The 284,581-nt window shown below is 35.1% G+C and overlaps 19 protein-coding genes, 3 long non-coding RNA genes and 1 pseudogene across 45 annotated transcripts; 8 read left to right on the forward strand and 15 right to left on the reverse strand.

Moving 5' to 3' along the window:
• The first annotated feature begins 16,534 nt into the window (after nucleotides 1-16,534).
• LOC147540112 (NAC domain-containing protein 7-like) lies at nucleotides 16,535-21,340 on the forward strand. Of its 3 annotated transcripts, none has more exons than XM_086643867.1 (4): nucleotides 16,535-17,426; nucleotides 19,239-19,455; nucleotides 19,569-19,840; nucleotides 20,247-21,340. In XM_086643867.1, the coding sequence occupies exons 2-4, from the start codon at nucleotides 19,296-19,298 to the stop codon at nucleotides 20,904-20,906; spliced, it is 1,092 nt and encodes a 363-aa protein (XP_086499993.1). In that variant the 5' UTR covers nucleotides 16,535-17,426; nucleotides 19,239-19,295; the 3' UTR covers nucleotides 20,907-21,340. The 3 variants fall into 3 exon arrangements, with proteins under 3 accessions (XP_086499993.1, XP_086499995.1, XP_086499994.1); XM_086643869.1 differs by having other exon boundaries at nucleotides 16,547-17,422; XM_086643868.1 differs by having other exon boundaries at nucleotides 17,299-17,426; nucleotides 19,569-19,844; nucleotides 20,251-21,340.
• On the reverse strand, nucleotides 20,182-23,515 carry LOC147540113 (uncharacterized). The gene is made up of 3 exons (XR_015226106.1): nucleotides 23,362-23,515; nucleotides 22,207-22,382; nucleotides 20,182-21,863 (listed from the first exon to the last, which is right to left on the reverse strand). It is a non-coding gene; the product is annotated as an uncharacterized LOC147540113 (long non-coding RNA).
• Nucleotides 23,516-33,538: 10,023 nt separating this feature from the next.
• On the forward strand, nucleotides 33,539-37,702 carry LOC147540114 (protein YABBY 4-like). Its single transcript, XM_086642169.1, has 7 exons — nucleotides 33,539-35,034; nucleotides 35,307-35,480; nucleotides 35,827-35,944; nucleotides 36,661-36,709; nucleotides 36,821-36,896; nucleotides 37,044-37,121; nucleotides 37,389-37,702. The coding sequence occupies exons 1-7, from the start codon at nucleotides 34,930-34,932 to the stop codon at nucleotides 37,458-37,460; spliced, it is 672 nt and encodes a 223-aa protein (XP_086498295.1). The 5' UTR covers nucleotides 33,539-34,929; the 3' UTR covers nucleotides 37,461-37,702.
• Nucleotides 37,703-42,516: 4,814 nt separating this feature from the next.
• LOC147540115 (DUF641 family protein (DUF641)) lies at nucleotides 42,517-47,289 on the reverse strand. 2 transcript variants are annotated; one of them, XM_086643764.1, is made up of 3 exons: nucleotides 45,626-47,289; nucleotides 45,058-45,113; nucleotides 42,517-42,763 (listed from the first exon to the last, which is right to left on the reverse strand). In XM_086643764.1, exon 1 carries the CDS (start codon nucleotides 47,287-47,289, stop codon nucleotides 45,874-45,876), a length of 1,416 nt encoding a protein of 471 aa, XP_086499890.1. In that variant the 3' UTR covers nucleotides 42,517-42,763; nucleotides 45,058-45,113; nucleotides 45,626-45,873. The 2 variants fall into 2 exon arrangements, with proteins under 2 accessions (XP_086499890.1, XP_086499891.1); XM_086643765.1 differs by having other exon boundaries at nucleotides 42,517-43,076.
• LOC147540116 (uncharacterized) lies at nucleotides 43,431-48,361 on the forward strand. The gene is made up of 2 exons (XR_015226082.1): nucleotides 43,431-47,493; nucleotides 48,077-48,361. It is a non-coding gene; the product is annotated as an uncharacterized LOC147540116 (long non-coding RNA).
• Nucleotides 48,362-55,155: 6,794 nt separating this feature from the next.
• Nucleotides 55,156-58,902, reverse strand: LOC147540117 (monocopper oxidase-like protein SKU5). Its single transcript, XM_086640017.1, has 9 exons — nucleotides 58,469-58,902; nucleotides 57,808-57,917; nucleotides 57,447-57,717; nucleotides 57,214-57,352; nucleotides 56,612-56,978; nucleotides 56,122-56,487; nucleotides 55,954-56,032; nucleotides 55,642-55,841; nucleotides 55,156-55,539 (listed from the first exon to the last, which is right to left on the reverse strand). Exons 1-9 carry the CDS (start codon nucleotides 58,607-58,609, stop codon nucleotides 55,431-55,433), a joined length of 1,782 nt encoding a protein of 593 aa, XP_086496143.1. The 5' UTR covers nucleotides 58,610-58,902; the 3' UTR covers nucleotides 55,156-55,430.
• Nucleotides 58,903-64,571: 5,669 nt separating this feature from the next.
• On the reverse strand, nucleotides 64,572-69,674 carry LOC147540118 (beta-fructofuranosidase, soluble isoenzyme I-like). 3 transcript variants are annotated; one of them, XM_086639162.1, is made up of 7 exons: nucleotides 69,090-69,674; nucleotides 68,899-68,959; nucleotides 66,515-67,371; nucleotides 65,983-66,144; nucleotides 65,647-65,882; nucleotides 65,338-65,425; nucleotides 64,572-64,941 (listed from the first exon to the last, which is right to left on the reverse strand). In XM_086639162.1, the coding sequence occupies exons 2-7, from the start codon at nucleotides 68,951-68,953 to the stop codon at nucleotides 64,744-64,746; spliced, it is 1,596 nt and encodes a 531-aa protein (XP_086495288.1). In that variant the 5' UTR covers nucleotides 68,954-68,959; nucleotides 69,090-69,674; the 3' UTR covers nucleotides 64,572-64,743. The 3 variants fall into 3 exon arrangements, with proteins under 3 accessions (XP_086495288.1, XP_086495286.1, XP_086495287.1); XM_086639160.1 differs by having other exon boundaries at nucleotides 68,951-68,959; nucleotides 69,090-69,644; XM_086639161.1 differs by lacking the exon at nucleotides 68,899-68,959 and having other exon boundaries at nucleotides 69,090-69,644.
• An 11,566-nt stretch (nucleotides 69,675-81,240) lies between these two features.
• On the forward strand, nucleotides 81,241-82,700 carry LOC147540119 (uncharacterized). Its single transcript, XR_015225905.1, has 3 exons — nucleotides 81,241-81,452; nucleotides 81,960-82,316; nucleotides 82,414-82,700. It is a non-coding gene; the product is annotated as an uncharacterized LOC147540119 (long non-coding RNA).
• Nucleotides 82,701-88,927: 6,227 nt separating this feature from the next.
• LOC147540120 (Aldolase superfamily protein) lies at nucleotides 88,928-94,386 on the reverse strand. Its single transcript, XM_086639163.1, has 12 exons — nucleotides 93,932-94,386; nucleotides 93,757-93,835; nucleotides 93,590-93,665; nucleotides 93,402-93,485; nucleotides 93,193-93,297; nucleotides 92,341-92,421; nucleotides 92,169-92,233; nucleotides 90,957-91,026; nucleotides 90,292-90,369; nucleotides 89,905-90,002; nucleotides 89,685-89,820; nucleotides 88,928-89,267 (listed from the first exon to the last, which is right to left on the reverse strand). Exons 1-12 carry the CDS (start codon nucleotides 94,092-94,094, stop codon nucleotides 89,121-89,123), a joined length of 1,182 nt encoding a protein of 393 aa, XP_086495289.1. The 5' UTR covers nucleotides 94,095-94,386; the 3' UTR covers nucleotides 88,928-89,120.
• A 967-nt stretch (nucleotides 94,387-95,353) lies between these two features.
• On the reverse strand, nucleotides 95,354-101,526 carry LOC147540121 (putative trehalose-phosphate phosphatase F). Of its 3 annotated transcripts, XM_086642511.1 has the most exons (13): nucleotides 101,221-101,526; nucleotides 100,491-101,136; nucleotides 100,296-100,384; nucleotides 97,995-98,118; nucleotides 97,396-97,901; nucleotides 97,177-97,317; nucleotides 96,867-97,067; nucleotides 96,717-96,773; nucleotides 96,522-96,623; nucleotides 96,337-96,414; nucleotides 96,176-96,245; nucleotides 95,869-95,939; nucleotides 95,354-95,775 (listed from the first exon to the last, which is right to left on the reverse strand). In XM_086642511.1, the coding sequence occupies exons 5-13, from the start codon at nucleotides 97,696-97,698 to the stop codon at nucleotides 95,611-95,613; spliced, it is 1,188 nt and encodes a 395-aa protein (XP_086498637.1). In that variant the 5' UTR covers nucleotides 97,699-97,901; nucleotides 97,995-98,118; nucleotides 100,296-100,384; nucleotides 100,491-101,136; nucleotides 101,221-101,526; the 3' UTR covers nucleotides 95,354-95,610. The 3 variants fall into 3 exon arrangements, with proteins under 3 accessions (XP_086498637.1, XP_086498638.1, XP_086498640.1); XM_086642512.1 differs by lacking the exons at nucleotides 100,296-100,384; nucleotides 100,491-101,136; nucleotides 101,221-101,526 and adding an exon at nucleotides 98,407-99,757; XM_086642514.1 differs by lacking the exons at nucleotides 95,354-95,775; nucleotides 95,869-95,939; nucleotides 101,221-101,526 and having other exon boundaries at nucleotides 96,171-96,245; nucleotides 100,491-100,996.
• A 14,301-nt stretch (nucleotides 101,527-115,827) lies between these two features.
• LOC147540122 (Exostosin family protein) lies at nucleotides 115,828-117,545 on the forward strand. The gene has a single exon (XM_086641742.1). It carries the CDS (start codon nucleotides 116,062-116,064, stop codon nucleotides 117,412-117,414), a length of 1,353 nt encoding a protein of 450 aa, XP_086497868.1. The 5' UTR covers nucleotides 115,828-116,061; the 3' UTR covers nucleotides 117,415-117,545.
• A 166-nt stretch (nucleotides 117,546-117,711) lies between these two features.
• LOC147540123 (pentatricopeptide repeat-containing protein At1g59720, chloroplastic/mitochondrial pseudogene) lies at nucleotides 117,712-120,420 on the reverse strand (annotated as a pseudogene). The gene has a single exon (XR_015225624.1). The product of XR_015225624.1 is annotated as a pentatricopeptide repeat-containing protein At1g59720, chloroplastic/mitochondrial pseudogene (transcript).
• A 2,426-nt stretch (nucleotides 120,421-122,846) lies between these two features.
• Nucleotides 122,847-130,568, forward strand: LOC147540124 (Pentatricopeptide repeat (PPR) superfamily protein). 15 transcript variants are annotated; one of them, XM_086641026.1, is made up of 8 exons: nucleotides 122,849-125,310; nucleotides 126,169-126,364; nucleotides 126,714-127,220; nucleotides 127,732-127,803; nucleotides 127,922-128,044; nucleotides 129,534-129,591; nucleotides 130,085-130,307; nucleotides 130,456-130,568. In XM_086641026.1, the coding sequence occupies exon 1, from the start codon at nucleotides 123,051-123,053 to the stop codon at nucleotides 125,247-125,249; it is 2,199 nt and encodes a 732-aa protein (XP_086497152.1). In that variant the 5' UTR covers nucleotides 122,849-123,050; the 3' UTR covers nucleotides 125,250-125,310; nucleotides 126,169-126,364; nucleotides 126,714-127,220; nucleotides 127,732-127,803; nucleotides 127,922-128,044; nucleotides 129,534-129,591; nucleotides 130,085-130,307; nucleotides 130,456-130,568. The 15 variants fall into 15 exon arrangements, with proteins under 15 accessions (XP_086497150.1, XP_086497152.1, XP_086497151.1 ...); XM_086641022.1 differs by having other exon boundaries at nucleotides 122,860-125,310; nucleotides 127,156-127,276; XM_086641023.1 differs by having other exon boundaries at nucleotides 122,860-125,310; nucleotides 127,156-127,220.
• A 12,877-nt stretch (nucleotides 130,569-143,445) lies between these two features.
• Nucleotides 143,446-145,496, forward strand: LOC147540125 (PLATZ transcription factor family protein). The gene is made up of 5 exons (XM_086644277.1): nucleotides 143,446-143,842; nucleotides 143,947-144,126; nucleotides 144,220-144,294; nucleotides 144,508-144,648; nucleotides 144,772-145,496. Exons 1-5 carry the CDS (start codon nucleotides 143,840-143,842, stop codon nucleotides 145,156-145,158), a joined length of 786 nt encoding a protein of 261 aa, XP_086500403.1. The 5' UTR covers nucleotides 143,446-143,839; the 3' UTR covers nucleotides 145,159-145,496.
• A 6,794-nt stretch (nucleotides 145,497-152,290) lies between these two features.
• BAG7 (BCL-2-associated athanogene 7) lies at nucleotides 152,291-155,200 on the reverse strand. The gene is made up of 3 exons (XM_086640882.1): nucleotides 154,118-155,200; nucleotides 153,654-153,944; nucleotides 152,291-152,787 (listed from the first exon to the last, which is right to left on the reverse strand). The coding sequence occupies exons 1-3, from the start codon at nucleotides 154,901-154,903 to the stop codon at nucleotides 152,554-152,556; spliced, it is 1,311 nt and encodes a 436-aa protein (XP_086497008.1). The 5' UTR covers nucleotides 154,904-155,200; the 3' UTR covers nucleotides 152,291-152,553.
• Nucleotides 155,201-158,238: 3,038 nt separating this feature from the next.
• LOC147540127 (beta-amyrin 16-alpha-hydroxylase CYP87D16-like) lies at nucleotides 158,239-163,302 on the reverse strand. Its single transcript, XM_086642556.1, has 9 exons — nucleotides 162,983-163,302; nucleotides 162,562-162,889; nucleotides 161,308-161,457; nucleotides 160,403-160,657; nucleotides 159,838-159,927; nucleotides 159,665-159,743; nucleotides 159,455-159,561; nucleotides 158,908-159,032; nucleotides 158,239-158,510 (listed from the first exon to the last, which is right to left on the reverse strand). Exons 1-9 carry the CDS (start codon nucleotides 163,249-163,251, stop codon nucleotides 158,399-158,401), a joined length of 1,515 nt encoding a protein of 504 aa, XP_086498682.1. The 5' UTR covers nucleotides 163,252-163,302; the 3' UTR covers nucleotides 158,239-158,398.
• A 7,214-nt stretch (nucleotides 163,303-170,516) lies between these two features.
• On the reverse strand, nucleotides 170,517-177,059 carry LOC147540128 (beta-amyrin 16-alpha-hydroxylase CYP87D16-like). Of its 2 annotated transcripts, XM_086642557.1 has the most exons (9): nucleotides 176,760-177,059; nucleotides 175,822-176,149; nucleotides 174,861-175,010; nucleotides 174,492-174,746; nucleotides 174,244-174,333; nucleotides 174,093-174,171; nucleotides 171,820-171,926; nucleotides 171,577-171,704; nucleotides 170,517-171,027 (listed from the first exon to the last, which is right to left on the reverse strand). In XM_086642557.1, the coding sequence occupies exons 1-9, from the start codon at nucleotides 176,972-176,974 to the stop codon at nucleotides 170,919-170,921; spliced, it is 1,461 nt and encodes a 486-aa protein (XP_086498683.1). In that variant the 5' UTR covers nucleotides 176,975-177,059; the 3' UTR covers nucleotides 170,517-170,918. The 2 variants fall into 2 exon arrangements, with proteins under 2 accessions (XP_086498683.1, XP_086498684.1); XM_086642558.1 differs by lacking the exon at nucleotides 174,492-174,746.
• A 12,879-nt stretch (nucleotides 177,060-189,938) lies between these two features.
• LOC147540129 (beta-amyrin 16-alpha-hydroxylase CYP87D16-like) lies at nucleotides 189,939-204,304 on the reverse strand. The gene is made up of 10 exons (XM_086643196.1): nucleotides 204,093-204,304; nucleotides 203,569-203,792; nucleotides 196,742-196,848; nucleotides 195,784-195,933; nucleotides 194,829-195,083; nucleotides 194,040-194,129; nucleotides 193,882-193,960; nucleotides 192,991-193,097; nucleotides 192,776-192,903; nucleotides 189,939-190,324 (listed from the first exon to the last, which is right to left on the reverse strand). Exons 1-10 carry the CDS (start codon nucleotides 204,302-204,304, stop codon nucleotides 190,216-190,218), a joined length of 1,461 nt encoding a protein of 486 aa, XP_086499322.1. The 3' UTR covers nucleotides 189,939-190,215.
• A 14,556-nt stretch (nucleotides 204,305-218,860) lies between these two features.
• On the reverse strand, nucleotides 218,861-227,931 carry LOC147540130 (cucurbitadienol 11-hydroxylase-like). The gene is made up of 9 exons (XM_086643198.1): nucleotides 227,720-227,931; nucleotides 226,655-226,982; nucleotides 223,560-223,576; nucleotides 223,293-223,425; nucleotides 222,802-223,056; nucleotides 220,379-220,468; nucleotides 219,392-219,470; nucleotides 219,092-219,198; nucleotides 218,861-219,011 (listed from the first exon to the last, which is right to left on the reverse strand). Exons 1-9 carry the CDS (start codon nucleotides 227,929-227,931, stop codon nucleotides 218,880-218,882), a joined length of 1,353 nt encoding a protein of 450 aa, XP_086499324.1. The 3' UTR covers nucleotides 218,861-218,879.
• A 4,198-nt stretch (nucleotides 227,932-232,129) lies between these two features.
• LIS (WD-40 repeat family protein / small nuclear ribonucleoprotein Prp4p-like protein) lies at nucleotides 232,130-236,817 on the reverse strand. The gene is made up of 6 exons (XM_086640381.1): nucleotides 236,503-236,817; nucleotides 234,809-235,945; nucleotides 234,026-234,479; nucleotides 233,696-233,893; nucleotides 233,528-233,606; nucleotides 232,130-232,513 (listed from the first exon to the last, which is right to left on the reverse strand). The coding sequence occupies exons 2-6, from the start codon at nucleotides 235,828-235,830 to the stop codon at nucleotides 232,419-232,421; spliced, it is 1,848 nt and encodes a 615-aa protein (XP_086496507.1). The 5' UTR covers nucleotides 235,831-235,945; nucleotides 236,503-236,817; the 3' UTR covers nucleotides 232,130-232,418.
• Nucleotides 236,818-242,655: 5,838 nt separating this feature from the next.
• LOC147540132 (uncharacterized) lies at nucleotides 242,656-244,184 on the reverse strand. Its single transcript, XM_086644622.1, has one exon. The coding sequence runs from the start codon at nucleotides 243,954-243,956 to the stop codon at nucleotides 243,003-243,005; it is 954 nt and encodes a 317-aa protein (XP_086500748.1). The 5' UTR covers nucleotides 243,957-244,184; the 3' UTR covers nucleotides 242,656-243,002.
• A 6,348-nt stretch (nucleotides 244,185-250,532) lies between these two features.
• On the forward strand, nucleotides 250,533-251,291 carry LOC147540133 (uncharacterized). Its single transcript, XM_086643199.1, has one exon. The coding sequence runs from the start codon at nucleotides 250,533-250,535 to the stop codon at nucleotides 251,289-251,291; it is 759 nt and encodes a 252-aa protein (XP_086499325.1).
• A 5,875-nt stretch (nucleotides 251,292-257,166) lies between these two features.
• On the reverse strand, nucleotides 257,167-264,467 carry LOC147540134 (UDP-N-acetylglucosamine diphosphorylase 1-like). The gene is made up of 15 exons (XM_086639269.1): nucleotides 263,015-264,467; nucleotides 262,710-262,764; nucleotides 262,462-262,613; nucleotides 261,931-261,970; nucleotides 260,995-261,087; nucleotides 260,814-260,926; nucleotides 260,626-260,700; nucleotides 260,159-260,198; nucleotides 259,946-260,028; nucleotides 259,768-259,845; nucleotides 259,476-259,619; nucleotides 259,053-259,120; nucleotides 258,020-258,134; nucleotides 257,750-257,906; nucleotides 257,167-257,504 (listed from the first exon to the last, which is right to left on the reverse strand). Exons 1-15 carry the CDS (start codon nucleotides 263,174-263,176, stop codon nucleotides 257,407-257,409), a joined length of 1,473 nt encoding a protein of 490 aa, XP_086495395.1. The 5' UTR covers nucleotides 263,177-264,467; the 3' UTR covers nucleotides 257,167-257,406.
• Nucleotides 264,468-284,581: the final 20,114 nt, after the last annotated feature.

Here is a 284,581-nt window from a genome sequence, read left to right on the forward strand (position 1 = left end):
AATAAATAGATCAATAAGAATAAAAAAGACAAAATTTGGAAAAAGAATTTAGTTTTTTAGTTGGTAACAAAAATCCAAGAGAGAGCAAAGAAAATAAACAAGTATTCTCCGATACTATTTGTGGATTAGTCAACACTTGTTTGTCAAAGTGGTTGATAGTATTAACATAAACTCTAAAATCCTAGAGATCCCAGGTTCGATTCCTAGAAGAGGTGAAATTCATGGTTATTGAATTTAGGTTATTAAAAGTATAAATAATAAGTTAGTCGGGCTTTAAGCTTTTTTGGTATGTTGTTGGACTTTAGGCTATTTTCATTCGTAGTTTAACTTAGGCTTTTATTGTGCTTGTCACATCTTGATGATGTATCAATGCCACGTAATGACTAACGTAAAGCGTAATTCATATTGACTATGGCATAATGGACCAAGTAGACATTTTTGGTGTAATAAATAAAACAAAGATCATTCTTTTCGGGAAAAGAATTGTTGCATGGTCAAAAACCCCATGACCTCCTTTAGAGAAACACAACCACGAGACATTCCCTTGCTCAGTAAACTTCTATTTGACCCCGTTCAACTATATTCTTTTTTTCTTTCATACTTAGTATTCAATTTGAACCGTTAAGGGAATAGACTCGGTAATGGAATCCCATTCATGAAAGAGTTTTGGTACTCCTGCAAATTGTATGGCTCAAACCAAAAAGCATTCTTTGCAATAAAAAAATAGAAAAATCAAGGAGCATTCTGTTGGAATTAAAAATACTTGCACAAATAAAGAAGAATAAAGAAGATATTTATCTGAATTGAATACTTGACTTGATTTGATTTGATTTGATGAAAATAAACAACAAAGACCGGTCTAGACCCAAATTCTACCCACTAACTAAGACCACTACTAATATGATTTCACTAACTCATCCATTAACTCACTAACTTAATCAACTAAAGAAAATAACTTCCCACTAACTTAACTCTCTAATAACTTAATTATTGAATCAATTTTGAGTTTAAATAAAATAACATTAAAATTAACACCCTCCCTTAAACTCAAACGGTATAACGCCCATCATGATCTTCAACTTGTAAAATGAATCAACCTTTAATGACTTAGTGAAAATATCAGCCATTTGTTCTTCTGATTTGCAAGACTTCACATCAATCTCATTGTCCTTCACAAGCTCACGAATGTAATGATATTTTATGTCGATGTGTTTACTTCTTCCATGAAATACTGGATTTTTTGTTAAGGCAATAGTTGATTTGTTGTCACAAAATATAGTTGTAGGTGATTCTTGCTTCTGACTAAATTCATCGAGTAGACGTCGTAACCAAACAGCTTGACTGACACATGAGGCTGCAGCTATATATTCAGCTTCTGCAGTTGAGAGTGCAACTACTTGTTGTTTCTTTGATGACCAAGAAAATACACCTGAACCAAGGTGAAATACAAAACCAGAAGTGTTTTTCCTGTCATTAATATCACCTGCCCAATCACTATCGGTAAAACCAACCAGATTAAAATTGTCAGTAGGTGCGTACAAAATTCCATGAGTTTGGGTACCTTTGAGGTACCTCAAAATTCTTTTTGCTGCCTGCAAATGTATCTGACTAGGTTTTTCAATGAATCTACTTATCAATCCCACTCCAAACACAATATCAGGTCTAGTAGAAGTCAAATAACGAAGATTACCAACTAAACTTCTATAATAAGTTGGATTCACAAATTCACCCTTACCGTTATAGTCTAAACACTGTCTTGATTAAATTGGAGTCTTAATTGCATTACAATTCTCCATTTTGAACTATTTCAAGATATCTGCAGCATATTTTTTCTGTGATACAAAAATTTCTTCCCCTGTTTGCAAGACTTCAAGACCGAGAAAGTATGACATAAGTCCCAAATCCGTCATCTCAAATTTGTTAGTCATCGTCTCCTTGAATTCTTCAAACATAGTTGTATCACTCCTTGTAAATATCAAATCATCTACATACAAACATACAATAAGAATATTTCCATGAGAATTAAATTTGATATAGACAGTTTGCTCATAAGGACATTTTTCGAAACCACTTTCTAGAAAATATGTATCAATACGAGTGTACCAAGCCCTCGGTGCCTGTTTCAATCCATAAAGAGACTTTTTCAACCTTAAAACTTTTTCTTCATGACCTTTTTTAACATAACCAGGAGGTTGATCAATGTAGACTTCCTCCTCAAGTACCCCATTTAAAAAAGCAGATTTTACATCCATTTGATGTAATTTCCACTTATTTTGGCAGCCAAAGCAATAACCATACGAATAGTATCAAGTCTTACTACAGGTGCAAAAACTTCATAATAATCAATACCTGGTTTTTGTTTGTACCCTTTCACCACCAATCTCGCTTTCAGTCTGTCTACTTGACCATCTGGTTTATACTTGGTTTTGAAAACCTATTTCTGTGACGTCCCGTGTCCCAAAATAGACACGACCACGCCCCGGCAATTCACAGACGAGACTAAAATCCGGCAGAGTCTCCTCTGTAAATCGAACCGGTCGCACCTGCAAAACCTGTCATGCAAACCATACATTCGCATACACAAAGAAATAAACTATCGAGCGGAAGCTAAACAAACTCAACTCAGTTTCGGGTCGAAACCCGAACCACAAAAAATACAAACGCCTCATAAAACACCAATACAACTTATAAACAACTCTAAGTTTTACGTATATACATGATATTAGAGTTTGGTTTCTGCAATAAATACATAACTTTAAAATAACAGAAAACCAATAAACAAAACCAAAGACAACGACATAACCCTGCTAGCCTCTTCAGACAAGATCACCGGCTGGAATACAAACTCTGCCTCGAGGCTACAATCAAGAACCTGCACACTGACAACTGGTAGGGGATCAGAATACTCACCGACACGAGTTATTCTGGTAGAAGACCAATCCAAAATCCATCACGTTTTCAAAAGTTCATTTAATAAGTTGTAAACATCGTGACAAAACGAGTTATCAAACCAGTTACCATATATACTATATACAAAACCGTTTTCCTTAATCTAGCAAGCAATAGCAGTGATTAGCTGCCCACCCATGGTGCGCTCCCAATAAGAGGAGATTCCTCAGGAGAACCTAGAGTGCGTTAGATAGTACCAGCCCATTTATGGCACTAGCTAATGCACTACGTCTCCTCGAGAAAGAGACTTACCCCTAGCTGGTAAGCCCCTCTCCCACTAAGGGACTCCGCAATCATTGAAGAGTTTACCTCATGATACATATATACCTTAAGTATCTAAATACGTTTTGTTGATCACCGAGTTCGAATAAGAGAGCCGTCCCCCAATTACCATGGAAGGACCTGAACCTCATTCTCTTCGGTACCCTGTCATGCATCTAATGGGATCTTTCAAAATCAGTTTCATTCGTATATCAAAACCACATTTTCATATTCGATTCAAATTAGTTCATTCATATATCAAAACCAATATTTTCATTCGATTCATTATCTTATAAAACATGGAAGTGGAACAACCAAGAGTCATATCGCCACAAAGCAGAGGGATTCCCAATCAATGTCACCTCCCAGGCGAGCGGTCAGGGTGTACGGCCCTGAGCCTCGAACTGGAGGCACGAGCACCAATGGCCAGCAAGTGAAGCACTCTACTCCCACAGGTCTCATGACTAGTGTCGCCCACCTCACCGGTCTCACACGGATCACAACCGTGTCCACATGTCATCCTACCCTCAATGGCTACGTGCCCGTAGGTTGACATAATCCGCAGTCGGGTACATACAAGAAAATCCCAGTAGTTCACAATCATCGTAAAATCAGTTCGAAAACATTTCTCATATCGCATCAAAACATTTCAAGCATATTTTAGTTCATCACATAAATCGAGTTTCATGCTACCTTAACTCTAGTTATAATGGCGCATATATAACTATAGAATCTAGCATATTCATTATCTATAAAATCATGCTGGATAAAGGATTTAGAACCCCTACCTCAGTCCTTGCATCACCAAAGACTTCCGCCTACCGGACGACCTTATTCCTCCTCATTCGCATACTTTGGGATAAGGAAGAATAACCAAAAACACCGAATAGAAACATTAGGTTCTTATACTAAGAACCTTCGTAAATAAAAAGAATCATTAAAACAAAACCATGAAAACATAAAGAAAATTCGTTAACTTCGGAAGATTTCAAGTATCTATCGAATTGATCTCTAACTTCGTAGCCATGTCTATCGGATACTGAAATGCATACAAACCGACCAACCGTTTTCCGATAAACTCTATTTTTCATTTTAGAGTCTTCATAAGCTGATAAATCATATATTGAATTCCATACTATAAATCTATAGCTGAAACTGTCCATTTATATGAAAAATGATAAAGTTCGGGTAACCATCTCTATTTCAATTTATTCTAAAACTGGTCCAAATATGAAATTCGAGCACTAAAATAATTCGGCAGCACCCCGTCTATATTTGGACACCCCGAAATAGCCTACAATCTCCTAAACATGTTTCTGAACACAAACCATTCGAAGAAATTGAATAATAATCGTCTAAATAGCTCCAAATTTCGACCTCAAATGAAATTAGTACAACTATACAGTTATCGAAATAATCATCATAAATCCACCAAATACGGACGAAATTGAAAATTCTAAATGGATAGATATGTAGAACAAGTCGAATGGGACTACCTGGAAGAAGTTTCATGAAATTCCGACAACCGAACGCGAAGTAATTGACGAAGGAACCTTCGGAACCCTAAACGACCAATATTCCTCTTTGGTTTTCTAAGGTTCTGTTGTTCATGGAATTAATTAAGAAAAGTGAAAAAAAAATGAGATTAAATGGTGGCCATTTAATGGGCACGTGTAGCAGAGATGGGGATTTGGTTGTTTGTAAAAGAAAGGGTTAAGGTGCCAAATGTCATCTTACAAAGGGCCCATGGATAATAATTAAATTTCAGCCCCTGACTTGTATATAGATCATGAGAAAGTCCCCCATAACTATACCTTAATAATTCAACCTTCATCAATTACCATTTAACTCCCAATTTGACCTTTTCTAAATGCCAAATAGCCCCTCTTCTAACCGTTGCCTTTTATTTGTTTAACCGAAAACATGGTATGTCACAATTTCACCCCAATGGATTTCTTTCCTGCAGGAAGAGAAATTAACTCCCAAGTATCATTTTTTTCAATTGAATGAATTTCATCATCCATAGCTGAAATCCACCCCACATTTTTTACCGCTTCTTCAAAAGTGATAGGATCACAATCTGCAAAAAATGCAAAACTTGCAAAATCTTCGTCAGAATCACCATTATCATTGGTTACAACAGAGTCATCAAACCTTGATGGCATGACTCGAGTACGAGATGAACAGGGATGCAACTCTAAATTTGAAGTATCATGAGTATCAAGAGAAATTGGTGTATTCTTAATTAATTGGGAATCTGAAGCTACTGTATCAGTATCAATATTGATGCCCATTTGTTGTTTTTCTTCAACTGACCAATCCCATACTCCATCTTCAATAAATTCCACATCTCTGCTTACAATAACTTTGTTTGTTTTGGGATTAAAGAATTTATATCCCTTACTAACAGTGGATATTCACCCCTACAGCAGAGGCCAAACAAGAAGCACGAGGGGTTATGAGTGGGGAGACGTATCATAACGGTACTACAGTGATTTAGTATATTCACAATTTGGGCTAAAATGTGATTGTGATTCATGTTTAACAATTTGTATATGGTGTGAAATGATTCAATAATGGCACGAAATGATTACCTTCCAAACATGCCTTCTTAAAGGAGTGGATGATTCACTGAGAGGTAAACCTATGAAAAAGAAATATGTCTCATTTAGTTCCAAAATTTCACCTAATATGCAAGATTTGTTGGAATCGGAGTCGATTTTGGATAAGTTAAAGCCGTCAAACTCAGAAACGAATCACTCCATTACGTTCGTCTCGTCGAGCTCTTAAGTTTAGACTCAAGAATCACTCAAATCCGATTCCGGATGAATGAGATATTCAAGTCTGAAGTTTGGACGAAAAATGGTTAAGTTAGGGACCAAAAGGCAATACGGAAAAGTTTGTCTGGGGGCCATTCTCGCAAAGGGAACACGTCCATATCTGACGGTTGGCGTTCTCTCCGCGCTAAAGGCCAGATCCTACGGATCACATTAAGCCCGTGTCTGGCACGAGGTGGGATCATCCCGAAACCCCATCCAACGGTGGATCTCCTTCAGATTTCGGTATAGTTTCGGTATAAGTCCATCAGATCTAACGGAGGGCGTTTTCTCCGCGCTTTTGAGCGAGATCTGATGGTCCAAATCTCAACCGACACGAACTGTAGGGAATGAAGTGATGCGTCACTTTTAGTTCTCAAGAGATGCGTCCCTTAACCAACAGAAGTGTCCCAAATGCATGTGTCTATTCGAAACCTATTTATAGGACCCAAATCAACTCCAAATTTCAATCCGTTTTTTCCAGAGTGTCAAGCATTATTAGAAGATCATATTAGAGTATCTAAGAGAAAGATTTAGCAGAGTTTTCAAGGATTTTCATAAGCAAGAAGTTTGGTCCATTTGCATAAGTCAGAGGTTAGTATACTTTCAAGTTCGACTGCTTTCTGATTCGAAGTACCATTGAATCGAAAGGTTAATCGTTGTATCCTGGGAGACAAACGCCGGTAACTGTTTGGTACTATACAGGGCGTCAATTGTCTTAAGGAAAGAGGAATACCTCGCCTCGATTAAAAAAAAAATTTATTCTTATTCTTCTTATCCTCCGATTTTTCTTTTTAGTCTATCTGATTTCTTAATCAAAGACATTCTGATTTTCCAAATCAGAAGTGTGTTGATTTTTTAAAGTAATAAATCAGTAAACACAGAAGGATACAATTCCTCTTTCCGATCTTAAATCGATAGTGAGATTCGACTACGAATCATCTGTTCTGGATAACAGACATTATCGGTTAGAAATACGAAAGATATTGAGTTGTTTTATTCCTTAGTTTTTCTCCATTAATTTGGAAAGAAAGTGTTTTTGATTGATTTACAAATAAAATCAAAGCAGTAACCAGTTTCACCAGTGATCCGGTTAGAGGCTCGTTGAGTCAACTCGTTGAATCGGTACACCGAAACCAACAAGATTTAATCAGACCCAAAGAGAATGTTTTAAACCCTAAAGTACCTGCATTATCCATTTGTGAGAATTCTTCCAAGATTTATCAAAACTAATGGTGATTGAGTAGTTCTTGAGACTGCCATTTCAATATAGATGAAGAATTTAGAGGGAGAAAGAGAATTGTATCTAAAATCCATGAGAATGGTTTCAAGATATATCAAAACTAATGTTGATTGAGTAGTTCTTGAGAAAGATAAATTAGGGCAACGAAATATCTAAGAAAACCATAATGGAATCAAAATCATAAACGAGTAAACAGAAAATCAAATGTAAAAAGAACTAACCTTGACGTAATCCTGCTCTGATTATTGCCTGAAGAGAGACAGTTTGATTCTGACCTAGTTTTTTAGAGAGAGAGAGAGAGTTCAAGAAACAGAAATTGGCAGAATGGAAGTGATAGAACTAGTAGATGTTAGTACTGACCAAATTATAGACTGACTCCCGCCCAAATTAACTATACGATGAGGGCAACTAAAAGCGCGCCCTAAAATTATCCTCGGCGCCCCGTAGATCCCCAACTCAAGACTTATTCACCTCACAATTTTTAATGATAAAAATACCCAATTAACGCCTTTAAATAAATGGATGAGGGGTATATGTTTTTGATTTGTTTGATGGGTGCAGGTGAATACGGAGAAGTGTTATAAAATAGTACCATTTTTTGACAAAGTCTTTCCTTCCTATCCTTTCTCTCTTAGTCGGCCAAGAATCATCAAGTGAAAAAAAAAGATTTCGTCTATTCCCACCACCACTACCGTTCGGTTGGCCACTACAACGATCACTCATCTTCTTCCTTTTCATGTTTTGCTTCATCAATTCTTTCTTCGGCCTCTTATTTTTCTCTGTACTCTTATGTCTCTCCACATTACAGGGAGACTTTAAAATTTTGGTCCTATATCATTATTGTTTTCTTTTACCTCTTTGTTATTGTTTGTTTCCCTCTCTTAAAAGGGAAAAAGAAAGATAAACACTAATGGAGGTTGTCGGGTTATAGGAAACGAAACCTTGGATCGATGGTTTTAGATCTCCCTTGTTGGGAGATGTAAGACGACATGGAAAGAATGCTTTCGGGGGAGAGAGAAAACAAGGGAGGAGAGAGTACTGATGGATTTTATGACAGGATTATTTTGTATTATGTTACAAATACATTTTAGGACTAGGTTATTTTAGTATTATGTTACAAATACGATGTGAATGACCGCTCTTCAATAATTTTTAGTAGTTTGAGTCACAATAACTCAATGAAATCTCTATTCACTCCTTTGTCTTTGGTGGCGTTAAGAATTAATTTGAGATCGGTAAGGCTAACTTAACACCATTAGAGTAACTTAATACTGTTAAACCAATTTTAAAGTCATTAAAGAATCTCCCATACAAAACTCAAGAAAGACTATTTATCTTATTTGTCAAGTTCCAAATGAGATTCTCACTTTTAGAGTGTCTCCAACACTTTAAGAAAAATTCTAAAAGTCCTAATTGTCAAGTGTGATTTAGTATTTTCTTTCTTAAGTGTCAAATAGAGAAATTATAGAGCATTTCCGTGGCATTGAAAATTTTTCCAACATTTCACGCCTCATCTATGTTATTATATAGGTGCATCATAAGTGTAAACTTGCTCATGTACTCTTCTAAACCCTGGAATAACCAAATGAACATAGTCTTGAAAATCTCTTAATAGTGCACCATGACCACTCTTTTGCCATAGAAAAATTATATAGGCACTCTTCGGCCTAACCTTCTTGATCAAGAGTTATTGTCTTCCCCACAGATTAAAATATAACTTGTTATATCTAGCTGAACGGAATAAGATGCGACTCTCCGTTTTCCATCAATAAGTAACTCATCGTAAATATTAATTTAAGTCTTCGGGAATTTCTTTCCATTTCCAGCTGAATTTTGAACTTTATTATCAAATGTTTTAAAGTTTTATATTAAGAGTGAATAATAGCATACTAGAGAAAACAAAATCATATTCCATCTTTTGTATGGTGTAAACGTGCACATTTGTCATCCATGGGTCACAAAAATAAAAACAATTATTGTTTTATTGGAAATTAGAGCATAAACAAATCTTGGCGTGAAAGAGATATTTCTTATTTCACCCATCAATGTCAAAGTTGATTGATGGATGTGTTTGTTTGGCTACTAGAGATTTTACAAGGTTGTTAACTTTTAAACCTAACCAGATAACATAAAAACTACTTGATTCTCTTATGTCCTACCTCACTCACCAACTTCAAATTTTAACCAACTCTATGAATTTCTTCCACAAATTTTAGGGAACCACTGGACGCCCTAAATCCCTCTCCGTGCCCTTACGATAGGGGACAGTCTGAAAGTCTTTAGATTGGGCGTAGTCTGTTCTAGATCTGAACAACACGGATTCAAACCAGTCCGAAGTCCACCGACAGTGCCAAGAGAAAGATAGACTATAAACAAAGTACATGAAGGAGAAGAACTTCAAAGGTCTATATATAAGAGTTTAGGGCTAAACATGTACTCAAAGGATATATTGTATGTAACAGAACTCTAGAAAAATGTAATTGTTACATCAGAATTTTGTTCAAACTATTTGAGGGCATGTAAAAAATAATCCTAATCATTCAAGTTTCCACTGTCTTACTCTTTAATTCGTTAAGATTTCTTATTCTTATTATTATTGCTATAACTGGCATTATTATCTTGAAGAAGACATATAAACAACATAGCAATCATAATACCCTCATAATCCCCAGATAAAAATCAATTAAATAAATAGACCGATAAGAATAAAAAAGACAAAATTTGGAAAAAGAATTTAGTTTTTTTAGTTGGTAACAAAAATCCAAGAGAGAGCAAAGAAAATAAACAAGTATTCTCCGATACTATTTGTGGATTAGTCAACACTTGTTTGTCAAAGTGGTTGATAGTATTGACATAAACTCTAAAATCCTAGAATTCCCAGGTTCGATTCCTAGAAGAGGTGGAATTCATGGTTATTGAATTTAGGTTATTAAAAGTATAAATAATAAGTTCGGGCTTTAAACTTTTTTGGTATGTGTTGGACTTTAGGCCCCTTTCATTCGTAGTTTAACTTAGGCTTTTATTGTGCTTATCACATCTTGATGATGTATCAGTGCCACGTAATGACTAATAATCCATATTGACTATGGCATAATGGACCAAGTAGACATTTTTGGAATAATAATAAAACAAAGATCATTCTTTTCGGGAAAAGAATTGTTGCATGGTCAAAAACCCCATGACCTCCTTTAGAGAAACACAACCACGACTCCACGAGACATTCCCTTGCTCGGTAAACTTCTATTTGACCCCGTTCAACTATATTCTTTTTTTCTTTCATACTTGTATTCAATTTGAGCCGTTAAGGGAATAGAGTCGGTAATGGAATCCCATTCATGAAAGAGTTTTGGTACTCCTGCAAATTGTATGGCTCAAACCAAATAGCATTCTTTGCAACAAAAAAATAGAAAAACCAAGGAGCATTCAACCAATTTATTTTTTTTGTCTGATCATTTTGCTGAAGTACTAATATTTAATCACACTAATCTAAATCTAATAAACCGTCACAGTGAGCGTTGATCTAGCTTTATAGCTTAAAGACATATTGGCTTCAACCTTCTTTTGTCTCAAATCTTGTTTAGGAAGTGTTGGATGCCAAACAAGAAGTTTTCTATGGGAATCAAAATAGCGGACACATACATATGTAGGGAATAATAGTCTCACCTGTACTATACATGATTAGTGTGGTGTTTTGGTGGAACCCAATTGAATTGGAGGAGCCCTAATGAATTTATATGAGCTCTTTCACGTTGGTCCCCATGTTATGACTGATTTCCTTTTTAGCTCCTTTTACCATCGGGTCTGTCTTTCAAAGTTCGGCTAAAAGACTTCCTAATGATCCAAATATCTGTTGGAAAAAATGGCGTTTAAGTTGAATGGAAGGTGAAAAATAATCGGTGAATAAAATCACGTTGATCACTAAACTTCAAAGCTCGAAAATCTCGATTCTTTTAGACAGTAATTCGCCCCTTATGGTATGAAACCACGAGTACACAACGGGTCAGGAATTATGCCTTCAGGATACGATGAAGTCCTTCAACAACTGCTTGGTTCAAAGTATGCACGCTTTGACCAAGAGCAAGAACACTCTGTATTAATAAACTGATAATGCCAAAGAAAACCGACTTCGAATTCACTAAAGAACTTGCATAAATAAAACACCTAATAAAATGCACCTTCACTGTTGTTTGTGAAAATTCAAGGAAAACAAAATAGAGATATAAAGAGAGTGAGAGTGGTTCGTTGGATGATTCTATCCAAATGGATTCAGCCAATTAATTTATAAGGCGTCAAAAGATACCATATAATGGATATACATCCACTCACAAGGGTTGTGTCCATTAGATGGAACTTTGCATTCCAGATGGGTATCATACCCATTCGTTGCCACTGTTGGAGGCTCCCAACGTTTCAATTGAAAATTTCCAACAATATAGCCATTCATCTAATTTATTTCTCCTGTTTCCGGACTTGATAATGTTATCATCTTTTTCTTTCTTCACTATCTCTATCCTTTCCCTTTTCTTCTATCAGGTTTCATCTTTTTTGTCTCTCACTTCGTTTTCAGTTCTTTCGTTATGGAGATTTTAGATGAGCTAAAATTAGAAAATAAGATGGAATGATGGAGATGATTCTTTCTCAGAACCCTTCGTGTAGAAGGAGACAAACTAGTGGTGGTCTCCATGGAGGAAAGAAGAGATCGAAGAGAGACGTAGAATGGAAAAGATGGAAAAGCGAGAGACAAAAATGAGAAAGAGAGAGAGAAGCGAGTAAAAAAATAAGACATAAGAAAATTAAATGAAGAGAGAGAAGTTAAACAAAAGGGATACTCTTGAAATGACCAATAATTGTGCTTTGGATTGAACCGGTAACGGAGGGGGAGACTTAAATTCACATAACTTAGATAGTAAATGGAGATTTAAATGTATAGTAGAGGGGCAAAAAGAAATTAGCCGATTTTATATTTGAAAATTGTTGTAGAAATGAAAATCAACCATCATGATAATGGCACGTGTAATCTTTAACGGGATTATGGTCCCCTGTTACCTCCAAACGTGGGGAGCTAAATAATGATGGGGTTAACATCCGTTATGATTTACTGTTGGGGGCCATCTCTGTTATTTAACACTCCTCTTTCTCCACGTACCACTAGGGGTGGAAAACGGGTCAGACTCGAATACTCGTTAGTACCTTAGACACTTGGTTAAGATAACAAAAATGTGGAAACCACTAGACTTTGCGGCTGATTTTTATTTTTTATTTTTTGTCGAAAGTTGCAGCTGGATTTAGGGCAAGATTAGAATTATCTTGCCCCAAACCCGCCTCAAACACTTGGTTAAGATCATAAGATGGTCTTTGAGGGCTTTAGACGAGCCATGTAACGGGCTCTAGGGACGGATTCCCACCCCTACTCACTACACCAATAGAGAAACTTTTAGTTTTGAAAGCAATATAATTAAGCATATTCCCATAAACTAAAGAGCTTGGTTTCTTATATGTCTTTCACCTTTTGTTTGTACATTTTTTTGGTAAAAAAGAACAAGAGGTAGTAAATCGAAATAGAATCATGACAGTTGATGTAATGAATCTTTATAATATAAAAATCATGATATATATGATGTAATAAAATTTGAACAAAAAATTTCTTTGTTTCCACACGTGGGGAGCTAAATAATGAAGGGTTAGTTATCATGGATTTGATGATAACTAGTATATATAAATTGTTCATAAAAAAAAAACTAGTATATGTAAATTTGATTTTGTTTTCTACACAAGTTTACTAGTTTATCCCTAGTTTACATACGATATCTAATCGACAATTCATGTCTTGTTCTATCGCATATACAATGATCTTTTAGAAAATCTTGTGTTATGTTGATTTGGTATGAAAATAACACATTCATAAGATGTCGTATGAAAACACACCACATGAAAATATAGCGACGAAGATAAATACCCAAAAAGAACATCGTACCAAGGAAGAAAGTGTTTGTCTTAATCTATCATTATAGCGAGAAGAAGGATAAATACCTCATAAAACCTAAAAAATCATATGAAGAACATTACATGTATATGACAATTGGCTCACATTTGAGACTTTAGCTTCAATATATCACCTAGCTCCTTGTATCAAGGTTCTTGATTGTGATTGTATAAATAAACCTATCTGTGAACTTTTAAAGCATTGCCAACTCCGACAGACAGGGAGATGAGAAGGAGAAGTAGCCGAGTGGGTTAACTTTTCCTCACAAATACGCTCTCAAAATATGGGCACACGTCCCAGTCACTATATGCCTCAATAACCTAAAATTTTGGGAAAATTGGTCGGTCGCCTATGACAGACATACAATGAGGTATTTTGTGTGGTTATTCCATTTCAGCCTCTTAAAGATGACTAATCATCAAAATGACCTCTCAAGTCAATGATGATCATCTCGCATACGAGTAATGTTAGAGAACAAGATAAACTGGACAAACTCTAGGCAGAAATTTTATTTGGTTTGTCGTGGTTCGTTGTTTAGTAGATCAGAATCATCTAAAACACGAATCACGGGATGAGAATCATCCCAAACACGAATCACGATAATCTACAAAGATTTTTGCCTAGAGCCTTGTCTGATTTTTCTTGCTCCTTGGCATTTTTCCTTGCAAATAAGCTGATTAAACCATATTTTATATATCTCATGTTTTTTACTTGTATTTACCTTTCCTTTTCAAAAAAAACAAGTTATATCTTTGTGTTACATGCACGTGTGGACGTGAGCACAACTCTAATAACACACACCATTGAAAGGTGCTCGACTGTGACAGATCCGTTGTCACACTAAATATTATAACTCAAAGGCGTTAGCTAAAAAAGATCTACCGTACTCGTAAGGCGTAGTGAAAACCTAATATTTTATGTTATACATACATACATACATACATACATACAAACATACACATAATGCACATATGTCTAATCTAATAAATTGAAGACATTATTAAATGAGTTATGTCGAGCAAACATTAATGGGTCAAGTTCGAAATGGATGTCCAGTAGTACTTCAAAACCTGAATCCAATTTATTTATTCCACTGGGTTGGCCGGACTATAGTTGTCTTCAGCTTTCAGGTACCCGTAGGCTCCAATGGACTCGACTACGAAGGATGAGTTTTGGTTTTTCTTTTCTTTTTTTTGTTGAAAGAGGAAGGAGTTTTGGTTGTTAGATTATTTTTTTCCCGTTTCAACAAAAAAAAATTATTTTTTTCCCCAGCCCTCATAATAAGTCTATATAAAATCTCCCTCGAGAAGCCAAGTTAGGGTCATATTGTTGAGTTTGGGGACCCATTGGGGGGCACTATTTGGATGACAGTCAACGTCCGCAATCCTTATAGGTGGTCGGTTTGTGGGACCAACAATCGTGAAAGGTACGCCTGGAGAACTTGTTAATTAGAGAGAGAAAGTAGCTACAGACAGTGGAAACTGGAAAGTAGACAGAGAGAGAAAGTAGTATTTTTTTGTATATATGTAGGTTACTAGGTGTCTAGACCAACCAATTGCAGGTGAATTTTAATATATTCTAGCGATCGACAGACTCTGCTGGAAAAACTAGGCTGAAATTTGGCCAAATTTAACACATCGATCACATTTAACTAAAGAAATGAATTGACTCACAATCAAATTCTCTCAACAAAAAAAAAAAAAACTCACAATCAAATTTGATAGCATACATTTTTACTAGATTCGTGCACAAGAGTTTGGCGATCGGACACATACATTTAGTTTCGCACTCTTACTTAGTCGAATAGCCGAGTCGAATAGGTCATACTGAAAATATATGTACACATGTGTTTCATCGGGTGGATTGGGTCAGGCATATTCCAAGAATTAGTTGCCTGTTAGTTCAGGACAATCACAAGCCCAATCGAGCTGTTTGACTATCGGTCACACCTGTTCTTTGATCCCACCATCCTTTTTGGGATGAAATTAAACAAGTCCTAAAAACTTCATCCCTGAAAATCTAACCCTTGATTCAGATGCCAAGGAGGCTATGCAAACTCAAATCGAAACGAAGGTTAGAACATCAACTATCTATACTCGTCTTCTCTACCATATCCACCATGAAATTTTACCTGTACTCGGTCAACTACTTAGAGTTTTACTTAATCTTTGACATGCTGACTCTCTTTTCTTAAAAGTCAAAAAAATTTCAAAGTTTAACTACGATCGGGCAGTTCTTTTATCTGGACGAGTCGGCATGTCAAAGATTAAGTAAAGACTCTAAGTACTTATAGCATTTCCCAAACAATTCCAAGCATAAATGTACAAGTGTGAGTTTGTACTCAGATGGAGGAAGTCCTAGGTTAGAGAGAGTAAGGGCCTGTTATTGGTTCCGCTTTTACATGTCATATACACTTCCATAGAAGAAGTCTTAAAGTTTATTAATCCAGTGGTTGGATGTGAATAAGGAAGATATGTCAGCCGTTGGATTAATTTAATTTGACGAGTTATTCATGTTGGCTAATCAGGTCGACCCTTACAAACGTTTCACATACGGACTTATTAGGTCGGCACCGAATGTGAGACTCTACTCGATCTCCTTAGATGTGAATCCCAATCTCACGAGTCAGCCCTACCCAAACCAGATATTGGACACCGATAGCTAGAACCCTTTCGGGACAGGCGAGCCTGAGAGAGCTACTAGCTTGAATTTCGTTTCAATTCGCCCATATCAGTAACTCGTCGGCCATTAGCTTAAGCATACATGTGAATGATAGTTTCAGACTGATTTTGAGTCCATTTGAATCAGATATAAAACAAACCTAACCTATCTCAAATACCCTCAAATGACTATTATGCCATTAGACCAAAAGTCAAATTTAGACCACTTAGAATCAAAGTAGTCACAATTAGACAATGAAAAAGAACAAAAACCACCCTGATATATAAAATCTGAAATTAGATGGTAAATTACACTAATATAGACTCTAGCTAATTGAGTAGTAAAATGGGAACGGAATCAGAACGGGACTGAGTAATCGAAATCACACAAATAACAGTTGACTCGGGTTTCATCATCATTAAATTAATGGGTCATTTTTGTATTCTTAGTAGTTGATTATTATTATTAGCATCTAGAAAAGAGAAATTAAGGGTAGAGAGAAAAAGAGAGGATGAGGGTGCAACTTTTGGTGGAAGCTGTTGAGTTACGTCACCACCAAAAACCCTAATCAAATACTCCATTCTTATATTGTAATAGTATATATTATCATACTTATATTTTAGAGAGAGAGAGAAAAAAAGAGTGAGCTAGAAGAGTAGTGAAGAGACCTAGAGAGAGTGAGGAAGAAGAGTGAAGAAAGAGAGAAAAGCTTTAAGAATGCTTTAATGGGTAATATCCAAAAGATCTATTAAGTAAGTAAATATCTTGTGTTTTTCTCTCTCTTTAGATCTTCTTCTTCATCTTCCAATTGTACTACTAGTCTCTTTCAGTTGTGGGTGGCCTTCTTCCCGTTTACCTCCACCCATATTTTCTCTCTCTTACCCTCCACCAATTTTACTACTACTCTTTCTCTCTCTCTCTATATATATATATATATATATATATATATCATCTTCTTTCATTTTCCTGATTGGTTCTTGAATTGTACTAAGAAAAACATAAAAGACAGTGTAATTAGGGTTTTGTTTGAGCATGTTTTTCTCCTACCCAGTCTTTGTCTTTTTCAGATTTCTTATTTTGACCTAATTCTTTCATTCTCTCTTCAACAACCCTTTTGTTTCTACTCCCTCTCCTTCTCTCTCTAAAAAGACCTTTTCAAAACAATCCTTCTCTCTCTCCTCGGGATCTGATCCTCACAAAACAACTTTGTTTAAAGTTGGAGAAGGGTTTCAATTCCCGAGGATAATCTTCTTTGTTTAACTTTTGTTGTCTTGTTTTTTTCTTGTCTGGTTTGTCTACTAGTTTGTACCTTTTCTTTTTTTTCCCCTTTAAAGTTGGAACCACATAAAAATCCATACTCATAGGTGGTCTCTCTGAGGTTGTGTCTTTTCCTTGATTGGAGGAAGAAATCTAGAGAGAGAGAGAGATAGATTTGGGTGGCTAGAGCTAGACAAGATTTGGGTGTGAAGAAGAATTTGATTGAACATAGGAACAAGGACAAAGTTTCAAGTGGGTAAGGGTTCTTCTAGTTTTGTATTTGTGATCAAAAGATCTCAAGCTCATTTGGGAGCTTTCCTATCTTCTACTTCTTTGATTTAAATTTTTTATTTATTTATTATGATCATCTTGCATTCTATATATAATGTTCATCACTTATTGTTCTTGAAGTACGTAGGACAATTTTTCGCGAATATTACCCAAACCATCTCGATGTCGTAATCATTTATTGACAGATTTCTTGATCAATATGCAGATCAAACACAATCTTATAATAAATGAGGAGATCGATTGAGATCTATAGATCGGTCTCTCTTGCACTTTCGTTAGCCACAATTTTATGTCTCTTTTTATATTATTTTCCTAACATCAATATATACATATTCATATATAAATTTGGTTATATTTGATGAAGATGTTAATTGCTCACTCCTCCCATTTTTCTCTTTAAAACTAAATAAAGCAATATTCGGGTATGTCGTAGAAATAATCTTTGACATAATTCATCTGGTTTTATCACCATTATGAGTTATAATCGTGTTTGACAATGAAAGGATTCGTAACAAAAAAAGTCGAATGCTAAGAATGTGAGCTGGTTTATTCTAGTGGTAGATCCATATTTTTTTTTGTTTAATTATTGAAAACATTCATCATTGCTTCATACTTTTCTTGAATCACCATTTTACTAGGTGGAAATGTGTTCAATACTATTTATGGGTTTTTATAACATCCATTTTTCACATAAAATAACAACTTAGGAAACCTAATCCTTCATTTTAGAATGTTAGAAATTCTTATTTTCTATTTTCCTATATCCTTGCTTGGTTGGAAATATTATTCATCATTTGTTATGCATACAAGAAATTTCTACGGACAGAAAAATTCCTATATTTGCAAGTTGATGATCCTGAGACAAATAAGAATGAAATAGTTAAAGATGAGATTATGTACCCAAATTGAGTATATAAGTATATGCATATTAGACAAAATAGCTATAACGTAATTAGTATTAACTCATAAAACAAATATATTTCTTTTCGTCTGCCTGTCTATGTGTCTGTTTCTTTATCTTATTTTACCTTCTATGCTTCTTTTTTTTGGGGATGGGACTGGCTTAATTGTAAACTTACAACAGTAGTCAATAATTTTTAATGTTACCAATGGAGAGATCGGCTTTGACGATTTTCTAGTTTTTTTTTTTTTGTTGAAAGACGATTTTCTAGTTAGATGGAAGAAAATTGTTTGGATGAGTTACCCTTTGTTTAGAGTACAAAATATACTAGAATGATGGCTTTACACATTTATCCTTTTATTGGATGGAATGAAATATCCTCCATTTTATGCCCAAGTTAAAACATCGTAAGAAATAATGTAAGTAAATGAAATCAATACGCACGATTAGTATATGATACTTATTTTCATTTTTTAAATTTACCCACAATTCAAATCACCTCTTAGGTTATTTCTTTCTTTCTTTGCAGTAAACACTACTCATACGTATTCTTCATAGCCCGTTTCGATCCCTTAAAGAAATTCGTTCAAATGTTAAGTAGGATAAAAATTATGGAATATTATTTTGTTCTGCAACTATATACATATATGTTTGTATGATTATGTGTATTGCTTGCACTTATGAATTTATTTTTCTCCTATTGAGAATATCTTTAGTACTGATATCCATAATTGAACATATGATGATAATCTTGGCTTGTCTTACTTCCAATTATGTAGTTTAACAATATCACAAACAAAACTTTATCGAACTAATATTTTATGATTTGTTAATCGAGAAAACGCTAATGTTGTGTGCATTCCTTATAATTTGCAGAAACTTGATTCCTTGCTAAAAGTTCTTCCGAAGAAGAGGACTTATTGATCGGAGAATATGAATAACTTTTCACATGTCCCCCCAGGTTTTCGTTTCCACCCCACCGATGAAGAACTAGTTGACTACTATCTTAGGAAGAAAATTGAATCAAGAAGAATCGATTTAGATGTCATTAAGGATATTGATCTTTATAAAATTGAACCATGGGACCTGCAAGGTAAGTATGCCCACAAACAACTCCTTCCAACTTCTTATTCGATCGAATTTTATGTTAAATTTTATTGGAAAACACATTTTAACTAATAATATCTTTTTTGTTTGTTTCAATAGAAAAATGTAAGATAGGAACGGAAGATCAAAACGAGTGGTATTTTTTCAGCCACAAAGATAAAAAGTACCCAACTGGAACTCGAACTAATAGAGCTACAACAGCAGGATTTTGGAAAGCGACCGGAAGAGACAAAGCTATATACTCTAAGCATAACTTGGTTGGAATGAGAAAGACCTTAGTTTTTTATAAAGGTCGAGCGCCAAATGGACAAAAATCAGATTGGATAATGCACGAATATCGCCTAGAAACAAATGAAAATGGGACTCCTCAGGCAAGTTTTTAAACTTCTACTCTTGTTCAAATTTTCACATTTTTTTCCTCTACTTCCGTTTTTAAACGTTATGGTAGAAGTAAATTTTAAAATTAAAAGGTTAACTATAATTCGGATAACCCTAGAAATAGAAGATCTAAGTATGCAGATCGATCATTTTCAACGTACTTTTGCAATGAACTCGTTATAAGATGGATAGCTAAATCTAAATCATGTATCATGCATCCTAGATGGATGACATAGATTGAGTTGTATTAGACACACACGCACACGCGCGCGCACATGCGCACACACACAAACACAACAAACATATATATATATATATATATATATATATCTTCTTTTCTTAAAAGCAAAGCTACTAAAAAGAATTACTAACAAAGTAATGTTCATGTGGTTTCACCAGGAAGAAGGGTGGGTTGTGTGTAGGGTGTTCATAAAGCGAATAACAACAGTACGTAAACTAAACGAGCACGATTCGCCTTGTTGGTACGATGAACAAGTCTTGTTTATGCCCGAAATGGATTCTCCAAAGCGAATTGGTCATCATATTGATCCTACTGGTTACCATCATCATTATCCTTGCAAGCAAGAGATGGATTTGCAGTACCATATGCCTCGTGATCAATCGTTCCTCCAGCTCCCACAATTAGAGAGCCCAAAAGTTCCACAAGCAGCAACCTGCAGTATGGGCAGCAATCCTATGACAGTTTTCGGCTTAGATGTTAATTACAGAAGCACTCTACAATCCTCATATTTCACACAAGAACACATTCAACAAGTGCACCAGAACAATCTGAACTCAATGTACAACAGTGAAATCAATGATAACTCAGTCGACCAAGTTACTGATTGGCGAGTTCTCGATAAATTTGTTGCCTCCCAACTCAGTCAAGAAGATGCAACCAAGGAACAGAACTACTCCAACAGACAAAGTGTCTTTCAATTGTCTGAATCAGATGATCATATGAATATGATAAATGTCCAACCAAACAAGCAAGAAGAAGTCGCACCACAATACGCCTCTACATCTGCTTCAAGTTGCCCATTTGATTTGTGGAAGTGATCAACATTGGGTTGCCGACTTCGACAAATATATACTAATAATAAGAAGTACACTTAAAAGAAAGGGAGAAGTTATCATTCAGATTCTTGTACATAATAAAACTATTAACAGTTAAAACTCTTAGTTGTTGGGCTGGTACATGATTGCCCTTCGGACGATGCACTTTGGTCTAAAAGTCGTGCATGCACGAACAAAATAGCATTATATCTTATAAGGTGTCTTATGCAATTCTATGGTGCTCCCTCCGACTTACTCGGGGCGAGTGGAATGTATTTCCATTGCTGCAGCAGTGTATAATGGGGGTTTTATTATATTCGCGCCCATAGTCGAACAGCGATTTCCGCTGCTGACAGAATCAGCTTTTCGCTCTATTCTTTCATTATATGCTACAGCTCTAGCTACTTGATATATGAGAATATACTATGTTTTTAATTGATTTGCTTTATGTGTTTTCCTTTTACCTCCCCTTGACAGTTTAGTCTAGCTATCTACATTCTTTGTTAATCATGAAAACAAATTTGATAGTAGAATAGGGAAAATTACACATACTATAACTTTCATATAAAGTATGTTTTTGATTCATCAAGTTGACATCTCTTAGTACAACAAACACAATATATTGTCCACAATTAATGATACGATTCTAGTAATCAAACAAAAAGTGTATAGGGGTTTTTGGTTTACTAATGCAATAAAAGCCTCGTCTCCCAAAACAGCATACAATGCCATAACAAATAATATGGTTCAGTATGACATACAGATGTCGGTGTTTAATCGAAGGTCAAATCAAACATGTAATGGTTAATTAGCTCAATATGACATACAGATATAAGTAAGGTATAAAAAAGTACCACATTATCACTTAATGCTAAGACATAAATCATTCTTTGTTGGGGGAGGGTATTCTCTCCGAACAAGGTTACCTATCGATCAAACAACTCCGGAAGGAAGATGATCCTGAAAAAGAGGAAGAAGAGGATTACAATCAATTAAAGGTAAGATGACTATCTAGTAAACAATTCTGTAAGTTATTTAGTTTTCCTTGTTTCTGTTTTGGGTGGCTGTTGGGTGTAATCCTTCCTATGCTATCTCCACATCTCCTTACTCAATTATTTCTGCATTCTCCGAAAAACAAAACTATCTAGTTACGAAAGAGCGAACTTTTGTGGTGTTCGCTATAAAATAGATGGCTAGAAGTGGATTAGACGTACCGAGATTAGCCCTATATATGAACCAAGTATAAGATCTTATGATAAATCCAATCATAACTAATTGGTTTTCAATTGGAATAGCACAGTACCTTTTTGATGGCTATGAAGTGGAGGAAGCGATGGGCCAAGACTAGCCTTCCAGTTAGCTACTTTTAATGCCTCCTTGGCTTCTCTTGAAAATAAAAACTAACAATAGGCAGAATTATGCGGTACCAGCCTACATGATACGTCTGGTGGTTACATACTTACATGTGCTCCATGTCACCTAAGTAAAAGAAAGACAAGTATTATGCTCAAGAGCGGCAGATTTCAGAGGCAAATTGAGAATAGTCCCACATTGACAAAGTTTAACTTGTGAACCAAGTTCATAGGATACTAGTGTCTCTGCACAATATCCAAGCTAGGTATTTTCAAAAGCAAAAATTGGCCAGAGTACTCTAATCTTAATGAGTTCTTCTGAAACTTGCTCTTACTAAAAGATTAATTGCAAGCATACTTAAAAGAGCTAGCTATAGGTTTGCTAACACATACAAATAGTTGAATCCAAATAGAAGCAAATTTAATGAAATGAGCATTAACATAAGAGTTTATACTACATATATAATATACTCTCTAGTTGAATTTATAAGCAAATCAAGAATCAACAAAACTTACATTTTATGAGAGATGAAACAGTAAGAGAATGAAACCATATGAGAGAGAGAGAGAGAATGGCAACCCAAACACTGTAATTAAATGAATGACTTCCTTACTCTATATGTTATATAGTTGCTATTTGACTTCAAATGTATAGTCGAAAATTTATTGCAAATTCAAGTTGGGGAAAAAGTTGAATCATTCCAAACAAATTAGAAAAGATTTTTGAGTATGTAACTTTGCTATCCCAGCTATTAGTTAGCTGTGATTAAGCAATAGTAATTAACTGAGATAAAGAATGACATGCTTCATTAAGTATCCCTAATTAGTGGTCAAGGAAATGAGAATAAAAAACTAGCAACACTAATAACTATCTAAACAAATATTATTATTGGGTAATTTGAAAAGAGTAATGCTAGGTAACCAGAAAAATTAGATAGACTTTAGGCAGAAATTTTATGTGGTTTGTAATGCTTCGCGCTCCAGTAATCAGAATCATGAGAAACGCGAATCACTACAAACTATATGTGTAGAGTTTCTGCTTAGAGTTTGTCTAACTTTTCTTGTTCCGTAGCATTTTCGTTTGGAACTAAAACGCTATAACTTACTTGGTTCCGACTTTGAAGTCAAACTAGCATATAACTAACTATATATTCCATATTATTGGCAAGTTAGCTAGCTTGGGAGAAAGAGAAGTTTGACATGCAAGAAGAAGTCTAATTAGGGTTTCTTTTGTATATTTAGTTTGTAACTAGAGTGGTCAAATATGGGTGGCAGGCAACATATATTTATTTATAACGTTAGGGTTTGTAGGAAATGGACCAATGAGAGAAGGTCACTGCACTGTAAAGTCAAAGAAAAGAGGGTACAAAGCATGCATGGTGTGATGGTAATGGACCAACCAAAGAAATAGTAGTACTACGCATGGATGTATTTGTGGGGATTAAAAAGGGATGAGGGAGAGAGAATAGGGGAGTGAGTGAGGTGAATAATTAGGGTTTCTTAAGTGTTGTTTGTGGTGGAAGATAACATCATTTACCTCAGATGAAAACCATGAGATACTAATCATTGGTTTTATTATATCACTCCAGCCTCCTTGGATTCTGTGTCGTGCACTTTATTTTACCTTAAGTCAACTTCCAAATATTGGGATCTATATGACTATATATTGCTCGATTGATCCCAAAATAATTTGGTAAATCCGAGACCATGATTCAAGAAGACCATAAAATGTCCGGCTAGTTGTTTTAAAATGTACAAATTCATTATTGATGGTTTCAATTACATGAATTTGGGTGAAGTCGAAAAGATTCTTTTTTTTTTGAGAAAGCGACTACGATCTACGTCTATCGTTACAAGATATTGATACATCAGGAAGATCTGATAAGCAGGATAATTGCTTAAGTTCAACATTAATGAAAGAGGCCTTAAAGCCCGACAACAAGAAAGAGGCCTAAAACCCGACAACATGAAAGAGGTCTAAAGTCCGACAAATTTATTACATTATTTACACCTATAATAACCCAAGTTCAATAAATCATAGATTCCACCCTCTTTGAGAATCGAACTTGGGAGCTCCAAGGTTTTGGGGTTTATGTCAACACTTTTAACCACTTGGGCAAACAAGCATTGACTCGAAAAGATTCGTTGATAACATAAAAGGAAGAATTTCTTAGTTAAATGAACTAATGGTTTTACTTCAACTTAAAGAAACGATAAGATTATATGAAGTTTAAAGCATCCCAATTCCTAATAAACTCGGAGAATTCAACCCCTATTTTGACCACTGACACATATTTTATTTTTCAACTTTTTTGACCAGTGAGAATAACATATTGTACACTGGTGACATTCTGATTTATACTGGAGGCTCATTGGCTCAACCAGCTTTAGATCTCGTTTTTAACCTAGAAGGTGTGCCTATAGTGACTTTTAGAGCAGGGAGCATCACATTTTCAATTGTAACTTTAGTGTTTAGAGACATGATCAAATTTCTTATAATACATGACAATGAATTGCCACATATTATTGCATCTGCATGAGCGATCCCTCACATTTGACGACTTGTTGTTCAGTACCTGAAAGTTAACCCCGTTACAGTTAAACTCCAAATTCGGTTTCATTACTTTGTATATTTTGTTATTTGGACCAAATTGTAACTTTATTTTTAAATGAAAGATAGTTCTCAAAAAAAAACCAAGGTACCTAATCTATATGGGAAAAGGGTAGGAGAAAAACAGGAAAGATGGCTAGAGGGAGAAACAAAATTAGATAGGAATGGGGTAATGAAGATCATCAGGCTGGTAGACACCCTGACTTGCAAACTTAGGGAATGAGAATTGGTGATTATGGCAGCCACAAAGGAGACAATCAATTTCTTTGTTAGTCACTTATGTTCTTGAGTTTGTTTATTAATGTTTCCAAAAAGGCAACCCTTATTTTACAACACCATAAAAATGTTTACTTTTAGAAAAAAAAAAGGGACTAATTTCGTCCCCCTTTTATTTGTCTCTTCTAGAGTCTCTCTCATACAAATGGCACGCCTTTAAATTTGGATTTTAGTTTTTTTTTTGTTGAACTAAATTTCGATTTTAGTTAGTTTTTTTTTTCATTTTTGAGATGCTCAGCGACCTCCCGACCTCTTGCTCTTGGTCAGTCAGCTGGTCTTTACTTGGCTATTACCCAGGACAGGATGAGATATACGGAAGCTACGACAGACCAACCTAGATTAAAGTGGGGCTAACTTGTTAACATGTGCATCAAATTAGTGGCGAACTCAGAAATCTTTCTTTCTGCAGGCACAGTTAACACAATAGAAAACGAATAACGTTATTAATGAATGACGAATTGCGGAGCTTCATTACTAACTTCTACCAAAATTAGTTATAAGTCAAAATTGCTAAAAAAAAAATTGTGTTGTTCAAACTAATGACCTCTATATGTGATAGGAACACTATCAACTAATTAGGCTACACCTAATCTTGAATATTTTGACTAAAATCTAAATAATTCATATTCCCATTTGAATTAAATGATGTTAAGAAATATACAAAGAAATATGAATAAAAGAAAATTTGATAAATATGATAGGACATAAGGGTAATATGGGATGCAAGTAACTCTACCGGAGGGTGCATGAACTTGCAAAGAAACATGAACTAAAGGAAATTTGATAAAAAAAAAAGGAGGTAAGAAGCAATCTTGAGATACCAATTAGATAACTACAAAATAGTAGGGGCAAAACAAATGAAAAATTAAAAAGAAAAAAGCCCCTTATAAATGTAAATGACGGCCCCCTCAAAGACAACTTGAGTGAAAGTTTGTGAATGAAGGAGGCACCTTTAACACTAAAGTGAATCGCCTTTAACTCGTCTAAAAAAATTAACCAAAAACCTTAAAGAAAATAACATGATGGGACTCGAATCTCGTGACATACAGTGTGAACAACTAATTACCGCGTCACTGGGCCAACTATGGCCTTGTGACATAGCTTAGCATTCACATCTCTTTTACCAGACACGCCTCTGAAATTTTCGGACTGAACATTTTTAACCGGACCCGCAGGAGCACGTGTCTCCATAGCCCTACGTGGGTCCGTCCCTGCGTCAAATAACATTACTCTGTGCACTCTTGAAATACTCCACTAATATGAGTGTGGCTTGATCAATATACAGAGGATTAAACGCTTTATCTGTGATTTGCAAAGGCATTTCTTGTCTACTTTTGATACACGGGGCGCTATAAATATACAAGATGGAATAACCTGTTTAATAGAATTTGTATATTGATGCACAAAATCACAATTGTGAGAGATATATTACATTATCTCAGTACGAGTTCTCCGATTTATACCAAAATTTGGGACATAAAATGTAAAAAAGTGTAAGTAATTTTGATCATGGGTATTTATTTTTCTTATAAGTTCTTTAATAGGTGGATCCTAGTATAAAAGATACAATAATTGGATGAAAAAATGGACCAGAGGTCTAAAACACAAGGTCTTAATAATACTAATAGTTCACCCATCTCTCAAAATGAATCAAAAGGCCAAAAACAAATTATAAATCCATATCTAGTCTAAAACGGATCCCAACGCACCAAATCCCATACCTAGGAAAAAAATTGCTTCTTCCAACTTTATCTCTATATATATATATAATTCTACATACATTTTTCAGAATTACGGTACATTATTCAGGTAGTTTGTACGTGTTTCAGTATATATGTTCTAATTGTCTAATGATTTACAATGTGTACATATTGTCAGAATGTCTAATGAATGATAATACAATGTATTTTCTTCAAGCTTCTTTTATATTTTAACTATTATTGTCGCATTGTATTAGTTGTACCATACATTACATACAATGTATACTTCATTTGTATTTTGTTATTTAACATTGCATAAGTTGTATCTTACATTATTTCGAGCATTACTTATGATTCTCCATGCATTTTTCAGAATTATTGTACATTAATCACATAGTTTGTATATTTTGCAGAATGTATATTCTAATTGTCTAATGATATAAAGTTTGTACATTTTTCAGAATTTTTAAGGATCAATAGTGTAATGTGTGTTCCTCGAGCTTCTTTTATGTTTAACCACTATTGTTGCACTGTATCAGTTTGTACCCTACATTACATACAACGTATGTTCTTTAAGCTTCATATAATATACCAGATACAATTACGTACTTGAAAATACATTGTACAAACTACCAGATACAACATACCAACATTGAATTAGAGATGCATTACATCTAAGATTCATACAAGGTCATTTATGCGTAGTCCATACTTAATTTTTCAGATGCTAAGAACTAAAATCAATAGATTAAAATGAATTACACATTTAAAAATGCATTGTACAAACTGTCAGATGCAATATACAAACTGCTAGATGCATTATAAAAACTACCAGATGTATCAAATCTGTTGACTGAGGGTATTTTGGACATTTTAGACAAAGGACTAAAAACCTATAGATCTTTATGGGTGGATCTTGAACTGTATTTTTCCTAAATTAGTTCACAATGAAATAATAAACTAGAGAAAGAGAAGGAGATAGAGAGAGTAAGCAAAGCAAATGTGTAACGAGATCGATTTATCTTTGGTAGGAAGCATAAGCAGCAAAAAAAAACAGATCCACTTGAGTGGCAGTGGGGGTCTGATTAAAGAGATTATTTTAGACTTTTTTTTCTCCTCTGGCCGTTTTCTTCACTTATTATTATATCTTGTTGTAATGATTCTAAATATTTGCAGATTAAGGAACACTTGTTTCATTATTATCTTTCCATTACTAAAACCCTTATCTTGTTCGGCATGCCTAACCAACTATATGAGATAAGCAATCTCATACCTATTTTTTGGTATTATTATTTCCCAAGTATGTATGTCTCTAAATACGTGATTTCGTTCTTAAAGTTAAGCACAAATTTCGTCCAGTGAAGTGACCGCCTGTTGCTCCATAACTTGTTCATTTCGATGGTCTAAAGTGGCCGTCGACGGTGACCGGCCCTCACTTGCGTCCCATGGGGACGAGGGGTCCTACTCAAAGACATTCAGAGGTTTATCCACTCCCGAAGTTATAGGCGCTCAAGGACACGTTTAGCAAATTGGGGCTGCCTGTAAGAAATTATTTGCTCTAAAGGATGAATACATGACTGGGAAGCTTATAGGCAAGGAGTCTTATATGCACACGCCTCATTTATTTTTTACTACTCCAAAATAGAACTTCAAGAAAACTATAAGGCACCCCATGACAGTCTGACTGTGGTTTGGATTTCTAGTCATTTAAGAAATTGAAGAAAATAAACACAAGTGAATTAGTCCTCTGCATTATAAGGCTTGAATTTATCTTTTTGGACTTGTGGACCCATAAAATGTTTAAAAGTTCGAATTGGTGTGTCATATAGATCCCAAATTTTTATCGCTCCACATAGGTCGTGACCCGACACGAAGAAATCTCTTGGATGGATGGATGCAAATCTGGATCAATGGAACAATTCCATTCAAGTTGTAGTCTCCATCCCATATTCAATGAAAGTCGTAGTCGTGTTTGACCCCCTCCATCTTTTCTTTCCGGAGTGAATCAGGCGGCAGAGCGGCCTTTTTCTTTTAATCCTGATAAAAGAAAGAGTTCTCTTATTTCTTTCAAAAAAATTCATAATTTCATCAAATCTTTTACTTCTCTGCTTTCAACTTGTCTGTCTACATTGTATCATCTGATTTCAAGAAAAAAAAAACTCAAAATCATTTGATGATGATTGATGAATGAAGTATACCTCTGTATTACATTATTGGTTAGAAGGGTACTTTTCCTAGATATGAAACTATTTTCACATGGCTCCCTCACTTGTGGTGTTTTTTAGCTTAACACGTGTTCATTCATTTTTTTCAGATGACGTGAAGCACTGGAGCATTTGTGGCTTTTAAACCAATCATGATTCATGAGTGAGTTTATTTCTGATATCATGTTAAGTTTGTGGTCATCCAACACAAAACTAATTGGCAGATGGAGAAAACCTAGACAATATATTTTTCTTTGTTACAAGAATACTCTTCTATAGTATGAGACCATTCTTACAATAACTTCTCAATGTCTCAAACTTTGGGTTGCAAGAGACTTCATATGGAGATTTTTTGGAACTTCATGTTTTAGAGCAAATAAATTTTTACAATGTCGAATGTCTCGATGTGTTAGCTACAATTTATCGGAATGACCTTCCCAATCGTTTAATATGATTTGTTCTCCTTTCCTAGCTGAGGAACTTTGAGGAGGAGCAAATATTCCATGGTTGCATTCGACTTTAGTGTATTTGCTTATACATTCAAACCACTCTACTCGGTGAAGTTACGAGATACACAAACTTTTAGCTGCCACACTTGCATCTCTTTTGACTTGAACCAAATAATAGTTTAGATGTGAATGTACATAACAAAAATGGTGAGTATAAATAAAATTTTCCCATTAAACTAGTAATACCAAAGCCATTAATTGGTGTATAGTGGTACTGCATTATAATTAATTTGTTAAACTAGTAAGTTAGGGCTATTTGTGATTGTTGCTAACATGACAAGACTGGAAGTGAGTGATTTTTATAAGACTTAGAGGGTGTTTGATTTTTTAGCACTTATAAGTGCTACCACTTATTAAGTGATAATCACTTAGTAAGTGATATCACTTGTAAGTGATATGACGTTTGTTTTCTATCACTTCTAAGTGCTTGATTTTTGTTCTTATATTAATTCTAAATGTCATAAAAATGAGAAATTGTCTATTTTGACCTTAAAGTATTTACATATTAGCATTTCATACTAATTCATTATGCTCGCAAGTTTGGATATAAGAGAATTACGGTTTATGAATACTTTATGTTGAAAATATTAACCTTAAGTAATTAAAAATTATGAAGGAGAAAGAACTTACGTTGCATCACGGAGTTTGGGTGGTTCCGTGATTAATGAAGGAAGAGATGTGAAAAAAATTTAAGAGAAAAGCGTAGGTGAAGGAGGAGTGAAGAAGGAAAAAATGGTCATTGATAAAGTCATAAAAAGATCTTTTTACTTATCAATTGTTTAAAATTTTTTTTTTTAATTATAATTATATTGGTAATTATTATATCCGGTAGGGATAGAAATATCTTTTTTAGCACTTAGAAAGTAAGTGGAACAAAATAAGCTCCAAGTTGGAGCTTAGTTTTTTGCACTTACTTTAACCCCACTTACAAGTGATATTCACTTATTAAGTGACAAAACAAACAACCTAAAATTGCCGGCCCGCACTTATTAAGTGAAAATCACTTATAAGTGCAAAAATCAAACACCCTCTTAGAATTATGAGAAGTGTGAAATATCTGGTCCCATAACAAAACAAATAACCCTAAGATATAAACCAACCTTTCACATGGAACAAATTAAATCTCTAGCTAGGGTTATGAATCAATTTCTTACAGGGTTAACAAGAAAAAAGAAGCCCTAGTTATAGTAGGAGAGAAAGGCTAAGAAAAACGAAGTAAGAAAGAGAATCGAGAAAAGCAGAGATTGAAATAAAAAGGATCTCTGACTTACATATAAGAGAGAGAGAGAGAGAGAGAGAGATTGAGTAGTCAAATCGATAAAAGTAAAAGCTTGCTTTAAAGTAATATTACTCAGTTGATTAATAAAGTAGTAGTACCACCGGTAAGGAGGCGGGGAGGCGGAAGGTGTGGCTGGTAAGTTAGTATTCAGAGAGTTTAGGGTTATTGTCCAGAGGTTACAGAGAGAGTAGTAGTAGCTAGGGTTTTCAGAGAGAGAAAGAGGAACCGGGTCTACAGTTACACAAACAGAGAGATAGAGAGTAGAGAGTAGAGACACATCCAAACAACAAGAAGAAAAGTGTAATTAATGAGTATGAAAGCAACATGTGAATGATGAAAGCTAATCACCCCCCATGCAATTGTCCCTTTCTCACTCCTCTGACTCCCCCCACCTCTGCCGCCTCTGCTCTCTGTCCTCTCTCTCTCTTCCTCTCTCTTTCTATCTCATTCATACAAGGGAATGCCACGTCGTCAACCACATATTTTCTCTTCCTCTAGGATTTGTTTAATTTTGACTCCCTACTTGTGATCAATTAGTGAATTTAGCCCCTATATATATATGGTTGGTCATTTTGGAAGATAGTGGTGGAATGAAATGGTGATGGTTGTGGTGGAATGAGATGGTGATGGTGGTGGTGGTGGAATGAGGCGGTGGTGATGGTGGTGGAGAGAAAGCAAGGAAGGAGAGGAAGAAGTAGTTGGCGAAAAAAGGACCAACAGATTCGTTGTCATCGACCGTTTGAAGTCCCAAATAAGAAGGCCAAATAAAGAAATATAAGAGACAAATATCCGTAAAACTAGAAAGTGAAAAATAAATAGAAAATAAACACTAATTTCTTGCAACTTGGAAGTTGAATTTGACTCTAGAGGGCTAAATTTGCTAGTTGGCCACAAATCGGGCACAATTAGCCATTTTATTTTATAAGTTAGGGCACTCTTTACTGGCTAAGGTGATTGATTATCTTCTTCACTTATTGACCATTGGATGTGGGGCATTCTTGATTTTGTTAGGCATGTCTAGGACAAGCCCTTGGTATGCCAACAATCTTTGGTTGGAGTGGTAAGAGGTATAATCTTGTACTCAAAATCAGATATCGGGAATGATATTGAAGAAAAGCAACACTTACATATGTACATGGTATCTTATTGCTATTAAAAAGATTGAACTTTCTATACATTGGATAGATCACTACGATCAAGAGTCTGGGCAGATCATCTCAATGTGCCACACCCATATTAGGCGTGAATTTGGAGTTACTCGGTAATTGGGGTTGCATACCTTCATCTGGCGATGATATTTTTTTTTTTTTCCTAAAAGACTAATTTCATTAATAATGGAAAAGAAAGTGCACGTAGGGAGATTAGGCAACCAAGGTGGTTGCACCACCGGAGAAATAAAAAACAGAGATACTACGAGTAGCAAGCTTTTCTTACACGGTAATGATGGCATCTCAATAGTTCGAAAATGAGAATATGGTGTTGTTGCTACATGGTTGGTTGCTACTCCAATGAAGTAATGTAAGGATAAGTCGTAAGACGTGGGCTGGTCACATTTACTCAGTTAAACATATGCATGAAATAACGACTTAAAATGCATTATTAGAAGGTTTGATGGATGCATTTTGTTGCAGTTTTTGTTTTATCTTATCATGTATATGTGTTAAGTCACAATATTTGATATAATACAAACCGAAATGAAATCATACATTAAGAAATATCATGTACGGAATTGAAATCGAATATGAACCTTTTTACTATTAATATATTCGCCTATTGATTTTTTGTTTGTGGTCGTAAACCTTCAAACAAAATCGAAGGGATGAGATATAGGAGAACGAGTCGGAGACAGACAATGGACCACATACACTTACATCCATATCTTGTTTTCTTATCCAGTGCCCTTAGATGTTTAATAGCTTATATCTCACACATTCAACCTTTGTTTACTCACAATTAGGTCTCCTAAGAGTTGGACAAGTAAAAGCAAAAAAGCCTACAATCACATATGATTGACAACTTCACAAACATGTAGCAAATTAACAACTAGAGTTCAAACCCTAAGCCTAAGGCTACTAATATTCAATCTTAATCCTAAACTTGTACCTATACAAAAGAAAATCTTGTGTACCCAAGGATCAAGTTAAGGTTAGACAAGTTTCTGTTTTTTTAGGTCTTAATCAAACAAACATTCCAATAACATAGAACCCTTAACATGAGTACATCAATCATTTTAACATCACAATTATTTTGGCAAGTATAGGGATATGCCTCACCTCTAATGTCTGATTAACAATACCTTTTTCAAAGCTATGCCCCTAGTGTTTTTGTTAATTAATTTCTACATGAGTTGTTTTTTTGGAAAGGCCATATATGTATAACCAAAAAGGAGACGACACCCACATACAAAAAACAGAGCTATAACAACGTTATTACATACTGATGACGACGCCCCAATTGAAAATAAAATCTACAATTATGTAGTTCGTTTTCAAGGTTGATTGAGCTTCAATTGTAGATCATAGTTTGATATGAAAACTTAGATTAGACACACTCAGATTCTTAATCTATTCATCCCCGATGACTCGTTAGTTCTTCTGTAGCCAAATAAATTTGATGATTGTTGATGGAATAACACAATTGTAAAGAAGGCAAGCTTTGTTTTTGGAGTTTGCTATTTCCAATCTAGAGGAAGGTTGATGGAAAAGAGGGCATCTATTCGTAAGAGAGATGCCCCTTGCAAATTATTAGGCAAATTTTAGTAGATAATGGACCATAGCATGACTTGAAACCTTAGTAGCCAGTAAGAACCTAAATAAGAAAGTGTATTAGATCTAAGACAACCCTTGCAATGGCAGAAAACATGGTAGCCTGACTGATCGACATTTCAACCCAGATGACCGCTCTCACAGCCCAAGTAGAAAAGAATACCCAACAGTTACCTTTAATCTTAGTGCAATTTTATTTCTACATGAGTTTAAATGCATGAAAAATGATAAGAATTTCATTCTTCATCGTCTTTGATTTATGTATCTCTGATTCATCTTCTTCACTATTACCAGCGTCACCAACCACCACCAGTCCACTCACCATCTTCTTCCACCGTCACCCACCATCTCGTCTTAATGTATCTCTTTTTCTAGGAGATTATCTCAAAATGACCAAATAGGAAAGACAAGTTTAAATCTACTTTTCAATCTTGACACTTGGGATTTGTAGTACTTGTTGCATTGGAGATGCTTTTAGTGTCTTAAGTGAAAACTCTAAAGTAGTCTATCTGCTTACATGATATGATTATCTTGGTAGAAAATATAAGTTCCATTTTGAAGATTATGGAAAGTGTTTTTATTGGTTTGACGAGATGAACAGTTAAAGACATCTCAAGAAGACACCCTATGGTTAGATTATCTTATTTAGATTTATATATTAACATCGGCCACATCATATTAAATATCCAAATAGAATTTGAATGGGAGAGAGTTCAAGAATCCTATGTGTCACCTATAATTCCTTGAGATTAAGTGTTCCATGGGAGATGATCTAAGTTGACTTAAATATCTAAGAATAAGCTTTAAATCCAGTGGGTAAAATGAATCATCATCATCAAACTGGTAATAGGGGATTTAAGTGGTCTGAAAAGGTAGATGATATAATCAGAGTAGTACTACTACTACTACCAAAAGAGTGTGCCAGATGTTAATAGAGAAGACCTAGAGTTAGATAGCTAAGAAACTGCTGGTAGCACAAGATATAGACTCCAAGAAGCAAAGAAAAGCAAGAGGACAAGACTCTTTTTTGGGTTCTTAATATCAACTAGACAACAACACTAAGATAGTAGGAAGTATATACTAGATAGAGTGGTAGATCTCTTTCTCTCTCTCTCTAAACTCTATAAGATATCTTTTCTTTCTCTTTGCTCATCTTTCACAACTACCCCATCATCATCATCATTCAGGCATAAAAAGAGAGAGAGAGAGAGAGAGCAAGCAGATCCAAGGTGGTTAATCTATCTGTCATTCTATCAATCAATCAATCAATCATATCAAAATAGAAGGTTTGTGGGGGAAGAAAGAAAGAAAAGAAAAGAATCAATCAAACATGTCATCATCATCCTCTAATTCTTCTGCCTTTTCACTGGACCACCTCTCTCCTTCCGAGCAACTCTGTTACGTCCATTGCAACCTTTGTGACACCGTCCTCGCGGTAACCCTAACTAAACTCCCCCCCCCATATTCCTCCATCCACATCTTCTCTCTCTCTCTCTCTCTCTCTATATATATATATATATATATATATATATATATCTCACACTCTTCTTCTTCTTCTTCTTCTTCTTCACCTTGTGTAGAAGAAGAAGAAGAGTTTAAAAAGCAAGCTAGCAAGCTAGGGTTTTTTTTAAAAAAAAATAAATATTATGAAGAGATTGAAGTATATGACATGTGAATTTAGGGTTTGTGATTTTATGGGGAGTGCAGGTAAGTGTTCCTTGCAGCAGTTTGTTCAAGACGGTAACGGTTAGATGTGGACATTGCACAAACCTTCTGTCTGTGAACATGCGTGGGTTGCTTCTACCTGCAACTAATCAGCTTCATTTTGGTCATTCAATATTCTCTCCTCCTCCTCCTCCAACTTCTACTCACAATCTTATGGTATGTATGTGTCTCTTTTTAACAAATTAATTAAAATCTCCTCTATTTATCTACTGTGTTTTTCGGCCGAAACCCGGGTTTGATTCTTACTGTGATTTGCTGTTTAGTGGATTAGAATTATCAAACGACAATCTACATAAGACTTCTGGCTAGAGTTTGTCTGGTTTTTCTTGTTCTCTACCATTTTTCGAACAAAAAACCCTTTTGTTAGATGTTGATTTCTATCTTGGTATAATGATGATGAAACCCCTCTCTAGCTAGCTCATTAACAAACAATGATAAGAAAGGAATTGGGACTACTTTTGATTATCTAACCTTTAATGGTTAATTTTATGTGTTCTTTTAGGAGGGTCAGATCCCATGCCAACCACCCAACTTGTTGATTGATCAGCCTAATCTGAATGACTCTTTGATGTCGGTTCGAGGAGCCCATGAAATCCCTAGGCCTCCAGTTGTTAACAGACGTGAGAATATCTTCTTCCTTCTTTTCTCATCTTCTCTTTAGGCCTTCATTTCATAGATTTTGATTCATTTTTTCTTAAATTATTTTTATTGATGTTTCATTTAGAACAAATTCAAGAAATTCATAGTACATTAATTTGCACTCTAACTAGCCTTCTTAGTTAAAAAAATATAATTGCATTTAGTCCAGCAAGAAATATAAGGAAAAAAATAGTACTTGAAAGGTTAGCTTGGAAAGAGGAAGAGAAACCCTAATTACACTAACAAGATAACATAGTAGGTAATAGGAAACCCTAATATATTCTGTTATAATGACAAACAACTTCTTTTGTACAAAATGTTTGATTTAGAAATTTCAATCTTTTCCAAAACCATGACTATTTTAATTGATTGATAGAATAAAAATATTTGTTTTCTAACTACCATTTAATTGTTTTGTCCTAGCTAGTAGTACTAGTACATATCAAAATGAATCATATCTAGTGACTTTACTGACCCACAATCTGCAACTTGTTCCATTGATTAAACATCTTCTCATAAGTCATTTCTATAGAGATCTAGAAAAGATCTAAAATGGGTTTTTGTCTTCAATGAAGTAGGTCATATTTTTCTCTACCCTTTGTGGGAGGGTCTTTTCTTCTCCAATCCAATGAACAAAATTAGGGTTTCTTCTCAAGTACATTGAACAAAATAAGTTTTTAATGGTTTTTTTGTTTAGCTCCGGAAAAGAGACAGAGAGTTCCCTCTGCTTACAATCGTTTCATCAAGTAAGTAATAATGATACCACTATCTCTCTTGTTTTTATTATGTTGGAGGAAGAAAGATTGATCATTGATTGATGGATGATGATATTGACATATATAATTCTATTTTTGCAGGGACGAAATCCAACGCATCAAAGCTGGAAATCCAGATATTACCCATAGAGAAGCTTTCAGTGCTGCTGCAAAAAATGTAAGATCCAACAACATTCCTTCCTTATACTATCCTTTAGGGTTTCTTTTTTTATTTTCTTCTTTCCACAAAAATTAGGGTTTCTTTCTTTTAGCTTTTTTTTTCTATCTTATTTTATGGGTCTCTTTTGTTTTTCTTCTTCTTCAGTGGGCTCACTTCCCACACATTCACTTTGGTCTTATGCCTGACCAAACTGCAGCCAAGAAATCTAACATACGCCAACAGGTAATCTCTCTCTCTCTCTCTCTCTCTCTCTCTTTCTGAGTAATGCTACAGAACAAGAAAAGCTAGACAGACTCTGGACATAAATTCAATGTGATTTACTGTTTAGTGGATCAGAATAATCGAAAGCACAACTCTCGACAATCTAAATAAGATTTCCGCCTAAAGTTTGCCGGGTTTTTCCTGTTCCCTAGCATTGTTACTCCACGTTTCACTCATTTTGTGGGTGTTCTCGATTAGTAATTAAACCACTTGTAATTTTTGTGTCAGGAAGGAGAAGATATGCTCATGAAAGATGGTGGTTACTTCACTCCAGCTAATGTGGGTGTGTCCCCATACTAATGAAGATATGATATTATGACTACCTAGCTAGGGTTTCTATTGTCTCGTTTCCTTCTGTTATCAGTGTTTGTTTATCTTCACTTTAGGGAGAAAACTTAACAAACTTTGGCTTCTGAGTTTCTAGTTTTTAAGAGGTGGGTGGGGTAAGATGTTTCTCATGTCAGGAATGTATGTCAAGAAACTTAAACATCTTTTATAAACCCATCAGTGAATGGAGTACTACTTGTTGTATTCTGGACCAACTCACATTTAACTCTTGCTTGGCAGATCTTGTGCTTTCATTTACTGTCTCTGGTAATCTCCCTCTCTTAGCTGAATCTATCAGCTGGTTTCTTCTTACTTCGCGTTTTCTTTGGCTCGGGTTACTGTTATTTGAGATTGGGACGTCGTTAAAAGACATTTCAATATTTTTTAACCTTTAACTATCTGTGCAAACCTTACATTGAAGCTTAAAAAATTGATGTATCGTTTTTGACAAAAACAAAAACAAAATTGGCCGACCTTTTAGCTCGGGCAAGCTTAAGGAGTGATTTATGCCTAGAGGGGCAAGTTGAAGAGCAGTGGAGCAAGCATACGTCCAAGGATCGAAACATGTTGGGACGTGCAGAGCAAGAGCCCGAATGACATGCATGCAACTTTTGGAGGTGTACAAATGATGGGAATGAAGCTAAGATGACATGATTTATAAAAGCACGCCTCAGTGCCCAATGTCCGGATGATAGCCATATTCGCAAGAGGTGTGAAACTTAAAACCGAAAGACAAAATCTAACAAGTTTCGTTGGCGTGCTTGAACTTACTGGTTGATACCTAGTGTGACGGGTGAGAGTCAATGACTCAAGGAAGCTCGGTGTAGGACAACATGGGCCTAGCTCGTACGTTCAGACTTAGTTGAGTCAGGTTAGGTGTATGAGGAGACCAAAATGCATGACTTGAATGTCCCAAGTTGAAACGGTGTTGGAGAAGTTTACCTTGGAACAACTAAGGGAGTTCATAATGCAGCATTGTCTTTACGATTTCCATTTTTGTAACTTTATCCCCACGCAGATTGGGAGAATTTCTTGTTGGACCTACTAGTCCATGACAATAGAAAGTTTTGGCCATCTTTGTTCTCATCCTCCTTTCCAAGTTCTTTCACTTTGAAGCCCTGTGCCAAAAATAGATGCATAGGAGACATCCGGGCAATTCACGTACGAGATTGAAATCCAGGCCGCGTTGGTCAAACCTAGCCCAATGAGAAAAGAGTATGTCTTTGTGATGAATCACAAACGCCTTCGAGGACAATGTGTGCCGCTATAAGAGAAAGAAAACAATACCTATAACAAAGCACCGCGTCTTCATCCTAAGATACATAATATTTATATGTACATCTTTTAATTTTTCTATCTTTTAATCCCGAAGATTTTAGACTCTCTTTAGTTTTATTAACCATATTATCTTTTCCTCTAGTCTAAAGTAACTGATGCTCTACACTAAGTGACTTTTTTATCCGTAGAACGTAATGCTCTGATGCTACTGTAATGTCGTGTGCCCAAAATAAGTGCAAGGGACTTCCCGCAATTCACAGACGAGACTGAAATCCGACTTAATCTGCTTTGCAATCCAGTTTGTTGAAATCATCAAATAAACATTCACATTCAAAAGTCAAAACAAAAGATGAAGCTAAACCAACAAGCTCCAAACCGAAAGCCGAACCACAACAATTGTTAAGAGACCAACATAAGTCCATAATGGTTATATACAAGCGCACATGATGTGTGTGTATATATATATATCATGAGGCTAGGATGTGTAAATATGTATCATGAAGCTAGTGCTTCCTAGTAGGAGGGTGACTTACTTCCTTAAGGATTACATATTCTTTCGAGAGATACAGGTTATAATTAGTACTGGTATGAGACAATACTAGCCCAAATACAATTGAGTTTTCTGGGTAAATCTCTTTTAGTTTAGAGTCAACCGCGAGTGGATTTTTGAGTTTAAGGTCCAAAAATAGGGGGGGTAATTAGTCATATATCCACTCCTAAATCAATAAATAAAATAAAACCAAAATAAATTGAAAATGTAAAATAAGTCCAAAAATTCACTATTTGGTGGGCCCCATGCATCAATCCTTTAATTTTCTCTCAATTTTGCCCTTCCATAAATATTTTTTAACCATTGGTAAACCAAAGGTTTATAATGGTTGAGTTAATACAATTATTCTTTCCATAAATTTTATGAAAGAATACTTATTGTGGATATTTAATGTTAATCTTTATTACCAAAACTTATATTTTTCTAAAGTAACCTACCAAATCAATGTATTTTACCTAAAACTAGTTTCTCTCCCCCAAACACGAGTTTCTCTTTCTGTAACTATATGTTCTTTGAATTCAAGAAAATATATTATTTCCAAAACTGATATTTGTCTAAATTAACCTACCAATTCAATGAATATTTACCTAAAACGAGATGCTCTCTCCCAAAAACGATTTTATCTTTCTGTAACTTTATGTTCTTTGAACTTCAAGAAAGTATGAATTTGTGATTTGTTTTTTATCTCTACCTCGATCCAATTAAACATCTACAAATTCTTTTGTGAGGTTAAAAAGCAAACTATTTTGCTAGCATCTTACTGATTCTACTAGCATATTTTACATTCTACTAGCATCTGATGAATGCATTGGACAAAGTAGTTTAAAAAGCAAATACTATTTAGCTAGCATCTTATTGATTCTAATAGCAATTTTTACATTCTATTAGCATGGGTTGAATAAATTTGAATACAGTAGTTTAAAAAGCAAGAATATTTTGTTAGCTCTTATGAATTTGTTACAATAGGTTAACAAATACTTTTAGTAATTTTATGAAAAAATATTTATGGTGGATATTTAATGTTAATCTTTATTTCCAAAACTTATATTTTTCTAAAGTAACCTACCAAATCAATGGATATTTACCTAAAACTAGTTCTCTCTCTCCCAAACACGAGTTTCTCTTTCTGTAACTATATGTTCTTTGAATTCAAGAAAATATATTATTTCCAAAACTGATATTTGTCTAAATTAACCTACCAATTCAACCAATATTTACCTAAAACGAGATGCTCTCTCCCAAAAATGATTTTCTCTCTTTGTAACTCTATGTTCTTTGAACTTCAAGAAAGTATGAATTTGTGATTTGCTTTTTATCTCTACCTCGATCCAATTAAACATCTACAAATTCTTTTGTGAGGTTAAAAAGCAAACTATTTTGCTAGCATCTGATGAATGAATTTGATGAAGTAGTATAAAAAGCAAATACTATTTAGCTAGCATCTTATTGATTCTAATAGCAACTTTTACATTCTATTAGCATCGGTTCAATAAATTTGAATACAGTAGTTTAAAAAGCAAGAATATTTTGCTAGCATCTTATGAATTTGTTACAATAGGTCAACAAATACTTTTTAGTAATTAAAATATATTATGTGAAATTGTTTTTGTTACATTTTCAGTATTTTACTAGCATTTTCTTGATTCTGTTACCATCTGATATGAATTTGTTACAATAGGTTAATTCTAATAAAATTTTATGCTGGTAGAATCTTATCGAGTCTAACAACATTTTTAACATTTTATTTTAACGTTTGTTTTTTCTTACTCTTCACTACTGTAGATGATGAATGAAACCATCAATCGATTCTCTCTCTCTCTCCCACTCGATGCTTTCACCTTTTTCACTCGGTTTAATTTGGGCGTCGATGATGAATGAAATCAAAACCTAGTTCATATATTAGAAAGTGACGATGCTCTCTCTCTCTCTTCGGTTTGCTTTTGCCCAATTCTAATAGAAATATAAAAGAAAGTATTCTGCTAAACGGTAAAGGCAACTATTTTTTTGGAAGGAAAGTTTATTTTTGAGGAAATCATTTAATGAATCCCTAAATATTATGTTATATATTATTTTAGGTTATTTTTTTTAACTTAGGATAGGTTAGGCAGTAAAAGAGAATGAGAGGATAGACATGTAATTTACTTTGAGTGGATTTATTTTCTATTTCAGATTATCTTTGGTCTCTAGACTCATTGATCATGCGATTTTGGACTTAAAACACATCCCCCGTGAGTCACCCGTTCCATTGATATGGACACATCTGAGATCACCAAATGCTCGGGAGTTTCTCTATTCAATCCTTTTCCTTCTTCTTGTTGCTGGATATCTCGTTCGTACACATCTTCTCTTTGTTTCCCATATATATCTAGGAGTTTGACTGCAAATGCGGGATCAACCGAGCATCTTGGCTCGCCAAAGGTTGATTGTGGTGCTATGTCGCTCTTGTATTCCTTATTTAACTTCAGAAGTTATGCTCTCATTTACAGAAAATCCATTTAACATACACACATGTGCATATCTTGGACTTACAAAAGAGACCATCATATTTCAGTCTCGGACGTAAATGGTCCGGACGTCTCCTGACTCGTGTGCAACTTTTTGGAGCCAAGGAATTTGAGAGGTACCAACATTTCCACTGTGCCAGTAACAAGGTGACAACAATTCCAAAATTTGCCCTAGATGGGAACCTTATTAGTGGGGTTTAATATGGTGCACATTTTATACAAAATTGGTATACTATCTAATGAAATTTTGTAACTTTTCTGCCTTATGGTTTAAAACTCTTGCCTTTTCATTGCTCAAATAAACATTTTCATTCATGAGAACCGCGCGTAAATTTGTTTAAGAACCTAGGAAAGAAGCATAATAAGTGCTTTTGAAACCGAAGCGAAGCATGCTTTAGGTACTTAGGCGGGGCTTTCAAGCTCAAGAGATAGATAAGAGTAAAACCTAGATGGGTCTTTCGGGGAATGTATTATCTTTCCATTGTTTTAGAACTTCTGAAACTAAACAAGCATTAAATAGTCCAAAGCTAGCCAAGGCTTCCAAGTCAAATGCGTAGTGCTTATATACCAACAAAGGGGTGGTTATATCTAAATGGGGGCCCTAAAAGTCCCAAGTATTTTTCTGTGAACTTTTTTTGTTGAAAGTATTTTCCTGTGAACCTTAATGGTGTGTTTGAATTTCATTGGGTTGAGAATATTGTGAATAGATATTATATAAACTATGAATTAGTGATCAAACACCTTAATGTACATAATTCTAATTTCAAATTCCACTTTACCAAACAACCCCCTAGTCTGTCGCCTGCCTTTTTGATGATGTTCTTGTAGAGAATTCTATGTCAGTGTCTCTGTCTCCTCCTTGAGCACCACATTTCGACTAACTCTGGTTCTGTAGTTAGTTGCCGTCTCCACGTTCCGCTTCGTCGCTCTAATAGGTCCCCTCCCTGCTACAATGAAGTTCTTGTGAATGTTACAAGATCATGGAAGAATCAAGAACACAAGTATTATTAGTAAAGCGTTCTATGTCAGAGGTTTGAGGAGAAGACAGAAATCAGTTCAGACTCCTCTGCTATGGTGATTTTAGCTACTTAGCCTAATAACTTCTTGAGACTTCCATGAATTAGATGATGCATATCTTACGCATCACCACGCTCCTTCTGTGGAAGCTCTAGGCTCTGGTATAGCCATTGAATAGTTTCAGATAGTCAGACCAATTACAAACGTCTACCAAAGGAATCAACAAATACGGTGTTTCTTCTGCAAACAAAAAGAAAGAAGATTTCAAAAAAATGCGGAGCCGTGTGGTCTCGCTGCTATCAAAATGATAGCACTAATTCTATGCTCTCAAGGCTGCAGCACAAGCATGTCTATCCAACTCAATATTACGTGATAGTCCTAATTGGAGTTTATGGACACCAATATATTCTAAATAAAAGACAGAAACATTAGATAGAAATGGTAAATTCAAGCTAGAGCATACGATCTCAACAAAAAAAAAAAGCTAGAGCGTACGTATACATATATCTTTAGGGTTAATTCCATTTGAAGATGACAAACTCACCAATATGGCCCCCTAAATGATCAGCTTCCACTATGACCCTTTTTCTTTTTCCATTTTTACGTTCTCTATTCTGTCAGACATTACTGACATGTCATTTCTTCCCAAAATTGTCTCGCACCAAATTTTCTTCGCCAACCAAATTTTTTTAGAGTTCCAAGACTCATTATTACTTGTCAAAATCAAATCAAGATGAAATTTGATTCATTTAAGGTTTATAGTGAGTTACCAACACATTATTTTCTATCATGTTATGCGTTTAGCTAAAATCAATTTGTTTGCTCGATCATTCATCTTATTGATTTCAAATAGAAAGGTAAGAAATAGATGGCAAAAATTCTTGGTTGATTTGATTTGACAAATGATAATGAGCCTTGAGACTCCAAAGAAATTTGGCTGACAAGGAAGATTTATTGAGGGCAATTCTGGTAAGAAAATGACATGTCACTAACGCCTGACGGAATAGAAGGCGGAAAAAAGAAAAAGGCGGCCAAACTGAAAACTGGTCATCTTTAGGGGGCCATTTTGGTGAGTAGTCATCTTTGGGGGGCCAAAGTGGAGGTAAACAGAAAAAATGTCCCTTCATAACTTTCGGTCTAATTCCTACTTGTCCCCCTAGTTGATGACGAATAACCCTTTGGGACCCTATTTCTATAAAAACAAGTTCAACCCCCTTTCCTAATCGTTCCAGCCATGAACCTTTAGGTATCTTTTCAACTTCCCAAAATTGCCCTTGTATTTAATTACTTTCATCTCTTTTCTCCTGATGCTTCTCTCTTCTCATCCACTTTTTTCTCATTCTCTCCTCTCTTTCATCTTCTACGTGTGAGAGTATTTAGGACCTCCATTCAACAACAAATATAAAAAAGGAACAAAAGCGGTGAAGGAGCAAATGGAACACCACTCTGCTAGATCAAGTGATAGGGGTCTTCCCCTTCTCCGGATCTAGCTGAGTGCACTTCCCCTTTACCTCTCCAGGTCCTTTTCCTTTTTTGGGTATTTTGGTTGATGTCCTCGAAGCTCTCACTGAAAGAAGATTTCTAAAAAAATAGAGAAAGAAGAAGAGGATACGAGAGGTGAGGAGAGACTAACAAAAAGAGGAGTGTGAGATAGGAAAGAAAAATATAAGATACCATTGCGATTTCGGAAAGTTATAAATGTATAACGGTACATGGATGGAACTATTAGGAGGGCGGGGACTTGTTTTTGACAAAATAGAGAGACAAAAAGGTTGTTGGTCACAAACTTGGCGGCCAAACATGACTTTGCTCTAAGATTTTTATCCATTTATAAGTTTTAGTAAATCTTGGTCCTACATCATCTAGAAATTTAAATCCTATGGTTAGATTTATTCTCTTCAACTAAGTTTTCTTCCCACAAACCATTCCTCGGATTTCTTTCCTATGACCTTTTGCGTTCCCTAAAAAGGACTCCACCTTCCAACAACCACTAAAACCATGTAGGATTTCCATATATCACACTAATTTAGGAGATCTTCTAGTGAACAAGAAATATCATAAGTAACCATAGTTATCTATATATATATGTATATATATATATCCTTATCGATGGTTCATATGTGCTTCCTACTCAGTTTAGACAAGAGATAACAATTATAAACTAATAAACAGAGATAAGTCAACAAATAAAATTCAATGATCAGTTTGATTATAAAAGTACCTGTTATTGATTGGGTCTTCAAGCCGGTGATAGGATGATTAACCTGATCAATATTCCTAGAAAGGAAAAATGAAATAGTATCAGTCCATTGAGGTATGTTCCATTCTCAGAGTAGCTAGAGTCACACATGGAAGCAGGCAAGGACTTATATAAACTATGGACAATGTTAACTATATAAATCAAGATTTCTCGTGATTGGAAAACTGGTATATTATTCGCTACACAGTATGACAACCGTTGCCTCGCAGGGCGACATTCCAATTCTTTTTTACTTCATCATGCAAATACTTCAATGTTATAGACTAGTTACGGCCTGCGGGCATACTAATCGAAACATTAAGTAATAAATCCAAAATAAGTCACATTTAGCTCATTTGCATGAAAAGTAACTATTGTAGTTAGAAAAATTGCAATTGTATTCAGTATCAGACAACCCATTACAAAAACCAAAACCAAAATAAAAGAAATATATGGAAGTGGAAAGCAAATATAATAACTATAAGTAAGGATTAATGAGCACAATATAGCCGTAAACAACTTCGGAAAACTTTTAAGATGTATATCTTACAGTCTTTGTAGCACCAAATTGAAGCCATTGAACAGCAAACCTGCCCTGAACTCCACCAGATTCAAACACCAATCTGATTTATCAACCAACGAACTCGGAATACTCTCAGCTTAAACAAGGAATTAATTCTTTTGCCAGCCCTAAATATAATCTTGGACCACCAATATCAGATAATGTCAAATTTGTCATTTAAGTTAATTCTTCTTCTATATAAGCATAGATTTACATCGTCAATTGAAAAGTTATTGTCAATATGCACCAGTTAGGTACACTTTACATTGAATTACTGTATGCCTAAACTTAAAACCGGGAATCACAGTGAAGCCAACCTTCGCCTTGTTTTTACTACATGAAACACTCTTTTTGGTTATATTTTCCATGTAAACCATCGAGAAATCCACCCCTCGCTCGACCTGAAAAATTTCAACAATTGGGTCGAAAGAGAATGCCAATTTATGAAGCATCCAAATAGAACTAGCCATGTCAATAAACGACTCGTAGAAAGTAGCCGAAGATCGCCATGACTTTAGAACAAGCTCATTATGGTCCATGTTTTTGAAAAGAGATGACTCCATTTTAGGATGTATAAGCTGTTGGTACTTCTTTTCACAAAATTTAGCAAAATCGCTGGCTGGGTTTTTCGATAACATCTCAAGTGCATCCCCTGTTCCATGTTCGATGAATTGCTTCATTAAAAGTTTCTTCCTTTGAGCATTAGAATCAGTACCATTAGGTTGAATTTCAATCCCTTCAATACCAAAATCTTCCAAATCGAAATTCCTAAACATTTCTAAACAAACATAAGACAGAAATGCATATCGATTATGCCCAATTTTCGCAAATTCAAAATCAGGGTAAACAGAATTAGCAGCCAAATCTAAATCCCACCCAACTTTCTCCATCAAATCAATTAAAAGTTTACTAAATCTATGAGCTAATCTACAAACATCATGTAAAATAGAATCAAAAAGTCCAAAAGTTAACAAAACCTCTTTTGAAGATGATGAAGAAGTTTTCGATAATGCTTTAGAAACTCTCAAATTTGATTTCTCAATCTTATCCAACTTTTGTTTCATCAATAAAACTTCAGCATCTTTGAGATCGATTTCCATCTGTAATCTATTGACTAACATCCCTAAAGTCCTAAGAATACTCTGATTCTCCTGTACCTGAGCTTCAAATTGAGACCCAAAAGGTAAATTAGGGCTTAATTTAGGGTTAGGGTTTTTACGAAAATCTCTGTAAGAATTTTTCATTTCTGAGAGCTTTTGAAGATGAGAAACAGCGGCTTTATCAGCAACTTTGATATTATCAGCATCAAATGGAGAATGGGCAGTTTGTAATTGAAGGTAAGATGCTTCAAAAGAAGAAACTGTAGCAAATAGAGAAGAAATTAGGGTTTGTTGAAGATGTTTGGGTATGGGTTGAGTTCTTTTCAGCTGAGAAGAAGAATCGGGTTTAATAACAACAACCCTTTGACCAGTTATAACTTCTTCAGCTGAATCAAGAAGTAAAAGTGTATCAGATTCCTCGGCTGCAACTAAATCATCTTCTTCTTCTTCAGCAAAGAATTCTATTGTTTTGGTTTTGAAAGCAAGAGCAAATTTTGAAAACATTTCAGAGATTTGAGGTTGTTTTGTTGACCCATCCATTTCTGAAATCATCCTTTTGTCAAGAAGAAGGGTTTTGGTCTGTTAGTTGTCTACAATTGTTTGTGATTTCTAGAGAGAGGATTTACAGAGAGAGAAAGAAGGAAGGGTTTTTGATTTTTCAGAGAGAGAGAGAGAGAGAGAGTATTTCTATAGAGAGAGAGAGAGAGAAAGAGAGTTGAGGAAGGGTTTGAAATAGTTGGGGTTGTTGTATTGAAAGTAGGGGTGTTCATTTAGTATCCAAACCGACCGATCCAATCCGATCCAAACAGATTTCAACGGTTTGGATACCGATCCAATAGTATTCCGGATTGGTTCGGATGTTAAAATGGCAAAACCGAGTGGTTTGGATCGGTTTATGGATTTTGTTGACGGATAACCGAACAAACCGAACCAAACCATTTATTGTTACTTTTTATATATTATATATATAAATATAAATGATAGGAATGATGAACGGTTGAGATTTAATAGTTAAGTTAGTTCCATGTTTGTTAATATCATAGCTTAATGCATGTGTAACAGAAGTAAATGGCGTGGAGAGTTGTAGTTTAATTCAATAGTTACGTTAGTTCCACGTTTTTAAGTCGAAAGTGCGAAATTTTATATATGGTAAAATATCACAGGTGGTTCGGTTATCCAACCGATCCAAACCGTTCATGCATGGTTCGGATCGGTAACCGAACCAAACCATGAGCGGATTGGTTCGGATTTAGATTTGAAAAAACCGAACCCTTCGGTTTGGACTTTGGATTGGCCGAAAAAGTCGGTTATCCAACCGATGTTCACCCCTAATTGAAAGAGAAGTCATAAGAGGAGTGCAAGAGTTGGAAAGGAATCAAATAAGTTTGATGATTGAAGAGGTTTTCTTCTTTCTTTTGAATCTTCTTTTTGTTTAAGAGGATATAATAAATGTTTAATGATTATATTTTATTGGAAATTTGTTAATTACTTTTAAACATTAACAAAATGTTTTTTAAAATAATTTTATTTTGATTTTGGGGTTTTACTTTTGGGTTTAAAGTTGATGAACTCTTTATGTAGTAGGTCTGATAAACTCTAAATAAAAGATTCCTTTGTTTTCTCCATATTCAAGACTTCACGAAATTCTTCACTACTTTTACATGTTCTACAATTTCCACAGGCTCAAGCATCAAGATTGGGACAATCAATATCTTTAGATTTTGATGATAGTTAATCATTCGATGTAAGGATAAAAATTCTAATCACTTACTATTTATTAGTAAGTGTTGCATTTTTTGTTGTCATTTTTTACTGTGTCACATTTTACCTTCTAAATTGTGATTGTATCACTGAACACCCGTAATTGTCTACGTCTTTTAGTAACATGGTGTGGTTGTCTAAATCATAGTAGTATTCCAAAAGAATGAAAAGAGAAAGAATCAAAGAGATTTGACAAACTACAAGGAAATAACAGGTAGAACTAGTAAGTTGATCATCCTAGTAAGTCACAATAGTGTAACCACCTTCTAGGTTATAACTATTGTTTGCTGGTTCCATCAATATTATTTTTTTGTTCAGGTTCCATCTCAATCCGGCGATTTGTCTCTTTAGCATGTGTTTAGACCGACTTGTGAAGTGGAATTAAACTTTGAGACACATTTTTATTTTCATTGATGTCTCAAAAAAACGTGTCCAATAATTTCTTTGGCAAGAAGCTCTATCCCAAAGAAAGGATCAAAGCACTAGCTCTCACTTGATCAAGTTTTGTGCCCCACATTAGCTTATAATACACCTCAATTTCCCCAATTGATAGAACAAATAAATAAATTTCCAAGACATGCCAAAATTTTAGTTGTGGGTTTACTCGGCTGTTTGATGTGGACTCTCTAAGTACCCGACAAGAAATCAATGATACAAAGAACACTAGAAAGGTGAGACAGTACTTACTCCCAATAAAGAAAGAGAACTAGTTTTGCATTTGTAAATTATATTTGGTTATTTCACAAAGTGGTCATAGAAATGTATGAAGTGTTGGTTTCTTACAATCCCACACCTATCTTTGTGATAAGTTGAAAAAAAAAATTGAAGTACCAATAAGAAATTAAGAAGTGAACTTAAATGCAACAATAGAACAATTGTTTATCACTCAAACCAAAAAAACAAACAAAACTTTATTTTGTTTTGATTAGTAGTATTTTGTTGCAACCAACAAAAATCTATATTGGTTGCAACTAAGAAAAATCTATATAGCTTGGTTGGAGTGGTAAGAGGTATAATCTTCCACCTAGAGGTCAAGGGTTCGAGGCACACGCTTAACAATTCAAAAAAAACAAAAATCTATATAACAAATGACATAGGTTTTGGTGTCATGTCACCAAAATATTTGATAATTTTGTATAACATAAATATAGAAATTTTCGTGCCCTACGGGCACGGGCTATACCCTAGTGATTATAAAAGATCAATTGTTTGAATAGATATGCACGTACGAAGGAGATACAACAATATTGGAACTGCCTCATTTTTTCTTTATTTTCTAGTCTCTTCGCCTCTTCGGGCTAACTTCAACTTGGCACCCAGTTTGTGACTAAATATAGATTTTGACGTCATATTTTTTTAGTGTTATAATTTAATGTACAATTCTACAATTCTGCTAGTCAAACTTAAGAGTCAATAATTATTTTATTTTGTTTTATCTATTAGTTTCCTTCTCTTTCATTTGTCACATAGTCGTCGAAAAAAACTTACTGAGATTGGTGTCGGCCAATACTCAGCAACCTCAACAGAACAAAAAAAAACCAAGTAACCAACAACTCCCTTTTCTTTAGTTTATCTTTGCCTCCTATTTCAACAAGTTTGTTGAAAATCACGAGTAATAGTTTATAGTTGGACTCTCTTTCTTTTACATCATCTCTGCCACCAATTTCAGCAAGTTTGCCAAAAATTATAAAAATCACGAGTAATAGTTGGTTGACTATTGTTGGCAATCAATTTCAACAAATTTGCCGAAAATTATAAAAGTGAAGGAACAAAAGGGGAAAACTTTTTCAAAACAAAGATAAAACAGATTGTTTATTTGATTAACGGCATTATAGTTTTGAGACCAAACTAGAAAGTTAACCAAATATTTTATTTTGTTTTTATTTTTCTTAATTTATTTTTTTTCGGATAAAGATTTTTTTTAATGTTAAATTAATAACTGGACCAAAATTTTCAGTTAGTCACATACCTCAGCCAAATTAGAATTGACCATTTCTTTTTATTTCACAAAAACAAAATATGCTCTTTCCACCACCTAGTACCAGATGTTTCGTGAAAATAAGAAATGGAAGTAGGTAGAGAGTACATGAAAATAGAAGATAAAAGTATGTACCAAATTTCATTTTCTACTCTATTATGTGTCATTATAATTATAAACTAAAAGACCACTAGCAATTTATCTTCATATTTTATTAAAGGATTTTGGTGTTTGGAAAGTTCTTTTAATTTTTTAATACTACAATCTATTATCATTGCTGATTTATAATATCCAGCTTTTAGTTTTAAGGATTTCTGTACAGGTCGAACCAGAGAGGCATCTTCAAGTTGTTAGGGTTTCGAAAATTTATTTGATTTAATTTAATAACTCCTTCGCTTTAATTTTTATCTCATATATAAAAGACAGTTATTTTGAAGGAAAAAGAATTACGGAAGTAAACAGATAAGTATTTTAGAAGAAATATTTGACTTTTTTCTCTAAATATCACAACTTCTTCTCTTCGCGCCGACAATAGTCATCAGCAGATTATTATCGCCGACGATCCTTAAAACAAATCTAGACCACCGCTTCTTCTTCTTCCTCCTCTCCTCTGACTTTGACCACCATCGTCGATCACAACAATCATTCTCTCTAAAACTTTCACCCTCTCTCTTCTCACTATTTTGGCGAAGGAAGTTGAAATTCTCTTGAATCCTAAAATCATTGAAGAGGATTCTCAGCAAAATAGTAAGAGGATAGAGACCGAGAGAGTGAAAGTTTAAGATAGGGATCACTGTTCGACTCTGTTTGGCCAGAAAACCGAGCAAACTAAACCGATTTGGTTTAGTTTGGCTTCCGCTTGGGTTTATAGATACCACCCAAACCAAACTGATTGAATCCTAAGGGTTTTATCATTATAAAATGTTATCTATAGTGGGTAGAGAGTAAGAAATACTAAATTTTAGTACTAAAATCTGAATTATCCTTGTTATATCATGTTAATAATAATTTAATAAAGTTAAAAAGTGTTAAACTAAAAAAAATATTTAAAAAAATAAAAAAAAGTCTAATCTAGAATAAAGAATTTAATCTTTATGCAACGAAATGAATAACATTATTGTAACATTTTCTTAAAATTGTGTTCTGTTAAACTGATCAACCGAACTCAATTGAGACGAAACAAATCGGTCAACCGAATAGTTGGTTCGGCTTCGGTTTGAACTAAAACCGATTGCTGCTCACCTCTAATTTTAGAGATAGGAAAAGATTTAGGAGAGAGAGGGTCGTGGGCATGAAGAAAATAAACCGTGGTGGCAGCTTGAGAAACAGAAAGTTCCATTCAACATTTTGTGTTTCACAAAATTTTTTGTTTTTCAAAACTGGGGCATAGAGAAAAGTAGGACAAAGATAAGATTTCTTTATGCTCTCCCCTTATTGAGAGCCACTCTTCACTTGTTAGTAATCATAAAATATTGGGGTAATCTATCCGACCCCTGGTTGGACCCACTAGAGCCTAGCTCATAGTCATGTGGGTCGAACTGTCCAAGTGGAACAACCGAGTGGGCGCCGACAGAAATCGAAACCATCAAACCGTGTCGTTCCCACTCAAGCCTAATTTCAAATAATAATAATATAGTAGTACTAGATTCCCCCCAACGGTCGACTACTTTGACTTGCATTTACCTTTTGACCCCAACATTTTACTCTCTATTCTTCGTTACGATTTACCCCCTAATAGTTAGACTAATTTGTGCTTTAGCCCTTTGTGTTCACCATTTTTCTTTTTGTCTTTTAATATTTCCTCCGTTAGAGACTTTACTGCAAGGACTATATTTCAACACATATGAATGAAGCTAACAACTGGTAGTTCAGTTGGTAAGTGCATCTACTCTGTAATACGGAGGTCTCAAATTCGATCCCACATAAGTGCAAATCCAGGAATATTGAACTTGGGTATAAATGCAATCAATGACAGATTCTAAAATTGACTTTTGAATTCGAAAAAGATTAGGACTTCATAAATTTAAGGCACATTTTAGATAGAGCCGTTATTTGAAACAAAATGTCCTTACAAAAACGGTAAGAAAGGTAATAAGCAAGCTTCCGAGCCAAATAGCATTTCTCTTTAAAAAGTCTAACCGTTATTAAAAGGTCTTGGAAATTATTTTCACTCGGAAAAATCTTGCAAATTGATATTCTTTATATTACTACCTTCTTTTTAATTATTGTAACTCTTTTTTTTATAAATTCATTACATCAGCACGCTATGAAACACGTCAGATCATGAACAAATTCCTAATGTTGTAAAACAAATAAGCCACCCAAAGACTTGGGTAAAAAATTCTGAACAAGTAATGAAAGAAAACTTGACAACCATCACCAACTACCTATATTTCATTCAACACACCTATAAATTAATGAAATAAATCTAGAGTATTTGACCATGGCCTATACATTTTTTTTATGTATTTTAGAGAAATGCACAATAAATTAGTTACAAGTCTAACAGTTTACTTTCCGATAGATTAATGTGATCTTAAGACTAAACTAATACCCTAAGTTCTCTGATTCAATCATCAAAAGTGACTTTACCCTAATATCAAAATTCTTACCGGAGAACACAGTGAGAATGTGAAAGAGTAAAGGGACATATGAATGGCCGACAGGAAAATATGATAATATATGGGATTGGTGATGCTTTTACAAGGTGATGTTAACACTAACCACAAACCCTTGGGCACACTCCTCAAGGGCATGACAGAAAAACATTATCATCATTCATTTCTTAACATGCTTACTAGTGTTTACTAGCCCTAGCTAATCCGATAATGATGATCAATTGTAGTTCCCATGAGTTTGAATGAATGATGATATTGTTTACTAGGCACCCTCTTCTCTAAGACTTCAACTATAGGCACCCAAATTCATATAGTCATATAAGTCAACAACTGCTTTGCCAGTTGATTGTGTATCAATTCTGAAACTTTAGAGGTTACAAATTTGATTCATGATGGAGGTGGAAACCATTATTTATTGAGTATTGTTAAAATATATAACAAAATTATAATTAGGAATAGACTTTTAAGTTTTTAGGATGGCCTTAAAGGTCTATATTTGACCTTTAATGTGAAAGATGTCTTTGATGATGGCAACTTATTAAATTTATGTGTTTATTCATGATGAATACAAACCACGTACGCAATGACTCTCAGGAGCTATGTCAAAAAAAATGAGAAGCATTCAAAACGTGGTTATAAGTGATAAAGGCGACTCATTCCATTACAATCTCTCGTTGCGTTGGAGGAGGCCCTTTAACACTTACAGGGGCGCCTTTAAAACTTCCTATGTGTTTTTTCGGTAATTGTAAATTTTATATGGCTGCAGTTTATTATTCATACCCCAGCTTATAAACACAACACCAAAAGTAAGTGCTTATTATATACTTCGATTCGATGTTATACAGACAGCTCCTTCTCCAAGTTTGGTGAGAATGACCTTCTATCTCTAAAGCAGAGAGAGAATGTCAATTGCAAAAGAGGCAAAAGAGTTCTCGACCAGAGTGAGAGAGTCTTCGATTTTAGAGGGAGAAGTTTTGTGTATAAAGATTTGTTATATGTTTAACACTTGACTTGAAGCATCTCCAATGCAAGACTCAATAGTGAAATCTTAAGTGCCACCTAAGACTTTAAAGTTTTTCTTTAAGAAAAAAAAACTCTTCAATGAAAAACTCAATTGAGATCTTAAGATGATGTGTTAATTTTAAGATCGATTCAATTACAAATTCTATTTTTAAGATCTCTTTTGAATATCTTAAGTATTTTTAGTCATCATATTTTATTTTAAGACCAGTAAAAAGTCTTTCTCTCTTAGTTGGTTCCTTATTAGATGTATGTATGACATGTGTAACTATTAAAGTTTTTTTGAGTGTCGCATTGGAGAAGGAATTGAATTAGAGAATCTCAACTGAAACTTGACATATAATTCAATTGGAATTCTTTTTCGAGTTTTGCATTGGAGATGCTCTTAGTCTAAGTGGAGATACACAAGTTGCCACTAGGCTAAAATGGGCTTTACAAAAACTTTTTCTTTTTGCTCATTTGACATTTTCAAGAAAAAATTTATGTTTGATTACGAAGAAAGTAACCAAGTTCATTAAAAAATAGTGAAGCTTGAACTTCAAAGATCTAGTCAACCACAAAGATTAGACAGATTGTTATACCAAAATTTAGAACAAATGACAAAGACTTGACACAGAACCAGCTCAGAAGGAAGTTCCTTTATACCAAAACAGTCTGTAATTTTTTGTCTCTCTCTCTCTCTCTGTAAGAAAAACCAAAGAACTTCACATGAAAACCCTAGTAGGACCACAAACAGCTCATAACATCACAGTTTTCATTCACTCACGTACTCACATGGAAACCAACTTGCAGGAAATCTATAATACAAATAATCTTCATGTTCATCTCATGGGTCTCTCTGTTGTCTTCCAGGTTGTATATATACTTTTCACACAAAGAAAGTAAGAAATGGGTACCCAAGAATAGAATAATATCTATGATATTTATTACTTACAACTTCGAAAAAAAAATCTCGTAAGAACTATATAGAATTTGAAGGACATGCTAAGATCGAACAATATCATATGAATTGCAAATAATGTAGTAAATATAAGGCAAAGATTTCAGTATAAGGAGTCAAATGGTATTGAAAAATGGTGATCGAAAATTAATAATCAGAGTACACAAGTTATAAATAGAAAAAGAATGATAGATAAACCCCCTCAAAGACCTAGAATTACAGGAAGTGGAAGGGAAGAGAAGCTAAGAAAAACACATATAAAGAATCACTTAGAAAATTCACTATAATGAAAAGTATACTTGCACAAACTAAAAACACATCGAATGAAGAAATCCATTAACTCGTGAAAACCGACCACCGTGACTTGCATATCTTCTTAGCAGAAAACAGGAATTGCAGCAAAGAAAAGCATCAACAATGTGAAGACTAGCTCTGATTTGATTGATGGAGCTGCATTTTTGGACTTAGCTGGCTCATGCGGTGGTCTGAAATGTAAACACATTAGAAATGCGAATTAGAAGTTGTCGAATTAGTATAAACGGAAAAATAGGCATAATTGGGTGGTATAAGGGGATTTCGATACGTACTGTTTCTTATCTTTCAGGGCACCACAAAAGAGGGCATTGTCTGGAATAGCTTCCTCGGTTTTATTGGTTTGCTCAGGATTGACAACTCTAAGATATACTTCTTGGCCAAGATACCAACTATCAAGATTTTGTGTTCGTAAGTTCCAAAAGCCAACATTGTCGAGGGAGATTAAGATTGCTGTCCATGCTCCGGGGAAAACCTAGAAAAGTGGGAGAGCTTATGAGTAATGAATCGAAAACAAGCATTTTGCTATAACACTTTAGAAGGAAAAATGTTGAAAAGAACATGAAATGCTCATCTCAGATAAGTACCTGTATTGTGCTTCGAGCAACCCCATCCCACTTATTGTAAGTTCCTCTGCTATTCTCCGTCCAATCTCCAAAATCCATACTGCATATTAACATTATGAAAATGAGTATATATATGAAGGTACTAGGTGTGTAATAACATTTTTAGACGTAAATGGAAGAAATAATTACCCAACGACGAAAAATGCATAACCATCCAAGTGATAGCTCTGGACCTTAGTGTCGTTGTTTTGAAGAATGACTTCCATGAAACCCCTAAATGTAGCATTTATGACCGATGAACTCATCCGTGACGCACCAGTAAGTGGTTTGTTAGGAAAATCGAGAGTATATACTCCCTTGAGTTTGAATTGGTCAGCAAGCCTTAACGGTGTATCTGGGTTTACGTAAGAAATACCATTGAGTGTGGTTCGTCGTTTTCCATTAATCATCACCGGTGGTTTGTTCTTCAAAACATAGAGATCGGTAACGTTAATTGACCCATATTTAAAAGATCCTTGTGGGTTAGGTCGAGCACCACTAGCAGACACATTCCACCTAATCAAATAGAAACCCGAGACAATCAAAATCAAGAAACCGAAAGAAAAATAAAATCGGAAGAAGCCAACTGAACTTAACAGAAACAAAAGAAAGGTAGAGAAAAAGCAATCTTTTCGTTCACCTGATAGATCTTGCTTGGTTCATCGAAAATGTCTTGTCGAATTGATCCATTGGTGGATCTGGGAGAGGACCGGATGCCTTGCCTTTGGAATTGGAATAGTGCAAAATACCAACACCCGTAACTTTGTTCCAAATTGTCTCATTTACAAACCTAGAACTAGCTACAATGTAGTAATCCGAACTTGCATTCTGATCCATGGTCACCAAGAAAGAATAAGATTGTCCGACATGAATATCAAGGTTAGTATAATTTTGCTGTACTGTGTATCCTCCCTCTGTTTCTACAAGAAGAAGGTTATGGTTTTGTATACGGAAGTTCAAACTAGTAGAGATTCCAACATTGTGCACACGAAGACGATAAGTCTTGCCTGTCCAAAACCATAATAACAATATTGTCATTGAACGTAACACAACCCAAAGACCAAATAATGGTTAGAACTTAGAAGCAAATCATACAAGACATTGTAGTTTTTTCCTGCAAAACATTACTTGAGACATCGTCTTTAGATCTTCAACCCCACGTTTATCTATTTTAGCAAATAGTAATTACTTGTTCAATCAAATACGGGATGAAATTATACGTATTTTTTCTCAAGAGATTACCTGGCTTGACATCAAAAGTTGCATGGTCGATGCCATCAGGGACAAGACTATCGTTGTATCGGTAGGGTCCCTTTCCATTAATTAAAACACCGTCCGGCATGCCAAGGTCTTTTCCACCATTAAGGGTCTTCCTTAAATCCTACAATATAAAGTACAAAACTTTAGATTCTCTATCCTAAACCAAGCAATTTAAGAGAAAAAGAGAGCAACTAAAATTAAGCAAGAACACGAACCGTATGGTTTCTATTGTACCAGTCACCAATCACAATGGTGATATCACCATCCGGGTTAGCAAACGGAAGAGAAATAACATCACGATTATTTACAATTATTCCACCATATCCACCAGCTGCGCTCTGAAAATTGATCGAAGGAAAGTAAAAAAAGCTTCCAATCTGATCTTTAACCTGGAACTGGTAAGTAAAATTCCAATTTGGAGGAATGGGGCAAGTAGTGCCACGAACACCATCTTCCCAAGAATTACGACGTTGTTGGATACCATTCCTGATCAGACAAACAGCATAAGATCTTCAACATCAACCCACATTAGGAAATAAAAAACTACAAAATGTTGGACTTTAAATTGAATCTTACCAGGTCATGAGAAGATGTTCATCCAATCGGTTCGTAACGTTAATAACCACATTGTTATTCGTAGTAAGATTAAGAACAGGGCCTGGAAATAAATTGTTAATTCCTATAACCTGAAATCCCAAATAATGTATAGGTTAAAATTAAATTCCAAAGTAACTTGAAACTCATTTTTTTTTTCTTAGGGATTAACTTGGAATCACTCTTGAGTTCACTTAAACAAGTAGTAACGAAATACGGGTCGAGTTTGAAGCAAATGAATCAATGGAGAAGCTTATACAAATTACAACTCAACCCTAGTTGGATCCTGGATATCAGAAGTACCCAACACTAAAACTCTTATCAACTACCAAATTAGTATAGATTACTCATTCAAGTAGAACAAGAACACTTAAGCTAAGATCAGAATATAATCAGATTTTCAAAAACAGAACATTTGATTAAAGTAGTAGAAAAACATTAAAAACCCAGATCATAAAACCTAATTCAATGAGAAATACTAGTACATTTCAATTCAATTAGATCAAGACCCACTAAAATCCAGATCTTAAAACCATAAATAAAAAATAAGTACATTTAGTGAATCAAGAAAAGAAAAAAAACAAGAACCCAAAATTAATTAACATGAATAAGCCAATAGATCTAGGGATTAACAAAATCAAACCTGTTGTTTAACACCCAAAGGAGCAATAGTCATATAAGTAACTTCCCAATCTTCATAAACAAAAGGATCTCCAGCAAAACAAACACTCATAAGAAACGAAATGTTGATCAATAAAAGTAGAAATTTTTGAAATGAAGCCATGAATCTGACTGAAAAACAAGTATTAGATTGATTTTAAGACGATTTAATGATGATTTCTGACTTTACATTCTCTGTTTGAAGGTAGAGAGAGAAGATTTTAGAGTGAGAGAGAGAGAGAGAGAGAGAGCTCTGAAAGAGAGAAGTTAATAGACTGGTTTCCCAACAAGTCCACACTATAAACTTATACTTCTCCAATTTAATACCACATTATCCTTAGATTCTTAACCGTTAGATGAGACTAAGAAATCAATCCAACGGTTTATACAAGATAGACTGTGTATAATCCTAAGGAGAACATTTAAGTATTTCATAATCATATTAATAAACCTTAACTCTTAGGGTTATTTCTCGTTTGCCCCCTAGTTTGTGGTCAGTTTCCTGCTTGGCCGCTTGGGGCCTCCTGATTTATACGAAATATTCAGATGACCATTTTTTTGTATCCATTTTCAATCTAATAACTGTTATGTATTTCAAAGTACTCTAAATTATCACGCTTAAGTTTTCTTTTTAATTCGTATATACCAACTTTTATTTCTTTCATCATCTTCATGTTAAATATTTTTCTAAAATTATTTTCCAACTAATGCTTTGGAAATTTGTTCCCATTAAATTGTTCCCTTTCTTCTCAATCTGTCATATTTTCTTCTTTGTTTCTCCCTATTTTCCTCACAAATATCTCATTGTTCTCAAATGGAATCCTCACACGAATATTGGCGAAGGTTCCACCAAAGAATCCTCGAGTACATCAGGATGAGAGTTTTATTACATAGATTTGTGAGAGTTGCATTTCTAATCGTCGCCTGCAAATTCAAGAAGAGTAACCCAAACAATAATACCATAAATAGTTGAATCAACAACACTAAGCTTAAATAAAAAATAAATATTAACGAAAGTTTTCTTATACAAAGATCTATATACGAAATAAGGGGAGAAATGTGAAAGAATTTGGTGGAGCGTGCAAGAATGAGTTGATTGATGTAAAAGGGATTTTAAATTTTTTTTTTTCAATATATCTCAATATCTATATCTGTATAGTTTGTTAAGAAAGATAGATCACAAAATTGAGCAGAAATTGATGGTCAAGACTCAAGATGCAAGATTATGACTTATTGCTAGCCCCGAAACTCGGTTTTAAATTATAGTCTCAACTAATACTAATATATTATTACGAGATATAAGAGAGGAAGAAGATATAATACAGACGACCGGAGGTCCAGAGGAAGAGAAAATATAATGAAGAGGCAGTTTCTGAAAGTTGGAGTATAAAATTTGGCCGGCCGACGACCCTTGCCGGAGAAGATGATGATGTGGCGTGATAGGTGACTTGGCAGAGAGAGGAAATGAGATGGAGGACAGAGAGTAACAGAAAGTTAAAGATAACGGAAAAAGAGGGTTATACGGGAATTATTGTTAAAGTAGGGGGCCAGTCAGGAAGCTGGTCACAAAGTTGGGGGCCATTTGGGAAATAACCCATAAAAAATTACCTGGATTTAGCAGATAAGGTGCTGGATTTATCACAATCTATTTCCAGTAATGATAAAAGAGACAGCCAATAGCCAGACTTTCCTCAACGTTCTAATGACCCTTTCATGAGGAATGTTATCGTGTTTCTCAACTAACGGCGCACCTGACTTTCATACCGTTGAGATTAATTTTTAACCGTTGATTCAAATTTAGAATGACGTGTTAATTTTTGATAGACGTGGGAATTAATTTGTTCTATAATTTGTAAGGGCCATGTGCCGGATGCGGAAGTTTGGTCACTTTGTCGGGCCCTCTTAATAAATTTGTTTTAGGTAGGGGCCCCTAGTAATTTAGTCTTTACAACTTGATAGGAGAGGAGGGCAGTTGATTGTTTTGTTTGCCTACCTGTAAAACATTATCATAAACTCATGCATAGTGGCCCAATGCTTCTCTTTTTAATTGTTCCATTTCGTGAACATATATAGTTGTGGTTGTACATAACGTGTAGAACTAAAAAAGTTATTTCAGTTCGATATACAAGAATATTATATGTTGCATTTTGTTTTTCGTGTATTACATATAATTACAATCTTTAAAGAGAGAATATGGATAGGGATAAGCAAGGACATCCCAAACTCTATAGGCGAAGCCGCGAAGGTCGTCTCTAAGGTCATGCTAGCGAAGTTTCGCGTCATACTCTCTCGAGCCTAAGGGACAGGGAGAGGAATTAATTTTAGCACCGATATGAGCTTGAATAATTTGATAAGAAAAGTTAGAGTGTAATATCTAAACCGCTATTTTCCCAAGTTGAAATCAATTGTTAACCAAGAAAATGAAAAAGTCTATCAAGAAAAAGAAAAGAATTGACGGAGAACTGATGATCGTTAATTTCGTTTAAGTGTAGAGTAAGTTCTGACTTGCAGCATTTTCTAGCATTGTTTATACTTAATTCGCGATTAGAAAAAAAAAAAGATAGCAAATTGACCCACTTCATGGGGTTTGGGATTCCTCTCGAGGAGGTTAGCATTTGTTTTGTAATGCTATTATTAATGTATCCCCATACAGCTAACACCATTATAGAATGTCATCTAGATCTCAATACCTCTACTCTCTATCTCTAAACAGTATAAAACCTAGTTGCACAACAGAATAGAAATTGGACAATGGGAGAGAAAGAAAATGTGATATTAGGGGGACTAAATGAGAGAGGAAATGCAAGAAAATGTGATCTTTTTTTTTCTGTTGCAAAGAAAATGTGATCTTAGGGGACTATAACAATGAGGCAAACCTAAAATAATTCTAATTCCCCTTTAGGGATCCCCCCAAGTCCCAACTTCTACGTACTCTCAACAAAAAAAAAAAAAAAAAAAGTCCCGACATCTCCTTACAATAGTCAAACCAAGAATATCAAGTTAAAATGCTTAGCCATTATGAAAATTGAAAATGCTAGTTGGGGGGGGGGGGGGGGGGGGGGGGGGGGGGAGGGGAGTACAGTCAACCATAGGCGGAAGGCTGATGTGATTGGCACTCACTCCGCATACCATTTTTCTCTCTATATATGATCCGTCTAATGGGTGTTGTGCGCACACCACATCAGCCTTTGGCATGTCATCGACACCTTTCTGAGGCCAAGTAACACTTCTCTTATAAGTTTTGGGCTCTTTGTGCTAGGACATCCTATACTGGCACATATCTTGCACCCTCCACTGCACCATTCTAGTGTTTGATCCTCAATTTAACACCGTTTCTTTTTTAATTCCATGCCACCTTCTTTCTTTACTAGTCCAATCTACTTACTCATGTAAGAGGTCCGACGTTCAAAAGTTTGGATGTTAAAATGTGCTTTCAAGTAGAAACCTTCCGCACTCACATATTGTTCTCCATAAAAATTCAGTCCTAATTCAATTTCAAGTTTCCGGACTTCTATTTTTTTATTTATTGATGATTTTTATAAAAAAAATCGAGATAACTCAGTTGAACATGAAATCTACATTTTTCAATTTAATTTTAAGAAAATGTATTTTTAAAACATTCTAACACATCTAATACCATAGTAAATTCAAGGTAGTTGCACGAAAATATAAACAATAAAATGTAGCATAACATGAGTCAACATGCATACAATAACTTATGCATGTAAAATGGACAGACACCCTATTCATTAGGATGGTATAACAATTATTTTTTGTTAGGGGAGTACTCACTTTTACAAGTATGAAAGCCAACACAAACTGCAGTCTTCCCAAATTATGTAGTTTTGTTAAGCTTTACTTCCATGATATTGACCATTTTGTTGTTTTAAGTGAAAAAACAGATCTTGTTTAAGAAAATATTTTGGAGAATAAGAAAGTTAAGATATAAATGAAAGAAACTTTACAAAGAGAGAAAAGACAGATAAGATAAAGTGTGCGGAAGTTGGTTCTTAGATAAGAAGTTAGCTATACCAACCAGAATATATTTGGCGTGAAAATGGAGAAGTTTTGGAATTGTCTGGTTAAAAATAATAATTTGATCAACTTTCACACTTCATACACAAATGGTATTCCCATTAACTTTTATAACATAAGGAACTACTTTCCGTCTTTTTAATTCATTTTTCGTCCAAAGAAACTACTACCTTATTATTGTTCCCTTCATTTAAATATTATTCCTACTTTATTCACTATTTTCCCATTCTTAGGATAAGTTTGTTTCAATTTCTATTCTACAATCTTTTTTTTTTGTTGAACTTTCTATTCTACAATCCTAACAATAAAAATTCTAGTATATTATACTTAAATTATGCTTTGCTTGAATTATTTTCTTAAAGAAAACTAATTGCTCTTCCATTTTTAACTTCTATGGGCCCGTTTGTAGTAGGGGATTGGTGGAGCCCTACCAAATATAAGTAATTCGACGTGCTTATTCAGAATGGAATCTTAATCTTGAGCAACAATTTCGCACATGGAGAGGTGAGTTATATAATCGGAAATAAAATGTTAATAATAATCCGATAATCTATATTTGAATACATTTTTTTATTGCAACTATATTTGAATACCTTTTTTTTTTAGCTATTATGAAACTTTGAAAGAGAAGACTTCATTAAACGTTTTGGGTAGGATAAACAGCCATTGATTATGGAGAGATTAAAGAGCTAGATTAGGACAGAAATCAAGGAGTAATTCCCTCCAATTTGTCTCACTCTTAATGGGAATTTGTTTCTTCTAAAGTCAAAGTCAACGTCATTTTTCAATTATTTCAAAGATTATGTACACCAACTTTGTGAAGAATATTAAAGATATGAGCCTCAACTTCATTAGTTTGGGATTAAGTATTATATATTGAGTTCGAATTAATTTTTTGTAGATTTCCACAAATATGTTGAATGCTCTCGTATACGAACCTGGGTGGAGGGGCACTTCCGATGCACCCACATTATTGTGTTTGGGTAGCCTTGGCCACTCCTTCAATACCGACCAATTTCGAATCTTTTTCCTACTAATTTTAAGGGTTAATATATAGTGTTTCTCTATCTTTAAATCCTAACTCTTTTCGTCCTGTTTTTCTTCATTTTTAAGCACAAGTATCCTAACTCTTTTGAAAACTTTCAACAAAGAAAAAAAAAAGTTGAGTTTGAGAAAGAACTCCAGATGTGGAAAGTTGTTCACCGAATATATTCTTATAAGTATTTATAGGAGTATAGTTTAGATAAGCATTGAGGTAAACACTAATGCTAGGGAACAAAAAACACAAGACAGATTTTGAGCAAGAATTCTACGTGGCTTGTGGTGATTCCTTCTGTGAAATGTGGAAAACACGAATCACCACGAATCAAATTAGACTTCTTCCCTAAAAAAACATATTTTCAACCAGAAAAGAAAAAAAAAAGTTAGAGCCCACGTTACCAAATAGGTTATTGTTCAAACAAAGATTCAACAAAATCTCCTTTACTAGGTATCCTAGCTTTCAGTTCCGCAAAAAAAAAGGTACCCTAGCTTTTGAAATAGCTTGAATAATGTCTCGTTTAATCTCTCTATACAAATCTCTCTGATGATAAAATAATGAAGTTTCGTGACGAGGTAATGAAATCCGAAGGACTTCTGTGTTTGAATTCTAAAGATGGATTTTCACTTTTCAAATTAGCTTGTGCCGAAAGAAGCGAAGATCTTGATCGTATTGTTATTGCTGTTTCTAAGTTAGGATATAATTGTGTAACTGAGTGAGTTGGGTAAGACCCGTTTGTGTTACCCCCTATTACTAATATTAAGAACCTAAATGTCATTTATTTGGTCATAGGGGGCAGTAGTTTATCATGCTGAATGGTATAAAAAGTATTACCTATTTAGCCTAAAACCTAGGGTCCATTATGTAGTAGTAACATGGTCTTTAAGGATTGAGGTTTGTAAAATTGGGGGTGAACATAAAATCTATTGAAGTAATATTATACTAGTTAAAATAAAATAAGGGAATTCTAAAGGCGCTCCAAGAATCTAGAAAAAAATGAAACAACTCAAAGGAGCACATAAAGCATTGTTTTCTCTCTTATTCACTGATAGAAAAATAATACATTCAAGATCAAGATCTTACATATAGATAGTAGATCAAAATCATGACATGAGATCAATAGGGAACACTGATATTTCACTGAAAAAGAATTTATTTGGAAGTACAATTTTGAATTATGGATATTATTGATCATAGAATGGGCGAATAAATGCAGAATTCATTTCCCATACGTTGAGTGAAGTAAGAGTAACACTGCCTCCTGTTGCATTGTTGAAGAGGAAGAGGCGCGCAGCACCATCAATAGCTTTTGTCGGATAAACCCTAGAGGTTATACATGTTCTTCCGCGTTGAGCAAAGGATTCAACAATAGAGTGATCAACCTGCAAGAAAAGGATAAACTCGCACAATTATGCTTATTACACTTAAAAGTAAAGCACATGAAATAATCTCAAATAATCTCCTCTCTCACATATCAATGTTAAGTTCGATATATTATTGGGTAGAGGCTTGTTATTTTTTTTTTGACTACGTCACTGTCTTCGGGTGTTTTTAGGCCTTCTTCACGCAGAAACAATGTCACGAAAGGGTGCTTTTATCTAGACTTATAGACATATCACATGTCCATCACTCAACCAATGTGGGACTATCCAGAGAGAAATGGAGACTGATCGCTCCAAAATGTCGTTTTGGTAAAATATTACTGAGTTGACTTTGACTAAAAAATTTTGTCGATAAGACAACTTTAGGTGTGCTATTAGATGAAACCATCAACTTACCAATATTCTCAAAGATAACTTTTCGCCGCTAAGTACAGGAACTATGCTTCCGTAAACTGGTTTAACAAGGTCATTGGCTTTAGAAGACCTGCATGAACAAAAAACAACATAAAAAAAATCCTGTAAGATCTAGTAAATTAACTTCGAGGTTCTGATGTGACAACAACAAAACATCAGTAAATGAGGTCATTAGACATAAGGATTCTTCACCTATACTAGAATTTTTTCCGGTACTTTGTTGTCATATCAGAATCTCGTGTTGACGATTATTTATTTATTTTTTGTAAAAAAAATAAAATAAAATCATACCTTGATTCATCAGCACAAAAGAAGGTTTTGAGATTTCCATCTATTCCTTTGGCAATGTAAAAATAAACAGCTGTTTGTTCAGAAAGACTTTCATCAGCAAGAACCAACAACCCAAATGGACCCAATTTGCCTCTTGCAGCCGCACCACCACTTGTACTGCAGTTATACACTACATCAGCTTCAATCAACCCATTCAAAGCTTCCTCATTGATCTCAAATTCTGCAGTTATATCTAACTGCATTTCAAACAATATCAAAGTTAAGATGGTTCATTCAATGGTCTAGATTGGTTTAATCTAGAAACGTGCATCACGAGGACAGAGATCAAGAGGCAACCTGAGCAGCAGAACCGATTTTAATGGGTAGAACCGATCCAGCTTCGATATCTATATTTTCTAAAGTTTGTTTGGATGTTCTTAAACTCTCAACTTCTTCAACTGGCCATTGGAGCAAATTTGTCTTGGTTTTACTATCAAACACCACCACCCTTGGAATGCCCTGTGGGGTGTGAAAATCACCAACAATTAATTCATTCACATATTCAATATTTACTTACACATTGACATTGTGGAATTTGTGACAGTCCTAATGATTTCGAGTATAGATAATCTAGTAGTTCGTTTGTCACATCAATTTTGATTCATATTTATGTCTTTGGCATAGTGCTCATAATGGGTTGCTCCGACCATGCCTAAATATCATGATTCGCCCTTCAAAAGAAAAAGAGCACATTTGTGTTGTCACATATTCAAATTTACAGGCAAACAACAAATCTGACTTCTCATGTGAGCGGTCTGTATATACAGAATTTTCCGAAAAATTATTAAAAAGTAGAAGAATCAATCGCAATAAAAGTAAGTAATAGTACCTGAACGGATGCCCATCCCTTCTTTATATCAGCATTAACACTGTCAGTTTCACCAATCCAACTCCACAATATTCTCCTCTTTGTGCTTTGATCATAAAATGATTTTGAAGCATAATACTTCCCATAGTCGTACCTCAATCCTATTCCAACATCTAATTCTGGATCATCTGGTGTCCAAGTATTAGCCACTAGATCATAAGTTCCCAAGGCATAATAGTCCTTCCTTGTATCATCCATACTAGCTTTCAGAACATGCTTGACCCCAGGCCCATTAACCGACGTGTCAAGCCCGTTATCCACTGTCGTCGATACTGGGTAAAAGTCAATGCATTCCCACATTCCGGTACCTGGAACTTCATGTAGAAAGTTATCTAATAATGTGTAGTTAAGAAAGTTTGTAGTTTCATATACAAGAGTTGTTCCGGTTGTGCCGACTTTGGTGCCGATTGTAAGCCGCCACTTGGAATCTGGCCCGTACCATGCTGTTGTCGGATCACGAAAGTCTTTGAGCCCAATACCGGGCGGTGGGTATAGGACCGGGTTACCGGAGTATTTGACCCAATCAATGAGAAGTGGGTCGGAGAGATTTGCAGGAAATGCAACATTTTGGACTTGGACTTGGTCTTTTGTTGAGCCAGTATAGATCATGACTATTGAACCATCAGGTAAAAGAGTGGCTGAGCCGGTCCAAGCACCATTGATGTCGTACCACTGATCGCGAACCATGGCGATAGGGAGGTATAACCAGTGGATTAGGTCCTTTGATACAGCATGACCCCAGACAATGTTGCCCCAAATTGCCCCGTCTGGATTGTACTGGTAGAAGAGATGGTACCACCCTTTATAGAACAATGGACCTGCAACAATTTATTTGTTATTTCAAAGAAATCCAAGCCCGAACCCAAACCTAAACTCAATCCCAAGCCCAATCCCACACCTAAGTCGAAGAGAAAACTATGAAAAGGAAGAAAGGAAATCTCATATCCACACACCATTTTTGCTATATGCTGGCACATCTAGGATCTTTGTCCGAGTCAAATGAGATGTATGTGCATATGAAATTTCCTAAGGAAGAATTAGTTACGGAAAAGAAAAATATATACACACATACCATTTTTGTTATATGTACACACATCTAGGGTTTATTTTGGTCCAAGTAAAGGGAGATGTATGTGCATATAATTATATCGGTATGTTCGTATGTATAAGCTTTCCCTCATAGAAATAATCGGATGTGAAATTAAATAATTGTTGTTTGTATATAGGCACCCCCTTCACGCGTTTGCTTAGAAGTTCATGCACCCTAACTTGTCAAGTTAGATTAGCCTCGGGCCAGCTGAGTGAAATTGGATAAACCTCACCCAAGTCGAAGGCACTCAGGGTGCCTTTGGCCCCAAGTGAAAAATCGTTTGTCGGGATGCCTATGGGATTAAGTTTTCGGAAAAGTGCCTAAGCCGAGCACAACCCAGTACTACTCTATGGTGCATAGAGCAAAATTGTCCAGTCCGGCCCACCCGATCCCCTCCCTTATTGGGTCCCATTGATTTGATTGGACATTTTGGAACATTTACTACCATAGTAGGGCCCAGTGGCTCATCCAACTGAATAATATGGTTGAGTCTTAAAATCTATTTTACCTCACAAATGACGTCAATAACAAAAAGTAGTTGCCGTAGAACGACCTAACTGTCTTTGAGGAGACTTTGGAATTTCAACTTTTGATTTAATTACCAACAATGCCACTGGACAATTTTAGAACCTATTGAATTCTCACATCTTTAATAAGGTTGGTTAGGTTTGACTATCACAAATTCACAATGCTCACGTCTCTACATCTATTAGACCCCAATGCTCAAAATGACAAGATCCAACCGGTTATCTATCAATAGGTTGTTACGTTATACTAGATTTAAAACGGAGTCATTGAGTGGCTGAGTTTGGATCTCAAACAAATTTATACAGGACCACATAATTAAATTCAATCATTCGAATTGATTCTGAGTAAGACTCTTAATTAAAAGTTGATATAACATTTTTCTAAATATACATTCTTATCAACTATTTTTTATATTTTCGATGGTTTTAAATTGGAAAATACTAAATGAATTATCAATGCAGTAAGTAAAGTAGTTGTATCACTTGTGCCACCAGAAAATTACTAAATATGTTTCATACCATGTGTTATTCGAAGTTTTTTTTTAAGAAGTTGATGCAGGGTAAATTCTTACTAAAACTCTAGGTGTTTTTTTTTTACAGTAAATCTGAAGTATCTCATCTTAAATAAATGTATTCATAATCAATCGAAATGAACTATTAAGACGAATCAGCTATTTGATTTTGACAAAAACAAACATTTTAAAATTTAACTCAGAGTCAACTCAAACCTCCCAATCCCCCAATGAAGAAAGCAGAAACTAGAAATTGTAAATTACTCACCATCAGGATCTGAAGCAGTAATGAACCACATCCATGAGCAACCCCAATATAAAAGAACCAAATCGAAGGGTAAGAGATTGTCGAATCAGTATAAGAAACATAAACTCATAAACACAAAATCAATGAAAAAAATACTGACCGTTCATATAATTTTTTTGAGGTTGGAAATGATAACCAGTTCTTTGCCAAGATAACATAACATTTGTCCATGGATATGTTGATTCACCACCGGAATTCAATCCGGATGACTTTGCCGATACTCCTAATTCTTCCGGAGTCAAACTCTTCAAAGATGATGATGGAATAAGAAGTGAATTTGAAGCTTCTTCAATTTTGATGGGGGATTGATTATCATTATTATCTGGTTTTTGTTGACCGATTAAGACAATCAATAAAGATAGGAATAAGATTGATGAGAAGATAACAAGAAAACCCTTAATGGGTCTTCTTTGATTGGTTTGAATTTGATGAATATGACCAGTTTGATCTTGTGGAAGAGGAGAATAAGAAGATGGGTATGTATCATCAACCTCTGTAAAAGACCTTAATGCGTCAATGTCAATATCCATAGTTATCTGATCTCTCTCTCTTCCCTGCTAGTATGTTCTCTGTTCTGTGTCAGAGAGAGAGATGAGATGATTGGCTTGCTATCCTATTGTTTTGGGGAACTCTAGAGAGAGAAAGAAAGTGAGTTGGTGTGAAATTAATGAGATATACATTCAATAATTTTATGGCAGAGATGATAAGGCTTAATTTTTTTTCCTTTTTAATAATGAAAATAATTAACTTTGTCAATTAATTAGAAAAATCTACGTGATGTTTTTGTCATTAATAGCAAGTATAAGAGGATAAATTCAATTATCCATTATTGAGGGGGTAAAATCAATTATGAGTTAGTGACGAGGGTAAGTTCAAAAAATCCAATTGTTTTTTGGGATTAAATTGTTGATTTGTAGAGTACTAGGGCATATCCCGTTCCCTAAGACACGGACACTTATATCAATCAAATGTTGTGAAATTTATTGTTATATTTTATTAAGAGAGAGATATTTTTATTAGTTATTATTTTTTTGTTTCTTTTCTCTTAAATTAGTTATTATTTTATTGAGAGAGAGAGAGATTTTAATTTCTTTTTTTAAACCCTTGAAATTTATTTTGTTTCTTTTTTTCTTAAATTAGTTATTTTATTTCTAAGAAGGAAAAGATTATTGTTTTTTAAATAGGTAACTTTATTTCTACGAATGACTATATTTTAAATTTTGAGAAGGATTATTGTTTTTTAAATAGGTAACTTTATTTTCTACGAGATATACCAACAAATCTAAATGGTCTTTCAACAAAAAAAAAATCTAAATGGTAGATTTTATCTGAAATCAAGATGGACCACCACATGATCTATCATGATGTTTATGATAGTCCCCAAAGCACATGGGCACGGACACTTGTATGATTGTATCAATCAAATGTTACGAAATTTATTGTTATATTTTATCGAGAGAGAGAGATTTTTATTAGTTATTATTTTTTTTGTAATATTTTTTTGTTTCTTTTCTCTTAAATTAGTTAGTATTATTTATTGATAGAGAGAGAGAGATTTTAATTTCTTTTTTTAACCCTTAAAATTTATTTTGTTTCTTTTTTTCTTAAATTAGTTATTTTATTTCTAAGAAGGAAACGATTATTGTTTTTAAATAGGTAACTTTATTTCTACGAAGGACTATATTTTAAATACGAATGACTATATTTTAAATTTTGAGAAGGACTTCTAAACAATATCCTTTATTAAAAAATGATGATTGTCCTAGTCATCGTTTTCCCTTCTGTTTTATTATATAGGCTAGGGTATATCCCGTGCCCTAGGGCACGGACACTTGTATCGATCAAATGTTACAAAATTTATTGTTATATTTTTTTGAGGGAGAGATTTTTATTAGTTATTATTTTTTTGTTTCTTTTCTCTTAAATCAATTATTATTTTATTCAGAGAGAGAGAGAGAGAGATTTTAATTTCTTTTTTTAACCCTTGAAATTTATTTTGTTCCTTTTTTTCTTAAATTATTTAATTTGTTCCTTTTTTTTCTTAAATTATTTATTTTATTTCTAAGAAGGAAAAGATTATTGTTTTTTAAAAAGGTAACTTTATTTCTACGAACGACTATATTTTAAATTTTGAGAAGGGCTTCTAGACAATATCCTTTATTAAAAAAGGATGTTTGTTCCAGTTATTGTTTTCCCTTCTGTTTTATTATATAGATAATTTATTTTCTTTCTTTTTTTCTTAAATTATTTATTTTATTTCTAAGAGGAAAAGATTATTGTTTTTTTAAATAGGGAACTTTATTTCTACGAAGGACTATATTTTAAATTTTGAGAAGGGCCTCTAGACAATATCCTTTATTAAAAAAGGATGTTTGTCCCAGTCATCGTTTTCCCTTCTGTTTTATATAATAGATAGATTATGCATTGTGGTGTTTTATCCGACTATTTGTTTTAGTGACATTCATTGTAGTAAGTTCTCCATCGGAGTCGTCAAGAAGCCATTGATTCCTTACAACAAAAAAAAAAGAAACCAATGATTAGGAAGGCTATATTGTCAGTAATACTATTAAGAGGGGTTGGGCAAAAGGCCCAAAATCAGCCCAACAATATGTATCAGGCCCACTGCAGATAAAGAATGAGGGGCAGGTCCAAAAAAGTCAGGCTAGGGGTGGAATTTCCGAAACACCCTTCTTCTTTTTGAAATTTACGAAACGACCATCAAAAAATTCCCGGGAAACTCGAAAATTTCTGACAAATAATCTGACACGCCTCCCATCAGACTGTGTACTTTCCATAAATTCACAAAATTGCCACCGAAAAATTCCCGGGAAATGCGAATTTTTTTGAAAAATAGTCTGACGCACCTGACATTAAACCTTGTACTTTCCACGAATTTACAGAATTGCCATTACAAAATTTACCAACTTGCCATTTTCGTTCTTTTTTCCAGATTTATTTCTTATTTCTTTTTTATTTTCTCCCACACATATTTCTCTCTCCAATCTCAACAAATTTCGTTCTTTTTTTCCAGATTTATTTCTGATCTCTTTCCAATCTCAACAAATTTCTTCATTTTTGGTAGTATTTCATTGATTTGTATAAAGAAATTTTCTTGTGTACCGGGAACTATTTAGGGTACTGGTCATTTTTTAGATATGTACTACACATTTTTGTACTGGGAATTTTCTTGTGTACTGGGAATTGTACAAGCCATTTGGTTATGTACTAGAAATTTTTGTAGTGGGAATTTTCTTGTGTACCGGGAATTGTTCTGTGTACTCGCCATTTGGTTATGTACTAGACATTTTTGTACTGGGGAATTTTCTTGTGCACCGGGAATTGTTCTATGTACTGGCCATTTGGTTTAGTACTGGACACTTTTGAACTGAGAATTTTCTCCTGTACCGGAAATGGTTCTGTGCACTGGACATTTGGTTATGTACTTTGATGTTTTTAGAGATGAAGAAGATAAAATATGAAACAAATAAGAGTGATGAAGAAGAAAAATAAGAACATAAAACTTTTAGAGAGAGAAAGACAAAAAACTTTAATGTTTTTAGAGATTGAAAGAGATGAAGAAGATAAAATGTGAAACAAAATAAGAATGATGAATACCCAAAAATGAGAACATAAAACTTTTAGAGAGAGTAAGAACAGAAAATTGATGTTTTTAGAGATTGAAAGAGATGAAGAAAATAAAATGTGAAACAAAAAAGAATGATGAACATCCAAAAATAAGAAAATAAAACTTTTAGAGAGAGAGAAAGAAAAGAAAATTTATGTTTTTAGAGATTGAAAGAGATGAAGAAGATAAAATGTGAAAAACAAAATAAGAAGGAGTTAAAACAAAATATAATGGGAGGGATCCAAAAAAATTGGCTGAAATTTCGTTAAAAAATGGCGCCATTTTTGAATTTTCAGAAAATCTGAATGTTTCTCTGACATGACGTCATGTACGGGGAATTAATTGCTTCGCTGTCGTCCGTCAGATTGTCAGAAAACACAGAACTTTCCCGTGGAGGGGTAAAAGAGGGATAAATAAAATAAAAACCAGAAAACTGTGAGCTGTCCTGACAATTTGGACTGGGTTCTAATTTTCTTTTTAGGCTGGGGGTAATGCTTATTTACCCTCCATTTTTTGGACCTCTCACTCAAAAATCCTACTATTAATAGTGAAAGATACCAAAATTATCTAAGGTTGGCATTAGAGCCCATGATACTTCTAGCCGAATAAGTACAGGAGTTAGTCAATATATGAGAGGGAGGCCGTGAGGCACCATATGAGTTTATAAGTGCAGGAAAAGTCGTACTTTTAATCTAGTTTTTGGATTTAAAGAGGTCTAAAACCTCCCAACTATAGATCCTTATGGTACCCTTTGAGTCTAACTAAATTCCATTCTTTCATACTTTTAGGGTCACCCAACTATAGATCCTTATATAAGATTCTTTTTTCTTTTACTAAATAATAAAATTTAACTACATGACCTTGAGGTTTATGAGGAAAATGTCACACCACTACAACAATTGATGGTGGACAACTTTTTATTATGTTTCTTGATAACTTGACTAACATAAATTTTAATCAAAATCATTATTTCTTTTTTGTGTATGTACACTTCTCCTTTCTAGTTTTTGTACTTCGCCCCCTTATATATTTATAACAATTTTATTTTTTTTTTGAAATAAGCTTTCAATAATATAGAATAAGGTTTCTTACAAAGGATGTACCCGACTAGGACCAAACAGGAAAAGAAACCAAATGCTAGAGTTATCTGAAAGGACAGAAGAAACTAACTTCCGTCAAAAAGGCTAAATTGCCAACTGAGCCAGTTTATGTGCCTCAACGTTAAAATTACGGGGGCAAAACTGAATTTTCACACGAGCTTGAGAAACCCTAGTATTTAGGGTCCTTATCTCACCCAACATTTTCCACGGGATTTCGAGCGAGTTGTCTGAAAGGAGATCAACCATGATCTTCGAATCACCTTCAATGATATATGATCCCTCACCCAGCTCTTCCATTAAATCCAACCCCAGACTGAAGCTCATCATCTCACTGTGGAGAGCTGAAGTCGCCGGAAATCTAAGTGATTTTGTTCCTAAGACCCGACCGTCACTATCCCTCGCAATAGCTCCTGCCGCCGCCGATGGAAGTTTGTAGGCTCCGTCTACATTGATTTTAACTACCGATCGAGGAGGAGGCATCCAAAGATCGTCCTGCATGTGAACTAAATCCATTGATGAAGGGAGATTGGAAGGGTTAGTATTTACCTCTTGTTTGATCGTCCACCAGCATCGCATTAGATCAGGAGATTTCGAGCTGAAGGTCAATTCATTGCGAACTTTCCACCATCCCCAAAGCAGATGAGTATATAGCAACCAATCTATAGATCTACTTCCTTCATTACTTAAAATCTTATTCAAGTTAAAGATCGGATCTTCCGAAAGAGCTAGTAGTTTATTATTGTTAGTAATCATGATCAGTTCTTTGAATTTGGGGCAAGATCCGAAAAGGTGCCTGATAGTTTCCATTTCATTCAAGTTACAAAGCTTACAAATAGGAATAACAGTAGGATTATACTTACCAATGTTATCTAAAGTTGCAATCCCATTATGTATAAGCTTCCATATAAACTGTTGGATCCTAGGGTTCATGGTCGAGTTTTTCCAGAGTTTAGACCAAGGAAAATCGTGAATACCATTCGAAAGATTTGGTCTAGGCCTAAGCTGTTGATAGCATGATTTACTAGTGAATCGACCATGGTCTGTGGGGGTCCAAATTAGTTTATCTTGATTAGATAAATGATCAATATAGACAGATGCTATAGCTTCAATTGAGTTTTGCTCAAAATATGTATGCAGAATATTATAGTCCCAATCAGTATTGTCTGTGTTTCTAAGATGTCTAACCTTATATATATTGCTTGGGAGGTTCTGAATAGTACTAGGGATTTTATTAGGCATATTTAATAGCCATGGGTCCGAAACAATATTAACTGTGTTACCATCACCTATAGACCAAATAATATGGTCCCACATAAAATCTCTAGTATGAAGAATTGCTTTCCAAAAGGAAGTAGAATGGTTAGGAATATCCACAGTCCAAAAGTTACCTGACTTTATGTATTTAGACTGAAGTAGTTGTACCCACTTTTGAGTTGGGTCCGAGAGGATTCTCCATGTCATCTTTGCTAACAGGGAATCATTTACTTCTTCAAGAGAACGAATCCCTAAACCACCATTCTTCTTAGGAGAACAAATAGTCTGCCAGTTGATAAAATGTAGCTTCTTTTCTGAAGTTGAGTGGCCCCACCAGAAGCATCTCTCTACTTGTTCAAGTCTCTGAATTATAGTTTTTGGTACTTTTTGGTAGCTGAATGAGTATGTACCATATGCTCCCAGAATTGATTTTATTAAAACTGTCTTGCCTGCTTGAGATATTAGTTTTGACTTCCAATTTGATAGAGTATTCTTGAACTTATCCGTTAACCAGGAGTAACTATCTATTCTGTTCCCAGGTTTCAGGAGAAAGGAACCCAAATACTTTGCCTGATTAGTCATGATAGGAGCTTGAAGGGAGCTAATAAACTGAGATCGAACTATTTGAGGAACCCTTTTGCCAAAGTAAATGGAAGATTTGTTAAAATTAACTCGCTGACCAGAAAAGTTGGAGTAGGTGTCAAGGATCTCCATAATGATGTGAAGCTGTGTGGTATTAGCCCTCCCAAAAAGGATGAGATCATCCGCAAATAGTAGGTGAGATATAGAGGGGCTATTCTTATTAATCTTGTAACCACTGTATAAACTGTTAGCTTCATAATAAGAAATGAGAAGGGAGAGTGACTGAGATACTAGGAGGAACAAGTAGGGTGACAAAGGACAACCCTGCCTGATTCCCCTAGAAGCAACTATACTCCCATGAAGTGAGCCATTAATCTGAATGGAAAACTGAGGAGTTGAAATGCACGACAAAATGAGACGAAGAAAGTTACCTGAAAGACCAACAGCCCGAAGGACTTGGTGCAAGAAGTCCCAATTGACCCTGTCATAGGCCTTGGCCATATCAATCTTGAGTGAGAACCCACCATTTCGAGCCTTAGAATTATGCATTGAGTGAATGATTTCCTGGGACATTACAATATTGTCCATAATTTGTCTAGATGGGACAAAGGCATTCTGTGTCCACATGATGCATTGGTCCAAAAAGGGGCTGATCCTGTTCGCCACTATTTTCGTGATGAATTTATATATTGAGTTGCATAGTGAGATCGGCCTGAAATCCGTGGCCATACTCGGTTGTCTGATTTTGGGAATGAGTGCAATAGTGGTAGTGTTTATAGCCGGATCTATCTGTCCCGAAGAAAATACATCCTGAATATACGAAACAAGGTCCGGTCCTATAACGTCCCAACAATGTTGATAAAAGTGAACCGGTAAACCATCTGGACCAGGACTCTTGATAGATCCCATTTTCATTACTACTTCCTTAATTTCCTCATAATCAGGCACCCTTGAGATGTAGCCCATTTCAGTGTCCGGGATCACATGATATGCATTTAAAATCTCAATTGGAGCTTGGGTCACTGACTCTGCTTGAAACAAATTCTGAAAAAAAGAAATCAATTCATTAGTTATTTCTTGCTCATTAATTGAAACATTACCATTAGATAATTTTAGCTGGATGATTCTATTTTTTACTCGACGGTTTGACATCGATCTATGAAACGCCTTTGTATTCCTATCACCATTGTGGGTCCAATGTTGTTTAGACCTTTGTTCTAGTTTTGTCCGATGGACATCCTCCAAAAAAAGTAGTTGTTCTTGAAGCTCACTTTCTATAGCCAGGGAGTCGTCTGTAGGAGGAAAGGACTGTATGTCAAGTAAACGCTTCCGAATTATGTTCAGTCTATTAGAGAGGACTCCAAAAGCCTTTTTACTCCAATTAGTAAGACCACTCTTAACTAGGCAGACTCTTTCATGAAAAGGGCCAGTAGTTTCCTCCCAATTATGCTTCAAAGTATCCAAAAACTGATCATGCTTAGTCCAAAAGGTTTCATATCTAGAAATAGTATTCAGAATTTTACCTTCGACATGAAATTTAAGTAATATGGGGGCATGGTCGCTATTGTATCTAGGGAGGTGAAAGAGGCCTGAGAACGGATGGTCTAAAAGCCAGGAATGGGAACAAAGGGTCCTGTCTAAACGCTCTCGCGTTAAATGAAAAGAAGATCTACCATTGGTCCAGGTGAACGCCGGGCCATTAAACCCAATATCTATAAGGCCCGATTGAGTCACAAAGTCCTTGAAAGTCTGAGTAAAAGGAGTATTCGAACTCCCACCCCATTTTTCCGAGGGATAAATGATATTATTAAGGTCTCCAATACAGCATACAGGATTATGATTATTAATAATTAGGGGCAATAGATCGTCCCAAAAGGTACGACGATCAGTCACTCTAGGAGGACCGTAGATACATAGTAGATCCCATGTAGGGGAGTTTTGAAAATTAGAGATAGTAATATGAATAAGATTATTAGAGGTAAAATTAACATTTACAGACATATCATCACTCCAATATAAGAGAAGACCTCCACTACGTCCACTAGAAAAAACAGGAAGAAAATTAGTAAGACCAAAGTTAGCAAGAAGAGGGATATTACTAGAAGAGGAAATGCGAGTCTCAGATAAAAAAACCAAAGAGGGACGGATAGACCTAAGGAACTGGTATAATGTATTCTTTGTCGGGGTGTTCCCTAATCCCCGACAATTCCAAGCAAAACAACTCATGATGTTTTCGGCATTACGGGTGCCGTGGCCCTTTCAGTGGATAAGTCAGGAATACTTAATCTTGATGTTCTTTTTAAATTTCGCTTGATACGATCCGGCATCATCGGGTTATGGTGTTCAACATTATCCTTAGGAGAATCGTCAATATTAGCTTCAATCTCGGCGGAATAGGAGGTCCCTGTATTGATCCCTTTTACCATTCCTTCGTTTGTGATAACCTTTGACCTCTTAGTTTGATTAAGATGGTCAAGGAGGTCTCCAAACGAGTCTGTAATAGGGGTTACATTAGGTGTGTCTTCACGTATAGGGAGGACTCCTTTTCCTTTATGATCTACTCCAACGGTGGAGGAAATTGTATTGAACGATTCCAATGCTTTACCTGGACCCCTGGAAGAAAATGGAACTCGAAACAAGTCAGAATACTTTGGCTGAATAGCCTTTTGAACCAAGGAACGCTGCTCGTCACTTAGATTCCATTTTAACAAATCATTAAAACGAAGTACAATAGGACAGAACTTCATCGAGTGTCCCACTTTCCCACAGGAAACACAAAAACGGGGTAGGCGTTCAAAACGAAGTACAACATTATAACAATTTTATTGCTTTCACTATTAAAATCCAAATTCATACTAAAGTAAGTAAATTATGGTCTGCATTCTGCAATGAGAAATTAGTGATCATTGGTACCATTTATGATAATTTGGTTTAGATTCGAAATTAAACCTTTTAGAGTCAAACCTTTTTTAAAGTTTAGTTGTAGCTTATGTTGTTTCATGTTCTCCCTAAGATTATTCTTTCATTTAATTGCTCTAAAATTCTATATTTCATGTTTTTACCTTTTGTCTTTTTTTTTTTTTTGTTGAAAGTTCTTTACCTTTTGTTTTAGTATAGAGCTATTTATTCTAAAAAATGTTTAAATTACTCTGAAATATTTTATTGTTTGACTAAACTAGGTCAGGCGATCTTAAACAGGATAAGGGATCCCACGCCGGTGGATTTTATTTTTAATAAATTAGAATATATGTGCCACTAGTCTACTCTTTTTATTTTTATATCTCTATACAATATACATTCAAGATAGTATTTCTATTTTCTCATTATGTATCTTGTTTTTCTTTTATACTTTTGACTTTTTCCCTACATTTTTGCTCGTGTTATCCGCATTTTCACTCGCGAGTCTCATTTAAGTATGCCAACCCAAAAGGTCCCAAACTTGTGTAATTTTGAACTTGAGTTTGCTTAATTTTGTTCTTATAAATATTTCTTAGGGCAATAAGATGGACTTAGTCACTTGTCCTAATTTTAAATCGCATAATTATATATTTCAGACGTAACTGAGAAGTGATTTTGTTTTTTGTAAATGTGGGGATATAAATAAAATATAATAAAAGAATTGGAATAACCCTCTCTGAATTAAAATAAAAAAGAATCACTATTTAGATTTTATTCATTCATTTTTTTAGCCAATAAATAACACTACAGAAAGAGAACAAGTTAAAGGATGCGATTCTAATAGATTGAGAGTATGGGGTTAGTCATTTAATATGTTGAAAATTAAAAGATGTGACAAACATGAAAAATGATGCCCTTCTAGGTTCTAATAAGATATTTCAACAAAAAAAAAAAAGGTTCTAATAAGTCAATAACTATGGGGAAAATAAAGTATATAACATGATTCATGTGGTCACCTACTCACCTTGTATGTTATTACTTTCTCAATGACCCTCTTTTAATAATTCTTGGTGATATTTCTACATCTTCTAGGATTTATATAGAATCATTATCCCGGGAAATACTTTTTGTGGTTGTGTTCTTCCCATTTTGATATACCCAGGAGTCTAGGACGCATGGGATGGTACCCGCTTATGGCAGTTTAACCTCGCCTATCATTTACAACCTTTAAGAAAGTTCTTGTATTGTTGACCTGTACTTTAAAATCTTGGAGGTCTAAAGTTCGATTCTCAAAGGAAGTAGAATCTATTGTTATTGAATTTGAATTATTAAAGGTATTAAAAATAATAAGTTTGTCGGGTTTTAGGGCCTCTTTAATATGTTGTTGGGTTTTAGGCCTCTTTCATTCGTAGTTTAACTTAGGCGGTTATCGTACTTATCACATCTTGATGATATATCAAATCCCTTATAATGACTAACGTACATCGTAGTCGATTTCTCAAAGAAAAATGATATAGTATGTATTATATCTTCAATTTATTTATGTTTTTTTTAAGGATTCAATTTATTTATGTCGTATGACATAAATGGAGAAAGAAACTTATAACTTTGTGATGAGTATCTTTTTACTTTTACCTCTATTGGGTTAGAGTAGACCCAAGCCATAATCCCTGGTTGGAGACTCTTAAAATATATTTGGTCCACAAAGAGGTAGACCAGTCAATTTTTAAGGTCGATAATGATATTGTCCGCTTTGCCACTTCTGTGTTCATAGTTTTAAAAGATTTCACTAGAAATTGATGCCTATCCTCTTAAGAAAAGCACCAAACTCTGTTTCACTCTCATTATGGGTTGTACTTTACAACACTGTCTCCTAAAATCGCATCATAGTAAAGCGGATTGTGCTGATAACATGTTATAATATAAAGGGACCGGCCTTCACGGCTCATAGTGATATTCACCGCTTAGTAGTTTTAGGCCTCGTGTCACTAGATAAGAGTGTTTAATCTTTTAGGAGGAACACTACATTCTATCTCCCTTCCATGTCGGATTGTATTTCTAATTGACTATTAGTTACTAAAAGGAAATCATTTTCAAACTATAGCTTTATTTTCCACCCAATAAATATTTTTTTTGATGAAATATTCCACCCAATAATTGAATGGGAATAAGATGAGCTTATATATGGATCACATTATTATCTCCTATCTTTTGGATAGGATTGTGTGGTATGTGGGTAGATTTTGGTGGTTGTGAATTGACTCTAGAAAATACTAAAATGTTTTTGACACTTCAAAACCTAGCGAGCTTGCACGATCATTGAGATGATGTGTTTGTGACTGGACTTGATATATATGTGATTTGGCCAAAAGAAGCACAATTTGCTTAATGTTTCAACTATTCTGTCTATTGAACTTATTACCTTTCGGAATTTTAGATTGATTGACTATTTTGCATCTTCACGATAAAACTATGTAAAGAATGACTTAAGGTATGTTCCTTCTTGAAGTTTTGACTTTATTCAACAATTTCTAGGTCAAAAAAACATCTCCGAACAAAAGGTTCATTATGGGTAAAAGATATAAAAAGAAGGACGAAAGATCTATATAATAAAATAGGTGGATGAGTGCTGACTAGGACAAACCTCTGGATAGATCCATCCGTCCGTCCCACCTCAGCCTTGGTACAGACCTTTGGATCAGTATTACCTATATAATTAGGTGGGTCCTCGTAGTCGGGCGCCTATAACAGCCTTCCTTTTGCTCAACGGACACATCTCGATTGAGTGGACATATCTGCTCAACTGACACATCTCCTTTCGCTCCATAAAACAACGACTTCTCATGTTTAGAAAACTTTTGCTTCATTGGTTCAGTAATACCAAGCACGCTGGTTTTGTATGTACTTTGTGGAGGACTCATTTCTTCTTTCTCCATATATGCTTCCTGTGGAAGTGTGGAGGACTCATTTCTTCAAGTATCATTTTGTTCTTTCTTTCGGAAAGGTTAGCATTTTTCTTCTTCTCAAGTAATTCTTCTCCAATATGGTTGTGTTTCTATTTTTTGGAGAACTCATTTCTTCTTTCTTTAAGTAATTTACTGAAATGATCATTTGGTATATACTGAAATACGTATGTGCTTCCTGTTAAATGAAATGTTTAGGGTTCTTTGTTTTTTCTTCAAGTATCATTTGGGTTCTTTCTTTGGTTGATTACCCATGCTCGAAAATTTATCGTTACCATTAATAGGGGTTCCAAAATACACAGAATAGAAAAGAAACAAATACCCAATTTGAGGTTTGGTTGATTTAGTGGTTTTGCTCAAAGTAGAGTTCATATGCTGATAAGTGTTTGATGAAATGTCTCTGTCTGAAAATTAAGTATTTAAATGATGGAGATTCACAGAAAGTGTTTGATGAAATGTCTCTGTCTCAAATTTAAGTATTAATATTATAACTGGTATGTCCAAATGAAGAAAATTTTGGCTAAACAAGTGGCTTGTATTTTCTTTAGGACTTCTTCCAATATTTTAACTCTCATTACGCTTAGGATGAAACATATAAACCATACAAATCTGACCATCGATTTGGGTCACATTAAATCTTGGTCTTCAAATCATACCAATTATGCTATCATCCATATTTTCCTCTCTCCATCAGAAAAGGATTCTTCAATTCCTTCTGTAACTTTCTTCAATTCCCCAATTCCTTGAACGCTTAAATTTCACTCCTTCCGTTACAATCTTCATAAAAAAGATAGCGTTACATTTCCCGCTCTCTCTATTTGGGACAAATTTCTTCAATGGAAGATTTCAATCAAGGCGATGAGCAAACATTTGCTATTAATTTCATGGAGATTAATTATTTTGAGGTATTTGTCACTCTTCTTTTCCTAATTTGTTTGATTTTGTTTAACACTACTGTTGTGGTTCCATGAGTAAGGGTTGTCTGGTTCGACGTTATTGCAGACAAAGATATAATGGTCGAGACGACTCATCAAGCAGATGATGTTGCTATAAACCATCAAGTATTTGATGGTGGTTTATGGTCATCCACGGGTTTTCTACAATCAGATAAAGTGATAATATGATGATGAATGGTGTGCATGTTTAATAATCTAATGGGGGGCTTCTAATGGATGATCTACTAAAAAGTGATTTCATAGAGTTAGATGATTTGATTTTGCCTCTTTGGGGCATCGATTCTTCAGGTTATGAAGAAAAATTTACTTACAATTACCCAATGACAAAACTATGCAGAAGAAGGTAAATATTTACTCTACATCAATTTTTAGGAGTACTGTAACATTTCTTTAAAAGTATGCTGGAGCTGTGAAAATTTATATCGGTTTGGCTATTTAACGGGAACTAATGTAGCTGCAGTAGGTCAGTGATCAGATTCAATGGTAGATAAGATTGAAACTCGGTTTTGTTAAGACATTCCTGCTGTAACTACATCATTTCAGACCTTAGTTGTATCGAAACTTCTTTGGCCCATTTTCTGTGATGAGCAAACAATTGGTTTCTCTAATTTGTTTGTTTTGACTCGAGAAGAAGAAACACTCTGTGAGAAAAGAACTTGGGTTCCATTAATGTATATTTATTAGAACATATGGCTCCCAAAATCCTGTAGGCCACTTATGCAAATAGACATCATTAATGCTCAAACAGCGCCAAGAGTACTTTCGGCAATGCTTTTGAAGCACCTCTCTTTGTCTATCTGAATATCAAAATGTCTGTCTTAAATATTTCAGTCATGAATTTCTGTTTTTAGCTATAGAAATTAAATAAATTTCATAACTGTTGATAAGTCTGTGAGGTTTCAATTGATATCTTTGCCAGGAATAAAGTAAGTATTGCTTCAAGTAATCGAAAATTGGTGAGACAATTTGATTGAACGTCACAGATGAAAGTTCAATTCTTGGACTAGAATACCAATTTTCTCGTGGGGAAGGGGTTGTGTAACCTTGCTTGAGCATTTTATTCATGTTATGCAGCAAATCTGGGTCAAGATGAATCTTGGATATTGAGGTATTCTTTACCGCAGGGGCGCAGAATCAAGTACTGCTTGCTCCGCGTATTAGAATATTAGTGTAGGGGAGTTATCAAGTTGTCCTCGAGCTTGAGAAAACTTCATCTGAAAGTATAGAAAGAAGATTTTGTGTTGCCATTAGATATGTACTAGCAAGAAAGGCGAGTGCTTATAAGCGGTATATTGGTTTTGGACTTCAGCCACTTTCGGATGAAAACAGTTCTGTGTATCCTAAGTCGGGGTTGTGTTTAAAATGTATATTCAGTCATCTGTGTGATGTGCTAGAGGTTAGTTGCACTCTCATCGTTTTAATTTGATGAAATATAACTTCTTAATTATCTCCAGATTTCTTCAAATTTGATGAAGTCCTAATTTTTTGCTTATGCTTTACTTGTTTTGTGATGATTGGATACTGAAGTTTGTTTTTCCTAAACTTATTGACATTGTTCAGGTATCTTTGCTGATTATTGGACATATAATGGGTGCAACCAATTTTAAAGCATAGTACGGAGATCTACATGCTACGCAAGTTCACAATGTATGCAGACTTTGTTTTTTAAATCTTTAATGTGTATCTTGAAGCCCAAACATTTTAAAAATTTCCGAACTTTCATATACGAGTACCATGGGTCAATGGAGGTCGGATCTAAACTTTATATTTGTTTTTTTTTTGTGAGGGAATGATACGTTTTATGTATTTAGGTTCTTATGTACATTATTCAACTCTTTAAATGGGTTAGTCCCCGTGAGTAACTCATTTGCTAAATAGTGGTCCTTCATGGTTAATGAGATATTACTTTATTTGTGATACTTGGAGTTTCATTTTTCTTGACCAGAATTGTTAATTAAAATAAAATATCACAATTTTAGTTTTTTTCCCTAACAAGAACATCTAGGAATTTCAACAAAAAAAAACAAAAGCATCTAGGACTCTATGTAACCAGTCATTTCATGATATGAGAACAAAAATAGGACAAAACAGTACAAGATGTAAAATGTGTTGATTCTAAAAATTGTGATCTCCTTAAGTGCTTTAGGAATTCAACCGTGCCGGAGGCACGGGTCATAATCTAGTGTACAAATATATAGTCATGATAAGGGGGCATGTTCTAATTTAATTTGGGTTATTTGTGAGTAAGTACAAGGAAGAGGAATTATTTTTGTTGTAACAAACGACATTGTATTAGTTAGATACAGAGTCTTTGTCTTTCACTCGTCCAAGAGTGGATATCAAAAATTTATATTGTTCTAAATACATGGATCTTTAAAGATGTTAATAATAGTATAAATATATAGTCAGAATCCAACTTAAAAAACTGGGGATTGACAAACAAGTAAATCAAGAAAATAACCGTCCCCCCCCCTCTCTCTCTGTCTCAACAACTGAGTTCAAGATTTGAGTTTTTTTTTCCTCATGACCCTTTGCCGGAACACGTTTTTCTTTCGTATGTAGTTTGTTTTCCCTCCATTAATGGTATCTAGGGACCATAAAAAACCCTAATCTAACGATTACATCCACTCTCGATGAATTCCCTCAGAGAAAGAGTCCCAAAATTCTGGTAGTTTCCATTAACAGGAATCATTCCATTAAGACGCAAGAGATGATGATGAAGATGACCATCTTAATCATCACCAAATAATGGAGACGGTTGATGTTCTGGTGAAGCATGCATCTCATTGTTCTAACAAAAGATTTTGGTCAGAATGGTGATTACTATAAGCGAGTATTTATCACATTCTTGGCAAATGATTGAACACAACTTAAATCTTCATTTATATGCTATAATCGGTGTTTTGTTTGATACTTCTTCACATTGACGGTCTAAACGATGGAATTGGCCTTTCCCGCGTTGGTTTTACGGCGACAATGGCGGTTTTCTGACGACAATGGAGGTTTTTAGGCGAGGATGTAAATTAGTATTTTTTTTATTATTTGTTTTATCATTTTTTGTCTACTACTTAGTATAATTATTTCGTTTTTGTCAGACCTTTAGGGTCTCCTTTCACGGATCTTTAGGACCCTTCTGTCAGATCTTTAGGGTCTCTTTTCTCGGATCTTTAGGATCCCTTGCGTCTGTGTCTAGTCCAATTTCTTTCCCTTCAAGAGGCATTTGCAGTTACAGGTAAGTAACTCGCATGAGGTATCCAGAGGAGAGAAATAAGAATTATCATCCTTGTATCATTGTGATTTTATCACTTATTAATGGATATGTTTCCCTTGGATTCCAGAAAAAAAAAAAAAAAAAAAAAAAAAACTTAAAAAACTGGGCATGACTATATATACTACTTGACTACTTATGGATCTTAATAAATTATTCAAACTTAGCCTAGTGCCCTAGTATTAATACGAGAAGTAAAGTCCTACTTGATTTTAGAAGAAAGCAGCTTCGTAAAGCTCTTATTAAGTTATGTGATCACGGGGTTGTTTTGGCTTCCATAAATGGGTTGCAGTTTGTTTTACATCAAGACTCGACCCAAAAAATTGTATCTTTTTCGAATCTACACTCATAACGTTTTTGTAAATAACTTTTTCTTTATTTTTCGTCCATATCATCTCCATGTCTCTCCTATGCTTCACTCCCTTTATTTTGGCGACCTTCGAAAAAAGATTCTTCTACTAGTACCATTTTCACCGCCACCATCAACTCCGCACCCCCCCTCCCCCTCCTGTCTCTCTCCTCCCTTCTTTTTGTCTCACGAAAGGGAGGAGAATCCCTTCATTGGAAATTTGTCTAGTAAAACTAGACCAAGAACGTATGGTAAAACTAGACAATAATCTGGTGAAGGGTTCTCATCCTCTTCGTCGTACAGAGAAGTTAAAGACAGGAGAGAAAGAGAGTTGCTGGCAGCGGCAGCAAGAAGAATTTTCTTTTTAGAGTCGTCAGAGAAAGTTGCTAGCCGACGACATTAGTGAAGAAGAAGAGGTAAAGTGGAGAGATGAAATGAAAGAGTGAAGTGTGGAAAAGAGATAGACACGACGTGGATAAAGGAAATATTTACCGAAGTTACGCAAGGGTATTTGTAGAAAAAGAAGAAAGTCTTTTGGCCTTTGAGAACCAGAACTATGCTTGTGGGACCAAAACAACCATTTAATCTCAATTGGGAGGTCAAAACTGAATTAACCATAAAAGTATCGTGCACAAAAATACAAAGAATACACACTCACAAGTCACAAGATATACCAAGAGTAAATGAAGAGGCTAATACCAAACATTCAACACTAATTCATCACAAAGGGAAAACATTCAAACAATAATGTGTCCTTCATTGCTATTTTTACATACCTATCATTCCTAAATAGTCGACCGTTAGATGTTGTTATCTTCCTATTTGATGTGGTAATTGATTCACATGACATTTTTTTGTTGTTGCAAGATTCACTTGACAATTACTCAAGGCTGTTGGTGCAATCTTTCAACAAAAAAAATGGCTGTTGGTGCAACAAGCTATATGGGCAATCTACTTTTTTCCATGTTCTTTTGTTTAGGTCATTTGACTTTAAGCAACTCTAAAATTGTGAAGGATAACTTACATTCTCAGTATATGCATTGCCGACTCAACCATTGCATAGTAAGATTTTCTAAAAACAACTAATAAAAACATGTGGCTAGGAAAATGATACATCAGTTCCATAGTCAATTGAGTAAAACTCGTGCGATAGTAGGAAGCGCTATATCAATTACAATCTGATCAAAGTCTTTCTCAATACTTTATTTGCCACAATCTATACATCCAATTTTAGTTCATCAAAACTTTCCAAAAGTAGTTGACGAAAATGTGGTAAAAAAGATGTCAAATCAACTTCTATGAAAAAAAAAAAATGTTGTGTATCTTCTTGAAGTTAACATCCTGCATGTCATTGTCTATAGAAAGTGCCACTGAACAAGAATTAGGTATAAGAGAAATTCTAAGTGGTTTACGGTAATTCGTGTTTAATGAATCTAACCCATTGAAATGCGAATAACGACAAGCTACATAGAATTTTTGTCAAAAATCTCCCTAATTTTTTTTGTTCCCCGTCATTACTCTTGTATGTAACAAACAAAAACAGTTACAAGATACACAGTCGGAGATTAGGAAAATTTGGAACATGAACGCAAAAGAAAATAAAAAATAAGAAAAGTACCAGTCTCAAATTCATTTGTTTGAACCATCTTTTCTTTGTTAAACAACTATACATAACCCATCAAAACATGAACGAAGGTTAATGAATTTCCATATACTCTATCGGAGACCAAATCATGTCCAAAAATTAGTTTGAAAATGCTACCACATTATATATATATATATATATATATATATATATATATATATATCCCATTTTTTGTAATATACCCTGTTATTTTCATGGTTATCTCTTGTTTAGATATGAAATAAAACAATACAATGGAGATGTCAAAATCCAGGATGATCAAACCGTGGAGTTGAGGCACCGCTGACCAATGACTGCGCTGGTGAATGTTAGGTGATACCGCGGTAGCTAGTGTAGGTGCCGTGAAGTGCTCAGGTAAAAAGATGTTGTTTGAAAAAACACTCGCAGAGATTATATATCTCCGTTAAGAGTCGGGTGGCAACACATTCTTACAGCCAACATTGGTCAACCAAACTACCCAACTCAATGCCTTCAGTCGGACGCCTTTAGAAGCACCCCGAGTTTGTGCTAATTGTTTCTCATTTTCCTTTTCATCTAATAGAATAACCTTCATCAATTGATCTTTTCCAACTTTAATGATAATACTGAGTACAACTCTGTCCTTAGAGCAAGTCCAATGTGGTGGGGGCTGGGGCTCCCAATTTGAATTTGGGAGCCCCAGCCCTTGGCCTCCAACCCGGGAGCCCCGGGGCTGGGCTCCCGGTGGGTCCCATGCTCCCGGCTCCCAGCCCCCAAAATAGGGCCGTTGGGAGCTCCAACGGCCATATTTGGGGGTGGATCCCCTTGGCCGTTGGGAGCTCCAACGGCCATATTTGGGGGTGGATCCCCTAAAAAGGGATCCACCCCACTTTATTTATTTATTTTTTAATGTTCTTTTTAAATTAATTTTTTTTTTAAATCTTTTTATTATTTTAAATACTTCTTTTTCAAGTATTTTTTTTTTTAATTTTAATTTTTTTTGTTTTTTTTTTGTGTTTATCTTTTTGAAATTATCTCCCTCGAATAATATCACATTTTAATTCATAATCGAAATCTAATAATTCATAGTCGAAATCTAATAATTCATAGTCGAAATTTAAAATCAAAATTTCGCACACTTACTTCGCATACATATATTATTTTGATTTGGGAGCCCGACGTTGGAATTGAGAAAAGCCCCGAGCCCCAGCCCCACACTGGACTTGCCCTTATGCTGTATGCATGTATCTAGGTAATTGATGTATGATATATAATTGTATCATACTCATCTCATCTATTAACAAAAAATTCATTTCCTAAAACATTTTATCACGTCAAGGTAAAAAAATAAAGTACTTCAATTGAAAAAGATCAGAACATCAAACCAGATGGCTCTGTCAAATCCACAATTGGAAATGAACAGTTCGGCACAAGTTCTTTGGATCAACAACCACAAACACCTTATTTTTTTCAGGAAGACCTACTAACCTCTATTTGTTAAGCTAATAGCAAAGAAAAGAAAGGGATAGTAGTTCAAACGTTAGGGGGTGGCCAGATCTTTCCGAACAACTCCTCAACCCGCTTTGTTTGGTTAACATACCCATCCAGACCAGAAGCCAAGAGTTCTTCGGCTGCTGGTCCCATAGCTGCTGCAAACTTCAACTGGTCCCACTTCACAAGCTGTAAAACAGAGGAGCAAAAATTGCCCAAGAGTAAAAAAATATCAAACACAATTACCGTGTTTTTTTCTTTGTTTGTTTGAAGCTAAATTGCTTGAGACGGACTTGTTGCAGTCAGGGTCACAATAATCATTTTAGTTTATTATAAACTTATTTTAGGTTTGAACCGGGTAGAGCTAAAATCAGATTGACGAGCCAGATACCCATATTCTGAAATATGATTTGAGCAGAGATGTTTGAAGATTGAATTCAACAAAAGACTAACACCACTAAGACTTAGTTCGCAAATTTCATAGAATTCAACTAAAGACAATGAAGTATGCCGCGTTTGAAACCAACCTAATGATGTTACGAAGAGAATCGCAAACAATATAGATTTATCTTACTGAAAAAGGTAAGAAGATCAAGAAAAGTATACCTCTTCGTCTTTGAAATAGTAGTCCTTTGCTGAATTTGGGGATAGCCTCCTTAGGAAACCGTATTTTTCATCAGGATGGGCAGGAGATTCTTTGAGTGAGTGCAGTACTTTCAAAGGTGCAATAATGTAATCAACCCTGTAAACATAATAAAAAGGATCTCAGCCATGTTAAATCAAGTAACCAACTGGTCCCAAGGAGATATTGAAGGTCTCATCTTACCCCAGAAGACTGAACAAGTCCTGCTTGTTTCGAACAGCTGCTGCCATTAACTTCGACTTATGTCCATATTTGTGAATGTAATTGTACGCCTTCGTGACCTGCAAAAATTATGTAATTTAGCTCCATGACGGAAAGAGCTAAAGAAATGCTCAAGGGTTTATGGCCGCTCAGTAGGAAGTGCATACACAGAGGAGGAAAACAATCTGTAGTCCTCAATTACGTCTCATCTAAGATTCTTATAAGTTATAGTTCAGCGACTGTATATAAGACTTCCTCTCATCAATTGAATAGAGAACTTCAATTCTACAATTTTTTTCCCCAAGTATAATTAAGTTCTATCTGAGCAATGATACTGTGAAAGTCAAGCATAAGAAATGCGGAGCTAACCAAAGCCAACCCAGGATCTTCTCCTCTTTCACGAGCAGCTTCTATCTCAGCATCACCAGTGTGATTGCGAGCCCAGTCCTGAAAAACATTGTTACTAATAAATTATTTCTTCAACCAAAACTGCATACATGTGAAATATGACGTGGCATGTTTTTAGATCGAAGGTCTTGTGCTAAATTTTAGTTGGAGCCTTTCAGACATTAATCATAAAAGAAAAAAAAAAAGTATTTTGCCAAAAGTAGTAAAAGATTATGAGATAAACTATAAATGATGTTAAGTAATAAATGAACTCAAACACGACATGTTATGCGCGGAACACTAATAGCAACAAAATTAATGGAATAAATAAATTTATACAAATTTTATATCTTATAAGAAAAAGTTGTGCAATGTGCAAAACTTTGATATTTGATGCGTAAAATAGCATAGATAATGAAAACAACAAAAGGGAAAAGAAGAAAGATTATAAAGAAGAATAGAAGAAAAGGAGAGGGCTTAAAGCTTCCGCAGATTGTGAAGTCTGCTGGCTTGTAGATTTGTTAATTATAATAATAAATTGTAAAATCCAAAAAGTAGGGATGTGTGCAAAGAGTGTGAACAATGCCAAGGCACGGGTTGTACCCGTCAAGCCGTGCTCTAGAAATATGTTATGGAGAGAATATTACCCTCACACGACCAACAAAAATCTGGATAACTGATGCACCAGCTTGAGCTGCAGCCGCTGCTTGTGAGAAGCTGATGAAACATTAATAGATTATTAACATTGATAATCAAACTATCAAAGCGAAACTAATAGAACGAGTATTCCCTTCTCCACTTAAAGATAAGAGCATTAAGAAAAAACTGTCTACCACGACAGTGATGCCTAACTCCATCAATATGTCTCACAAGTAATCAAGGATTATAATGGATTCTTATCTTAATCGTGCACAGAGATATTGAACAGGGAATAAATTTAACATTCGTGTAATTTGCTTTCAGATTTCAATTTTTGAAGCACATGCAGAGATCATCCCAAATGGCTTTTACTGTAACCTGCAAGTTACAGCAGGCAGCTTCAACTTCAGTTACCAAGACTGATTCTGAGCTCAAGTGTTTACTTGTTCTTCCATTTATGGAGCTGGTTCAAGTGGTGAACTTTTTGAGCCCATTGAGTAACTAAAGTTTCCTCCTGCGTTTGTTCTTAATTAAAAAGTAAAATATTCTGACTTATTGGTCTTGAATGCAGATTCTCCATCATGTTATCAACACTACATCATTTTTCGCTAACCAACATACACCGAAAAGAACTATGACTTGGGTTTATGAAACAAAGATGTAATGAAGCTCCACTGTTCTAACTAATCCTTATTGAATCTCGCCCTAGTTCCCTTTCCAAGCTCAAATTTAATAATGTTACAAGGCTGGATCATATTTCTGTCTCCTACCTTGTTAATATCTTATAAGACACTCTATATCGATAAATAAGTATAAAAAGCAGAACATGAATGTTTTTGTACCTTCCCTTGCTAATACCTCTACTTCTACTGATTAAAGAGGAAGAGATATTAAGCAAGATAACGCAGAGGAACTGAACTAATAATTCTTTTCTATGTTTACTACCAACTATTATCTAGATAAATGACTCAAGTAATCAGAAAACAGCTTCAATACCGAGGGAGAATTGAACTCAAATTATTAAATTTAAAAAGAGAAGAAAAAAAGACACAACATTAAAGGAAATAGATTTCCCTCGCCAGGTGCAATACCATCGAAAAACAGACTAGAAGATCGACAAATTATTTGCCAGTTAAGACATTCTTGAGTGAAAGGCCAAGAAGAATTAGACAAATGGAAAACAACATATGGGTTCAACAATAACCGTTAATCTTGCTTACCTGTATACAAATGTCAAGTGTGTCTGTATTCCTTCCGATTCAAGCAGTCTAGAGGCTTCAATTCCCTAAATTAGACACCAGAGTAGGAGACAAAATAGATTAGGAACATTAAAACTCATTATGTTTTGGATGGTAACAAAGTTTTGAATGCTATCATTAGTTAGATTCGTACTTGCCAAGTTGAAGGAATTTTGAACAGAAGGCGCTCTGCTGGGACATCTGCTTCATTGTACAACTTCAACAGTTCATGAACCTACAAGTTAATGATATAGATCATTTGAGAACCCCAAGAAGTTTATCTGCCTTACTACAATCGTACACCATATCTAACTAAATGCATGCTGATAAATTTCCTTGATGGATTCATATTGGCAATAAAACAGATCTTCTAAACTGGAAACTTAGTTAAATTAAACTAAAATATTAATATTAATGAGCTGATGAGCAAAGATCTCTTTATTCCTTTTTCTAAACAAGGTCAAAAGCTTTGAGCAAACATCTCCTAATACGATTTTAGGAAGCATTTGAACGCCATGACACATCTGTCACATAGCCTAAACTTTATCTCGTACATAAGAGAGAGACAGACCGAGAGAGTGAAAGAAATTTATTTTGCAAAAAAAAAGTGAAAGAAATTTTGATTCAATGGGACAATTAAAAGGTCCCTATAAAAGGAAACGAACTACGAAGTCGTACCCCACATGCAACTCTCTAGAGTATTTGGAACTTGAGAAACAAAGTAACATTCAATAACGAGAATTAGTAAAGATGCACTCGCTAATGGAGCCATCTCTACACCATATGGTGGCATTATCTTTATCTGTCAACTTTAACTAGGCTTGAACCTCATATATTCTACAAGAAGTAGCAGGGTGTTGGCTCATACTAAAACACCCTTTGCTAAAAATAATCTGAAAGACCATTCCTTCGTTAAAAGATTGAGAAAACTAGCATAGAGTGCTATTAAGATATGAACTCGTAACATCGAAATCATGAAGAAGTAAACATTGTCTAACTCGAATACCTTCCTAATAATGCCATGAGTGTCATAAGCCAAACGAGCATCCACTTCAGTTGAAACTCTACCAGGAACTAACTTCACCAAATCGGACCCGACATTCACTAATGCCTACAAAACCAATCAAATCAATTCTCAGTTCACATTCTACCACAAACCAATCAAAATAGAAAATTGAGCAGCCAAATGAAAAGGTAACAAAATAAAAATCCAACCTTGTTGAGGAAACATGAAAGGCGAGTATCGGAATTCTCTTGTGTATAACACTCTGAATCTGCAAGAGCAGTCTCAATGGCACTCTACACACAAAACCCCAAATTGTTGTCTTTCTAAGTAAATATACACTGATAATTATGAATCCAAATCCACTAACTATTATAAGTAAGGAAGGAAAGTAACTTACCCTAAATATTGTATCAGGAAGACTTGAAATACCTAGAAGCAAAGAGGAACTAACAGTAGCAGCAGTTGGAGGAAACCTAAAATCCAAATAATTAATTGCATTAAAGATTTTTCCCTAATTAATCACAATAACTAAGATCAATAAATAAGCATGATTAGTGAAATCACCTCTCGAAATCGTCAAAGATTACTGTATCAGGAACGATCTCACTGAAGCTTGATACAGCCTCTAGCTCAGAACTCAAACCTGTGAAATTAAGATTCAAATTCAAATGAGATTAACACCACATGATCAGATCCATAAATCAAACTTTATAGAGAGAGAGAGAGAGAGTAGAGAAACCTGTATCAAGAGATGAAGATGAATTTCCGGTGGAAGAAGCTCGGATTTGAGGGAATGATCTGTGAACTTTGAAGAGAAGATTGGATGAAATAGGACGGATTGAAACCCTAGGGTTTCCTGATTTGAGAAGAACAGAGGAAGAAGATTGTAAGGATATCGACATTTTGAGATCTTTAGAGAGAGGATTGATTGTGAGAGGAAGAAGAAGTATAACCAGGAGTAGAGTGACATGCAGAGAGAAAGAAAACGTTCAAGTTTTGCTGTTTCTTTTGTTTATGTGCTCGATATACTGATCCACTTAAAATACGACAAATGGAATTATCTGCGATTTGGTTATGGTGAAAGGTCAACGTGTTATAGAATGATTGGTTGAAGTTAACTGGTCTACCTAATTTAGATCTGATAGAAGGTCAGTATCACTCTATTAGGATAGAGCTGACTAGAAATGGAGTAGTTTCGACAATATCGAGGAATCCAATTTTGTACAAGAGAAGCTTTCAAAGCGTCCCCAAATAGTGCTAAAGGCTTACCAAATTCGTATTAAAGGCGCCCTTCATTATCAAATCAAAGGAAATGTACATTTATTAACATGATGGGTTTGTTTATGAAAATCACTAAATGGGATATGAGTTCTTATAGTGGTGTTTAATAGCGAATGAGGGAAGAACAAAGAGACACAACTTATAAGTGCACAAATCATTAGACTCTTTATGAATGCTTATTCCGCGTAGAAAGTTCAGACATGCCAATCCATCAGGCTTTGCCCCAACCTAGACCCACTGTGGGGGGCATGAGTCGGCCCTAGATTTAAAATTAGGCCCAGTTCGGGACCTGGATATAGTTCCGCTGACTTGGCCCATGTGTTGTAGGTTAGTCCTGGAATAGATTGGTTGAATAGGCATTACTCGTTCTCAATGCATAAGTATACATCAAGGCTATTGAAAAGACTCTTATGTCCCATTCTCATACGGGAGATTTTATAGGGAATGTCTGAAGTTGTTAAAAGCAATCTCACTAAATATAATTCCACAAATGGTCAGAGGCAATGTGGTCTTGAGCGCAATGTCCATCTTCCTTCATGTGCTGCAAAAAGTTGTCGGTCGACGACCTTAACAAAAAAAAAAATTATACCCTTCTCCTCTGTGTCTCTCTACTCTTGCCGAACCTGTCAGGCCTTAACAAAAAAAATAAGTTCATGCTATCCATTGTCTGCTCAAGTCCGCGAAACATGTCAAGCCAATTAATTGCCTACCGAGCGGTTAAGTCGTGAGTGAAAATAAATCTATAATTGTAGTGCTAGAATGAAAAGAGGTTCTATTAATGGATCTTCCTTTTGTCTGAAAAGAAAAACAATAAGTTCTAGATAAGGTTGTTGAGAGTTAAAAGAGGGAAGGAGAAAGAGAAACAACTACAATAAGGATCTTTAAACAGTGATATTTCCATAAAAGGGTTCAAAATATAAAATCACAACAAAATTTAAATAAAATTAAGATAATAAATAAAATTTGGAAAAAAAAAACCCACAGTTTTTCTCTCTTTTCTTCTAGCTAGAGATTAGGTCAGTATCAACACCAATTACTCATCTTTCATACAATGGAGAAAATGAGACTTCTTCATATCCAAAATTCACTCTTGACTCCTACTCCTTTGCATCTTCTACCCTCTTGTTTCTTCTTCTTCTAGATTGTATTTATATGATTTTTTATGCTCAACCTTTTCCACTTCACCAGAGACTTCAGAAATTTCATGACCTCGGACGGGTCACGTAAAGAATAGAAAGCATCACTTTCTTTTGGTACCGATGAAACCAAAATGCCGTAGCCACGATTTCCTTCGCGCAAAACCTATAACATGAAGAAGATAGTATCTTAAATCGGACATCTTCAACATTCCAAGGACATTCATGTAATAGATGACGTATAAAGAGATTTCGTTACCTTAAATGCATCTTCATCTGTTCGGTCATCTCCCACATATATGGGAAGCACATCTTCACAATCATTTAGACCTAAACCATCAATAGGTTTCATCACAATGTGGGATATAAATGCATGATTTTAGTATTTATTACATATAGTAAGATTTCTATGTTCGACTTGTATTAATTTATGTATACATTTTCACGATATTGGAAATATTAAGCAATAAATAGAAGTCGTGAATACACATTGTTTTTTCAAGAAACTGTTTCGACAAAGACTAGAAGTTCATGTATGGGTTGATCCAAGGGGCCGAGATACTAACCAAGTGATTCGAGTAGAAACTCTACTGCTTTTCCTTTGTTCCAATCAATCACAGGCCGGACTTCTAAAACCTATTATAAGAAAAGAAAGATCTAATCAACCCCATAAACCATCAAAATCCGACAATAATGTCCATTTCTAAAATCAATAAGGAAACCTCACCTTCCGCCCATGGGTTAAACGAAGACGAGGGTAGTCTTTCATGATATCATGAACACGTTGTGCAATTGTAGCCCAATCCTGTAAAATCGTGCCAAAAGTAAAAACCTTTCCTCAATTTCATTATCTCCAAGGCGAGGATATAGTTTGTACAACAAAAAAAAATAGATCTCGAAAGCAACCAATACCTTTTCATCTACGTTACGATAATGTACGGAGGCACAAAACTTATGATTCTCCACCTTTGTTCCTTGGATTTCTTTAGTACTCTCGAGAAAGGTTCTATAAACCTACCGATACATAAAGATATAATCAATCTGAGATCACATTATAGACTATTATTAGTAGACTGAAAATGTGTTACTTCGTAGTGTTAGACTAACCTCATCAATCATAGGTAGAAATTCACTGGCAGGTTGGAATAGATTTACTTCCTTGCCCTATACATAAATGTAAAGGAAGATTACAGTAAGGAAGCTAAATCGGAACAATTAGTGATCTCAAATTTAGCAAATAATCCCATCCATTCTGACCTGTTCGTCAATAGACCTGAGACAATTAGGATGGTCGGCAGTAGTCGTAGATTGCCCGAAGGGACCCATTATGTCCATCCCATGACTACCGGCATAATAGAGTTCCGGCAGTGCTACCAACTTGTATACCTGATCACGTCTTCTTCCACTAATAATTGAAGTTGGAAAATACTTGGCAACATTTTTCACAGCAGAACGCATCTGCCAAATTAATGTTCATTGACATCAATGAGAGAGTAGAAAGATGGCAAATAACTAACTAATTACTTTATTTAGTTTGTATCGGGTTTGGGAAGAGTAGAATGCTTACAGAACTAGACATCAGAGCTCGATCAGGGTCATCCACGATTGGTGAAAGTGTCCCGTCATAATCCAAAAACAATGCAATCCTCTTGCCTTCTGCATACTTCGTAATTTGCTCGAAAGCCATTAATGCAGATGGATACTTAAGCTGCAAAGACAAAAGATCATCAAAGATTATATGAAGACATTTCTCACACAAAAGTAAACCCAAAAAAATTTAACCCACCGTCCATGAAAGGTAAAGAATACTGCTATCATCTTCTGATACTTCAGCGTTGAAATCCTTGTTAACCTTTTTACGAGTCGGGGATGAAGATTTCATGGCATCTAGCCAAGCACTCGAGTGTACATCCTCCACTATATTAGGTGCAAGCTTCTTTCGCCCAGGAATCGCTACGTATAGAGCAGAAGGGAATGCTGCTCCTGGTGGACTATAAGGCAAAATACTAGAATGGATTCCTAACCTTGACTTGCTTATAGGTACAGGATCTGTTAGAACTGGGGCAGCATGGTTTGTTTTCAAATCCATCGGATCCAGGTTTAATTTGCTTATGCTTCGATGAAACTAAATAGCAAAGCCTATTAACGGTCACTAAACGATTATCGAAAGATATATGAGATAACTAAAGTTGTAATCTATCCGACCCTTTTGTCTATGAAAAACCACTTCTTCAAAGTTTTCTTGTCACTAGTCTTGTGCAAGCAGTCCATCAAATGCAAGCTTCCCGAAAACTGAAATTTACAACAAATTTGTCAAACTATGAAAAGCCCAAAAGTTTCCTTTTATCTATCTCAAACAAAACCAACCGTTATCCGGCTATTTACCTTTTCATCTCCAAAGCTATAGTGCATTTACTTCAGATAACAATACATTTTTTTTTTCTTCAAGGAAGCTCCAAGAATAAAATGATGAAAGCTCTAAATCCGAACAAATTTCTCCGGCCGGTCCCTACATCATGAAAAATGGAGGTTTACTATGTGATGCACAACAAACATACATATCTTTCTCAAAACTAGAGTAACTACATCTTTCATGAAATCGAATGACAAAATCAAGAAATATAAACTTAGAGATAGATCTCTTTTCATGTCAAAATTTATAGGTGAGAAAAAAATGTATAATGACAAATAGAACCACAATAGAAGACCAAACTTATTAAGATTCAAACATTACTTGTATTTTATGTGTTTTAAATCATAAAGAAACTAGAGATAGTACTTGATGTATTAAGTGTACCTTCATGTTTATATGATTGTTTTATGACAATAATCAAACATTGTTACTTAGAGGATTCTCATTTCCTTGATCAGATCTTGGACTTCCTCTTGCTTACTACCAAGGTCTATTGCTATAACTACTTGAGGATTGAAATGACTAGAAACTTGTAATTATGTTGCTACAGATGAAGAGAAACCCTATAGTGTGGGTAGTTCAAAGAATACTATTGTCATTAAAACTTGCCATTACTGGTATGGGCTTGACCTCCACCACTTGTTAATGGAAGAGAGAGAGAGAGAGAGAGAGAGAGAGAGAGAGAGAGAGAGAGAGAGAGAGAGAGAGAGAGAGAGAGAGAGAGAGAGAGAGAGAGAGAGAGAGAGAGAGCATTTCATACTATATTTTAATAGCAACATATAAGTTAAACAATTTCCAAAAAATATGGAAAAGCTAACAAAAACACTAATAGTTGGACCTACTAAATTTTTGTACAAGATGTGGAAAATGAAATTTTCTAAAAACTCCAACATTGTGGAAGAAACTTTTGAAGTCATACACACACATGTAATGGCATATTTAGGGTAACAAAACACAAGAAGATGCGCATTAACCGTAAGTTTGTTGTATCAATAAAATTACGCAAGAAGACCTCACATGGGTCTCATCGGTGCTATTCTATATGCACAATTGAATGACAAATTTATCATCAAACCCATCGACTGTATTTATTGCACCGTCAATTACATCTACATCTTTAGACAGAACAACATTCTATGGTTGAATGATACGATATATTATTATAAAACTCTATGTAACAACATTGACAAAAAAACATAAAATACTAGTAAACAATTCAGTGGTCCATGGTTGAGGAGAACCAATAATTTAGGTACTAAGTGGTCCAGAATGATAAACCACCAAATCTCTCATAAAATATAGCTTCTTAATCTTTATATGGTTAACAAGGCATTATTTTACCCAAGTACCACGTCGAAAACCTTAATCGAAGAAACTTAACAATTTCTTTGACCTAGTTTAATGTATTTTCACTAGAACCCACCATGTGATTAGCAAAGACTTGCCCGTCAACCGTGCTTGTTTAAGACAACTTGAGTATTCCTAATAAAAGATACTCATGATGCACAAGGGTCAACAACATGGAAAACTCAACCATATATTAACCTAATGAAATAATAGTAAAAGATTTATGATTTTGATCTTTTCAAAAGGGAAAAAAGAGGATCTTCCCTTTTCCAAAGAAAAAGAAATCTCTAATTTGTAAGTTTTTTTTTTGGTTGGATTCCAATAGACGAGAGGAATGAACAATTGACCTTATTATTTTATGATTGGATGTTGAAGAAACCAAACGACCATTATAAATATGGTAGATGTTAAGGTAAAAACCAAGAAAACGTTTTATAGAATTAGGGTTCGAATCTTACTGTTTCCAAAAAGAATAGTCCTATACAATCAAGGTTCGGTCCTAGTCCTATATAATCGGGGTTCGAATCTTACTGTTTCCAACAAAACATTTCAACAAAGATAACACTAATCAAACAACACCCACCAACAAAAGAAGCTAAAAAATTACATAAAAGAAATCACAATCATAGATGGACAAAAAAACTCAAAAACCCTAACGAGTTTTCACCAAACTCAAAAAAAATACAATCAAATAGTAATGCTTTAAATTCGTACAAAAAAATATTCTAAATTTTTTCATAAAACAAAGAAAGCTTCTTCTTCATACAGCTATTTGTGTTTCTCCTTAAATGTTATAAAAACAAAATTAAATATAAAAAAAAACAAAGAATTGAAGCTCAATATAACAAAAATATCAATAAAATTTAATAGACAATTATACGATTAATAGAGATTAGATTTCAAGATCAAGATTATAGTAAACGAACCTGATTGAATTTCAAATCGATAATCCCCTTTTCTTTAAATTCTTCAATTACGAGTTGAATCTTCTTAATGCAGAAATAGAAAAGAAACCCTAATTCACAAAATATACGATTAAATCAGCCAATAGAAAACCTAATTGAATTGAAAGCTATCAATGAAATGGAATCTTAAACCAAATAAGTGAAAAAATGTTTCACCTTGGAAAGAACAATGACAATAGTCGGAGGAAACCTTAACAATGAAGAAAGTATTTTTAGAGAGAGAAAGAGAGAGAGAGAATTTTAGAGAGAGAAACGGAAAGCTTAACCGTTGAAGATGAGAGAGAGAAAGAAGAGAGAAAAGAGCGGAGGTTTTTCGGTATTTATAAAAGTTTTGAGTCACCGTTCCGAACAAGGTAACTCGGTCGCTGGATCGGGAAACATCCCAGAAATTTACATCTTTTTTTACTAAAATAACAACTGTAACGCCGAAAAAACGGGATTACCTCATATTCCCTTGTTCAGGACTCTATTGATAAGCACAGGCGCTTTTCAATGTTCAACTACTTTTCAAGGATTCCTCATAGAGGCATGGTTATATAAAGAAGAAATTGAAATCATTTTTCCCCATTTGTATTGACCTAAAAAAAAAACAATGTAGGTTTATGAATTCCTTTAAAAAAATAAACAGGAAATATCAATTTCGACAAATACAGAAAATGTTTAAAGAACATGAAAAAACACAAAATATATGATGAAATTTTATAACTAAGGCAATGGATCTTTTTCCTTAAAGACATTAATCATCACGTTTTATGTACCAAGAATGTAGGTGAAGTGTTTCTCAAGATACAACAATTTTGTTCTAACCTCCGTCCCCGTCAACCTCTATTTCATCAATCGAAAAAGGAAAGTCAAATACAAATGAAGGAGAAGCGGCTTGGCCGACGAGGTCGTTCCGATCGAATGTACTTCTCAGAAATCATTTGAGCGTTACTTAAATAGTACTAGGTTACCGCCTCGTCCTACGGACGCGACATGTTCCTCTTGGCTACCGCTGTAACATACTCAAATTCTTCCTACACATTAAAAACTTTGATAATTTTGGAGAAGAGATCATTGCAGAGAATAGAGAGAGAAATATAATTGCATAGAATAGAAAGAAATATAATCGTATGGGCGTTGTAACTTATTTACTAGAAAGATCCCAATAACTTCCCACTAATTTAGGGGGAAGATTTGTTGGAGAAATCGTGAGAGAGAAAAGTAGAATGAGAAGAAAGTGGGGCAGTATTTATTTTAGGGATATCTTAACCGTATTTACCTTAAAAATCAATTAATGACGTTATTACCCTTCCCTTTTGAGTTTATTTACATAAAGAGAGATTTATACCAGTCGCCGGATGTGATCTCTATCAAACTCCCACAAAAAAATGGACGACTAGACTTAACCCTCTCCTAACCGACTGAGCTATTTTATTATAATAGATAGACTCTTGAGTGTTTTCTTCTCTACAAAAACTAATATTTTCTATGTGATTTTTCATTCTATTTTTATTTTTTTGAATTTTTATACACTGGGAATAGCCACAGTTGAACTCGTGACTATTGAGAGAAAATCATAGTACTATTAATTAATGGAAATAGTCACAGTGATTGTTGGTCTTAGATCACCCTTCACCCATGCACATGTTTACTTTTTTCCTCGTGACGTGAAGCACATACGGCTTTCAAGGTTATCACGTGTGGGCCTAGCTCTGTTATCATGTTAAGTTTGTGATCATCCAACTCAAAATCAATTGGCAATCAATGGAGATGACCTAGACATTTTATTCTTGGTTGTTAGGTCGTCTTTCTCTCATGTTGGACTATTCTCACGTAAGATACCAATGACCAAAATTGATGTACTCTCGTCTGTTGGACGATAATCCATCAAAAAAAATAAAATAAAGGCTACAACGTGTTGATGCGTACGTGCGAAGTGCAAATTGTGAGTGGACGCCTCTAATTAGGGGTGTAGTTGAGCCTAGCTGCTCGAGCTTGGGTCAACTATTGCTCGTGTTCGCTCAAAGATTAACGACAACGAGCTTAACACGAACCCAAAATCATGTTCGTTTATGTAAACGACCCGAGCTTGATCATTCTTTAGTGTATCCCGAGCTACTCGTGAACAACTCGTTTAACATACTATCATAATAGTGTAGTACATAATTTATTTATATTTCTTATGTTTGAAGCTTGTCGGTCGGAAAATTGGTCGGTTGACGACCTTTGCTGGTGAAGATAATGAGGTAGCGAGAGGATGAGGTGGCAGAGAGAGGTGATGACTACTTAACGGACATATAACGGTAAGTGAAAAAGGGGGTCATCTGGGTATTTTTGATAAAGTAGAGGGCTAGGCATGAAGCTGGTCATAAAGCTGGGGGTTATTTGAAAAATAACCCTAGATTATATTTCCCTTTTCTTGTAAGCAAATATGAAAGAACTGCTAACCAATGGTAGCCAGTTGGTCAACGCATATACTCTGCAATGCAGAGGTCCCAGATTCGATCCCATAAAAGTGCAAATCCAGGAATATTGATCTTGGGTATAAATAAAGTAGTTTACGCAGGCTTTAGGCTATTTCATTCGTCATGCTATAGACTATATAATTCGTCGGACTTTAGGTTCAGTAGTATTTCGACAGTTATTGTGCTTATCACATCGTCTCGATGTATCAATACTTTGTAACGACTAACGTAGATCGATTTGTAAAAAAAAAAAATGAAAGAACTTTTTTTTTGGTGCTTGTGTCTGTCTACCCACGTTGATAGGGTGAACCAAAGGCAAGGACATGAAAACATGTGTAATGAGGTTGAGATGGATCCACGTGGTAACGTGGTGGGCTCAAAGTCACATGAATAAATCCTTCTGTCCGAAACTTCTTCCGTCTCAATGCTTGCTTGATGAAACCCGTGCGTGCGTGTGTGTCAAGACCAACTTTTTTATACAAACGGGACCCCCACCGAAGTTGGAGACACGGCGATGTGGGACCATATAAAAGGTTCAAGAACAAATTACACACAAATAGATACAAATACTTTTGTCTTATCCAAAATAGGTGACTCTTTTTTTTTTGAAATTAAAATAACAAATAAAAATAAAAATAAAAAATTAAGAATAGGTGACTCTGTTTGAAGAAGAAAAATTGAAATCCAAAATCAAATTTTGGTTGAATTTCGGTTAGAGAGCATTTGTCTCGATAGAATTTAAGAGAAAATAATGACTATCTTTTCTTTTAAGAAACCGACTACAAGTTAAGTTGGTTATAAGGTATTGATACATCCTCAAGATGTGGTAACCACGATGACCGTCTAACAAAATCAAGAACTAAAGGGTCTAAAGTGCAACAATATAGAGCCTAAAGCCAAACAAACTTATTATAATTTTTATCTTTAGTAACTTAAATTCAGTAATTATGGATTCCACCTCCTCTAGTAATCGAAACTGAGACTTCTAAAATTTTGGAGTTTATGTCAATACTATCAACCACTTTGACAACCGAATGTTGATCAAGATAGCAATTTTATTATTAAGTCGATGCGTAAACATGAATCCTATTTGTTCGATACTGAAGAGGGTATGTTTGAACACCCAATCACAAACGAGTAATGGCTAAAGAAATTTGTAATTTGACATGTCTGATCAAAAAATTGTAATCTTGATCAGTTGGACCGGACTGAATAGTTGAATGAGCACAAAATTTCGTTCTCGATTTCGGCCCATGAAGTTTGGTTATGGGGACAATCCGACTAGACCGATTCTAACATTATCTTTAATTACTAATGTGAGCAATTTTTCTCTGTGAATTCTTTTGACAAGCATCATTTATCTTAAATCAAATTTCTATAATATATAGTTATCATTCAAAGTTAGCGAAGTTGAATTTTCATATAAATGGAGACACTTCTTGAGGGCTACTATTCTAACATAATTAATAGACTATGGTGGTGTTTTTTTTTTATATATTTTTGTCTGAATCTGAATTGGCTAAATTAATTAACGAGTTAGATGTTTGTTTTCTAAGATCTGAATTACTAGGTCTGAATCAATATTTGACATTTTTTAACCTTCATTGATATTTTTAAGGAGAAAAAACCCTAGTTTACTTTATCCCCCTCTCTTTTCCCCAACTGTTGTTTTTCTCTCTCCTTCTCTTACTTTCTCCTTCTCTCTCTATAATTGAAGATTAAGGCATAGCTACCAAACTCGTTCACATTCTTCCTCTCTTTCTCTCTCTCTCACCTGCTCTCTCTCTCTCTTTCAATCTCTGCACCGAAGATTAGGGCAAAGTTAAACCCTCACAAGATCCGCTGAGGATTTCAAACAAGATGAATGATTCACAGATCTTGAACCACACAAGAATCTTTACTGCAGTGGTGGTTGGTTGTGTGGGTTGTAATTTGAAAAGGAATAGTTACACAGAGAACTTCCATGAGACTCGATGAGTTTCTTTCATCTGAAGAAAAAAATGAAATCCCTAATATGATTCTTGTGTTTTTGTGGTGTTGATGTTGTGATTTGTGGAGGTGGTGGCGGTGCTGTAATTTGTGTTGGTGGTGGCGGTGGTGTAATTTGTGTTAGTGGTGGTGTAATTTGTGTTGGTGGTGTAATGTGTGGCGGTGGCGGTGGTGTAATTGGTGGTGGTGGTGCTATAATTTCTGGTTGGTGGTGGGTCTGGTGGTCGATGGGTCTCGTCGCTGGTTGTGGTTGTTTCTGGTGGTGTAAAAAAATGAAAGAAACAAAAAATTCAATTTGTCCAGGGGTATACTCATCATTTGCATTATTTCAGAGGTTGGAATCTCATTTCAGACTTGTTTTAAAGTCTGAAATGAGCGGCCTTTCATTTAGCTAATTCAGATACTAAATTAACTCAGATAAAATTTTAGATTTTCTTAAATAAAAAAACAAACGTCTGAAATCTGAATTGGAGCCAATTCAGATTTCAGATATGAAAAAAAGTAAAAAAAAAAAAACAAACAACGCCTATGACTTCCTTGTTTAGTTAGAGATTCAACAAAATCAATTAGAGAGTGAAAAATGTCTGATGTTAAGTCAAGAAAAACATATCCAATCTCTAATTATTATTTTTTTTTGATAAAATCGTATTTTATCACGGATTGTCTCAATAACTAATATAATTGTATTTTTCTTCCACCGACGAAAATTAGTTGAAGATTGAAATATAGTTGCATATTGTAAATTTTAATTAATATTTAACATTGTGAACGCTTCCTATACCTAAGAATATAAGAGATAACATGTTGAACTGAAATCATGCTTCACTTTAAAATGTTATTTATAAATAAATATTCTTTGAAAATCTAAAAATAGATATTTTTCAACATTTTCAAGTAATTCAATATCACAAATATTCGAAGTTGTGAGCTCACGTTATAAGTTCTTTATGTTCCAACTTTCAACTAGATTTTTGTCCATTTCTTGGCGGTGGCTTATTATAATGTAACTAGTTTATACACATTATATGTTAGTCGAGCATGTTTTCACAGAACAATATACTAAAATAAAATAAGTTCGTTAGGTACAGTGACATGGAAGTTTGAATTTCTTTCCAATTATATGTCAATGTCATACTAACCTATTTTAATTGAGACCATTGGTTTATAATATTACCAATATTATGACATTGTCAATAGAGGGGAATGCACAACCAGCCGACCCACATGTTCCCAAGACGACGAGGAAACTTCTGATTATTGGTTTAATAATTTAATTAGAATTCTTTTTTAGATTAGTTGTTCATGTTTACTTTGATTTAGATGTCTGTGATGAGGGCATGTTTGAGGGTGTGAGCGATGAAATGACACGATCCTCTCAAACTACACGATCTCATAATGGCATAACAGTTTAGTCTCATACAGATTGTAGATAGATTGTAGTACCATTACGTATACAAGTGAGTTCAGCTCAGTTGGTATTGTAGTTGACTTTCGCAATGGATATCCAGTGCTCGAATCAACTTGTTTTTCGTATTTCAGTAGAAAAAATTGTATATACAATAAAAACTATCTGATGTTAAAAATTAACTGCTCTGGTTTGGTTGGTATTCAATCTTCTTGAACATGTAAAATGTTTCATAAATCAAAACCTATCTTAACCAATTCTAAACACTTTTATGTTCGACCTTTAGCATGATTTGATTATGTTGGTTTTGATTATGACTCTTAATTTTTTAAATTGTCTTCTGACATATGCTTTAATCTATCTTTCTTACAAAAATTATTTGTAGAATAAAACAGGTCTAAAGTGCTAAAACCATAAGTTGATGGTAGTACGGTCGATTCATGAGGGGAGCTTGTAAAGCATTACCACCCCTGTCACCAAAAGAGAGTGAATCTCAAGCTTCCTGCTGGGGATGGAAATAACAATATCAATGGGACTTCGAGACATCATTGTAAAGGGAGGCTTGCAGAGTTGCAGGAACTAGTGAAATATCTCCGCAATCCAGTCGGAAGGCGAAGTACGAACCATGACTAATCCCTAATATCATATCGGACACAATCTCACTCATGGGGAATGTCAACTCGGTTTGCTTTTCGTTTTGTACTCGTAATTATAATCAGCTGATCACCAGTTAGCTGCTTTTGCTCAGAAATGAGTCACCTTCTTATATCGTGAACATAGTCTTGAAATTTTAAATTAATATATAGAAGCTATTTTACAAAAAAAAAAAAAAAATTTACCATTCACTTTATATATATTTGACGAATACTGAAACAGAGTCTTCGAAGTTAACAAAAAAAAGTATATATTCTAAAACAGATTATGTTGTAAAACTTGTTAAGGAAAATGCCCTACCACAGAAATAAATCAATATCACTATCTTGACAACCCTAGACCACGATAAATAATTCTATACATGAATTGATAACAAATTGCCCTCAACCAAAAAACGACTCATTTTGGACTCAAAGGTCAAAGGTCAGTTTCTTTCTTCATTTTGGGCCAAGTAGATGGTGATTGATGCCGTACTTGTGCCCTACTAGATAAGCCATCCTACAATATTCATTAAATGACAAGTTGAATAATCTTCAGGTGCATCTTGAATAACTTCAAGTATCAAAACCCTTGAATTTATAACAGTATTATATCAAACAATTTCATTAAAATATTAGGTAACATTTCTAACTTCTAGGGTAAACCCCAATTTTCAAAGATTCTTCAACTTCTAATTTTGAAGAAGAAATATTGTTCTTAGAAAACTAGTTCAATTTGAGAGTACGCAATTCATGACCTCATTTGTTGGATTTGTGACAAAAACAATAACTCATTCACTTAGCTTACTAACCTATAGAGATGGAAATACAATTTCAAAACTCGTTATCTATTTCAGAATGTTTGAAACCAAAAAGAATTGTCGGCTTCCAAAGCCCTTACAGACAAAGCCTGTAAGGGTCAGAAAATCTTAAGAACTCAAATTTGAAAACTCCATATTTAAAATATTTTCGAAATTAACTTGAAATTTGTCCTCTTTGATCTCTAGCTAATTATGATTCTTCTGAAATAGTAAACCCTTATTAAAGAAAAGATTTGAAAAATGGCTTGATTAATAATAAAAAATAAAACCAAGTGGAGCTTAAGGAAACTTTGTTTATCTGATCAAGTTCCTGGTTTATCTTTTTCCAAGTATCCTACTTGTACTTAATTAAGGAAGTGATTCCCAAGGGATAAGATATGACATTTATCCTCCTTGTCTTTTGGGCTACCTGTACTTAACATGATAAGATTTTAACACATAAGCCCATTATTTACTAACATATATCATAATCAACCAACAACTTTCCCAATTGGTCAATTGGTCAGTGTATCTATTTCGCAATGCGGAGGTCTTAGATTTGATCTCATAAAAATACAAATTTAGAAATATTGAACTTGGGTATAAACGAAAAAAAATTATGTGAGCTTTAGGTCGTTTAATTCGTCGGAGGGCCGTACTAGAGGCACTCCACTTTGAGCTATTGGGGACCGCTTCTATTTGGGCCCCTTGATTTGGGCCGATTGTTATCGGAACCCAAATACTCATAACGCATAGCCCCTTGACTTATGAAGTTGTTAGAGTAGTTATTGGAATTTGTTCTCGGACTGGTTGATCGGATGAGAAGAAGAACCTTTAGATCGGTTGGTCCAGTTGAAGTGAAGAACATTCACAATGGTTGATTCGATTGAGAACTTTTGGAGATCCAACTCAAATTCTACGAGAAGTTTTTGATCAACTCCATGAACATTCACAATGGTTGATTCGATTGAGAACTTTTGGAGATCCAACTCAAATTCTACGAGAAGTTTTTGATCAACTCCATTGTTAGACTGTTTATGGAGTCCGACCGGGATCGCTTAGGTTTCCTGGACTAATACCAGTTATATGAACCAACTTTTTTTGTTTTTGAAAACAATCATAGGTGACTCATTCGAACATGAAAAAAGGTTAGAGAATATGTTTATTTCTAAGTTTTTTTTTTCCTGAATCTATAATTGCATTGAGACTCATTGATTATGATTAGTTAATTTCTTTTTTGTTGCAAGAGATTGGTTAGTTAATAACTTGGTTTAACAGTTACACAGATGTAATTTATTTTAAACAGATAACTATTGATTAAATGTTGTAGATTTGGGGAAAATTGTATTGGAACTTGCTTAAGTATCAGTAATCAGTGTATACAATTAAGCATTAAAACTAATTTATAAGATTTATTTTATTTTAAAATTTTCAACGTGGCAGAAATCTATATTATATTAAAACAGATCAGTCGGTTATCGAGGGGATAAGTCTGGCCGTCCATTTTATTTTAGAGATTTACCTTTGATTAGATCGAACGACTGATATAAAATCCCTTTTAATGTAATTTGACTTAAAAAATAAGGATATTAGTGTAAACAATTAATTATTTTGAATATTCGGTTACAATCTCCCTAAAATAACTATATCTCAGGCATCTTCTCATTCACGATTGCACATCCACTTTCCCCTTAATTTTAGTGATTCGGTTAGACTTCTAAGACAATTCAAAATTGTATAAATACGGTTCTCCCTCTCTATTCTTCAAACACATGGTTATCACTTCAAAATCTTATCTTATTTATGTTGTGATTTAAATTTTATCTTATTTATGTTGTGATTTAAATTTATTTTCTTCTTCTCGAAGGCGTTAGCCAAGAGGGATCTTCCCCGTCCGTAGGACGGGGAGGGAACCTAGTAACTATAACATCAAATCGCGACGATTATTTTATGGGAAGTTTTATAAGGCCTCCCCAATTTTGTTAAAAGGCCTCCTCATGAACCATTTTACTTGGTAAATTATCATTGAGGAGGGGGGGCCTTTTAACAAAAATGAGGGGGCCCTATAAAATCTTCCTTATTTTATTTACCTAATTAGTTTTTATTTTACTTGTGGAAGTTGGTCTAGAACTAAATTATTAACGCAACTAACGTATTTCCTATTACTTATTAAAAAATTATAAACGTAATTTAGGTCACTGTTTTGGGGAAAGCATTAAAGTTTCCGGAGAAGACGGTGGAAAACAAAAAAAGTTAAACCAAACGCCCCTTTAATGTCGCCGGAAAAAAATCGTCGGCGACTTCATCATCTTCTCTCTCTCTCTCATCTCTCTTTTCTTTCTCTCTCTTCTCCCTCTCTTCTCTCTTACTTCTCTCTTTTCTCTCTCTCTTCTCTTGTTCTCTCTTTCTTCTCAATGTCTCCGGCGAAGGGGAGGAGCCCCTTCGCCAGAGTTTGTCTGGTTTGAACAACCAGGGAGATCTGGTTTTCAGACGAAACCAGACCTCCGGCGAAGGGGCTCCTCCCCTTCGCCGGAGATGGAGATGGAGAGGAGAATAAAAAGAAATTGTCGCCGGAGATGGTGGAGTCGCCGGAGAAAGGAAGAAGAAGCTGAAAAGGATTTGGTTGTTGGGAGAAATAAAAAAATCTAATTTTTTTTTGTTTCCACCCAAAACTTCACACCCCGGAAACTATTTAGCTTCCCCCAAAGCGTTGGCCGTAATTTATTGGTCAAACACTCTAACACAATGTGATTAAAGGGTAGGAATGAACTTTCATGCCTCCTCAATTGTTTTATGGGTCTTTATATGATTTCTAAGGCTCGCGATATATTTGATAATGGTAGTTATTGGGTTTATTCGATTCATATATGTATTCATGATGTATCTGTACCATACTGAATAGGTCGGTGTTACGGAGAAATAAAGAAATTTTTCAGGGTTTGAAGTTTTGGGTGGAAACAAAATAAAATTAAACTTTTTTATTTCCTCCAAACAACCAAATCTTTTTCAGCTTTTCCTTTCACCTACCACCACCATCTCAGTCGACTTCAATCTTCTCCAGCGACTTCCACCATCTCCGGCGAAGGGGCTTCTCCCCTTCGCCGGAGATGGAGAGAAGAAAGAGAAACATAAGAGAGAAGAGAGAGAGAGAGAGAGAGAAAAGGAGAGAGAAGATGATAATGTCGTCGGCCGTCACCGGCAATACCCGGTCAGTAGCCCCTTCGCCGGAGATGGAGAGAAGAAAGAGAATCAGAAGAGAGAGAGAGAGAGAGAAAGGGGAGAGAAGATGATGATGTCGCCGACCGTCGTCGGCCGTCACCTCACCTGCAATACCCAGCCAGCGACTTTCTACCGGCGACGTTAAGGTGCGTTTGGTTTCTTTTTTTTCCACTGTGTTCCCCGGAAACATTTTTGTTTACCCCAAAACAGTGGCCTACTGAATATAATGACCTCTCGAGTTTGTGTTAGAAAACAAAAAAGCCAGCGCTTTGGGGAAAGCAAAATAGTTTCCGGGGTGTGAAGACTTGGTCAAAAATTGGTCAATTTTGTTTGACAATTTTATTTAGGGGAAAAGCAAAATAGCTTCTCCACCTCAGCTCTCTCTCCATCTCAGCTCTCTCTCTCTCTCCACCTCACTTCTCTCTCTCCACCTCATCTTCTCTCTCCCCACCACTCTCTCTTCTCCGACAGGTCGCTGGCCAGAAAAAATTTCGGCCGGCGACCATTAAAAAAAAAATATTCACTATCTCTCCCTCCTCTCTTTCTCTAAAAAACTTTTTTTTTTTTTTTTGCTTCTTCTCTCTCTCTCTAGATTTGTTCTAGAGAGAGAGAAGAAGAAAAAAAAAAGAAGTTTTTTAGAGAGAGAGAGAGGAGGGAGAGAGAGTGAAAATACTTTTTTTTTTTTAATGGTCGTTGGTCGGAAATTTTCCGGCTGGCGACCTTGTCGGAGAAGAGAGAGAGGTGAGGTGGAGAGAGAGTGAGGTGAGGTGGAGTGTTTTTTTTTATTTCCCCTTAAAATTTATTTTCCCGGAAAATTTCTAAAATTCTACATATTCCCTTTAAAATTTCACACCCCGGAAACTATTTAGCTTTCCCCAAAGCGCTGGCCAAAAAAAACCACAATGTGATTTAATTTATTTAAATTTCACATTTAACATTTCAAGGAGGCGCCTTCAACCTCTGCATTGAGAGTTTTAACCCATGGAAGTTATATAGCCACTCCCGTACTACTAAACCTTAGACTACCCATCAGACCTAGTTACAATGGGCTCACTGGATGGCCGATGCAGCAACTAACACATTACACATAGACATGGCAATAGCACTACCTCAATTCTTTAAAGTTAGTATCGAAATCCTAAACGAAGGATTAATGTCTTATGTCGTAACATGTAACACATTGATCAATGGTCATTGCAAGAACAGGATGTTGTCTGAGGTTTACAAACTGTGAAAAGAAAATGGAGTGTATAGCTTTTTTTTTCCTCGAAAGCGAAAACGTAAAAATAAGAAGCTAGTAGCAACAAGACTTGATGATGCAATGTGAAAATATGGGCAGATGCACACTGGTAGTCGAAAACTTGTGGGTGGTATGAATTTGACATCCTTATATGATATTCTAAAGGGAATTTCAATGGGAAATGTTATATACACTTACTATTTCTACTTGTCAATTCACGCATCTTCTTTGACTTGAATAAAAGAGTACCTTAGATGTGAGTGTATATAACAAAAATGGTGATCCCATTTGAAAATTTGCCAATTTCAATAGGTGCCTCCGTTTCTGATATAAGCGCCCGTATTCTGAAAGGCCATTAAGAAACAGCTAACCCCACCCACCCCCCTAACAAGCTAGCCCCTTGACTATTCCACTCAAAAAATGGGAAATTTTAAATGCACTCACGAACTTTGTTATACACACATCTAAGGTAATTTTTGTTGCAAAAGACATGTGAGCGAGGCAGATAGAAATGGCAAGGTAACACTCCTTCTTTTAAATCCACCCCACTCAATAAGAGAAGAAGACGGAGAAAATGTAGAATGAAAAGGTGAAGAAAATGAATATGAAGCGGAAGATGAAAAAGATGAAAGAGACAAATACATAGATCTAGAAATTACGATATAAAATGTAACGCTTGTTTAATGAGACGAGCTCAAAGGGGAGTAGGACATGATTGAATGAGACGAGCTCACCTTTCTCTTTTTGGGTCTCTCAGACTGATTTTCGAGAACATTTTCTAACTGGTTTGTTCAAAATGTGTTTAAAGATTAGGTTTGTTGTTCGATTCTTTTCGAAGCTTTTTCTTCAAAAACATGTAGATATGATTTTTTGAAATTTCTTCACCCTCCAGTCACATAACATTATTTTTCACAATTCTCGTCATGTGTGTCACGAATATTGACTCAATGTGAAGATAAAATAGAGAATTACTTATTTTCTCTAGCACATAGATTTAAGTATAACAAATACTATTAGGCTTACAAGTTATATCACCCTAAATCCAAGTCCAAGGTAAAGGATTTTGTTTTTGGTGAAGGTTAGAGTCTATCCAAATGACAAATGCTAAACGAAGCTGAATAATTGCTTCATAAAGCTATTTGCTAGACACAACCATTTATTTTTTATTAAATTGCTAAACAACACCAAAGATCGATTTATTAGTTTTATCTAGCAAATACTTTTTTGAATCTTAGATTGCTAAATACAACTATGTTTTAACTTCCCCAAATTATTTACTAGACACAATTTTTTCTTTTATTAACTTATTAAATAAAAATAAAATTGGTTGTATTAGTGTTATCTAGTATTTAAAAAAAAAATATTTAAACGTGTTATAGGTTTTAAAAAAAATATACATTATTTTTATGTAGTATGATTTTATGTAATATGATTTTATGAAATATACATTATTAAGGTTTAAACTAAGCTTAAAAATATACATAGTGATTTTATGTAGTATGATTTTTACAGCATGGAATGCTCTGATTGAAATATAATATTTTTTAGTTATTTGTTTATATTTGGTTAACTTTTTAGTTTAATTTTCGAATAAATTTTATTATGAATAATTAATTATGGTAATAGAAATTTGAACCCAAGATTTTTTGAGAAAAAATTCGGTTATCTTTGATTTTTTTTTTCTTTGGATTTTACCTCAAATTACAGCATGGAATGTTCTGATTAAAATCTAATTTTTTTTATTAGGTAATATTTGGTTAACTTTTTAGTTTAATATTCGAATAAATTTTATTTGTGAATAATTAATTATGGTAATAGAAATTTGAATTTTGGGAAAAAATTCGTTTATATTTGATTTTTTTTTCTTTTAGTGTTGGATTTAGCAATTTAAGATAAAATTTAATTAATTTTATTTAGTTATTTTGTGTAATAATTTTTTTAGAGTTGTGTATAGAAAGGAAGAGAGATTCGGTTATACTTTTGGTGTTGGTTAGCAATTTAGGACACAATTTTAGTTAGTTTTATTTAGTTATTTTTGTCTAATAGTTGTGCTTAGCAAAATTGAAGTTGCATATAGTAGCATCCATCCAAATTATTTCTTCACTTATTAAATTTCAGACACTCTTACGAGAGATAGACGTGGGACTATCACAATAATCTCATATCGGTCATGTACTACTAAATTCTTATTAATTTTAAATCACACATCCAATAATGGTGGTACAAACCTGTTTGATCATGTTGTAGTTCTAGGTGGAGGCATTTAATACCCACCTCGGCCAAAATGTGTTACTATTTAGTTTGGCGGGGAAAGGAAAGGCGTTAACAAGAAAGAGGAATAGACGGCGGGTTAGAAGGAAAGAAAAGAACGGTAGTAGCGGAGGACGGCCCCACCACCACCTTCCTCATCCCTCCTCATTTTACTGCAACCACAACAACTAGCACCGACACTCCCGGGTCAATTCTCAAACTCCTTTTTTAATCACTTCATTTAATTCTCAAACCCTAGTTTTTATAGCTTTGTCCCTTCCTTAATATACACATGAAATCTACCCAATAGATTTATTTACCCCTCTTACCTTTCCTACTCCAGGTGTTGGGTTATTTATATTTTATCTAAACTACAAATAAAGTCTAGTATATTTCTTTTACATGAGTTTCCATGGTCTCGAGAACACTTACTAAGTTCGTATAGTTCTCAATCTTCTATGATCTAGACCAATTTACGATAGCCAGTATTATCTGTCACTTAACGTGTTATAAAAAGATTGGGTTTTTTTGCCAATGCATACTCATGGATGACGAGTCGGTTGCCTTTATTTTTCGACTAACTTCAAGATAAAATTTAACCGGTAAAACCACATGACAGGATTTTCCATATATTAAATCAATAAAAATTAAGTAAAGATAACAAAGCTATTCTAAAAACATACTTTAAATAAAGGAGCAACTTTAAATGTCTATTTGTCATTTCTTTTCATGATGCTATGTACATGTTCACACCATAAGAGAAAAACTTGGCTGTTGGATGAATGATCCATTGAGAGACTACAAGCAAACTACTATTATCTAGTTTAAAGATGTAGATAGTTCAACAAAAAAAAAAAAAAAAATAGTTTAAAGATGTAGATGGCATTGAAACTAGTAAAATTTTATAATATTTCTACCTTCCATTAACATCACTATTTATGTGGTAATTTCTTGTGACCATTACTCGTATATTTGACAAAAAAAAAAACAACTTCTCAATGGCCATTTTAGATTACGTTGGTATAAATTTCTGGTTCCTCTTTCGACCATTCCTTCAACTATATTACATAACTTAAACGCCTAAAGTATACATTTATAGGATTCTAGTTCGTTAATATATTGAAATTAAATAGCTGCTATAATCTAGTTGTCAGTGCATATAAGCTGCAATTCAGAGGTCTCAAGTTCGATTACATGGAAGTGCAAATCCATGAAATATTGAACTTGGATGTAAAAGAAAGTAGTTTATATAGGCTTTAGGCCATTCAATTCGACAGATTATAAGTAATTTAATTTGTCGGACTTTAGGCTCAATAATATTTTGACAGTTATTGTGCTTATCACATCGTCTCGTTGTATCAATGTCTTGTAATTTTGTAATTTTAAGGGTTTGTTGAAACTGTGACGGCCTAGAGGCTGGGGAAAAGAGAAAAATAACCCAACATCATGGAGGAGCACGGATCTGACTCCAATCTTAAAAGTTTTGACTTTATACGATTCTCTTCACCTCTATCAAAAACAACAACAAATCCTACAAACGCGTTCCAATCACTACCCCACAAAACTAATCTCCCCCCTCTCTCTCTCTATCTTTCTCTTTCTCTCTCTAAAAAAATTAAATAAATCTTAACAAATAACAGAACTACTGAAATATAGAGAAACAACAATGAAATCAAGAGAGAGAAGAAGAAAGGGAAAAAAACAGAGTGAGTAATATGTCATGGTGGTGAAACAAAAACAGAGTAATGTCGTTTTTCACTTCTAATCTTATCTTCTTCATCCTCTGTTTATTGTTCTTGTTTATTAATCTTCTTGTTCAATCTCAACAAATTTTACCCACAGATCCTGATTCAGATGAATGTAAAGGTAAATGGGTTCATGTTAGAAAACTTCCATCAAGTTTCAATCTAGATCTTCTTGTAAATTGTTCAAATTACCCTGTTTATGATGATTTCTGCCCTTATTTAGCAAATCATGGATTAGGTCATAAAACCCATAACCGTTCTCATAGTTGGTTTAGAACTGATCCATTTATGCTTGAACTTATCTTCCATCGTCGTATTCTTGAATACCCATGTCTTATTTCTGATCCAAATCTTGCTGATGCTATTTATCTTCCTTATTATTCTGGTATTGATGCTCTTCGTTTTCTTTATGGTTCTGATGTTAATTCAAGTTCTGAACATGGACTTAATCTTTATCAATTTCTTCAACAAGATTCTCCTAATTTGTGGAGAAGAAATCATGGGTTTGATCATTTTTTAGTTATGGCTCGTCCTGCTTGGGATTTCTCTCAACCATTAACAAATGATCCACCAATTTGGGGTACTTCTTTTTTAGAATTACCTCAATTTTTCAATCTTACTGCTTTAACACTTGAATCAAGAACTTGGCCTTGGCAAGAACAAGCTATTCCTTATCCAACTTCTTTTCATCCACCTAGTTTGGAATTAATGGAGTCTTGGATTGGAAGAGTAAGAAAAACCCATAGAACTAGTTTGATGTTATTTGCAGGTGGTGGTGGTGTTTCTTCTTCCCCCAATATTCGACATAGTATTAGGGTTGAATGCGAAAATAGTAGTACTACTACTAGTACTAATGGTGCTAGTTTTTCGAAGTTGTGTGATATTGTTGATTGTTCTAATGGTGGTTGTGAACATGACCCAGTTAAATATATGAGACCAATGTTACAATCAAGTTTTTGTCTTCAACCTCCTGGTGATACACCAACACGAAGATCGACTTTCGATGGAATTCTTGCTGGTTGTATTCCTGTTTTCTTCGAAGAAGTATCGGCGAAAACTCAGTATGGTTGGCATTTACCTGAGAAACAATATAATGAATTTTCAGTGTTTATACCTAAAGAGGATGTGGTTTTAAAAGGGTTGAAGATCGTCGATGTTTTAATGTCGATTCCTAAATCGGAAGTTCGAAGAATGAGAGAGAAAGTAATTGAATTGATACCAAGGATTATATATAGAAGACATGGTGATTCAATGGGATGGAGAACAAAGAAAGATGCTTTTGATATTGCTATTGATGGAGTTTTACAGAGGATTAAATCAAGAATTCCTCCTCCTGTCAAGAATGTTAGTTAAATCTTCTATTAGCATTTTATTTATTGTTTTCAGTTCATCAATCTATCTATAATTCTATATATATAGAAAGAGAATTTAGCATATAGTTTTCATTCTTTAAAAATATGATAATAAATCAGTTTAAATTAGCATATAGTTTTCATTCTATTTTGAGTTTTTACAGTAATTTGACTGTTCTTGGGGTTTGATTTGTGGTGTTTGATCATTTCCGACAATGGGTTTGATCTAAATATTCGATTAGAAATGGCAGAAACTGAATCAGATTATAGAAATTGAGAGATATTGGAAACTGCAAAAGAAAGAATTGATCAATTATTGGATTTCAGAATCTGAGTAACTTGTACAAAATCCAGATAACAACTAAAGATAGTGTAAAATCAATGCATAATCTTGCAACTTTCTTGACTATCTTCTTCTTATAAATATTTGAATGGAAATTGAGTTAATGAAAGTTCGGGTATCGTTTATCCCCATCTCACAAACATCGAACCCCATGTAAGACCAACACCGAAACCTGCAGCATCGATGATATTCCTTGTTGTACGTTCCCACTTCCAACAGCATTGTCCAACTGACAAAGCCTAGATGGGTAATTTCTTTTCAGTTACCAGCATGCGACCAGCTGACGAAATGAGTCGGAGATTAGTAATAACCGAATTGCAGTTAAACCCCCATAATTAGTTCTGCAGATAGATAAAGCTTCTATCTTTTTCGTTCTTCACTGACTACTCTTATACCCTCCGGAAACATTTGTTTAACTCACTTGAGGATTTCCAAAAGTTGTTTCAGCATGATTAATAATATCTGATGAGTGATGACGATCTAGAACCATGATACAAGACCTCTTCTCCCTTATTATAATGTAATGTATGTATGAAAAATACGAATACTAACTTCCCAATTTGCCGAGAGACGTCACAAATCTTGATTAATCGTCGTTCAAAATGATAAATTAGCCAGCTTTGGTCTGAATAATTTGGTAGGAACCAAGAAACAGCAGAAGGCTTGCCTCTTTGAGTTGTTGGCGGTTGAACAAAGGGGTCTCTTCTTTTTCATTTCGCTAGTATAACTAGCTCACTACCAGTAATCCTTGCAAGAACACGACCCATTTAAGAATCTATGAAATCTGACTCGATCTCTGACAATTATCTCTCTGTCAAAAATTTTGCTAATAAGCTTCGTAACTTCATGGCAATCTCCACATACCCTCAAGTTTTTAACCACCCGAATCACAGTAGGAGCTTTCGTCTTCAACAACCCATAAGCAATGGCTAATCTCTCACTATGCTCACAAAGAGAACTCGCTTTCTCTTCTTCATCCACATCATGTAAAACAGCTAATGTCCATGGATCATGCCCGACTTGACGAATTCTATCACTCATGTCTTTCAATACTTCTCTTATCTCAATTCCTTCTGGATGTGATCTATCAGCAACCACAAATTCATGAACAAATCCATCTACTTCAATTGAGCTACACCCAGGAATAGCTTTTATCCCATTCGCCTTCATTTTCTTCCTCACATAACTCACTTTATCCCATTGAGAAGTTGCTGCATATAAATTCGAGAGAAGCACATAATTTTCAGGATTTAATGGCTCTAATTCGAGAAGTCGTTCAGCTACAACTTCGCCTCTATCTAAGATTCCTTTCTTCTTACAGCCCATTAATAGTGTTCTCCAGACTATTGGATTTGGTGAAATAGGCATATCTTCGACGAATTTATATGCATCTTCAATATATCCTGCACGACAAAGTAAATCAACCATGCACCCATAATGCTCCATTAATGGTTCAATTCCAAATTCAAGCATACTCGACCAAAACCTCCGGCCTTCCGATACTAATCCACTATGTGCACAAGCCGATAAAACACCAATAAATGTTACTTGATTAGGCCTTACATTAGCTTCTAACATCTTCGAAAACACTTCCAAAGCTTCCTCTGCTAGTCCATGAATAGCTAAACCTACAATCATTGAACTCCAAGCTTTGGTATCTTTTTGAGGCATTTCAGCGAACACGGTTTTAGCTCTTTCAATAGACCCACATTTCGCGTACATATGAACAAGTGCAGTACTTAACTCAAGATCAACATTTATCACATGTTTATTGATAAATTTATGTACCCATTTACCTAAATCTAAAGCACCCGAAGTTGCGCAAACAGTAACGACACTAACCATCGTAACTTCATCTGGACTAACCCCTGCTAACTGCATTTCTCTAAACAAACTCAAAGCTTCATTAACTAACCCAATTCTAGCATACCCACTAATCATAGTACTCCAAGTTACTAAATTTCTTTCAGGAATTTCATCAAACATTTTTCTCGCAAGACTAATATCTTCACATTTTGCATAAAAATTCACCAATGCTGTTTGAACAAAAGGACTAGAGACGTACCCAGATTTCAAAACATTAGAATGAATCTGTTTACCTTCTTGGAAGGCTGAAATTATGGCACAAGCTTTGAGAACAAATGCAAGAGTGAAACTATTTGGAGTTGGGGTACCATTTTTTACCAAGTTTTTAAAGAGAAAGATAGGTTCTTTAGATGGGTTTTGAATTTGGGAACAACCCCTGATCATAGAATTCCATGAAAATATGTTTGGAGATTGCATTTGGGAGAAAATTGATCGAGCATAATGAATGTCGCCAAGAGGAGAAAGTGCAGTAAAACAGAGGATTTTGTTTAAAGTGTAGAATTTAGAAGAGATGGGGAGAGTGCATTTTAGGACACGAGAATGGATTTGGCGGAGGACTCTAATGTTAGGGCATTTTTGAATCAATGAAGCTAAGAATTCTTCTTCTTCAATTGCTACCTGTGATTGGTGACTGGCTAGTTGGGATTTCATTGGATGGGACTCGGGAGGGAAATCATGGCATTATACTACTTACTGCATGCTTATTATAGGCCTGCCTACCATTAGCCACAAAAGATTGGACATACCAAGAAGAAGTTGTTTCTCTTGTTGAATCTAGATTACGATATGTCTCTGTTTTTTCTTAATTAAAACAAAGTCTTGATTTATTCTAAAATAAGAGTACTACCATTCTGCGATTTAGAGCGTATCTAAGAGCATTTCGTGTAACACTCAAATTGAAAAATTCAAAGTGGCATCTAGAACTTTTTGAGTCCTCTCCAATGCAACGCTCAGTTTGGATCTCAAAATGATGTGACATCATTTAATTTTGAGATATCTCTAGAAGAAACTCAATATTTGAGAGCATCTTCAATGCAAAATTCAAAAAAATCAGTATTCATCCTATGTGTCAAGTTCCAATCGAGATTCTCATTCTTGGGTGGCGAAAATAGAGATCCTCAATTTTTTTGTGTCTCCCCAATGCAAAACTCAAAAAAATCAGTATTCGTCTTACGTGTCAAGTTCCAATTGAGATTCTCATTCTTGGGGAGGCGAAAATAGAGATCCTCAATTTTTTTGTGTCTCCGATGCAAAACTCTAAACTTATCTTATTTACTTATGTGACATAATTATTTTTGTAAATAAATAATTAGTTATTTAGAGAATATAAAAAACTCGATTTCTATTGGTTGAAAATCAAATACTGATTAGTTGGAAAATTAGATATATCTCAAGAGAACACTCTAAAAATAGAGTGTCCTCTTGAGATATCTCTATTCCACTCTCGACAAATCACCTTAGAGATCCAGATAAAGTGTTGCACTGGAGAGAGTTTTTAAGAAAGAACTCTAAAAATCATATGTGACACTCAGAGTTTCTAAGATGATGTGTTGCATTGGAGATGCTCTGAGATTTCTTTTGAGGATCTCAATTGGCCACTCAATATTAAAAGCAAATCTAACCATCTAGGAAATGATACCAAAGTTATTTTTAAGTTTTTAGAGGGTTGCATTGGAGATGTCTTTTGCATTGAGTATCTCAATATTGACATTTAAGAGCATCTCCAATGCAACACTCAATCTTAGAAACTCTGAGTGCCACATAGAATTTTTAGAGTTTTTGCTTGAAAACTCTCTCCAGTGCAACACTCTATTTAGATCTCTAAGATGACGTGTCGAGGGTGGAATAAAGATATCTCAAGAGGACACTCTAGAAATAAAGTGTCCTCTTGAGATATCTGTAATTGTCCAACTCATCAATATTTGAACTATAGCCAATAGAAATCGAGTTTTCCATATAACTAATTATTTCTTTACAAAAATAATTACGACACATAACTAAATAAGAGAAGTTTAGAGTTTTGCATTGGAGACAAAAACAGTTGAAGATCTCTATTTCCACTACACAGGAGTGAGAATCTCAATTGGAACTTGACACATATGATAAGTAGAGATTTTTTTGAGTTTTGCATTGGAGATGCTCTAAGAGCATCTCCAATGCAAAACTAAAAAAATACTCTAATTGGCTTATGTGTTGAGTCTCAATTGAGATTCTCTCTCCTATGTGGCTAACTTGAGTGTCTCTAATTCAAGTCCTTCTCCAATGCAACACTCTAAAAGACTCTAATAGATACACATGTCACACATACATTTAATAAGAAAAAGTGGTTGAGACTATTGGTCCAAAAATTAAATTTGATGACTAGGACATTTAAGACTCTCAAAAGAGATCTCAAAAATAGAGCTTCTAGTTGAGACATCTGAAAACTTAATGCTTCCACATCATCTTAAGATCTCAATTGAGTTTTGCATTGGAGAGGTTTTTTCTCAAAAAAATCTCTAAAGTCCTAGGTGGCACTTAAGATTTTAAGATTGAGTCTTGCATTGGAGATGCTCTAAGAAATAGAAACTCAGTTGAGCCTTGACACATAAGACAGTTTGAGTTTTTTTGAGTTTTGCATTGGAGACAAAAAAGAATTGAAGATCTCTATTTCCATCACCTAAGAACGAAAAATTAAATTCGAACTTGACATATAAGACTAATCAAGTTCTTTTTTGAATTTTGCATTAGAGATGCTCTTACACATGGACAATAAGTAAGTATTGTCTATCAGTACTCTTACTTTTGGTTTAACCAAGTTAGACGGAAAAAAGTTTAGTCGAGGCGTAAATAAACTATCTTTCTTACATAACAGTACCAACAGTCATGGTGTATGTCATTGGGATATACCGACAATTCCTTTCGAGTTTGTGATGATACGTCACAGCTCTGAGAGGGGGCGAATCTTTGAAAGTCATACGAGCTCCTTGATTGCTCTAACTTGATTGTCTATACACTAATAAAATGCTTCTCACTTCGAGTTTTAGACACACTAGAGCTCCTTTCTTCAAAGTTTAGGCAAATTAAAATGTTTTCGAAATTAGAATTTCGTTTGGAGTACACTTGAAATTATTAAATTCAGTAGAGAAAAAAGAAGAATGAATTTGAAAAGAATAAAGAAAATACAAAAATGAGGTCAAAAAACAAAGTCTTGGCACAATTAGAGCCAAAACGGCTAATTGGTCACAAATTGGGGTTAAAAAAAAATTAACCCATTTCTTTTTCTCCTACTGACTGTGAAGCCCTATCACTTTCTTAGCTGAAGCCGACGCCATCAATGGCGATGAGGGAGAGAGATTATAAACTTATTACAGTAATGACGAAAACCTAAAGAGGGAGAGCTCCCAAGCTAGTCTCTAACCTACCCATTGCTTCTTCCTCTTCAAAGTATGATCTTTTGTGCTAGAGCTTCAAAAGCCCTAGCATCTACCAATCGATCCTTTCAATCATTTCATATCAAGGTGCGATTTTTCCCCTCTTTCTGTACTTCTTGCTTGAAAAACTCCACCAATAAAACTTTTCCAGTCACTGATTTTGGTGAATTAATTTTCAATACCCTTAAACACAATAAATGGGCATTTACCCATAATTTTTGGGTTTCTGATAGATTTCAACCTATAATTTCCGACCCAGATTTGTTCCTTTGTGCTCTCAATTCCATTAGGAAGAAACCCAGGATTGCTGTGAGGTTCTTCCGATGGGCTGAAATTCAACCTAGTTTTAAGCGCTCTGAATTTGTTTTTATTGCCATTTTGGATATTCTTGCTGAGAAAAACCTAATGAGATCAGCTTACTCTGTCATGGAAAGGGCTGTGAATGCTAATCTACATGGTATAGTGGACCTTTTGATTAATGGAGGATATAGGAATTTGGAGGCTTCAAGTAAGCTCCTTGATTTATTGCTATGGATTTATACAAGAGCTTCCATGGCGGAATTTTGTTTATCCACTTTTCATAAGATGATAAGAAAAGGGTTTTCACCCAATGTCAAGAATTGTAATAGAATTCTTAGGGTTCTTAGAGACAGGGATCTTGTAAACAAAGCTAGAGAAGTTTATACGACTATGAATGAGTTTGGGATTCGACCGACAATTGTTACTTATAATACGTTGCTTGATTCTTTCTGTAAGGAAGGAGAGGTAGAAGAAGCTCTTGATCTCTTGTCGCAAATGCAGCGGAGAGGTTGTACCCCAAATGCCGTTACCTATAATGTGTTGATCAGTGGGTTGTCAAGAAAAGGGCAGCTGGATCAAGCCAAGGGTTTGATTAAGGATATGCTGATTTCTGGGTTGGAAGTATCGACATTCACTTATAACCCTCTAATTTGTGGGTATTGTAGAAAAGGAAGACTTGCCGAAGCTTTAGAACTCGGGAATGAGATGGAAGATAAAGGTGCTTTTCCGACAGTAGTTACGTATAACACACTCATGCACGGACTTTGCAAGTTGGGGAAGATGGTTGAGGCTAGAGAACAGTTTTATTATATGTCGAAGAAGAATTTGGTCCCTAATGTACTTTCTTACAACACTTTAATTTATGGGTATATTAATGTAGGTAACTTAAGTGAGGCTTTCCTGTTGTTTGATGAGCTAAGATATAAGCTATTATCTCCTACTGTTGTTACCTTCAATACTCTTATTGATGGTCTCTGTCGTTTGGGAGATTTGAAGGGGGCTTGGGAGCTCAAAGAAGATATGATTAATTATGGGATTTTTCCTGACGTGTGCACCTATACTGTTCTTCTAAATGGAGCTTACAAAATGGGAAATGTGACACTTGCTAAGGGGTTCTTGAGTGAGATGCTGCGGAAAGGGTTGCAGCCAGACTCTTATGTGTATACAACCAGGATAATGCGTGAAATGAAGCTCGGGGATGCATCCCAGGCGTTTACTCTGCAAGAAGAAATGACGGCTAAGGGTTTCCCAAGTAACTTAATTACCTACAATGTTTTGGTAGATGGCCTTTGCAAACTAGGAGATATGGATGAAGTCAATCGGCTATTGCAGAAGATGGTTCGAGATGGTCTTGTTCTTGATCATGTGACATATACTTCGGTTATTCATGCACACTCAGTGAATGGGAACCTAAGGAAAGCGAGGAAGGTGTTCTATGAAATGCTTAGAACAGGATTATCTCCTACAGTTGTCACCTATACGATCTTGATTCATGCACACGCAGGTGAAGGGATTAGGAAACTAGCGTTTGGTTTTTTCTCGGAGATGCAAAGGAAGGGAATCTCGCCAAATGTAATATCTTATAATGCTCTCATTAATGGTCTATGTAGAGATGGGTTCATAGAGGAGGCATTCTGGCTTTTTGATGAAATGGAGGAAAGAGGGTTATTTCCCAACAAATATACCTATACGATCCTCATAAGTGAGATCTGCAATTTGGGTTCGTGGGATGATGCTATAATATTGTATAACCGGATGCTAGAGACTGGGGTTCAGCCTGATTCATTTACTCACACTGCGTTATTCAAGCAACTTCCCGTTCAATGTAAAGCTCATGCTGTTTGGTTCCTTGAGAATGTTATTTTAGGGAATGATGACGTTGCAGAGAGGAATTGTGGAGTAGAATCGGCTTAGATTATGTACTCTTACCTCTTGCTGGACTTTGATGCTGAAAACTTCATCTGCAAATTGATCGGTAATATTTCTCTGATGTACTTGTTCTTATTTGTTATATTTATGTACATATATCAATTGATTAATTTGTTTATTTATTAGACAATTGATACACATACTAACTTGTTCCTGTTAAAAAAAATTAAAACTCCATTTTTCTTCTATTAAATATTGTGAGAAATAATGCATTCATAGTGAGCTACGAGACAATCATATTATCTATTGAAGGTGGCACATGTGGAAGCTTTAAGAACTATGTGCTGAAAGAACTAAATTATACTAGAATTAAGCATAAATAACGAGTAAGGAAGATGTGATCAGAAACTTGGCTTTCTTGTTGGATAGAAGATAACTAAGACAACCCAAACTACCCCTGGGCCACTCGGCCAAGAAGGCTGCCAAGTAGCATACCTGCTAAATCAGCCTCCCCACTTCGGAGTTGTGATAGGTTCGTTCCTGACCCTCGGTTGCGCTGAAAATCAAAACCTTCTTGAGCTTTTCTCGCTTGACTGCAACTTGCGTTCCTTTAGTACGAGCTTCCTTTACTTTATGCATGGCCTTCTTGACTTCAGAGATTGACTTCATTGTACTTCCATTATCCACTAAAAAGTAGAGTTAGACCTTGAGTATTGAGTAAATAAATTGGGCATGTCATATTTGGGTCCTGTTGTTCCATTTATTTGTGGGATGTGCCATGTCAAGTACCTAGGCACGAGACATCCAAGTCCACATGCAGCACGACAGAATCGTCTATTCGTTATCCCTTTATGTAACATGTGAATGGATCCTCCCTGCATGACTTGAATTAGCTGACTCAATAACTAGAAACCTGGCTTTCTGCTTTCATCTCTAATACTTGGCTTTCCTTTCCTCTTTACAGAGAACCGTTATTTTGGCATCTGGGTGGCTTTTTTCTGAAGTTGGTCTTTGTAGTTTGAGGAAGAGGCAAATCAACTTCAAATAGAAATGCCACAAATTCGGATGCTTGTGATGAACCCATGACTTCGTCTTTTCACTTTGAAGCTCATGTATGTGTATTGGATGAAGCAAGGAAGCGTGAAATTGGTCCTTGTGAGGTATTGCTTAATTTTTTAGGATATAAAACTTGTTATATCCAATTGCAATAATAGGGATAGCGATTTTTTGGTTAAACTTCTATATAGGAGTAGACCAATGCTAATGTAACTTTTAGCTTTTTGAGGTATGACCTCTAATACATGTTACTAAATTTTTTCGAGAAATCAATTTAATTTTCTGTAAATGAGCTATTTATGCATAATCAGTTCATACACACTTATTCAACTCCCCATGATTTAGAAATAATGGTTTAGGATTTCAATATGTCCATAACACTACCCCTTTGAGTGTCAACAAGCTTGGTTACTTATTTTTCTTTTGGGTGTATGTTGTCTGATTATGAAACAGAAACACCTATTGAGATTGATCGACTCATCAACTTGGTTTCCAACATATGCGTACTTCTGAGCTTCTCTGTTTCATCCATCTTAAAGCTAATTTAGGATTAGTTACAAACTCACATGTACCATTAACTCAAGTTTAATCGTCTGGAACTTGTTCTGAAATTAGCTGTCTTTACCTATCTCTTTTTTTTGGTTTGTCATTTTTTTCTTTCAAAGATTTTGTTTTGAGAAACAAAATATTAATTACAAAATGGACAAATTGAAAAGAATGTGGAAAGAAAAAATGAAATGAAGGAAAAGGGTAACAAATAAAACAGAACACAAGTCATGATCTCAGCCCTTATTGGTAAACTTCAACGAGAGGCTCCCGAGGCAGTTGTTTGATGTAAACTAGTACAAGCTTTGGAAAGTAGACCAGCTTCCTTGATTGCTATCTTCCGGTGCAGATGCTTCGTAGCAAGGTGGTCCAAGATTACCTCGTATTTGGATTGCACCCAAAGGGTAAGCATAGGTACGCAGAATTCGAATGCTCTCTGTATCTCCAAGTTCTGTTTACATCCAACTAAGGTATGTTTTATTTCAAATAGAAATTCCACAAATTCGGATGTTTGTGATGAGCCCATGCCTTCGTCTTTTCACTTTCATCTTTTTCACTTAAAGCACCTAGATTCAACTACATGTAACTGGTCACAGTTTATTATTCACCTACTGAAATCATGATAAAAATATCTTATTTGACAGCAAACTATGTCTTTTGGGAACACCGTATTTTGTACTTTGTAGAATTACATTCTTAAATGCTTTATTTACTCAATTTGAAGGTTAAAAGAATCTTATTCATTTAATCTCAAGTTCATAGGGCGCCAACTCAAATATACTGTTGTGTTGCTTAAGATTAGTATCAGTTGCCAAGAAGCCATATTACTTAATTTACGCGTCTCATGTTTTTCTTAAAAGAATTTCTTAAGTCAATGCGTATTGGAAATGTTTTAATGTTGTCATTACTGGTAATTTATATACAGATCTTCTGCATTCAATTTGGATTCTGAAAAAGCCATTTCGGCTCATAAGACGAGCGTTGCACTAGAATTTGGGTTGGTGTCATGTTTGAAAAAATGAATGTCTCAATAAGATGGATTTCATGACAAAATTTCTCTATATTATATATTAAATGAGAATTGAGTCCTTGTTTGATAGGGTTATTTGCTGCAGAACTTCACTCAACAACATGTAAAGGAATGGGGCACTTGAGAAGTTTTGCAGGCTTGCACTTTTCGAACCAATCAACTGTATGGCAGATTCTTCCAGAGACATACTTATCCAGTGTCACAAAATGTAGGTGAAATTTGTGTGTAGACCTTCAGTTTTATGAATTGTTTTCTTTGCATCTCCCACTGGTTTGGATCGTGGATCACATAGATAGTCCCTTGACCGTTTTGTTTTGTGCATAAGTGAGCTGAAAGAGATACCCTTGACCGTTTCTGATACCCAACTCAGTGAAATTTGACCAAAGCACTCAATTGTGCAAGTATCCTTGGTCTCGACTTATCCGACTTGTCCACCAGCCTTTGGTGCAGCGGTTGGACACCCCTCTTAAGCCCATGAGGTTGAGGGATCGAGTCTCGGTGGAAGTAGTTTGCCATCAAGATTTATCCCATATAATTTAGGCTATAAATAAAGTAAATGATGTAATAAATTTGTCGGGCTTTAGGCCTCTTTCATGTTGTTGGGCTTTAGGCCTCTTTCATTCTTGGTTTAAATCAAGGAATGAAACTTTCCGCGAAACGTTTCCTAAAGTGAGATTAGGTGCACGAAATAACACTTACAACTATTTCCTGCATAGTTTCCACCGACATGATCGAAATTTCCACCGAAGTTGTTGGAAATATCGAAATTTCCATAGAAATGATGGAAATTTCGACCGACAGTAGAAATCTAGCAAAAAAACCAGAGAGACTAATACTAGAAACATATCCCTTCCTTCGTCTTTTTTATCTTCATTTCTCTTAGATCTCTCTTGATTTTTATGTTATGTTTTTCATGGTTTTTAAATCTATTTGAATGATTTACGCCTTGACTTAACTGCCTAAATTGATTTTGTCTTAGTAACACCCTGATATAACTGTGTAATTGACGATACATTCTCAAACTAACATAGTTTGTTAACTATTAACTATTATCAGTAAGAATGTTATTGTTTGGGTGTTATAGCCAAGAAGTTATTCAATTTACTCCCGGAAGTAATTGTGTAATTGTTAATACTCCTTTAAACTAATAGATAATGTTAAACATCGTTTTTATGCTTCATTATGGTTTAATAATCTTGTTATACATAATTGCATCATATTTCTATCGTTTCTGTAGATTTGTAAGATTTCCACACTGACCGAAACATTTCTACGAAACGTTTCCACTTTTGGACGGACCGAAATTTCATTCCTTGGTTTAAATTAGGCAGTTATCGTGTTTATCACATCTTCATGATGTATCAATGCCTTGTAACGAACGACTCACGTAGATCGTAGTCGAATTCTCAAAAAAGGAAAAAAAAAAAAAAAAACTTATCCGACTTGATTCTCTGATTTGATTTGGACATTTGGTGAAAGTTGCCATCAGCCACTTTATTGATTACCCGAAACATGTCGTATACTAGCGTTTCCAGTCTGCATTATGGGAAAGGTAGGGTTAGGACTGTGAGATGAAAACTAATTTCATAAAAAAGTTAGTAGAAAGTGTTTTAGTTCCAGCAGCTAGAGTAGCTCCCTTAGAATGACGTATTGATTATATATCTTCTCGACTCACCATTATATATTTTCTTGAACAGGGACATGTTTGTACTGTTATGTGCCCGGCCAAGGAAAAGAACTGGAACATCAGTTATGGTAAGTATTAAGTAATAGCCAATGCTTCAAAAGCAAATTTAGTTGTTCGGGTTTTAAGATTTAAGCGCTTCCAAGCGGGATTTTCAACATCCGAAGTCTGGAATCTCAAAAACATCTCCTTGAAACCCTAGTTTAGGACCTTCCAACTAAAAATCACAAGCTTCGCCTCCGTAAGTATGTCTGTAAGAATAATATGTCCTGACATAATAGCTAGGTCAGAAATATCAGTAGATTTCCACAAGCCTTCGACCACGATAGGCAAACCCAATCCACAAGAGAAAAGCAAAAGAATATACAACTTAACTTATTGACATCCACGAAGACGAAAGACCATAAAGCAAAAAAGAAGGCACGATCTAGTAAAGACATGCAATAGCTATAGTAGTTTGTGATGTCGCAATGAGGTTGCAAACAAACATATGACGCCAAGTTTCATATTATACATATGAGGTTTGTATGATACAAATGGATTCCATTTTTATTTTCCTGACAGGATTTACGTGGTTTTCATCTTCTGCTTAATGTTGGAGCACCACCACCATGCTTTGGTCTCAACAGGTTTGTTAGAACAAAAAAACTGCATCTGTTAAGATAGGAGGTACTTGGGAATTGGTTATCGAAATTAACCCGGAATCAAATGTAGATGAAGTTTTCTAGGTGAGCAAAATGGATTCCCTATGTTGTATGTTTATCCGTTGGACCTTGGAGTGTCTCAAGTAGACACTCTCATTTTAGAGATTCTCTCTCTAGACACTCTATAATAAATGTGTCCAACTCATAATAGAGTGTGTAACAAAGTGTTCCATTGGAGATGATTTTTTAACAAAAACTCCAAAGAGTCATATGTGGCACTCTAAGTGTTAGAGATTGAGTGTCCCATTGGAGATGCTCTTAGGGATTTGAGAGAGCAGTTTGCCCTTGTATTGTTTAACAACCATTTAACAAGTACTTATATTAGTTGAAATAAGATTATATGATGATCTGGTTTTTGGATAAAAAAAATTTTCTAAACTTGGCTGCAATTCAGGAAAACACTGTTTGGCTATGGGGGTGTTTCCTTACATTTTTCAGCTTTCCCCCCTTAATGGGTCAATGTCTGAGTGGGTGAACTACTATAAGTGATTAATAATAGTTAACAAATTGGCCAAGAGGGATCAACTGCTGTAAGCATCCCTTGGTTGGAGTGCTTGTTAAGTTGGTTTTTATCTTCTAGGTCTCGGGTTCGAGAGACAGATTCATCTAGGTGTGGAGTTCGAGAGACGGATTCATATCCCTTATAATATGCTGGTTTTTCAGGAAAAAAAAAAAGAAAAAGAAATTGTCTATCAATCTTTTTTCGCTCTCTCATTTTGGTTAGCTGGCTGTGGAAGCATTTACTCGAGGGGTGCTCATGGCCCAACTTATTTGAAATTCTAACATGTGAGTGTTCGTCGAGCAAAATGGTTATTTTAACTTGTATACTTCCATCTACTTTTACCTTCATATTTAAATCGATATACTTCCATCTACTTTTACGTTCATATTTAAATCGAAAGTGGATTGTGTTTTGTTCCCGTTGGTCGCACATTAGTTAGGAGGGGCGGTGGTCCCACGTTAGTTAGGAGGGATGGTGGTCATTTTTTAAGTGAGGGGAACTCTCACCTTCTGAGCTAGCTTTTGGTGTGAATCTAAAACCACTTGGGGCAAGTAAAAGGGGAGTTTTAACACGCAGAAGTGTTAAAGGTGCCTCTTTTCGTCACACGCTCCCTTAGAATCTGTTTTACCGACCGTCTTTTAACACTTCCCATCCTAAAACCCAAGACCACACAAAAAGAAATTGTATCAGAGCTTAGGTTTATTAAAGTCTTTCAGATCTTATTGTAATAAGGAAAATGGTCTTCAAAGTCCAACGTGTGAAGGGAAAGATTGTTGTCCCCGTTTTTGTTAAAGACGCATTTTTCTATTCATAGTCTTCTCCTGTCTGTTTTAAGGGAGGTTTCTTTAACACTTTGGAGGTGCTTTTAATACTTCAAGATGCTGCTGCGCCTTTAACACTTCATGTGAGCAAGTCTTTGTTCAGTTCTATTTAGTCCTATCACTCCTCAACTAAATTTAGAGTTACCCCACTAAGAATTTGATATAAATTCTTAACAAAAATTCTACATGTAAGATTTTGGATCTCATCAACAATGATACTGAAAATTTTATGGCCCAAATTTTGACATATATATATGTTTAACATTTTCATTTCGCCGTCGATTATCTCACACTCTCTCCCCCTCTTATCTTTCTTTTCGATATCTCTTGTGGGCTCTCCCTTAAGCACAAAATTACAGTTAGTAATTGTCTTTCTCCTAATAGAGCTACTAGTTTTGGTTCTAGTGATTTACAAAAATGTAAGATACATTATAACATGAGTCTTATTGTGGTTGGGTTTGATCCCAACAAGAGGATGGAGTGGTCGAAGGTCAATATCAAGGTCTAGCAAGAGGAGGGGGGTCTACTAGGTCCAGCTAATTTTTCATCAATTAATGACAGCATTAGAAGAGAAGGTAGGGAAATTATTTAGGGTTTAATTTAATGGGGGAGGGGGGGGGGGGGGGGGGGGGGTGGGGGGGGAGGGAGGGGATATAATATAGTAGTATAGAGGATGATCATAAATATAAGATAGAATATCTTCTTTCGTCCTGGTCAGAAATCAGAAGCATCAGATGGTAATTGTACGGAGACAACTAGGTTAAATCTTTATCACTAAACTACCTACCCCCTCCCTCCTCCTCCATTCAGTAAGTAATACTCTTCTTATCCCGAATCCAGATGTTCTTCCTTCTGGTCGTCAGACCACCGATTTGATTAGTCAGCATCACTCTCCGTCACCTCTTGGTCACTCTTGTTTATCTCAATGAAAACGCAAACACATTCGACTCTCAACCAACACAATCTCTTTCTACTTCCATTCCTCTAATAAAACCCTAGCTAAGGGGTTCACCAACAATATCATTCGACCAACAATATCATTCGACCAACAATATTGTTGATTTGCCACTTCCTATAATATTTTTATAAGTGACATTAGGAAAGAGTTCAACAAAAAAAAAGTGACATTAGGAAAGAGTGCTTCAATTTTTATAAAAGTCACTCCTACTTGGTGTTCTATTGACATAATTACAGAGGATTGCTTTATAATACATCTTTGTAAGGGCACGTTATATCTAAGGTGTTGATAAAGGCTACAAGAAAATGAAGGTTGTCCTTTTAGATGCTAACACAATAGTTTGTTTTAGTATTTTTGGGCATTACGGTTTTAAAATGTGTTAATAGAAAAAAAGTGTCCAAATCCATGTGAGAATAGTCTCACATGAAAAAATTGGTATCTAGCAACCAAGAATATAAGGCTTAGGTTAACTTCACTCATTGCCAATTGATTTTGAGTTCGATTGCCACAAACTTAACATGGTATCTTAACTAGGCCCACACGTGATGGGCTTAAAAGTCACACATGCCCCACGTCGTTCAAAGAAATACACGTGTTAGGCTCAAAGAACTCCAGTCTCCAGACGTGAAGGGACGTGTGAGAATAGTCCCACATGGGAAAATGTGTATATAGCAACCAAGAATATAAGGTCTAGGTCATCTCCACTCATTGCCAAGTAGTTTTGAGTTGGATGGTTACAAACTTAACAACCCATATATGAAGCACCACACTTTGTCTTCCGTCACTCTGTGATTGCATAACACAACATAATCTCTTATCACTATAACATTATCATTTATACACAAAAAAGTTCAAGTATTCTCGTACAACGAATGAGAAAAGTAGTTTTATTTTAAGTTGTGAACATTGTGTTATTTATAGATCAAAGTTTTAGAAAATGAGAAGTAAAGTTACAATAACAGAGCAAAAAATTGAAAAATATAACTCTGACCGCACCCTCCAACTTGTAACTTCCACGGTTATAGTTGAAGTCGCCACGTAAATCTTCTCAAAACTAGCGGTCTCCCAGCCAAACCCGAGACCATACCCACGATCGCTCAAAAGAAACACATATGTCTAGTGGTAAGTAGCCGCCAAAACACCACCTCAATCGAGTCCACCAATTATAAACCTAAAATTGTTCAAACCACAATAGAAGAAGCTTATGGAAAAAGAAATACATAACTTCATGGAAACCAAGTGATTTCTCAAAAGCGAAACCCAAAGATTCCAGATAGCCCCACCAAAATTCTCTCGAAAGAGAAATTATGCCCCACCACAATCCAAAGAGATCGTAATCGGGCGCCTGGTAACATGGGTTGCTAACGAAACCCAAGCCAAAACGCTTGCCAAATCCAGTAAGAAAACGCAGATAGCCTGCGAAAGATGAGAGGTGAGACGGGGAATCAAGATCGGTTAAGCGTACAAGCAAGATCGGGGCTGAAAGAATTGTGCTAACTAGCATCAAAGCTTATAGCGTTTCCAAAGGAGTCGAAATTGTCTTATCAGGATCAAAAGGCCGACCAAGTAGAAATAAGGTGGGGGCCAATTGTAGCTCCTGGGCCAAAAGAAGTGCCCAAAAGGTAAGAGGACTGGGCCCGACCATATAAAATGTAACTGGTCCCGAATAAATAAACTGGGTCCAATGATGAAGGGACCTATTAAAAGTTAGGCCCATTCAGAAGGCCAACTTATGAGAGAGAATGAATCTAGATTCAACTCTTCCGTAGAGAGGAAATACAACTATCTCTCTCTCCTGTTAATTGACTTGACAAAAAACAATACTAGTAAAAGGTTGACGACAGGATATGGAGGTTTTCCGACGGAAAATAATGGCGAAGGGATGTGTAAAAGGGGACTAGTGTGAATCTTGTTAAATCCAGAATACCCTCCTGGATCAAAAGGACTAGCAATAGGTCGGAAATACCATAGCCAAGCTAACAGAGGAATTACCTCATGGCTAAAAGTGAAGAAGAAAGAATTAGTGCACAATATATCCATGGTCAGGGAGTTCTAAGTAGATTTAGAAATAACAAAACAAAAGAGATTGAAACACAAAGCTACTGATATTTGATGAAACTTGATTGGGAGTTCGTGATTAACCTTAAACCACCAAACAAGATAGAAAAATGATATTAAAATATATCTCTATCATGAATGATCAAGTAGTTCTAAATTGGCTAAAAACAGAGAATTAGTTTATCTTTTTGGACTAATCTTACTTGGAGACAAAATTATTCAAAAACAAACATTATCAATTGAAAGGTTCACAACGGATTTTCTTTTTACCAAAATACCCCTCTGCCCGGGAAATCGATGAATTCCCACGCATTTCTATACTGTATTATGAAAAGAATATTACGTTATTAGCATGAAATAAATTTGGACTAGTTTATCAAACAAAATTTGTCTTCTTCTGTTTATCAATTAGGAGGTAAAAAAAAATTCATTAGTTCATCATTAATGCAATTTCTAACATGGAGTAGATTGAATAGAGAAAGAAATCGAGTATATCATCATCTGATTAAGCTTAGTTTATCTCTCTAAAATAATAAGTAACTGTTATACATAAAACAACCTTTTAAAAGACTCGTTCAATATATAGCTTCACAAAAAAAAGTTCCCTCCTAATAGGAATGATAATATTCTTATTTAGAGTGTTATCTGTTCTAAAAACTTCGTATTTTTTGTAACACATTACGAACTATCATGCTATCTAATACTTCATTTTTGGACTTCAAATCTATCAATTATCAAGTCAGGATCTCCCTCCTGCTTTTTTTGCCACTGGGGGAATTTATAGGGAAACCCCTATTTTCAAAATAATAAATAAACAATAAAATACATGTTAGTGAAGATTTTTTCGGTTTGGGAAATGTTTAGGTCACTTGAGAAGTTGGTGCCTTTCTAAAACATGAAATAAAACATGAAATGGGACCCTTTTTAAGTTAAAATCACACGTTATAGTTTTCTTTTAGTTAAAAATTCAAAATTTGTATTTTGTTTAGTTAAAAATCTAATATTTTTTTTGGATTTTTGAGTCAACAGTCTAAAATCTGGGGGGTAAACCAAAAAAAAATCCACTCTTGCCTAAAAATTAGTTGCAGGTCTAAATGTCAGTTTTTTTTTTATTCCCCTCTTGCCCTTGGACGGGACATGCTGACGTTTTCTTGGAAAAAAATGTCTGGTAAATAAAATAATTTACCAGTACACGAAAAATTCAAAGTTTCAAAATTTTTTGAAAATTTGAAACGAAATTTCAAATTCCCGCCCAGCAAACCATCTCTTCCCGGTAAATAAAATAATTTCCCGTACACAAAAAATTCCAATTTTCAAATTTTTTTTGAAATTTTCAAACGAAATCTTTTTTTTGAAATTTTTGAAATTTTCAAACGAAATTTCAAATTCCCGGGCAAATTTTCAAATTTTTTTGAAAATTTTAAATTCCCGCCCAGCAAAAGTGTCTAGAACAGAAAAAAAATTCCAGTAAATAAAATAATTTCCCGGTCACAAAATTTTTTTTTCGAAGTTTTGAAATTTTCAAACGAAATTTCAAATTCCCGCCCAGCAAAAATGCCTAGTACACAAAAAAATTTCCAGTAAATAAAATAATTTCCCGAAAAAAATTTCGTTTCCCGAGAATTTTTCGGTGGCTGTTCCGTAATTTTCTGAACAGTACAGATTCTGATGGACGGGTTGTCATATTATTTTTCAGAAAAAAATCGTTTCCCGAGAATTTTCGATGGCAATTTTGTAATTTTTGATGGCATGAACGGTAAATACTTTATTTTCTAAGGGACCTTTACGTAATTTTGACCCCCCAAACTGACACATTGGACCTCCCTTTCATTTTTAGGCAACTTTGGGTGGGATTTTCATTTTGGCCCCCTTTTTGGACCAATGGCCCAACCCCTCATATATTCAAAAGCTATGTGGAGTTTGGGTTTTATTTATGATATGATCTCGACTAGCATGTCTGAACTTAACTTTTTTTTTTTTTTTTTGTTGAAACGACTTGTTCAAAATTGAGTTGTCTTAATATGAATCGTTTCGGCACGAAATTACCTTGTCGTTTCAAGTTATTTTAATTAATAGTCTAAGGCGATTAACTTGACAAGTATTCATGATTATAAATCACAAGAAGTCGCTTGCAATTTCAACTTATAACATACTACTTTTTATTTATTTTTGTTAGCTTTCTAACTTCAACAAGTAAAAATTTTTACTAATGATGATAAAATGATTAGTAATATCATTTAACCTTAAACTTTTTGTTACTTTTAATTTTTCCTTATATTTTTTGGTTTGTTTTTAATCTTTTTAGTTAATATAAATTTTTTTATCCAAAACTTTTTAAATAATTAAAAATTAAGTTAAATTATTTTGTTATTAATTAATATTTCTTTAACCATTTTAGTAAATTTATTTTAAAGATATATCTATCCCAAACATTACTTGTTATATCCAAACATAGATAAATAAAATCTCCAAAAATACTTTCTTTTTTGTTGAAAAATCTCCAGAAATACTTGTTAAAATAAGTTGATAGAAAACAAACACTAGTTTAGTAAACTTAAAAATCAGTGGCATGTGACATTATTTAGGAGTCCAATCTGCACTTTGGAAATATATGAATAGCTCAAAGTCAAATACTGACCTCAAGGTTTATTTTCTTAAGAATTTGGGGAACATCGTTTGGTTTGCTCGAGAGAAGAAATATTGTCATATAAAATTACCAATTCTTCCAAGAAACAATAATAACAAGTTGTTAGTAGTTGTTTTAGATTTTAAACTTTTTGGTGTGTTTTTAATAATTTTGTTGTTTGTAGGGTTTTGTGCTTCTTGAAAATGGAAGTAACAAAATAACATATGACCATATTATTATTGCTTGTATCATTTTTTGAAGATCGAGTATATCAAACAACTTAACCATAATAGGATATAGCCTAGGTTTAAGAAATAAGCCATAAACTGCTTCTTAAAAAAAGCATCTGATTTCAAGTGTAATGCAAAATATGTCATTACTTATCTTGAGTCCAGAATTTTAACCACAATTATCTATAATTTTCTATTGGTAAACTACAACGTTTGATTTAGTTTTCTTTTTTGTGTTATAGCGTGACATCATTACGTTTCAAATTATTTGATTTAAGTGGTCATCAAATCAAATTTAACGAGGAACTACATGGCCGAAAATTTCTGTTAAATATAGAAAATAATTTTTAAATTCTCAAATAGATTAAAAAGATTTTGTCAAAGATATTATCGATTGACTGTCTATCTTTTTTGACATGGAACTCTTAACGATCATCGTCAAATACATTTTAGATCCTCAAAACAATATAAAGATCTTTAAAATAATTATAGAGAAGAAGATGATTTATTTTCTTTTAAAATTTTACATTCCGAAAAATTGGTTAAAATTTAGTTATGTATTTAAAGTTTTTGGGATAATTTTTTTGTTTCACAAATCACCCGCCCTAAATAAATTATACTAGATGCCAGCAGCTCCAAGTCAATTGCCTTGAAAAAAAAAGGAATTTAGGAGGAGGGAGGGAGGGAGGGAGGGATAATGAATGGTACAAGACAGACGATAGGGCATATAGATAGAGAACATGGCAGCTTGAAAAGAGGAACAGTCGCCGAGAAGAGATTGGGCGTTTCAATCGGTGCTCCACTCTATCACGCCTCTTTCTCTCTCTTTACCCTGGCTAATTCATTCATTTAATTGTCTCCTTTCTCTCTCTCTCCTTTCCTATGCTAATACCTAGACTCTGCCCCTTTCACACTTCACAACCAGCCTACGTATATTTCTATCGGATTGGGGACTCCTAACCATATTCCCAAGTGTACTCCCCTTCATATGGGAGGGTATTTTGATCTTTTACATTGAGTTCGACATTAAAATTTTGTCCTCTCGAAAAAAAGAAATCAAATTTTCTAGAAACAACATTTTTGATAAAAAAAATTTGAAATCTCCTCTTCACTTTTTTTCCCAATCACTAACTTCGACAAGTACCACGATTATTCTGTCTCTCACCGACAAAAATAACGTGAATTTTAGCCGGAGAGAGATGAAGAGGAGATTTCTTGTCAAAGATGGTTGTCAAAGTTGGGAGAGGATGAGGAAGAAAAGAATTTATTGTCGCAAAAAATTTTTTTTTTTTTTTTCGCTTTTCAAATTGCTTTCTGTTTGTTCAACAAAAAGAAAAATTGCTTTCTATTTTTCAGTCATTATTGCTATATTTTCTTTTGTTCTTTAGCATCACCCAAAACGTGATTATAAAAAAGTAGTTAGTGTCTTTTACCAAAATAAATTGACTATATTCTTTAATTTATCTCAAATAAAGTTTGACGGATTGTTGCATACTCGATAACGTAAGATTCAGAATCGCTCTATCATGTGAGAAGTATATATGTACCGTTGTAATGTGGTGTTTATACATAAATTTGTCTTTTAATTGGTTGGGCCATGGAAGGACAACCTTGTTTTGGATGAATTTTCTATTGACAGTACGTGTTTTACAAGAAATTCCCACAAAACTCAATCACAAACGACCCTCTAAATTTAAAACTCACATAATCAGTTAGGGCAGAGTGTGGATTGGTTATTGATTTGGGGCACAATTGTCAAGTAGTTCCTATGGGCTAGTCACTAGAGGACTATTAACCAATCAAGAACCACCTAATTGATCAGTATGGCAGAGTGACGAGTTATAGATAACACATCGTGTCCTCTCCATTTTCTCTCATATTTCCCTTGTTTGTTAATTTTTTTTTCTTTTTTTTTGTTTTTGAATTTTCTTTTTCTTGAACTGTCCTCGACGTTTGATTTCTAAAGTGAGAGACTAAATTCCTTACCACTTCAACCAAGGTTGTTTGCCATGTTTATTTTTCTTTCTTTCTCTTCAACTTCTTTCTATTTCTTCTAGTTAGTATCGAATGAACAAAATTTAAACCCTAGACTATCAACCAACTAGTCTGTGTTAAGTACAACTCTTTTAAAAAGGGGCATAATTAGAGTTGGAGACAATAAATTGATAAAAATAAATGAGAAATCAATTGGTTGGTCCAAATATTTTGATGTAAAGTAGGCAAACATAAAGTATCTCGTACAAAAATTGTACAGAAGTTTTATTTTAAAACTCGTGCATGTGTCACGAATTAATCATGTACGAGATAATAAGAAGATATGCATGTAAATGGGTTAACAAATTTAAAAGAACATTATTTTGAAGGGTTAAAATCATGAAGGAACCGTGAAAATTCTATTTGATGGCAAAAAATTAAACTTATTATCATCCATTTCTGGTTTAGATATTAACAATTTATTTTTATTTCTTATATGTATGTTTAAAATATTCTTGCACAATAACTCATCCATGCAAGCAGTGGCGAGGCCAGGATATTTTTAATATGGTGCACATTTATTTAGGAAAACAAGAAATAATTCAAATATTATAAAAGGAATAATCATATGCGTTGTTTTGTATTATTTGACTCAAATGTATATATATAGTTATCCTACGAATTTTTATCTCTTGAGTTCATTGAACAACATTATAACGAGTATCACATACAATTTTTTCAGTATAAGCAATCCAATTATCACTTATCCACTCGTCTTCTATTTGATTGTCAAAAATTTCATTAGAAAACACGCTCAGTGTTATGAAAATTGTAATAAATAGAGTTTAATCTAAAGGTCAATAGTAAGTATAAAAGAGATCAATTCGATGTTTCCTTCCAAAAATTCTAATAACTTTTGATTTGATATTGCATTAATTGCATTTCTTTTGTATTGTCTTCAAATTGATCCATAAGTGCCTCTAGGCTCTAGCTATGCATAAATAATAACACTCACTAACAGTTGCTTCATTTACATAATCGAATCAAATAATTAGTAAGAACATGACATAAATTACACGAACTCTAACTTATAACACTAGTGGTTGGCATGATTTTGTGGATGTGAGATCATCCTGTAATGTAATGTTGAAAATCCGAAGTATTTTAAATCTAAACTCAAATTTTGCTGACACATCAGTAAATAAAAACACAAAATATCGAGTAAACCGTAAACAAATAAACAATGAAGAATAATGAATAGACATATAAAGAAAGTTCATGCTAGATTTAGCAATTTTAGTTGTCCCATAGCACTGCTTCTCCTTCATAAGTCTTTCAGCTGATTAATTTGGAAAGAAGAAATGGTTTACCACCTTGGGGTTGCGGGGGCACGTGCCCCCATAGGCCCCAAGGTGGCTCGCCCCTGCATGCAAGATCATCTAATTTATTTAAAGCATAATTTGTTTATGCAATTATGGTTGAGTAATGTATTGCTAGTTTGGGAAACCTAAGTCGAAGATGGGAAAGCACTAAAAAAAAAAAGTTTCGTTTTTTTTCGATGAGATAAAAAAAAAATTGTTAAAAACTCTTAAAGTTATCTTAAAGGGGTGTGATGCCCATGTTTTATTTTATTTTATTCAACGATTTAATTAGGAGTATAAGAGATAAAATGGGAAAGAAAAACAACTGTCCATAAAGACCAGACTCCGAAATGCTAGAGCATCTCCAATAGGACACTCAAATTATAAAAGTGTCAATTATGATTTTTAGAGTTTTTATTAAAAAAACCTTTTCCAACTAGACACTTTGTGACGATGTAGAAAACTTATCAATAGAGACTCTCAAAAGAGACACTCTGAAATGAGATTGTCTCCTCGAGACTCTCTAAGTGCCACTCTAAAATTTTAACCAATAAAAATCTTTGTGTTTTTAACTACTTTTTATCGTTGAATTTAAGAGTGACATGTATATTAAGTAGAGGTATTTTAGAGTTTTTCATTGGAAGCTAAAACAATTTAGACTGTCTATATATTGATACTTGACAACTAAGGCATTTAAATTTTTTGTTAGAGTGTCCCACTAGATATGCTCTAAAACTACATTGGATAAGTGATACAAGTGGGAGGATAGACCCTTTGGTTCAGGTCAATCAACCTTGACTGTATGACTCTATTAACGTAAGCATGCTCTCATAAAGTCACATCAAAAGCGTATGTTTGAAAGTTTGCTTACGCTATCAGATTGTGGAGTCTGAAATTTTGTTCATTCTTTCGGCCTAGACTATTCCAAATGTATATATGTTAGGGCGTTTAAAACTTAACTTTAACGAAAAAAGATGAAGGTTTTTCAAATCTTTATCCTTTCTCTTTCTTTAAAGAATGAACTATAGGTTTTGTCACACATAAAAAATCTTAGAATTTGGTGAAAATTTTGAAAGAAAATCGAGCTAATAATGAAGGGAGAAACAAAAAGTGATAATTTAACAAGTAAAATGGTTAATGGGGAGGCCTTTTAACAAAATTGGAGAGGCCTTATAAAACTTCCCAAAGAAAATTAGGAGCCAAGAGTGCCAGTAATCATAAATTAGTGGACGAAACTAGGCCCGAAAATTGCCCTAAATGGAGATATCAAGAACCACAGGCATGCTCCAGGTCCATCATAAAACTAGAACCGTTGACAAAGTAATGGTTGACTGAGCTATGTGTTTCAAAATTCTAACCCTAGTCCTGTCAACTGTCAAAAAAGTAAAATTTAAATTTTGAAGATACGCAATATCCTCTTACTATATGATTTGGACTCTTTGTCATATCTAGTAAAGACTATGTCCGTTATTGTCATTTCACATGCAATAAATAATATTCAAATTTTTAATAAAATATATTTTTATTTCAGAAAATTTAAATGGAAAAGGAAATCATTGGTAATACCACCACTAATCACAGACAAGAAGAAGAAAAAGGAAGAGTAGAACATTGGAAGAAGAATTAACAGATGAGAGAGAAAAAATGAAACAATTCGTTAGGGTATGAAGGGACTCATGAATATAATTTTAATCAACCCACTTATTGGAAATAGGTATCTTTTGACCAAACTTGTGTGGGAAGTTCTGAAAGGGAAATTTCTCAAGGCTCTCCAACTTATTGTTTTTTGATGCCTCATTTGCCATTTGGTGTGCCTCTGGCCACCCGTGTTAAAATTCGGGACCGAGTGCAATCTGCGTCCGTTCGTACTCATAATCGCATCCGGTTCAGGGTGAACAACTTCTGATCGATGAAATAATGTATAGAAAAATCTTCTCGTTGTTTTTTTTATTATGGCGGCCACGTATAACAGTATTGCGGGGTGACTTCAGAGGTGTCCACCTTCTTTTGGGAAAGATGTTCAGTTTTGTGTGCTCTCCCTGCCTTACTCTCGATAAAATCTAGACGTGAGTACGCAGACACTCTAAAATTTGACTGTCATCATACTTCTCCTGCTTGTAATTCATCTACTATCTGAATCCAAGCGGGAGGCAGTATATTGGTACTGTATAAATTTTGTATGTCTACGTATTTATAATGCGTCTCACATGTGTTCTATATCTTGTATGTTCGCATACTCCTTCCAAAATTTAACTGGGATTAGAATGCCAAGGCTGATTTCCTCAAATGACATCACGTTTTATCTTTCATCGATATCGGATTACCACACACACCCAAGACCTTATGTAGATTAATGTTAGCTTCGACTCTTCAAGAATTAACAACTTTAAAATGGATGATCAACGAAGGTGAGTTTAAAAGAAAATTTGAAACTTGTTTGATTTCATTTCAGTCAAATACAAGAGAAGAAAAACAAATAGACATATTCTAAATAAAATTCTTACAAGACTTATTATGATTCGTAATATAGACTATTCTTATTAACTACACCGTGAATCACAACAAGTCACACGTACAATTTGTATTCTAAATTTGTCCCATTTTTCTTCTTCTTTAACATCATTTTGTTTCTTTTGTGCTTAGGTATTAATTATATAATAATTATAATTGTTGGGTGAGTTCTTGGGTCTTGTTTTCAAAATAATAACCAAGAAAAACCTTATTTTTTTTAAATGAAGCTACTACTCTCTCTCTCTCTCTCTCTCTCTCTCTCTCTCTCTCTCTCTAACCTCTATTTGTGTTCTTTCACTGCTAACACAGTACAGTAACAGTGTAGCAGTTGCAGGCGCCGTTTCCCTTTCTTACACTCCTCTCTCCCTTTTCATATTTCCTTATTTGCTCCATCTCATCTTTCTTCTCTCTCTCTCTCTCTCCTCTTCCCCCCCTGGTCTGTACAAGTCATGGAGTATTTCTATCTCTCTCTATAAACCACAACCAGTGAAGTAGTGAACAACTCCCCTCCCCACCTCTCTCTCCCTACCATAATCAGCTTTTTTTCTTTCTCCAACTAAGGGTGGAAAACAAAATGGTGGGGTTTCTTCTTTCTTCATTTTAATTCATACCCATGAAGCTTTTAGTCAAATTTTCATGGAAATTAATTGAATTCTCTCAATTTTTTTTGATTTTTATCAGGTGGGTTTTTGTTCTCATCTTCCTCACTGGCTTGAATCTCTTCTTGGAGAAAAGTTCTTTAATCCATGTTTGATTCATGAAACTGCTAAGAAAAATGAAAAGAACATACTTTGTTTAGATTGTTGTACTGGTATTTGCCCTAATTGCTTAAACCCTCATCGTTCTCACCGACTCTTACAAGTTAGTACTATCAATTACAAACTCTTCTTAATTAATTAAAATCTCCCATTAATTTCTCTCTAACAATATTTTTCTTGTTAAATTTCTTTTCAGATACGAAGATATGTTTATCACGACGTTGTTAGAATTGAAGATGTTGAGAAGTTGATTGATTGCTCCTTTGTTCAAGTAAATTACAAACCCACTTCTTCTCTCACTAAATTTTTGTGGGTTTTAGCTTATAATCTCTCTTTCTCTTTCTAAACTTCAATTTCTTCTCTAGTAGTAATTGTTTCTTTCTTTCTTCCTCAATTACTAAACTAATCTCTTTCTCTCTCTCTCTAAAAAGACTAATCACTTAATTAATGTGTGCTAATTGGTTTATTAATTTGAATTTTGCAGGCTTACACGACCAACAGTGCAAAAGTTATATTTTTAAACCAAAGACCACAATCTAGACCATTTAGAGGATCTGGAAATACCTGCAGCACCTGTGACAGAAGTTTGCAAGACCCATATCTTTACTGTTCTCTTTCTTGCAAGGTTCTTTCTTCCACCTTGACAAAACCCTAATTTATAAAATTTAACTTAAACCCTAATTTTAATTACTTTTTTACTTACCCTTTTGCTTTCTAAAATCTGGGTTTCTATTATTTTTTTTTGTAGGTTCATCATCTACTTAGATATGAAGGTGGGGTATCAAAATATCTTTATGAATGTGATTTCTTGCCATTATCAGATGGACCAATTAAAGGTGAAAGCTTTTATGATTTTGATGATGGAACAATGACACCTGACTCAGTTCTTGAATCACCGATTTCATTTCATACTTCTTCTGGGTCAAGTGCTAGTTATGGTGGTGGTGGTGGTAATGGAATCGGTTCTTGTAGGATGACTCTTGCATGTACTGCTACAACCGATTTTGTGAGGAAAAAACGGACTAGTGTAACAGTCTCAAGAAACCCTAGTAGGCCAAACTGTTCTCCTTCATCTGAAATAGGTATTAGTATGAATAGAAGAAAGGGTATCCCACAAAGGTCTCCTCTTTACTGAAATTCCTTTCTAACTCTGACTTGGAAGCAGCTTTGTTAATGGAGTTTTTTTAGGGACATGTTTGGTATTTCTATATTTGTTCTAAGTAAGGTACTTACTTTAATTTATGGTTTCTTCTCTTTGGTTGAGGAAGCAAAATAGAGTCAATTTGCAACCTCCCAATTTTGTAGAAAGAGAGAGAGAGAAACTATTATTAGGGTTTGGTTTAATTGGTTTTTCTTTTTACAGAGTCCCTCTTTAATTCATATTTACCATTAGAGTCTATTTCTCTGTTTCAATTTTGTGGATACAGTTTTCAGAGATACATTAGTGGATATGTATGAGGGTTCTTCTGTTAATGCTTTTGTCTTACTCTGTTTTGTTCTGATTTCATGAATTTCTAGTACCATTTTATGATCAAGTCTTCAAATTAAGTTGGTGTTTGTTTAATTTAGGTAAAATCTTGAGATGGGTTTGTCAATTTTATTAGGTTAAGTGCTTAATTTCATCCAATTTTGATAATTTTGGATGAACATGTTACATGCACTTGTAATTTAAGAATGGGTTTGTGAATTTAAAATCTTGTGAAGAAGTGGGTTGGGAATTGGTGGGAAAAGGGGGGTTTGATTGATATTTTCTAGGGTCTAGTAGTGGATGATGGGGAGTTGAAGGGATTTGTGTACAATAATACAGCTGTAGTGAAGTGAGAGGAGGGAAAGAGGGGCACTTATCTAATAAATATAGGGCAGACTGAGGTTGAAAATTGGGACTCTAAAATCTATAGAAAGCTGTGTAAAAGTATAATGACCCTACACCCACAAGCTCAAGACAAACCCTAAAATTGCAAACCTAACAGCTGTTTCTCTTTCTTCTTTCTCTTTTGTTTCTTCCCAACCATTACTTTTCCTTTATTTTCCTACTTCCCAAGAATAGAACAGTGACAGGAGCCTAACCAATTTGGTTAAAGTTCTTGTGTTTTATTTTTCTCCTTCCACTAGAAAACTACCTCTCTTATGATTTTGTCTAATGTTGAAAGACCAAGTTAAGTGTGGTGTCTTTTAAAAAAGATTGTACCACTCTTTCTATTTGACGAGATAAAAAATATGATGTCTTGAAATGTATCGGCAAATGCGAAACAGATAGTATCACTTGCAGCTCGAAGATTATTCTCACATTTCCATTGTTTTGGAATGAACAATTTAGTTGAAAACAAGTAAGTGTTGTTTAGTGAGAGATTAACGTACAAATGGTTGTATGTTGAATTTCGATTATTTTTTGTTTACCAAATTTCAATAATATGAAAGAGTAAAGCCCCTTTGAAAAAAGAAAGTGTATAGTTAAGTTAGGTTATGTTTGATAAGAATGAAATAGGTTCTTAGTTTGACTTCTTAAGTGTGGAATCTAAAGTGTTGCCAAACAAAGCTTTTAAAAATCTTAGAATAGTACTCTGTTGTTAGAGAGGACTATTGATACATACCTTGGATCATGAAATCTCTGCAATAGAAATGGGTGCCACTTGAAGATGCCATCCATCTTCTTGATTGATTCTCTCTTTTTTGTTTGTATTTTTACTGTCAAGCTGACACCATTTTTTTTCTCTTTTTTTTTTCATCAATATGGTGGTTGTGACATTAGTTGCAATTATGGGGTTTTCCCTTTTTTCCCCAATTCATGGAGGATAATAGGCATCTCTTTAATTATGGATCTCTCCTTATTAACAAATATAATTAGCATAACTTAGCTCATTAGATGGAATTATGTCATGAATGTTAACATCCTTGTAATAGTCACCTAATAATTTTTATAGTTAGGTTTAGAGTATGCAAATTAGGAGAGTCAACTTATGAATATAATAGTTAAACATAATCAAATTATGGATACAAGAGATCGTTAGGCATTGATCATCTTTCCTAGAGTTTGTAAACTCGTTTAATTCTAATGTTCTGTTCAGTTTGTAATCATCAAATTCAAAACCAATTAGCAATTAGGGGAGTGAACCTACACATTATATTCTTGGTTGTTAGATCACCCTTCTCCAATGTAAGATATTCTCGTAACTCCCTCAAATGTGGTATTCTATAAACTTTTTTTTTTCTTTTGTGAGTGACATAGAGCAAGTGTTGTTCCTTTTAACTTTATCATGCATTGGTCTAGCTCTCTTAACATGTTCAAAGCGAGGAAAGAAATATCTTTATTTTGAGATTTGTGAAGTATAGAGATATCTTATATCCACAAATAACCTAATTTGGGACCATTAGAATTTTTAGATAAAGTGATTTGTTCAATTGGGGTGGGGTTGGGGGGATTAAGGTCACGAGAAGAGAAACATAGGAGTGAAGTTTTGTGATATGTCCAACCAACATGTCTCCTAATGGGGGTATAAAAATCACAATTGACTCCAAGTATTTTCTCTTTCTCTTTTCTAAGTCCACATTTAATGAGGTAAAGTTCAGGCAGGACCCCATGCCTGTTCATCTTTTAAAGATCTGACCCTTATAAATTTAAGTGACTTGGGTCAGTTGAACCAATAAATCTACTGTAAATGAATCTGACTGAATATGATTTTTAGCATGTTTTTCCGAGACACTTGAAATCTTGGACCATCGAATTGAATTCATTTCATTTTGGGGAGATTCATTAGATCCTGATATGTGTAGTTTGTACTACATTATTCGGTACTATTAGGCAAATGAAGAAGATAAAATAAATTCATATGAAGTAAAATATTTTAAATGTCGAAGTGGTTTGAGAAATGAACCTTATAAACGATGGTAAGAGTCCTAAAGATTATTAAGACCCGCCTCTCTCTTTGACGCATATGCACTTATTGTGGTAGTTCCATGTCCTCTCGCAAGGGTATAAGTGGCGTAGTAGTTGTTGAGGCCTCCATTGGAGGAACAAAGCCAAACAAGACAGAGTAGCAACAAAGTTCAATATAAGAAGGGTCCATGGTATCACTATTTATTGTGATGGGTAGGGCGATATGTGTGTCTTTGACGATACCGAGTTCTTTTGAGGTGAAACCAAGAATATAAGAAACCACCTCTTTTTTTATGCATATACACCAAGCCTCGTAGTTCCACATCATCCCCGCAACACTAATAGGTGTTAGCTGAAACTTAGCAAATTTTGGACGCCTTCAAAGGTGAAACAAAGCAATACACCAAGTGCCGATGACGAGTGACTCAAGACAATGTTCAATAGAACAGGAGTCTATGGTATCTGGGGTGTATGGTAATTTCAGTTGTTTCAGAGATATTGAATTATTTCAAAGTATGTGTGCGAATTTTTTTCTAGAAAATAAAATCTTGAGCACGCTAAATTTGATTTTGGGTCAGTAAAATATAACTAACATTTTTTTTATGTCGATCGGTTGTAAATCCGATTGAAAAATAACAAATCCAACCTCTATCTCTCTAGTGAATGAGAGAGTAAAACCTAATCTGCCTAACCTCTAAATTAATTGGGTCAAACGTGTGTCACGTGGAGCGGGACTTTCACAGACTTTCATAGACAAAATGTCCCGTAGACATTTCAAGACATTTCGGATGAGTTATTATAGACAACATGTGTTCATAGACATTTTCAAGACATTGAGAGTTTGTAGACAAAATGTCTTTATAGACATTTCAAGACATTTGATCCATAGACAAAATGTCCTGGGGACATTTTAAGATCTTGAGTCCATTGACAAAATGTGTAATGCATATTATATTTGTGCTAATAAAAAATATATTTTTCGACTTTTGTAGACATCTGTGAATATTTGTGGACATTGATGGACATTTGGTAGACATTTATTATTTTAATAATATTATTATTATTTAATCACATGAAATAATATATTAATACTAACATTTCAAAAATATATTTTTCGACTTTCGTAAACATCTGTGAATAGTTGTGGACATTGATGGACATTTGGTAGATATTTATTATTTTAATATTATTATTATTTTTTAATTACATGAAATAATATATTTATACTAACATTTCAAAAATATATTTTTCGACTTTCGTAGACATCTGTAAATATTGTGGACATTGATGGACATTTGGTAGACATTTACTATTTTAATATTATTATTATTGTTTAATCACATGAAATAATATGTTTATACTAACATTTCAAAAATATATTTTTCGACTTTCGTAGACATCTGTGAATATTTGTGGACATTGATGGACATTTGGTAGACATTTATTATTTTAATATTATTATTATTGTTTAATCTCATGAAATAATATATTTATACTAACATTTCAAAAATATATTTTTCGACTTTCGTAAACATCTGTGAATATTTGTGGACATTGATGGACATTTGGTAGACATTTATTATTTTAATATTATTATTGTTTTTTTTTATCACAGTGATGGACTTCAAATGTCTCTTGTTTTTTGAAAGACATTTTGGCTTCCAAATTTGTCCCAAATCCTTCACAAATTCATCAAACTATGAAGTCCACCAAAGTCTGGGACATATTTTGTCTACAATCGAATGCCTCGGACTTTCATAGACTCTCAAATGTCTGGATTTGAATGCCTCAGACTTTCGTGGACTCTCAAATGTCTGGATTTGAATGCCTCAGACTTTCGTGGACTCTCAAATGTCTGGATTTGAATGTCTCAGACTTTCGCGGACTCTCAAGAGTCCGCGAAAGTCTTGCTCCACTACCCCCCCTAACTTTCCTCAAAGAAAATAAAATCTCTGGTTATTGTGTCCCCCAGGTTGTGGGTTGTGACTTGTGAGTGATGAGATGAGTTTTATGTGTCTTTGTTTGTTAAATGGTCCACGTTTCTAATTGCATGTACAATTTTTGACATTTGGTACCATTTTTTTTTTGTTCTATCTAGTGGGACATATTTTCTGAAAATCTAGATGTTCATTTTTTATTACCTTATGTCACGTGTCTAAGGTATGGGTTTTGTAGTGAAAGACTCCATTATTAAAGAAAGTTGGAGGACCTACCTACCATCGAACATAACAAATGGATGATGGGGCCGAGCCTCTTACAGCTCCATAGGCGGTTCAACTATCGCTTAATTTCTTTCAACAAAAAAAAAAGAATTAGAGATTAATTTATTAGAATATGATTGTCTATTAGAGGAGGATGAAAGGACTATTATAAAAGATTGCTGGAAGGAGAAAGACAACATCTCTTAGAGAATACAGAAGAAATTTCGAGGCTACAAAATAATGACTTCTTTTTTTGTAATCGCGAAGCTAATAATGTAGCTCATACTCTTGCTAAAAATGCTTATAATAACGATCTAAATCATACTACGAAAATCTATCAGATTCCGAGTTATCTTGTAAATAAGTTGGAGACAGATTTGTCCAACATGAATTTAAGCTCTAATAGCTAAGAATATTGAGGTATTAACCTTCTTTCACCGAAAAAAAACACGAATAAAAAAAATATACAGAGATGGACAAAGCACTATAACAGTCTGATTTTAAGACATTGTGAACTCTTAACTCATGTTTCAATTCTTAAAGGATATTATGGAGGTCGTGCATCCGATTCCAAGATTATTGGATTGCATACAAATAAAGTAATTAGATGAAATTTAGGCCATTGTTTTTGTTAGACTTTAGACTAGTAGTTTTAGAAGATTTAAATTCGACAGTTATCGTGCTTATCACATTATATTGATGTATCAATGTTTTTGTAATGACCATCGTAGTCAATATCCATTTTTTTTCTTATAAAATATCGTAGAAGAAAGTAATTCCATTTAAGAAGCGGGTGTATAACCACTACACTAAAAAAATGGAATTACTTTCTCTAATCTCCTATGATAGTTTTTTTTTCTACAGGCACCTATAGTTTTACTGCCAATTTGGCCGTCTCTTCCTCTATGAATTATCTCAATACTCTCTCATGCGCCCAACTGTTAGGGTCACCTACAGTACGGTATGTGCACATATTCATCGGTAAAATACTACCAATGGAGTTACCGGTAACATCTTAGAACACATATTTACTCAGAGTCCCCATAGTTTGTTACCGAAACCTTAATAGATTTGCCAAAAACTCCGACTAATTGGGGAAGAAGGTTGTGTCTAAAGAATACTAGGTTTTGTCATAGTAAATTGACTAAATCAAGTGAAAAGTGTCCGTATACGCGTGCGTATAAAAAACGTTTAAAATTTCGGTTCTTGTATTCCAACCCAAACAAACATTTTTGTCAAACCTGACCAAGACAAATCAATTTAGTTTGACTTCGAGTTGAGCATTTAAGAACTGCTCAAACCAAACCCATTGATCAGACATCATATATTGGTATAAAATGACATTTTTAGTCCTATGTTATAATATTTTATGTAATGAATGATCTAAAAATTCATCACAAATTATAGCCTTTGTGGGTTTTACGGTATTGTTATTTATTTTACTGATGTAAATCTCTCAGAGATAAAGAATATACAATAAAAGAGTTGGTGAAACTTTCATTATACATTGTACAATAGTTAAAAAAGTTTAAACACTTAAAATTTTGAATAGATTTGGGCATGCCGATTGAACAAAGCCAAACCAAACGAGACCGAACAAAATTGACCCAAGCCTAGGCTTGTTTGGATAGGTTTAGCCAAAAAGAACATTTGACAAACATGAAACACTCGTAATATCAAGCCACCTTTCAATACGCACCCATTCTTTTACAATGCATCTAAAAGACCACTTTCTCGAGGGAGAACTTATATGCAGTCCGAGGCCCACGGACAGGGCAATTCGAAGGCATTATAGGCCTAATCTGAGTGCTCTCGGACTGCCACCTATACGAAGGGTGCGTATAGAGAGGGCACGATTATGGTAAAATTGAGGGCACATATAGATCAAAGCCCTCCTATACGAAGGGTGCGTATAGAGAGGGCACGATTATGGTAAAATTGAGGGCACATATAGATCAAAGCCCTCCTTGCACATCCTTGTGCACCGCCTACCTTCAAAAGGGTGCGAAAAGACAACTGTGCCTTTCCTATCAAGGAGATGCAAAAGAGTGTATATACACGAAGGTGTACTTGTACCATTGTTGCTGAATAAAGGACGGACTTCCGAGGGAAAAGAAAAAAATAGGGATCAAGGGAGGGGGAGATAAAGAATGAAACACAGCTTACAAAAAGATAAAAGAAACTTAGACAAATAGATGAAACGATAGGTGCATTTCAACCGTACAAACACAATAGTCTAGTCATATAAATACCCAAAGTTGGATCCATGATAATTAGAATAAAACACTCGAAGATTCTAAACTTAACAGATCACGACTACTGAGGAATTTGTTCTTGTTACCTTAACCTCTAAATAGGAGAACTAAAAAACAGTCGATGGTACCGTGGATAAAACATGAAAAGGAAGCTACGACAGTGGAAATTGACACGGTTAATAGTTATCGTCGATTTTAACTTACAAGCATACCTCGAAAGTACCTCGTCCGTTCTTTTCATCTTGGTTGAGCATATGGACAACCTCAGCCACGCCTTCTGCTATTTCCTTCTGGAAGCCGTTTTGTGGCATATCGAACATTCTCCTCTTCATCGATCCCAACTTTCCAGGCGGCTGGGGGTCCACCACGTCAAGCATTGCTTCCAACTCATCCACCATTGACTTTCTTGCTCCTCGAACCATAAGGTCAGCTCCCTATCAATACAACACGCCAAAAGCAGATTAGAAGTGCGAATTATATACTAATTGATGAACTAAAACCAAGTTCGTTGACGTGGAGTCGTGGACTGTGGACCACTCCGTCCACACAGTTATCAAGTCCAACCTCTAATGTGTAGTAAAACCTCATAAATATGCAATATCGTATAGACTGTTTGTCTTAGGTAACTAGTACTACATGTTTTCTCCTTAGTTGATCAGCAACTACGAAACAGAATCGAGTGGATCAATAAATGAAAATGAAGACAAGCAACACTGAAGAAAGGAATATGCTTTTTGTACTAATAAATCAAATACATCAACTTGACGGAATACTTAAAATACAAGTTATGTCTTCCCTGACCATAAAGGATGGGATAATTAAGTCTTAAAACATCAGTCTCGAGCATTACAGGAAGATGATATAAGTGGGTGTCAATATTATTCCTTATATTGTTGAATCACATTAAGAGTTTATATCTCATACTTTCGAGGGGTTGCTAGATCAAAACCTTCTTAGACCTTAGTTGTTACGCATATAAGACACTGTCGGCTGATAATAGAGTACTCAAATAATTTCATTGTAGAAGTAAAGAATGTCACCTGAATAGATTTCTAGGGCTAGGGCACTATCATATGGAAAATCCTAAGCAACTATTTCACCACAATCAAAGGACAGATGTAAGTTTCGATGAAGTTTTACCACTCAATATTACTTAAAACCTAACACCACAAGGGAATGATGGAATGTTTATTTTTTAGATTTAAGGATCGTACTATGTAACGACTTAATTCATCCATACACAAAGCTAAACGCATATCATCAAATCAATTCAACATCCATAGTTAAACAGAGATAGTACCTCAATGGCATCAACAGTGAGGAGTAAAACAATGATCTTCTCGGAGAACTTCTGACGCTCCTCACCATCACGAGTCAGTCGATGCCTGTAAGAAAAGTTGTTGAACAATGCCCTAAGCTCCTTCAACTTAGCCTTAGCCACTGCCAACTCTCGAAGTGCACGAAGAGCCTGAGATCGACGGATCAAATAAGCCCTAAATGTCAACTGGATCATCATTGCAGCATCTTGTGGTGACAGTTCTTTCTTCTTCCCTTTGGCATTGTTATTAACTGCATTCCTCCTAGCAAAAGCCTGTAAAAATCAATCAAATATCACCATCACTGAACTTGAACTGTTAAATCGTAAATCAAACCCTAAACAGATCACATTGTTTATTAAGTACATCTATATCATTCAAGTATGAACATTTCAGTTAAAAAATGATAAAAAGCCAGTGTGAAAGATTATCAAGGAGATAAATGAACCTGTCTAAGAGCAATTACTCCATGATCAGCTGGTTCTTCAATCTCCACAGCACGAGAAGAAGAACAATCCTTCTTCTTTTTCAGCTTCTTCTTCTCCTCATCAGAAGATGAAGAATCCTTCTTATCAACTTTTTTAGATGATTTCGAGCTTTCTTTAGCAGATTTAGTTGATGCTCTGAAAGTATAAGTTCGAGTTGGAGGAGCATCTTCACCTTTCCCTTTAATCTCAGCAATAAACCTAAAGTTCTTTTCAACATCTTCATCTTTCTCATTCTTCTTTCCTCCTTTGATCTCAGCAATCCACTTATACTTCCGATCAGTTCCATTCTTCTCTTGACTTTGAATCTGAGTAGTCCATGAGTACTTCCTATCTTGATTATTACTGATCTTCTTCTTGTTATTATTATTAGGTTTAGAGATCTGATGAACACCAGTTTCAAGAGCAGAAACACGATCAGAAAGAGTTTGTAAGTAAGAATCAGTTCCAGATCGATGTTGAATCCTCTTGAATGAAGATTTGGAAGGAGATTTCTCGATCTGAATCAGATCGGTAACTGTGTCGAAGAAATCGAAAGGAGCTGGAGCTGGAAGTGGAGAGAAGAAACATTGTGGTGGTGGAATATCAAAGAAGGAGTTAGGGTTTATGAAATCAAAAGGAAGAAATTCTAAGTCTTGTTCAAGTAGTGAAAATGAGGAGGAGAAGTTAGGTTTGAGAATGGAAGTCCTTTTGATGAAGAGAGATGGCGAAGGTTCTTCGTAAATCTCGATTCTTCTGTATCCACTCATTGTGAGTTTTGGTAAATCGTCAAAATCTTAGAGAGAGAAAGATAAATTTTACAGTGAAGTTGAAGGAGAAGTGGAGAGAAAGGGGGAGAATAACTAGAAAGGGAAAGGAAAACGTGAAGAAAAGGTCTTGAGTCAAAAGTAACGGTAAAAAAAAGAAAGGTAAAGTTGAAGAATGATTAGACTAATTAATCTTGATTATTATCAAATGTGAAAGGCTGGACCCTCAGAGTGAGTGAGTCTGTGAGTGGGAAGAAAGTCACTTTTTAGTAGATTCGGTTCGACGATGCGATCTGCACCAAGTGATGGAGTTGGACTCCCGGCCGGAGAAAATCCGAAAAATCCAATAATTCGATAAGCGATATGTTCAGTCAGAGTCTGAAGAGATCAATGGCTGCCCGATGAAGTATAGCCGTATATAGATAGTATCTGTCTAATCTAATAGATTTAAAAAAATGATAGAAGAAACTACAAAAGTATTCGCACTTTAGACTTAGATATAGATCATCTTTCGAGTGTAAAAAAACCCATCAAGAACGAGAAAGAAAATTGACTAAAAAATTGAGACCGTTGCTTTGGTGTAAGTCTGAAGTAAGTTTTGACTTATAGTCTCTTCTTGCACTACTCTAAATTTTAATAGACCGATATAGATATTAAAGATGACCTGAAGTCCCTTCCGTCTGAAACAAAGGCGAAATAACCCAAACATAAACCCAACTTGTAAATCTCTCTTAATAGTATCATAAATTATATTGAATGTTGGATAATCTGTGCAATGATATTTATATATGGGTTATTTCCAAATAGCCCACAACTTTGTGACCAGTTTCCTGCCTAGCCCCACACTTTGTCAAAAATACCCAGATGACCCTCTTTTTCACTCACCGTTATAACAACGTTAACCAGTCAAAATTTATCTCTCTTCCATCTCATCACCTCTCTCTGCCACCTCATCTTCTCGCCACCTCATCGTCTTCTCCGATAAAGGTCGTCGACTGACCAATTTTCCGGCCAACGACCTTCATACATTTAAAAAAAAATTAATTTTTTTCCTCTCTTTATCTCTCTAAAAATAATTAAAATAATTATTTTTTTTCCTCTCCCCCACTCTCTCTCTCGAGAGGAGATCTGTTCAAGAACAGACCTTCAATGGTAAAGCTTATATTTGTTGTTTCATGTAACTTTGTTTACATAAAAGCTAATTAGCCGTATTTTTTTATTTGGAATAAAGCTTTCATTAAATACATCCAGTATTCGGTTACATTGACTCAAGTACTAAAGTTCAAAGTAAACAAAAAAGCGGATGATAAAGTTAATTGAAAGGACTTGAATGCGGTCTTGCTCAAGTCAGGTACTTATGGCTGATTTTACGAATTGATGTGCCTCCATATTAGAAATACGGTGGCAGAATTGTAATTCAATATCTTCGGTTGATAGACGTCCAAGTAGCCTTTCTATGTCTCACGATAGGGGGGGGGGGGGGGGGTGCAAGATGTATCAGACAACATCTCGACCACCGATTTAGAAGCCCCTTCCAATATAAAACCATATTCCCACCTCATGCCCTAAATGTAAACCTAATTCGAATGGCCTCATCTCACTATGGAGAGGCGAACTCGGCTGAAAGTTTATCTTAGTCGTTCCTAAAGTTTCTCCCAGATGGTTTGTTGCTGTAGCCCCAGCTGCCGCATGTGGAGGTTTAAAGGCTCCGTCAACGTTAATCTTTACCTTAGAAGAGGAAGGCGGCAACCATCTTGAGTCTTGTTCATCATAAAATTCAGACGATGTGTTAGATGAAAGGGTTAAGACATTTACCTCTTGTTTGATGAACCCCCAGTAGTGATGCAAATTCGTTTTTTTGGAGTTGAAAATCCATTCATTCCTTATTTCCACCAACCCCAAATGAGATAAATATAAATGGCCAGCGCTTTGGGGGAAAGCTAAATAGTTTCCGGGGTGTGAAGACTTGGTCAAAAATTGGTCAATTTTGTTTGACAATTTTATTTAGGGGGAAAGCAAAATACTTCTCCACCTCATCTCTCTCTCTCTCCACCTCACCTCACTCTCTCTCCACCTCACCTCTATCTTCTCCGATTAGGCGCCTGCCGGCGACCATAAAAAAAAAAAAAAAATTTCACTCACTCACTCTCTCTATAGAAACTCCGGCGAAGGGGTTTCCTTTCGCCGGAGTTCCGGTCTGTTGAAGAACAAGCCATTTCCGGTCTATAGGAACCCCCTTCGCCGGAATTTTTAGAGAGAGAGAGAGATGAGAGTAAAATTTTTTTTTTTTTTTTTTTAGGTTGAAGGTCGTCGGCTGGAAAATTTTCCGGCCGGCGACCTTCATCGGAGAAGATAGAGTGAGGTGGAGAGAGAGAGGTGATGTGGAGAGAGAAAAAGGTGAGTTGGAGAGAGAGAGAAAGATGATTTGGGAAGAGAAGTGAGGTGGAGAGAGATAAGTGGTGGAGAGGGAAGTGAGGTGGAATTATGTTTGTTTTTTTTTTATTTTATTTTGAAAAAAGATTTAAAGGAAGGGTAGTTAGGACATTTTCATGAAAATAGAGGGTCATATTTGAATTTACGAAAAAAAGGGGCCATAAAGGAAGCTGGTCACAAAATAGGGGGTCATATAGGAATTAACTCCAAGGAAAATGAATGGGGGACTCCCTCAAACATACTCTCAAGTGTACTCCCCCTCACAAGACAAGACTATTTTGGTCTTTTCAATCTAACAAAATTGAGAAAAGACCAAAATGACCTTGTCATTGTGAGGGAGGGTACACCTGGAAGTATGCCGAGTGAGTCCTCCTAAGTCCTATCATCATTGTATTTGAAAAAGTTGGAAATTGAGATAAATAACACAATTATGTGGAGAATTGAGCGCGGATCACGTGGACTGATGTGGCACCTATGTGATACGGCCAAAACTCCACTTACAAATTGTCTGCCTTTACCTTATCACTAGATTTGCAAATTCTTGATTTCCAATGAAAGAATCTTTTCCACTACTTATCCACCCTCCATATTATATATAGTTACCTACATAGATAATATTGAGAGAAAAGATAAAGTGGTGATGGGAGGAGAGAGAGAGAAATAGTGGGGGTAGAAAATGGGTGGTCGAAGATGGGGAAGAAAAAAAAGTTTTGTTGCTTCAAAAATTTTGACAAAATCTATAATTTCTCTTTAAAACTTGTACCTAAAAAAAATTTGACAAACACACAATTTCCCTTTAAAATTGTGGCATTTTACACCTTAATATGTTTCTTATTTTCCCAGACCACCGGTCTAAAAGCAACATTATGTCGTGGTCTTTATTATTTGTTTTCTGGAAGACTATGTTTTTCTTGTCTAATATGAAATGATTTCTTTATTAAGTGAATGAATATTCTTATTATTTTGTCACATTTTCAGATTACTTGATCTCGCTTAACATGTTCTGACTTAACAACTAATCAAGCAATTATTACATTTTGGACTACCTTATGAAGACCTAATCTTCTAGTCTGCAATCTTAGTTGCACTTTTCTCAATGATCCGAACATGAAATGCTTCTCCCATCGATAGAAAACCTGTTGGAGCTGCTTCTTCTTTGTTGAATATTCTTTTGAAACTGTCGTCAAGAAAAAAAAGGAAAAAGTAAGACACGTGACTTGGTGATTTCTAAATTTGGTTTGATTTGAGAATTTTAGTTATGTATTTCTTATTAACAAGAAATGATTTCTACGGAGTTGTTTTCATTTCCACGAGTTACGTAGAATTATTTCTGCGGGTGTTGCAGAGAAGTGTATCCCTCGGAACCTATTGAAGAACTATAGTTTTAAGTTCATGGGTCAATAGTTCTTCCGAAATAGTTTTAAGTTGCGGGGATGGCCCAAGCCAATTTGTGCTCAATTTAGCCTATTTTATTACCACATCTAAGACTAATGTTCTCTATATTGTTTTCCTAAATTTTAATCAAATTTATGTCAAAAAGAAAATGTTTAGAAGGTGGATAGAATTCACATTACCTGAATTTAGTGAGGAAGACATGAAGAAATACAGACATGAATGACTTGCTGAAATCAGCTCCTATACAGGTCGTCATCCCTCCACCGAATGGTATGAAATCTTTGGAACTAATTGATCCAGGATCCTACGGAATCGGTTCATTCATCGGACATAAAAACATTCGTCAATATACAATTACAAACTATGTAGATTTATGTGAATGTCTATGGTCAATGTCAACCGTTTTAGAGCCATCATACATCTTGAGACTTCTTCTGTTTATGAGATATTGTATAGGACAAAAGTCTATTGGGCGGGCTCTATTGGTCGGGCTTGGACAAGAGGCCAGTCAGAGACTACTGCCGTACCTGTCCGACTAAAATTGGCGAGCTGGACGAGTAGTGTCCACCCTGGACGCCGGGATCCCATAAACTCATCGGCGTAGGTCGGTTCTTGGGCAGATCCGCGCTCGCGGGCCTTTTCCCACCCCTACCTCAAACAATAGTTATTTTAGGATTTGGGTTGTCTCCAAGTGTACCGTTTCATAACAAAAGAAAAACCACTTACATTCCATCTCCATGGATTGAAGATAGTAGGACTCTCAAACTTATCCGGATTCATATGGAGTGCTTCGACAAGAAGCATAAGTGTCCACCCTTTTGGAATTACATATCCTGCAATATTTCAGACCACCACAAATTTTCATTATCGGTCCATAAAATTAATATGGCTCAGTTTTCTTCCAAACTATACTCAGAAAAATTAATGTTGGCATACCATCTACATGAATATCTTTGATGACCTTTCGTAATAACCCTGGTACTATACTCGCCATCCTAAGTGATTCATTGATAACCTGCATTTTGTATATAAAAGTAATTTGTTAAAAAAGATCGTAGGTTGTTCAATTTGATTATCTTTAAAATTTGTCTTAGTGTTAACGAATTTACCTGAGACGTAAAAGTCATTGACTTGTATTCCTTCCATGTAAGTGGAGAATCCACATTTTCTTTGTTCCTAATAATCGCATCGTGCTCCTCCTACAAACAAACATGGCAAAAAATAAAGACGAAAAGAAAATCATCATAGTGGTCCCTCTTGTGAGTTTATAGTTAAAAAAAACCCTAATTTAACAACAATTGTTGTAAGAGTTATCTGACAACTAGCTAGAATCACTCTAGCAAATGCCTAACCTTGTGGAGAACACTTGTAAGGACATTTTGTCAACAAAATTGCTATTTGGTCCGAATTTGGGAGCCGATTACAGGCCGAATGGTGATGTGGTCAGTTTCAATTGATCAACCCATTTCTCTCTTCATAGGAGCTGACTAATTGGAGCCGGCCACTTCACCATTCAGACTATGGTCGACTTCAAAATTCGTGCCAAATACTAACATTTTTCTCCCTTCAAAGCTTTAACTAACATAAAGTCCCTAAATAAAACTATATTTTTTTTTTAGAAAAATGTACAACAAAGAAATAAATTAAGTTAATGATATGAAATATACAACTGACCAATAATTCCTTGGCCACCAAGGGGTTGTGCACTGTTTGCCTTATTGCCATTGTGAGAGATTTAGCAATGGATATAAAGGTGGTAAGAAGAAACCCAAACATTATATAGATAGCAAACTCTTCAGTCATGAATTCCTCAGTTTTCAAGTCATCTATCAACTGATCCACAAAATCTCCACGGCGAGGATGCTCGGGCGGCAAATTAAGTCGTTCGTGAAGGATATTTGTCATCAGATCCACCGCTTTCTTCTTGTTCTGATTATATCAATGAATTTCATTATTAAAAGTTTTGACTAGATCAATTTGAAATAATAATTTTGTAATCGATAACAAGCACATGATTAGTACAAGATAATATTTTTAAAATATATTGCAGTCTCATACAACATTTGCAGAGCAAGTGTTGTATAATAGGCACGGGCATTAACTTATTTTTAAAAAACTACAATGGAAAGCTCTCAGTTTGTGGTTCACTTGTAGCTTGTTTCTCCAAAATCGCAAGAACCCTTAGAATGAGATTCGAACTCAGGACCTTTTAAGATCTTAATAATTAAGAGGCGCTCTTTCAAAAACATAGTAGGGTAACATAAGATGTGGTGGGGGCCGGTGGGGTGGTGGGTCAGATAATCAACTCCATTACTGGATGAGGGGAGGCCCCAGGCCTTCTAAACCACTTATAAAAGAACTTATGTCAGTGGGGCCCATTAAAGTCCAAAACTTTAGATTGCAATGTGATGGTCTTAGTGTTGGTGTAGGTGGTGGTAGTGAAGTGGTGGTCGTTGGTGGTGGTGGTGGTGATGGTGTTGGTGGCGTTAGTATTGGGAGTTTCGGTGCAGGTGGTGGCAGTGATATTATGGTGTTCTCCTATTTGAGGTGGAAAGTATTGTATAACTAAATTCTGGTACCTTCATGCACCGGTAGAATGCAGTACCCGGGACGTACAATGGGAAGGTCATAAGACCTTGAAAGAAGGCAGCAAACATTTTACTTAGATCCCCGGAAGACTTGCTACAATCATAATCATACAACTCCTTCGCTACCAGTTCCAACACCATCTGCATGGGCCAGAGAAACTCTCAACCGTCAATATGTTAGACATAAACTCTAAAAGTATAAATAATGTAATAAATATGACGGGCTTTAGGCCTCTTTCATGTTGTTGGGCTTTAACTCTCTTTCATTATAAGTTTAATTTGGGCAGTTATCGTATTTATCACATCTTCATGATGTATCAATGTCTTGTAACGACTAATGTAGATTGTAGTTGATTTCTCAAAAAAAGAAAAAACTTAAATAACATTTTTCGTGAGAAAGGGGGTTTTATAGGTGCCTCTTAAAATTGTTGGTTACCCTTCTATTATTTTTTGGGTTATTTTCCTAATGGCCCCCAATTTTGTGACCAACTTCCCGCCTGACCCCCTACTTTACGAGAAATACCCATATGGCCCCCTTCCGTTATAACACCGTCACTCTCTCTCCTTCATCATGTTTTCTCTCTCTGTCAACTCACGCCACATCATCTGTTACGCCACCTCATCACTTTCTTCTGCAGAGGTCGCCGACCGGCCAAATTTCCGGCCGGCGACCTTCAAATATTTAATTTTTTTTATTTTTTTTATTTTCTCTCTCCTCTCTCTCTCTCTAGGAATTTTTTTTCCCTCTCCCTCTCTCTCTAAAACTCCGGCGAAGGGAAATCCCTTCGCCGGAGTTTGAGAGAGGGTGAGGGAAAAAAAATTCCTAGAGAGAGAGAGGAAGAGAGAAAAAAAATTGTTTTTTTTAGTTTGAAGGTCGCCGGCCGGAAATTTGCCCGGCCGGCGACCTCTGTCAGAGAAGGTGATGAGGTGGCGTAACAGATGATGTGGCGTGAGTTGGCAGAGAGAGAAAACATGATGGAGGAGAGAGAGTGACGTCGTTATAACAGAAGGGGGCCATATGGGTATTTCTCGTAAAGTAGGGGGTCAGGCGGGAAGCTGGTCACAAAGTTGGGGGCCATTAGAGAAATAACCCATATTTTTTTAAAATGTATGGGTGTGGTAAATGAGGTGCCTTTAGCAGGCAAGAAGAAATGAGAGAGATGAGTGAGAGAGAAAGTAAAAGGTAAAATTTGAAACAAAACATCAAAATAAAATTCTTAAGAGAGAGAGAGAGACTATACGCACACTTGCAATGGAATCTCTGAGTTCAACAGAAGGTTGAGTAGACCAAGAGGATAAACTTTTGTTTGCCATTTCTTCAATTCTATTTAGAAGTTTGGCTTTCAGGGTTTCCGTCCCTACGTTGCTCAAAAACAAGTTCCTCAAATACTTATGAATGTGAGGATTAGATATTGCTTTATTTATAGATTCACCAAATATAGTCGAAAACGAGTCCATGTACCATAACTCTACCGATTTACCCTCTTGTTGAAATATGTATTTATTGAAATCCGGATCCGATGAAATAACCATCGATTCACCCACCAAGCTCGTCCGAAACAATTTCCCATATCTAATCAAATCAAAACAATACAAAAATTAATTTATGTTTTCCTTATAACATTTTCTTATATTTCTAGTAAAAGGATTATAGTAGTATATATACCTGGAGAGTCTTTTGTCAACAAAGGTTGACAAATCAAAAGTTCTGCTTGGGATAAAGAGATGTAATGTCTCACCAATGAGAGGTAGGCCCATGGACCCTGGAGGGAGTTTTCCACTGCATTTAGGATTGCTCCAGGTGTGCCAATACTTTGTAAACCTTAAAACAACCATGGCTATCAAACATACACCAATAGACCAATACTCTGTAAACCTTACCACAGCCATGGCTATCACACATACACCAATATACCACATCATGTTGCTCATCATCACCCAATGCTATTTTTTTTTGTTGTTGAAAAGAATCACCAAATGGTACTTGAAAAGTAATGCCTAGAGTTAACATATTTATAAGAAAAATCTACCAAGAGGAATTAACCTAACTCGGAGTGCTACATGTACAAAAAGATATTTGAGAATCTAAGAGATTGTTTTGTATATTTAAGATACATGTTAACATAATTGTTTTCTACTTTTAACAAGTGTAATAAGTTAGGTATGGCCGTATGGATAGTGAAATGGATCTAACAATCTATATAATAAAACAGAAGAGGAAACGATGACTGGGACAAACATCCTTTTTTAATAAAGGATATTGTCTAGAAGCCCTTCTCAAAATTTAAGATATAGTCCTTCGTATAAACAAAGTTACCTATTTAAAAACCAATAATCGTTTCCTTCTTAGAAATAAAATAACTAATTTAAGAAAAAAAAGAAAAAAAAGAAATTTCAAGGGTTAAAAAAAGAAATTAAAATCTCTCTCTCTCTCAATAAAATAATAAAAATAATAATTAATAAAAATAATAATAAACAATAAATTTCGTAACATTTGATTGATACAAGTGTCGTGCCCTAAGACGGGATATACCCTACTCATGTTAAAAGTAGAAAACAATTAGAGCTGTTAACATGTACGTGCGTAGTAAGGTATGGATAGTGAAATGGATCTGACAATCAAGAAGATATTTGAAGATCTAAGAGATACTGTTTTGTATATATTTAAGATATCCTGTAATATTTCTATTAATGTTATAGATAGATATTATTTAGTTTCTTAAATTTGTTAGGAATCAAAGAATATAGGAGTTGAGATTTAGGGATTTATCATTTCAGGTTCCTCTAACCAATGCAAGAAATCAAATTCACAATTGTGGTGATTAATGCAACAATTGTTCATGGTTTTTCTCTATAGATGTAGATTGTAATTATCCGGCTGAACTAAGTTAATTTATCGTGTTATTATTTTATTTATCTCTGATTATCACATAACTATGATTTTTGTATGGTATCTGCCCGGTTTCAATTTCAAGCTTGTTTCCATTGTTTCAATATTGTTTTGGTTTGTGGTTAATAATCAATCAATCACTTGGTCGATATTTTTAAATATCCAAGATTAGGTTGTGTTTTCCCTTTATCTTCATCTAAGCTAGATTTGCACATTATTCTGCAGAAAAAGAAGTCTCTCTGAAAACAGGGCAAACTGTGACTGATGGGCCTAAAAGGTTACTCTAAAAGGTCTTCACCCGCAAGTATACGGGCGTCAAGTAATAGTTCCGGTAAGACCGGTTCGTTCCTCAGAGACTAAGTTAAACTAAAATCTAACCTTAAAACTATTGAGATTTAAAAATGGTTTGATTGAGGTAAAATAAAAATAAAATATAAAACTCAAAAGTAAATAAAGAAATAAGTCGGTATTCAGAAAAAGGGAACCTAGGGTTTTCGAATCCGTCTTCCTAATAATTCTAACGACAATTTAATTTTAATCTAATTAGAGAGTTCTTTATATAACTCAGGTTTTAGTCCATGAACGGTCTAAAAACCCGGAAGATTTTATCGTTAAAATGGTAAAAACTTTAATAAATTTATCGAGAAAATAATTATTATGACTTCATCTAAAATCCTAGATATAAAAGATTTAGCTACTCATGCTAGAAACGATAAATATTTGAATTAATATAAGAAAAAGAAGAAAGAAACTTAACTTTTCTGCGCTTTTCCCACCAAACAGAGCCTAAGGAAGTGATTTCCTTCTGATTTTTCGAGAAATCTGCCAAACGCACCCTCTGGGAAAACGATTTTCTCGTCTTCCTGGAAATATTTTCCTCTCTGAGAAATTTATTTTCTCATCTTCTTCAACTTTCTTTCTCTCTCTAACCTCCTGTTTCCCTCTTTATCTCTTACTTTAATCTTTCTCTCTATGTTATCTCTTGCTCTCTCACTAAACAAGAAACAAAAAGAAAGAAAACAAGAATAAAACCGAGAGATAATTGATTTTCAAAACTCTAAACAAAATTCTCTGTTATTGATCCCTCTACAATCTCTCTCTCTCTGTAATCTCTCTATCTCTCACAAACAAAGAGATTACAATCCAAAAAGAAAAATATAATGATTAGAGTTTATAAAAAATCTCTCTCTCTCTCTACTGTTCTATCAAAGCCGAGACTCAACTCTCCTTCTCTCTCTTTCTACTGTTCCTCTCTCTAAAATCCGTCCCTCAGCTCTCTGTTTCTCTTCTCTTTTATAGACTTTTGTTGCCCCAACCAATCTCTCTTGTTTCCGTTTTGATTCGAATTCAATCCAAGCTCTCAATCGGTTTCTCTCTCTATCTCTTTCTGTTTTGATTCTCAAATCTTATCTATCAAAGAATCATCCTTATCATCTTTGTTTTTATTGCCCTCGAGAGAAAGAAGAGGAGAGAATCTACATCTCCAACCGAGATCCATCTCTCTCGGTTTTCTCTCTCTCTACTATAACAGTTCTTGAAGAAATCGGGAGAGAGCCAAATTCAAATTTGGCTGGTCGTTAGGTGAGCCCGATCCCGTGCGACGCAGCCTGTTGGAGCACGTACGACAGTGGTCTTTTGATCGCGAGATCAAATCTGACGAACACCTGCCGTTGGATGAAAAATCTCGTGTACAGGAGCACCCAAGTAACAAAGATCGCAATGCACCGAATCATAGCCTATAACTCATCCCGAAAACACCCGAGAGACCCACCAAGCTTCCCGACAGTATACCACGAACTCCTGGTACCGTCAGATCGCGTCATGTCCTCCTGATAGATCTGCGCCACGTGGCTCTAGGTGTTTTGGTCAAATGATTTTGACCCCAATCTTTGACCTTGAATATTTTATTGATCCGGACTCCGATTTGACTTCCATTTTCTCCTACGGGCTCGTCTTGGACTCTACTTTCCATCCGAACACTAATCTTGACCAAGAAGTCAGAATCAACAAATGACCAAAATGCCCCTAGTCTGTATTCTTTCCGACTTTATCCGTTTTGCACGCGTAACTCTGTAAAAAGGTACCTGAACATAAAAGAGAGTAATTCGTGAGAGTAACTGCTCTAGAGAGACTAACTCGTCTATATTAAGAGACTCAGATGGGACATTTCCATGTCTCATCAGTGACCCACTTGCAAGGGCGAGGCCACATAGCCCATGCCCCCACAAATCAAATGTAAGCCCCCTAGTATATACACGTTCAGATGGAGTGCCTATAACATATTGGTTATTAAGGCCACCCATAGTCCACCCCGCAATTTCACTTCAAATTCCTCCTTTTATTGTAATCCCGCTGTTCTTCTAACCCTAAATTGCACAGAACCTAACAATTAGTATTTTTTTTTGGAAACTGATAACTTCATTGATAAGGCAAAGCCGATATGAAATACATCGAAGAAGTTAAAAGAAAACAGCAAACAAAAGCAAAAACGCTAAGGCTGCCTATAGATGTGGGCCTGAACTCATAACTTCCTGGGCCAGGTTATGGGTTTCTTTGTTAGCTTCTCTGGGACAGAACTGGAGTGCCCCAAGAGCCCCATTTCTCAGCAAGTGCTTGGCTTCTAGAATATAGGGTTCAATCCTCCATGTGTAATTATCGTAGCCATTAGATATGGCCTCAATCACTATCTTGCAATCTCCTTCATATAAAGACCCCTCCAACCCTAATTCATTTCCCACTTTTAACGCCAACAAACATGCTCCACCTCCGCCTCTATTGCTGAAAGAGCTGTGATCTTCTCTGCTCTTTTATACACCATTGTTCCTTCACTGTTCTTTACCACTACTGCCATGGCTGCACCATTAGGTGTGAATGCTCCATCAAAGTTGAGTTTTAGAGTGTCACCTAGAGGTGGAATCCAATCCTTTTGTACATCGACTGTGTTAGTGAGACTTTCTCGATTCAGACAATCTTTAGATTTAATCGCTGCCTGTCTAATGATGAAGGGTTTGTTTATTGCTTGTCGGTTGAAATGCAAGTTGTTTCGTCCCTTCCAAAAGTTCCACAGCAAGTAAGCCCCAAACACAAAGTCTTTTTCATGTTGTTGATTTTCCAGTAGCTTCTTTATAAATAATGTTGGATCTGGTTCTATTGAGTTTTGCATGTGGGATGACGCCGAGATTGTGATGTCTATAAAGACTGGACAAGTACCGAAGAGATGTTGAATGGTTTCTGAGTCCTGTCTACATAGGAGACATGTCGGATCTATACTTGGTTGGCCTCTGCTAATGTTTTGAAGAACAGGTAAACCTCCATTAACTAGCTTCCATAAGAATAGAGTAACTTTCGGTTCTATGATCGTTACCTTCCATAACTTTTTCCATGGAAATGGTACTGTTGTTCTACCATTTGTAAATTGGGGTGTGATATCCCTAAAGTAAGATTTTGCTGAGAATAAACCTTTTTTATGAGGTATCCAGAGCAACTTGTCTTTAGTCATCAATCTTGTTAATGGAATCTTTTTAATTTCTTGGACCGTTTCTGCTTCAAAAATATTTGTGATTGATTGTTCATTCCAAGTATGATTTTCTATGAGATCTGATACTGTAAAGTAAGATGTCTGCCTCCTTTGTTTGATTTGTGGTTTGAAACCCTGTATTGTAGGAATCCAAGGGTCTTGATGTATGTTGATGCTGGACCCATCACCAACTTGGTAGCACACATTTGATCTGAGAGTTTCCCGGACGTGAAGCAACGACGACCAAATCGGCGACACATTATTTCTTTTTGTTTTTGTCCAGTAATAACCTGTAATTGTGTATTTTGCTTTCAGTATTTTGACCCATGTAGCTTCTGGATGGTTGATGAATCTCCAGGCCAGCTTGGCCACCAAGGATTCATTAATCTTGGCCAACGACCGAACTCCTAGCCCCCCTAGCTCTTTAGGCTTTTGGATCAACTCCCACGGTAAAAAGTGCATCTTTCTTTGCTCCTCATTCTGGTCCCACCAGAAATTACGTTCTATTCTCTCCAATTGATTTAAGGTCCTTTGAGGAATAATGGAGAGACCTAGAAAGTAAATGCTGATGGGACTAAGTGCTGACTTTATTAATGTTGTTCGACCTGCCTGCGACATAAGTCTTTTTTTCCACCCGGCTAGCTTCGATTTGAACTTTTGGATTAGGAAGTCGTGAGCATGAATCCTGTTCCTTGGCTTTAGAATCAGTAACCCCAAATATTTTTCGGAATCCGTCATCAGGGGTGAGTTCAGTCTAGATTGGAACATGAGTTTGACATTAGCCTGCACTCCTGCACTAAAAAACAGTGAGGATTTGTTATAATTTACCGCTTACCCCGAAAATTTTGAATAGGAGTCCATTATATGAAGAACTGCTTCTAAATTCTGTTCAGTTGACTCCCCGAATATGAGTAGATCATCAGCAAACAATAAATGTGAGACCCTCGGCGCGAATCTGTTAACTCTGTAGCCTGTGAATAGGCCTCTTGACTCATAACTGTCAATGAGTAGTGATAAAGCTTGGGATGTCAATATGAATAGATACGGAGATAGGGGCACCCCTGTCTCAGTCCCCTGGAAGAGCTGAAATTCCCACATTGGTTGCCATTAACGACCACACTATAAGTCGGTGTCGAAACACAGAACATAATAAGAGCACACAGGCTATCTGGTATTCCAAAATTTTTCAGAATGGTATTTAAGAAATTCCAGTCCACTCTATCGTAGGCTTTGGCCATGTCCATTTTTAATGCAAACGACCCTTTCCTTGCCTTCGAGCTTTTCATTGAGTGGAGACACTCCTGAGCAATAACAATATTATCAATGATTTGTCGTTGTGGGACAAAGGCATTTTGGTTCCAATTGATGCAGTCCTCCAGTAACGGCCTAAGTTTGTTTGCGATCAACTTTGTGATGAACTTATACAAAGTATTACACAAAGCAATAGGTCGATAATCAGTTGCCATCGATCAGTTTTGGGTATCAATACAAGGTTTGTCTTGTTAAGTTCAGGATCAAATGACCCGCGTTCAAAACAAGTCTGGATGAATGTTACTAGATCTTTCTTGATGGTTTCCCAACTGTTTTGGTAAAATGCACAAGGGTAACCATCTGGTCCAGGACTTTTTAAGGGTCCCATCTGAAAGACTACCTCTTTGATATCCTCTTCTGTTGGTATCGTCGATAGGGAGTGTTGGTTTTCACCTGTCAGTTCCTTATAGTTTTGTAATACCTCTGGTGGGACTTGGTCCACTGCAATAGCTTTAAAATAGATCTGAAAGTGATCAACCAGGGTCTCAGCTATAATCTGCTCATTAGTTGTGGCTTAGAAATATCAATCTTATTTTCATTGGAGGACTTAATTTATTTTTTTTTGTTGAAAGGACTTAATTAATTATTGTACTTCCACTTACTTTCATCTCTCTCATGCCTTACCTAGTAGCAGACTTTATAACTTCTTTCTATTATGTAATATTTGAGAGAACTAAAATGTGACATTCTTTGCATAAGATAGGTGGAACACTCAAATTTTTAGGAATCTCTTCATATAGTCAACGAGAGCTTTTTATGACGTTCATATCTTGTAGATCTCTCATGGTTGGTTATTCAGTGTATACTCTTCAATCATATACCCATGTAATTGACCTGAACATCTCTATTCATATAGTCAATGAAACAACTATCAGTCAATCTCACATGGTAGCCATACTAATTGTCTATTTTAATGACCTACGTATGAGAATGGATAATGTACAATTCTAAGTTCATGGAATAGGATTTTATTCATCAAATCATGTATTTGAGACACCTATTGGAATCTATCCTTTATCTTGGTCTGTCCTGCTTATTGAACCAAGATTAAATGGCGAAATAAACAATTTTATTTCTGATAACAAATGTAAGTAACTAAAATGCATAGGAATATGGCGGTGAAGATGGCGTTTGAGGTGGTGAATACAATGGTGGAGTATAATAGGAATATGGGGGTGGTGAAATTTCTCTTACGGGTTCTGTAGATTTCCAATGATATACGAATCCCTAATCGCATAAAAACATGATACGCATAAGCACTGATTCATTATCCCTTGATGAGTATAATCTGATTGATTATAATTCTCTTGAAGAATAAAATATGGTTGATATTGATATAACTAGTCTGAAAAAAAATTCCAGAATAATTCACCAAAACTTTGGTGGCTTTGAATACCACATAATGTAGACGCAACGGAATTGAAACAAGTAATTAAACTAACGATAAACTAAGCTAAAACAACTAAATAATTGATAAAGAGATGCAAGCAAGATAAATTTTATTGATAATATTGGAGGTGTAAAATAAAACAGACTGTACTCCTTTTTATAGGGATTTAGACACCTTAAGATAGACTGAAACTAGACTTTCAGATAAACATAAACTTGAAAAGAAATATTATCTAATTACTTAATTTCTTGTTTGCTATTAATCCTAATCTCTTAAAAATAGAAACGAATAATAATAACCATAAATTTGACCTAACTAGACTTGGTCATGTGGGCCTTTCTTCTCATAGCCGTGAGGCCCATTAGGCTTGGTCGAGAGGCCCAATATGATCTGCATTAGTAAGGTCTTACTTAACTAAAATGCAAGCTTCTACCAACATAAATCCAATTTTTTTTGTTATATTTTTTCCGCATATCTCACGAAGACTCGATCTTCTAGTTATTGATTTTGATTGCACATTTTTCTGTGATTTCAACGTGAAATTCTCCTCCAGATGATATAAAAGCTGTTTCAATTCCTTCGTCGTCCTTGATTGTTTTCAAACTGAGAAAAAACAAAAGGAGCATGTGATTCCCTAAAATCCGATTATACCTAATTTGATTTCAGATTTTTTTTTTCAATTGTCTAATAACAAACAGTGGCGGATTCAGGATTGAACCCCGCGAGAGCGAAGTTATGTAAATTAAATCAAGGATATACCTAGAATTTTTCGTTTGTGTGAAAACAGTTGTTTGACTACGTATTTTAATCTTGCAAATATTTAGTTTAAATTTTAAAGGTTCAAGAATAGTTTATAGAACTAAAATCATAATATTTTAAATATTTTTATGTAGTGGTTTTGTACTATTCATTATGTGCCCATGTAATAAAATGTAATGACTCTTGGAATCAATGTCAAGAAATAAAAAGTATATCTTAATTCAAAGTTGAATATATGCCAAGAGGGAATATTGCAAATTCAAAAAAAAAAAATATTGCAAATTTAATTCCGAAAGGACATAAAATCTTGCAGTCCACTTGTTTTTGCAAATTCCAATCAAATTTATGTCAAAGATGAAAAATTGTCTAGAAAATGTAATGAAGGAACATTACCTGAATTTGGTGTGCAAGACATGGAGAAATACAGACAACAATGACTTGCTAAAATCAGCTCCTACACAACTTCTCAACCCTCCGCCGAATGGCATGAAATCTTTACACGAACTTATTGATCCAGGCTCCTAAACATTCGGAATTGATACAGGGTTCATGGTTATGGTTTACCGATACATAAACGACTAAACGAGATACTAGAGTGCAAAAACAGAAAAGAAACACACATATATGTATACATACATTCCACCTCCATGGATTGAAGGAAGTAGGATCTTCAAACTTATCAGGATTCATATGGAGTGCTTTAGTAACAAGCAAAATTGTCCAGCCCTCTGGAATTACATATCCTGCCATCACACCAGACCATAAGTTTTAATTCAATTATCAAGTCTATAACAGTTTTGACTCATCATGTGAAAGTGAAACAAACAATAGCACTGATAGAGTGATAATGTGGATCAAGAGAACCATTGGCCATAGGGGCACCCCAACTTGATATTTTATGAATTCCTTTCTTGAGGCTATAGTGTTAGGTGTTGTTTTTCTAGTTGGGTCTGAATTTGAATTAGCTGAACTGAATTGACTGAATCTGAAATATTTGAATAAAGATGTTTGTTTTTTAAATCTGAATAATTAAGAGGGTGTTTGATTTTTGAACTTATTAAGTGATTTTCACTTAATAAGTGTGGGCCGACAATTTTAGACCGTTTGTTTTTCTCACTTAATAAGTGAATATCACTTGTAAGTGGGGTCAAAGTAAGTGCAAAAAAGTAAGCTCCAACTTGGAGCTTAATGTTTTGCACTTACTTTCTAAGTGCTAAAAAAGACATTTTTATATATCCTTCTCCAAATATAATAATTACCAATATGATTATAACCCAAAAAAATCTTAAACAATTGATAAGTAAAAAATCTTTTTATGACTTTAGCGATGACTCCTTTCTTTCTTCACTCATCCTTCACCTAAGCTTTTCTCCTAATTTTTTTTCACATCTATTCCTTCATTAGTCATTAGTCACGGAACCACCCAAACTCCATGATGCAACGTAAGTTCTTTCTCCTTCATACTTTTTAATTATTTGAGGTTAATATTTTCAACACAAAGTATTCATAAACCGTAATTCTCTTGTATCCAAACTCGCGAGCACAATGAATTAGTATGAAATACTGATATGTAAATACTTTAAGGTCAAAATAGACAATTTCTCATTTTTATGCCATTTAGAATTAATATAAAAACAAAAATCAAGCACTTAGAAGTGATGGAGAACAAACGCCACAACACTTACAAGTGATATCACTTACTAAGTGATTATCACTTAGTAAGTGGTAGCACTTACAAGTGCTAAAAAATCAAACACCCTCTAAGTCTGAAATAAACTTTTGACATTCATACCCCTATTTTGATAATTTAGACAAAAGGATACCTAATTTAAGAAAACCCTAAATTACTTCTCTCTCTTGAATAAATAGATCCCTGAACTATTTTTCTCTCTTCTGAATAAAAAGGAACCCTAAATGAAGATATGGCGAGATCTCCCTCATTCTCTATAATCGAAGATTGGGCGAGGTTACTCTCTCTTAGTCCCTCTCTCTCTAACCAGAGATCGGGACGTTACGTTATTATATCCTTCACGGGCGACATCTCTCTCTGTCTCTCTTTCTCTAATTGAAGATCTGTGATTTCCTGGTTTTGTAGTGGCGATTTCCTAATTTTGTGGTGGTGTTGTCTGATGGTGATTGTGGTGGTGGTGGGAAAACTTAAAAAAAAGAGATAAATTTTTTCTAATTAATGGAGGTATAAGTGTCATTTAACGCAATTCAGATATTGTGTCATTGTTTCAGACTTGTTTTGAAGTATGAAAATTATGGACTAGTTTTCAACCAATCCAAATATAGATGTAATTCAGCCACTGTTTCAGATATTTGTAAATTAAAAAAAACAAATATCTGTAAATTGTATTTCAGATCTGAAATATTTAAAAAACAAACAACACCTTAAATTCATAGGAGACAATAATATCTAACCTATAATCGTGTTCCATTTTGTTCAAACTACTCTGATTCTAGAGAGGTAGATTTGATAGAGTGAGACAAAGATTGGATAGAGTGAGACAAAGATTGGATAGAGGGATTCGCAACAGAGGAGAGAGTCCTGGGCGAAAAAAGAGGTTGAAGAAAGGGAGAAAGAAATTTTAAGCGTTTACTATTATTTGGAATATATATTGTTTCATTGCATGTGGGTAATGGATCACCATGCACAGTATATGAATCTTCATTGTGTTTTATATTTATGATAGGTTTCTCCATAAAATTGTGGCTATTGCATTTTAAAGAAAATGAGTTATCTTGCTTAATAAGTGCAGCTTTTTTGAACCAAACGTGTAAGTTCTCAATAAGCACTTGAAATAAGTTAAAAGGTAACTTTTAACTTATTTTAAACCGAACTAAATAGGGCCTAAGCAGAACAAGGAAATGCTTTGATCATTCTAAATTATTTAAAATTGATTTACCATCTATCTGAATATCTTTGATGACCTTTCTTATTACGCCTGGTGCAATATCCCACACCCTAAGTGATTCATTGATAACCTGCATGTTTATATATGAAAATAAGTTAGTGAGGAAAATGGAAAGTATAAAAGTGTTTATGATATTACATACCTGAGATGTGAAAGTCATAGACTTGTATTCTTCCCATGTAAGTGAGGAACCCACATTTTCTCTCTTGTTCAGAATCCCCTCATGCTCTTGCTATTAAACATAGTACATTATTTTAAAAAAGAAAACACCAAATGAAGTTCAATAGAGTGGCCGCGTTTTTCAGAAGTAAAATATTTAATTAGTTAATTGTCCAGTTTCTTGATAAATAGTTGGAAGTAGAAATATAAATGTATATAATTTCTACTGACCGCTAATTCTTTGGCCACCAAAGGGTGATGTACTAGTTGTCTTATCGCCATTGTGAGAGATTTAGCAATGGATATGGCGCTGGCAAGAAGAAGTCCAAACATTACATAAACTGCGAAATCTTCTGTCATGAATTCTTCTTTTTTCATGTCATCAATAAGCTGATCTAGGAAATCTCCCCGACCAGGCTTCTCGGGAGACAAATTAAGTCTTTTGTGAAGGATATCCCTCATCATATTTATCGCCTCCTTTTGGTTCTGATCATAATAATTAACTTTGTTTCTTAAAGATCAATTTAATGTAAACACTAGTAGATAGTTAGTACTTTCTTAGAAGTGCTATATATCATTGATAGTGTTAATGTGAGTTACCTTCATGCACCTATAGAAAGTAGTACCAGGAATGTACAATGGGAAGGCCATAAGACTTTGAAACAAGGTAACAAACATTTGGCTAAGATCCCTTGAGGATTTGCTGCAATCATGATCAAACATCTCTTTGGCGGACAATTCGAACACCATCTGTACATGTCAAAGACAATCCGAACCTTTAACTATAAAACTCAATCTTTAAGTAGAATACATTTGTCCCACATGGAACATATGAAAGAAAGGTTGGTAAGAAAGAATGCATGAAAAATCCAAAATCTGAGTCCTAATAGGAAAAAAAAAACCACTCAAAAAAGATAATGCAAAAAAAAAAAAATCATTTTTTGAACACTTTTCAAAATGTTGACAATACTACCCTTATATGTTGACAATACTACATTCAATTTTAGAAATCGACAAGTCTACACAACCCGCCTCTTGGGACTCCCACTCGATCCGCATGTGAGAGGAAACAAGGGTTTCGCTCTCCACGTGACTGTACATGTGAGAGGAGAGAGAAACAAGGGGTTCTCTCTCCACATGCGGCTCAAGTGGGAGTCCCACGAAGTGGGTTGAGTATATTTTTTGTTTAGAAATCTTATTGATTAGATTTTAGAAGAGATAGATGGACTAGAAGAGAGTTAAGAGCATCCAATACTACACTCAATTTTAGAAATTTTGTGATTTATAGGATTTTAAAAAAAAAATTAATGTTTTCTCTGATGTAAAATTGAATTTGAATTTTTAAGATAATGTGACGGTAGTTAAATAGAAATATTTCAAAAAGACAATCTAAATGTCTGACTTATCATTTTTCATATTTAAACTAGTAATAAAATCAAGTCTTTATCTTCAAAATAACCATAAACTTAAATTTAATAGCCTTTAAACGACAGCCAAGTAGTCTGAGTGATGTGAAAGAGAAAGATTTGTAGGGAGAGAGATCTAGACAAGTTTTACTTACACTTGCAATGGATGATCGAAGTTCGATAGAAGGTTGAGTGGACCAAGAGAGTAAACTTTTGTTTGCCATTTCTTCAATTTTAGTGAGAAGTTTGACTTTCAAAGTTTCTGTCCCAAGGTGGCTCAAAATCAAGTTCCTAATATACTTGTGAATGTGAGGATTAGCTGATGCTTTATTTATAGTTTCCCCAAATATAGCAGAAAAAGAGTCCATGTACCATAATTCTACCAACTTTCTCTCTTGTTGAAATATGTATTTGTTGAATTCTGGATCTAATGATATTACCATGGGTCGACCAGCCAAACTTGTCTTAAATAATTTTCCGTATCTGTTTAAATTGAAATGATGCAACAGTTAATTCTTGTTCTACTCAAAACATTTTCCTCTGCCGTTCAATCCTGGTTTATTTCAAAGTTATTTTAAGGAAAATTATTTTCTAGAGACTAAGGTAGAAAAATAAATTGTTGTAACTAATGTAGAAGACCTTAAAATTAGACACATAAATATATGACTTACTGCAGTTGTGTTATTAAAGATATAGAAAAACACATTCAATGTAATTTGTATAATCATTAGGGTGTATGAATCTCTATAAAACAAATTCTATGACAGTTATGAACAAAAGTCATCCTTACGAGACAACTGTCTGTTATAATCGTGTTGTTTTAATTTGAAATTAGTGGTCGACCACGTTATAATAGACATAAAAAATTCAAACAAAATTTTTGAGAGATTAATGTTATTTTAATGGTAATGATTCTAAATATAGTATGATCAGATGAGATAATACATAAGGTCGTGTCATCATACAATATTACATAAAATCATGAAATATCAAATAACATATTGATCTACTTATAGTTATGGGAACCCCATCCAGACTTCAAGGGAAAAGTGATTAGGCTGAAAATGAGAAAAAGATAATCAAATAGTAGTACCTGGAGAATCTCTTGTCAATGAAACCTAGCAAATCAAAAGATCTGCTTGGGATAAAAAGGTGAAAGCTCTCTCCAATGAGAGGTAAGCCCATGGACCCTGGAGGGAGATTTCCATTGGATTTAGGATTGCTCCATTTGTACCAATACTTTGTAAATCTTACCACAACCAAACCTAAAAGACATACACCAACAGTCCACAATATGTTGCTCATCATCAAGTAGATGATGGGGATAAGTGCCAAGAGAGAGATAGGGGATTTGATTATTAGCTCCTCGCTAGACAAGTGATGTAATCTAAATTGTGACAAGTGCATACAGAGACATTTACATATTTATAGGGCAAAAATCTATCAGAAGTCAACCAACTTTAATATAACAATATATCAATTACATTTGTTAATTGATTACTAATTAAAAAGATATTAGATAATGTAGTCCAGTGGAGTGGACGGTGGACCCCATGGGCGACATCTAATTAACTCAATCGAGTGGACTTAATGGGCCACATCCGATTGACTCAGTCGAGTTTGAATTAGGTGGTTATCGTGCTTATGACATCTTTGATGTATCAATGCATTGTAATAACTATCGTAAATCGTAGTCAAATTAAAAAAAAAAATTGACTCAATCGAGTGGAGTCAATGGGCTATATTAAATTCACTCGGTGGACCATTTCATTTGGCATAAGGGGCCCTTTTGGCCTCTTCTACTCGATCAAGAATTTCTTTATTTCAGTTACATTTTCCATGTTTACATTCCTTAATTTCACGCTTCGACTTAGAGCATCTCCAATGGGAGACTTAAACTCTAGAACTTAGAATGCAACTTACGATTTTTAGAGATTTTGTTAAAAAATCTTCTCTAATGGGACACTCTTCTACTTTTTTTTTTTTTTTTTTTTTTTTTTTTTTTTTTTTTTTTTTTTTTTTTTTTGGAATTTGGACACTCTTCTACTAGACGCTCTATGATGAGTGAAACATTTATTAATAGAGACTCTCAAGAGAAACACTCTAAAATTAGAGGAAGAATCTCTAAGTATCACTTTAAAGCCTAACCAATAGAAAAGTTGCCTTTTAACTACTTTTTATCTATTGAATTGAAGAGTGACAAGTGAATTAACAAGTCTTAACAAGTCTTAAGCATCTCCACTGGGACACTCCAATAGAAACAATTGATTTTTAACTACTTTTTATCTATTGAATTGAAGAGTGACAAGTGAATTAACAAGTCTTAGAGCATCTCCAATGGGACACTCAATCTCTAACACTTAGAGTGCCACATATGACTTTTTGAGAGTTTTTGTTAAAAAACCATCTCCAATAGGACACTTTGTTAAACACTCTATTATGAGGTGGACACATTTATTATAGAGTGTCTAGAGAGAGAAAATCTAAAACTAGAGTGTCTCTTTGAGACTCTCTAAGTATCACTTTAAAATTTAAACTAATAGAAACCTTTTCTTTTCAACTACTTTTTCCATATTCAATTTAAGAGTGACATATGTATTAAGTAGAAAGATTTTAGAGATCTCCATTGGAGACAAAAAAAATTAGAGTGTCTATATTGACACTTAGGAAAGAGAATCTACATTGACACTTCACAACTAGATTTTAGTGTGTTTGTTAGAGTGTTTCATTGGAGATGCTCTTAGGCTACTTATACAGACGTACAACAATTCGGTTACCGACTTTTTAGTCCTATCTACAAATTAATCTGAAGGATTTGGTTGATGGATAATTCAATCCGAGGCTCCTTCGTGGTTTGGTTCACCGAATGGTTTTGTTGGGTTGGATAATCGAACCACAAGTTATACTTCGGAAGAAATCTTAACTTTAAAAGTTTGGGTTTTTTTAATTATATGATATATTTTGTTTTTTGATTGTATGATATATTTTTTTTTTACGGGAAAACTTTGACGTGTTTAACGTACCGACAAAACATTGAATCACCACCGTCCATCATAACCATCATATATAATAATAGATCAAAACAGTGGTTTTGTTCGATTATCGATCATACAAATCAATAAAACGAACCAAACCTTCAGTTATGGTCTTTTAATATTCGAGTCAATCAGGATGACCCTTGGTTTGGTCACAAACCGCAAAACCTTTTGGGTTGGATTGGTCAGTTTGGTCGGTTCGAAATAGATATGAACTCCATCAATCTCTGTTACTAATTTTTATCTCTTCACTTCAATCAAATTCATGTTTTATTATAGTTTTGTTCTTGATAATTTCGAGTTCATCATACGGTATTCAGAGTTGGGATTTTTGGTTTATTCCCTTTCATTCTCACGAAAGTTTTGGGACTCTCCGTTATCGTTCCCCTTTAAATAGGGTTCATTTTGTTATGTGCACAAAAGCCGTTGGACTCTTCCTTTATTGTTTTATATTATCACATGGTTTGTCTTCACATACAAGGAATTTAACCTCTTTTACAATTTTCTGTCGACTTTATGTTTCTTGACGATATCGTTTGATTTCTTCTTATTATAGAAGAGTCCTTCCCTTGAGCCTGCTTTCTTTACATCTACTTTTTGGAACGTTCTTATTATAGAAGAGTCCTTCCCTTGAGCCTGCTTTCTTTACATCTACTTTTTGGAACATTTATTGTGGTACAAGCTTCCTTTTGTCATTCTTTTGTTATACGGCGTAGTTGACAAACTACACAACCAAAAGAGGTAAGCTCTTAGCCTCTTATAAACCCGAAAACTTGGTATTTACTCGCATCCTTTTGCGGCCTATGGAAGTTGAGTTTCGATTGCATATATGAACATACTTCAACTATGGAGCACTTCAAGTTCAAGTTCCTACCTGCATATATCAATAGGGACAAATCTAGACATACGTTATGTTCAAGAGGATTTTCATGTATCAATTGCCCCTAATCAGAAACACCTCCAAATTTGATCTCTTTCATATTAAATTTAAATCATGACTCATATTTATAATACCCCACTTGCTAATTTCCATTGATTATTCAATGATTTATTAGAGATGATTATAACATTCAACAGGAAGAAATGGCTGGAAATTATTTGACTATTAAGCAACAGGAAATTGGGCCGAAGGCCCAATTTCCTGATTTTTTTTTGTTAAAAAGACATCATAAGGTTTTATAAAGTTAGGGCCCAAATAACTTTCTAAAATGTTCCTCAAGGACAATTTTGAAGACACCCACATTTTCAAGGTCAAACTTGCCCTTTGTCTACTAAACAATACCCAAACAACCAATTTGAAATCAAAACCAGGAACTTGTTGCTTCTTTCTCAAAAACGGAGAACCAGAAAAAATGGGGGATTTGGGCGATTTTCATCCAACATGGTTGAACTTGATTTCGTGGTTTTGTGATCAACAATCTATTTAGGATTTTGTGATTGAATCTCTTTAGTTGTTTAGAGTTTTGAGTTAGTTTTTTCTTAAGAATTTTAGTGAGAGAAAGTTGTAATTCCCTTTCATAATTGGTTAGGGATTCAAAAGGTTTATGTACTTTCAATGGAAGGAGAATCTCAAAGTATTTCAAAGTATAATCTAATAGAAAGAGTTGTAGATTAAGTTTAAAAGCAAGTCTTTGATTTAGTTAAATCTCTATTAACCTCATTTTGGGTGAATTGTTTAGATAATTTAAATTTTTGTGTTTATTTTGTTTATGTTGGATACATGTGATTAACTTTCATTGTTAACTGATTAATATTTATGCACGCTAACTGTTTGATAAAAATACTGAATGAAGATTGAATTGTTTCCAAATCATATTGCAAATCAGTTTGCAAACCACATTGCAAATCAGTTTGCAAATCAGTTCATATTGCAAATCAGTTTGCAAACCATATTGCAAATCATATTGCAAATCAATTTGCAAATCATATTGCAAATCAGTTTGCAAACCATATTGCAGATCAGTTTGGAAATCATATTGCCGATCAGTATGCAAATCTGTTTGCACATCATACTGCAAATCAGTTTGCAAACCACATTGCAAATCAGTTTGCAAACCATATTGCAAACCACTGCATTTATTGAAAAATATTTAATGAATTACAACCTATTTGTATTACATATTCTTTTACGGGGGTTCGGGGGCGTAGCCCCCGTTCTTTTCTGGAGAAATTTAGAAACAATTAATAGAATAAAAAATGAAGAATTAATCTTTCGAAAAGAATTTAATCTTTCGTTCATCTTGCATCTATTGAAAAATATTTAAAAAAACATGTGAGTATGTTGTGAACATTTTGAAAAAAATAAATTGAAACTGACTTGTTTGCAAACTAGAATGCAAACTACTGCAAATCAATTTGCAAACCACTACAAATCAGTTTGCAAACCACTGCAAACCAGAATGCAAACTAGATTGCAAACCACTGCTTACCAGATTGCAAAGTCACCAAATAAATTTAGAATCCTTTTGCAATTTTAGATGTTAATACTCGTACATCCTTCAATTTCAAACGAACTCAATTTATGTACACCATATATGTTACATTTTGATCAATTACAAACTATTTGTATTACGTGTTATTTAACGAGGGTTCGGGGGCGTAACCCCCGTTCATTTTTGTAGAAATTTTAAAAACAACTAACTGAATAAAAAATGTGAATAATTAATCTTTCAAAAAAGAATTAAACCTTTTAACTTTAATCTTACGTTCATCTATTGAAAAAGACTTAACGAAACATGTTCTGAATATTTAAAAAAGAAAGAGTGAAACTGATTTGCTGGAAACTAATGCAAATCAATTTGCAAACCATAATGCAAACCAATGCAACTTAAATTCATAAGACCACTGCAAATCAGTTTGCAAACTAATGCAAATCAATTTGCAAACCAATGCAAATCAGTTTGCAAACCAATGCAAATCAGTTTGCAAACCAATGCAAATCAGTTTGCTAACCAATGCAAATCAGTTTGCAAACCAATGCAAATCAGTTTGCAAATCAGTTTACAAACCAATGCAACTTAAATTCATACGACAACAGCAAATCAGTTTGCAAACTAATGCAAATCAATTTGCAAACCAATGCAAATCAATTTGCAAACCAATGCAAATTAGTTTGCAAATCAGTTTGCAAACCAAATCAGTTCGCAAACGAATGCAAATCAATTTGCAAACCATTGCAAATCAGTTTGCAAACCATTTCAAATCAGTTTGCAAACCAATGCAACTTAAATTCATAAGACCAAATAAGTAAGCAAATATATACTCAACATAATAAGATTAAAAAACTATTAAAGATTCATCAAAATATTTATAAACACATTCATCAAAATATTCGGAACAAATACTCTATTCAAACGCCTTTTTTTATTGAATCCAACATTATTTTTCATCTGAAACAATTTCAGTGACTATCTTCCTTCTAAGTTTCGTAATCTCATTAGGTTCAACCTCCATTTCTTCAAAATCTTGACCTTTTGTAGCATTCGAAATGAAATTGACATACGTATAAACCACAATCAACTCTGTAAAGAAAAAGACAAGTCGTTTAGCTGATCAATTAAAAAAAATATAATTGTTGAAAGAGAAACAAACCAAAGAAAGATGGTTTCCCAAAATTTCTATGCTAAGTATTGCTTAATCGTTAAGGTCATTATGGAAGAAAATCTTCTTTGGTATAGAAACATACACTACCGTTTTCATGAGTAATCGAAGAAAAAAACAAGATAAAACAATAAGAGAGGTATAAATGGTAGTTAAAATCAAAACTTAGATCAAATCAAGTATTCAAATACAATTTTGAAGCAACATTGACTATAAGAAGAACCTTTCCTTCGTAATTGTTCAATCTTACATCATTGTTATGAATATCCTGCATTTTAATGTGAAACAAAGTTTAGCAAATCACACAAACTCATTAATCAAATTTATCTATAACAACTGAAAGAGAAAAAACTAAGTACAAATCTGTATCTTAAAAACCCTATTTTCTACTTAAACCACTGTTTTATAATTGGCTAACCTAGTACTGTACACAACAGCAAATGAGCAATTTGATCAAATACAAATGAGGCCAGGTCCCTATATTTGTTAATCTAATAATATTGCTCATCAAATTCCTCTTAACTGAAATTCCCCAATCCAAATGATAACAAGTGTTTAAATCACAATCTTCAATATATTCAATTGAATATAGATTGTTTTCAGTCAAAGAATTCAAGACAATTAAACAAACAGGTGATGAGCAAATTACTCACAACTCAATTTACTGCAAAAATAAAAGATACCCACAAAAAAAACCAACTTGAGAATATGAACAATTAAGGGGTACCCATAATTCTAAGGTTCATTTAAGGTTCTGACCATGGAAAAAATTTGTCTCACAAACCTAAAACTAGCTACAATCTTCAAACAACAATATTTCAACAATCAATAATCTTCAAACAACAATAGATAAGAGAGAGAGAGGAAAAAAGTAAAACTACCTTGGAGCTCTTCAGACCAGCAATACCTCAACACTGAATAGAGATGTAACCAGTTGAGGAGAGAAACGATGAAAAACCTAGACGTTAAACGATGAAAACCCTAGATATTAAACGATGAATAGAGATGTAATCAATTGAGGAGAGAAACTATGAAAACCCTAGATGTTAAACGATGAAAACCATAGATTATGTAAGAGGGGAATAGGTTTATTTCGTTAGAGAGAGAAAGAATATAGAGAAAGAGGGAAAAATGAGATTTTAATATAAGGGTGATTTAGTCTTTTTCCTGTATTATATAATTTACAAAAATGTCCCAGGGAGCTGAAGCCTACAAAAAGTTGATAGATCCTTTTTAACCAAAGCCCCAATTTTTTAGGGAGTTTTGGCCAAATTTCCCATTGCAATGGTCAGAAGGCTAGATTATATCACTAGTCCTTCAAAAAGGTTGTCCACGTTCAATATATGAAGGCCGCGGCTTTGGGGAATAAAGAAAATTCTCCGGGGAATAAAGACTTTTCTTAAAACTAGTCAAATAAGTTTGACTTTTATGTTTTTTTTTTATTGCTAAGGGACTTCTAATTTTTGGGAGTTCTCCTCCATCTCATCACCTCTCTCTACCACCTCATCTCCACGCCATCTCATCATCTTCTCCAGTGAAGGTCGCCGGCCGGCGACCTTCGTCGGAGAAGATGTTGAGGTGGCGAGAAGATGAAGTGGCAGAGAGAATAGATGAGATGGAAGAGAACTTTTATAAAAATGTATTTTGTATTCCCCATAAAAATTTATTCCCCGGAGAACTTTCAAAAAAATCTGGATTCTCTCGAGAATTTATTCCCCGGAGAATTTTCTTTATTCCCCAAAGCCGCGACCTATATGAAGTAGGGCATCAAATATAGTTTGTATAATTTTCTAGTTGACTTTAAATAATTAATTTAAATCGTGTATACTTGGCATATCTGGTTCTACTTTAATATTATTTCTGAAAATATTACTTCGACTCGCGAATGGATTTTCTCTTGGGAGTTAAAAAACCAGAATGCGTACACGACTAACAAAATTCACTACGCTACCATTATGTGGAACATATGGAAATTTAGATGTGACCATTGCTTCCAACACGAAATAAACTGTATTGACAAGATGATCACCATTATATCGTCATTCCCACAAATCCCACCTGAGAATGAATCAAAGCTCAGAATGGAAAACGGAAAATGGATTCCACCTGAAATGCATTTTGTAAAAATAAATGTGGATGCATCTTTCATAAATACCCAAAGTATCACTGGAATTAGCATTCTAGTACATGATAATGAATCTAAGATGATCGAAGCAATAGCTTCCACCACCAGGAGTAGGAACGCAGAGGAAGGGGAAGCTTTTGCCATCTTAAAAGGAATACAATGGGCAGAATCTCGTGATTACAAAAAAATCATTATTGAAAGTGACAACATCAATATCATCAATTACCTTAAGAAAGGAAAAAATAACATTCAATGGCAGTCCCTCACACATATCAAAAGAATCCAGGAAATAAAGAAGAGAATAGAAACAGTGAAATTCTCACATACAAGCAGAAAGTTCAATCAGGCAGCGGACAAAGTGGCAAAATGGGCAAGAAAGAAAAACAGATCGAAGGTTTGGAAACAGGTTCCTTATTTTCTTTGTAAATTGTATTGTAATAGAACTCTGATTTCGACTTAATATATTACAACTTTCAACAAAAAAAAAAAAAAAGTAGGATGCCTTCGACATTCTACAGTAATTCTATAGACCAAATATAGTTTTTGGAATAAATCATAGTACTTATAGGAAACTAAAGGCCAGGGAACCATTGATTTTGACCAAGATGGAGAAAAAGTTGACCAATTGAACAAAGAGTTAACAAATTTTTTTTCTTTTTGAGATTGGACTTCCATAGCATACATTATTTTTCTTTGAATATTGACTACAATTGTAATTACAAAGGCATTGATCGATACGATATGATAAGCATGATAACTGCCCAATTACTACTGCTTTAAAGCCCGACGAAATTAAATGACCTAAAGCCCAATGAATAAAATGACCTAAAGTCCACAGAAACTACTTTTATTTATACCCAAGTTCAATATTCCTGGATTTGCACTTTCATGAGATCGAACCTGAGACCTCCGCATTGCGAAGTAGATGCACGAGTCAATACATTTTTAAGATAGACTTAATCTGAAAGATATATTTTTTTTTAAAATTTACTAATGATTTTTGTTATTTGACGGTTCTTACATGGTTGATGCTTATACGATGAATAAGAAGAAAAAATTTCTCTTACCAGATCCAAGTGAGGACCTTCCACCTGAAATCAAAGACAACGCCTCACAGTGGAGCATGGATACAATGTCTTTCTATTCTGATATTGATAAATATTTTGACCAATCGTTAAGTTTTCGTAACCTAAACAAAAATCTTATATTAAAAATGTATGATGAATGGTGTTAGTATTGTCTTGGGTGCAAAGGTTAAGCAACATGTCATTTAAAAAATTAAAGGATGTTCCAAGTGATGGTCATTATGGATACATGTGCTATGCATAACTTCTAGGTTTGGACAAAGAAGATGGATGTGTAATTGTTCGTAAGAAAATGCTTTAGACAATAGAATAAGATGAAGTTTTATTCTCTAAAAACTTGGGTGGTGATCGATACATATAAATTAGAAAAGTGATTGACTATTATGAAGAATATTGGGGTGATGGACATTTGTTTACAGTTTACTTTACCAGATATGGGTTGCTTATTTGCTTACTTTCAATTGTGTTTTGTGGGTGCTACCAGATACTCAAAATGTAACATATCCACCGTTTAGAGGGGGGGTGTTCCAGAAGAGTCAAAGACTATTACATTGTAATATCCAAGAAGAAAAATAATTTGTCAAGGCAATCTATAAGAAAATGCTCTAATTCCACAAATATATATAGGTTGACATCGATATTGTCTACCTAGTGAATAATCAATTTTCTCAAGAGTTTTGTGAACCTTATATGTTTAATCTTCGAATAATTTTTGGTATGATATCTGACGTTATTGAGTTTTTTCATCACCAATTTGCAGGGGCGGACACCCAGGCTATAGCCTGGATTGGGTCTTATAATGCCTCACCAAGGTAGAACAAATATGAGAGCTAGCCCGACTGGTTGAATATTCACTTAGTGCACCTGAGGTCTTATAATTACCTATTTTTTTTTAGGTAAGTTCTTTTGACAAGGAGTAATCCTTTTTTGGCCCCACTTTGTAACAAAATCCTAATTGTCCCCTTAACTCGTACCCCGCTACTTTGGCACTCAATTGTGTGTAGATTTTATTTTTGTCCTCATTTTTTAGCATTTATCTTTTTTATACTTAGATTTTCTTGGTATTCGCAATTTTTTTTATTTTTTTGATCTTTCTTCACTTCATCGTTCCTTTTCTAGATTTCATCGTTTTCTTGGTATTTCTCTGCTTGTGTCTTTTCTCTTAATTGTTGTAGTGAAGGGAATAAGTCTCCTTTGTTAGAAACTTTCCTCTTCGTACACGACAACTTATTATTTGCTATATTTTGTCTAATTTACTTGGTAAGACAAAAAAAATTTATGTCCTATTTTTATGTTTTATCGTGAATCTAACTTCAATAAAATTTCATGGGTTCTTAAATTTTAGTCATGTTTATTAGTAGAAAAAACAATTATCATAAAAATTATACGTATAAAATGATTAAACGAAGGAAGCAATTATAATTGAATAAAAAATGTCCTTTTCTTTTCAAGCACTGATGATTTCTGATTACAAATTTAATACGCAAGATTTATGCAAAACTATCTTTATCTTTTTTCTGAATTTTCTTCACTCTCAACTTTTCCTCTCTTCATTTTTTCCTTTTCCGTCTTTCCTCTTTTTTCATCTTTTTTTTCTATTACCACTTCAACCATTACCATAGGCTTCCCCCTACCTCTTCTTAGCGAAGTTATCGTGATATATTTACCATATTTCGTTTCAACTACTTGGTAAGATAAAAGAATTGATGTCCTCAATTATTGTATTTTTGTCATAAATCTAACTTCAAAATTTTTCTTAGCTTCTCAAATTTTTGGTATGTCTGAGGCAGAAAATAAAAAATTTTGTTGTAAAGCAAGAAAAGAATGAAGCAATTGTAATCAAACAAAAAAAGTCATCGTTCTTTGAAAGTAGTAATGCCTTGAAATTTCATACAAAAACTTCACTTGAGTCAGTCCTGCCTAAAACGAAATCCTGGCACCGTCCCTGCCAATTTATCCCATCTAGTAAGTTACTTGTTCTTATCTAGTAAGTTGACCAGGTATGAAAAAGAAGTATAAATGATTTTGCATGAAGTCATCCAAAGGGGACCAGAAAAATTGGCACTTTAGACGGGGGAGGAGAAATTGGTTTTAATGGTGGAGCACGTATTAGCTAAGTTGGAGGCCATTAGAGCAATCCAACCTCAGCCTTCTTAGGCCCTAAAAATTACTTTTTCATCCAAAGTTTTCAGTCTCACTTCAGTCCAAAAAATTCAGCTCCAACCTCAACTTCTCTTGGGGCCTTAAATTTGTGCATGTGGGAAACGCGTACTTGGATTTTTTGTGGGTGTGCGAAAAATGTTTGAACTATTTTCGAAATAATTTTTAAAAACAAAAACAAAAACTAATTAGATTTGAAAAAAAAACTAATTATATTTTAGAAAATAAATTTTTTTTATTAGATTTAAAAGAAAAAACAAAAACTAAATAGATTAAATGATAATATTTAAAAAAAATTTGGACCATTGGATGTGATCCAACAGGCAGATCTGGCCGTTGGATCACATCCAACGGTCTGTTGGGGCGTTCAGCCGACCCTTAAGAAATGGTCGGCTGGGGTTGGACCTCCGCTCCAGGTTGAACTTGCTCTTATGTAGATAATTTGATTTTAATGGTTCCGCGTACATTTAGTTTTATTGGTCCATAATCTCTAATTAATAAGAGAGGAGGGTATCCTTTTAAAATTATTTTATTCAATTACTAAGATTACACCTCCCAAATTTATCTCCAAGGGTTGAGATTACATCTCCCAAATTTACCTTCAAAAGTGAGATTATCTCTTAAAATTTTATGAAGCATATATTTTTTTTTTTGAAATATAGCTTCCTCTTTAATAGCTAAGATTATACTTTCCAAACTTAGCGCCAAGGCTGAGAAACATGGGCAGACCTGGGAGAGGTCATTGACAGGCTGTGAAATGGATATTCCAGTATCTTGGAGGAACTGCAGAGCTTGGGCTGGTTTAAGACATAAGAGCTGACACTTCTGGTTCGGTAGTTGGATTTGTAGATTCGGATTTGTAGATCTACTAATAATCTTTAAAATGATGTGTCAAAATTTATTTTAGAGATCCTTAAGAGGACAATCTAAATATAGAGTGTCCTATTGAGGATCTCTAAGTGCCACATAAGCGAGTCAATTAATTTAATACCAAAATATAGGTTTTTCGAGTTTCTCTTGAGTGTTGCACTGGAGAATGTTTTCCAATAAAGTATCTCTAAATGACCAAATAAGAAAGAGACCATTTAGAGATCCACTTTTCACACTTGACACATACGATTTGGGAAGTTTTATAGGACCCTCCCATTTTTGTTAAAAGGCCTCCCCATGAATTCATTGACTTTGTAAATAGTCATTAACTAGTTTGATTAAAGGGCTCCTCATACAATAGTTAAAAAAAACCCACTTTAAGGGTGTATATCACCCACATTAGCAATCTACATATCTGAACCCTTCATCTTCTTCCACTTTGGTGATAACCAAGCTTTTAAAAAAATAAACCTAGGATTTGAGGAACACGAAAGAGGAAGGGATGAAGATGAAAAGAGGGAGAGAGAACGAGAGAGAAACCAAGGGAGAAGGAGGGAGAGATGAAGATGAAAATGGCGATAGTGATAGAGGTGATAGATTTTACAGAGAGAGAGAGAGAAGATAAGCTGAAGAAGAAGAAGATGAAGAAGAAGAAGAAGAAGATGAAACATAGTTATGAGGAAGATGAAAGAGGGTGAGGCTTTTGATCGGTCAAGAGACTTTTACTTGGTTTGAATAATTTTGACCTAACGACGTTAGCTTTACCATTAGGTCAAACTAGAGAAGGGAGAGTGCCTTTTTGGAGGTGCCCTTCTAACCAAAATGAGAGATTTGGGGGTGCTTTTAAAGGAGGGGACCCTTTTAACAAAAATGAGGGGCCCTATAAAATCTCCCTTAAAATGTTTAGAGTTTTTCTTGAGTCTTGGATTGGAGATGCTCTTAGAACATCTCAAATGTAAGACTCGATCATAGAAACTCTTAGTGACACGTAAGATTTCAATTTTTTTTCTTAAAAACCTCCTCAAGGCAAAATTCGATTTGAATCTCTCTAAGATATGTAGTTGTAGGTGAATAGAAATATTTTAAGAGAGCACTAAATATTTGTATCTCATTAATTTGAGTCTAGCAAATTGTCTAACTCATAATTTTTAAACTTTAGACCAATAAAAATCAAGTCTTCTTTAGATAACTGAATATTTCTTTACAAAATATCATGTCACGCAAGTAAACAAAATAATTTTAGAGTTTATATAGGAGACACACAAAAATTAGAAGATCGTTTTTTTGTCACATAAGACTGAAAATCTCAATTAAGATTTGACACATAAGACTAATATAATATTTCTTTTTTGACAAATATATTAATTTTTATTTCTTCGCTGATTAATTTACCTTACTAATAAAAGACAACTTTTATTTCAACCGGAACCACCCTTCATCATCAAATGAAGCTCTACCATGTCTTACTTATACAAAACAAGAACATAAGCATAACAATATACACTGATAAACACAATAATGTTCTTTTCTAGTTCCCTAATTTACAAACAGAGATACCCCTAGTTAACTAGATGGGTTGTTCATAAGATCTTAACCTAAATCCAAGCTTCTACCAACACCAAAGCAAGCTCTCTTATTATACTTTTTTCAGAGTACCTCAAGAAGACTTGATCTCTAGTTATTATTCTTGGTTGCACTTTGTTGTCTGATTTCAACATGAAATTCTCCTCCCATTGATAAAAAAGATGTTTCAGGTGCTTCTGCTTCCTTGATTCTTTTCAAACTGACAACCAATACCAAAAAGATCATAGGATTTAGTGATTCTCTAAAAACCTAAACTTATCTGATTTAATTTGAGATTTTTTTTCACTTGTCTAATCAAAGTGGATTTTAAGCTATTTCCAACTAGCCTAAAATTACTTTACAGAGTAAATTTTCATATCTTTGCAAAAAAAAAAGTTCTCATCTCTAGAGCTTATGCACTCACAAGTAGTAATTTGAAAGCAATTTTTGCCAAATAGGATATTTTCTATCACTGTTCTCAATCTCTAAAAGTTAGATTGTCATTTAGGATATTAAGAGTTTTTGCTAAAACAACCTTCTCCAATTGGACACTCTACTAGACACTCTATGGAGCATTTATTACGGAGAAGTTAGAGTGTCTTCATGAGACTCTCCACAGACCACTCTGAAATAGAAAATCTTGTTTTTTAACTACTTTTCAACTATTAGATTTAAGAGTGACATGTGTACTAAGTAGAAGTATTTTAGATATCTCCATTGGAGATAAAAAATATTTAGAGTGTCTATATATTGCTGCTTATGAAAGAGTATCTTCATGGAAAATAGGAATTTAAGAATTTTCTTAGAGTGTCCCACTAAAAATGCTCTAAAAGATCCGACTTAAGCAAAAAAATAAAAGAGCTATTTCCTTTTTGGCTCCTACTTTGTGACCAGCTTCTTTCTTGGCCTCTTATTTTTCATAAATTCAAATTTGATCCCTTACTTTTCTTAAATTCAAATTTGACACTCTATTTTCAAGTAAATGTCATAATTACCCTTTGTAATTTCAAAATAAAACATTAAAAAAGAGATATTTCCACCTCACCTCTCTCTTCTCCGGCGAAGGTCGCCGTTTGAAAAAAAAAATTCGCCCGACGACTTTCAGACATTAAAAAAAACTATTATCTCTCTCTCTAAATACTCCAGCGAAGGAGTTTCCCTTCGCCGGAGGTCTGTTCTGAGTAGACCTTCGAAGGTCTGCTCGAAACAGACCCTTGAAGGTCTGCTCGGAACATACCTTCAAGGATCTGTTCCGAATAGATCTGAAGGTCTGTTCGGAACAAACCTTCAAGGATCTGTTCTGAATAGATCTGAAGGTCTGTTCGGAACAAACCTTTAAATCTGTTGAACCAGACCTTCAGCGAAGGGAAACCCTTCGACAGAGTATTTAGAGAGATAAGAGAGTTTTTTTCTTTTTTTATGTTTGAAGGTCGCCGACAGAAAATTTTTCCGACCGGCGACCTTCGTCGGAGAAGAGAGAGGTGAGGTGGAGAGAGAGAGAGAGGTGAGGTGGAAATATCTCTTTTTTTAATATTTTATTTTGAAATTAGGAAGGGTAGTTATGACATTTACTTGAAAAATAAGGGGTCAAATTTGAATTTATAAAAAATAAGAGTCTAAGAAAGAAGCTGGTCACAAAATAGGGGGCCGAAAAAGAAATAATTCAAAATAAAAAGTCGGAAAATATCTTGTTCAAACATTGTTTCATTTGTTGGGATAAAACACGCGCAATACAAATTTATTTTCTAGTCATTTGTTGGGATCATAGTGCACTAGTGGAATTCACGGAAATTCACGAGATTTAACAGCGGATGGATCCACCACCCTTTGGTGTAACCGTTGGACACTCCTTTGAAATCCATGAGGTCGTGGGATCAAGTCTCGGTGGAAGCAGTTGCCATCAAATTAAGATTAGTTCAAAAAACTTGGAGTAATTCGTCTATTTTTTTGTTGAGTCAAGACTAATTATCTATTTCGCGACATGGAATGAATTTTGTGACCATTTTTCATTTTCTATTTTGATGAACTTTTATATGTTTTATATTTAAGTATCTTTTTTATTTACAAGTTGTTTGGGTTTGGGAAACCTCTTATACTATATAAAGAGGTTACTCTACAACTTTTGAGAAATCAATTAATTCAATGCAGTTCATTTATTCAACCGTGTTTCTAACTTTTTGTCGATGTTGAAAGGATTTATTAATGCAGAACTTTAGCCGACGTTCTTAGTTTTTTATCGTATTTTCTGCTGCATCAAAACTTAAAGACAAGCTAAACTGTAGTTCATACTTACAGATTTTGTCGGACGTTCTTCTTCCTTGTACAAAGCTCTAGACAGTAGACACTCTAGTTAGTGATTTTGGGGACTAAGCACTAACAGTAGACCTTCCATTCTCATGGAAAAAATTTCATACCGGATGCTGTAAGTGACAACCTACTTATAGCATATTATTGGATATTGTCATATAAGTTGATGTTGTTTGAGGGACAAGAGGCTTAGATAAAAAAAATGTTGCACAAACCCAAAAATGACTATATGCCAACAGGGAATAGTACTGCAACCTTAGTTCAGAAAGACATACAAACTTGCAGTCCATTTGTTTTCCCAATTTTGAATCAAATTTATGTGAAAGATAAAAATTGTCTAGAGGATGGATAGAATGAAAATTACCTGAATTTAGTGAACAAGACATGGAGAAATGTAGACAACAATGACTTGCTGAACTCAGCTCCTACACAACTCCTCAACCCTCCGCCGAATGGCATGAAATCTTTACACGAACTAATTGATCCGGGCTCCTATATATTCGAAATTGTTCGATTCATCAAATATTAAAAGAAAAAAAAAATCACCATGTATATATATATACACATATATGTACTTACATTCCATCTCCATGGATTGAAGGAAGTAGGATCTTCAAACTTATCAGGATTCATATGGAGTGCTTTAGTAAGAAGCAAAATTGTCCACCCCTCTGGAATTACATATCCTGCCATCACACCAGACCATGGTGATTCATATGGATCCCCATGGACTATATATAAATCCCTCATTGTGTTTTATAATTTATACAGATTTGGTTAATGAGTTCAAGCATAGTAACTTACCCTAAGTTCACTGAAAACATATAAAATTGAAGTGCGAAATCTTATATTGGAGAATAGTCCCACATGGGAGAAGGATGATCTAGCAACAAAGAATATAATGTCTAGATCTTCTCTATTCATTGACAATTGATTTGAGTTGGATGACCTCAAACATAACATGGAATGTAAGCTAGGTTAGCATGTGGTAGGTTTAAAAGTCACACGAAACAAAAAAATCACGTGTTAGAGTCCTATCCGCTCATTGTCAAAAGATTTTGAGTTAGATGACCAAACTTAATGTTATGTTGTGTCTTGGTAAAACATATCTAGAGAACCTTGAGCACTTTCGGGGGATGTAATATCTTAAGGACATAGTCGCACTCTAGCCTCTATCACCAATCTCATGAGTTTATTATCTAAACTTATGTTTTATGATTTTAAAGAAACCAAAATGATATATTTTTTTCAAAATTCTGTGCAGTATTCTATACCTCTCACCACCTTTCATTGACTACACTTAAGTATGTTTCTCCACAAAGTATAGGGTAGGATTTACCGGCCCATTTGTGTTTTCGAATATGTTTCGATAAAAAAATTTAGCTAATTTTCTCAACCTATAACCAATATGCACATAGAGAAGGATACTTTGAAGTTCAAACCATTCTAAATTATTTTTACTTGACATACCATTTATATGAATATCTTTGATGACCATTCTTAATACCCCCGGTGCGATATTGGACATCCTAAGTGTTTCGTTGATAACCTGCATTTTGTAAATGACAATTCCTTGTGAGTAAAATACAGAGTATTTTCAAGAACTCTAAAAGTGTTTATGATATTACCTGAGATGTAAAAGTCATAGACTTGTATTCTACCCATGTAATTGGAGAACCCACATTTTCTCTACTGTTAAGAATCGCCTCGTGCTCTTGCTAATAACACAAAGAGTTATTCGAAGAAAAACTTTTATGCAGTTGAAATATGAAAAGTACGAAATTTATTTCCAATGACTCTAAAATACACCATTTGGGAGTTCGGTAAGTAACGTAAAATCAATTTTTGGAGTTTATGTAAACAAAATAAAAAAGTCTTCAGTAATATTTCTTTGATAGGAGGAAACGTGAAACAAATGCTAAGAAAATGAAAAATTGATGGCATAGTCCATGCACAAAACAATTATAACAAAAAATATATCGTCAAGAAATAAAAAAGAAAGTTCAACAAAAAAAAACTTTTTGTAATGATACACTTTTACACCTATATATTACATGACACAAAAATTCTATTCATCCCTCCATTTTAGTCTCTCCCCCAGCCTTCCACCGGCTGTGACAACATATCACTGGATGATATACTCTTACATTCTCTCTCCATTTGTTTCACGCTAAAGTGATATGTTTCCACATCAGGTGGAGGGTTGGGGGGAGGGACAAAATGGAGGGATGAATAGAATTTCTCATTACATGAAATTGTTCAAAAGTGTAAACTGCAACTCCAATTATGAACGCAACCACCTTTTGGATTTAGAAGAGGTGCACAACCCTAAGAAGACTCATGTGCAACAATTAGAACATACATTATTTCAAAAAGGAAACACGAAATGAAGATCATTAGAGTTCTTTTGAACTTACCGATAATTCCTTGGCCACCAAAGGGTGATGAACTAATTGTCTTATGGCTGTTGTGAGAGATTTAGCAATGGATACAAAGCTAGCAAGAAGAAGCCCAAACATTATATAAACTGCGAAATTTTCTGTCATGAATTCTTCATTTTTCATGTCATCAATCAGCTGATCCAGGAAATCACCCCGGCGAGGCTCCTCGGGAGACAAATTAAGTCTTTTGTGAAGGATATCCCTCATCATATTTACCGCTTTCTTTTGATTCTGATAATATTAATTTATTTCGTTACTTAAAGAAAATAGGTCATATCAATTTAAACAATATTTGTAACAATATGGGAGATAAACAGTAGATAGTTACTTTCTTAGAAGTGCTATTATTCAATTCTTTTGGTTCTGTATATTAATTTATCCCCTCACCCATGAATACAAGTAGGAGAAAAGACTTTAACTAATATAATAGGCGGGGCCAATTCACTTTCACGGTACGATAGGGCCGATCTTATAGCATCTCCAATGCAAAGTTCCAAAAAAATTCTAGTTGGCTTATGTGTCGAGTCTCAATTGAGATTTTCTTTCCTATGTTGCTAACTTGAGTGTCTCTAATTGAAGTCTTTCTCCAATGCCAACACTCTAAGAAACTCTAATATATACACAAGTCACACATACATTTAATAGGAAAAAGTAATTGAGAAATAAAGGCTTCCTATTGGTTCTAAAATTAAATTTGGTGACTAGGATACTTAAGATACTCAAAAGAAATCTCAAAAATAGAGTTTCTAGTTGAGACATCTAAAACTAAATACTTCCACATCATCTTAAGATCTCAATAGAGTTTTGCATTGGAGATGTTTTTTCTCAAAAGAAACTCTAAAGTCCTAAGTGGCACTTAAGATTTTAAGATTGAGTCTTGCATTGGAGATGCTCTTAATAACTCCCTAATACTATCTATAATTCTCGTTACCTTCATGCACCGATAGAAAGTAGTACCCGGAATGTACAATGGGAAGGCCATAAGACCTTGAAAGAAGGTAGCAAACATTTCGCTGAGGTCTCTTGAGGAGTTGCTGCAATCGTAATCAAACAACTCTTTGGCTGACAATTCGAACACCATCTGTACATGTTAAAAGATAATCCCAACTTTTAAATATAAAAACTCAAACTAAAGCATATGTTATATGTATGTGAGAATGGTTCATATTGTCTAAAGTGAGTCATTGTCTGAGTTTTAGTTTTCTGAATTAAATGAACGGAACTAGGGGTGGCAGGGGAGGGCAATGGCCCTCTCTAGAATTAGGTTAGTAAAGACTCTTATTTTGACTTTATAACAATAATTTTGACTCCCACAAAATTTTTATGTATGGTCTGATCTATTAGATTTCATCTTTGCCCTCCCTAACACTATTTTCTGGTTCCGCCCCGAATGAACCCAATAATCACCCCAATCAGGCATACATTTATTCCATTAAGACAATAAAAAAACATTTTGGATTTGACAAATCCGAGTCAACTTAAATATCCATTCAAATTTAAAATCCAACTTAGTGAAAAAGAAAATACTACCCGACTAGAAGTACCTTTAAACTCGTGGCCTATAACAGATGGGAGTCATGGGAGAGGGGTATTATATCCAAAGTGAGAGCCTAAAAAGGAAAGAAAATGAGAGAGAAGGGGGAGAGATGCTACATATGGGCGAACTAGATCTGGTTCGTACAACCCAGGATGGACCCATTGACGTAACGCCCGATATGACTCCTCTCCCCCTCCTTGTGAAAATGAAAGAAAAGGTTGAAATGGAAAAAATATGGAAAGTTTTAAAGCCATCACCCGTAAGTGTGGGCCTTCTAATTCTAAGTTCAATAGTCCTAAGTGTCGTTAAAGACAGATGTATAGAGAGATAGGTCTAGATAAGTTTTACTTACACTTGCAATGGATGATTGAAGATCAATAGAAGGTTGAGTGGACCAAGAGAGTAAAGTTTTGTTTGCCATTTCTTCAATTTTAGTGAGAAGTTTGACTTTCAAAGTTTCTGTCCCAAGGTTGTGTTGGAATCAGAGCATTTTGGCTCGACCCGACTCGTCAAACTCAGAAACGGAATGCGCCATTGCGTTCGTCTCGTCGAGCTCTTCAATTTAGAGCCAAGAATCACTCAAATCCGATTCCGGATGAATGAGAAATTCAAGGTTAAAGTTTGAACGAAGATCGGTTAAAATAGGTACTAAAGCGTCAAAGAGGACAAGTCAAGTTGAGGGGCATTTGCGCGAAGAGGACGCGCGCCAATCTGGACGGTCAGCGTTCATCGCGCGGGATTTCACGCGATCTGACGTCAGGCGTTCCTTCCGCGTTCGGGCACGCTCCGGGCTACGATCTAACGGTCGTTTGATCAACTGTGGGACAGTTTCGGGACAGATCACGATCATCTAAAGGCTGCTGTTTCACCCGAGTTGTGAAGGCAGATCCAACGGTCTAAAACCCACCCGAAATTCCCAGTTATATAACTAACTCTCCTCAAAGAGTTGTGTCCCTAAAAACCAAGAGTTTTGTCCCCAAAACTCTAGAGATGTGTCCCAAAAGCTTATACCTATTCAATTCCTATAAATACCACCCAAACTCACTTCATTTTTAATCAATTCATTCTCTTCTCTTCTTCTCTTCCCTTCTAACAATTAGAGGTTCTGGTTAGCCTAGAATATCTAATTAAAGAAGTATTTTCTAGAGGTTCTGGATAGACTAGAATATCTAGAAAAGGAAGAAAGAAGTTCTTCATAGGTCGTCTAGAACATCAATTCAATTCATTCTCTTCTTCTCTTCCCTTCTAACAATTAGAGGTTCTGGTTAGCCTAGAATATCTAATTAAAGAAGTATTTTCTAGAGGTTCTGGATAGACTAGAATATCTGGAAAAGGAAGAAAGAAGTCTCGAGTGAAATCTGAATTTCCAAAGCATCTAGAAGATCATCCGCATCAGTCAAAGAGCTCATAATACTGACAAAGGTTCGCCCGCTTTCAGAATATAGAAGTACCATCTTAAAATTCTGAAAGGTTAGTCGTTGTATCCCGAAGGCATTCACCCTAACGTTTGGTACTGTTACGGGGGTGTAAAATGTCTTAAGGAAAGAGAATTTATTCTTGCCTCGACTACATTAAACACCTATCTCGGTTAGCCCGAAAGAAGGAATATTGACTTATCTTTATTCTTTAATAGTTTATCTCTCTATAAAGTTAGAGAAAGGAAACTCTGTCCGAATCAAGCCAAGACAGAGAGAAATCGACTTATCGATTAATAACCAGAGAACAACAATCTTAAGACATTTTACATAGCGATTATTTCTCTGGTTATAAGATATTAATTTGGCTTACTTTCTGTGTATTTCAGAAAAGGAAATGGCACGAACAAGAACCACCCTACGGGTTCTTCAGCCTAACACCACATACGTGGAAAACCCAGAGATGTTCAAGGGAACTGACTTCGCTCTGAAGCAGAAGCGAGGCAAGTCGAGGAAAAGGCAAAGGCCTGTCGAATGCTACAAATGTAGAAAGCGAGGCCACCTAGCCAAAGATTGTCACTCCACATATGACAGTCAAAGGGCAAAAGCCGATAACCAAGCTTTATTAGCAAAAGACACCGAAAATCGGAATCACCGTCTAATGATTACTGAGTTCGAAAAGGCGTTTGATCTACTTCATAAAATGAACCTCTGTGCAGAGGCACATGAAGATAACCTGGTTAACAACCAGAGATGGTGGGTCGATTCTAAGACAAATCATCACGTTTGTAGTGACAAAAGCCTATTCTCTTCCTATACAGAGGTAGCCGAAGGAGAGATCTTATTCAAGGAAAACGGCTCGATCACCCAAGTCAAAGGAAGGGGAAAGATCGTCTTAAAATTCACTTCCGAAATAGAGGTGACTTTGGCCGACGTACTCCATGCTCCAGACAATCAAAAGAACTTGATTTCTGGTTCCCTTTTAAGTGAGAACGGGTTCAGACTAATCTTTCTGTCAGATATCGTTATCATATTTAAGAAAACGATGTATATTGGAAAGGGCCACTTATGTGGGGGGTTATTTCAATTAAATGTTACCCATGTAATGCCGAAGGCACCTATTATTAATAAAATTAATAATTATGCGTATATTGTTGAGTCTTCCAATATTTGTCACGAAAGATTAGGACATGTGAATAATAAGTCATTAAAGAAATTAATGAGCTTGGAGTTAAATTCCGAAACTCGAAATTTACTCAAAGACGTACATGTCAAACATGTATATAGTCAAAAATGACTAAAACGTTGTTCAAGTCTTTAGACTGAATTCACAATGAACTCTGTAACCTAAAAACGGTTCAAACATGAGGTGGAAAAAGGTAATTCATTACCTTTATCGATGACTCCACTTGTTTCTGTTATATTACTTACTAAAGTGTAAGAAATCGAAAAGTTCGAGCTTTATAAAATCAAAGTAGAAACTCAACTTTATAAAAAGATTGAGGATTTGAGAAACGACTGAGATGGAGAGTATGAATCTCCGTTCGCCAAGATATACGCCAAGAATGGCATAGTTCATCAAACGGCGACTCTTTTGGTATAATGAAAGCACAGAACATTAGAAGGGATAAAACTCGATCAGTGGAGATTAAAAATCGATGATCAATCTAATCTCGATGAATTTTGTGAAGTATTTCACTAAAATTCTACTACTAGCCAAGAACAGAAATAAGGTTCAACCCATGGTGACCACAAATGTTGACTTAGTTGATGACTCTTAAAATATCTTCTCGATAACAGAGACATCGAAAAACTAAGCGACATCTTGACCACCAAGTATCGACATAAATACTGGGTGTGAAACCGTATATCAAGAATACAGAGAGCGATCAATGATGAATACATGATCCTAAAGATTCAATTCGATGACAAATCGAAGATGACAACCGCATAAGTTAGCGGAAAAGTATGTCAAGACAAATGTCAAAACCTAAACGGTTAGACAAGGTCGATGACAGAATGTTCTCGTTATACAAATAGCTACGAGACGATAAACTGTTCGAAAGAAATCATCGGTCTGAGATAATGAAAAATTCCGTGAAACACTCTCGAATACAAAGTTGACGAAGAATGCAAAATTCTGAAATTAAACTTGTTTTCGAGAAAGTAAGTTATTTCGTATAACATATTCAGGCGGTAAATATTTCTCTAGAAGGTCCTTAGGTCTGTCTAAGAATTACAAGGAATCCTCAGATATGTTAAAGGGAAGGACCTTGGCTGAAAGATCTCAAGATCAGGAGTTATTATAAATAAATCCTTAAAGTCTTTGTAAGGAGGTCCCTAGTTTTGTATCATTACAGAATAGTCCTTATAAATCCTCATGGCAACCTAATCTTCTTGGATAGACAAGAGAATTAAGGTTGATAAGACGTAAAGTTGAATATTACATCATTCGGTCTAGACGTGACTCAAATAGTAAATTCAAGGGTCTTGGTAAGATTTTCAATTCAAGAGTATGAACGAAATCTAGAGACGATAAAGGACAATAATGAATGATAACTTTGATGATCATAGTCTATCAAACGAGTATATATGATTAAGACATATAACTTAAGAAAGAGTTAAACGAGAAACTCGCCTTGTATTATATCTCAAGGTTTTAATGATCATAAATCATCATGTTATAGAACAAAACTAAAGACACTACACTAAAGAAATTGTGTACGAAAATAGTTTTGTTAAAGAGGAGAATCCAATGGTTACCCTAGAACTGTGGGGGCAGATATTGTTACATATCTGAACAGTACCCTATATGGAATACTATAAAATTCCACCCAAATTGACGAATAAGAGAAAATACTCTTGAAATGTGGGGGGAACCAAAAGGAACCAAAATGCCAATTATAAATGGCATAAAAGTCTCTATATTCTCCTGACGATACAACATCATACGGACGTGAAAAGAGGGAAATTATAGAGTACCTCGGAAACCAGATTTAACCAATAAGAATGTTGGTCAATAAGGTTTAATTGAGTTAAGAACTATAGTTATATTCACTAAGTTGTGACAAGAGTCGGAAATCAAGTGTGTGAATATAAGTGATGACGTGAATGTCCAAATTCACTCAACAAATCTGGGAAAAACACAAATGGAAAGAACTTCTCTTCCTAATCCTAAACTAAGTAACGAGATTCAACCGTGAATCATCTGTTCAAAAGAACAGACAATACTAGTTAGGAATAAGAAAGTGTTTAAGAAGATATGATTCGATGTTTTTCCAGATTGAATCATTACTCATGATTGATAATCTAAAGTGCAAGGTTAGACAGAGAATGGTAGAATAACCACTCAAAAACCACGATAAGCATAAATACTTGAATTTGAACAAATTCAAGAAAGAGTTATCATAGTAACAAATAGTTCTTAGGTATCTGAGCAGACTCGTATTAATTGGTTGTACATATCATAAAAGAAAACGAAGATATGTGGACAACACTCGAATCTCAGATACAAAACAGTGGATATGACAAACCACTAAGGGCTACGATATCACAAAATCCTCAGAGGCAGACGTGCATAGCTGGATCAATAATGTAATCCTAAAGGCCTTGATGGATACATTGTTTTGGAGAAAGCAAAGGAAGTAGGTGAACTTCCTGGAGGATATTTGTTTGTGATTGAAGCCAGTGCACACAATAAACCTAAGTAGTTGTTGCGTAGGCACTAATACGGTAAGTCTAGAGAATTCAAAATAAATAGACTAGCACCGTAAAGCAATTGCTCTCAAGGAATGCATAAATTAATTATGCTCAATCCTACGTTACCTGGCGGATCCGTAAAGAACAAGGGTGAACAAGAGAGTTGAAATTGCATCATCAAGGGGAATGTGGCAAAAACGCCTAAAGTAAATGAGTAAAGGCATGGTGAAACCCTACCTAGATGACTGGAGATCCCACGATCTAGGTTCAAAGGGCAACTGAAGCTATATCCTGACTCGACAGTAACACTGTAAGAGATTTCTATCTCTTACCCATTCCTAGGATGATAACAGTGTTGCCTGCATTGAGAGGCTAAGCATTAAGCTTTTAATGAATCCGAAAACTTAGAACTTGATTCTAACGTGAGGTATAGCAGGATACCTTATTACGGATAACCTATATGTGTGTGAATTGATGCCGGTTCTATGGGAAGGTCGTCTAGGCCGACTTCTCTAAAGCACACACGAAATCGGGAATGTTCAGGGCCGAAATGAACACAACCGAGAACCTAAGTCGGTAAGGGATTAGCTGTGTGATAGCTATTCAGGTTTACAATTTCCAGGACTCAGTTCAAGACGTAAAGTTCACTGCCGTCCTTGTAGACCTTGTAGTTATTCACTAGGAAAGGTTCAAAGTCGAAAGACTACCTTCTTCCGATGCAGCGAAGTTCCGCTTATGAGCTCTGTCAGTGTCAGTCTGTCAGTATAGTATGTCTGCATATATCATAGCATAAAACCTCAAATTTTCATTCATGTGGGGGATTGTTGGAATCAGAGCATTTTGGCTCGACCCGACTCGTCAAACTCAGAAACGGAATGCGCCATTGCGTTCGTCTCGTCGAGCTCTTCAATTTAGAGCCAAGAATCACTCAAATCCGATTCCGGATGAATGAGAAATTCAAGGTTAAAGTTTGAACGAAGATCGGTTAAAATAGGTACTAAAGCGTCAAAGAGGACAAGTCAAGTTGAGGGGCATTTGCGCGAAGAGGACGCGCGCCAATCTGGACGGTCAGCGTTCATCGCGCGGGATTTCACGCGATCTGACGTCAGGCGTTCCTTCCGCGTTCGGGCACGCTCCGGGCTACGATCTAACGGTCGTTTGATCAACTGTGGGACAGTTTCGGGACAGATCACGATCATCTAAAGGCTGCTGTTTCACCCGAGTTGTGAAGGCAGATCCAACGGTCTAAAACCCACCCGAAATTCCCAGTTATATAACTAACTCTCCTCAAAGAGTTGTGTCCCTAAAAACCAAGAGTTTTGTCCCCAAAACTCTAGAGATGTGTCCCAAAAGCTTATACCTATTCAATTCCTATAAATACCACCCAAACTCACTTCATTTTTAATCAATTCATTCTCTTCTCTTCTTCTCTTCCCTTCTAACAATTAGAGGTTCTGGTTAGCCTAGAATATCTAATTAAAGAAGTATTTTCTAGAGGTTCTGGATAGACTAGAATATCTAGAAAAGGAAGAAAGAAGTTCTTCATAGGTCGTCTAGAACATCAATTCAATTCATTCTCTTCTTCTCTTCCCTTCTAACAATTAGAGGTTCTGGTTAGCCTAGAATATCTAATTAAAGAAGTATTTTCTAGAGGTTCTGGATAGACTAGAATATCTGGAAAAGGAAGAAAGAAGTCTCGAGTGAAATCTGAATTTCCAAAGCATCTAGAAGATCATCCGCATCAGTCAAAGAGCTCATAATACTGACAAAGGTTCGCCCGCTTTCAGAATATAGAAGTACCATCTTAAAATTCTGAAAGGTTAGTCGTTGTATCCCGAAGGCATTCACCCTAACGTTTGGTACTGTTACGGGGGTGTAAAATGTCTTAAGGAAAGAGAATTTATTCTTGCCTCGACTACATTAAACACCTATCTCGGTTAGCCCGAAAGAAGGAATATTGACTTATCTTTATTCTTTAATAGTTTATCTCTCTATAAAGTTAGAGAAAGGAAACTCTGTCCGAATCAAGCCAAGACAGAGAGAAATCGACTTATCGATTAATAACCAGAGAACAACAGGTTGCTCAAAATCAAGTTCCTAATATACTTGTGAATGTAAGGATTAGTTGATGCTTTATTTAGAGTTCCCCCAAACATTGCAGAAAAAGAGTCCATGTACCATAACTCCACCAACTTCCTCTCTTGTTGAAATATATATTTGTTGAAATCTGGATCTGATGATATAACCATAGGTCGACCCGCTAAACTTGTCTTAAATAGTTTTCCATATCTGTTTAAATTAAAATGATATAAAAATTAATTTTTTCCTCTCCTCGAAACATTTTTCTATTGCTTGTTAAATGTTGGTTTATTTCAGAGTTGATTTTGGAAAAAAATAATTATACTTTTAGATTCCCACATGGAAAACAAAAAGTGTTAAAATTAAAATTAACATCGACCACTTTTGGTGCATTCGTTAGATACTCACTTTGAAAATCCGTAACTAACCGATTCGATCTTTATGAGAAAATGATTCTAATTATTTTGCCATTATATGAGATCTTAAAGAAAATGAATCAAATTGTAGTACCTGCAGAGTCTCTTATCAATGAAGCCTCTCAAGTCAAAAGATCTGCTTGGGATAAAAAGGTGAAAGCTCTCTCCAATGAGAGGTAAGCCCATGGACCCTGGAGGGAGCTTTCCATTGGATTTAGGATTCCTCCATTTGTACCAATACTTTGTAAATCCTACCACAACCAAACCTAAAAAACATACACCAATAGTCCACAATATGTTTGTCATCATCAAGTACTGGATGATAGTGATAAGAGAGGGGAATTTGATTATTTGCTCCTAGCTAGCTAGGTGATGTGTTCTAATTGTGGCAAGTGCAAATATATACATATACTTATAGGGAAAAAATTTATCATGCGGGCGACCACCCCTAATATAAAACTATATCAATTTCATTTGTTAATTGATTATGAAATCGAAATTAGAGATGTAGCCCAGTCGAGGAGATCCAGTGGGCCACCTCCAATTGACTCGGTTAATTAAGTGGATTCGCTAGGCGACTCTTTGTTTAAATAATCTCTTTTACTAGCTTTTATCTCTTCATACTCAAGCTCAACTTTCGGGCTTTATCTATAGCTCTTCCTCTTCATCATATGGTGTTTAGAGTTGGGACGCTCTGATTATTCTCTTACGTTCTCACGAAAGCCTTGAGACTCTTTGTTACCTACCCTTTAAATTAGGGTTCATTTTGTTATGTGCACAAAAGGGTTAGACTCTTCATTTATTTTTTAAATTCGCACATGGTTTGTCTTCACATACGAGAAATTTCACCCCCTTTCTGAGTTGCGTGGTTTTACTTGCCTGGTTTTAGTTACTTATTAGGATTTTTGGACTTTACGTTAGTTAGTTGATTATATTGTTTGGTTTCTTCTTGTTTTAGCAGAGTCCCCTCAAGAGCCTTGCTTTCTTTACATTCATCTTTTGGATCTTTTATTGGGTTACAAGTTTTCTTTTGTCATTTTTTTAATGTATCGCCGTATTACACAACCAAAAGGTATAAGCTCTCCTATAAACACGAGAACTCGATATTTGCTAGCATCGATCCTTTTGCGGCCTAGGGAAGTTGACTTTTTAGTTGCACGAGCGCACTTCAATTCAACGATGGAGCACTTCAAGTTCCTACACATATCAAAAGGGACAAATCTATACTTTGTAAGCTATTCACTGGCAAAATTCAATAACTGGGGCGCCAAAAACGATTACACGTGCGTGATAATTTTAGAATCGCCCAAAAATAATATAGAAAGATTTAGTACCACAAGGCACACCTAGAGAGGCAGATTATATTGTACTGTAAGTCTGCCCTTCTGAAAATTGTGTGGTGAAGTGAAAGATACATTTTTTCGTGAGGATATGCATATTATTTCATTTTTTCTTTGTCGACGTGATATTCACTACAAGAGTTTGAATATGTGTTTATGCTCACCATGAAGCAAATTCAACACCTCAACAGATTTTAAGTACAAGGTAACCTTGAATTTAAGTTTAAGATATCTTCAACATGATCACAAAACCACATGTCTTAATGACTTAATCAATTGCCCCTAATAAAAAACACCTCCAAATATCATTTCCAAATCTCTCTCTTTTCCAGCCTGACCTCTTTCATATTAGATTTGAACTATTCATGACTCATTTGTTTAACTCACTTGTTGATTTCCATTGATTATTGATCAATAATTTATTAGTGATGTTTATAACACTCAACCACATAAATGACTAGAAATAAATTTGAGTTTTCTATTCTTCTTTATCTTCTTTTAATTAGACAATGGCTGTTGGAAGGCTCGGTCATATTACTACTCTTTCAAAAACGTTATTCACGTTCATTTCTATTCGCGATGTGTACTTCTTTGGTGATTAATTTCGCAACTAAACTAAGCAACTAGTGTGGGACACTTTTCAACAAGAATCAAATGGGAGAGTTGGAAGTTTTATTAGCATCATTTTAGATAGCTTATGCATTTTAATTTGTAAAATAGATACATGGTAGCCAAATTTTCCTTGCAAACCCCATCCTTTTCTCCTTGCAATCTTAAGGAGATTTGATAGAGGCCCCAATATTCAATGTTATTATTGAATGATATTGATTTTGCTCATTTTAGAGTGAGATTGTTGGTGGGTGTAATTCGTCATCCACAATATTCAATGTGATTATTTTGATAGTCTTCTCTTTCCGAAAAGACAATTTCATTGATAAGACGACATGTTGTAGTGGTTAAACACCAACTTCGCATCTCAGAGGTTTCAAGTTCGATCTTGTGGAAATAGAAATCTCAAATCTATTGAACTCGGATATTAATGGGGTAGAGGTAGGAAAGCGCTAAAGCATGGCCTCAAAGGTCTTTATATGGCCCTCGGGGTCTAAGATGTCTTTGTAATGTTAGTTATTTACTTTGAGTAATGACTCTTGAGTCCATACCAAATATAAAAACAAAGCACCACCAATTATTACTGAAACCAAATTACATGATGATAATCCCTCGTCAACTGAAAACCAGATCATGGAATAGAGTAGTCTGCCTATATATACTCCAAATTTGAACTCCAAAAGAAACTATGACTTTCGGGCTTCGGAAAAAATATCAACGAGTTGATCCTTTGATCTGGGTGTCTCACTGAAAATTCTATCGCTCCTTTTAACTCAAAGCCCATAAGCTAGCGAATGGAGTAGTGGTAGTAACGAAAGAATTTCTTGATACACTTAGTTTTGGAAAAAGCCTCAACCGTTATTGCACTGTCAACAATAGATGTCAGAGTATATGTTAAACAGATGGAATTAAGAACACTATTTGATGAACTTCTACCCTCCGTCAAAAGCAATTATAGGAGTATAGCGACAGTCGAATGAAGTACAACAAGTATTCAGCAAAGAACCAAGTTCATCATGCTTGTACGAAACATACAAAATCCGATATAACTATGCACATGAAATCATGAAAGAAGACTATCATTTTGCCTACTGTGAAAATCAAACAAACATCATAACTGAAGGCGGGAGAAGAGAAAAAATCAGGCATTACCTAGATTGGCCCATATTTAATGTGTCATCCGCACTATTCACTAGACTGGCCCATATTCAATTATTGAATAACTCAAATTCAGACGAGTCAAAATTTCTTGTGGAAAAGAAAAAAAGAAGTATCATAATACAGATAAACCACGAATTTTTCATATTCTTTTTTTTTTTTTTTTGAATTTTTCATATTCTTTTTTTTTTCATATTCATCCTCTTGTATTCAACATCTATTGACCTAATCAACAAACAAACAAAAAAATGTCATCAGCCACTGCACGATGCATTAAAAAAGCCTAGACTTTATCTTAATAGGTAGAAATTACTAAAATATTACGTGTAATAATAGGTAAAGTTTCAAATAATATTGATAATTACTATTCAGGTCATTTTCATTTTTTTCCATTTTCAAATGGGGAGTGGTACAATGACACCTCCTAAACTATCTTCAATGATAATTACACATCCTAAACATATTTGGAAGAGTTGAGATTATAGAATTGTTTGTGTTTTCCAGACACGGGTTATTCATAAGGAGAAACAGTAGGAAGGCGGATGAGAATTTTTTAGACGTGTGAGGAGCTCGAGCTCATTTGTAGCTGTTAGACAAGTAATGTGAACTTCTTTAGTTATGAGTATCTAAACTAAACTAATGGTGTGTTTGGATGACGGAAACATGAATCCGCGGATTCATGAGTCCTTGGGATTCATGATTCCACGGATTCATGAATCCAAGTAATATTTTTTGGTTCGTTTGACAACTAATAAGAACCTTATGATTTATTATTATTTAAGTATTTTTCACGAAATTTTTTTTTCGAAAACCTTTTTTTTCGAGCATCGTTTTTTCTTTTGGGAAAAACACGGTCTGTATCAAGCAAAAAAGTTCTTATAAAGTTTCAGTTTTCGGAAAAATATTTTTCAAGAAAAAAAAACAATTTCTCGGTAAAAAACGGATTGAGAGGAAAAAATAGTTTTTAAGGATATAATATTTGAAAATAAAATTATTTTTGAAAAATAAAATTATTTTCGAAAAATAAAATTATTTTTGAAAAATAAATGTATTTTTGAAATTTAAAATAATTATTTTGTAGAAGAAAATATTTTTCCGTTGATTTTAAGTTTAAAATTTAGAGTTATTAATCCAAAATCCTAGCAAATCCTAGGGAGTAGGGTGAGATTTTGGTCCAATACAAATTTTGGAATTAGGAATCCTTAGGATTCAAGAGTCCTAGGATTCTTGGTAGACAAACAAACCAAGGATTCATGATTCCTAACAAATCTCACTTTTGATAGAAATCCTATTTAAGAATCCTGCAACCACACGCACCATAAGCAACTTTTGTTGGGATTGGAATAAAATGGGAGTCGGGCAGGGTTAGCATCATCTAAGAACATCTCAAGTGTAAGACTGGATCATTGAAACTCTTAGTGCCGCGTAAGATTTCAAATTTTGTTCTTTAAAAATTTTTTAACCCAAAATTCAATTTGAATATCTAAAATATGTAGTAGTTAAATAGAGATATTTTAAGAAGACAATCTCTGCCTAAAGTGCCATTTTGAGATATTGCTAATTGTCTAATTCATCATATTTAAACTATAGGCCAGTAACAATCAAATCTTCTTCAGATAACTAAATATTTCTTTACAAAATTATCATGCCACGTAAGTAAATAAAATAAGGTTGCTTCTAAAGGCACCGGGCCAAAAGGCTGTTAGCATCCGGAAATTTTATTGACTCGGGTCAATAGCCATTGACCCGAATTCTCTATAAGCACCGGTTTTTAATGTGGGTGACATTCACCTTCATTTGCTTCTTCCATCTTCTTCTTCCAAAATAAAAAGAATACCAATTCATGTTCTTTCCAAAACAAAAATCATGTGTGCTCATCTAGATAGTGTAAGTAAAAAAAATTCATTTTTTCTTATTTACTTTATATTTGAAGGATTTATCCGTTCGGTCTGAAGGAGATGTCCTTCCGAAGGAGTGTCCTTCGACCAAGGTGGCAATGCGATCAATTTGTCAGTTAGGATAACGATGACCACACGTAAAGATCATCCAGTCCGGTCCAATTAGGGGTCGTAATGCTTTGCTAGAAGCCAACTACGATCATCGGATCAAGGAGTTGATTCGAGGCTAACATAGACCGGATCCTACAACGGGTTACACATAAGAGTGGTAACTTGATCGGAGAGATTTGACTAGACGGGAACTGGCCAAAGTTGGATGGGATTCAACTGGAAAGGCCGAAAGGGTCCGAATGGAGATTCGGGACAAGATAGAGGAAGGCTCTTTGGGCCGGCCATGAGATGGCCGACCAGAGTAAGTGGGCCGGCCATATAAGGCCCATAGTGGGCTGCCCTGGCCGGCCACACTTAAGGGGATTATCAAAATACCCCAAAAAGGGTATTTTGGTAATTATCTTTTCTGTGACCCAGAAAATAGAAAACCTAATCTGAATGAGATTCTAATTAGGGTTTGTCTATATATTGGGTCAGTTGAGAACAGAAAAGGTGTGGATTTTTCTCTAAGGAAAATTATACAGCTCTCTCTCTCTCTGAATATACAGCTATTGGAGAGAGAGGAATATAGAGAAAAAGTTCCCATTCTATCAATCTAGTCAAGAAGAAGAGTTCTTCTCAACCTTCTACTAAGTCCTAGCAGTCTGAAAGGAAGGGAGATCAAGTCTATTCACTCGGTGTCTCAAGTAGAGGAGCTACAGTTGGAGCTCTTGATCTTTGCATGCGATTGGAATGGTTCGAGGGAAAAACGCGTTAAGGTATTTATCCCTCTCTAGTTCATTGATTAGTTTATGCATATAGATCCTGGGCAATCTAGTGTTAAACATGAGATGTTTGAGATTCCGCTTACAACACTAGGTAGTGTATGAGATACACCAAAACCCTACAGTGGTATCAGAGCCGGTTGCATGAAACTATCTCTGACTAGTCGAATTAGATTCGAGCTTGATTGATTAGATTATTTTATGTTTAAATAGGGATTTAGACATAGAATTGATTAGTTTAAATTAGATTTAGACTTAATCTGATAGAAAATTGAAAGAGTTTCAATGGGAAGACTTTAAAATTTGGTGTTTTTGAAAAGAGTTTTCAAAATAAAATTTTAAAGCAGATGGTTTTTTGAAAAAGAGTTTTCAAATTGCTGATTTTTGGATGAAGAGTTCATCAAAAACAGCAAAAAGTTGGAATTTTTGAGAAATTTGGAAGAAAATTGGGTGCTGTCCAGGAGACCGGACTGACCAGGACACGTCCCAGGACGCGTCTGGCCAGTCGCGGACGCTCTGGACGCGTCCCAGTCCTTCCCGGACTGGGAATCCGAGAGCGTCTCGGATTAGGACGCGTCCGAGCATCTCGGACAGAAGGACGCGTCCGAGAGCGTCTCGGACTGGGAGTCCGAGAGCGTCTCGGACAGGGATCCCGAAGGATCCGCGTCCAGCACCTGAGGTCGCGTCTTCCAGACGCGACCACGGAGACAAGTCCGGACGCGTCTCGGATTGGGAATCCGGACGCGACCGGGACAGAACCTTCCAGAGCGCGTCTGGGACGCGTCTGGTGAGACCAGAAGCTGTCTCGGACTGGGAGTCCGAGAAGCTCGGACTTGGGCAGAGCGTCTAGGACGCGTCTGCATGGTCAGGAAGCGTCTGGCCTAGGGCCAGGACGCGACCACCCGAGGGGCTTGGCACGGTCTGGAACGTGCCAATCCGGGTCCGACCTTGGTTCGGACCTTGACCGAGACTTGACTAGGTCTAGTCAAAGGGTCCCTTGACCAAGTTTGACTTAAGTCTTTGGAGTTAGACTCGGGTCTTTTGGGCCTTGACTTAAGTGGGAGGGTTCGGTTTTCTTCTTCCGACTTTGACCATATTTTTTCCGAAAGTGACCCGGGCCCACCAAAGCCCGAATCGGAGTTTTTCCAAAACGATTTCAAAATCTTTTGAGATAAAACCAAACGAGCCATTAATTAGACTTAAGGCACGTTAGACATAGAGATGTCGGTAGTATCTCCCGAATAGCTATCTAGAACATAGCAAACCTAGATTCGACCTAAGTAAGCGAATCTCATACATACTTGGGTGTTTTATGAGTGTCATATTATTATGTATGTATGGATGTGAATGCGGGTTCTAGTATGGCCATAGAATCGTTCTATCTTGTTTTTAAGCACGGATGGGTGCCCGATGTAATTAATTTAATTTCAAGTTTTATACGATCTGCGAATCGTTGAGTCTTGTAATTAGAGTTTAGGGTACAATTGAGTCCATTGAAGAGCCAAAGGATGAGATCATGGTTCGAGTGGGAGAATTCAATGGATGTTCGAGGATGGAGATCCAGGCGAACGGAGGCTAAACAAGCAAAGAACCTAAGAAGATTAGATCTTTTAGGTTAGGGGCCATACTAGGATCATATCTGCTTGATTTATTTTCTCGCGCGCATTTACTTATTTACGTTTTGTGTGGTGTATGATTATGTTAGAGTTCACAGTAATGCATGCAAACAAAAACGTAAGAGTCCCCAAAAAGAATTTTTGAGTAATGCCTACCCAGATTAAGACACCTGTTGCGCCCTTGTTCATCGATGGTGGGTCATGCCAAAGCAGGGTGCCATCTTTTACCTCGGGACAATACGGGTAGACCTATGAAGAGGTCTACATGTCTAAATGGTTATTCTCAAACAAGTCAGCAAAAGAGTTTTGGATTTCGAGGCAAAAGGATGAATTTAACACATAAGTGTTATTCATCAACCAAGAGTCATATGAGATATGATCAGTAAGGAGTTACTCACCCAGGAGGGTGAAGTTAAGGGCAGTGCCAAAGTACGCTTAACTTCACAGGAATGGGATCTTGGAATCATATTATTCAAAGGGGGACGGTTTTCACTGAATAATATGGCAAAAAGTGTTTTTGCAATGATAATAAGTTTTAGGATTTTGTTTTATTTTCTTTTAAAAGTAGAGGACATATGACTATTAGAAAAGAGTTTTCCAACCTTCGTTCATTCCTTTAGAAGGAATTAAACGAAAATTATTTTCATGATTGGAAAGGAATCCGAGAAGCGTTCTCGAATTCGAAATAAAGAAAACGTCCGAGAATATATCATTCCTAATGTTCATTGGTTCTTCAGACGACTGAGGATATGATTATCCAAAGTCTTTTGTGAACATCCATAAAATTCTTCTCTCACGTAGAGATTAATGATATGGATGCATACACAACCATTCGACAACTAAAGGAAGAGTTCCACTAGAAGTCGTGAATGGAGAGGATGGTGCCTCTAAGAAAGTCGTCTTGAAAAGAACATTGAGGAAAAGTGAATCTAAGAAACGTTCTTAAGATTCAGTTACCGAAAGAATATAAGAAGAGTTCTTATGATTCAAAAGGTTAAAGGGTCGACGTAAAAGTTTGGCTAGGCCATTCAAGGAAACTACCCTGAGTACCTGGAAGACGAAAGAAAAGGAATTAGGAATTCTGATTCTTGTATCTTTGTTGACTAAGTTAATCTAGCAAGTTTTGTAGATTCCCTTTGTGGGAATCACATGCTTGACTAAAAGAAGAAAGGATCCAAGAGGGAGCAGAAGCAAGAGTTGCTAAGGATGCTGAAAGGGATCAAAGTCTTCTTTTAGACACTAATCTAGGTAGAACTTAATAAGAGTTATTATGTTCTTCTAGAAACATCAGATGTTTTAAAATAGTGCTAAATTAACGAAAGGTTCTTAGAGAACCAAGAGCGTTAACAATGATACGATAGGCTATAATCAAAGGATTCGGAGAGGTCAACTCATGTTTTGTCATTGGTCAAATTGACATAAAACACATGAAGAAGATCCAATAGTATGGATTTCTAAGTCTAATGATTTTGAATCATACGACACATGTGAATTGTGTTCAACGTGGCCATTTGACAAAGTCACCTTTTGGAAAGGGAGAAATGGCTAGTAAGTTAATAGTTTTTGTACATACAGATGTACGTGAGACTATTAACATACTAACTAGAGTTAACCTGAATCCACTTGACGAAAATATAAGTCATTCGATTGGATCGAGATGATGAATGTTTGAATCAGAAATTTGATGACCATCAAAAGAAGTTGAGAAATAGTTTCTCACCTTGCTCCACAAACACATCATATGGATGATGAGTTTAGTGGGAGTAATCGAACATGTGAGACATGGGTCGATATGTGATGGGTTAAGGCCAATCTTCCGAACACTTTCTAGGATATATTCTCAAACACGGTCGTTCTTCCTAGCTAACCATATTCCGTCAAAAGCTGAAAAGACACCATAAGAGTATGGGTTTGGAAGGGTTCCAAAAGTGGTCTTTTCTGAAGGTCTATAGATATGAAACGTAAATGGTTTCCGAGAATCAAGTTTGCATATCAAGAAAGAATATTTATTTATGGGATAAATAAATATTGGGGTTTCTTCCACAAGCAATCAGAGAACAAGGAGGTTGTTGCTCGTGATGGTGTCTTCCTTGAAATAAGAGTTATTTCAAGAAGACAAGTGGGAGAAATATTAGAAATCGAAGAAATTCGATCTGAGCAACAAACTGGCACCGTTGCACCGATGTCAGAAGTCGCGATTCCTAACTATTATGAGCCGATAGAAGAGGAAAGAGGGGATGAGATGGTAGATCTCGGAGATCCTCCCGCGCAGGGCGAATGTGATTCGCAAGAGAACCCTCAAGGAGTTGAGAGTGTCTCGAAGTTGTTCAAACCCCTTATAGACCTTGAAAGCTCATAAATCTGTCTCAGAGGATGGGGATCCGGCTGAAGAAGAAAATGAGCTAGCTGTGACGGAATCGCTCCGAAACATGGCTTGGAGCCATATGATCAGAATGGTATCCATGTCTGAAATCAAGTTTGGAACTTGGTCTATTTTGCTTAAAGGAAGGGTTCCTGTTAAGTCCAAATAGGTTTTTCAAAGTGAAAAATAGACAAGGAGGGAAACATTGGTGTTTCCCAGAGCATGACCATAATGATCTATTACTAGCAAAGGAATGTGTACATGACACATTCAGGAGGAAGTTTACTCTTCTAAAGCTAGTAAGAATGCAAGCTTCAAAATCCATCAAGGGATTAAAGCGAGCAAGTAGGAGTTGGAATCTTCGATTCAGCAAAGTAATCAAGAGTTGGTTTCTTTGGGAATGAAGAGAAATCTTGAATTTAAGAAGTTCAAGAAGGTTAGTGGGAGTGACCCAGTTTTCTTTGGTCCGGTATGTAGACGACATACTAGAGATTGAGAACAACATTCTGATGTTGAAAACAGTTTAGAACTGACTCAATAAAAGGACCACATAAAGGTGAAATGCTTTTGGGCACCAAAAGATCTATGGAGATAGATCGAGAAGGTGATAAGACTTGTTCAAGAAAAGGTCTTGAAAAGTCCAATGTGAAACACTCAAAAACGGAGTATTTCTACCCAAGTCTCATGGCACTAAGCTTAGCAAGATTTAGAATCTGAAGGATTCTAATGAGCAAGCACGCATGAGAAAGATGGTTATGCAAAAGGCATAAGATCGGTCATGTGGGACATGATTAGCATTCGCCTCGACGTCGCAAAATACTTGGAGTATTTATGGTCGTCACCAATCAAATCCAGATGAGCTGATCTGGATCACACAATGTACTTGAGAAGAACTTGTGAGATCTCGGTATGAAAATAAAAGGTTGAAAAGTCATATGTTGCAAACTTCCAGAATAAGATGACAATCTTGACTTGGAAGAACAGTAAGCTGGAAGGGTTCCAGGCAGAGTCTGTTGCAAACTTTACAAATAAAAGAAAGTAGTTAAAACTTGGGAAGTTTTAATTCGGTATGGCGATACAGAAGATTATCATCGGATGATAACAAGCAAAATCCATATAGATTTGATCTATTAACTAAACTGTCACCTTGACTAAGTATGGTGGTAATACTAAGGTCGTAGGCATTAAGCTTTCCTGAAAAGCTTAGACTAGTAAACTTGGGGGTGTAAGGAGTTACACGGGAAGGCTCAAGATTTACAAACTCTTATTATCAGAAATAAGTTAATTATTTCGTCGTTAAATCATGGTTTAGTGTTTAATGACAGTCCAAAAATAATGAGAAATTCCAGGTAGGTTTATCAGATACGTGATCTGGTAAATGGAACCCTACTAAGTGAACGTGGAATAGATTCATTATAGAGTCCCTAGTCCAGGTCATTGCGTGGACAACAATGACTTAAGAAGACTAGCATGGGAATTGACTGATAGCGCAGTTCCATGGGCTATAGGAATATGGTATTTAAGTCAATTACATGGATGTAGATTGGGGAATCTACATTGGATTAACCCAAAGATGAGAGTTTTTTCAAGAAGTTGAAAAAGGCGTCACAAACTCTCATAGGCAAGATTGGAGAGATTCCGTAAACATGAGTGCTCCACTCATCTTATGTAAGGAATGTCGAGCTTTGGTACTGTCAAACGCCGCGCCGTAAAAGGAGGTTATAAAGGCAGCATACTGGGGGAGACAGGATAGACATGAAGTTAAGTGGGAGTACAAGACTGGATGATGTCCTCCTATTAAGTTAGGAATAAGTATCTCCGGGCCACTTGAGGAGAAGCAACTGTGAAATGTGTGGCCGCACTCAAATGGATTAAGAGTTAATCATTTGAATTGACAGTTGTTCTCTGGATCAAGAAAGTCTGAAACGTGTGACGTATCAGATGGGATACTAAGCGACATGGGAATCGAGCATTGCACTTGTTCTAAGTACAAGTGGGAGACTGAAGGATTTATCCGTTCGGTCTGAAGGAGATGTCCTTCCGAAGGAGTGTCCTTCGACCAAGGTGGCAATGCGATCAATTTGTCAGTTAGGATAACGATGACCACACGTAAAGATCATCCAGTCCGGTCCAATTAGGGGTCGTAATGCTTTGCTAGAAGCCAACTACGATCATCGGATCAAGGAGTTGATTCGAGGCTAACATAGACCGGATCCTACAACGGGTTACACATAAGAGTGGTAACTTGATCGGAGAGATTTGACTAGACGGGAACTGGCCAAAGTTGGATGGGATTCAACTGGAAAGGCCGAAAGGGTCCGAATGGAGATTCGGGACAAGATAGAGGAAGGCTCTTTGGGCCGGCCATGAGATGGCCGACCAGAGTAAGTGGGCCGGCCATATAAGGCCCATAGTGGGCTGCCCTGGCCGGCCACACTTAAGGGGATTATCAAAATACCCCAAAAAGGGTATTTTGGTAATTATCTTTTCTGTGACCCAGAAAATAGAAAACCTAATCTGAATGAGATTCTAATTAGGGTTTGTCTATATATTGGGTCAGTTGAGAACAGAAAAGGTGTGGATTTTTCTCTAAGGAAAATTATACAGCTCTCTCTCTCTCTGAATATACAGCTATTGGAGAGAGAGGAATATAGAGAAAAAGTTCCCATTCTATCAATCTAGTCAAGAAGAAGAGTTCTTCTCAACCTTCTACTAAGTCCTAGCAGTCTGAAAGGAAGGGAGATCAAGTCTATTCACTCGGTGTCTCAAGTAGAGGAGCTACAGTTGGAGCTCTTGATCTTTGCATGCGATTGGAATGGTTCGAGGGAAAAACGCGTTAAGGTATTTATCCCTCTCTAGTTCATTGATTAGTTTATGCATATAGATCCTGGGCAATCTAGTGTTAAACATGAGATGTTTGAGATTCCGCTTACAACACTAGGTAGTGTATGAGATACACCAAAACCCTACAATATTCTCTTTAGTAAATACACAAAATTGAAAAGAATGGGTCCACTCTCTTCTTCCTTCTTCACCAAATTTCATCCACAAAATAAACTCATTTTCTCTCCTCTTCCTTCTCATGTTCATCTTCATTCCTTCTATATCCCCTTTGTAAATGTAGAAGAAAGATTGCAAGATTCAGAAAAGTAGAGAGAGATGAGAATAAGGGTTTTTAGAGAGAGAAAGATGAAGAAAACCTTGCGAGAAGTAGCAGAGGAGCTGGTCATGGTCGAGTTCACGGGAAAGAGAGTGAGGATTGGGATGTTTTTTAAGCCCCGGATCAGCTGATCCGTTTGGCCCTCTTAGGTCCCGGATCAGCTGATCCGTTTGGTCCTCCTAAGTCCCGGATCAGCTGATCCGTTTGGTCCTCCTAGGTCCCGGATCAGCTGATCCGTTTGGTCCTCTTAAGTCCCGGATCACCTGATCCGTTTGGTCCTCTTAAGTCCCGGATCAACGGATCTGTTTGGTCCTCTTAAGGCTCGGACTGGTTCAGTCCGTCCGATAGATTTTGTTTGATTTTGTGATAAACGGATGGAGGTGTTAGGGTTAAGTTGGCTTTGACTGGTGCCTACATAGTTGAACGGTGCTAACAAAGAAATGAGCAGTTGGGTCTGGTGCTAATAGAGATGGATGCTAACAGCCTTTTGGCTTGGTGCCTTTAGAAGCACCCATAAAATAACTTTAGAATTTATATCGGAGACATACACAATTAGAAGATCGTGTATGTCTCCGATATTTCTTTTATTTCAACAAGAACCACACTTCAACATTAAATGAAACTTTACTTTTCCATCATGTCTTACTTGTACAAACCAAGTACATAAGCATAAAAAAAAAAAAAAAAAACAAAACAAAAAAAAAAAGTACATAAGCATAACAATATAAATATATTACTTGTACATAATATATAGTGATAGACACAATAACGATGTACCTAGCCATGCAATAACATTTCGGTTTGTATCATAAGATCTTACTTAACCTAAATCCAAGCTTCCACGAACACCAAAGCAAGCTCTCACTATTTTTAGTGTACCTCATGAAGACTTGATCTTCTAGTTATTATTATTAGTTGCACTTTTTTGTGTGATTTCAACATGAAATTCTCCTCCCATGGATAAAAAAGCTGTTTCAGGTGTTTCTTCTTCCTTGATTCTTTTCAAACTGACAACAAATACCAAAAGGATCATACGATTTAATGATTCCCCGTAAACTAAATTTATCTGATTTAATTTGAGAAATTTTTCAGTTGTCTAATCAAAGGTGGGCATCAAGTTATTTCAAACTAGCCTAAAATTACTTAGAAAGTAAATTCTCATTAGTAGTGCTTATGCACTCACAAGCAGTAATTTAAAATCAATTTTTTTGCTGAATACGATATCCATTATTATTCTCACATATATCTTAATTTCTCAATCTAAAATAAATGATTCCAATATCTCACATTAGAGCATCTCCAATGGGACACTCAATCTCTAACACTTAGAGTGCCACATAGATTTTTTGGAATTTTTGTTAAAAAATCATCTCCAATGGAACACTTTATTAGACACTCTAATATGAGGTGGACACATTTATTATAGAGTGTCTAGAGAGAGAAACTCTAAAATGAGAGTGTCTACTTGAGAAACTCTAAAATGAGAGTGTCTACTTGAGACACTCTAAGTGTTACTTTTAAATTTCAACCAATAAAAAATCTTGTTTTTCAACTACTTTTTATCTATTAAATTGAAGAAGGACATGTGTATTAAGTATAGACACTTTAGAGATCTCCATTGGAGACCAACAAAAATTAGAGTATCTCTATATTGACATTTTGGAAAGAGAATCTCTATTGGCCCTTGACAACTAGGACTTTTAGAGTGTTTGTTAGAGTGTCCCATTGGAGATGCTCTTAGTATATATAAGATCTGTGTAAAGTTCAGAAAGACATTCAAACTTGTAGTCCATTTGTTTTCCGAAATTTGAATGAAATTTATGTGAAAGATTAAAATTGTCTAGAAGATGGATAGAATGAAAATTACCTGAATTTAGTGAGCAAGACATGGAGAAATACAGAAAACAATAACTTGCTGAACTCAGCTCCTACACAACTCCTCAACCCTCCGCCGAATCCCATGAAATCTTTACACGAACTAATTGATCCGGGCTCCTATATATTCGAAATTGTCCCATTCATCATACATTAAAAAAAGTAAAAAAAAATATCACCATATACATATATATACTTACATTCCATCTCCATGGATTGAAGGAAGTAGGATCTTCAAACTTATCAGGATTCATATGGAGTGCTTTAGTAACAAGCAAAATTGTCCACCCCTCTGGAATTACATATCCTGCCACCACACCAGACCATAAATTTTTAATTCAATTATCAAGTCTATAACAGTTTTGACTCATCATGTGAAAGTGAAACAAACAATAGCACTGATAGAGACATAATGTGGAGGATCAAGGCAACCATTGGCCACAGGGGCATCACAACTATATGAAGTTCGAACCATTCTAAATTATTCAAAGTTGACATACCATCTATATGAATATCTTTGATGGCCATTCTTAATACCCCCGGTGCGATATTGGACATCCTAAGGGTTTCGTTGATAACCTGCATTTTGTATATGACAATAATTTGTGAGTTAACACAGGGGCGTGGGAGAGGGGGTGCGACCGGTGCGGTCGCACTGGGCCCCTCTCCATCTAAGGGCCCCATTTTAGTTATTTCAAAGATTTTTTGATATAAAACGTAGAGCGTTGGAAAGAGGCAAGGAAACGTCAGTAGCTCAGATGGTCTGTAACATAATCACGTGCCCGCGAGGTCTCGTGTTCGAGTCCCCTCGTACACAAGCTAAAATCATTTTTTTCATATGTTTTTATAGGATATGATACTTAAGGGCACCCAACCCAATATACATGGCCCATGTTATTATATTTTAACTATTCTAAAGGCATCTCCAATCTCTTTCTCTATTTGGGCTTTAATATTTTATCTAACTTTATCTCTATGAGCCTATGTTTCTCATTTCTTTTCACTCTCTACTATTGTGTTTATTTTTCTTTGTTTGTTTCTCTCTCTCTCTTTAAAATACAATAAGATTGTATGTCTTTTTCTATAATATTTTAGGCAAAAGGTATTGGCTTTACGTGTTGAATTGGGTTCTCCAAGTCATACTTATTTGCTACATTCTTCTTTAATTCATATAATTGCATCTTTCAAATATTCATATTGTGTTCTTGAACTTATTTACGTACATTAAATATAATTTAAATATTCTTACTAGTGTTATGCAATACATTAATACTTTTACATAATGTATTTTAGTCATGATAATTTTTTCTTCAGTTAATTTTAGCTATTTACTAATATATCGCATGTAAATATTTTTCGGTTCTTACTTATATGAAGGGCCCCGGTTTAAAGTTCGCACCGGGCCCCCAAAATCTCAGCCACGCCACTGAGTAAACAAACTAGAGAGTATAAATCTTCAAAAACTCTAAAAGTGTTTATGATATTACCTGAGATGTAAAAGTCATAGACTTATATTCTTGCCATGTAAGTGGGGAACCCACATTTTCTCTCTTGTTAAGAATTGCCTCATGCTCTTGCTAATAACAAAAGAGTTATTGGAAGAAAAAAATTTATGCAGTTAAAATATGAAAAATACAAATTTTATTTCCAATTACTCTAAAATACACCATTTGGGAGTTCTCTAAGTAACGTAGAATCAACTTTTGGAGTTTATGTAAACAAAATCAAAAGTCACTTGTTATATTTCTTTGACGGGAGGAAATGTGAGACAAATGCTCATAAAATGTGAAATTGATGCCATAGTCCATGCGTAAAACAATTACTATAACAAAAAATATATCGTCAAGAAATAAAGACATTCAACAAAAAAAGCTATTTTTGTAATGATGAAATAGTTAAAAAGTGTAAACTGCAATTTCCATAATGAATGCAACCATCTTCTGGATTTAGAAGAGGTACACAACCCTAAGAATGTAGTTTCATGTGTAACTATTAGTGTTGTTTCCCTGGTTCTCTTTTAAGATAACAACTCTTAATCTTTCTATCTAAACAAGTACAGAGTAATATCTGAAAAATCAGAAAAAGGGTTATCTTCTCTAAACTAATTAAAAAAAAAGGGTTAATTCCGTTTTAGCCCCCGATTTGTGACAACCTGGCCGTTTTGGCCCCGAATTGTGTCCGGCAGTTCGTTTTGGCCCCAAAAAATTCCTAAATGGCCCCAAATTTTTTCAACCTCCCAATTTTACCCCCATGACAATTCTGTAATTATCTTTTTTTCTTTTTCTTTGTCCACCTCATCTAACAATCACCACATCACTCTGTCCATCTCACCCTTCTTCTCCGGCGAAAGGTTGTCGTCCGGAATAAAAAATTCCGGCCGGCCACCTTTACCAAAAAAAAAAAAAAATTTCTTCATCTTCTTCATTTCTCTCTCTACTTCATCTCCTTCTTTCTCTCTCTTCTTCTTCTTTATCTCTCTTCTTCTTCTTTATCTCTCTTCTTCTTCTTTATCTCTCTTCTTCTTCTTTCTCTCTTCTTCCTCTTTCTCTCTAACCCCTCTCTCTTCTCTCTCTCTATAACTCCGGCGAAGGGGCGGAGCCCCTTTGCCGGAGAACCAGACTCGGTCTGGTTTCCAACCAGACCGAGTCTGGTTCTCCGGCAAAGGGGCTCCGCCCCTTCGCCGGAGTTATAGAGAGAGAGGGGTTAGAGAGAAAGAGGAAGAAGAGAGATAAAGAAGAAGAAGAGAGAGAAAGAAGGAGATGAAGAAGATGAAGAAAATTTTTTTTTTTTTGGTAAAGGTGGCCGGCCGGAATTTTTTATTCCGGCCGGCAACCTTTCGCCGGAGAAGAAGGGTGAGGTGGACAGAGTGATGTGGTGATTGTTAGATGAGGTGGACAAAGAAAAAAAAATAATTACAGAAATGCCATGGGGGTAAAATTGGGAGGTTGAAAAAATTTGAGGCCATTTAGGAATTTTTTGGGGCCAAAACGAACTGCCGGACACAATCCGGGGCCAAAACGGCCAGTTGGTCACAAATCGGGGGCTAAAACGGAATTAACCCTAAAAAAAATGACAACAATGATTTGAAAAATGAAAATTAAATGTAACAAATATCCGAGTCGAGGATAACTCTGTCCTTAAGACAATTTTACAACTTGTATATTAGTACCAACGGTAATGGTGTATGTCTCCCAAGATAAACTCTAATGCTTGAAAATGAATGCTCAGAAAATGCTAAAATATTGATGTTTTTAGTTTGATGAATACTCATGGTATCATAAGGGTATTGGCAACACTTTGTATGGGTGCCTATAGACGAAGGAATGTTACTGTTGGGTTTCAGGTTTAATTTCGACCATCAGATCTCAAAGGATCTATCATATAGCATCCCGGTCGTCGGGAAGCACCCACGCCACGCGCACGCTCTAAAGCGCCCAATGCACCCACGCCACGCTCGTGCTCCTTGCGTGGTTTGCACCACGCAAAAAACCCTATCGTTTCAAGGAATCTGCTACTAGTATGTGGAAAAAGTCTATATAAACTTGTAGAACTTTCTTTATTTGTCCAATAGGTACTAATAGTAAAACTACACGTTGTAGTTATCCTTATATATTTCCCAAACAAATCAATGATAACTCATTTATATGAAATCGAATTCTGACAACTTTATATCTAATTTCAAGAGTTCGAGGAGACGAATCCAATGGTCCGTCTTGATCCTTATTTGGACAACATTTGGTTGCCCAAATTGACCAAAAACAGATCCGATTGCTACAACATACATTATTTCGAAAAGGAAACACAAAATGAAGATCATTAGAGTTATTTTCATAAGTAAAATATTTAATTAATGGTCTAATTTACGTAATAAATAATTAGAAGTAGCAATGTAAATGCAATTTCTACTTACCGATAATTCCTTGGTCACCAAAGGGTGATGAACTAGTTGTTTTATGGCCATTGTGAGAAATTTAGCAATGGATCCAAAGCTAGCAAGAAGAAGCCCAAACATCATATAAACTGCGAAATTTTCTGTCATGAATTCTTCATTTTTCATGTCATCAATCAGCTGATCTAAGAAATCTCCCTGGCGAGGCTCTTCCGGAGACAAATTAAGTCTTTTGTGAAGAATATCCCTCATCATACTTACCGCCTCCTTTTGCTTCTGATAATATAAATTTATTTCGTTACTTAGAGAAAATAGATTATATCAATTTAAACAATATTTGTACCAATACGGGAGATAAACAGTAGATATATAGTTTACTTTCTTAGAAGTGTTATTATTCAATTCTTTAACTAGTTATATAACTTTTACATGGTAAATTGAAAGACTTATACCGTGAATAACTAACTGAGTTGTTTTATTATAATAGATATACTACATATAATTCTCGTTACCTTCATGCACCGATAGAAAGTAGTGCCCGGAATGTACAATGGGAAGGCCATAAAACCTTGAAAGAAGGTAGCAAACTTTTCGCTCAGATCCCTTGAGGACAATCCAACCTTTGATTGACAATTCCAACACCATCTGTACGTGTTAAAGGACAATCCAACCTTTAAACATAAAACTCAAACTAAAGCATAGGTTATATACTTAATATATGTGTGTGAGAAGGGTTCATATATATTGTCTAAAGTTTTAGTTTTCTGAATTAAATGAACCCAATAATCACCCCAACCTGGCATACATTTCATTCAATTAAGACAACAAAAAAACAGTTTGAGTTCGACAACTCCTAGTCAACTTAAATAACGAGTCAATTTTGAAATCCAACTTAAGAAAAAGAAAATACTACCCGAGTAGATTATACCTGTAAACTCATGGCCTATAACAGATGGGAGAGGGATACTATATCCAAAGTGAGAGAGTAAAAAGGAAAGAAAATGAGAGAGATACCACAGACCGACGAGCTAGATCTGGTTCGTACCAATCAGGTTGGACCCGTTGACCTAAAGCCGGATATGACTCCTCCACCCCTCCTTGTGTAAATGAAAGGAAAAGGTTGAAATTGAAAAAAAAATGGAAAGTTTTAAAGGCACCTCCCGTAAGCGTGGGCCTTCATATTTTATAAAATGCTTAAGAAAGCTCCCTATCAAAACAAGCATTTCTACATTTTTTTCACTTAATATTGGTGAACTTGAGTCGATTTGGTTACAAAATCACCTCAATTTCACTGATCCCAAAAGATAAGAGAACTATTGGAAACAACTCAAATTGGTGGACTCTGTCCGAATTTCTTTACAAATTTCAGCTCAGATCCACCAAATTCAACTCCAATTTGATCAACTCTAAAATACTGGTTTTATTTTGGTTGATCTTGTGCGCCGAATTTCGTAACAAAATTCAGTCCTAGTCCGCTAATTTCGACTTCAAACATTAGAGTTGAATTGGTGGATGAGTCAAATTTTTAACAAAATTCAGTCAGAGACTAATGATTTGGAGGCGCCTACAAGGCTACAACTAGATATAGTCAAACTAGATTTACCAAGTCAGGAGGTCGTTGAGAGGCTTTACTAACACGTATTATAGACGTCTTTAAAACTTCCACTCAATGGAAAAATGAACCTCCACTTAGTGGGAGTCGAAAGAGATGAGCGGGAATTTTTTTCTTAAGAACTCTCTCCAGTTTACAAATTAATTTAGATTAGGGGTATTTAGCGATACCCCTCATCCCTAATGTCCAATTAGGGATGCCCCTTTTTTAATTGGATATTAGGGATGCTCCCTTTTTTGCACTTAAAAGTACAAAATTATCCTTACCCTTATTGTTTCTCTTTTTTTCAATTTCTTTTACTTCTTTGATGTTATGTTTACCAACGTATTTTCGCTTCTCATAGTTTTTTTTCTAATTTACCAACAACATTTATCAGAAATTTAAAATTGATAAATCACAACAATTCGAAATAAAAATTGTAAATTTTAAGAAAAAAATTTTAACTTCCCATTTGTTTTTTCATTTTACGTTAAAATTGATGTATGTAACCAATTTGAAGAAGACCTCTTGATATTTATTGTTCTTTCTATTAATTATAACCCGTATACATTAAAAAAATAATCAGTAAGTTAGATTTTTTTCCTTACAATTTAAGAATATTATTTCGAATTTTTTGGATTTATCAATTTTAAATTTTCGATAAATGTTGTTGGTAAATTAGAAAAAGATGGATAAGAGAAGAAAAAACTATGATAAGCGAAAATACGTAGGTAAACATAACATCAAAGAGGAATAAGAAATTGAACAAAAAAGATAAACAATAAAGATAAGGATAATTTTGTACTTTTAAGTGTTAAAAATTGTGCATCACTAATATCCAATTATAAAAGGGGGCATCCCTAATTAGACATTAGGGATGAGGGGGTATCGCTAAATACCCCTTTAGATTATAAGATGATATGGTGGCAGTTCAATAAAGAAATGTCAAGAAAACATTTTAGAGTGTCTTCTAAAGATATCTAATTGTCCAACTTATCATTTTTAATATTTAAACAAAAGAAATCAAGTCATCGTTTTTTTTATATAGGCCCAAGAATCATTATATCATTACATGGTATTAATACATCATAAATATATTACATAATGAATTGAATAAGTTTAATAACTATCATTTCAAAGACATCTAGAAGCCTGAGGGTCGTATAAACTCCTTTAAGGTCATGAGGCATGAAAATCCATTTGTTCGTACTTCTATCTAATCTATACTCATATTGAATACATACTTTCTACTTCCATGGGAATTCAATTGGGGACCTCCTATATGCAAGTAGGTGTTCAACCACTACACCGAGTGTTGGTGGATAAATCAAGTCCTCATATATCTTCAAAATAATTAATTATTTATTTGAAAATATAATCATGTCACATAAATATATAAAATAACTTTAAAAATGTGTATTTGAGATCAGAGAAAATAGAAAATCTCCACTTCACCACTAAAGAATAAGAATTTTAGTTGAGACTTAACCCATTTTAAGTAATATTATCTTGTTTTTGCATTAGAGCTCAATAGACGTGTTTCAAAAGAAAAAAATATCTTAAACAATAAAAGTGGGGAGTTGTACTTAACCTATACAATACTTGGCCCAAGTCAAGATGACTGAGTTGGGATTTGTAAAGGTGAACTCTATTTTTGCTAAGTAGATTTGAATTAGACGCTTATAATTAACATATTACCAAAGAGTTAAAGCCCAGGAGGTCCCGGGTTCGATTCTCAGAAAAAGTGAAATTTATTGTTATTAAATTTAAGTTATCAGAGGTATAAATAAAATAAGAAGTTTTTTCGATTTTAGGATTCTTTAATGTTGTTGGTTTTAGACTTCTTTCATTATAAGTTCAACTTAGGCGGTTATCGTGCTTATCATATCTTCATGATGTATCAATTAATGCATTTTAACGACTAACGTATATCGTAGTCGATTTCCAAAAAAAAACGTATTACCAGAGGGTGAGCGTCCCATTGTCTTTTTGATAATTGCATTCTCAAATCTCAAGGGGTGTGTCTGAAGACTACGAGTTCAATAGAAAGAGCCAGAGACTAAATATTTACGAGTTCAACAAAAAGAAAAAAGACTAAATATTTACTTTTCATACACTCGCCGCCAGCTAATTCTAAGTGCAATATCTATATACTTAAATAATTAAATTTCATTGCGTGTAAACGTCAACCAAATAGCCTATGTTTTGTTAAAGAGAGATATATAGAGAGAGGTCTAGACAAGTATTACTTGCACTTTTTTTTGATGAGAAAGTATTACTTACACTTGCAATGGATGATTGAAGATCAATAGAAGGTTGAGTGGACCAAGAGAGTAAAGTTTTGTTTGACATTTCTTCAATTCTAGTGAGAAGCTTGACTTTCAAAGTTTCTGTCCCAAGGTGACTCAAAATCAAGTTCCTAATATACTTGTGAATGTAAGGATCAGTTGATATTTTATTTAGAGTTTCTCCAAATATTGCAGAAAAAGAATCCATGTACCATAACTCCACCAACTTCCTCTCTTGCTGAAATATGTACTTGTTGAAATCTGGATCTGATGATATAACAATAGATCGACCCACCAAACTTGTCTTGAATAATTTCCCGTATCTATTCAAATTGAAATTATACAATAATCAATTTTTTTCTTCTCTCATCAAAAAAAAAAAAAAAAATCAATTTTTTTCTTTTCAAAACATTTTTTTTTTGCCCGATCATTTTGAGTTTATTTCAAAGTTGATTATGATTAAAAAAAACAAATATTAAATTATTCTTCTACTGCCGCCATGGAAAGCAAAAAATAGTTGAAATTGAGATTAATGTCCACCACATTTGGTGCAGTCTTTGGATACTTCGAAAATCCAAAAATTGCGGCACTCGCTTTATTAGGGGGCAGAAATCCATGACTTAGTGCAATTGTGTTCTTATAGGTATGAAAGATCACATGTAATATAACTTGTATGACTTTTAAGGGTTACGAGTGCCCGTAAAACAGGTTTATGACAGTTACGCGCATATTACGTCCTTGTAAGATGATTGTCTATTGTAATTATGTTGTTTATAAAAATTTAGAGTTAATGGTCGACCCTAGTTATAATAGTTTTGCAAAATGTGAACATAAGGATTTAGAGAAAATGAATGTTATGTTTTTAGTATGTTATCCGCTAAAATGATTCTAAATGTTTTATGATCGGATGAGATCTCATGTGATGTAACACATAAGATAGTGTCATAATACAATATGACATAAAATCATGTTAACATTTTGATCTACTCATAGTTATGAGATCTCCATCCAAACTTCAAGGAAAAAGTGTGTAGGCTAAAAAAAAATCAAATTGTAGTACCTAAATAGCCTCTTATCAATGAAGCCACTCAAATCAAAAGATCTGCTTGGGATAAAAAGGTGAAAGCTCTCTCCAATGAGAGGTAAGCCCATGGACCCTGGAGGGAGCTTTCCATTGGATTTAGGATTGCTCCATTTGTACCAATACTTTGTAAATCTTACCACAACCAAACCTAAAAGACATACACCAACAGTCCACAATATGTTGCTCATCATCAAGTACTGGATAATGGTGATAAGTGCCAGGGAGGCAGAGAGGGAGAGAGGGGATTTGAGTATTAGCTCCTAGCTAGACAGGTGGTGTAATCTAATTCTGAGAAGTGCATATAGACACATACATATTTATAGGGTAAAAATCTATCACAGAGCAAGTAGCCTTAATATAAAAATGTATAAACCTCGTCATTTCTTCATTGATTATTAAGATGAAATTAGATGATGTTGAAATATTTCAAGTAAGGTTTTAGAGAGAGAGAGAGAGAAAATTTTCGTTAACTATCAAAAAAATATCAACTCATTAGCCAGAGAGGGAGAAGAACGAGTTGTTAGAGAGAGAGAAAGTTAGTTAGAGAAAACTAACTAACTATCCTAGCTAGACTAATTAACAACTTAACAACCTTCTGTCCGCAACCCTTGGTTGGAGTCGTAAGAGGTTTAGTCTTCCACCTTAAAAGTCAAGAGTTCGAGGTACGCTGACAATTCAAAAAAAAACTTAACAACCTTCTAACAAACATTTGAAACCTCTATTTATTCTTACATCATCCTTACACGCTTTATCATTAACATTTAGTCCCTTACTCTCCCCCTCAAGTTGAAGTACAGAGATGTCTTCAGATTAGAGAAGAGATAAGATGCATTCAGGATTGAAGTACGGAAGAAAGCAAAGGATTGGAGAGACCCTTTGTGAAGATATCAGCAAGCTTAGCACAAGACGAAATGAACTCAAGTTGAAGAACATTTGAACCCACCAATTCTCTGACAAAATGATAGTCAATCTCCACATGCTTGGTACGAGCATGAAACACTGGATTCTGAGCAAAATGTCTAGCCCCTCGATTATCACAGAACAACGGATAAGGAGTAGAGATAGTAACACCCAATTCTCCAAAAACATAAGAAACCCACAACAATTCAGAGGAAGCAACAGCCAAAGCTTTGTATTCTGCTTCAGTACTTGATCGTGTAACTGTGGGTTGCTTTTTAGAAGACCAAGCAATGAGGGGTGGAACCAATAAACACACAAAACCCATAGGTGGATCTTCTCGAATCAGGACATCCAGCCTAATCTGAATACTACAAGCTTGAAGAGATGACAAATCTCCTGAAGAGATGGAAATCCGAGAGCCAAGTGTGCCTTTCAAGTATCTGAGAATTCTCTTGACCAGTTGTAAGTAGGAGTCAGTAGGAGAATGCATAAATTGGGCCACATAATTCACTCCAAAAGCAATATCAGGCTCCCCACCCCCCACCCCACTAAACTTCTATATAAAGTAGGATCAACCTGAGGTTCACCTTCCTGGATAGAGAGCCTCTTCCCAAATGGAATTTGTGTTGAAATTCTTTTACAATCCAAAAGATCAAACTTTTGAAGCAGCTCCAAAGTATACTTCTTCTGAGTTAAAATCAAACCAGAAGAGGGAAGAGAATTTACCTCGATTCCCAGCTATGCGAATTACAGGTCCCTGTATAATGTTGGATTGGTGTGAGATGAATTTTGCGACGCATAAACCTCTCTATATACGTGCACCATTAAGACGTAGTTGATCGTCACGTTCTATCTCGAATGTGTTAGCTAAAAGGGATCTACCGCGCTCGTAAAATGAAGAAAACCCAGATTTTTCATTGCAAATTCAAAACTCAACTATGTGATGAGAGCTTGAACCAGAAAGTCTGAAGAGCCAGTTAATATGATGTCATCCACATATAATAAGAGAACCATAGTATCACTTCCTCTTATGAAAACAAACATTGAATGGTCTGTAGAACTCTTTTGAAAACCATAATGAAGTAGAAACTCAAAGAACCTGGTAAACCAAGCTCTCGGGACTTGTTTCAACCCATAGAGTGATTTGCGGAGATGACAGACAAGTGAAGATTTGACTGAATGTATGAATCAGAAGGTTGCATCATGTAAACATCTTCATCATGTAAACATCTTCATCATGTAAACCGGGAGCTGGGGTAGGGGCTTCTAAATTTGAGTTTGGGAGCCCCAAGCCCTTAACATTGGAGTTGCCCTTACAATATAAAATACGTATGCATGTCTTGTGGTTGGCGGAAGACTCACATTATTGTTTTTTGAAAACATATCGAAAATAGGAGTCAATCCTCCAGACATATTTTCATTTTGGGGGTGTAGTCCTAAAATTGCTAAATAACTAAAGGTCAATATCTAATAAACCTAAATATTTCGTTAAGGGTATTTTTTTCATAATTCACACATGTGGTTGGCACGTAAACAACTTAACTGATATTTAACGGAAAAATCGAGAACGGAGGTCAATGTCATACATATTTTCATTTTGAAAGTGAAGTTATAATATTGCTATATTTGACAGAAAAATCGAGAACGGAAGTCAACGTCATACGTATTTTCATTTTGAAAGTGAAGTTGTAATATCGCTTAACAACTGAGAGTCAATTTCTAAATGTATAATAAGGGAGGAGGTACCGCTGATCCGGAGGATATGCATATTATTTAGTCTTTCTTTGTCGGACTGATCTTGAATGCAAGAGTTTGAATATGTGTTATGCAAAGCAAAGGGAAAAGCAAATTCAACACCTCAATCAGATTTCGAGTACAAGGTTATCTTGAATTTAAGTTTAACTCATATATCTTCAGCATGATCATAAAACGTTTCGTTGAATCACAAAATAAAACGACATGTCTTAATTAATCAATTGCCCCTAATAACAAACACCTCCAAATATCATTTTCAAATCTCTCTCTTTTCCAGCCTGACCTCTTTGATAGTACTAGATTTCCATTGATTATTCAATAATTTATTAGAGATGTTTACAACACTCAACCGAAAAAAAATAATGGCAAAAGACAACGGGGTTGTTGGAAGGCTTGATTATATTACTCCTTCGAAAACGTTATTCACGCTAATTCTTCAAAGAAGACTCGATTATATTACTCCTTCGATACTGTAATCCACACTAATTCTTCAAAAACGTAATTCACGCTAATGTCTAGTAGTAATGTGTACTTCCCCGACTAAATACGCAACTACTGTGAGACACTTTTCAATGTGATTAGTTGGTAGTCTTTGTTCATCGTTAAATGATATTGATTTTGCTCATTTAGAGTTGAGATTTTTGGCGGGTGTAATTACTCATCCACAATAGACAATGCGATCATTTTGATAGTCTTTCTTTCCGAAAAGACAATTTCATTTATAGGACCACAAGGACTTATCAAACAGAGCCCCATCGTCTCGTCCACCACCACATGTTGTTGCAGTGGTTATACACAGACGACACACCTCGGAGGTTTCAAGTACAATCCTATGGTAGTAGAAATCTAAGACTATCTCCGATGCAACCTCAATCTTAAAATCGTAAGTGTCACGTAGGACTTTATAGTTTTTTATAAAAAAAAAAAATCTCTCCAATACAAAACTCAATTGAGATCTTAAGCGGAAGTGGAAGCATTTATTTTGAAATGTCTCAATTACAAACTTTATTTTTAAGATCTTTTGAGTCTTAAGTGTCTTAGTCATCAAATTTAGCCATATAAGAAAGATCGGAGTTTTTTTAAGTTTTGCATTGGAGATGCTTTAAGATCTACTGAACTCGGATATTAATGAGGTAGAAGTAGGAAGAAAGTGGCTCATAGACTATAGCATATAACCTGGAGGGTCTTTATATGACCCTCTGCGATGGTAGTTACCGTTATCACTAAAAACAAAATTACATAAAGGTCGCTTGTCACTTCGAATTTGAATTCCAAAAGAAACTAAAACCTTCAGCAAAGATAACTAGTCTATCCCTACATCATGTCTCACTGAAAATTCTATCATTTCTTTCAACACACAAAGCCCATAAGTTAGCCAATATTTTCTATCATTTCTTTGAACACACAAAGCCCATAAGTTAGCCAATGGAGCAGTGGTAGTAAGGAAAGAATTTCTATCACCCTTCTTGATACACTTAGCTTTGGAAAAAGCCTCAACCGGTCCAGACATACAAAATCCGATATAACTATGCACATGAAATCACGGAAGAAGGTAATATCGTTTTGCTCATTGTTGATAATCAAACAAACATGCTAATCGAAGTGGGAGAAGAGAAAATTTTGGGCATTACCTAGATTGGCCGATATTCAATGTGTCATCCACACTATTCACTAGACTGGCCTATATCCAATTATTGAATAACTCAAATTCAGACGAGTCGGGATTAGATATGGAAAAGCAAAAAAAAAGTATTCATAATACAGATAAACTATGAATATTTCATGTCCATCCTCTTCTTTTCAACATCTATTGACCTAATTAATAAACAACAAAAAATAACATCTCATCAGCTACTGTATGATGTATCGAAAGGAGCCTTTGTAAGTCTCAAGATACGTCTATATCTATCGCCTTTTGGCACAATGTCACGGGGAAAATAGAGAAGCCAAAATTTGAATTGCTTGGGCACTAATAAGATAACATTCAGCCGTATGTTAAACATATTTTTACCTCACCAAATTAATCGATGTCCATGGCTTTCTCCTTTCCATTGCTCTGACTTGACCATAGTTTGATACTACGATCGTGTGAAACAGTTGCAATATATTGTCCATCTATAGAATGAGAAACGAGGAAAGTAAAGAAAAATTGAAGTATTAGAAGAAAAGTCTCATTCGAAATACTATAACTGAAAAAGAAAAAACAAATAATATCTGCAAATAACGCTACGAAGTAACACTGCAAACACAGTATGGACTCATTGGATCTCTGTGAAACGCGGAAAAGAAAAAACTGCAAGATGATAACTGAATGGACGGGTGTAGTTGTCAAGTAACATGAATCAGTTTATCTAACACTAATTTAGGTGGGTTTTTTATTAGACCAAATAACATTGTCCTGTCAACCAACTTTTTGTTCAATCGTACATGATGTTTACACGACACGCTGTGGTACGTGGTTTTTAAATTCAACAGAGGGCACACACCTTGAGGCAATTCCTTTTGTTGTCTACCACGAAGAAGAAAAATGTATAAACATTGAAAAATTATGCATCATTACATAGAAGTAAGAAGATTGATATCTTTCGTTTGTAAAACGCTGAAGACTTCATATTTTTATAGCGAAGTAAAAAAACAAGGTTATGTTATCTTTCAACATAAATGTGGTATCACTGTTTTCTTTCCAGAAAGTCAATGTACGCCATTTACACATTGATGTGCATGTCTCAAGGTGAGGCCTCGCTTTTTGTAGCGAACGGCTCATACATCCTACGTATTTGAGAACCCTAGTTTGTCTTAGTTTATATTTTATTTATTTCCTTTCTATATTACTATTCCATTTTATAGTGTATGTAGGAAATGTTGATTAATTTCTTCCTTCATAAATTAGGATTACTATTTCTATTAGGATTTCTATTTGAATGAGAGGGTTGCTCTCCCATTGATGGGATGCTGCTCTATGCTATTAGCCAATTATTTGTCATGTATGAATAAAACACTTACTCTTTCTAATCGATCTATGGATTGGCAAGTAAATTTTAATTCAATATTAAGTGAGGTTGCATTAGTGCACCTTGTGTTTCACTTGCAGATAAACAAAACTTCGAGTTTCTAACAGAAGGAACTCACCTCTTGTAACATCTAAAGATGTAACTTTGGATTCATGAGACAAAGTCTTGATCGGCTTGAAATCTCGGGCCGACCACACCTGACACAAACCAAACATACCAGTTCCATTAAAAAAATTGTTTCGTATAATCTAGGGAGATTAATGTGGTATCGGGAAAAATGGTTCACCTTCACAGTCATATCATATGAAGCAGTTGCCAGAAAATATCCTTCTTCAGGATCAAACTTGACTTGCGAAATAAGATTGGAATGAGCAGGAATTGTATACAGCGATTTCTTTTTTCTTAGATCCCAGATGCGACAAGTATTATCTTCGCCACCAGTGGCTATATGATAACCGTTGGGAGAGAAGCTAATACCTAAAACCTGAAACAGAAAAAGTGATACACAAGTGTTACCCACAAAAACTTGCAGTTAGTAATTTAAAAAAAGTTTGGAATCTTTATGGAAGAAACGAAACACTGAAAGAAATAATGTAAGATTTTAGTTGGAATTTACCGGTTTAACATGGCCTTCCAAGGCAAGAATGCTTCTTCCAGTACGAAGATCCCATACCCGAGCTAATGCGTCAAGACCACATGAAGCAGCTAAAGATCCATCAGGGTGAAAGCATATCCCGTAAACACTTCTGCTATGCCCTTCTTGGAGAAGCAACTCGACTCCAGTTTCTGCATCCCACAATCTCCACGTCTTGTCAAAGCTAGCTGTTCCCAAGTACTTACCAGAGGGGTGGAAGGCAACACGAGCAAGACGATCAAGATGACCCTCAAATTTCCTCAGAAAACGCCCTTCAGTGTTCCATAGAATTGCAGTTCGATCAGCAGAGGCAGTTGCTAAATAGTTGTCCACAGGAGAAAATACAACATCGGTTGTGCGCTCCAGGTGCCCCTTCAGAGGAGCAATTTTGTTTACTCTAGGCATGCTCCATAGTTTGGCAGCTCCACTCATAGCACTAATACGAAGTTTGAGAAGAATCAATAACTATAATCCCGATCCAATTGCAAGACATGTATACAAATTTTATTGTCCTAAGCAAATATATTTATTTCATGTTTGAACGACCAACAAGAAAACGTCATAAATTTTAGACCTTAAAGTTCAAGATACAAAAGGAGCATTACAGAAGTTTATTTATCAATATCAAATGAAAGTGTGTTGAACTATCTTCATTTTCTTAACTTACTACGGAAAGAGCAAAGCAAATATTTGATTATTTGGAGTCAATTACATGAGAGTAAGACACTAGTAGAAAAGCTAAGAGAAAGTAAAGTAGGAGAATACCATGTGGCAAGTAGCTTCCCATCATGCGAAAAGGAACATCCAGTGAGAGGCCGCTCATCACCCATTTCACTACAGTCAAGGACTAAACTACCCACTTGCTGCAAAGCCCAATCAATCTCGGCATCCAAATCTTCATCCGGGTCATCACTTCTCCTCCTCGCACGCTCAAGCCTCGAAGCTGCTTTCACAATTGAATACTTGGCAATGTCAATTCGAGCCTTTAAAAGATCGTTTGAGCCTTCTGTGTAAAAAGGGTATTGTTGAGGCCCATCCCCATCACTTTCCTCCGCAGCAGCATTAGCAGACTCCTCATCTTCATGAGCTTTCAAAAGCTTCTCTAATTGTCCTTCAGCATCTAACTTCACCATTATCATCCTCAATCTATCACGCCTTTCCATCTCTCTCTCGCCAAAAAGTGTGATTGGCTCACCAAGCCGACGGAGACGGGCACGAACTGCCGAGTCATTTGTAGGTACAGCTAAAGCAAATGCCCGGCGTTTTAAAAGATGATCCTGCATCGCTTTTTCTTGCCGCTCTCGAACCTGTTTGCTTTCTTCTGATATCTCATACTCCATGGAACGGTTAGGACCAGAATCTTCATGGTCAGAATCCGAATCAGAGGCACTTGTTTCAGTAGTTTGAGGAGGAGGTTGACGGATGACTGGTGGACGGTTAGGCAGAGGTGCAAGCGGCGGGAGAACTGGAGGATGTGACGGAATGGGAGCAATTGGGGGAACTATTGGAGCAAGAATCGGAGGAACAATTGGAGCAATAATTGGAGGAACAAATGGAGGAATAATTGGAGGAACTAATGGGGCAATAGGTGGGGGTGGCAGGACTGGTGTTTGCTGAACGAGAGATGTAGGTTGTCCTATGACCGTCGGAAGCACTACGGGAAGAGATTGAAGCAGAGGAAGATTAGTAGTTGTAGAGGTTTGGACACCAGAAGGAAGTGATGTTGTGGGAGAAGGTTCTGGTGCAGGGGTTGAGTTTCCGGGTGTTTCTTCTTTATCTATCTCCATTACTATGATACCTCAATCAAATTTGTGCCCCCTTTTGCCAAAAGAACTTGCTTCCTTTTTCTTAATTATGGTTATAACGAAGTGTTCAGTTTTCAAAGGTTATCTCGGCTTCTACCTGAAAGCACCAACAAAAGGAAAAAACCAATTCATCTTCAATCACAAGATAATGTTAACAACAAGATTTACAGTCTAGGGCAATGCGTAACGGTAAATTACTTTAGCTAGCAACATAACTGACGTAAACTCGTTGGCGGAAGCTTCGACGAATTTTTACGATCTTTAAAATTAATATACTCCAACATAAACTTAAGCAAAATAAATCATCACTGAATCAACTTTAAAATTCCTAGTACAAGCTCTTTATATAGATAACTTCATGAATAACATCAATCATATTTCGTTGATTTCATCACAACAATATATCATCTTATTCCTCTTGACTAGGGTTTCAACAACAACCTAAAAAACCTCACTAAATTCTTCTTTTTTAGGGTTTCACAATCTGTAAGGAAAAAAAAACTATAAGAAATTTCCTATTTTCTATTAAAAAAATCATTCTCAACTAACAGTTTCTAGTTCAACAAAGAATAAGAAATTAAAATTTGTAACAACTGAAACCAACAAAAGAAAACCCTAATCAAGATAAATAAAAATCTTGAAAGAAAAAAGTACCTGGTGATGATAAAAATCTTGAGAAACCCTAAATCGTTAGAGAGAGACAGAGATAGTTGCATCCACCATGGATTTGGGGAGTTTGAAGCTGCTTAACGACTGGAGCTTGAAGCCTTCATTTTTGCTCCCTGGTGGTCTGTTGGTGGAATGGGGAAGGGAGTTTGGGTCGTGGTTAGAAGCGCCCCACCGTTTTTGCTCCAAGGCGCCCCAACTATTTGGTCACGGAAAGGTGGGTGGGTGTTGTTTAACTAATGGGCTATTTAGTCAATTCCTTTTCACTAACCGCGTAGAGAAGTTGAATCGGACGGAAATTCCAAAAAAGTGGGGGTTTCAGTATTTATAAAGGTTAAAAGGTGGGAGTTTCAGTAATGTGTATTATGAAAAGGTGGGGGTTTCAGCCTTTCATGGGGTAAACACAACCCTGAACAGTTTGTGTTTCAATCTATTTAACATGGATATTAGATTTCTCAATTCTTTTTGAACGATTAGGGGAAATGGGAAGAGAAGGAAACTAAATTCTATATTATGTAATCTCATTTCTCATAAGAACAATAAAAATTAGGATTTGAAGGTTCACGTTGGATTTAAGAGTGTTATAAAAACCCTAATATGTGTCTACAAAGAAATTAATAGGTAAAGAGATAAAGAAAATAACCTGTTGTTGTATCATCTATTGCGGTAGAAAGGTCTTCTTCTCAGGTGAAGGTCGAGGTTGTGCCTTGAGTGCTTCAGTGAAGCAACTAGAATAGTGTTGATTCAGTTTTCTCACCTAAAAGTTGTGTTTTTATACCACCTGTGTACATTTCCCACCTAAGTAATTTTTCCACTTACGATGGTATTTGGATTTTCCCAGTCCAGTAATTTAGATTTCTTTTTATCCCTCCCTTCTCATCTCATCGCCATCACTTGGATCTTTCAGAATGACCGACTGAATCGTTCAAGTCGAACCCAGCCGAATTGAACTAAGTCGGAAAAAAGATATTGACTATTTGATCGGCTCTTGTTTGGGCTTCGTCCTGACTCAATACGGTCGGCAACCGACCGCTACTTACCCTACCAACCACTAATCGCCCTACCAACCACTACTCACCCCTACTGCTCGTCATTGCCACCGCCACTTAGGAAACGATTTCCCCACCTTTTCCACTCAACCAAATATTGAAAAATCAATTTCTTTCAAGAAAAAATAGTATGTGCGAGAAAAACAATTTTTCCACTTTAATTTTAACAAACCAAACAAACCCTAATTTTTTGTGGGGAAGTTTTATGGGCACTTAAGGTTGTTACAAAATCCATTACAGCATAACGGCACAACCCAAATTCAGAATGTCTTGTTTCTCTCCCTTTGGACGAGTGTCTATCAAACCCTCGATCGAGAAGACTAGAGAAAGAGAATGATAGAGAGAGACCGTGGCTACAATGGTGGTTGGTGACACTTGTGGTTGGTAGCGGTGGATCGGTTATAAAGGTGAAGAAGCTGAAGATAAAGAACGAACGGGTTCTGAAAAGAAAAGAAATAATTAAGGGGTGTACGTTCGAGACATATGCCCATGTATAAATTCCTTTTATACTTCCACCAGCCTGTGAAGCACACTCGCCTTAAGCAAGATGGGCTCATGGATTGGGTTTTTCACTTTCCCTTCAGACACATTGATTTTATATCGACTTTCACTTTGACTTCCTATTTGACCGTATTCAACAGTCTCACCTTTCCCTTCAACAAAAAAGAAAACCAGTCTCACCTTTCCCTTCAACAAAAAAGAAAAACAGTCTCACCTTTCATTCCTCATCATCTTAAAATGATACGTGTTTCATTCTAAAATTTCCATTAAATTTCAAAATTAATAAATGGCGAACCAATTCGGGGGTCAAAGTGGAAATAATCTAAAATGGAAAGGATAAAATTTTATGAACTTTGTTGAACTAAAATATGGCATAGTAATAGCCACTATATAACTCATTATCTTGGCTTCTATTACTTATTTGGCTACGGGCTACCTATCATTTTACCTATATGATAGTAGTTTCTTGGCTCACTCTTTTTCATAATTGTGATGTTTTCGTTTGTTGTTTTTTAAGTAATGGGTTCCTTCTTCTTTACTTTTAGAAATGGGACAATCTAAAAACAAAATTAGATCGTCTAATTTGGGACGGAGAGAGCAACCGTAAAGCGTTCCAAAAAAAGATTCTTTCTTTATCAACTTAAGATAGGCTTTGCAACAAAATAAAATACTTAAAATAGGCAAAATTATGGTTGACTCAATAAATGGTGAAGATTTGTTTTAAGGTCACAAGCAATGTGGAACTTTGGATGAAACATCTTAATCACATAACAAACATGGGTTATTAAGTTGATTAAAGTACACTCTTAACAATAACCAATTTGAACTTGAAAACCCACATTTTATCACCTCCAACTTCCATTATTTTGACTACTTAACAGATCATGAAGTTGACCTACAAAATTTCCTCATTTGTGGTTATTTGGTGGCAAAGTTAAGATTACATTAAATTATATCCTCTGTTCCCTTTCATATATTTCATGCAAGTATTAAAGTAGTTTTCAAATTATGTAAAGAACATGGATATCTTTTTAATTTTTATTTAATACAGAGTACTCTAATCAAGTACGTATTTTCACTTTGTTTCAATTTTTTTTTTAGTAATTGTCAGCGTGCCTCGAACTCTTGGTTGGAGGACTAAACTTCTTACCACTCCAACCAAAAGTTTTTGGCGATCATATAGTCATATTCATCATACACATTTGTTTTTTGATAGCATCACATAAAAGAAAAAAAAAAGAAATATGGAGTTATGTATCGAAACTAATATACTGATATGATTAGGAAATTTTCATTATTGACTTGCATTTTAACTCACACAAATTAAGCATGGATATCTTGCATATCAAGTTAGATACTTCGAACATTAATATTTCATCCACTCAACAATAAATATGATCAAACTTCAACATAAAGAGCTCCGTATGAGGAATGTAACAATACGAAGATATAAACGACTAGATGAGTTGAGATCACCCAAAATCTTAGACGAAAATGTTACAACTTCATAAATTTTTTACACCAACTACATGTATAAAAGTTGAGGCCTTATGTAACAAGGTAAGTGCTTGCATGCACCATCACACGCTATTCGTTGTTTCCATAAGTATCAAATATTATGTCAGGAAATTTAGGTAAAACCCTGCATAGCTTTTTTGTATTGATGAAAAATGATCATTCAATCTTTGCTAGTCTTCAGTTCCGTACGTAATTTCGCAACTTGCAACTAGTTGCATGTGGTTGGCAAAACATTACGAAAAAAATGTTGATTTATTACAAATGTTGGATTTTTTTTTTTTGCCAAGCTAAATATAACTTGTTTTTAATTTGAGTTAATTCCTATATGGCCCCCTACTTTGTGACCAGCTTCCTTTATGGCCCCCTTTTTTTCGTAAATTCAAATATGGCCCCCTATTTTCAAGTAAATGTCCTAATTGTCCTTCCTATTTATAATTTTTCAAAATAAAATTAAATACATTCCACCTCATTTCCACCTCACCTCTATCTCCACCTCACATGTCTCTCCACCTCACCTCTCTCTCTCCACTTTTCTTTCTCTCTCTCTCTCCACTTTTCTTTCTCTCTCTCCACCTTTCTTTCTCTGTTTCTCTCTTTCAACCTCTCCCTCTTTGTCTTCCCCGGCAAGGTCGCCGGCCGGAAAATTTTCCGGCCGGCGACCTTAAAAAAAAAAAAAAACTCTCATCTCTCTCTCTCTCAAAAGATTCCGGCGAAGGGGTTACCCTTCGCCCGAATTTGTTGAACCAGACCTTTAGGTCTGGTTCAACAGATCTGAAGGTCTGTTCCGAACAGACCTTTAGGTCTGGTTCAACAGATCTGAAGGTTTGTTCCGAACAGACCTTCAGATCTGTTCGGAACAGACCTTCGAAGATCTGTTCTGAGCAGACCCTTTGAAGGTCTGCTCGGAACAGACCTTCAAGGGTCTGTTCGAGCAGACCTTCAGATCTGAAGGTCTGGTTCAACAGATTCCGGCGAAGGGTAACCCCTTCGCCGGAATCTTTTGAGAGAGAGAGATATGAGAGTTTTTTTTTTTTTTTTTAAGGTCGCCGGCCGGAAAATTTTCCGGCCGGCGACATTGCCGGAGATGACAGAGAGAAGAGAGTTTTTTTTTTTTTTAAGGTCGCCGGCCGGAAAATTTTCCGGCCGGCGAACTTAATCGGAGAAGACAAAGTGAGGTGGAGAGAGAGAGAGGGAGGTTAGGTGGAGAGAGATAGAGAGAGAGGTGAGGTGGAGAGAGAGAGAGATGACGTGGAGAGAGAGAGAGAGGTGAGGTGGAAATAAATATGTTTTTAATATTTTAGTTAGAAATTAGGAAGGGTATTTACGCCATTTACATAAAAATAGGGGGTCATATTTGAATTTATGAAAAAAAGGGAGTCATAAAGGAAGCTGATCACAAAGTAGGGGGCCATATAGGAATTAACTCTTTTAATTTAGATAAATTGGTCCTTCAACCTAATTTTCTGTATAATTGCTATAAGAAATCATATTCCCTTTTATCATTAAGTTCTTTCTTTTAGAGATTTGGATATACACTCTCATTCTCTAAAAAAAGAAATACTAGAAAACAAGAAAAATCGAAGAGTCTTTAGATATAAATCTTATTTATTTTATTTTTTTGATGAAGAAGATATAAATCTTATTTGAATTATCGTGATTCGTGTTTTCGATGATTCAGATTTATTGAACTACGAATATCATAATAGACCGTGTTTGATTTCTATCTTAAATCTGCTCAATTTTCCACGTCACATAGGGTTGCTCTAAATCAAATAATGAATTGAGCCATCTCTACTATTACAACAAGTCCACTTGTGTCTGTCAACACTCATGACACAATGAGGAAAAATTGATTGTTAGTTTCTTGAGAATTATTTTTGGGCAAAAAATTGGGATGGTCAGACCCATTTTTCGGGATATTGTGGCAGATAAGAAATTACACAAGTACCCCACATTGAGTAAAAATTAACTGCAATAAGTAGCTTTTATGGGGTGGTGGTGTAAGATTTTGAATAGCTTCTCTACTCAAGTGCCGCTTTATTAATCTTGAAAACCTTCCTAGAAGATGAGAAAAGTATTCAATTGCCATTATGAATAGCACCAATCAAGGGCTTTTATGACTCTCTCTTCCTTTATCATACAACTACCTTATACTTGAATTAGGGTTTTCCACATGCCACATACTCAGATTCTAGGAATCTAGGGTTTCAATCAAAGTTTCTAATTCTCTTCTAGGGCTATGAGCTTAATGGATATTTTCAGTGACCATCAATCAACTTGTATCTCATTAGTAAAGCACCAAATGTGGATTAAAATTGTAAGAATATAGTCTGGCATTTATAGATAAAAGACTGGCGTCAAAAGGGTGATAAATGAATCATGAGATGGTTAAATTAGGTCAAAGTGCAAGTTAGATGTACATTTGCAAACTAAATTTCGTAATAAGAATGACCAAACATCCCGATGAAATCATCTAACAACACGCACTACCGTTTGCTACTCTGCAACCAGACAACATTGAATTAGAATATCTATTTTAAGTAGTAGTCTCATTAACGTGTGTGGGTGTGTGTTTTTAACGTTTTATTCTTTGCAAAGATTGGCTAAGATGCACACAACATTTGTTCTAGTAAAAGTAAAGATTTCTATCTTAAAATGAAATTCTTATCTTTTTCTTATTTTAGCTCCTAAAACAACCTTAAACATAGAACTAAAAGTACTTGATTTTGAGTTAATTTTCAACCTAACCCTTTTTTATAAACAAAAGCAATTTCCAAACAAGGTGAGAATATTTTAGGTGATCCAAACAAACTATACATTCTAACTTCAAAATAAAAAACCATCACTTTAGTTTCACCAAGAAGATCATATTTACTTTCAACAAAAAAAGATCATATTTACCTAACCCTAGACATATGGGGACCCATAAAACACAAGGACCATATGTCTTTCCTTTGATCCTTGATTCCTTACTCTATAGTTTTGATAATCTTCAACCTCAAGTCATCAACTAAAATCATTCTAAAAGTTGGAACTGTCATTCAACTGTTTTAACTGTTTTATTGCCTCCCCAAAACAAAACAATACAAAACTTCATTAACTTCATTCAAATTTCCAAACACATCCAAACAAATAAAACATTAAGTACATCTTCACATAAAAACAAGAATCCTTTAAACACCAAGTATGGGATTACACTCTTTGTAGTTTGTTCATACCTTCATGAAGAGAGAGAAAAAGATACAAAAAGAAAAATTCAAATTAGTTAATAAAATGTTGAAGCATTTACCAACTCTAGTAGTCTTCTAGGGTTTCAACTAAATCCCACCCATTGAAAACAAAAAAAAAAACACAAAAAATGAAAAAAGAGATTTTTTTCCATAGAGTTGATAGATGCAATAACATTTTTATATACTTATACTATAGTTTATAGATGATAAGAAAACAAGGTAAAACAGCTCTCGAGTCAAATACTAGTAATTTCCCACCATTAATGTCATCATCTCCACTACTAAACGAGTCAAACCCGATTCGCTTTTCCAAGAACGATTCAACCCCGATTCTTTTATAAACTCGTCCAGCAATAACTCGGCAAACTAACATGCCTCTCCTTCCTTTACCACAACCAGCATTCTCATGGGCCCCGCCACTACCGGAATAAGTGCAAATCACAGATTCTTTACCGGAAAAAGTGCACATTCCGCCGGCGTCATAGATCCCACCGGCGGTAGGACCCAAACAATGAAATCTCATAACTTCATTACCGTCAGCCATGCACCGGACATCATCTTCTTTACTGGTATTACTGCCCGGAGTACCAGAAACTGCCCGAGACTTCACAATCTCTCTGTATTCTTCAAAACGGGCAACAGTTTTGGGCAGATTTTGAACCTTGAAAATCATCTCGATCCGGCCGGAAAATGCTTTAGGAGACCAACTTGTATGGAAGATTATTTCGACGACGTTACGAGATGGGTGACCTTCTGGTAATTCGGTAAGGGTAGGAAAGAACGAGTCAGATGATGAACGAGTCGATGACCGAGCTGAACGAGTTCCTGTACCGGTTCGATGAAGAACTCGATTTGTTGTTGTTGTTGGTGTTGAATGATTTGAAATGGGTGGTTCAGATTTTGTTGATTTTGAGTGAAATCTTGAAATGGGTTTTGATTTATTAGATGATGATGATGATGGTGAAGGTGGGTTTGATTTTCTAGGTTTTTTCTTGTTGGTTTCAACTACATCTTTAAGATTTTGAACAGTTTTTCTGCAACTTGAAGAATCAAGAAGATTGTTTAAATGTTTAGGACTAGGAACATAAACATCTTCAAAAGCTCTTGATTTACACTGTAGTGATTTAACCCAACCAGTCGCCATTAATGGCAAGAAGAAGAAGAAGAGAGTAATGAGATTTGATATTGGGATTTTAGTGATGAAGTTTGAGTTTCTTTGATCTTTTTCCTTTGAAATGTCATATAGAAACAAGTTTGTGGGGGAAAATGAGAAGGTTGAAGATGAAAGAGAAAAAACTTAGAAAGAGAAAGTATGTAGTAGTAATTGAGAAGAAAGAGAGAGAGAGAGAGAGAGAGAGAGAGAGATAGAAAGTGGAATGGAGTATGTATTGGAGTATCTTTCTTTATTCTCTCATTTTTGCACATACTTCTTTTTTATTTTACTATCTTACCCTTATTCAATTTAAGGTATTTATCTCATAGTTATTTACTTATGGGGTAATTCATATTTGACCCATATTTTATGACTATCTCATTTTTTGGCCCCCTATTTTTTCTAAAATTTGATGTTGGCCTTTTTAACAAACCACATCTTTGGTTAACTACTTTCCACGTTTTCAAAATGACTTCTTCCGACCTTGGGGAAGGACATAAAATCTCTATCCTTATTTTACTTCTTACGAAATAACTAATTTCAAAAATATAATTTTTAATACTGTCTCTTTTCAATAAAAAAAAATAGGACTCAATTGATGAACATATGAAGGTCCACTTGAGTAGAAGATGACGAGAGACGGAGAAAGATTTAAGTTTGAGAAACCTATGAAAAGCGAAAGAAGTAATTTAGGAACGGTTTTGGGAGTCAAGAAAATACTTTGAAGGTGGATGGATAGAGGGTTAAAAAGGTAGGCTAAATTTGAGTTCATGAAAAATAGAGGATTAAGAAAAAAAAATTACTCTCAAAATAGAGGCCCAAAAAGATGAGCTCTTTGTTGTAAGTCAATCACATATTGGTGGTGAGATGGAGCACGATGGTCCTCTTAAGAGGTTAGGCACTCTTCCCTTGTGAGGCCTTTTGAAACCGTAAGGTCCAAGTGTGGCAAAGCGGGTAGTATCATTAGCAGCCCGGAAGGCTGGTCCGCACCATCCCATAACACGTTATCAGCATGATTCGCTCTACTATGATGTGGTCTTGAGACGGTGTATTGTATGTCAATCCCACATTGGTGGTGAGATGGAGTGTGGTGTTCTTATCAAGAGGTTATAAACATCCTTCCCTAGTGAGACATTTTAAAACCGTAAGGCCCAGGTGACAGGTGTGCCAAAGCGGACAGCATCACTAGCAGTCCGGAAAACTGGTCTGGACCATCCTATAACTCTCTTCACTTATTTGATAGAGTTATTTTTACTCTATTTATGTGGAAAATTTAGTATTGCTCCCTAATATTTTCTTCAAGTTGGAAATACACCCTCAAATTCTCACAAGCTTATAGTATTTCTTTTCGGCTTCATGTTATTAATAAGAATTAGTAGAAAATAAACTATGACGGTTTAATTAAAAACTTTCATGCTCAATACATCTTAAAAATAAATAAGATACTAAATCAAACTGTATGAAAAAATAATGTAAAACTCTTTGTCACCATAATGATAATTTAGAAAAAAAACTATAACAAATCCCGTAAGTTAAAATGAATCTAAATCATGTCGTATCGATTACTAATAACATTTATTTTAAACTAATTCCAGATCCTATTACGTTGAGAAAAAATAAACAATATATTACTGGACATTCATAACTCCATTTTCCTAAATTAGGAAAATGCTTGGTACATTTTGTTTCACCTAAAAGGTGTTAAGCAATAGAGAATTTTGTGTTTGTGTGTTTAAGACATTGAATATGAAGGAGAAGGATGGGACTTGGGAGATAGATTTGGTTGGTGAAAGGTGAAATTTGTCATTAAGACATGTTTTCAACCAACCCCATGAATCATTCATGTTACATTCATTTGCCTATCTGTATCTTTGGAAACAAGTAATAACTACTTTTACTACATGTTTGTTAAAGAATAATTAATACCCTTAATGTGCTTATACTTATTTTTTTGATGCACTCTTTTGTGTTTTCAGAATTACATACTAACCCTTTGATTTTGTTCAGATTATATTTGACCTAACTAAATAAAAGTAATGGAAGAGTTCAACAACACAACATCAGAAAATTGGCCAAAGATTATTCTTGGTTAGATAGCATATCAACATACTTTTGGGCTTCAATTCTCTTCGCAAACATGTACGAACTGCATGCAAACCAGTGTTCTAATTTCACATGTTATGTATGCATTTGTGCAAATTTTACTATCGGTAAGCCACTGCATAATTTAAGTAGGCAGATGAGCACCCCCAAATAATAGATGGGTCTTTTTTATAAAAAGACATTGATCTAGTGATTTTTCGCAAATTTTTATCATAACTATTTCTTTTAGTTGGTTAATAATATTTAGATGAGAGCTAAAGCATTACATCACATCAACAAAGCAAATTGCTTCATTCAGTCAGACTACATGAATATCGCTCTGATAAATTCCACAAACTAAGAAGGCTTAGTCCAATAAAGCGAGTAGTTGGGTCATCTAATTTTTTTTTCTCATCCTTCTCCATTTGGCCATGGTAAATGTGCTTTTTTTACTTTCGCTTTTGAAGTTTTGAAATAGAACTAATACATGTATGTGTATAAATAGAGAATTCTTGGATGCCCCTTTTTAGTTTCCTCTTAGTCAAGGTATATTAATGTGGGCTTTTCCGGGAATACTTGGGAAAGTGGGGTCTTTAAACGTAAAGGTTGGGGGTTATGTTCAAAGATAAAAGGTGATATAAGAGAGGCACAATAATGAAAAAGAGAAAAGATGGTAACAGATCTAAAACTAGAAAAGAAAATCTATAACTAACAATCAACTTCTAGAGGGAAAATCACATAGTAACTAGATAGGATTTCGATTTCTATTTAGCAAAATCATTAGAATTCTTCTTAGATGATATTTCTTTGTTTTCGATTTTTTACTTTTACACATATTTTCTAAGAGAAAATAGAAGTATAAAGAGGGAGAGGGTGGGAACCTTCTGCAACCAGAGAGGATTGACATCTCTATTCGACTAGAGACATAGACATACAGAGGTGATATATGTCTCTCTCCCGCTCTCTCATTAAAAAGACTACTATTGAGTACCTCGCATTCATGTTGTTCCTTCCAAATCAATCAGTCGGAGCCACTAGACGATCAGATCAATCCGCTTTCAAATTACTGATTTACAAACTGCAATCAAACTAGAGCGTATAGATCTTGGGGGGATATCATTAAATTCGTAAAATTTTGTTTTGGATCAAAGTCACTAGTAAGTGGTTGCAGTGTATGTGATGTCTCAATGCCTACCGAGGATAATAACTAACTTAACACTGCCGTATACGACACATTTTAACAAGTGCAAGTGATCAAATTTACAGAGTAAAATTCTGGTTGGTTTCTTTGTAAGTTTTTTTTTTTTTGAAACCAAGCGAAACCATATTTCATTAATAAGTGATAAAATCACAAATTTACATGGATATGATGTTTATTCCTCTCGGCCAGATACATGAGAGTTGCATAAGTAAATTCTCAGAACTTCGAATGTAAAGTTGTTAGGACGTCCCTATGTGCTTATATCGTAGTAGGTCGTCAATGTGTGATTTAAGTTTGCGTGAATAATATTATTAAACTTAGGGACTTATTAATACTACCCATAGAAATAAAGGGTGTAATTGAAAATTACATCCAAACCATTCAATTCAACTAATTTAGTACTAATAAACTAGTAGTAAGTTCACCTCTAATTTTATTCTCCTATTTTGTAAAATAAAAGAAAAAGAAAAGAAAGAAAATGAGGATGAGGAAAGAGACAAACAGAAAAACCTAGGTTTACACTTTAGTGGAGTGGGATATTTTGAAGTTCCAAACAAGAGTAGTTGAAACTAGGAGTGGGAGAAGGGGAATAGAAGGAGAACGGAAACTGGCAAAAGCTCTGAAATTTAAACCCCAAAACGACAGTTTTTCTTTATCTTTCTTTTTTTCTACTCACTTACTAGTAGTTGTTGTACTAGTTAATTATGAATGTGAGTGTGTGGGTATATCCCCCTAGTCATCTCTTTCTCTCTCTTTCTCTAGATTAATTACATTTAGCTCTCTAAACTAGCTAGCTCTGAAAGTCTAAATCTATCTGTTAACATTAATTAATTTATGGGAATTGTGATTAAGGAGACAAAACCATATGAAGAAGACAAATATTAAGATATGCTTTTAAAGTGTGTAATCAATATGACTAATTAATGTAGTAGTTTTGTCGTAGTGAGAGCTTTAAAAAGAGGGTAACCAACTAAGTTATAGTACTAGCTTGTACTAATTTGTTATCCTAAGGGCCTTCCTCGTATGTTAAAATTATACTCCCAAATTTTAATGGCTACCTTTCATAATAAAATCTCATTTTTTTTTAAATCTTATGGTACTTTTTTTTTTTGTTGAACTAATCTTATGCTAGTTAAATGTGAATATCTACGTATGTCGTTACATTTGGCACTCGAACCCTAACAAGACACGACCTAAAGCCCAACAACATTATTTACACCCTAATAAACTCAATTCAAATAACCAGATTCCACCTTATTTGGGATTCGAACCTGGGACCTCCAGGACTTTCTGGAGTTTATGTCAACACCTTGAAACGACTTGGGCCACCAACTGTTGACAACCTATAGTTTGTTAACGAAGGTTAATGGGTAAGTTTAGAATTTGAATAATGAAACCGTTTTTATGGGCACAATTATCTAGGTATTGGGTGGGTGGGTAATATGGGTATTCGGGTTGGCCAGCCTTTGGAGCTCACGCGCTTAAGAATCTTCTCGACTCCTGAACCCCGGGAACTGCGTACCAAATCTTGCGTGCTAAATAAAAACCCTAACTTTCATTTTCCCCTTTCTATTTCTGGTTTATTATCATCATCTTTGGAGTCGGGAGGTTATCAGGTTTCACCCAATACCCAATTAAGGGCTTCAATCGACAAAACCTATCTGCCTATTTCCATCAACTTTAAGTAGTATGGTCGATTTCATTTTGACCCCCAATTTATGACTAACCGATTTTTTGGCCATTACTGTGTCTACATTTCTGATCTCCTCATTAGTCGGACATGAATGGTTTACAGACCAAGGGCATCCCTCTTAGTCCATGAGGTCCTGGCATCGATTCTCGGTGAAGCCAATTTATCTCATGTAATTTAAACACTAAATAAAATATATGTTGCCGGACTTTAGGATTTTTGTTGTCGAGCTTTAAACCTCTTTAATTATCGTGCCTATCACATCTTAATGATGAATCAGTGCATTGTAACGACTAACGTAGATCGTAGTCGGGTTCTCAAAAAGAAAAAGACCAAGGAAGGCCACGATTGATCATCACTGAGTTTGAGGAACAACTAAAGAAAAAAATTAAATATAAATTAGGGTGTACTTAAAAATATTTTGATATATTAGTAACGGTTTAGAGCCGTTCAAAACCTCACTCCTAATTTTGTTTTGTTTTTTTTTCAATTATTTTCTATATGTTTTTTTGTTGTGTGCTGTGATTTCCTTCGTACAATTCGAAATATATTACTGTCATTAACTTGCACCAATCTTATTTATATTTTAGATGTAATGTATCATTAAATTTTGAGTTTTTTTTTTGCTGAGCTAGAAGTTTTTTTTCTTTTAAATAAGTTAAATAAAATAATAATAAATTTTGACGATAAAAATAATATAATATTAAGTATTAAAATTCGATTCTCTGGATGTTTAAGAAGGTGAACATGAAGTCAGAGTATTTTATAGGTCTTTGTGTATGATGTTTAAAGTGAAATGGAGAGAGAGAGAGAGAGGGGGAAGTCGTGGGCATTTATATATATGGGGAGAGTTATGGAGAAAATTGTAAATTAAATATGAACCAGGTCAAGTTTGCAAAAGCATCACCTTTATATGTTCTTTTTGTATATACATTCTCATGCCAACCAACACCCTACTGTTAAATTCTATCACTCCATTTAATAATATTAGCTAGAACAAATTTTCAATTATACAAACTAGTAAGAAGAGCATTAAACCAAAGGGAAGGCTTTAAAGAAAAAAACAAAATTGTACAACAGAATAAGGTCTTCCTTTGTAATGCATTGTCGAATTTCATGCCAAAGAAACCCTAATTGATCACAATAAGAAGTTTTGTGAAAGTTTAATGACATTTGTGTAAATGTCAATCCTTATTCATTTAAATATTAAAGAGGTTTTTCAAATTGAGTATGGGTTCTAATTCTAAAAGGAAGCGGTAGAATCGTCCTCATAAACTCTATTCTTTCAGCTATGCCGCTTTACTTGCTTTCTATCTTCTTAATTTCCGGCAAGGTAGCCAAAAAGATCGAAAAAATCTTCAGAGATTTTTTATGGGGTGATTCTAATTCTAAAAGGAAGCTTCATTGGGTTTCTTGGCACAAGATTACAAAGCCTCTTTGCCATGGAGGCCTCGGAATAAGAAGATTAAAAGAAGCTAACTTATCTCTTTTGGCCAAATGGACTTGGAGGTACGGGAATGAGCCGGACGCTCTTTGGACAAATATGATTAGGGAGAAATATAAGGGCAACAAAAAGTGGTGGTTTCCAAAAGAGATGACTGTGCATAAAGTGGGTGGTCCATGGAAACAAATTCAAGCCTTCTCTAAGTCAGTTAAAGCAGGTTCATGTGTTACTATTAACAGAGGATCAAAAACTTCATTTTGGGAGGATGCTTGGGCAGGATCAACTCCGCTAAAAGATGATTTCAAAAGTATTTGGAAATTCTCTAAGACTAAAGATGCCTCTGTCGAAGAAGTGATTAACGATAACTTCTCTTCTCATAATTGGGATTTAAATCTTTCAAGAACCTGTTCCGCAGCAGAAGCAATGAAGGCAACAGACCTGCTGCTTAAACTCTCTAGTGCCTCTCTTATGGATACTTCAACTTCTCCCACCAGATCGTGGACTCCAAGCAAAAATGGTGAGTTTTTCGTCTCCTTTTTTTATCACGATCATTTAAATTTCTTCTCAACCAAGAACAAAGCCAACATCCAGAGAGACTTTCTGAGTAAGAATATATGGAATAACATCATTCCTCCGAAGATCTCTTTTGTTTTATGGGCTTTGTATCTCCAAGCTCTTCCTACTCTTGATACTCTTAAGCGAAGAGGTTTCATCTTCCCAAATAGGTGTGCTCTTTGTAACCATGAAGAAGAGACTCTTGATCATTTGTTCTTTTCTTGTTCCTTCTCAAATCAGATTTGGAACTCCCTTACCCCATCTTTTATCAAGCTCTCAAATTCGTCAAATCTTTTCAAGGACTTAGTCGACTCAAATACTCTCCCAAAGTCGCTTGATAGGAAAAATTCTTGAGATATGGAGTTCCTTATGCTATAATTTGGAGCTTATGGGAAGAGAGAAACACAAGGATCTTCGAAGAAAAATGTAAATCGGTAGAAAATCTTATAATTTCGATCAAAGCTCTCCTTTTTTACTGGTCTACAACCCAAGAATGGAAGTCCTCCACCACCTTTTCAGAATTAATTTTTAGCCGGGATGCTCTAATTAGCATGTAATCTTTTTCTTTTTTTCTTGTTTTCTCTTTGTAGTTGCAACCTTTGCAATTAATGAAATCTATTTTACCTTCTTCAAAAAAAAAAAATTGAGTATGGGTCAAATACAAAATTAATTACTTTTTGTAAAAAAGTTGGATTCTTTTTTTCTCTTAAAATCTACTTCATAGAGCATCTCCAATGCAATACTAAAAAAAACTCTAAAAATCTTATGTGTCAAGTGTGAAAAATAGATCTTTAAGAGTAAAACCAGTGTGGTGGAGGCTGGGGCCCCATGCTCCTGGGCTCACTCCATCTCCCAACCCGGGAGCCCCGGAGCTGGGCTCTCGGTGGGCCTGGGGGCCCCATGCTCCTGGGCTCCCAAATGGGAGCACGGGCTGGGGGCTCCCAGCCCCCGAATGTGACCGGTGGGGTGTTCCCAACGGTCACATTTGGGGTGGATCTCCTAAAAAGTGACCCACCTAACTTTATTTTAATTTTCAATTTTTTTTTAAACTGATTTTTTAAATCTTTTTGTTATTTTAAATACTTTTTTTAAAAAATATTTTTCTCTAATTTTTTTTTTGTGTTTATCTTTTTGAAATTATCTCTTTCGAACAGTATCACATTGTAATTCATAGTCGAATTTAAAATCAAAATTTTGCACACGTACTTTGCACACGTACATTATTTTGATTTGGGAGCCCAACGTTGGAATTAAGAAAAGCCCCGGAGCTCCCAAAATTCAGGGGCTCCCAAATTTGGGAGCCCGAGCTCCACACTGGTTTTGCTCTAAATGGTTTCTTTCCTATTTTCTATTGAGAGACACTCTATTGAAAAACCTTCTCCAATACAACACTCAATAAAAGTTCTAAAAATATGTATTCTGTATGAAACTAATTGATTTGTTTCCTCTTAAGAATCTCTAAAATAAATCTTGACACATCACTTTAGAGATTTATGTTGAGTTTAGCATTGGAGATAGATTTTAAAGAAAAACTTTAAAAAATTTAATGTGGAACTTTAAGATTTAGAGTTTGAGTGTTGCATTGGAGATGCTCTTAGTAAAGAGAAAAGCAAAATGGTTCTAGAGTTTCAAAAATCTATTTCAGTTTGGTGCAAAGGTGGTGGTTATGCAAAGTTCAAACGGTATACGTTTAGTTTCAGTGGTTAGGAAGAATAGTTCACCGCTCTTTGATGAAGAGGGTGGACACCTCCTCTTCAACCCATGAAGTCTCAGGATCGAATCTCGATCGAACTAGTTTATTATCAACATTTATCTCGTGTAGTTAGTTACGGTCTTTATATGACTCTGAGGACTCGAGATGCCTTAATAATGTCAGTTATGGTGCCTCATTCAACTCATCATGATGTATTCCATCTTGTATTTATGATGTATGCTCCTTGTGGTTAGAAATGTATGTTTTCCAAGTACATGTTATGCTATTTCATAAAAAAAAAGTACATGTTATGCTATCTCTTCTATTTGATTAGTGCTTTGACGAGTACGTGAGTACATGTGAATATGTGATATACATGAGAGATACATCTTATCTTATTACATTAGCTCGTGATGGAAGCTAAGTGGTTGCTTATAATCATGGCACAGAGGGTCACGTAATGAATCTCTAATCTCTGGGGCATGACTCCAAATCCATGTGTCTGAAAAATTGAGGGTGGCTGTGACATGGTGACAATATTTAAATCATACACACAGGTTCTTCATGAAAGCAAATTGCATATTGCTGAAAGCAACACATCTTTCGTAAAAAGTAAAATATATATTGCTCTAGTCGAGAAATAATTGGGTTGTAAAAAACGATTGTAGCTGAAAGAACAAATATTGTGGAGAGAGAAAATGAGAAAATAGATCAAACCTATACTTCTTTATTTTCTACACAACCTTAAACCTCAAGCCAACAAACTAATGTTTATTAATAATCGAGTAAAAACTATAAAGAAGCTACATCTAACTATGAAAGTGAAGGTGCCAAAAACGAATTTAGAAACTAAAAATATGAGATCTAAAGTTTCAACGATCATATATATTCGAAGATTAACCAACCAAAAAAGAAAATCAAAGTTGCTAAAAACAACTATGTTGGTCGTTGCTTCAATGCTGGAGAAAAATAAATCAAAGAAACCAATACGAAAACATGAAACCAAATGGAGAACATGAATAAGTTTAAGAGGGAAAAACCGAAACTAAACTTGATGTTGGAGAAAAAAAAAGAGGGGAGATTTTTTTTTTTTGAAAATGAACAAACTCTAATTGGGACTTGGAAGAAAGGTAAAGGTTCCTAAAGAGTGACATGATACCATAGAAAGTTATAATATGGTATATGAAAAATTAATAGAGTTATGATGGACTAATAGACAAAATGATTTAATTTGAATTTTTATTTAAGTTTGGGCCTTAACTTTTTTTGGGGTTTTATTTTCTTGACCTAAAGCCCCAATTTATTATTTTTTGAATATTAACTATATGGTCATTACAAATGCATTGATACATCAATACAACGTGATAAACACGATAACTGCTAAAATACTATTGGCTTAAAGTTTAACGAAATAATTAGCATGTAGCAGTCTAGCAGATTCCTCTTGTCTTATTTGGTTCCTTTCCCCTTCTTTCGCCATTGTCAAAAAATCTTTCTTTAGCACTCAAATTCCACCACATTCCAAGCTTCTCTACTCATCATTCTGGATAAATGTTTCTAGTTGAGATTATGTTGAATATCCCTTCCTCATCATTCGGTTAAAAAATGATAAAGAGAACGTGAAAAGTTCTATTAGGCTGTTTTAGATGGGCAACATTGTACTATAGACATTGTTCACATCCAAGATTTTGGTTTTATTAGTGCTCTTAAAAAGAGTAAATTAAAATCCCATCATTTTTTTCGAAGATGAAAGTTGAAAAAACGTAAGCCATCTAACTTTCCGTAATCATCAAAACCCCAAACCTATTTATCTGGATGGATTCATTATGAATTGGACCACTAAATTAGTAGAAATGCAGCTGCACTTAAACCACAAAATGGTGAATGACACTCTTAACTTCATTGTCACAGACTTTCCATCTTGTGAGAAAGTCTGTTAGTTTCATGCCATTTTGCAACTTAATTTGTTTGTCTCATTAGAACTTATTGGGTCCTCATTGAATTAACAAAGAAAATAAATCCAAATCTCAAAGTGCTCATGCAGTTTTGGTTTATATAAAGAACAGATAAATCCAACAAGTCACATTCAATATTTCATGTAAATCAATCGATGCATAAACAAATAAATATAAAAGAAGATTTGCGATTTACATTAAATTTAGCAATCACATCGACCAAAGTTCAAATTTGAATAGAAATAACACTCACGGGTTTGGTTATTTCACGTCGTTATCACAAACTTGTCTCCTTGTTAGTTTTCTTTGCCGATTGAATCATCTAGGGTTTATAAGCTCATTTGAGACCCAAATTGAGTAAAAGTTGAACAAATTTATAGGTGCTTCATCTTAGCCTTCTATTTGTGATTGACCTCAATCGCTAGGGGAGCATAAACCTAATTATACATATAAAGTTGTTTGTGTGCTGCAGATGACGACTTTTTACCAAATGAATATGATTTGGTGAAAAAAAATACACACGGCCTAAACGGGTATATGACTTTATATGCATCGACTAGGTGAACCAATCGGGTATGCTTAATATACATTATAAAAACCTAACTAATCCAACTTATTAATAGAAAGAAACATGATGAAAGTAAGAGGAAAAATTAAGTACAAACTTTTCAAAGACACAATGAGTTTAGCAACCATTTTTCATGATTCAATTGGGTCAATGGAAATCATAGAAATGTGAACTTTTTGAAGAAAATAGATCTTAATAAGTACTTAACCAGAAAATCAGCCATATTCTGAGATAAGACCACCTGATGATATAATTTAAATGTGGGTCCAAGTGTTTTGTGGAAAGGGAGCAGGGAAGAATTTTACCATCTAACCAGCTCATCACATTAAATTGGGTTGTAATTTGATCTATTTCTTCACCAAAGTTTGGTTGAAAACTGAACCACAAATTGAATTGAAAGAGGAAAGGGGAAAGATTTCAGATATGCCCTAATTTCTCATCCTGCCTCCTTTCATACTTTCCTCTCAGATATGAATGCTGTGATTTAGGTGTGTACTACTCCAATTTGAGGTTGGTCTTATTTGGAGCAAGACAATACAATGATACATAGATTTCTGCACTTTATCTACCATTAATGATTGTACTAAATCAATAAATTCTAGTCAATGTGGGTTTTTTATTTGAGATATTATGGAGGTAGATAAGGTCATTTGTTATTCGTCAGGTATTTACAGTTTGCGGAGCTTTGCTTAGAGAGTTCAAGACTAAAAACTTAATAGCGAATGAGACTAAAGATGAAATTTTGGACGGGCAATGGATAAAAAAAATGTGTAAATATTTTTAGCTTGTCTTTCAGGTTCAATATTTTTTAAGTGCAGACACCATGTACAAACCTGTGCAAACATCGACAATTTGAACTTGTTCAAAAATAAATTGGCGCAAACCAAGTATAAAATATGTTCAAATTTGTGCAAGCTTTACTGGCTCACACCACTACTAATTGGTGCAAATCTTTAGAGAGGCCGGAGCCTAAAAAATAATCATTTGGTCATATTTTTATTATAAAGGAAATTTTGACCTGATTTTCGTAAAAATAATGATATAAAAACACCAACAAATGGAAATGATGTTTAGGCCTAATTCCTCTTGGTTTAGAAGAGTAGAAGACAAATAAAAAAGGTATATATATCCAATTCTCTAAAAATTTGTAGGGGCAATGAAGTGGTGAAAGCAATGATGAAGAGTTTGAAATGTTGTTGTCACCATGATGATGTTAAATTTATAGAATATTTATGGTTTTAAGAGATTAGATTTTCCCTTTTCCAAGTTGAAATAATGGGTAATGTCCCTCTAAGATCCTCTAAATGAGGAAAAGAAAATAGCATTTTGTCTTTCTTATTTGTTAATTATGAGATTTTCGTGTCCACCATTTGCTTTAGAATAATGCTTAAAACATCTCCAAAACAACCCTCAACAAAATTTCTAAAAGTCTAAAACCTAAGTGTGAAAAGTGGATTTCGAAATTATTTGTTTTTTGCTTGGCGTTACAGAGATACTCTACCCCGGAAGACTTCACCAATGCAACACTCATGGAAAACAAAAGATTATAATAAATACTCCCACGACATTTTAGAATTTCAAATTAAGTTTTGCATTAGAGAAAACAAAGACCGGCCCGCCAAAATGAAAACCAAGCCAAGGACAAGACTGCCTTCGCCCATCTTGGGTTCAGTTTGCGCCGGGCCAAAGCCGATAAGCACCACTATGTCAAATATACCAATGCTTGAAACTGAAGAGATATTTGATCCATACTCTCCAAAACAAATGGAAGTGTGAAAAATAGCAACAACCATGTACTTTTGTTTTGTTATCAGACAATAAACATTTGTTATCGCATAGCTATTTAGGTTCTTCTTACAAATCAATATATTTTTCAACAAAACAAAAAACAATCCGAAAGAAGTTACTAGCTGATAAACATGGTCATAACCTAGCAATCCTATCAGGAATAGTGTAACTATTTTTCGGTACACAGACAAGATGAGAAGAGTACACAAATAAAACACAAAAAAATGCAGAATAAAATTGAATATTGAATATGAAATCATGTGTATTAACACAGAAGAAATACAAATGACCATATTTGACAAAATGCAAGTTTCTACAATACAATCTCACCATTCCTCGTATTCAGCCGTAATAAAATACAACATCATGTTCTGATTATTTACTCAAACCGTAACAAATGGAACTCCAATACGACAACCGAAACACGAAATTAGTAGAAGAGAAATAGAATAGGTTATGGTGGAACTAGAAAGTAATCTCGCAAGGTGCATGAAACGTTCTTCCCCGACATATAGCTTCTAAATTTTCTCCAGCGTATGAACAAAGAGGCGAGATTTCAACTCCTGCCCACAAACCAATGGACAGAAACAGTTCAAAAAAATTGAAAAATGAAACCTAGTATCGATAAAACTAGGGTTTCTATCTTGACCTAATTTCGTCAAATTCCTCAAGATAAATATATTTATATGTTCATGAATATATGTCATTTTCACTTCTTATTTGCCGACATTGCGAAGTACTAATCACATTATACCATTGGCTCCCGTCAAGGAGACTTAGTTTTAATGGGGTTAGAAGGGAAGTTTACCGGTTGCATATAGGGGTACAGAGTGAGTTAAGAAGCCACCAGCTGCAACCACCCAACGTGTATGAAGACGGAGTACAAGCAATCGAGCGCTGTCAGGAGTGTCAACACTTGATCCATTCGCATTTTTTACTGGAGCAAATTCTTCTTCACGTATCACCTAAACAAACGGTACCATAGTTATTGAGACTATATAAGGCGTTTCTGAATGAGAAATTCACGCATGCATCTAAAGTTAAACGTTAGAAATTAGGGTCAGAAAGGAAATATTACCTCAAACAAAGCTGTTGAAGGAGCATATGCAAACGCATCAAATATAAATTGTTCCAACTTTAAGCCCATCGTGTACCCATGAATCGATGGAATTTTCTTCTCAGCAACATGGTAACTGTATAAACGTTTGTTATAAAAACAACAATTTAATTTTTTATCCTCCATTTTTCTAACATTACCCAATTTTTAAGTGCAAAAATGGAATCTTCCTTATTCAGCATTACCCTGATTCGTCTAAGACAATTTCTCCCTGTTTATGCAATCTTTACAGAACATTAATTACTAACTCCCCCACTAGCTTTGCTAAAATACTTCAGCAGTAGAAAAAGCGAAGTAGTTCATATTACTAACACAAAGTTGAATTCTGACATTGACAAAACTGGAAACATGGAAAGGATTTGCAACATTCGGAACACAGTGCTCAAGTGATAATCAAAATGGTTCTGCTTTTCATGAAAACAAGGCAACATAATTCATTGACATCCATCAAGTGAATCCAACAATTTTGGTGCACATCCTGATATCTAGACCCTATGTTTAACTTCCACTTCCATTAAAATAAATAAGTGCAGATATATTCTGGTGTGTAATTGGGAGTATATGCATTCAGCAAGAAATAGAAGTCATTGCAATTATCCCACATCAATCTTAGAAAGGTGGTGATCAGTTAAATCGTAGGAGGGTGGTCATCAGTTTATAAGAGTGGGACCAAGCCTCACGTCATGAGCTAGCTATTGGGGTGAGAGATCAAAACCAATAGATGTGAGAAAGAGTCAGACCTGCCCAACAAATGGTATCAGATTCCAGGTTTAACAAAGTCTTTCAGGTTTAATTGTGTAAGGGAGAGATGATCTACCACGTTCTAATGCATGAAAGAGAATAATTATTGGAGTTGACCCACATTAGTAGTGGGACGGGCGGTGGCCAGTTTATAGGTGTGAGGCAAGCGTCACCTCTTGAAGCTCACAACCACTTCAGGTAACGAAGGCCCAAAACCATCCATAAGATCCATAAAAAGGGGAGAAATACTGACATGCTATCTTTCTCGAGGCCATTTGCTACTTGATTCAGAAAATCCAAAGTGAACATGTGCAAGCAAACCTGAAAGTAATAAAAGTAAAATATTGAGAGGAAATATATGACATGCAATACAAACAGGAGTAAAGGATATATGTAACAAACATACACCACTATCCAACTTATATTGCACTTGTTGAAGTGTTGATAAATCAACGGTCTGGTTCCATTATTCCTTTTAAATAGGAGTGATGTTAAATAATGAGGCTATGAATGACTGCCTCATCTTGTGGCGCAAGACGTATGCCGTAAGCGCCTTTCCAAACACTGCTAGCAATAAAACGCTAAAGTTGTGCTGGGAACCTAGAAATGCCTAAGGAAAAACAGTAACATATCGCCCGGGTACTAATAATATAAAGGAAAGGGATAAAGCTAATACATTACTCCAACAGTAGCGAAGGCGCCCCGTCCCCTGATTGATTTCAGTAGCCATTGATGCATCAAGCTCGCTGTATTCAACGACAGAAAGAGGGCCACCTTTACCCCGGCGAACGAATACCCCAACCTTTTCTTGTGGATAAGCCTAATTCAAGTTCATAGAGAAAAGCAAATGAGGATATTTGATTTCTCTTTACTGAATAACACAGTGTTCCAGAAATAGGCCTAAGCCCTAAAGTATTCTCTGTTAGTGTGCAATGTACATAAAAAGAGTGAAAAATAATATAAGTTACCTTGCGAACTACTTTTGCTGCAGAAGCTACACCTTTATCAATAAAGTAACCCAAGAAAGTTGGATCAGCAACACGGACCTGCATTTGACCACTAGTATAAATTCCAGTCACTGGGTGCTTCCCAGTTAATAAAAAAGGATTGAGATATTTGTTTTCAATAGCTTTAAAGGGGATTCACCAATGCGTTATCAACACCATAACAATCTATGTACTTCACGCCTCTCATGGCCATATCTTCCAACAGTCTTGATGTTTTAAGAGCTGGAACATTAATTCAAAGTCACACGAGAGAAATTATTAATTGTTTACAGGATGCTTGATAATCAAGAAAATGCCGTTAACATTTAGAGTTTTCTTTAAATTATTTGTAGTTGATTGGTATAAATTATACCCGAATAAACTCCTCCATTGCCATCTGGAGCTTTTGCCACCTGGAATCACTCAAACCAGATCAACCCATCAGGTAGTTACAATTTAAGCAGCGTAGCAACTAGAAATAAACATTACAGACAACAATCACCATAAATCTTGTTCTTTCCCTAGTCCTCTAATCCTTTGTTTCTTCCTTCATTAGGGGTTCAGAGTCAAGTTCAACTGAACAGTGAGCACCTCACCCTCACAATGAGATGGCATGTATAATGTGCTACATGTTGTATGCAGGTCCTGGAGTTCAAGAAATAGAGTAGTAGCTCTTTTCTTGAGGTGCTCGTCTAGGCGAGCTGAGGCAAGGTGGCTGCCTTGTCGCCTCGTCTCACGCCTAATACAACATAGCATGCACCATTTTATGTTCTCAATAAATCATTCATGCTGCCTTGCGAAATAGTATACGTAAAACAAATAAATAGCCAAGTGACTTACTCTGTATGGAGTCTCCATTATAAATCTACCATCATTTGAGACACATGGTATGGTACCTTGCTGAAAGAATGTGACCTGCATTGTAGGAAACGTCTCATGAAATGTTCTGTTGACCGGTAGAGGGATCTGATGGTGCTACTAGTAATTGAGAAAGGTTAAGAGCAAACAGAAAATATGCACTATCTTACTTGATCAGCCTCAAGCCCAAAATATTTATGCCTTTCAAAAAACATTCTTGTGACATCGTCAGTAAATGGGCTAGTCATGATGTACCAATGAATTGGAACAAAACCAGCTGAACCTGGAGTTAACCAGGTTATTAGTATTGAAAAGTTTAAGGGTACACAAAACCTAGGAAATAAACCTTACCCTCATTCGCAAATTGAGCTGCAAGTTTTTGTACACACAAAATACGTTCTGCCTGAAGTTGAAACAATGACTTTCCAGATGGGAGACCAATATCTAAAAGTAAAGTAAATTGAATATGTCAGATAACTATGATGATTCTTAAACCCAATTTAGGGAAGCTAGTACTGTTTGAACCACTAGGGTGAAAGGGTTAGTTGAATTCCAAGAAGAAACTAGAATTACAAAAGAACTATGAGACTGGAAGGATTTGTAGCCGAACACATGAATTGCTTGCATGTCACTGGTTTCCAGAAGATAAGAAGTTAATAGCTAATTGCTCCTATCGAAAAGATCTAGATGACTCTAGTGCTGATTCAATTTACTGAGGTTGAGGATATCTCTTAAGGGAAAATAGGTACGACAATATTCATTAAAGATTCACATACTAATACAACATATCATGCCAAACCGTATGGTTCTTAAAATCAGAAATACCAAACCATTTCAACAATCACATACTATACATGAATAAATAGTAGTAAAAGTATGAACATAGATATCAGCTGAATCTGCTTCTTTCCAGTCACCACCCACACTGAAGTTGAAAAGTTAAGGAACATTTACAGTGTTGAACCCAGCTAAGGAGTCTACGGCTAAAGAATTTACAGTTTGAACTTCTAAATTTTTTTATCATTCACATGGAAATTGCGAGTAATGAAGCCTTTTTTGAGCTCCAAAACTCTTCTTTGCTTCAAAATGAAGTTCTCTTGTTGTACAAAGACAATGCTAAAATTGTAATACTAATTGCTTTGTCAGCTGCGAGATGGTACTCCGCTTCTCCTTCATTTTCATTGTTATTTTTATCTAAGTACCTCAAATTTCTGTCACAACGCATTTGCTACAGGTCTGATCAATCATGTCCGAGAGAAAAAAAATGAGTTACACGTGATTACTTACTAAAACATCCCTTGGGGTCTGAACTTCCAAGCCGTGTTCCCTGCATCAACACTCAAACAATGAGAAAAACTAGCAACTATCTATTCTACCTTCTAGATAAAGCACAGATCAAATCGATGATATAACTTATAAGAGTATGTAAGTGAAGACGAAACAAAGAAACAAAAGCAAAAAAACAAGAGGACGTAGCCCCGGAATTATTTTTGGAAAAGTAACTACCAGTGGACAATATCATTTACCATTGTCACTGTCTATTATATGCATTGTTAGAGAGAGATCATCAGTACTTTTTCCCCAATTTTAACCAAAATTTGGTATAATTGATGTCTTATATAACAATCTATGTAATGGAAAGATCATCACATCCTCGGATCATTTTAACATGTGAGCCCCACAATAATTTTCCCCACAATAATTTTTGCTCATAAGTCGTGGCTTTTTTTCATATGAGTAAAGTACATTTTATGCATATAATCAAATACAAGTACCGAAATTGAATTTAGCTTGGATATCAACAATAATAACTAATACCTGGCCACCAGACAAAAGTAACACAGCCAATTTCCCTTCTGAGATAGCTTTCAAACCCATCTTCCACCATCTTTCTCTATCTTCAAGTTTTCTTTCTTCCACACTTGAAACACTTGTTTCAGGCACCGGCTCAATTGCCGGTAAAGGTAGATCTAGAAAACTCCCAAATGATTATAACATACAAATCAAACAAACACACACTAAATCCAAGATCCAAAATTTAAATTTTAAAAATGAATAACACTCACCTTGAGATCCAAGAGATCTTCGAATAATTCGATCCATCCTTGGAAGATCTATGCTCTAAATTAAACAAATTAAGTTCACAAATCACACTCTATCCACTAAATTCAATTTGTTTCATACTTTCATTCATCAAAAATCAAAATTTAACTTGTCAATTTACCAAATTACACTCATAATAACAACGATTAAAGAAAGAAAATTAAAATAAACAAAATTCTGAGTACAGATCTTATTCATGCAAAATCAATTGAAATAAGAATTGAAAAAATGAAATCGAAGATGAAATTGAATTAGGAGGATTAATTACCTCAATATCTTTGACGAGAAGTTCTTTCTCTTGAGGTGAAAGTTCTTCCCAAAGTGAAAAGGCATCTTCTTGTCCGTAATCCTTTAATCTCTCAAGAAGAGCTTGAGGAGGTGAAGATCCAACAGAGACATAAGAGGAACCGCCTGATATAATTTCCCCCATCTCCTTCTCTCTCTATCTAGAAACACTTTCTCTCTCTAGAAACTAGATACGCTTTCTCTCTCTAAAGAAGAAAGAGGTTGCTTGTGTCGTTGGGAGAGATATAGAGAGAGAGAGAGAAGTGAAGAAGAAGAAGAAGAAGGATAGAAGTGAAGAAGTAGAAGAACCTGTTACTGTTCATTTGAAACAAAGATGTTTTCCGTCGGTTACATAAATAAATGATGAATCTTAGTGCACGTGCAACTCACGTGATATTATGGGAGAGGTAGTAATAGTATGGGAGCGGCTAAAGGCGCCCGACGTAGACCTACCCTCGGACTCAGACCAGCGCGAGAGGTTTCTGACAGGACAGTCCAAGAGGTTTCTGACAGGACAATCCGAGGCTTGCTTAAGGTTTCAGACTGGTCAATCGAAAATCTGGACCAATCTGAAACCTTGTTTTGAGTTTCGGACGGGTCGATCTGTGTCCGGATGTCAATAGATAATTGGGGTCAAAAGAAATTGACATTACTCAAACCTCATCCCCGGGTGCCATTCTTTGCGGGTGCTAACAGCAGTATTAGTAGATCTATGGCTGGACTGTACAATTTTATAAAGTATAATATATGAGTATATAAAACAAAAATTACATACACTTCTTAAAAGAAAAAGTTGAGATATGGAAGAGAAGATAACATTAAAAATGTTGCCAAGAGTAGGAAAAACACAAAATAGATTGAAAGTCATGATTGAATCTAAGGGAAGAAGCTATCTTGGAACCTGTGGATGCATATTTAGACAGTATCATCTAAATTCATTACTATTACCAAAAACTACTCAGCCTAGTAAGAGTCAATGTTACTGGATATTCTATTCTCTCTTGCCTATACTGTATTTGATTTTTCGTCTATTTTTTTTTCAGTAGATTCATAATCCGATTTCTCAAATATGGAGTACTGTACCGGAAGCTTATGTCGTAATCAGGCAAATTTTTTGTGAAGATCTGAAGGCTGGAGAAATTGAGTTCTCAAGTGCAAAAAGTTATTATTAAAAAATTAACATTTTATGGAGATAGAATGTCTAAAAATAGATGTACCTAAAAGTATATTCCTAGTGCACCTGATACTCGTATGATAGCGTGCCGCATACTACTATCTGTATCAGAGTGATCTTCGTACCAGGTAATATTGTTCGGAACAAACCTAATCTTGCTCTTCCTCTAGGACCTCTATGCCCGCTTGTCCTAAGTCCTAACCCGAAGAAATCACAGCTCATTTTTTCCTCCAAGTCCAATATGGTGATCTAGCTAGTAATCAAGGATAATTTTGATTTAGGTGTATTTCAATTTTCAACAAATCCCTCTTCAAACTAAAAAGGGATATTGACAAACTTAGTGGGCGGTGCATCTCATCCAAGATTACCAAACTGCTGGTGGTTGGATCTAGTTTTTTCCCTGTCTTTCCCTCGGCAATAAATCCACAAGAACAAATAATTTGGGGCTTTCTTCTTTTTTCTCTCTTTCCACTCTAAATATTTGGCAATTATGGTATGTCAAATTTTTTTTTCAAAACTAAAATGTGTCTTGCTCCCTCTCTAGTTCATCTACGATCGAGAAATCATGATAAGTATTTGGCGCGCAGAACTTGTTTTGGGAAGTTATGGAGAGATGATCAAAGATGAAAATTTCGTAGAACTTTAAGAATGAGATGTACAGAGAAGAAAACTTCTTTTAGATCAATTTTCGCAAACTATTGCATGAGGGGTAAGCTCATATCTATAGACGAAGGTCGTCTCTTACAAGAGAGAAACGGAGAAAGTGAGTAAAAGTTTTGTAACAAGTCATTTTAGAGAGAAAGAACCTTAACTAACTTTGTAGCATAAAGTTCTATCGGCACCACACTTGTGTAAAGGCACCGCTAGTTATTTTTTTAAGCATGCCCACGCCACCTTACAGTGACTTCTTTGATTCAAATACCAAACTCTAATGTGCTTCCTCAAGGAGAGGAATCGGTAGTAACCATCAGCTTGTTTCGGATGTACAAAAAAGATTTATTAGGAAGTCCTTTGGTGAATATATCTGGCCAACCTGAAGAAGATATCCTTCGACCAAAGATGCAATGCGAGCAATTTGTCGGATGAGACAATTAATGAAGAAGATCATCAAGTCCAGACGATTTAGGGATAGTAGTGTTTAGTTAGAAACCAACTACGATCGTTGAATCACAAGGTAATTCGCGGCTAACTTCGTTCGGATCTTACATCGGGTCACACCAAAGAGTGTCTATTTGATCAGAAGATATATATAACTAGAGGGATGAGACATAGAAACATAGGTTAGACTCATAAATATATCCAAAAGGCCTAAAGGAAGCTAAGACAAAGATAGTACGAAGGTCAGAACAAAAGAGTTTGGGTCGGGGGCACTTAAGGCCCATTAGTGGGCCGACCATGCCTTTGTCAGCCACACTATAAGGGGTCAGTCAGATCTGTGCCTTAGGACTTAATGTCGCCGACCATAGTAGAGAAAGGGAGAAAATAGAAAGAAAAACCTTATTCTACTTCTATTTTGGGTTTAGGAAACCTAATTACGGTTGGACTCTAATTTTGGGATTCCATATAAGGCCATCCTTAGTTCGGAATAAGGTGTGGAAAATTCTCAAAGAGATTTCTAACTCTACCAAGTAGAGAAAGAAAGAGAGAATAGTTCCCAACTATCTATCTAGCCTAAAGAAGACGGTGTTCTTTGTCTAACTACCATTAAAGTTCTAGCTAAACTTGAGGTGGGAGATCAAGTTGATTACTCGGTGTTTCAAGTAGAGGAACTACAATTGGAGCTTTTGGTCTTCTTATATTCAACCGTTTAAGTCCGTGGAAAATAGCGATTAAGGTAAACAATCTCTATCTAACTTAGTTTATATTAAGCTTTGTGCATGAGATCCGTGAGATACTAGTGTTAATATATTACATGTCTGAGATTCCGCTTAGAATATTAAGAGACACCATAACCCAACACACCCAACCCGATCTAAGTCAGAATAGTCATTGAGTTTTTGAACATCACCGAAGTGATGGATGTGCCAACATCAAAAGTTCTCTTTACACAAGTGATATGATTCTTTAGAAGCCGGAGATGAATGGTTAAGAAAATTGCATAAACTAAGCAATATAATTCACTGAATATGCAATGTTTGGCCGAGCCAAAGTTAAGGTATTGCAAACCCTCTTACGAAACTCTTATAATTAGATAAAAAAAATCTCCGTCCAACATTCTCAGACCAAAACTTTGTTTTATATGATAAAAGGGCTATCAAGGCATTAAGGGAGGTTTTCATGGGGTGAAAACACAATAAGAAGTCTAAAACTAGAGGCGCTGCAATAACATTATATAGACATGTCAATTAGATACTTGAACATTATATAGACATGTCAATTAGATACACAAGATTGATGACTGCACTATATATATGTTATTCTTTAACAGATTAAGAGAATACAAGAAGCATCTCTTGGGATTTAGATATATTAGTTTGATTCAACTACTTATGATATATGGAAACTTAATTTCTTTTCGTTTAGAACTCTTTGGGTTGCAATTTGCAAACATACACTATCATGTTTAGGGGCGCTACCCTATTAGGTGTTGCCTTGTGCCAGGCCCATGGGTGTGTTCATGGACACCAAAAAAGGGCCTCCATAAGTATGTTAAGATAGGGAAAGGAAGTCTAATGCACTCACCATTTTTGTTATAGACACTCACATCTACAGTATTTCTGTTTAAGTCAAAGGAGATGTGAGTGGGGCAAATGATAATCGTAAGTGTATATAAAATTTCTTAAGTCTTATAAGGTTTTCCTTTTTTTTGTTGTTGAAGCAAAAGACCATAAATATTCGAACCCTTGTTTACGACTTATGGTGTTTATTGCAAGTGTTGTCTTATTGTTGAAAATTGGATATTAGAATTCCCCATAAATCGAGATGAGTTAGAGAAGAATGACATACAATTTCCATTAAGCTTTTTCTGTATTAGAATTCCCCAATAGCCTGATCTTTTACTTGGGTTGTCTTATCATTACCGAGACGTTGCTTGAATTCTTACACAAAGAGGTAGAACCGCGAATAGTCTTAAAAAGCATGACAATGTAGTTTTAAAACATGACTTTAGATATTAGCCGAACTTAAGAAATTAACTACAAATCGATTCTACTTTTCGCACTTGCAAGAAGATATCAACACTTAATCTTGGAATGTGAATTGTCGCAAACAAAAAATAGCTAATACGAGTCAAAGCCTATACAAAATTGGTGTATACAGGACTCCTGTATTTTCTAGGTATCAGTAGTAATCTGTCCATAAGGTCTTGAATCAGATGTGGGGTTAGTGATATGACAGGCACAGCTTCTTCCTTGAGTACAATGGAGATGCTTCTTACTCAGAAACATGCAGGAAATTAATGGAAACTTACTTTGTCCTAGAAACCTTTTTTCTTTTTCTTTTAAGGCGAAAAACGAGTGGTGTCATATCATCTTCACGTGTGTTTTTGTAATTTTTCTTCCTTATATTCATGACTACAATGATGATACGGTAAAAAAAAATATGGTTTTAGACTTTTAGTAAAAACGCAAACTCATGTTTCTTTCTGTATGATATGATTGTTTTAACCTATATTTTTTTTCGCTATATTATTCGGTGTTTTCCTCTGGTTTTGCTGATTTAATAGTGCAATTTTGAGTAAATTGTGGTTTCTTGCTTTCTCTTTCCTTATGAAGAGTGCCTTCATTAAACAGTGTTTTTGTTGCTCATAAGATTAGATTTTGGGTTTCTAATCTGGATATCGGGATCTCTTGCGACACCCAAACCCGACCCCAGCCCTTTAAATCAAATGTGCCTGCCGCCTGGAGGGTAGTATCTATCTTTGGGCATCAAGCGTCCACGGACTTGTTCCGAGTCAGACGTATCTGACATGTATGACCTCAACTAACTCGATCATACTCAGGCTTTTACGTCAGTGTTGAGTGATTTTGGGCTTTGTATCACCCACAAAAGCTAGTTCAAGAGGTAAGATTTTTCTCACGCTTAAAAATTCACCATTTGTCCGTTCCACGACCAATGTTGAATTATCCCAACTTAACCTTACCACCCCTAGTAACCATGATAAACTTTTAACCATAAATGACAAAATTCATGACTTCCTATACTGAATAACAGGAGCTTTCAAGTGTAAAAAGTGTCTATCATGTTCATTAGCTTTTGTTATACAGACTGGATCCTCTCTGTATTACTGTATATTCTGAGTAACAATAGTAACATGTCGATAACATTTTTGAATCAGAATCGGGCCTTTAGTGATATGACTTGGGAAGGTTTTCTCTTGTGATTTCAAAATGATGCAGAGATGCTTCTTACAGATTCCTATTGTTGTTCCACATTTAGATAACATGAAAGAGATGAACTTGTACCCTAGGAACAAATTTTTCGACTTTTTCGGGCAAATTGTAAGTGATGTCTTATCATCTTCACGTGTGATTTCATAATTCTTCTATGTTACTTTCATGAATATAATTATGATATGGTAGAATGTGTATTAATTCTGAAGAACTCCAAGTCATCTTCTTGCTTTTAAGTATTGCACTTATCTCTACCTACACTTTTTAGTTCAAAATTGTCAATTGTCGGTTCATGATTTTGTTGATCGTTTGTTTCTAATTGTTGTTTCAGGGCTGATACTATGTCTGGCCATAATCTCAGCTGAATCCCGACCAGAGTATTTTTTCACTAAATCTAGCCAAGCCACGTGTTCGAAGAGGATAATGGTCGGGCATAGAGTCATATGTCTTTCTTATCTGATTGACATTATTGGGTGGTTCTATATCTAACTATACTGTTTCAATCCTAACTTTGTGAGAGTTCACTGTGTTCAAAAGGACACTTAAAGGTATAAAACACATATCGGCTAAGTAGGAGTATATATGTAGAGAGAGAAGAGAGACCCAATGAATGATTTCATAGTGCAGTCCTTAGTTGTCTTCCAAAGGGCTTTTGTTGGGTTCCTTATGATCACCAATGTGACAACAAGGAGGCACCAAAATTTATGAAAATTAATGGTGGAAGGTGTCCTTTCAACTGTTCTGTTGATGCATGCACAAACATGCATACTCATATTGAGGCCCATTGGGAAGGACATAGTGCTTGTCCCTAATAGATGGGCAGCCCCATAATTAGCATTTCTTTCTGGTTAAAAATACCAATTCCAGAGAGAGTAACTATTGAATTTATTGGGGTAAGCCTGTTCAATGACATTTATGTTTTTTTTTTTTACTTCATGTTTTGTGAAAATAAATTTGTGAAAGCCACTTTTTTGAAGTTTGAATCTTTAAAATAATCATTTCTGTGTTTACCGTCTCTATTAACTATTAAGTATTATACAATACTATATATATATATATATAGTTCGGTTTGGGCGGTTTTCAAAACCCAAGTCGAAACCAAACAAAGGCGCGACCGGTTGATCGGTTTTTCAGCCGAGCCGAACCGAATGATGTTCGGATCGGCCTAAAAACCATTTAGTTCGGTTCAGCTGAATTCGGTCTAGTCAGTCCGGCCAACTGCTGCTCACCCCTACTTGGTACCTCAGGTGCACGAGACCAATGATGCGTCAAATGAGCTGCTTCTCATTTGAACTCAATAACCTCTCTTATTTAATAGCGTAATACATGGCCAAATCTTGAGAAAAGAGGCCCTTTATGGTGGGGAGCCCTACGCGGGCGCACAACCCGCACCCACACCACACGGCGCTGGTTCCTGGAGAGAGGCAGCGAGAGAGAAAGAGATATCTATCCTGAGAGAAAAAAACATCCGTAGTCAGAGAGTGAGAGATCTACATTGAGAGAGAAACATATCTAGAATACATAGCCAAATCTTGAGAAAAGAGGCCCTTTATGGTGGGGAGCCCTACGCGGGCGCACAACCCGCACCCACACCACACGACGCTGGTTCCTGGAGAGAGGCAGCGAGAGAGAAAGAGATATCTATCCTAAGAGAAAAAAACATCCGTAGTCAGAGAGTGAGAGATCTACATTGAGAGAGAAACATATCTAGAGAGAGGGAGCGAGAAAGAGAGACAGTTGAAATGGTCGGCGGTAGGAAATTACGGTAGTGGTGGTCGGAAGTTGTGGAGAGAGAAGATGAGGTTAGGGGGCAATTTTCAATCAAGTAACTTTTTGGAGTGAAAGATAAATATTCTCCCTAAGTCAATATTGATTGGCTACGTCTTTATGCCCCAAAAGTTTTCCTCTATGCCCTAAAGTCGCGGCTTCGTTTTATCCTAATAGACGATTCGTGGAAAAAGATATTGGGGCCTATATAACCTATCGTAAGAAAAAAAAAATTAATAGATTCCAAATAGTGTTTGGTGAAGGAGTTGAACACTTAACCTCTTGTTCATGATTTACATTCTTAACTAATAAACTACAACTAAAATCACGTAATTTGTTTTGAGTATAATTATTATTTCAAAATTGACAAACAAAATTCAAACACGAAGCCTTTGATTGCGTACGTAGGGGTCCAAAGCGACCATTGTGGCTGTTTTAGACCCGGATTGTTGCCCCTGTTTAACACTATCGCGGGACGAACGACATGTTAAAGAGAGAGTAGTCAATACTAGACTCAGTCACAAGCACTTCACCCACCTTGTCATAAGATGAGCGTTACAGTATGTCTTCTAGATTTGATTAATCTCCCTCTTTCTCTTTCCTTCGAACCCTTTCTCTTCCTGCCTCTTTCTCTCTCTCTCTTATTTTCAAAGTGGTACTACTGTGGGCTTTTAATTCTTTTGACCAAGTCCTTTCTCACCAATTAGGTCTAGTATAATATGACATAGATCATGCATGAGATCAGACATCCATCCACCTCCAGAACGAAAGTGGGCGGGTCTATTGCTGCACATATATTATATACCAGCAGGTACTGCGGTCAAATCTGTCCTTTGTTGGGTTCACTACTTATCTCTTATCCACCCCCATTCACACTTGATCATCTGGCCTCTGCTCTCTCTCTCGTTTCATCATACCAGGTTTTTTTATCAATGACAATAAATACTTGAAGAAAATCAATTCTTCATCACTAACAATCAACAAACTCCCCACTACTGAATTTTGTCCACAAAAGTGTCTCCGCCTTGTTAACCAACAGTTTGTACATTTACGTTTCCCTAACTCTTCGACTCGTGTAAAAGGTGTACATGAACCGATAAATATCGTCTTTGTTGGGTAAATGCTTAAAAAAGCCTATGTCAATATACCTAGGTAGAGTATTACTTGACCATGTCAATAAACAACAATGACTCTCCTTTAGACTTTACAAGTAACACGTGTTCTAAAAGAGTATTACTTGACTAATATACCTAGGTAGAGTGTTTTTTTCTCCAGAGTAAAATATGGAATTTGTTCAAGATCTGAACCTACTCAATTCAGATTTTGTATATCTCTTATTTTGAATATCTTAGGTTGATTTTAAATCCATTTGAATCTGACAAAATAAAAGTGTAGTGGGTTAAGAGTTCGATATCTGAATAACTTGAATTGACTAAGATATCAACCCGTATATACATACATGCATACAACTTCTTACATGACTGGATTGTCTATGGAGCCAACGAACCTTGGTCGGAGTGGTAAGAGGTTTAGTCTTTCACCTTATAGGCAGGGACGGAACTAGGAGTAGTAGTCAAGGGGGGCCGAACCAAAAAAAAAAAAGTGAAAAATCTAAGTCTATGTGCTCGAACCCAGGTCACTCACGTCCAAAACTCGGACCGGTACCATCTCACCCACGCTAAATATATGTTAAATGTATGACTCGAACTTTATTTATGCGATAAATCAGAAAGCAATCAGCATTTCTAAAACAATTTACGGCAAGTCAAGGGGGGCCATGGCCCCCTTTGGCCTGCATGTAGATCCGTCTCTGCTTATAGGTCAAGCGTTCGAGGCAAGCTGACAATTCCAAAAAAAAAAAAATTGTCCATGAATTCCCGTAGACTAACTTGTAGACAACCTATCTACATCTATCTCCCGCGAGAGGATTGAATATGAATAGTGTTAAGGAACAAGAGATGTTACACAAATTTTAACAGAATCATCATACGCGACTTGTCGTAATTCGTAGTATAATGATCAGAATCATCTAACATACGAATCACGACGAGTCATATAGGGCGTCTAGATTTTGTTTGGTTATTCTTGTTTCTCTACTATTTTTCATTGGATTGGTTTAGAACTTTTGACATAGAATTGCTCTTTAAATAGACATGCACTTTGGCTTGGAACAATGCCATGGGATTTACCTACACGCATAGGTTGGTTGGAGTTGGACCAATCACAATCACATATTTATACACGAGCACGCCAACACTACTTTTTCAGTGACATTTCAGTCTTTCTACTAGCTTGGATGAAAAAAGAAGGTCCCACACTGACATAGAACAACTGTCAGTTGTTCAAGCGTGCCCTCCCTAACAATCACTCACTTTCACTCCCTCCCCCCCTGTTTTCTTAAACAGAAAACGATTTCCACTGTCCCTTTCTCTCTCTACCATTTCTTTCTTTGACTCAAAGGAGCTTTAAACTCTTTTGTGTTTAATACCATTACCAACCAATGTTTGATCCTTTTCAAAGTTTTGCTGCGGTTTAGAAGGAACCATGATTTTATGAGCATTCAAGATGTATGACTTGAAGTAGATTATGTCCCATAAATGTATAAACCATAGAAGAATGAATTTCTTTTTTCTCTTGGCCGGCCCCATTGTTATCAACAAAAATGTCACGTTCACAAAAATTTTTGACGAATTTTATTCCGGAATGATGTGGATAGTTCCATTTGAAAGTCTGGATCTCTAAAATATGAACGGCTCGTAAAAATAACGGTTCAGATTCGATCAAATTTTTTAAAGAAACTTGTCGCTGGAGTGAAATTCGTCAAACAATTTTTGTTACTTCTTACATGTCTACTCGTTTAGATAGCCAACCATTTGAAAGTCCAATAGGCATTAAATTAAGACCTCAAAAGGTTTCGTGATATTTAACATATTTTATTTATACCTCCTAACTAAATCATTAATTATATTTTGGGAAATTATTAAGATTTTATTTTTGTACCCCAAGTGATGTGACAAATTTGAGTGTTGCCTCAAATGTTGAAGACATAGACACAAGGGTTTTGGCCCCCATTCCTCTGTAAGGAGAGTGCCCCCTACCACCTCAAACATGATAATCAACCTTATCTTTTTCCCACTTCTTAAACATCACTCACTCATTTTCTGTATTCTCCCCCACTTTGATTTGATCGCCATTAATAATTAAACCACCAATTATTTCAATTTTGTAGACTTATTCTCTTCATACTCAAATCTTTTCACTCTACATATTTATTTACGAATAATTTTGTGTATTTGTTTATTATTGTTTCTTAGCCCGAATAATATTTGCACAATTGACTTCGGTTCAAAACTTGTCACATATGAGGAGATGTGTTTGAATAGTCTAACATAATGAAATATTGTTCTAATAACTAAGAAACATTTTCCCGACAATAGTGGGGGTTGAACAAATTGTTTATGTTTGAAATGTTGAAAACGTCTATGGTGCCTTTAGGATAAGTTAGTTGTGTAAAATCCACGGTGCCTCCTATGTGAACAATTATTTGTTAGTTCTGTAAAACAACCCACATAGGGGATGTTTTTGCAAACTTTGTTAGTTAATCGTATACCGACTTTTTTTATCTTTTTCTTTCTGAAAATAGGTCGCTTATAACTTTGATACATATAAGTTATTAACCCACATACTATAAAACTTACTTTCATTCCATATTTGTATATAAAATGCAAACACTATGACCTAGGAATTGATGCTATATTGCACATTTGTTAAGCATACAAAAGAAAAAAAGGGAAAAAAGTATACCAAAAGTAAATCTATAGTTTTCCGAGACTCATAAAGAAGTTGTCACTCCCTAGTTCCTCTAGTACCTTTGAATAGTCATTAAGAATTTTCTTCTTTCTTTATACAACCAAATAGACCAATTCAAGTTTCTCTCTCTTATTTCTCTCTATAAACTAATGAATAACACTTGGTTTATGTGTTTTATGACATCACTATCCTAATGTCTAGGCATTCTTCTCTCCTTCAACACATGGGCCTGTGATCTCATTCCCCCACCACCATCTTCTTCAAACCCCACTACTATATCTTTCTTGAAGCTAGCCTTTCAAAACCCATACTCAAATAAATGCAAGTAAGGTTATATCAATGAAAAATGAGTAATGCTACACATATACATTATTTTTGTATTAGTTTTTATACTGTTGAGACTCTGCTTACATAGTTACATATGTATTAGATCAATTAGAGTAGGATGAAGCTAGAATTTTATTTCTAAAAGTATTAAAATCGACAACTAGAACAATTTAAAGAAATTATTCTCAAACTTTTATCTACCGTACAAGTTTAGGAGTTTAGCGTAATAAAGAATTAATTTAAATAACCTAAATTGTTAATTGGAAAATGAAATGTTCTATGTTATGTGTTATAGAATGATTTTCTACATAGTGGAACCTCCTTTAGGTGGGTAGTATGTTTCTTTTGTGGAGATATTAGGGTTGTAATATCACCATATCAAAAAATGTAAGAGTTCATTTTGGAAAAATATAAACGGGGATCATCTATCTTGGGAAATATATACCTTTTCATCTCCACCTAGCGTGTAAAATTGATCATCAAAACCTAAATGTTATTACTTGGAGTTTTGTAGAAGATCTTATTTGTATTCTAACAAAATGTAGAAATAACGAGAAATGATTTCATCCCCAAAATCTTATTCAGAATTTCACTCCAATTCCTTTTTACATATTTCTAATTACTCACTTTTATCAACTAGCTATTTTGTGTGTAATCATTATGATTTATGACTTAAAATAAAAAATGCATATTGTATCAATAGTGCATTTCATAAGACTTTGATTCAAACTTTGAGTGATTTTAGCACTCCGAAAAATAAATAGATTTTCAATGGCAAAAGAGACAATACGAGAAACAAATGTGTGTGTATCTATATATATATATATATATATATATATATATATATATATATATATATATATTAGTTTTGTAATATGAAAGAAGTGAGTGAGCTATGAAGACTTCCAAGAAGAAGTTTTGCCTTTTTATGATTACAAGAAGAGAACATGTGATAGGGACTATGTTGTTAAGCTTAATTATAAGATGGGGTCCATAATATATGAGGGGGTATTAACAAGTAGATAAAGTTGTTGTAGAGAGATCCTAATATAAAGTTTTGTCTCCAAATTGCCTGACATAATTTGTTTTAAGAAGTTAGGGTTTGTGATTGTCTTGCTTAAATTTGACAATTCAGATGATATTATTAGCAATTTTAGATGTCACTTAGAAATGATTCCATACTTGCAATTGCATTATTTAGTACTAATAAACTCAACTTAGTAAAGTTGAACAAAGTTAGATTTGATTAGTATCTTTAAAATAATTGACATTGAAATTGATTTAGTTGTACAAATTATATTTTCTTTAATGTTTTTAAAATAAATTATTCTATATTGCGGCGAGTTGGTCATAAAAAGCATAATTGTTCTTCGTGACTATGTTAGAATATCCTTCAAAATGATAACATTAAATATGACATTTGACTATATTTCATCCTTTTATGGATTACTCTCGTGTTGTTATCTACTTGTATCTCATAGCTTATAGCAATCAATTGTTCGAGAGATTTTAAACTACAAATTTAAATTAGTGAAATCATGTTGTGATAAATATTATTATACATAGAAAATAAAACTAGTGCAACTCTAATTTTTTTTTTTTGTTAAGATATAGTGAAACTCTAAATTGGAATAGCGTTCGATATAGTTGTGATCCAGTAAAAAGGTGTGGGAAAAGAAAATGCAATGTTGACAATGACACGAAGTGGATGAGGAGAGTTCCATAGAACTTTCAAATGAATATTCAAATTAAATATCTTAGAAAATATTACTTTTACCCCTCTATTATATGAAATGTTTTCACTAAAGGATTTTTCTTTTTCACTTTGAAGTCAGCTTGCTATTGATTATCAGTCTTCCAAGTACCTTCCAATTAGTAATAAGTTCCCCTAGGTTTTGTACGTGATTTTCAATGGGTGCACCTACGTGTTTCAATATACAAATCTTTCATTTTTGCTTTTCACATCGAATAGTTCTCTTCATCTAAGCTAATCATGCTATTAGTGTTCACTTTCTTATTTCTGAATGATAGATTCAACTGGGCTTTGGTACCACTTGTTAGAAAAAATAACTTAAGTAACTTGTTCACGAATAACGATGTGTAAGTAAAAGCAGAGACACCAAGATATTTTATATGACAAAAAAACCCCCGCTCCCCAACCCCACCCCAAGTAGAAGGTAAAAACAATTCTTCACCAATACTATGGTGGATAAAACTGAACACGAAAGGTGAAATATCAATCTCATACTCCTTAGGATTTGAACAAATCCTAGATTACCACAAATTTATAATGCATGAAGAAGTATATCAACAAACCAAATTGTTGCACAAGATTAATAATTTTCTTTTCTTCAACCCAATATTCTTCTCTTTCAATCTCTCTCGAAAGGACCACTTCAGAAATCTCTCTTTCTCTTATTTGTCTCATCTTTCTGATCTCTCTCTAATCTGAGAGAATTCTCTCTTTATCTCTCTCATCCGAGAGGACATTATAAAACTTATATATTGTTTCAATAATTTTTATGTGATATTTCAAACATCTCTTGTAGTTAATTGATCAGACGATGTTCTCATTGACTTGTAGTTAATGGTTTATGATGAATATTTGACTAGATCTCCAGATAATTGTAGTTGTTTTAATCTCTACTTTAGTATGAACAAAAGTTTTGATAATCAATGCATTTGTGAACCATACGTAGTCGTAGAACTTTTCATAATGGATTCTCAGACCCCACGACACCTCTCTCGACTGATTTACTTTTTTTCATTTCAATTTACTTTGTTTGGTTTCTTTCTTTTATCCTATAATCGTCAACCTAACTTCATTTAAAGAAAAATAACACAATTATCTTATCACAACCAAAGTGTACGTCTTTCTAAGCATTAGGGCAAAACCAATGTGGGGCTCGGGCTCTCAATTTTGGGAGCCCCAGAATTTTGAGAGTCCCGGAACTTTTTTCAATTTCAACTTCGGGCTCCCAAATCTAAATATTCAATTATTATAATTAAAATTCATTAAAATTTAATAAATAATTAAAATTCATACATAATTAAAAGGATCTAATTAAAACAACTAAAATGTATTCCCTTTCGCCTTTATCTAATTTGAGATCAACATCCTATGCATAACAAGTTGTTTGGGAGTCATGTTCGAAGTATCTTTGTCCACCAAGTCTATCCCCATTTGCATCCGTTGAACGTCTAATTCTTTTTCTTTCACGACTAATTCTTTTTCTTTCACTTCTAACTTTTTGTGTTTGACGTCTATTTGTTTGTCTTGAAGGAGTAGACTTTCTTTTTGGGCATTCATGGTGTCATTGAGAAGTTTATCTCTAGCCTCTTGATTCACATTTCTCTCTTTCCAAAACTCAATTGTTGCAGAACTTTCACTATTTCTGGATTTATCTCTAGCCTCTTTGCTTGCTTTTCTTCGAAGTGGTCTTTGTTGGATTGTAGAGGGAGATCCTTCGTCTTGGTCCAAAGAAGTTTTTCTTTTGCTTGACGTAGATTGAGATAAGTTTGATGACCATTTAGGATGGTCTTTCAAATTTTTTTAACAATGTTCGAACTTAAAATCTTTGTTGCCATTGTCTTGTTTAAAGAATACTTTTGCGGACTTCAACTGCAAAAAATAAAATAAAATTTTAATTTCAAGTATGTTGTCAAAAATAATCATAATGTTGTCAAAATGTAATCTATTATATTAAAACAGGTCAGTCGGTTATCCAGGGGATAAGTCTGGTCGTCTATTTTATTTTAGAGATTTAGTTGGGAACACATCCGACGGATTATATAAAATCTTTTTATGTAAATACACGAAAAAAGAAGGGTATATATGTAAATCAGTCAAAGTTGGTTAGAATAACTACCCACATATTTCTCTCTCTATTTTTTTCTCCCATATTACATCTTAAAAACTACCAACTTGACAGTAGAAAAATGGTGGGAGAGATCGAAATAACTAACCCACTCTCCCATATCTTCCTAATTAACCCACTCTCTCATATCTTTCCTAATTTCTTTCTCAACCGCCTAACTATTTGATTTAAAATTGAAATTCTCTCACTTCCTTCACTACACGATCCTTTCTCTCTCTCAAAAACAAAGAAATTTTATGTTCTTCCTTCACATGAAATGTGATTTACCAGCGAAGCCAAGAGGGATTTGTCGCGTCCGTAAGATGCGGCGAAAACCTAGTAATAGTAATTACCCGATCATCATCATTTTCTCCGCTTTTTGGGTTCCTTTGCAACAATGAAAAATGCCCACAAAACTTCGTGCATTGCATGTTATTTCGCTCCAACAACGTTTAAGACCCTTTGGTGCTCGATTTTGATTTGTACGCTCGTTGAAGTGTTCGACAATCTTGTTCAAAAAGTACCCTCTCTTTGATCATTGCCAATAATCGCATCTGTTGTAATATGTACGTAAATAAGCATTAACGAGCACATTATCATCCACATTAGTATAACGCTTAGCGAAAACTGGCGACGTTGGCGTTTCATTACAATCAAAATTTTCATCGACCACATCATTTGATAAATTAACTTCATCATAATTGAAATCGGAGTTTAACATACCTACATAGCTTCTAATGTTATTGAAATTGGAGTTTAGACTATCCATTGAAGAAAGGAAAATGAATTGAGGAAGAGAAATTGATATAGAGATTGCACGAAATTGAGAGAAAAAGATAGAGATTGCAAGGAATTGAAGAAAGAAGAAGAGGTGAAGTGAGAGTATTGGGGTGGATCCCCTATTAAAGGAGATCCACCCCAATACTACCGTTGGGAGTTCCCTACGGTAAGATTTTGAGGCTGAGAGCCCAGGAGCATGGGGCTCCCGGATTGGAAGCGTGGGTCGAGGGCTCCCAAATTTGAATTGAGAGTCCAGCCCCACCCTACGTTGGTTTTTCCCTTTGGAAAGGAAGTAAGGAATTTTTTTTATAAAACCTAACTAAAGTTTTTTCAAAACGATTATTCGAGCAAAAGCAGATGTATATGGAACAACCAGAAAACGAATATGATGAGATACTATTCTCCCCGGAATAAAATGATCAAAATCCTCTATGCCCCACGTGGATTTATATACTGTACTTTTCTAGTTAGTCCATAAGGATAGGAGAACCATATTTCATGACCGTACAAACCTGTTACATGAAATACGTTAAACGCAAAGCAAGCTACGCTGAAAAAAATAATGAATTCCAAAGATCTTGGGTAGATTCAAAGATGGTGGTCGTCTACGTTCATCAGAGGATATTTCTATCCCAATACACCTAATGCCAGTTAGCGGCCAAGAAACACAAGCCAGAAAACCCAATATGTGCTCCAGCCACATCTTTGTTGCTCTAAATACTTGAATTTATTATAGTCCCTCATGTGCTACTCCAACCGCCCCACGAATTGGTTATTCCTAAATGAGTGATGAAGGGTATAACTATCATATTTGTCTCCACAGTGGATCAAGAACATGGTCAGAAGGTTAAAACTGTTAATTCATATAGGGTCATAGAACATCAAGCAATTCCAGAAACTAAAGTAGTATGCATTAGACGCACAACAAACAACCTGCTGGGATCATTCAATACAACGGTATGAACACGATGTATAGGAAAACCCATGGAAATACCCCTTATTAAAGAAAATTAAGATATAATAAACACTATGTTATTCATACTCAAATCTAAAGAAGAGGCTGGTATTCGGTTGGTAGAGAAAAAAAAAAGAAACCTATTGCTGCTACAAATTTTTTTGTTGATGTTGAAGTAAGATTTCAGGAAAAAAAAAATGAAGAACAAGGAAAGAACCCTAGTATATCTCTTACAATTTGAATTTTTTTTACTAAAGGTATTATTAGAATAAAAAGACGGAAAATACCTGATTGATCATTAGAGATATCATTTCTTACATAAAATAATTATACATAGTAATATGATACTTTTAGTTATTAAAAAACATTAGTTTTTGCGTATTGTGTATAATATTTTGACTCAAATAACAATTTTCTACCCCATTTTTTAAAGGCTTTTGGTATAGGAAGAGCACTATTTAGTAAAGGCAGTGCGTTAGAATGGTCAATTTATGTATTTGCTCTTCCTTTACCAAATTAGTTTAAGGAGGACGTTATAAGGATCATTTAATAAATAGTGTCAAAATAGAAGGACTTAGATAAAAATAATAATAAATCTAATATTTTATTCACTTGTAATTTCTCTCACATAAACAACCAAAACTCTAACATCGTCATTACTATCAACATCACCATTAGTATTAAAAAACTTGCAAAGTTTACCATCACTATAGTCTTAGTTTCAAGCTTTTAATGATGCCTCAAGATCTCATGGATGAGGAACCACCGTTAATGAAGGAGGCAACCTACATCAAGAAAGAAGATTCCTTTGACTTAAACGTAGACATCGACTTAAACGAAACCATCGACTTAAACAAAGACATCGACTTAAACGAAGTTATCGACTTAAACAAAGACATTTATAATGAAGATAATATGTCTCGGGTAAAGAAATATCATTTTCTTGTCTTCCTCTATGGTTGAACAAACGTTTTAGGGTTTTAAGCGTTTTTTTTCGTAAAGAATTTTCGGTTGGATTAACTGATAAAGACAACAAATTTCGGTAGGGTCAGCTGAAAAAGACAACAAATTTCGGTCGTAACGGCTGAAAAAGATGACAAATTTCGGTTGGATTGATTGAAAAAGATAACAAATATCGGGCGGTCCCGCTGAAAATAGCAATAACTTTCGGCTGAGATGGCTGAAATTAGTCTGTTTTTCCAACCGCTCTGGCCGAATTTTTCTTAAAATTTTTAGTTGGTATTCATGAATTTTTATTTATGCTAAGCGAAATTTCTTTTTATGTAAATGTCACTTATGGAGTATATTTTTCGAGTTACATCTTTGCTTGTGTTCTTCATTGCAACATTGATACTTGAAAACTTCAAAAGTATCTTTAAGTGTTAAAACCCTAAACATCTATAGAGAAATCAAGCAATAACAATAATTACAAACTCTCTATGGAGATGAGTGTTGTGTTAGTCATCTAGGGTTTAGGTTTCTATCTCTATATCTCTTTTTTTGATAGAATTAAACAGATTTAGGGCTTTCACGATGTTTATCTCTATTCTCTCTCTTTGATTTGATCGAAGGTTTTAGGTCGAACATGATTCTCTCTTCTCTCTCAAAGATTTTTAGTGGAATAGGAGGATACTCTCTTGTCTCTCTTTTGGTCCAAAATAGTTTGATGGGAGGGACCAAAGTATAAATTTGAGATATTTTAAAAAAATGTTTGTCCCTCCCTATTCTAAAAAGAGTGTTCTCCCTATCTAATGCACTGCCTTTGCTAAAAATGCTCTTCCTATACCAAAACCCAAAAATGATCTTCCTATCTATGCAAAACTCAAAAAAATCTCCATTCATCCTATGTGTCAAGTTCCAATTGAGATTCTCACTTCTAGATGGAGTCAATAGAGATCCTCAAAATTTTTGTGTCTCCAATGCAAAACTCTAAACTTATCTTATTTACTTATGTGTCATGGTTATTTTTGTAAATAAATAATTAGTTATTTTAGAAAATATAGAAGACTCGATTTATATTGATTGAAAATCAAATATTGATGAGGTGGACAATTAGAGATATCTCAAGAGGACACTCTATTTCTAGAGTGTCCTCTTGAGATATCTCTATTCCACCCTCGACACGTCATCTTAGAGATCCAAATAGAGTGTTGCATTGGAGATGGTTTTTAAGAAAAAACTCTAAAAATCCTAAGTGGCACTCGGAGTTTCTAAGATTGAGTGTTGCATTGGAGATGCTCTAATATTTGATTTTCAACCAATAGAAATCAAGTCTTCTATATTTTCTAAATAACTAATTATTTATTTACAAAAATAACCAAGCCACATAAGTGAATAAGATAAATTTAGAGTTTTGCATTGGAGACACAAAAAATTGGGGATCTCTATTTCCGCCATTTAGGAGTGAGAATCCAAATTGAAACTTGACATGAATACAAATTTTATTGAACATAGGATGAATTGAGATTTTATTGAGTTTTGCATTGGAAATACTCTAAATATTACAACAAGAGATCAATTAAGTTTCACCTTTGAAAATTGCAAATAGTGTGTATATTTCAATTTTAACATTGTTGTCTAACCTATTTCTCTCTTTAACCTCGTTCTCACCCTCTATTTTTAGCGTACTTAGAGCATCTCCAATGCAACATTCAATTTGACACATATGATTATTTGAGTTTTTAACAAAAAACACTCTCCAATGCAACACTCTATTAGAATCTCAATATGATATCTCAACATTTATTGTTATATCTCAATTGGTCCACATAGCCATTTTGTATATTAAAATAATAAACAAGACTAAATCTAAGATAAATGTTGAGATTTTTTTATTGTTGGATTGGAGAAGTATTTTGAATTGTTGAGTTTTCTTTTGAGTATCTCAACATTTATTGTTATATCTCAATTGGTCCACATAGCCATTTTATATATTAAAAATAAGAAACAATACTAAATCTAAGGTAAATGTTGAGATTTTTAAACTGTTGCATTGGAGAAGTATTTTGAAGAATTGAGTATCTCAGTAGTGCCACTTAAGTAAGAGAAACTCAATTCATACTTAATACATTGGATTAATTGAGTTTTTGTTGAGTGTTGCATTGGAGATGCTATTAGAGATCATTGTTGCTAACAAATATTAAAAGAAAAATAATCTGTTTTGGAATTTATGAAAATTAAAAAAAAAAGAAATTATTCCGAGGACCAAAAAAGAAATAACCCAAAAATGATATCGAATTATGGGTGGCGTGAGAAGAGGTGATCAGATCATTAATATGATGTTTGCCTATTGAAAGCAAATCCCTTCATGATTACGTAGTAAATGCCTATTTAAAACACCTCTCCAATTAACTCTCATTAATTTATCGCAGTCAACTTGGGAAAGATATGAGAAGTGATTTTTTAAATTCCCCCCTTGAATTTACTCACAGGATTAAATGACACCCCCAATTATAATTTATTTGCACCAGCTCCTTTGACTGAGGTAAATGTGTGACAACTGAGCCCCTTGACAAAAAAAAAAAAAATCAATTTTAGAAGTTTATCATGTGAACCATGAATATCATTTAACTCTTTTTCTTAGGTTGCTAATCAAAGTACAATCTAACCTTAGTTTGGAGCAATGGACGCCATGCACTATTATAGTACAGTAGAAAGACAATAACACGGTAAGTAACTATTGGAAGATAGATTGTAACTTTTTTGTTGTAGTTTGGTCGGAAATTATATGTTTGATGCATTTCTAAAGCGTTGGCAAGTTTGCCAATGATTTTTTAAGTTGCTCACTTTGCACAAATTTGAGTAGAGTAGAATCATACTATCCGTTATCACAATACAGTATTCATTTCAGTTATTGTGAATTATTGTCTTTAATTCAATTACATATTGAATTAACAAATACAACACTAGTAAAGTATTGCATTACATATATCACTTAATGAGTTTTTACAACTTCCATGACACAACCATTCCAATAAAACCCTACATGAAATGAGCTTATGGTAGTAAAGAATCATCCTCAACACCATTAAAATTTCTTTGCAATAACAAACAAATCAAAGTAAAGTTTTGATTTTTTGTACGCCTAATACACTTGGTATGTAGATAGTAGCTTAACTGAAACGTTGAGTCTATCTAATTTTCATCGATTTTAGTGGATCCTCCGTAGTGCCCATACTTGTTATTGTCCGTAAGAGAAGAAATAGGTAGGGATAACATGATTTGAACCTATGACATTTTGCACCCAAAACGACCAAGCTGCGCTCCACCCCTTTGAATTTGGTACACATGATCAGATACCCTAATAGTCCTAGTTGTAATGATGGATACTAGGTTTTCTGCGTATCGACCCGTGGTGTATTATAGCTAAAGCATTAAGTATCTCGATTGGAGATTACATTCGCAAGTTTAGCTTTCTATATTTCGTACAGAAAAATATTGATCAACATTCGTGAATTGAAAATCAACAGGTTGATTTAAGACCATATATCAACCTTTAAAAGACATCCTATGGGGACTAAAGTCCATCTAATCTACTTTTACTTGATTT

This window comes from Eschscholzia californica, unplaced genomic scaffold (assembly GCF_041429995.1).
Source record: "Eschscholzia californica isolate CP2 unplaced genomic scaffold, dmEscCali1.0.p SCAF_5, whole genome shotgun sequence".
NCBI lineage: Eukaryota > Viridiplantae > Streptophyta > Magnoliopsida > Ranunculales > Papaveraceae > Eschscholzia > Eschscholzia californica.

Bases quoted from the DNA above. Each gene is read 5' to 3' on its own strand.
- LOC147540117 (XM_086640017.1), bottom strand. From the start codon at position 58,609: ATGGCTTCATTTCAAAAATTTCTACTTTTATTGATCAACATTTCGTTT. The intron at 56,979-57,213 runs GTAATCTCTTGA...GGTTTTGGACAG, and splicing joins AACTTTTGATGTCAAGCCAG to GCAAGACTTATCGTCTTCGT. The intron at 56,033-56,121 runs GTAATTATTTCT...GTTAATATGCAG, and splicing joins TATGCATTTTTCGTCGTTGG to TATGGATTTTGGAGATTGGA.
- LOC147540129 (XM_086643196.1), bottom strand. From the start codon at position 204,304: ATGACAAACATATTGTGGACTATTGGTGTATGTTTTTTAGGTTTGGTT. The intron at 194,130-194,828 runs GTAAGTTCAAAA...TTGTGTTATTAG, and splicing joins TGGTGGCCAAGGAATTATCG to CAAGAGCACGAGGCGATTCT. The intron at 193,961-194,039 runs GTAATATCATAA...TACAAAATGCAG, and splicing joins CTATGACTTTTACATCTCAG to GTTATCAACGAAACACTTAG.
- LOC147540120 (XM_086639163.1), bottom strand. From the start codon at position 94,094: ATGTCGATATCCTTACAATCTTCTTCCTCTGTTCTTCTCAAATCAGGA. The intron at 93,486-93,589 runs GTAAGTTACTTT...TTTTGTGTGTAG, and splicing joins TTCCTGATACAATATTTAGG to AGTGCCATTGAGACTGCTCT. The intron at 93,298-93,401 runs GTTGGATTTTTA...TTGGTTTTGTAG, and splicing joins TTTCATGTTTCCTCAACAAG to GCATTAGTGAATGTCGGGTC.
- LOC147540118 (XM_086639160.1), bottom strand. From the start codon at position 69,519: ATGGATATTGACATTGACGCATTAAGGTCTTTTACAGAGGTTGATGAT. The intron at 65,883-65,982 runs GTTGCCTCTTGA...TTTGAAATGCAG, and splicing joins AAATCGGTTCTGCTGCTCAG to TTAGATATAACTGCAGAATT. The intron at 64,942-65,337 runs GTAAGTTGATGG...CTTTTCTTGCAG, and splicing joins AGTTATCTTTGAGAATATTG to GTTGATCACTCTATTGTTGA.
- LOC147540115 (XM_086643764.1), bottom strand. From the start codon at position 47,289: ATGATTTCAGAAATGGATGGGTCAACAAAACAACCTCAAATCTCTGAA.
- LOC147540124 (XM_086641024.1), top strand. From the start codon at position 123,051: ATGATCTTTTGTGCTAGAGCTTCAAAAGCCCTAGCATCTACCAATCGA.
- LOC147540132 (XM_086644622.1), bottom strand. From the start codon at position 243,956: ATGGCGACTGGTTGGGTTAAATCACTACAGTGTAAATCAAGAGCTTTT.
- LOC147540112 (XM_086643867.1), top strand. From the start codon at position 19,296: ATGAATAACTTTTCACATGTCCCCCCAGGTTTTCGTTTCCACCCCACC. The intron at 19,456-19,568 runs GTAAGTATGCCC...TTGTTTCAATAG, and splicing joins TGAACCATGGGACCTGCAAG to AAAAATGTAAGATAGGAACG. The intron at 19,841-20,246 runs GCAAGTTTTTAA...TGGTTTCACCAG, and splicing joins ATGAAAATGGGACTCCTCAG to GAAGAAGGGTGGGTTGTGTG.
- LOC147540122 (XM_086641742.1), top strand. From the start codon at position 116,062: ATGTCGTTTTTCACTTCTAATCTTATCTTCTTCATCCTCTGTTTATTG.
- LOC147540125 (XM_086644277.1), top strand. The intron at 144,127-144,219 runs GTTAGTACTATC...ATTTCTTTTCAG, and splicing joins GTTCTCACCGACTCTTACAA to ATACGAAGATATGTTTATCA. The intron at 144,649-144,771 runs GTTCTTTCTTCC...TTTTTTTTGTAG, and splicing joins ACTGTTCTCTTTCTTGCAAG to GTTCATCATCTACTTAGATA.
- LOC147540134 (XM_086639269.1), bottom strand. From the start codon at position 263,176: ATGGGGGAAATTATATCAGGCGGTTCCTCTTATGTCTCTGTTGGATCT. The intron at 258,135-259,052 runs GTCAGTATTTCT...ACGTTTATACAG, and splicing joins GGCCTCGAGAAAGATAGCAT to TTACCATGTTGCTGAGAAGA. The intron at 257,505-257,749 runs GTAAACTTCCCT...GTTTGTGGGCAG, and splicing joins TGTACCCCTATATGCAACCG to GAGTTGAAATCTCGCCTCTT.
- LOC147540114 (XM_086642169.1), top strand. From the start codon at position 34,930: ATGTCATCATCATCCTCTAATTCTTCTGCCTTTTCACTGGACCACCTC. The intron at 35,481-35,826 runs GTATGTATGTGT...GTGTTCTTTTAG, and splicing joins CTTCTACTCACAATCTTATG to GAGGGTCAGATCCCATGCCA. The intron at 36,710-36,820 runs GTAAGTAATAAT...CTATTTTTGCAG, and splicing joins GCTTACAATCGTTTCATCAA to GGACGAAATCCAACGCATCA.
- LOC147540133 (XM_086643199.1), top strand. From the start codon at position 250,533: ATGACTGTGCATAAAGTGGGTGGTCCATGGAAACAAATTCAAGCCTTC.
- LOC147540128 (XM_086642557.1), bottom strand. From the start codon at position 176,974: ATGATGAGCAACATATTGTGGACTGTTGGTGTATGTCTTTTAGGTTTG. The intron at 174,334-174,491 runs GTCAGTAGAAAT...TATGTTTAATAG, and splicing joins TGGTGGCCAAAGAATTAGCG to CAAGAGCATGAGGGGATTCT. The intron at 171,705-171,819 runs GTATGTATACAT...CCGAATGTTTAG, and splicing joins TCAATCCATGGAGGTGGAAT to GAGCCTGGATCAATAAGTTC.
- LIS (XM_086640381.1), bottom strand. From the start codon at position 235,830: ATGGAGATAGATAAAGAAGAAACACCCGGAAACTCAACCCCTGCACCA. The intron at 234,480-234,808 runs GTATTCTCCTAC...ACTTCGTATTAG, and splicing joins GGGAAGCTACTTGCCACATG to TGCTATGAGTGGAGCTGCCA. The intron at 232,514-233,527 runs GTGAGTTCCTTC...CTCATTCTATAG, and splicing joins ATCTTTAGATGTTACAAGAG to ATGGACAATATATTGCAACT.
- LOC147540130 (XM_086643198.1), bottom strand. From the start codon at position 227,931: ATGAGCAACATATTGTGGACTGTTGGTGTATGTCTTTTAGGTTTGGTT. The intron at 226,983-227,719 runs GTACTACAATTT...CAATTTGAATAG, and splicing joins ATTGATAAGAGGCTATTTAG to ATACGGGAAATTATTCAAGA. The intron at 223,057-223,292 runs GTAACGAGAATT...TTATATTATCAG, and splicing joins CTTTCTATCGGTGCATGAAG to AAGCAAAAGGAGGCGGTAAG.
- LOC147540127 (XM_086642556.1), bottom strand. From the start codon at position 163,251: ATGATGAGCAACATGATGTGGTATATTGGTGTATGTGTGATAGCCATG. The intron at 160,658-161,307 runs GTACCAGAATTT...TGATATAATCAG, and splicing joins CATTCTACCGGTGCATGAAG to AACAAGAAGAAAGCGGTGGA. The intron at 159,744-159,837 runs GTAAATTCGTTA...TACAAAATGCAG, and splicing joins CAATGACTTTTACGTCTCAG to GTTATCAATGAATCACTTAG.
- LOC147540121 (XM_086642511.1), bottom strand. From the start codon at position 97,698: ATGGATTTGAAAACAAACCATGCTGCCCCAGTTCTAACAGATCCTGTA. The intron at 97,068-97,176 runs GTAAGCATTCTA...TTAATTTGGCAG, and splicing joins GAGCTCTGATGTCTAGTTCT to ATGCGTTCTGCTGTGAAAAA. The intron at 96,415-96,521 runs GTATTGGTTGCT...ACGATTTTACAG, and splicing joins ATCGTAACGTAGATGAAAAG to GATTGGGCTACAATTGCACA.
- BAG7 (XM_086640882.1), bottom strand. From the start codon at position 154,903: ATGAGTGGATACAGAAGAATCGAGATTTACGAAGAACCTTCGCCATCT. The intron at 153,945-154,117 runs GTTCATTTATCT...TGATTTTTACAG, and splicing joins GAGTAATTGCTCTTAGACAG to GCTTTTGCTAGGAGGAATGC. The intron at 152,788-153,653 runs GTACTATCTCTG...TTGTATTGATAG, and splicing joins TCACTGTTGATGCCATTGAG to GGAGCTGACCTTATGGTTCG.